Source organism: Canis lupus, chromosome 7 (assembly GCF_011100685.1).
Source record: "Canis lupus familiaris isolate Mischka breed German Shepherd chromosome 7, alternate assembly UU_Cfam_GSD_1.0, whole genome shotgun sequence".
NCBI lineage: Eukaryota > Metazoa > Chordata > Mammalia > Carnivora > Canidae > Canis > Canis lupus.
Window position 1 is genome coordinate 54,504,163 of NC_049228.1, and position 288,358 is coordinate 54,792,520.

Consider the following 288,358-nt stretch of genomic DNA (forward strand, 5'->3'; position numbering starts at 1 on the left):
CTTGCTTGATAACCCTTGCTTTGCTACCTGCCACTCTTCCATCTGGTCTACCTCTTCATTCTTCAGAGCATCTCCTTAAAAAAATTTTTAGTGTTTGCCCTGGGGTTTACAATATATCTTTTAAATTAATCAGAATGTATCTTGCAATATCTACAGTGCTTCACATTTAGGATAATGGCTTTATGATCATGTATTTTCAATTTCTTCCTCCCAGTCTTTCTGCTATTGCTGTCATACATTTTTATTTTTACATTTACTTAAAATATGTAATACTTTACTACTCTTTTGCTTTAGGCAATAGGTTATGTCTCAGAGTAATTAAAAATATGGAAAAAGAAAAATCTTGCTTTACTTTATTCAATTTCTAGTTCTCCTCATTTGTTGGTGTAGATCTAGTTTTCAGTCTGATATTTATATATTTTTTTCTTTCTTTTTTTTTTTTTTTTTTTTGGTCTGAAGAACTTCCCTTTACTATTTCTTGTAAACTAGATCTGCTGGCAGTGAATTTCTTCAGTGTGTGGTTGTCTGAGAAAGAATTTATTTCTCCTTTTTTTCCCCCAAAGATATTCTTGCTGAGTTTAGGATATTCTGACTTTGGGATGCCTGGGTGGCTCAGTGGTCAAGCATCTGCCTTCAGCTCAGGGCATGATCCTGGAGTTCCGGGATTGAGTCCCACGTCGGGCTCACCGTGTGGAGCCTGCTTCTCCCTCTGCCTGTGTCTCTGTCTCTCTCTCTCTGTGTGTCTCTCATGAATAAATGAATATAATCTTAAAAAAAAAAAAAGGATATTCTGAGTTGAAAGCCTTTTCTTTCAGCCCTTTAGATATGTGATGCCATTGTCTTATTTTTTTTATAAGGAATCTGCTGTCAACTCTTATCTTTGTTCCTTTGTATGTAATGTTTCTTTCTCTCTAGTTGCCTTCAAGATTTTCCCTTTTGTTTCTGTTTTCAGTAATTTGAATATGATATACCTGTGTATGTGTTTTGCTTTATATCCATCTATTTTGGTGTTCACTGAGCTTCTGGAATCTGTGATTTAGTGTTAGTCATTAATTTTGGAAAATTCTCAGGCAATTTTTATCTATTCATATATTTCTTTTTTTTTTTAATTTTTATTTATTTATGATAGTCACAGAGAGAGAGAGAGAGAGGCAGAGACACAGGCAGAGGGAGAAGCAGGCTCCATGCACCGGGAGCCCGACGCGGGACTCGATCCCCGGTCTCCAGGATCGCGCCCTGGGCCAAAGGCAGGCGCCAAACCACTGCGCCACCCAGGGATCCCTCATATATTTCTTCTACCCCATTCCATCTCTCTTTTCATTCTGGAATTCCAATTATTCAGAGTGTTTGATATTGTCCCACAGTTCCTTGAATGTTCTGGTCCCACCCTCCCCTTCTCCCCCTCAATATACACACTCTTTTTTTTTTTTTTAAGATTTTATTTGAGAGTGTGTCCACACGTGTGCACAAGTGGGGGGAGGGGCAGAGAGACAGGTAGACTGCCCACCGAGTGTGGAGCTCAAATCAAAGTTTGAGCCCCGGACCTCTGAGATCATGACCTAAGCTGAAGTCAGATGCCCAACTGACTGAGCCACCCAGGCACCCCTCTTCTTTTCTTTATTTTTTTTTTTTCAAATTTTTTTTTTTTAAAGATTTTATTTATTTATTCATGATAGTCACAGAGGAGAGAGAGAGAGAGGCAGAGACACAGGCAGAGGGAGAAGCAGGCTCCATGCACCGGGAGCCCGACGTGGGATTCGATCCCGGGTCTCCAGGATCGCGCCCTGGGCCAAAGGCAGGCGCCAAACCACTGCGCCACCCAGGGATCCCCCCCTCTTCTTTTCTATTTGTATTTTGGTTTAGAAATTTCTATTAACCTAGTTTCAATCATACTCATTATTTCCTCAGTCGTGTTGAGTCTACTGATAAGCCAGTTACTACTGTGGTTTTCCTTTCTAGGATATCTATCTGATTTTTTAAAAATATTTTATTTATTTGACAAAAGGAAAGAGAAAACAAGCAGAGGGAGAGGGAGGAGCAGACTCCCCACTGAACAGGGAGCCCGATGTGGGGCTTGATCCCAGGATCTCAGGATCATGACCTGAGCCAAAGGCACTTAACTGACTGAGCTGCCTAGACACCCCTCTATCTGATTATTTCTTAGTTTGTTATAGTTTTCATCTCTTTGTTGAAATTAGTCATCCCATCTTGTATGTTGCCAACCTTTTCCATTAATCACATATTAATCAGAGTTATTTTAAATGTCTTATCTGTTCCAATTTCTGTGTCATATCTGAGTCTGATTATGATCATTGCTTTGTCTCTTGGGAGTATGTTTCTTCATAACCCTTTGTATGCCTCATAATGTTTTAGTGGAAGCTGGCCATCTTGTGTAGGACAAAAAGATTGAGGTCATCATATTTATGCCTGGAAATGGCACATCTTTCCTTCAGTGAGACCTTTAGTATGTAGCTTTTGAGGTGATGTTGACAGACAAACGTTGGACTGGGTTTGAGATGAGCAGTGGCTGTGGTTACCTTCTGTGTGCCACAGGCTTCAAATTCCAGTAAGGACACTTTGGTTTAGGATGAGGGTTCCTTGGGGCACCTGGGTGGCTCAGTGGTTGAGAGTCTGCCTTCAGCTCAGGGCATGTACCCGGGGTCCTGGGATCGAGTCCTGCATCAGGCTCCCCACAGGGATCCTGCTTCTCCCTCTGCCTATGTCTCTGCCTCTCTCTGTGTCCCTCATGAATAAATAAATAACATCTTTAAAAAAAAAAAAAAGAAAGGATGAGAGTTGCTTTATCAGAGCAATGCCTGTTCAAGTCTGAGCTTTAGATCTTCCCTTTGTGCCACCCATCTAAAAGGGTCTGTTGGAACATTTGTTGCTATCCTGTCTCTCTCCCAGTATTCTACTGTTAGTTATCATTTAAATAGTTTAGCAGTGAGGGGGCACAAGAGGGAGTAGATTCTATATTTTCTCTGTTGGTCTGATTGAGCCTCAGATGTAGGTATGCACCATGCCCCTGGTATTCCAGGTCGAGAAGTGGCTTTCTTGGCTCTCCTGTCCCTCTTTCAGCTGTGGTTGTGGGCCTGGTACCATACTGCTGGCCCCACATTCGCCTCATATCCAGTCCCCAAGAGATTTGGGGCCAGCCAAATCGGGCTTGTGCTGGGCACAGTGTAGCCTGCTTAAGATTCTCTCTCCTTTCCCTCTGCCCCTTGCCCACTCGTCTTGTGCACATGTGCTCTCTCTCTAAAAAAAAAAAAAAAAAAAAAAAAAAGAGAGAATCTAGAGCATGTTTTTTGCCTCTCCCACAAGGACTGTTGTAAAGGACATTATTGGGTTAATGGAGAGAGTGGTGATATGTACTAAAAATGAGATAAAAGTATTGTGCCACTGTGAAATATCCTGAAGTTGATGACTGTAGTGGAGTTTTATAAGAAAATAACCTCATCCTTAGGAAATCTACACCAAAGTATTAGTAGGTGAAGGGGCATGGGGCATGAAGCCTACTTACAAATGATTCAGGATAGATAGACCATAATAAAATAGATGTGGCAAAATGTTAAAAATGAGTGAATTTGAGTATAAAAGAGTTTTCTGCATCATATAACTGCAACTTTTCTGAAAATTTGAAGTCATGACAAAATAAAACTTTTTTAGAAGAATTTGTTCCACTCAGGATGTGGAATGCTACAAGGAGCATCACTCTCATCTTTACACACACAAAAAATGAGGCCAACTAACTTCAAACTCACAATGTTTTTGAAGCCACTGGAGAGCTGAGGTTGCATAACCACCCAACAGCCCAACATGTAAGGAAAGATAAGCACCTTTAGGTGAGGAGGGCTTGTCTCCTCCCTTACCTAGGTGGTTGTAACTGATAGACACCTGTAAGAAGAGTTCAGCTGTAACAGTTGATATACTGATAACTGGCCAAGTGTGAGTTGGTGGGACAGGGATGAAGCTTGCTGGCATTCAGGTGATTTTTTTCATCCAAGCTCTCTCTCAAAAAACAAAGCAAAACAAAACAAACAGTTAAACCACAAAGAATTATCTAGAACTCTGGGGCTAGAAACAGTAGATGCAGTCACTCTACTGCAGGAAGGCGGACTCTGTCATTAGAACCAGGAGATGGAAGGGGTACAGTGTGGAGAGAGCTCCTGATGGGAAGTGAGACTTTCTGTCAGGGGTTGTAGGCAGATGAGGCAACCCTTAGAAAGGGAGCTTGGGGGAGAAAACACCTAGAATTCACCCTGCACTTTCCCCCCACTAGTCTCCTACTGGGCTCTCCAGTGGCTGAACCCAGAGAGCCAGGGAACTGGTAGACACAGGCTGCCTCCCGGGGCATGCAGCATGAAGGTGGGGGACGGGGAGCGTCTGGGGCCTGCGGAAGCGGTCTGTTGCACCTGCCAAGCAGGCAGGTGATAGGTGAAAAGCACAGAAATTAGATGTTTGGAGTCCTCAGTGATTCTTATTAATCACATGCCTTTGGGCAAACTCCTTTCTCTCTCTGATCCTGTTTGTGCAGTTCTAAATACCAAGAGTGATGCCTTCCTGCAGGATGGTTGTGGGGTTTAAATAAGATAAAGTATGTATGTGAAGTGCTTGGCCCCCAGGTAGTTTTCAATAGCCAAGAACTTAAAAAAAAAATGTACAGGGGCACCTGGGTGGCTCAGGGGTTGAGCATCTACCTTTGGCTCAGGTTGTGATCCTGGGGTCCTGCTATCAAGTCCCGCATCAGGCTCCCCACTGGGTAATGTTATGTAAGGTGATGTATTTATTCTCCATAAGTATTTGGGGGATTTTTTTGTTTTGTTGTTGTTGTTTAAAGATTTTATTTATTTATTCATGAGAGACACAGAGAGAGGCAGAGACACAGGCAGAGGGAGAAGCAGGCTTCCCGAGATGAGACTGATGCACGACTCCATCCCAGGATCTCATCCCTTTGGCATGAGCCAAAGGCAAATGCTCAACCACTGAACCACCCAGGCGCCCCTACCTTAAATATTACATCAAACCCCTGGAGGGAAATACGCCAGAAAGCTAACAGCGGGTCTCTCTGAGGGTGGGATTAAATGTTTTCTTTATGCTTTTCTGTCTTCAGAATGTTCTTCAACAAGCATTTATTACCTTTATAATTAGGGGGGGAAAAAAACTTAAAAAACTAAAATGCCTTTTAAAAAATTTGCCAGCCAGAAATTAAAAAGAAACAAAAGAAACAGTCTGGCAAAACAGCATTTATCTGAAATGCTTTAAATATTGCCGTAATTGCCTGATTTTGAGACTTTAAACATAATCTTAAAATAGGTCATATATTCAATAACTTCAAATTGCTTCATTTGCTCTTATTCTTTTATATCATAGGCAAGAATCAAAGGAATAAATGGTTCTATAGTAAAGTAGTCACATGTTTTCAAGACTGAAAGGATTTCATTTTGCTCATTTGCATTTTTTTTAGTATAGATATGCTCCTATTTCATTTTGATAATTAAAGTGCAAAGCTGAATTAAAGACGCCTCATTGGCCTTTAAACATTTCAATGGAACTCCCATCTGTTAATGATACCTCGCTTCTCCTCCTCACCTAGGAGGGGGTAGGTTCTGAATACTCATTCGTTAGAGGTGAAGTAGACAATTGTGGCTGGAGAAGCCAAGCCTCAGGGGGGCCGGAGCCTGTCACACTTTCTGGAACCCTGCCTGGGGCAATGAGCTCAGTCTTGTCTGATTGTCTGGTTTCCTACCATAACGTTCCCAGTAACTCAGAGCATGTGGCAGAGCCTGTCAGACCTGTGGTGGCCGTAAAATCTAACCCCACTGCTGGTCACCTTGCATTGCTCTCCTGCTAACTATGCCCCAAATGGCGACAAACCCAGGCCCACCAGCTGGAGGAAAGGACCCCTATCCTTAAAATTACCGCAAGAAGATGGGAAGGAGAGTGGAGGAGTAGGGCCACATAGTCTTTTTTTTTTTTTTTTTTTTAAGATTTTATTTATTTATTCATGAGAGACAGAGAGAGAGAGAGGCAGAGACACAGGCAGAGGGAGAAGCAGGCTCCATGCAGGGAGCCTGATGTTGGACTTGATCCCGGGTCTCCAGGATCAGGCCCTGGGCTGAAGGCGGCGCTAAACCACTGAGCAACCCGCGCTGCCCCCCAACTCGTTATTTTAAAACAAATCCCAATTATCGTCTTACTTCATCTGTAAGTATTTCCAAATGTATACCTAAGAGATAAAATCTTTTTTAAAGGAGGACAATAATACCACGATTGTACCTTTAAAACTAAGGATAATTCATTAATATCTGATATCCAGTCAGTGTTCAAATTTCTCTGATTGCTCATAGTTTTTTGTTTGTTTTACTTAATATGTTGGATTCATGATCCAAACAAATTCTAGCTACACCAATTGGTTGCTAGATCTTTTAAGTCTTTTTTAATTTCTGAATTTCCACATATACCCCTCAACCCCCCCCTTTCTTGCTTGCTACTTATGCATTGTAGAAACCAAGTCACTTATCCTGTAGAATTTCCCAGAACCTGGTTTTGGCTTATTGCATCCCTCTGGCATCATCTAACATATTCTTCTACTCCTTATTTCTTATAAACTGGTAGTTGGGTCTAGAGGCTTGATTAGATTTAGTTTCCTTATTTGACAAGAACACTTCAAAGGAAGTACTGAGAGTTTCCTATTGTATCACATCACGAAGCATGTAATGTCTGGTTGTCTGTTTTTTTGATGATAAAAGATTGATCAGTGGCTTCAGGTATATTATCCTGATCCATTATTATTATAAAGTTTTTATGAGATTTTAAAGGAAAACATGTTTCTGCACAGTTGGGGCTTTCTCAACAAATTTTACTGACTTTTTTCCTGACATGAGAGCCAGCTTAGAAGGCAATTTGTGACTGATTAGATAGTGAGAGCATTCCTATGAGATCTTCCTAACTGGTGGTAAGAGACTCAGGGCCTTGGAGAGATCTCTGAGTTGTAAAACTAAAGATACTGGCCTTATCTTTCCCTCAGAGATTTAATTTCAGACCAAAAGGTTAGGGTGAGGATCTCTTCCATCTGATACCCAAGGACACTTTCAAAAGGTGATGGGGGGAAAGTGATGTGTTTGCCCTTCAGAAACAAGAAATACATGTTTCTCTGTATCTCACCTATGGGGTGAAATCCCCAGTGGCGTGGGGCATTTTTTTTTTTTTTTCCTGCTGGCTCTTACCTGGCACCCTGCGGGGTTTGCTAAGCATGAGAGAATAGTGCTATCATGTTCCTCTGGCTTATGATCTTGCTGGGAGTATAAAAAGAAATTTGCCTTTGAACCAAAAACCTCAGGTGCACATCTATGACAAAATTAATAAAGATGAATATTAAAAACCTAACAGTTCCTTGCTGGCCTTTTGCCCTAGTGGTTTTTAGCAGTTATTGTTGACAACTGCCTGGACACATTATTTCATCAAGGGTTGCAAAATGGCAATATCCTAGCTGTACCATTTATTTTGCATTCAATAGCTTGAATCTCTTATAAAGGAGAAATTTCTCTCATTACCTGGATGGTTACTTTGAAATACATTTCATACAGGAAAATCAGGGGAAATGATTCCTTCCAATTATTTATCAATTTCTAGAATGAGTTAATACCCTCGTATCCTCCAAAGGTGATCAGTGGGGTTTTCCAAAAGTATAATTATAAGCACACGGATTTAATCATTTCAGATATCTCAACCTACTGCAGGCATTATTATTTTTTTAATATTGTATTTTTTTATTTGATAGAGTGTGCCAGCATGAGGGTAGGGAAGAGGCAGAGGGAGAAGCAGATTCCCTGCTGAGCAGCAGGACTCCACACCAGGACCCATGAGATCATCACCTGAGCCAAAGCGCAGGCACCCCTAGTGCAGGTGTTATTATAGGCAAATTGCTCATTTTTGCCCAGTGAAATCCATTAATGTGGCTCCTGAGACCTTTGACAAGCTTCTAGCAGCCCTTGTTTTCTGTTATGAAAGATGTTTCCTGGTTCATCTTGTATATGTCACATCCCAGACCTGAAATCACCCATTTCTTCATAGAGACCTAGTTCCTTTTAGTGAGAAATGGCCTTTAAAGATTCCAATCTGGGGCACCTGGGTGGCTCAGTTGGTTAAGCATCTGCCTTTGACTCAAGTCATGATCTCGGGGTCCTGGGATCGAGCTCCAAGTCAGGCTCCCCACTCAGTGGGGTGTCTGCTTCTCCCTCTGCCCCCCACCCTCCCCTCCCACGGGTGTTCTCTCTCTCTCTCTCTCAAATAAATAAAATCTTTAAAAAAGGGCAGCCCGGGTGGCTCAGCGGTTTAGCGTCGCCTTCAGCCCAGGGCCTGATCATGGAGACCCGGGATTGATTCCCACGTCAGGCTCCCCGCAGGGAGCCTGCTTCTCCCTCTGCCTGTGTCTCTGCCTCACTCTCTCTCTCTCTCTCTCTCTGTCTCTCATGAATAAATAAATAAATTATTTTTTAAAAATCTTAAAAAAAAAAAGACTCCAGTCTGAGGGTCAGAGGTGTTTATTGCTACTGAGTTGCTTATTGCTTTTTATACATCTTAGCAGACAGAATTGATGAATATTTCTTTAAGAGTAAAATCAATCATCATGATTTCACATTGTTATTTCCAAACTTAAAAATCACAGAAATTTATTTCAACTTCTTTGATTTTATGTCTTTTTTCAAGTGTGCAAAAATCTAAATTCTGAATAATATTAACACATTTGCTTATTTGCTTTGTCTTACTATATATGGATAATAGCTTACAGATTACACTAATAATATTATTAAAAGTATGATTATTGAGTACTGTGTAATTTTGTGTGTGTGCACAATTCTTTGGTGTTAGAATCTTCTTTACTGCTGAGGTACAAATTACTGTGTTTTATTTATTTTTATTTTTTAAAGTTTTTATTTTAATTCCAGTTAGTTAGTATACAGTGTTATATCAGTTTCAGATGTACAATACAGTGATTCAACAATCCCATATATCACTTGGTGCTCACCATGACAAGTGCACTCCTTAACCCCCATGACCTATCTCACCCACCCCACCCTGTCCCTCTCCCCCAAATTACTGTTTTATTATTATTATTTTTAAAGATTTGATTTATTTATTCACGAGAGACACAGAGAAAGAGGCAGAGACATAGGCAGAGTGAGAAGCAGGCTCCCTGCGGGGGGTGATGCGGGACTCAATCCCAGGATCTTGGGATAACAACCCAGGCTTGGGGATCCCTGGATGGTTCAGGGGTTTAGACGCTGACTTCGGACCAGAGTGTGATTCTGGAGTCCTGGGATCGAGTCCCACATCGGGCTCCCTGTATGGAGCCTGCTTTTCCCTCTGCCTGTGTCTTTGCCTCTCTCTCTCTCACTCTCTCTCTCTGTCTCCCATGAACAAATAAATAAAATCTTTAAAAAAAACAAAACAAAAAAAACAACTAGAGCCAAATGGAGATGCTCAACCACTGAGCCATTCAGGTGCCCCCCTCCTTTTTTTAAAGAGCTGTGTTTTAAAGTTACATTACTACCTGTTAGATTATATGGGTAAGCCATCAATCAGATGTGTTGTTAGATTTGTTTCATTTTTTTTCTTTTTATTGACTTTTTAATTTTTGTTTTATAGTTGCACAAGACATTTACATAGTTCCAAAGTCAAAACCATAAAACAAGATACATTCAGTCAAATATAGTTTTCATGTGTCTTTATTTCCTCCCTCCCTTATAAGTAATAATTTTCAATAGATTTTAATTTATCATTTATTTAAAAAATTTTGTGCAAAAATATGTAGGCTGAAAATGGGCCCCAAAGATCCTAAGGTCCTAAGCCCTGGAACCTGAATGTTACCTGACATGGTGAAAACAAACATTGCGGATATGATTAAGTTGAGGCTTCTGAGATTGGGAGATTATCCTGAATTATCACCCAGATGGGCCTTCAATGTAATCACAGGGATCCTTATAACAGGGAAGCAGAGGGATACTTGATACACATAGAAGAGAAGGCGGTGTGAGGATGGAAGTAGACACTGGAGAGATGCGTTGTGAGGAGGAAGGAAAGGGTGACAAGTCATGGAATATAGGCAGCCCCTAGGAGCCAGAAAAGGCAAAGGACTGAATTCTCCCCTCCAGAAGGAATCAGTAGTACCAGCCCCTTGATTTTAGCCCCACATGACTCCTTTCAGAATTGTGGCTTCTAGAAGAAATGTATGTTGTTTTAAGCCACTAAATTAGGGGTGACTTATCACAGTAGTAATAGGAAACCAAGTGTGTGTGCTGAGCTAATTCTATATATACACTTACTATTGCTGTGAATACTTATGGGGACAGGAGGAAATGGGATGGAGAGGGGTAGGGATGGAAACTAGACTTGACTGAAGGAGTCTTGTCTTAGGGTTTTGACTTTGGAACCATGCACAAACACACGCTGTCCTGCACCATGACTTTGTTCACTTAACGACATAAGTGAACGGGCAAGTGATAGCTCTAGAACAGTGGATGATGATCCTCCTCATTCCTTTGTGTAGCTGTATTGTGTTCCACTGCATGGATGTAGTCTATTTTATTCATTCCAGTTCCCTCTTTATAGAAAACTGGGCTGTTTCCAGGCCCTTGATACTGATTACAAACAGTGCTGTAATTCATAGCTTTATGCTGGTGATATTGCATATTTTTGTCAGTGTATCTGTGTGAAAGGTTCTTAGAAGAAGGATTGCTCTGTCAAAGGTCATATCACATGTACTTTATTTTCGCTGGATATTCCAGATTCCCAATCTTTTTCTTGGCCAACCAGAATGCATGAATATGTTAGCTCTTCCATTGCCTCCTCCACAAAATACCTTTTCCAATTTTTGGATTTTTGGGGGTCCGTCTGGCCAGGAGAAAAGGTATCATGGTTCTAATAAATAATTCTATTACTGTGAGAAAGATTGAACATCTTTCCAAATGTTGAAGGACCATGAGTTTCTCTTTCTGTGAATTGCCTTCTTATCTAGCCCCTCTTTTCCACAGGGTCACTGGTCTTTCTTCCCTTTGTATTTTGGAATGAACTTACTTTTAAGAGAGAAAACAAACAAGTGAACATGATAGGTAAGTAAGGGGAATTTGACTCATGATAAAAATCAAGAAGAGAATGAATACGCTGACCGAATAGAGGTGACAGGGTAAGGTAACTTCTCCTTTAGCTGGAGAAGTCAAGGGAAGTCTATTGGAAGAGGTGACTTTTGGGTATTTGGGTGGCTTAGTGGTTGAGTGTCTGCCTTTGGCTCAGGTCATGATCCCGGTGTCCTGGGATCAAGACCCACGTGGGGCTCCCTACATCGAGCCTGCTTCTCCCTCTGCCTATGTCTCTGCCTCTCTGTGTATCTCTCATGAATAAATAAATAAGATCTTAAAAAAAAAAAAAAAGGAAGAGGTGACTTTTTAAGGTGAAATTTTAAGATAAGCAGGCATGTAAAGGGTGGGTGAGTTGCTGTATTAAGTGGTAATTGCATGTGATCTTTTTCTAGACGTTCCAGTTTCCTAATCCCTTCCATGGGGGTTATACTTTTTGTATTCCAATCAGCAATGCCTGAATTGTGACAAAATCATCAGTTTTGTCTCAGCGAGTTCATGGCTGACTCATGCGACCATTGCCTCTGGAAGTACAGCTGGCTCCCCTTCTTCTTCTGCCATCAGGAGAAGCTTTAACTGCAATCTCTCACTTAAATTTTTCTAAAACTGTATCCCATCACCTTCCAAGAGGTGCCAAATTCTCGGTCTTGTTTCCTGCTCCCTCTGCCTGGGAAACAGCTTCCAAAGAAGGAATCACCGCTGGCTCTATCTGACCTCTTCCCAGCCCTCCTGGTATGTCCTAGAAGGGCGCCTGGGGCTGTGGTTGCTTTTTGAGATATAGTCTCAGTATGTACAGCCATGCTGCTCTGGCCTCTGTTGTCCTTGAACTCAGGAAATGTCTCAGTTACCATCCTGCTGTGCACCCCACTGAAGACTCTTCTGCATGCTGCCATATTTTTCAAGTTTAATATTCCAGCCTTGGAACCAAACCCAATTCATGCCCAGGTCAAGTGGCTCTTTATCTGTTTGCTCAGCCTTTTTTCCTGGGCCTGTGCAAGTTCTTTCCTTTATACTGTTCCACACCTAGTCTTGGCCCTGCCTAATACCATTCCAGCTGCAGGAGCCCAAGGAGAAGGTGTGTGTGTGGGGGGGACTTTGAAAGCCATCAGTATATGGTTCCTTCAATGGGTCAACTTCTTCCTCCTGACAACTCTAGGATGTTGCTCTTGCAACAGTACCTGAGGAGGCCCTGTGGCTTAGCTTCTGAGTACAGCTCATATCCTGAACCTCGGTGTGTTCAGACCATGGTTTCTGGTTTGGTTAGCAGCTATGAAGCTAGATTGATTATTCGGTAACCTTAGTGTTGGCTTCTTGGGATCCCACTCTGGCTTTGCACCTCCATGCCGCCTTGGAAGACTCTGCCTAGGATAGTAACTAGAATAACGGCAGTTAGTCTTTACCTCGTATGCCAAGAACACTACTCTTGGTCCTTTTACATACTTAGTCCAGTTTTTCCCCCCAATAACTGTGAAAGACAGACTACTGAGATGGTGCAGAGAAGGTAAGGAACTTGCCCAAGCTCACACAGCACAGGAAGTTCAGTAAGAAAGTCAAGAATAACACTCAGTTATTCACTCTGCTTGACTTCTTTTTTTTTAAGATTTTATTTATTTATTTAAAGATTTATTTAAAAATTTATTTAAAGATTTATTTATTTATTCATGATAGAGAGAGAGAGAGAGAGAGGCAGAGACACAGGAGGAGGGGGAAGCAGGCTCCATGCCGGGATCCCAATGTGGGACTCAATCCCCGGACTCCAGGATCAGGCCGTGGGCCAAAGGCAGGCGCCAAACCGCTGAGCCACCCAGGGATCCCCAAGATTTTATTTATTTATTCATGAGAGACACAGAGAGAGAGAGAGAGAGGCAGAGACACAGGCAGAGGGAGAAGCAGGCTCCATGCAGGGACCCGACATGGGACTCGATCCCGTGACTCCAGGATCATGCCCTGAGCCAAAGGCAATTCTCAACTGCTGAGCCACCCAGGCATCCCTCTGCTTGATTTCAAAGGACATTTTTTTACCTCTGCAACAGATTTATGATCTTCTGCTCAGCAAGGGCTTAGAGGGGATGCTGAGTTCTGGGTGTTTTCCTGTTTTCACAAGCTCTTGCCTGCTCCAGGCCGCCTGGACAATTTCCTTGGGGCAGTTTTGGTTTGCTCCAGCCTTCCCCCAGGAGGCACGGGTGCTGCCACCAGAACCGGGCCTGCTCAGTGTGCACAATTCAGCTCCTGTCGCCGCCTCTGCATAAGGACAGATTCAACTTGTCCACCCTCACTCAGTAAGCCAGGTACACTCCACCGAGAAAAGTGGACTGATGTATTTGGAATTAACTAAACAGATGACATTATATCTGAAGGGATTCAAAATACATCCAGAATAATGTAAAGGGGATATGGCTGCTTAACAACATTTAAAGGTGGTAGAGAATCTGGGGCTGGAGTTTTGCTCAAACTGGCAGCGGCAAGTGGGGAAGGACAAGATGCAGCATGCAGATTTTCTATTTAAAATATAGGGGAGAAGGGACTGCTGAAAAGCCTTAGCAGCAGCCGGTTGCCATGGTAACTCAGGAACACTGATCTGAATTAGGCGCAGTTACTATAGGTCAGGCTTTACCAGAAGGAAAGGTGATCTGGCGAGTGAAGAGGGAGAGGGAGAGGGCGGCGGGAAGTGGAGGGCTGAGAAGGAGCGAGGGAGGGAAGCACTGAGGAAAAGGAAGGGGAGGAGGAAAGGGGGCTTGGAGACCCTATCCGGGAGGGAGGGGAGGTAGGGATCACTCTAGACTTTTCTTCTTTTAAAAAAATTCCTTAACAAATTTAAAAAACTCGGCCCCCGATGCTTGCTGGGGCATGCCAGCCCTGTGCCTGGCGCTGGGACCGGGCCCCAGCCAGCCCCTCCTCTAAGGCACTTGCAACCTGGGGCTGGGATGGTGTTGGCTAAATGCTGGCTGCCAGTTCTGGAAGGCTCTCTTTCTGAAGCCGCCTGGAGGGAGCAGGTTGTGCTCTCTCCTCTTTGTTTTGAGCTTTAGAAAAGATAAAGCAAACAAGAAATAAAAGAGATGTGTAAGAAGCACTTGCAATCCTCTAAGAGCTAAAATTGCATGAGACCAGTAACCACCCGGGGAACTGCCAGGCTGCAGGATCCCTGAAGGTCTGGAGGAAGAGGAAGAGAGGAAAGGAGACAGTGCAGTCTCTTAACAGCTATCAACAGGCCAGAGCCAAAGTGGCACAGGCTTCTGGAAAGACAAAAAAAAAAACACTTGGGTTCAAGCCACAGAACTGCTACTCACTACCTCTGTGACCGTGGACCAGTTACTTAACCTAGTGCTTCGTTTTTCTGATCTGCAAAGAACTAATAGTTCCTGTCTCATGGGGCTGCTGAGAGGATTAAAAAGGATGAGGTGTTTAAAACTATTAGCCTTAAATGATAAGCACTCAATACCTGATAATTCATGATTGGGTGTGTTTTTATTACAGTCTATCAGGGGAGCCACGATCAGGCCCACGGCAATCAAGCGGAACATCACTGAACCTGTGTAGGGCACCCAGAAGCACTGCCTTTTCTTCTTTCGACTGCAGTTGATGTTTTGCTGTGGAACAAACCGTCCCAAAATGTAATGGCATACAAAAACAAACCTTCATTATTATTATATTAGTAGTATTTAAAGATTTATTTATTTATTTGAGAGAGAGGTGGGGGAGGGGTAGAGAAGAGAAGCAGACTCCAGACAAGTGTGGAGCCAGATGCAGGGCTCCATCCCAGGACCTGAGATCTTGACCTGAGCCTAAATCTAGAGTTGGATGTTTAACCAACCGACCAAGCCACGTAGGCACCCCAAGACATTTATTATTTTGTCCACAATTCCATAGGTTGGCTGGGAGCCTTTTCTGTTTAGGCCAGCCTTGCTGGGGCCGGATGATTTAGAAGGGCTTCACTCTTACATTTGGCAGTTAGCAGACTGCTTGGTCTAGAACAGCTCGTCTTTGGCTGACCAGCTAGGATAACCCATCTCTGCTCCTCATGGTTACTCACCCTTCTCTGGCTAGCCCAGACTCATTACATGGTGCTGTCAGAGTTCTCTAATGTTCCATTGGCCCAAACAAGTCAGATTTAGATTCAAACTCAGATCCAGAGACTGAGACATAGACCCTCTTGGCTGTAGAAGTGGAAAAGGCAAGTCATACTGTGTAGGGGCATGTGTATAGATAGGCATGGGAGAAACTTCTGTGATCATCTTGCAAACTACCTGCCGTAGGTCTCATTGAGACAACATGGGTGATGCAAAAAAACAAAAACAAAAACAAAACCCCCAATGTGATGCAGCACAGGATACTTGCCAGGAAAACTGCACAGAGGAAGCCTGAGTTGGAAAGGTGGGCTGGAATTCCGATCGGGGTAGGGAGATGGGAATATTCTCGCTACAGACGTGGAGGTGCGTTTGGTAGGTTCAGTGATGTATGGATGTGACTCACGTAGGAAAAAAAGGAGAACAAATGATGACAGAGTAGTTGAGAGCCAGATTGGATAGGGTCTTGGTATTAGGGCATTTGGACTTGATTCTTAGGCAGTGGGGAGCAGTGCAGGTTTTAAATCCAGGGCCAAAGGGTATTTTACTCTGGAAATAGTGTGCAGACAGAAGGGGAGCTTCTCTGATTTTGCTGTGATATACAGATGCAGCACTGTGCTACATGATCAAGCACAAGACAGTCTTTGTAATGGTGGGTGGACAGTAGTTTTTGTTGTTGACAATTGTTTACCTCGTTTTGCCATGACAACCTCATCAATAAATGAAAACAATCCTGTACTTGCTTTCTAGGGTTGTTTTAAGGTTTGAATTTGTGAATATATGTAAAAGGCTCAGCACAGCCCTTGGTTTCTGGTAATAGGTGGTAAAGGGACTTTAGAAAGGGAGTCACAATAAGCAAGAGAAAAGCTTGTGTGTGTCGCGGCTACTGCCCTCAGAAGGTCCTGGGGTCCCTCCATCTGGCACAGGGGACGTCCAACCCATCTGCCTCCCCAGTAAAACTTTTGGCTCTCTTCCCGGTGGAGGGGCAGGTGTTGGGAGAACTAGGGGAAGTAGAAATGACTGGACATGGGGCGGGGGCGTAAAAGACCTCACAGAGCACCAACATCAGGAAAGGCCACTGTGAAATCGTGGTAAAGTGAGACAAAACAAGGTCACTTCATAATTTCGTCCAAGCACAAACACAGTTATTGTGCCACCCACAAAATTTTTTAAAAATCCCCATCTTGGCTATGTGAATGGCTGCTGCTTTTTTTTTTTTTTTTAAGATTTATTTATTTGAGAGAGAGAATAAGAGAGAGAGCAGGGGCATGAGCAGGGGAAGGGACAGAGGGAGAGACCCCTCTCATTTCAAGCAGACCCCCCACTGAGCGAGGAGCCCGATGGGATATGGGGCTCGATCTCACAACCCAGAGATCATCACCTGGGCTGACCTGAGCATCGAGGTGGATGCTCAACCGATAGCCACCCAGCACCCCGAGACTGCTGCTGTTTTACCAGCTACAGCTTTATCCCTGCTCTAGTGAACCCTCCACTAGATAAGTTTCGTTGAGATACTCAATCACAGAATTGTCTCACTTTTTTGTCCTCATCTTTTTGTGCAATCCAGGGTCCTTCTCAAGTACTCTCAAAGCCCCGATTCTACTGTAGTTCTTTCTAATACCCTCTTATGCCAATGCCCCACAGGTCCCTTGGTGAACATTCTCTCCAGTATGATGAGTAATAAACCCTACTAGGTCAACTACAGTGGTGTTTCTGGTGGCTTTTGGCCACTTGCTTGTCGTTATGAGCATAACTGCAGTTCAACCTTAACTGCAGTTTTTGGACAGACTGGTTCTGTTAGGGCTCTCCAGAGAAATAGAACTGATAGGACATACATATAGATACATTCCTATTGACATATAAAAGCAAACATTTATTTTATAGATATGGTAGATGATAGATAGATAGATGATAGATAGATAGATAGATAGATAGATAGATAGATAGATAGATAGATAGTAGGTAAGTAGATAGAGATTTATTATAAGGAACTGGCTCACATGACCACAGAAGCTGACAAGTCCCAAGCTCTGTAATCAGCAAGCTGAAGACCCAGGAGCTCTGATGGTGGAAGTCCCAAGCCAGAAGCCAGCAGGTGGGATACCCACGAGGATCCAATGTTTCAGTCTGAGTCTGACGGCAGAAGACCGATGTTCCAGCTCAAGGCAATCAGGCGGGAGATGTTTTTTCCCTTAGTCATGAGAGGGTCAGCCTTTTTGTTCTACTCAGGCCTTCACCTGTTTGGATGATGCCCACCCCATAGAGGGTGAGCCATCTGCTTTACTTAGCCCGCTGCGTCAAATGTTGCTCTCGTTCAAAATCACCCTCACAGAATAATGTTTGATCAAATATCTGGGCATCCCTGTGGTCTGGTCAAGCTGATACATAATATGAATAATCACACTGGGGTTTAATGTTGCCTAAAGGACTGAAGAAAGGCCTGCATATAGCCAGCATGCTGAAAGTGTTGGCCAGTGAGCAAACAGGTGCTAAAACAGGAAGGACCCACTGTGACCCTGTGGCCATATGCCTGTTGCTTCTGCCCCAGAGCACTGTGTTCTAATTCTCAGAAGCTCAAACTAGGGGAAGTTTGGTACAGAGTTCCAGTGAGACTAGAGCGAAAGTGCTGGGTTAGAGCACTACCTGCTTAGCCCATGGACTTTGGCCCTTGGAGCAAAGGGAGTCTCTAAGGCCAGGAGCCAGAGGTGCCTTTCTAACAGAAGGAGGCTAAAGAAACTCACCTGGGAGATCTGGACAGGAAATAGTCATGACCCAGGAGAGTCAAGATTGTTCAGCAGGTTGGTGCCACATTCAGGGTGTATGCAGCCTGTACAGTGACACAGCATAGGTGCCCTGTGACTGAATAGAATGCTCTTCTGGTCATCGTCTTGAAATTCTTAATAGTTTTAATTAAAATATGGGGCCCCACATTTTTATTTTTTACTGGCATGTGGTCTGCAGCCCTAAATGGGGAAACTCATGCTAGAGAGAGACTGATTTAGAATGGGCCCTCAGAGGGTCCCTTCGGGTCAGATGTGGTGCCACCAAAGCACATCTGGCCACTCAGATCAGGCTGGGTTAGAATCTGGCAATTGAGGACTTACAGCTTTCTTTTCTGTTTTGCAGTTAAATTATCTCAGTAAATATGAAAATAGAAATGGCAGACTCTTTTTCTCTAAACCTTGACACCTTGTGTGTGGCTGTCCTTCCTGCTACAGGTAGAGGAGGAAGATGGAGAAATGTGTTAAGGGTGGGGTGGAGCCAGGAAGTGGTCGGTGGATAGAGACGGTTCAGGAGGCTGGCTCCGGTAAGGGAAGTCCGAGAGGGGAAATGTGTGGGTTGCTCTGACTTGCCAGGAATTCCATCACAATTTTCCACATCTCCCCTTGTTCCATGGGCTTTTTACCCAGCACAAGGCTTCCAGATGCAGGAAACAGCAACATTCAAGTGTTCGTGGAGAATTTTTTAAGTACCTGGATTTAAGCGAATCAGTGTACTATTACTTGGTCATTTATAATATGCATGTGTTTTTCTTCTTGACTTTATTACCGTATCGCAACAGTATTATTTCGTACCAGTTTGCCCATGCTATCATCGATTTGTTTTCACACTGTTTTTATGTGCTAGTGAGTTCTGAGAGCCAACAAACCAACCTGCACATCTACTTTTAGGAACACAGCTTGTTTGTGAGCTGGGACTGCGCATGTTTAAAATTAGCAGAATACTGTATTATTACAAAGTCCTGAAGAGAGTTACAAAGCAAGAATGGCCTAAATATATCTTTAGGAGAATTACAGAGGTAACCAGGCTCCATAAAGGCCTCAGTAATTGGCAGTGATGACGACAAGAGAAATTTTGGGTACAGTGTGGCTAGTCTTCAGAGTTTCTTTTTCATTTAAGGCCATGAAATTGTATTTGACTCCTGTGCCACTCGTGTAAGGTCGTTGGAACCAGCTCTGGTGTCTATTTTGACAGTAGGGAAAACCAAGGCCCCAAATAGAGATTCTCCAGCTGGTCTAAAGGCCAAGGGTATGTGTGAGCAGAAAGACCCATCATGTCCCCTGTCACTTGGGGAAGCCACAGATGCTTCCTTGCGTGGGCAGCCCTCTTCTTTACCATTCTGATCTGTTTTTGTTTACTTGTTTTATTTTTACTGGTGTGTCCAGACTGAGGGTTTCTGAAAGTCATCATCTCTACACACTTTTTCCTTCTTATAATTTCCCTTTGCCTAGCTTCTGTCTGAGCTGGGGTGGGCCCTGTCCTCACTTTCCCTCCGGAAGCATGCACCAGGCAGCTGAGTAGCATGGCCTCTAAGTCAGATAGACTCTATCTTCTTATAGTCTATACTCATAGGTCAGATCCAAATAGTCTGGAATAAACCCAAAGCAAGAAGGATTTCCCCAGGGAGGACAGAGTCTCTTGGGCCTGGAGAAAGGAAACCTACTTAGTAGGCTGACCTGACAGGGGCACAACAAGAAAAGGCTTTATTTTGCTTTCTGTCTTTAAACATACTCAGTTGAATTTCCATTCCTGACTCCTCGCCATCTGGGACTTACTTTTACTTTGAGGGTTGGAAGCATCCAGTGCCCATTTAATTTAAAATGTCAACTCCCCAGGGGCTCCTGGGTGGCTCAGTCAATGAGCGTCTGACTCTTGATTTCAGCTCAGGTGGTGATTTCGGGGTCCTGGGGGTGGAGCCCCACATCGAGCTCCACACTGGGCATGGAGCCTGCTTGAGATTCTCTGCTGCTCAAACCTCCCTCTGCCCCTCCTATTTCTGCTCTCTCTCTCAAATAAATAAATAAATAAATCTTTTTAAAAAAGTCAACTCCTCCCAGATTTAATTCTAAATCTCAGATGGAAGCATGGTAAGAAGGAAGGGGTATGACCAGTTTCTTTGCTCTGCCCACTGTGTCCCACACCTGTCTGGCTCAGTGTCAAGGGAAGGCCACCTCCCTCTTGAGTCATAGACAACCCTTCTCATTGAGCTCTCCCATTGAATGTTTGTGCTCCTCTTGCATCTGGATGTGGGCTGGAGGCATAGGGCTGGATTAGCCCTGTCTTAGTTGGATGTCCTTGAGGATGAGCGTGTGGAAGGGAAGACAAGAGCTATGGAGAGAGATGCTCACACTTGGAGAGCTCCATGGGGGCCTGAAAGCAGAAAGCTTGCTCCAAACTGCCTGGCATCCTGCATCCTCTGGAGATAAGACTATTCCCTAAAGCTATCCTTAGGAGAATTACAGAAGTACCTGCTTTCCTCAAGGCTTTAGTCCTTTTCTGAAGAGGCAGAGCTGACAACTGGAGGCCACAAGCAGACTGGTAGTAGAGAAAAAAATTGAAAGTTTAGGGCTCCTGGGTGGCTCAGTCAGTTAAGCATCTGCCTCCAGCTCAGGTCATAATCCCGGGGATGGAGCCCCACATCAGGCTCCCTGCTCTGTGGTGTCCCCTGCATATCTTCTTCCAAGTGAGAGGTTGTCTCTTTGCCTTTGTAGCCTGTGGGAATATCATGAAATTAAGGAGCCCAAAGCATAGCAGGTCCAGAGGCAAGTGATGAGGAGGGACCCTGTGGTCACGTGGGGCTATAAGGCCCCTCCCAAAGATTGAGCAGAGGATGGATGAAAATGCATGTGACATGTTGGGCACAGGTCCTGGCCTGTAGGATATGCTCAGGAGGTTGGACTGCCTGAGGACTTTGTGCAGGCTTGGTTCTCAGGCTGAATCTTGCTCTCCCCTAATCACCAACTGGCTGAGCAGAGTGGAATAGAGTTGTTTATACTGGTGGCATAAAATTACAACACAACTTTCCCTTACCCTTCATGGTGAAAGAGACAAAGAGTTTAAGATTCCAGTTTTCAAGATTCCCATTCCAAATTTCAGGTGCCATTTAAAACACATTTCAAAACAACTTTGATGGTATTTACTCCTTTTCTAGTAATTTTGCAATCTTAAGACTTTAATTAAAAGACCCTGAGTTGGGCAGCCTGGGTGGCTCAGCAGTTTAGCGCCGCCTTCAGCCCAGGGCCTGATCCTGGAGTCCTGGGATCGAGTCCCACGTCAGGCTCCCTGCATGGAGCCTGCTCCTCCCTCTGCCTGTGTCTTTGCCTCTGTGTGTGTGTGTGTGTCTCTCATGAATAAATAAATAAAATCTTAAAAAAAAAAAGACCCTGAGTAGCCAAAGCAATCTTGAGAAAGAAAAACAAAGCTGAAGGCATCACACTTCCTTTTTTTTTTTTTTAAGATTTTATTTATTTATTCATGACAGACACAGAGAGAGAGAGAGAGAGGCAGAGACACAGGCAGAGGGAGAAGCAGGCTCCATGCAGGGAGCCCAACGTGGGACTTGATCCCGGGTCTCCAGGATCACACCCCAGGCCAAAGATGGCACTAAACCACAGGGCCACCAGGTCTGCCCGGCATCACACTTCCTGATTTCAAACTACATCATAAAGCTACAGTAATCAAAACTGTGGTATTGGCATAAAAAAGATACATAGATCAATGAAATAGAATAGACAGCCCAGAAACAAACCTGCTTATATATAGTCAATTCATTTATGACAAAGGAGGCAAGAATATACAATGGGGAAAGGGCACAGTTTCTTCAATAAATGATATTGGGAAAACTGGATAGCCACATGCAAAAGAATGAAACTGGACCTCTATCTTACATCATACATAAGAATAACTAAAAATGAATGACAGACTTGAGCATAAGACCTGAAACCATAAAAATCCTAAAAGAAAATATAGGTGAAGTGCTCCTCGACATTGGTCTTGGCGACGATTTTTTGGATTTGACAGCAAAAGCCATGTCAATAAAAGCAAAAATAAACAAATGGGGCCACATTAAACTAAAAAACTTCTGCACAGCAAAGGAAGCCATCAACAACATGGACCTTGTGGGCTTGTTTAGAGTTTTTAGCAGAAGAGGGCCAATACTTGTATACTCTTGACCCAAGAATGACCCTCCTCTATCAGGGAAGGTTGTCTGCTTTGGGAGGGATACACATGGAATGGTGAGGGAGGAAGGGAATACCTTCTCAGCCAGCCAGATCAGCTGAATCAACCCTAGAGACTGATAGGGTGACAGATGCCACATCTAGATTGCCTTCGCATCCATATCAACAAAAAGAAAAGGCAACCTATGGAATGGGAGAAAATGTTTGTAAATCATATATATCTGATAAGGGGTTAATATCCAAAATATACAAAGAACTCACATAATATATAATCCAATTAAAAAATAGGTAGAGGATCTCAATAGACATTTTTCCAAAGAACACATACAGATAGCAAACAGGTACATGAAAAAAGTGCTCAGCATCACTCATCATTAGGGAAATTCAAATTGAAATCACAATGAGCCCTCACTTTACACCTGTCAGAATGGCTATTACCAAAGAGATGAAAAAAAACAAGTGTTGGTGAGGATATGGAGAGACTGGAACCCTCATGTACTCTTTGTGGGAATGTAAACTAGTGCAACTGCTGTGAGAAACAGTATAGATGTTCCTTAACAAATTACAGATAGAACTATCATGTGATCCAGCAATTCCACTTCTGGGTATTTATCTGAAGAAAACAAAAATACTATCTTGAAAAATATATATATATCTATCCCCATGTTTATTATAGCATTATTTACAATAGCAAGATATGGAAATGATCCATCCATCCACGGATGAATGAGAAAAGAAAATGTGGTGTACACACACACACACACACACGAATATTATTCAGCCATAAAAAGAAGGGAATGTTGCCATTTTTGACAACATGGATGGACCTTGAAGGTATTATGCCAAGTGAAGTAAGTCAGAGAAAAGCAAATACCATATGATACCACTTGTTGAATCTAAACCAAACTGAACCAAAACAAACCCTCCAAGACCACAAACCCCCCAAAATTGAACTTGCAGATCCAGAGAAGAGATGGGTGTTTACCAGAAGCAGAGGGTGGTGATTCGGCAAGATGGGCAAAGGGAGTCAAAACGTACAAGGTGCTAGTTATAAAATAAATAAGTCATGGGGATGTAATGTACAGCTTTGATGACTATTGTTAATAACACTGTACTGCATGTTTAAAAGTTGCTCAGAGAGTAGACCTTAAAATTTCTCATCACAAGAAAAAATTGTGTAACCATAGATGGTGACAGATGTTAACTAGACTAATTGAAGTGATCATTTCATGATACATTCAAATATTGAGTCATTATGTCGTACACTGAAAACTAATGTGATGTTATATGCAATTATACTCAATAAAAAATAAAATAGGAAAGAGAAAAAAAATACTTTTAATCAAACCCAATACAGGATTTGCAGTTATAGGACACTGAGTTATGATCATTATGGCACCTCTCATTAAATAAGTGATATATTTGAGATGCAACTGCCTTGAGTAAAATCAAAGGATTTTTCAACTGAGCTCCCATTTGAGTTGGTTGATTTCCTTTTTATGAGATTGCTTCAAGACCCCAACACCTAAATGTGGGGTAACATTTTTTTTCAATCTGTTATTAATTCTAAATGAGGAGTTCAAACCCTCTTCAAAGTCTATCAGCAGGAAATTGATGCAGGAGCAGTAGAAAAAGGTGTGGTTGGGTGTCAGGAAACCACAAGCAGGAGTGTGGCTCCTCAGAACTGTTATGGAAAGCTGGAAGGAGAAGAGAAGAGGCATAGAGATGACTTCCTTGAGAGGAACTGGATCCTCTGATTGAGAGATACAGCTTACTCAGAGTGACCTTGCCCAAAGGGAGCTAAGGAAATAAATACTCTGATTTCACTCTTCTCAACCCACCTCCTGCTGAGGCTCCCCATTGGCTGAACCCACCTGAGCACCAGAGAATAAGAGGGAACTAGGTATGTCCATCTGGGTCAACCATCAGGTCAGTCCTTCAATCCAGAAGATCATTTATTAGAGGAAGGTTCTCCAAACCTCTCTCCATTTTAGAGAGATATACCTGGAGTAGAGAATTGAGTGACCTCTCTTCCAGTGTGTAAAATATAAAGGAAATGACATCTAAAGAAGAATTAAAGCCTGAATGTGTGGTAAACTGAAGAGTTGTAAAAATGCAGCATCAGACTTTTAAGGCTAAAGTGTAATTTTCTCTCCAAATAGTTTGCAATGTAATAGAAACAAAAATATAATTGCATAAAATCCACATGATCAAAATGTCAGTTAAACTGCCCTGTGATCTGGGTACTCGCTGAAGCTGTAGGTGTATGTGAGCTAAGTGCCTCTGACCCTCAGGATGAGGGGGATTTGAGACACCTGCTATCTGTTGCTCAGTCTCAGGCTAACAGTTGCTCTGCAGAGATATCACATAAGAAGGGGAAACTTTAAAGGTACATGATTGAGCCAGTTTTCACTGGGGCAAGAAGTGAAAACATGGAATCTTCTGCAGTGCCTCATGCGACCCCAGCTCTATGGCCAGGAAGGTTTCTGAGACTTGCTCTCCTTTTTGACTCCTTATGGCCAAAACCTGGTGTGACCTAATGCCGAGCCAGCCAAAGTTACGGCAATAGCCAAAGGGTGAGGAAGGCCACAAGGGAAGGCAGGAAAAGGGAAGAGAAACCAAACAGCCAGGAGATCTGGGCCAAAGCAGGACCAGGAGCAGATACAAAAAGACATCAAGATTATCTTAGGGAGAAACAGGGGCCAGAAAAATGGGGAACTGGAAGACAGGGAGATGATATTTTGAGACTGTGGGTTTGGGTGGTAAACATGTTTAACAACTGCTGATAGGTTGGGTTTGGATCATCAGAACAAAAGCTCTGAAATACTGAGCTTTGAAATGCTAACCAACTCTCTAATGATGGAAATCAACTCACTCTTATTTTTTAAATGAAAGTTTATTTTATTAATGAGTTCTAAAGATTTTTTAAAAATAATATACGATGAAGCAAAGAAAAGTATGGTTTTAGAAACAACCCTCAAGCATTTAATTCTGCTTGGGAGTGGAAGTGGATGGCATTCACTTGAAAATATATCTGAATTGGACCCTGGTGGATTTCCAGGCCAAGGTCATGGGGGCCCAAGGAGTGAGTGGGGAGACCCAGTACAGAAGAAGTGACGATGCCAGGGCTGGAACAAATGGGCCTTGTATCAGGCAAACATGAAACTAACTCTCTCCACTTCATGGTGAATGGTAGGCAAAATCCTTCAGGTTTGGGAGGTACTCCTTTGTTATACATGCACTTAGAATTTTTATTAAAAAGTCAGGTCAGGTAATTTGCCAAGAGGAAAACCAAGCAATGTTTAGAAGGTATGCAGATCTGAGATACAGCACAGGCCATCATTTATGAGAGAAAATTGTATATGAGAAGACATTCTCCCTGTGTTTGTTTTCTAGGGGAGTGGCTGCTGAATGAGCAGGCATTGTGAAATTAGAAATACTTACACCATATGCTACAATGTCTAGGCTTAAATCTGTCAGCCTCAAGTCAGCTGTTCCAAGGCAAGGTAAGACAAGTGGTCTATAATGTCGTTAGAGAGCAACATGGAGGAATGAGAAAATAACAAGGCAAAATTTAGCAAAAGGATTAATTGTGTGGTGCTGGCTGTCGGTGTGACAAGAACTCAGGGAAAGGCCTGTGTGGTGTGACGGGTTCTCAACGAAGTTGGGAAAGATGCCAGTTGGACCTGGAAGGATAGAGGGAATGTGAACAGTGCAAGAGAGAGACTATGCCATTGGGGCAGGCAGGGGGACAGTGGGAGCACGGGCTCAGGGGAAGGACTGCAAATCAAGTACACTGAGTACAGGCTTGGCTGAGGGTCCTGAGTGAGGGGGCTGAGGGGTCAGGGTCTGTGGGACCTGAAAACATCACTAAGCCATCTGGAATAGTTAGTACTGATTCTCAGAAGCAATTGGTTTCTGAAATATCTGGGTCACACGAGAAAGACACTCCTTGTGAATTCAGCCCCATGAGGTACCACCTGAGCATCATTTGGACGCCAGCCCCATTCTTCCCAGAAGCTAGTAGAGATGATCAACAATAATGACACTACCTATTACTGGTGACGATCTTGAGGGTAACAATAGCAATTGGGATTGTCACTTGTAGAAATTTGTTGGATTATAATTTTTAAAAAATCACAACCGAGCCACATATAGCTTCTTCACTGGTGGATTCAACAAAATGTTTGTGGAAGAAAAAGTACACAAAGTCTTCCAGAAAACTGAAGTGAAGGGAGTATTCCAAATCCAATCTATGAGGCCACCATTACCCTAACACCAAAACCAGGCAAAGACACGACAAGATAAAGAAACTACAGACTAATATCCCTCATGAGCATAGATGGAAAGTTTCCTAACAACATTTAGTGAATTGAATCCAACAATATACTAAAAGGATTTTATATCATAACCAAGGGGAATTTAACCCAAAATTCAGGGTTGATTTAACATTCAAAAACCACTCCTAATTATTCATATTAAAGACTAAAGAACACTGTATGATGTCCTTAATAGACGTAGAACAAGCATTTGATAAAAACCTTACCTCCATTTCTCACTGGGAGGTAAACTAGGAATAGGAGGGAATTTAGCAAACTAGGAATAGGAGGGAACTTCCTCAACTTGATAAACAGTGTCTATGAGAAACCCACATTTGACACCACACTCAGTTGAAGATGAATGCTCTCCCACTATGACCAGGAATAAGACCAGGATATCTGCTCTCATCCCCCCGTTCAACTTTGCACTGGAGACAACAGGGAACTACAGTGGTTTGTTCCCACTGCCACTTGGTTTGGCCAATCCTCCTGCATACACCTTGCATGGTTTTGGGAAGCTGTGTCACTTCTAAACAATTGTGACAATTGTACCCTTTGGGGGTAGAGTTGGTCTAAGATGTGCTTCTTGGGCGCTTTAATTGCAAAAACAATGAAGAATAAAATAATGTTTTGATATTCTTTAGTTGTGATTAAAAAAATAATCCAGGAAGAACAAACTGGTAATTGCCTTAGCTCCTTAGTAACCAGAGCCCAAGTGGCCCCATATCTGAACCCCTTCCTGGGTTTGGGAACTCTGTCCCTCTACAAAAGCTAAAAATGCCAGTTCCTCATTCTCCAAGTCTCCCTTGCTGCTGGGGCCTGAGCATAGGCCACAGGCCTTCATCCACTCAACAGCCCAGCCCGGATTTTGATGCAGGAGGGCACTGCAGGCAGGATGCTGGTGGCCCGCCCTGCCCAGCCATAAAGGAGATAGGGGTGCGCGCTGCTGAGCAGTGAGGTGGCTTGGCCACAGTGACGCAAGCACTGCTTTGCCCTTGGTTGCTTCTGGACTCTGACTGTCCTGCCAGCTAAGCCTTGCTGCCTGAGTGAAGAAATGCCTCTCTGGATCAAGAACTCCTCTTGCAAATTTCTGCTGGTCATTTCCCACCTGCCCTTCCTAAGCTTTCAGCCAGGCAATGTCCTTGCTCCAGTTCAAGCTCTGCATTTGAAGCAGCGTGGCCATGGCACACACGTCTAAGTCCGCTGTTTAGCACCCATCCAGAGCTGGTTCTGGGCCCAGCACAGGAAGATGCCAGAAACTATGTGAACAAAGCACTTCTCATAAAACAGCAGTGTGGATATGTGCATATGAACACCATGAGATATTATATACATATTTGTAAATGGTCCAGGCCCAGCTGATGGAATTTCATAATACAGATGAAAGTGGTCTTAAAATCAGCACTGTTGGGGCAGCCCGAGTGGCTCAGTGGTTTAGTGCTGCCTTCAGCCCAGGGCCTGATCCTAGAGACCCAGGATCGAGTCCCATGTCAGGCTCCCTGCATGGAGCCTGCTTCTCCCTCTGCCTGTGTCTCTGCCCCTCTCTCTCTGTCTCTCATGAATAAATAAGTAAAATCTTTTAAAAGAAAATCAACGCTGTTTCAGATAAGAACTTCATGGACCAGAATGACTGCATGCTTCACCTGAGGTCTCACTTGGGTCTGATTGCTTCCATGCTCCACTGCTTCTCTCCCTGCTAAGGACATTTATTTGACAAAAAATATTTATATTATAAAGTTCAATAAAAAATTTCCTGATCATTTGAAATAATTGGAACTCTCATTTGCTGCTGTTGGGAAAGTAAATTGGTACTACCTACTCACCAAAACTACTGGGCAGTATCTACTAAGCCATACCCTAGGACTCGGCCATTCCATTCTTGGTATCATCCAATAGAAATATGTACATATGTGTACCAAAAAGATATGTACAATGTTCATAGCAGCTTAGTTCAACAGAGCCAAAGGGCCCTGGAAACAACTTGAGTGTCCAGCAGCAAAATGGATATGGGTGGTACATTCCCACAGAGGGAAACTATACAGTGATAGTTTCAACAAAGCAGTGCTACAAGACACAAAGATGAATGTCACCGAAGAAGACACAACAGAAACACAGTGTGTGTGTGACTGCATTTACAAAAACTTCTGAATGAGTCTCTGGTGTTAGAAGCTAGGACAGTGGTAACCTTTGGGAAGTAGAAAGAATTGGCAGTGGGCATAACACAGGGACTTGTAAGGTGCCAATCATGTTCTGTCTCTTGTCCTGGAATACCAATGCGTCAACTTTGTAAAAATCCATCTGGTGGGGGCAGCCCCGGTGGCTCAGAGGTTTAGTGCCACCTTTGGCCCGGGGTGGGATCCTGGAGACCTGGGATCGAGTCCCATGTTGGGCTCCCTGCATGGAGCCTGCTTCTCCTTCTGCCTGTGTCTCTGTCTCTGTCTCTCTCTCTGTCTCTCATGCATAAATAAATAAAATCTTTTTTAAAAATCCATCTGGGTGTACACTTAAGATTCTTATGCCTTTTGGGTATGAGTTATGCTTTAATAAAATGTTTTTTAAATGTCTGAAAATATAGGTAAATAAGATCAGTGAATTTATTTTACAGATAAGGAAACTGAGGCTCAAAAGCTATAAGACTTAAAGATAAAATCTTTAATCAGCCAAAGTGAATATCCTTGGGATATGCGGAAGCACAGGCCCATGGTCCCTGGATGCCCACTCTGGCCCCAGCAGGGCCTCATTCACCAATACCTGTAACGATTTTAGACATACTTCCAATACCTTTCCAGAACCATCACTTTAGCATATTAGGAACAGAAAATCTTTGATGTGCTGGGAGAGAAGTCTAAAGCCAATTCTTCAATAACAGAAATGAAAATCAGAAGGCAAGAACTCAAGCTGCATATTGGTGCAGGGCCACTCAGAGAGGGGAAATGCCTCATACATCAGTTTTGTTTTGTTTTTAAAGATTTATGTATTTATTTGAGAGAGAGAGAACACAAGCAGGGAGGAGGGACAGAGAGAGAAAGAGAATCAGACCCCCCTTCAACCCTGGCCAAGCAGGGAGCCCAACACTAGGCTTGAGGGATCTGGGATCATGACCTGAGCTGAAGGCAGACGCTTAACCGACTGAGTCATGCAGGTGCCCCAGGATGGATGGTTTTCTAAGAAACTGTGAGCACAATCACAGGTTCCATTTCTTGCTCTTTGAAACAATAGCAGGTGGAAGCCTCATCAGCAAGCCTATCTTCCCTGGACAGGGCAGGGCTGGGGGCTTCTGTGCCCATAGGCCTCTTGTCCTCTCCACCGTACTACCAGGGAAGAAGGTGGCTGGCACTATCCTATTGCTGGGAATAGGTGTCCCTCCCTTGGCTGGCCATACCCTCCTCTGGCCCTGCCCCTGTCCCCAGGCCCGAGGCACACTCTGGGAACCAGACTGGTTGGTTCACCTCCGCTGGGGCAGGACCAACACCTTATGAGGACACGGAGTGAAGGGCACCCTGGAGAAAGTCTCAGCTTCTCAGAGTCTTTGAAGGATTTCTTTTTGAGCTTAGGAAATGAACATCTCTGAGCCTCCAGATCATCTCTGTTTTATTCTACAAGGCAACCATCCTCAGGGCTTTTTGGACTGACTTTTTTCCAGCACTTTCTCAAAATTCGAGTACAGCTGGTAGAAACACAGTGTCACATGTGAATGAAAACAAACAAAAATCAACATAGCAGCAGAATTAGGAACTGTGGTATGGGGAGGGAAAAATCGAAGCAGGCTGACAATTTAAGAAGGCAGGTGTTGTCATAGTGTGGGGATTAGCAAATTTGAGGTTTAGGGTGAGCAAAATAGGGAGGGAATCTCAAAGATGGGAGAATTATAGTAATTACAATTGTTTTCTTTCTCTATGGCATGCACAGAGTGTTAAAACAATAATTCATTTTAAGTAATGGGTAGGATCTCTGGCAAGAGAGGAGGGAAAGACTAGTGCTCAGAGCGGGCAATGTTCACCAGGGTTGGCTACACAGATGAGGAAAATACTATCCTGGAAGCGTGATCCCAGGACTCTGAATTAAAGGGAAGCACCCCACTATTTAAGAAAACCTTTGTCAGCCTTTTTGGGGCCATATTTGTAATGTTAAATTAGTGTTTACATAACAGGCATGGATTTAAAAAGTAATTCCAGCAACCATAAGGGCCCTTGAAACTATTTTCCCTCATTCAGACTTTGCAAAATGATGTTAACTGCTGAGGTCACACTTCAGAGAGGAGATTGTGCAAGGCTCCGTCCAGCAGGCATGGCCTCCACCAGAGGCACAAAACCTGACTCGAGGGGGTGTCATTCACATGGTGGGGTGATGTTAAAAGTGCATCCTGGAGCCAGGCTGCACCCAACCCACCCGTGTAGCAGGCCATCACGGCAGGCCCTCACACTGCCAGAACTTTCACACAGGCTCCTTCTCAGCCCTTTTTCATGAAACTGGTAAACACTGACTTTTCCAAAGTCTCCTACCACTCTTCCAGGCCCCTGCCCCCGTCCCTTCACCTAGAAGGTGACACTACCTCCCATTCACCTAGAAAACCCAGGCTAAGAGATGCAAATCACAGTAACTTCCTGCTACCTTCTCCGGAAATGGGTTTCCACCTTCCCAGCCTTGCCCTGTCCCTCTTCCTGTCAGCTTCATGGGAAGCTCCTTATCTGATGGCTTCTCAGGACTAGTTGCTCGGTAAAGGTGAGTCCTGGACTGCTCTTCTGGTCATGCCCTTCTGCACTGAGCACGGAAGTCTATGCAGACAGAGATGTGTGCCCACTGGGTCCACGCTGTCCCTCCGATAGAATACGCTCTGGGTGCTGGGGACCCCTGAATCTCCTCTCCACTTGGTCCTGTGGGCCTTTCCCTGGGCCCAAAGAGGAAGCTGTTTATGAGGGTGGGGGAGCAGGCGGGTGACGTTGAATGTCTGGGCAGGGGTTTCCACATAGCTGTTCATGGTTCTTCAGGATGCCCAGTGGAACAAGGGGTGAAAGGGAGCAGGTTACCCAACGGAACGGCTCTCCCCATGCGACCACGTCTGGAGCAGAACTCCAAGCACTCTGAGAATACTAAATCCAACTCTGGGCTTCTGAGTCAGGACAGTATGTTTGCCAAGATAGAAGGGGTGAATGCATTTTGTTTTACAGTCTAGTAGCTTGATTTGTACCTTTAAATCTCAAGACATGTGTATTCTTGCCCTGGACCCTGCAAAATGCCCTGGACTCTACAAAGGTGAGGGTCAGGCCTATTTTCCAATCACTCATTTTTTCCTGCTTTTAAATATCTTCATGTATCTGTCAGGGGAAAAATAACCAAACAACTAACTATGTGAACAAACCTTCCTCTCTTCTGGCCCCCACTGCTCTGGCTCTCTCCTTCTAGACAATGATTATTTAAATAGTGAGCACTCAGCAGATCATCCCTGAGGGTCTGCAATGCCCAAAATCCAGTGACAAAGAAGAAAATGTCTCTGCTCAAATGGGCCTACAACCCACAGGCATTTACCACACCCTGTCAGCCCATCTGTGATGGAGGAAACATGCCCCCACAGTTCAGAAAATGCACTGCACGCTCTCCTGCCTTTTGTGGTGGTTGGTGGCTGTGAGGTGGGGAGTTTGGGGCTCTTGACTGTAGCTTCAGGGTTTCTTCACGTCACCAAGGAGGCCCATACCAACTGGAGTAGCCATTGTTTGTACAGTGAGTAGCGACTGTCACACTTTCCACAAGTTACCAAGATTAGATGGGCAGTGGGTTTTCCATCTGGTAGCATGATCCCAGATATCTGATTTGTTTCCTGAGATTTGTGAGATGGTAACGTGTGCACCAGACGACGTGGGAGAGCTGAACAAGTATTCTATTCATTTCTAATCATTAAGTCTTAACTGGGATCACAACTCCTGCTGAGGCTGCTTAAGTGGCAGGCCCCAGTGAGGGCATCCAGTGGAGGCTCCAGTAGCTTTCGCCACAGGAAGTGTGGCACTGCTGAGGGACATAGGAGCCGGTGCCAGCAAGGAGGCCAGAGAGGAAGAATGTGAGAGAACTCACATTTCAGCAGAGGTGAGTTGTGCCTCACAAGGTCTCAGGAATGACTGGGGAGAGGACTTCGGGGAGGCCCCGTCTGTACATGTCAGCTAGCAGCACACGAGGTCACCAGTGTTAATCTGTCTTAAGCAATAGGCATGGAAGCACGAGTTACACAGGCAGCAGGTGCATGATGTCCCTACACGTGTCAATACCGCTGTACCAGGTGCTGTTTAGGCGGACATGGGATAGGTTTCTGCACAGTTCTGCTCCCTTTAGTGGACATCCTCCCACTTTCCTCTCACTCTCCTTGCTGTTTTCATCTGTCAGTGCTCTGCCACTCAGTCCTTGATGACTCTGGCAATGGCCCACAGAAGCTTACGTTCAGCAGCAAAGACACATCTAATGTCTCTCTTCCTATGTAGGTCCTTGTCTCCTCCCTCAGGGCTTGGCATATAACATATAACCAACAGGTCTAGATGACTGAGACTGCGAGAAACATGGAACAAGGGGTTTTAACTAGAGCAGAGGGGTAGGAGAGGCTGAAAAAAAAATAGCATGTCAGCCAAGACAGGAAGGGTGGGTGGAAGTAAATGAGATAGAGGAAGGTGGCTAGGGGAGAAAAGCAGCTTCCTGGCATAAGCAGGAGCATAGTTGTTGAGGCCCTGAGGGAGGAGGGGGCACAGTTGGTCTGTGGAATTGACCCAGGTGCAAACTGACCTGGAATGTGGAGAGCTGGGCAAGAGGCAAGCCTGGAGAGATGGACGGGCGTGTCTCCAAAGACCTTTGGAACCATGTTATGGACAATGGACGTCATTCTAGGAGACGTGAGAAGCCACTGAAGGCGTTCAAGTAGAGGGTGTGATCTAAATATGTATATCTGTGTTGTCAAAAGGCCACCTGGGATTGCAAATGGTGACTGGGTTAGAAGGACCAGAGATGGAAGCCGGGAGACAGATAAGATGATGTGGGAATCAGAGAGAGAGGAGGGCTGGCATGTGTGGTGGCCTGGAGGTGGATGGAGGAGGGGAGGCAAAGGTGACTCCCAGGTTTCTGATTTGGACAACTGACATATAATGGTGGCATTTACTGATATGAAAGACGGAGGAGGAACACATTTTAGAAGATCAGGGAGGATGATGAATTCTGTTTTTGCCTTGCTGTGTGTGAGATCCTGTAAGCATCCTGAGTTTTTATCTGGGTGGGAATTCTATATCTGGGTATGTATCTTTGGTTCCAGGTAACAGAAGCCAATCTGAAAGTGGTCTGCATGTGGATGGTAGTTGAGGTTCAATGAATTGGAGAAACAGCTGGGGAAAGTACAGACTGAGGAGGGCAGAGGGACTTTGACCAAGCACCAAGAACTCTCAAGTCCAAGGAGCAAGCAGGGGGACCCTGGCTCATCATTCCCAGAAGACCCTCGGAAACATAAAACCTAGGTAGCTGCTGGGGGAATAGGATCATATAACTTGTACTTTGAAAACCCTGTAGGGCAGCCTGGGTGGCTCAGCAGTTTAGCGCCGCCTTCAGCCCAGGGTGTGATCTGGAGACCTGGGATTGAGTCCCATGTCAGGCTTCCTGCATGGAGCCTGCTTCTTCCTCTGCCTGTGTCTCTGCCTCTCTCTTTCTCTCTCTCTCTGTCTCTCATGAATAAATACTTAAAAAAAAAAAAAAAAGGAAACCCTCTAGTAGGACTAGAAACCCCTTGGTAGAAGACAACTACTATGAAAGAGGACACATGGTTAGGAGAGAGGCGAATAAAAGGGTGGTGGCCTTCCAGATCCCAAGGGAAGGGTTTCAGGAAGAAGGGCTCAGGACAATCAGGACTGAATTTACCAATGGGAAGCCACATGGTGGTGCATCCACCTGCCTGACTCCTTAAAAGAACTTAATTGGTGTTTGAAGTAGATAAATATTTACCGAAAGATTACAGGAAGGGCCGAGAGGAGCTTCTCTGCTCAATGCCTTCAGAGAAGGGTGCTCAGTGTAGGGGCAGGGGAGGAAGAGGGGAAGGAGGGTGCAGTAGATGGCGGAAAACTTTGCGCTGGAAGTAACATTTGAACGAGGCAAAGGAGCTAAGTGCATTCCTAGGACAGGAAATAATGAAAGCAAGAGTATGATGAGTTGGAATCACGTGGACTTTTTTAAAAAATTCAGTTTGCCAACATATAGTATCATACCCAGTGCTCATCTCATCATGCGGAGAGGATATTTTAACACCAGTAGGTCATTACTTTCTCCAAAGGAGAAAAGGTGTAAACATTATTGCTAATTTCCCTAACTGTTCTCTCTCACCTCTAAGTCATTCTGTAGCCTATCCTTCAAATACCCAGATTCTTCCCTGTTTTAGAATGCACTAGTTTCAACTAGTTACTGCAGGGGATTTGTTCATTTATGAATTACTTCGTTAAGAACAAAACAAAATCTGTTCCAAAGACTTGCAAGGTAGCACACCCTGGAAAAGATAAGCGAACGAAACATAACTGGCCTTCAGCCTTCACCTCATAGAACTTACATTCTAGCAGGAGCCAAAAGACTTTAAAAGAAATTTTTTTTTTTTACTTATTTATTCATGAGAGACAGAGAGAGAGAGAGGCAGAGACGCAGGCAGAGGGAGAAGTAGGCTTCATGCAGGGAGCCTGATGTGGGATTCCATCCTGGGTCTCTAGGATCAGGCCCTGGGCCTAAGGCAGGCGCTAAACCATTGAGCCACCCAGGCTGCCCAGGAGCTAAAAGACTTTAATCAAGTTATGTGACAAGTAAAGGGGTTGGGAGCAGGGAGCGTGTCCCATCGAAGTTCATAAGTAGGTTTTAGCGGCAAATTCCCTGAAATCCGCGTATAAAATTTTGTCCACACTGCATACGTTTGGTGTTGGCGGGGGAAGGGTCTGGGGCTCCTAAGAGGTCAAGAACCAGTCTACGCCTCCAGTCCCTTTGGGCTCCCAGCCACTATGCACAAACTTGCTCCGCAAGCCAAGGCAGCGACCAAGGGGAGCCCCAGCAGGGGAGCCCCAGCAGCCTGGCGGTCTGTTCCATCCACCCAGAACAACCGTAACTTCACGTACACATTAAAAGGTGAACAGGGGATCCCTGGGTGGCGCAGCGGTTTGGCGCCTGCCTTTGGCCCAGGGCGCGATCCTGGAGACCCGGGATCGAATCCCACGTCGGGCTCCCGGTGCATGGAGCCTGCTTCTCCCTCTGCCTGTGTCTCTGCCTCTCTCTCTCTCTCTGTGTGACTATCATAAATAAATAATAAAAAAAAAAAAAATTAAAAAAAAAAAGAACAAAGTTTAAAAAAAAAATAAAAGGTGAACAGTGTTCTGTCTTGAAGAAAGATACCACGGTCTTTAATTTTTTTAAAGAACCCAGTGTTTGAGAAAAGATCATGAGATGTTCTGTTTCTCAATCACTGCAAATTTCCAAGCACGTGCTCGGGTTCAGAGCGTCTGAGTAGCAGGGCGCCGACCCGGTGACCCGGTGACGACACCCTGGGGCCTCCACGGAATGGACTGCTCCGACCTCCGCCTTTTAGATTTGGCCCAAAGTCCGCGACCGCGCTGGGAATCCAGGCCGGATTTTCGCGCCCGAAGGCGGAAGTAAGGGCGAGCCGGAAGTCCCCCAGCCGCCCGGCGAAAGGGGGGGCGGGGGAGGAGGAAGACTCGGGGTAGGGATGGCGGCTCAAATTCCAATTGTGGCCACCACTTCCACCCCGGGGATAGCCCGTAACAGCAAGAAAAGGCCAGCCAGTCCTTCCCACAACGGCAGCAGCGCTGGGAGTTACGGCGCCAGCAAGAAGAAAAAAGTGTCCGCCGCCAGCTTTACGCAGGTATGCTGTCGCTCGCCGGCGCTGCGCATGCGCGGGGCCGTGCGGGGCGGAGCGCGCGCGCGTGCGCAGAGCCGAGCAGAGCTGGCCGGGACCGGGCCTAGGTGCCGGGCCTTCCAGGTTCTGGAGGTCTCGCCGCCGCTGGACGCGGTCGCTGGTGCAGAAGAAACGTTTTTCCTCAACGTGGGCAAGTGGGCGTTGGGTCAAGCACCACACGCGTTGCATTGCCCTCGAGAGCAGGGGAGGTGGAGGTGCTGTTGCCGACTTAGTGGAATGATCATTCCTTCCCGTCTCGCTAGGTTGAGGCCCAGGACCTCTCTGAGTTTCAGGCAAGCACAAGTCAGCGTGCTCACTTTCGTCCTCTCTACAGACGTGTACCGAGGGTCCGTGAGGTGCCGAGCGCTCCAATGTCCTACGTAGAGGAATACCAAGATGTATTGATACTGATGGCTCCCCTCATTTCTCAGAAAAGTACTCTGTTGACACTCAGTTTCCCCATCCCAAAGTGGTTTGGTCTCACTCCATGGAGTCGTTAAGGAGGATTGGATGAGATCATGCCCGGAAGGCCCTGAGCACAGTGCCTGGCGCAGACCTCAGGGCATCTGGGTGACCTAGGCCCCACAGTTCCAGCAGGAGTGATTCGGTTAGGTCAGTGTTTTTCTTGGCTCCTGCATTTTATTTAAAGCAATAAGAGAGCACTGTCCCAGTCACTGTTCTAAGCACTTTCTAAATCCTAGCTCCTTTAATCCTTTTTTTTTTTTTTTTAAACTTATCTCTACACCTAACATGGGGCTTGAACTTACAACTCCAAGATCAGGAGTTACACTCCACCGAAGGAGCCAGCGAAGCACCCCTATCTCGTTTGATTCTTAAAATAACCTCTGTGTTTTATCTATTTTTTTCAAGATTTTATTTCCGATAGCGCGCATGCGCGCACGCGCACAAGCAGGGGGAGGGACAGAAAGAGAGTAAGAATCCCAGGCTGACTCTGCGGAGTGTGGAGACTGACACCGGGCTGGACATCAGGACCCTGCGACATGACTCATCTCAAGAGTCAGATGCTTAACCCAATGAGCTACCCAGGCATCCCTGCTCCAGCTTTAAGAGGAAATCATGGTGTTAGTTTTAGAAGTTCCTTTTTTCAAGATTTATTTGAGACAGAGAGAGAGAAAACGAGTTGGGGGGAAAGGTGGAGGGAAAGAATCTCAAGCTGATTCCCGGCTGAGCACAGAACCAATGAGAGGCTGGATCTCACAACCCTGAGATCATGGCCTGAGCCGAAATCAAGAATCCCAGGCTCAATGGACTGAGCCACCCAGGTGCCCCTCTTTTTTCTATTTTTAAAGTGGACATAAGTCACTCACTTATTCCCTGACAACTATTATAATTTGTGTTTTCTGTGTGGAGAGAGTTTTTCATTATTGTCCACAATGTGTAACATTGTGCGCCCTACTTTCAGCTCAGAGTTATTTCACGAATCTCTGTTGACAGGCTTCTTAAGGAATTAAGTGCTCTTATTTAACTGACTTTATCAAATATTTGGGTTGCTTCTCACAATTCCACTTTAAGTCACCCAACTACAACATTGCAGTTCTAGATTAGGCTCAGCGATTTGATTCTAGAATACTTTTGGATCGATGTGACTGGGCATTTGATTTTCCAGTGACAAGAAAAAGTGCATTTGTCTTTGTGCCCGTGCTGTCCTTATTTCTGAGTCAGTTATTCAGGCTGCTATGTGGAGAGACGAAGCCATGTATTTGGTGAGTGGACAGTCGCCATAGGCAGGCCTATGCTGCTTTGACAGGGCCAGGTTTCTCCTCCCTGGGACTTGCATCAGCACTTCTGGTGCTGCAAAAAGGGGACAGCCCTGAGTGCTAAGCATTACTTCTTTCCTCTTTGTCGAGTGTTCACATCTCCGGGATGGGGTGGCTCAGCTCATAAAGTCTCTTGGTGTTAACAGTGGCTTAGTAATATGGAAATTGTACATCATTTAAAATTTTATTTTCTTGGGTTCTAGCTTCACGGACTTGATCCTCCCTTTCACTGAAGGCCGCTCCCTCTCATCCCATCACTAATAGGCACCAGAGTCCCAGCGGGGCTGCAGCCCAGGGTGGGGAAGAATGAGGGTGTGGTATCATGCAGGGTGGGGTTAAGGATACACCCAGTTCAGGGCCCAGGGGTGGGTGTTCTTTCGGATCCTGGCCTGAGAGGGAAGAGAGTCCTCACTGTTTCACAGGCAGGATGCAGCTCTGGAATGATGTAGCTCAGTTCTTGTCGGATGGCTTCCTTTCTCTGGCCCCTCTTCACTGTGGCTCTTCCATGGCCCTGCTGACAAGGGAAGGACAGAGGATGATGGAGGGACCAAAGGAGCAGGAGGGGTCCCCTTTGAAACTCAGTGCTTGAGCACATCATCTTTGTTCCCTTGCTGCCTCTTCTCTGGCATGGGGAAATGGCGAGTGGTGATGCAGACTTCTGGCACTTTCTCCCACACCTTCCCCTTCCTCCCAGCAGATGCACCTGTCTGACGGTGCATCCTCTCCCCTGGCAGAGCTCCCAGACCTCCCAACCCACACACACTTGCTGAGATACCTGCTTCTCTTGGTGGCCTCAGGGCAGCACCACCTCCCCAGTCTTGCCTGCCTGCCAGCGCTTTCCCATCTCTCCCTGGCGCCTGGGAATGGCCTACACGAAAGAGCGCCCTGATTCCTGCCCAGGATTTCACTGCTCACACGGCCCCTGGAGCTTATCCACGAGGAATCAGGAAGAGGCATTCAGAAAAAGGGGGAAGAGGCAGTCTCTCTGCCCTTCCTACAGGGGAGGGGAGGAAAGCTAAGGCCATTTCTTGAGGATAATGGCCACCACCTGGATGTTTTCTGTGGAAGGTTCTGGAATCACTGTCGGTGACCCTGGGGCCTGCTTCTTCTTTCCCCTCTGGGATCTTCCCCTTGCTTCTGTAGCAGCTCTATTTGCTTACTTTCTCGCAGATGGAAACATTATATAAGCAGTCCTTTTCTTCATGAAACACTACAACAGTAAAGTTGCAACTTAAGTGTATCTGGCCCTGGGAAACCTCTCACTTTGCCTATTTGGCCTGAGCTGTCCCTAGCAATCTGGCTTTTTTGTTCTGAGGAGAAGCTCCTTGTATGGTTCTTAGGGCTGTCTCTCTCTCTCACGTACTTGAGGCCACCTGTCGGCCAGCCTCCTCGTAGTCCATGAGTAGTCCTGTGGCCACCCTAATGAAGCACTAAATTCCTTGAGAAAAAGACCACTTTGCTTCTTCTGACACTGGCCAGTTTCCTGAGACCTGCTCATCTCAGGTTCCTTACAACCAGTGAGCTAGGCTTCCTCCTTCACTCCTGAACTACAGCCTCTTGAAAGAACAGGTGGCCACTCTTCCTGACCCACATGCCAGCTATAGTTTCCTCTGGAGGTCCATGGAGCCCTTGGCTCATTCGCTGTCAGGCTAGCAGCTGGGCCTTCCCCAGGGAAGAGGTTTCTTTTGGCCACTGTATTTTTTTTTTTTTAATGCTCTAAATATTTCAGTGTGGATTGCCTAAAACCAAAAGCATTCTCATACGTCACAATAGTACAGCCATCAAATTTAGGGAATTAACACTGAAGCAACACTGACACCTAATACATAGACTGGATTCTTGTCTTTGGTCGGGTCCAGGATCCAATCTAGGATCATATGTTGGTTTAGTTGTCATGTGTTTTAGCTTCCTCTTATATAGAACAGTTCTTCGGTCTTTATCTTTCACGACCTGACACTTTGGAAGAGTGCTGGTCATTTATTTCATAGAATGTTCCTTAATTTGGGCTTGTCTGATACTTCCTCATGATCAGATATGGGTAATACATTTTTGGCAAGAGTACAGATGTGACGCTGCCCCTTCTCAGTGATCATAGCATGGCACATGATGGCCATATGTTCTGTTATCACCAATGCTGGCTTTGAGCACTTATTAAGGTGGTGTCTTCCAGGTTTCTCCACTCTAAAGTTATTATTTTCCTGTTTGTATTAAAGTATCCCGTGAGGAGATACTTTGAGACTAGCTTCATTCATTCATCCATAAATTTGTTTATTTGTAACTGCTTTATTGAGTTATAATTCACATATCATAAAATTCACCCTCTTAAAAAATGTACACTTCAGTGGTTTGCAGTCACTACCATCTAATTTTAGAATATTTCCACAACCCCCAAAAAAGAAACCCTCTATTAGCAGTCACTCCCCATTCCCCCTTCCTCCCAGCCCTGACTACCTCTGATCTTTGCTGTAGTTACCTCATGCGAATGTAGTCATATAATATGTGGTCTTTTGTGTCTGCTTTCAGTTCTCATAATATTTTCTTTCTTTTTTAAGATTGATTTATTTGAGAATGGAGGTGGGGAGGAGCAGAGGGAGAGCAAGAGAGAAACTCAAGCAGACTCTGCTCTGAGTGCGGAGTTCAATGTAGGGGCTCGATCTCGTGACCCCAAGATCATGACCTGAGCTGACATCAACTGTGCCACCCAGGTGCCCCTCTGTTACCATAGTATTTTCATGGCTTATCCATGGTATAGCACGGATCAGGACTTTATTCCCTTCTCTGGTTGAATAGTATTCCATGTGTGGATTTACCACACTTTCTGTGTTCATCAGCTGATGGACATGTAGGTTGTTTGCACATCTTAGCTATCATAGGAAATACTTCTATGAATATGCACACATTTTTGCAGACTTTTAAAAAAATTATCTCAGGTATATACTTAGGAGTTGAATAATTATTATTATTATTTGGTCATATGATAATTCTGGGTTTAATGTTTTGAGGAAACACCAAATTGTTTTTCTTTTTTTTTTTTTTTTTTTATATTTTTATTTATTTATTCATGATCGACAGAGAGGGAGGGAGAGAGAGAGAGAGGCAGAGACACAGGCAGAGGGAGAAGCAGGCTCCATGCACCGGAGCCCGACGTGGGATTCGATCCCGGGTCTCCAGGATCGCGCCCTGGGCCAAAGGCAGGCGCTAAACCGCTGCACCACCCAGGGATCCCCCAAATTGTTTTTCAAAGTGACCTTACCCTTTTCCTTTCTCACAAGCAATGTGTGAGGGTTGCAGTTTCTCCACATCCTTGCCAACACATTAGTGTCTTTGTGGCCATCCCAAGTGATATCTCATTGTAGTTTTGATTTACATTTCCCTAATAACTAATGATGTTGAGCATCTTTTATGCTGGCCATTTGTAGATCTTCAAAGAAATGCTTATTGAAATCTTTTGCTCTTTTTTTAAAATGGAATTTTGTTGTTGGTGTTGGGTGCTAACAATTCTTTATATATTCTGGATCAGTGTTATTTATTTTGTTTCTCAAATTGTCCTTAGCTAGTAGGAACCTCTTCAATCTGGCTAGAGTCCTTTAATAGACCCCATCACTTTTTGAGAGCTGTTATGCACTGAACTGTGTGTCCCTTCAAGATTCACCCCAGTACACCTCAGAACATTACTATATTTGGAGATAGGGCCATTACAGAGGTAAGCAAGGTTAAATGAAGTCATAAAAGTGGATCCCTAATCCAATATGACTGTTGTCAGTATAAAAGAAAGAGACACCAAGGAAGGGGGTGTACAGAGGAAAGGGCATGTGAGGACACAGCAAGGAGACAGTCGTCTACAAGCAGAGGACCCAGGCCTCAGGAGAAACCAATCCCGCTGACACCTTGGTCTGGATTTGTAGTTTCCAGAACTGTGAGAAAATACATGTCTGTTGTTTAGCCCACCCAGTCTGTGGTATTTTTGTCAGCGCTGCCCTAGCAGACTGATAGAGCTATTTTCTTTCTCGAACCACAGCGCCCATTCTGTACTTTCCTGCCCAGCCCTAGAACCAGCTACTTTTTAAAGGATCAGTACTTCTTGGAGAATCACATTTAGAAACCAGGATCTGAGCACAGCTTTGCCTGTTGTTTGCAGCTGTGTCCGAGGAGAGAGCTAGGAAGGAGAGGGGCGTGCTCTCCCCACACACCCCTCCTCTCTGTATCTGTTTTTCTGCCTGAGCAGAAAAACCATAAAAACAAACAAACAAACAGTAAAGCCGTGAGCCCACGCTGCTAACCACTGATTTCAGTCCAGTAGCACGGCTTCACTCTAGCCTCCCCTCATTCCTTATGTATTCCTCAGAATACACATACCATAGATTCTGATCTAGTTAGATGTGGGGAGACAGAAGACCGAGCCGGACGGGCAACCGCTCTGTGCATTCCCACTCCCTGAGTCTCTCTTCCCTCGTCTGCTCACCTCTCTCTTTTGTCTCTCCTTCTTCTGGTCTCTTGTTCCCTGTTTCATAAAGCTGCTGTTTTTCCTTGACTAAGACATAAATACAAGCTATCAATCATATATCTAGTTTATAATAGATATTGGTCTTAAAACTAGTCAACACAAAATAACATTGATAGCAGGCTAAAACTACACATGGTCATGTTGGTTATTGATTAAATGTGATGGGGAAAATCAAATTTTCCTCATCAAATTGGGCCTCCCAGGATACACATACCTGGCAGAAATGCCATGACCATGAAGGAAACATTACCAGGGCAAGAAAAGTTATGTACAAAATGCTAGATCTTATCTTTGTTATAAAATTAAAACTGACATGGACTAATCCTGATGAAAATAATCTCAGTAAAGCATAAATGAAAATGGGAAAATTGGAAACTATTTGTACCATATAGAAAATGACTCGATGGCTTTTGTGCCAGAAAATACAAAATGCGGGAAGGAGGGGTAGTGAAAGGTAAGGGTGGAGAGGAGGCCAGGATGTGTTTCTCATCTCCAGGTCATTGGGACCCACTGGCCTGCTATAAGGTAGGGGAGCCCCGTCACCCCATCAGGCTTGCATTTAAGAATGCCTCACTGTGCTGGAGAGAAGGAGTGGGCAAGTTGTGCCCCACAGAGCCCCTCCTCTGAGGTAGCGAGCTGAGGAAGCTGCCAGATGAGGGCCAAGGGCTGTGGGAAGGACTCCTGGGAGAGGAAGGGAGGAGGTGAAAGAGGAAAGAGAGCAACAGGAACAGGAACACTTCTGGCTGCAGATGGTGGGAAAAGGTTGAGAAATTGGAGGCTTCTTAGTTCTTACAGGGTTGACATTGAGCTGGGCTTTGGAAGAGAAAAAAGTTAGGAAAGATCATGAAGCGTAGGGGGGGATAGGTAGAGGAGCATGCCAGATGGATGAGGTGGTGTGGACAGAGGAGGAACACAGGCTCACGTGCAGAAACCCTGGCAAAGCATCTGGGAAGGTGTTTGAGAGGAGACCATTCAGAAAACTACTGCAGCAAAGTGACTGGCCTCTGTGGCCCCCCCCATGGATGTCACTGCAGGGGTGGGAGTGGGGGTGATGGAATAGACACACTCACACACACACAACCAGCACCTGCATACACTGCTGCTGGAAGTGTCAAAGAAGGCAACCATTTAGGAAAATGAGTTGGCAGTTTCTTATAATGTTAAATATGCACTTAGCATATAGCCCCACCATTCCACTCCTATGTATTTACCCAAGAGAAGTGCAAACACAGGTCCACACAAAGCCTGGTACAGAATATTCACAGAAGTGTTATTTATAATAGCTGAATACTGAGAATGCCCCAGGTGCTCATCAACAGAAAATGGATAAACAAATTGTGGTATATCCATACGGTGGAATACCACTCTGCTGAGGGCACACAAATATGGTCAAACAGATTACTGACCTCTGCAACAACATAGAGAAATCCCAAAAACACTATGCTGAACTAAAGAAGCCAAAGACAAGAGTACATGCTGTCAGATTCCATTTGTATGAAGTCTGAAAATAAGCAAAAGTGGCATGGTAGAAATCAGAACAGCGGTTGCCCCTGAGGGTGGAGGGTACTGACTAGGAAGAGGCATGAGGGAACTTTCTGGGATGATGGGGATGTTCTCTATCTCGATAGGGACATAGGTTAACCGAGTGTAAAAATTTGGCAAAACTCATGAAACCTACACTTAAGATCTGGGTATTCCACTGTATGTAAATTATATATCAATTAAAAATAATTTATTGCAGTCTAGGAAGACTGGAAATTATGTTAAAAATCAGACGTGATTTTTTACTTTGGTTTATTTTTTCTTGGTGATGATTAACTTGACAGGTTTTTTTGTTTTAAAGCATTTAGCCTGCTTGTCAGGGTGCAGCCCCTGACTGGTGGCCGCCCAGCCTCCTCTCCCTCTACTCTCCTTCCTACGAATGCTTATGTCCTGTTGCTCCCTTGAAGCATAAGAGCTGGAGCCCGGGTTCTCTGGCTGATGACACCCTTACAGGGGTTGCCCCCCCCCCTTTTTTTTTTTTTATCTCAATGTTTTAAGGCACAGTTTGACAAGATCAGGAGGAGCAGGGAAGATGTGTTGCGGAGATGGTGAGGACTTTGGAATTGGCCCCACCTGGATGTGAATCCAGAGGTAATCACTGTGTGGCCTGGAGCCCATACCCCTGAGCCTCAATTTTCTCTTCTGGAAACCAGGGGTAAGAGCAGTTGTCAGAGTTCAATGAGCCGGCTTTGGTAGGACAGCCATCCCTACGGCTTGGCACATGGGGGAACCAGGAAGCGAGGCAGCTGGGGCCTAGCTGTCTCTCCTGTGGCTTCCGCACAACAGGTAGTGCTCCCAGTCTGGCGTGCCCTTCTCTGGTGCAGGCCACCCGCTAGGGCTCTGGGGGCACTGTCTTCCTTCACATGTCCTGTGGTATCATCTTCTTGTCAGGAGCCAAGTTAGAGAGTTCACCTAGAAGAAACTGACCTCAGACAATCCTTATTATGTTTTAAGGGTATCAGCATGGAAGCCATGAGTGAGAATAAGATGGTGACCTCTGATTTCAGCACAGGACCTATGGAAAAAGCTGCCAAGCCATTGCCATTTAAGGATCCAAACTTTGTGGTAAGCTTTGAGGTATTTTATAAATTAAAAAAACAGCCACACCCCAGCTTCTGATCCTGCTGGGCCTGCAGCCCGGTGGCACTGATGTCCTTCTCTGCCTTGGGTTGTTAGGAGAGGGTGGAGGCAGAAGGAGGGCCCTTCTTGTTGCTCACCCAGTGGGCCAGTTCCCCCTGGTACAACTGGTTAAAGGATACTATTTTGAGGGTGGGTCATTTCCATGATTGCTCACCATCCCTTTTCATTGGTCTTACGTAAGTTTTAGATGAGGCTTAAAACAATGAACTAAAAGAGTTCTCATTAATTTAAGTAAATCTAACTTATGTTGCTGTAAAGCAGAAATAGGCTACTCTTCCTTTCATTCTCAAGAGCTATAGTAATTACAGAGATTCATATTATGTCATTAGAAGTTTGTTTTTCATCAGTTTTAAAAATACAGTATTACCAATGCCTGCAACAGATTTTGGTATTCTTTTCCATTTTATTTTGTCATTTTTATAGAACAAAAAAGAAAAGAAAATTCTAGAGGGCTTGCCATGCGATGATTGAGGTTTGGGTTTTCCAGGGCTCCAGTAATTTGCAAGGCAGTGACCTGCCCTCAGAAGGGCAGTTGAGGTGTGATCATGAGTTTAAATCTAACTTTGTAATAAATTTAAAGTAATGGGAAAATTCATAAGTGAATTCTATTTAGTCCCAATAAAGGATGTGACTTGCTATGAGCAGGTAAAAAAAGGACAACCGGGATCCCTGGGTGGCGCAGCGGTTTGGCGCCTGCCTTTGGCCCAGGGCGCGATCCTGGAGACCCGGGATCAAATCCCACATCGGGCTCCCAGTGCATGGAGCCTGCTTCTCTCTCTGCCTGTGTCTCTGCCTCTCTCTCTCTCTGTCTGTGACTATAATAAATAAATAAAATATTTAAAAAAAAAAAAAAGGACAACCACCACCACCCTTTTATTTCTACTTCATGATCAGCTACCTCATGGGTTTTGATAATCTGAAAGTTTATGTCAGATTAAAGCGTACAGTGTAATTCTTAAACAACAACCCTTGGGGGTACAAATGAGCTCACAGAATGAGGAGTGTGTTACAGTGATGAATAAGTATCATTCAGATCCTGAAATGGCAGGCTCCACTGATTTTTGTCTCTTCTGATGCACGTCTCCAATCCCAGCACTCTGGCCACGGCGGTGCAGTCGCTGGCAAGAAGAACAGAACCTGGAAGAACCTAAAACAGATCCTCGCTTCTGAAAGGGCATTGCCGTGGCAACTGAACGATCCTAACTGTGAGCTGTCTAGAGCTTTCTGTGTGTGTATAATGTTCAGAGGAGGAACCGAACCTACCTACGTTACTTGCCTGTGTTTGCATTAACATAGGAAACAGCTTGTGGTTCGGAGCTGGGAGAGTGGCATCCGCATTGGAGGGAGGGAGACAGTGTAGGGGGGTTCCCCACAGCAGGATCTGTGCTGAACCTGTTTGTGTTGGCCCCGGGCTTGTGGCTGTTAGAGGCACCGCTAACATTTCAATCTATAGGAAAAGGTCCTGATACAATACTACTGGTGTTTCTGTGAGACAAACTTCTTATTCCAGAGTCTATTCTGAAAATTTATTTCCAAGAACTGGGTTGCCCAAGGTATAGGAGGGTTTCTGACCACCATCTTAAAGGCTGACCCTGTTTTACTGTCTGTACTGTTGGTCGTTAGAGTAAATGCCTTATGCTGCAAGATCTTCACAGTTGTGTAAAGCACTGTTAGATGTTCTGTTCAACCTCACTGGAAAGTACAGGTCAAAGTTCCCTCCATGTCCTGTCCTGCAGCACATCTCTCATGAGGGTGACTCAGATGGGTGACAAGTGAGCTAGTCAGTAGTCTGGGTGTGGACATTCCGGTGTCCGGACGCTCAGATCCAATTAGTGGGTTGTCTGGCATCGCCCACAGTCTGTGCAGCCCTCAACAGTGAGAGTGGCCTGTGGGCAGATGAGCTTTCCAGTGCTTCTGCTGGAGTAGAGGGGCCCCAGGACAGGGCAGAGCTTGCTCCAGAGCCTGCACCTGGTCTGTGACATACTGTGTTATTTCCCCAGAGAATTCTGTGAGGACTTAATCACAGAATGAAAACTTCAGAAATATTATTGAACAGCATTTTAGGAGAAAAAAGGAAAGGGATCTGAATATTTTAAAGCCAGCTTATCTTATTTTTTTTTCCTCTCCCTCTAGACTTCAGTATTGATGCTCCTCCCTCCTTTAAACCAGCTAAGAAGTATTCTGATGTCTCCGGTCTTCTTGTGAGTATAATTACATCTCTAGGTCTCATAGCATTGAGTTGAAAAGGAGATTTCACACTACTCTTTTGCCAGTGTTGATATGCAGACCCTGCCTGGAACCTGCATACTCTGAACAGGTGATAGGTTTGTGGTGAAACACACATACTTATTGTAGAGTGGCTGCAATCTGGGGCCTCCGTATGAGCAGCTCGGAGGGCAGATTGCTCCAGAAAGTGAGAGACCTGGGTTTCACCTCCCCTTCCTCTGCTTATTAATACATGAGAGAATATAAAAGAAACGATTCCTTTTTTTACTACTGAAGTGTAAAAAATTTCTCATATTTTAGAGATGATTGTACTTTAAAAAATATTTTTGAACCAAAATGAGGCACTTCACTTTCCAAAACTCAAATCACTTAAATGATTTATATTTTTATGAAAATGTACAGCTCTAAACTTCTGAAAAAAACTGACTAAACTAATGATATACATTTTATGCTGGGAAAGATGTTTTTCTTATATTTTTGACAATAACGTTAGTTATTCTTTCTGAATCAGTCGTATGTTGTAGCTTCTCACTCCACGCAGTGCACACTCGTGTGTCCTACAAACTTTTTTTTTTTTTTTTTAAAGAAGGTTTCATGCTCAGTGTGGAGCCCCTATGTGGGGCTTGAACCCATGATCCTGAGATCAAGACTTGAGCTGAGATCAGGAGTTGGACACTTGACCAACTAAGCCACTCAGGCACCCCTGTACTTGAAACATTTTAACATAGACCCTTAAATACAGAGATTGTAAAAAACAACAGGGAGAGTAGAAGTACTTTAACATGGCATGTGCGTGCGTTCACCTGTGTGTGGTAGGTTCTTCTGCCATCCATTCAGGGCAGGTATCTCCTAACCTCGGAGGGGACTTCACCTTTATGAGCAGTGTTATAGTCTTACACTATCTTATCTCCTGCCTGACAACAGTCACCTCGTATATTTGACCCATTTTAATAGTTGTTTATAACAGGAGAGCTAGTCTGGCAGCCCCAGATGGACATTTCTCCTTGTAGAAGCCATGGTTTATGGGCAGACTTAGAGGGTGGTCTCTTAGGAGGTAGCTTTATCCCCACCAGGGTAGCTCATCTGCTAGTGCAGTGGCTTACACACATGAGGAGGCATGAGAATCATCTTGAGAGGCATTGTTCCAGGCCCCTTTATGCCCTGGGCAAGGTCTTGTCATGTCATACATAACCTAAGCCTCTTACCCACTGTATGTAAGAATTAAGAAATTTTGGTTTTGGGATCCCTGGGTGGCGCAGCGGTTTGGCGCCTGCCTTTGGCCCAGGGCGCGATCCTGGAGACCCGGGACCGAATCCCATGTTGGGCTCCCGGTGCATGGAGCCTGCTTCTCCCTCTGCCTGTGTCTCTGCCTCTCTCTCTCTCTCCCTGTGTGACTATCATAGATAAATAAAAATTAAAAAAAAAAAGAAATTTTGTTTTTTTTAATTTTTTTAAAATTTTATTTATTTATTCATGAGAGACACAGAGAGAGAGGCAGAGACACAGGCAGGGGGAGAAGCAGGCTCCATGCAGAGAGCCCGACGTGGGCCTCAATCCGAGGTCTCCAGGATCACACCCTGGGCGGAAAGCAGGTGCTAAACTGCTGAGCCACCAGGGCTGCCCAGAATTAAGAAATTTTGAATATACAAAGAACTCTACCAAATCATTGAAAGACCGTCCCATACAAGGACTGACTAAAAGGATATGAAGACAGTTATAAGGAAGACATAGATGACAAAGAAGTAGATATTCAGCCTTACTGATAATTAGGAAAAAGACTCAACAGGGAAGAAATGAAGACGTTTGATTATAAACGTCATCAACATAGAGAAACAGAAATCCTCATACACAGCCCTTTTGAGGTGGGAATAGTTAGTCTGGATTCTCTGGAGGACATTTGGTAGTACCTTTTGAGACAGAAAAGCTAAAGCCTATGACCCAGCAATTTGCCTTCTAGGCAGCTCCCTAGAGAAATAGTGTATACAAGGATGATGAGAAAATGGGATTATGAGCAAAATATTGGAAACAAAATAAAGATCAGGGGGTGGAGGTGTTCTCATACTAATCTGTGAGCCTGATGAATATGTAACAACAGGGGTAAACTTGCAAGATGTATTATTTACTGAAAGGTGCAAAGCAACATAAGCAGCATGGTATCACTAAAGCAAAAAACAATATACACAAAAAAATAGTAGGTAATTTCTCTGGGGTGTTTATATCTGTGTGTAAGGGTATATACAAACGAGGTCTGGAAGGGTGCCTGCGTACAGTGGTTTCCTCAGGGAGAGACAAGGACTTTTGAATGGTAGATGGTTGGAAAAAGGGACTTGAGGCTTATTCATAACGTTTTCGTTCTTTCTTTCTTTCTTTTTTTTTTTTTAGAGGAGAATATGTCCATTTGTTACTTGTGTAAATTAAAGTTGCATCATTAAAAAATAACATCCAGCTCATGCTTACACTGACTCACCTGTTCTCGGCTGGCCAAATGGCTGTCCGCTGTGCGTGGGCATGGCAGGAAGGCATTCGGGGTCACACCTGTGTTTAGCCCTCGTGACAAAGCTACGGGAAGTGCCGTGGCTCTGGGTAAGATGGGGAGAGCAGTGAACCCTGCCTGTTAACCTTGCGGCAGGGGAGGCCTTACAGCTGTTCACTGCTGCCCTGCGGGAAGGCGGCCCTTGTTTTATTCAGGCTCCAGGGATGGAATCTAGGGGAGGGAAGACTGGAGGAGTGCAGTTTTTTACTTGTTCAACTCTGGGGTGTCATTGGCATCCTCCCTCTGTTCAGAATACTAGGTCAGGTCTGGTCTGTGCAAGCTTTTGTTGGTGCCAAAACAGCTCTGTATCGTGCCTTATTTCTTCAGCCTTCTTGGCACTGAGGCCTGAACTTGGGCGGGCTGGCTCTGTACAGTTTGGTGGTAAGAGTGAGGCAGCCATGGAAACAGAGCCAGGGCAAAGCCGGTTCCTATCTGGAGGCCAGATGATCAAAGCCAGCCACAGGGACCTGCAGCCCTGCTTGGAACTCCGGGGAGCCTCTCCTGCCAGTCAGTCCATCCAACTGCCTTGTGGCCAGGAGTTCTCGAAAGGGACTTGTTGCTCTTTTTCCGTGTAAGCCTCTTTATTGTTCCTGTCATTAAAGGAAATGTGGGACAGAAAGGCAAGATCTAGACTAACCTGAAGGACCAAGGTTTTATTTTGTGGAGAGCTTTAATTAATCATGAGGACTAATCTTTCCCTGATGCACAGACGGTAACTACCTTAGGGAGATCCCCTGAGGCAGAACTGAGGGCTCTGTAGGCTGTGAGAGCCCTGTGACCAGGTTCCTCTCAGCTGTTGCTGCTTCAGCCTCCTCTCCCTTCTTCAGTGATGGCACTGCCACTGGCGGGGTCCACACAGGTGATCAGCACTGCAGCACACTGCCTGCCCTGGAGTACCCGGCCATATCTGTCTAGACTTCCATGTCATCTTTTATACTTTTTTAAAGAGAGTGCCAACTGATTCACCCTCATGTTTTCTTTTCTTTTTTAGAATTTTTTATTTAAAATTAAATTTGCCAACATATAACAGCCTGTGCTTATCCCATCAAATGCCCTCCTCAGTGCCCGTCACCTAGTCACCCCATCCCCTCCACCCACCTCCTTCCACAATCCTTTGTTTCCCAGAGTTAGGAGTCTTTCATGGTTTGTCTCCCTCTCTAACTTTTCCCCATTCAGTTTCCCTCCTTTATCTTATAATCCCTTTCATTATTTCTTATATTTCCCATATGAGTGAAACCATATGATGATTGTCCTTCTTTGATTGACTTATTTCACTCAGCATAATACCCTCCAGTTCCATCCAGCCCTCATGTTTTCTGTTTCAAAATCTGTAGAAGCCTTCTTTAATGTTCCTGTCATTAAAGGAAATGTGGGACAGAAAGGCAAGATCTAGACTAAGCTGAAAGACCAAGGTTTTATTTGTGACTTGAGGTATACAGTAAGTGAATTTTCTTCATTTTGCACATGGGGAAAACAGACCAAAAGAGAATTTTGATAGGTCAGTGAGAAGTGAGTTTTCTTTTCTGTGATTGTCCTGGTCGTTTGTTTGTTCATTCATTCATTCATCACTCATACAAACACTACCTGAAGGCCCACTGTGCACTCTGCACTCTGAGGAGCAGTGATGCCGATGCCGTGATAAGCAAACCACAGCGTTCCTGTCTCCTAGGGCCTCTCAGCCTAGACTTTACTCAGAGTCATGCAGATAACAAACGGAAAAGCAAGAGAGATAAGCATTCCACAGGAGACAGATATGGGGAGAGTGGGAGGTGGGGAGCAGATAAGGCTTCCCCATGAGATGACTGGGGGCTGAGCCCTGAAGGATGAGCAGGCAATTATGGATAGACTGGGCCCTCCCCAGGAAGGGGCGAGTGGGGTATGAATGCAGGGAGGAACTGAGAGCCATGGCAGCTGAAACCAGAGTGGGGACGTGTGGCTGAGAAAAACGCCTGGGAAGGAAGAGGGCCCAGGCCAGCTGGCAGAGTCTGAGGAGGCATGCTGAGGATTTGAGAGGACCTACTGAGATTTCACACAAGGAATGACATGACCAGAAGTGCTAGTTGTGAAGATAACCTTGGTTGCAGTTGTAGGGTGGCGGTCCCTTCCACCGGGAGAGTGGGGGTGGGTGGCCCATCCAGCACTGCGATGGAGCCCAGGGAGTGGCATGGGGAGGGTGAGGAGGAGGAGGAGCAGGAGAGGAGCAGGCAGGGGTGTAACAGGGTGGGGCAGGTGTGCCTTGCCATCCTCTGTTCCTTGCCTTGGGGGATGGAGCTGAAACATCTCTTTGAAGCAGGTGGGAGTTTGAAGACAGGGACCAGGGATCATCACAAATTCCATTTTGGCCCTGTTCCCTGGAGCCCTTGTAGCACCTACCAGAAGAGTCCTAGTGTATGATGTGGTTACTCCTCTTCCTCCTGTCCATACCCTGAAGTATTTCTCAAGTCTGGGAAGATTAACAAGTCTTTGACAAAAAGAGCAATTTAGGGGCACCTGGGTGGCTCAGTGGTGGAGTGTCTGCCTTCAGCTCAGGTCGTGACCCCGGGGTCCTGGGATCAAGTCCCACGTTAGGCTCCCTAAATGGAGCCTGCTTCTCCCTCTGCCTGTGTCTGCCTCTCTCTCTCTGTGTCTCCCATGAATAAATAAATAAAATTAAATTTAAAAAAAAAAGCAATTTAGTGTTCTTGGTGACAGAGTAAGACAAAATGAAGATATCTCACTTTAAGTAAAATAGAAAAATTTTTTAAACTTAAAACATTCACCACCACCACCACTGTTCTGCCTTTCTCTGCCTGTTTCCCACCCAGGCCAACTACACCGACCCCCAGAGCAAGCTGCGCTTCAGCACCATTGAAGAGTTTTCCTATATCCGGAGGCTGCCCTCTGACGTCGTCACTGGCTACCTGGCCCTGAGGAAGGCCACAAGCATCGTTCCCTGAGCCTTGAGAAGTGGAGATGAGGTGGAAATCTGTTTCAAAGGCAAATTTTGGACTCATGGTTTTGTTTCATGGAAACAAACTCATTTTGCTGTCAATCTGGAAATGTCAGTGCTGTGCCTTGGAAAGAATGTTTGGCTTTAATTTCAGGGTTTTTTTTTTTTTTTTTTCTTTTCTGTGTTTTCCCTCCAAGTGTGATATTTCCTGTTGAATTAAATTATATTTCAGTTGTTGCCTCAAGTAAAGTTGTTTGACAAGAAAATACAAAATTGTGCTTTTCACTTAACCCATGTACATTCCCGAGTTTTTGCTTCAACATTGTAAACCCTCTTATAACACATTTAAAGACTGTACAGTGAACCCTGACAACAGGGCTGGATTATTCCTAGTCCCAGTGACTCCTGCTTTAGAGCAAGTTAGCTTTTCTTTTTGATCAGAATGCTTAGAAGAGGTTCCAAAATTGGGACTGGAGAAGAAAGAGCTGCGTACTCGCCCTGTTGCACTGGGCCCGCCTCTCTTCCCAGCCTCCAGAACTGAGAGACGTGTGTCTGTTATGGAAGCCACCCAGTCTGGAATTTTGTTATAGCTGCTTTTGCTGGATAACATACAAGCCCCAGCCCCACTTCTGGAGTATGAGGTGTGAACACTTCTTCCAAGAAGGGCTTTTGTCTTAGAACAGGATGCCCCTTTGACAGAAGCCTGCTCTGGAACAGCAGTCTTCTCATAGGAGGAGAGCAGGGGAGAGCGTGGAGACATACTCTGGGCCTCTGCACCCACTCCCATATCTCTTCAGGAACAGTGGAACTAGACCCCGAGGCTTCTGGGCCTGAGCTGTCTCTGCTTTGGGGCATTAGGAGGCCAGGTGCCTTTTCTTTCTGAGGGAATGCCCCTCCTGCAACCTCTCCTGGCTTAGAGAAAAGAAAAACAAAGCTGGGAGAGCAGCCTGCTGGGCAGGTGGCAGCCTCCCAGAGCTTGGCTTCCTTTTCTTCGGTACAACAGCCCCTGTGTCACCCCAGTAAACCAGTGGTGAGAGTGGAAAGAGTGCTGGGTGGCTCCCTTCCCATGGAAAGGGACTAAGGGAGGGCCAGGAGAGGTAGGACCCTTTCATAAGTTCAGGCACCCTGAACATTTGAGCCTCCGGTGCACGGATCCTCAAACCTGAAACCCAATGTTAAAACTGAAGTTCTCTGAGCGACCAGAGGCTGCTTCTTGGGCTCCCACTCTCGCTCCTGCACTTGCTGCCAATAGTCAGCCTTGGAAAATCCTCCAGTTTCCCTTTTGGTGGAAATAAGGAGTAAGTGAGCCAAGGGTCCTTCCTGTTTCACTTCCACCTTCTATTATACAAAGAAAACTTGGGGCAGGTCCACTTCTTTTCCATGAAGGCCCCCAGGTGGATAGTGTCCCACTATCCAATTTTAGCCATTTCTAGAAATGGAAGCTCTAATCATTTCTAAGACTTACTGCTGGGCGCTACCTCAGCCCTAACTGTTGAGCCTCTCCTGGGCCAGGGTCCAGGATGAAAGAGAATCCCTGCCCCGTGCGTGTCCATCATGGGGGCCCACAGACTGGTGCTCCTGCAGGCCTCAGGGCTTCTGGGGTATGTGCACATGCACACATGTGTGCTGTGAAACCTCTGTCACGGTCACCTGGGACCCATTAAAAAGCAGATTCCTGGGCCACACGCTAGACTTCTGACCCTAGCAGGGAGTGGGACCCAGGCATCTGCATTTGACAAATAGCCCAGTGTGAATTTGACATGCAGAAGTATGAGGAGAACCACCTTCCACAGGCGCAGGGAAGCATATGTGCCGGACACGACACTTGGCTCCCTTCTTTCCTGTTCCCCTGCCAGGCTTTCCTTGCCAGGCCCTGAGCACAGGGCTGAGTTCCAAAGATCAGGTCAGTTCACCCTGAGCAACAGGGGTCCAAGCTGAGCCAAACTAAGCTTCAAGCTGTGAACACTTCAACAAGGAGTCCAGGCAGGTAATTTTGTGCTGAAATAGTCCTTGTTGTCCATTCCTGGCCCAGAGGTCTCAGCCTTGGCTACCCATCAGCATCCCCTCCGTTTTGGGGTAGGATGGGGTGGGTGGGAAGGTAGGGCGAGGTATAAAAAATACCCAGAGATTCTGATTCAACTGGCTTGAGCTGGGGTCTGAACACAATATTTTCAAACTCCCCAGGTGATTTTTTTCTAAGATTATTTATTTATTTATTCATGAGAGATACAGAGAGAGAGGCAAAGACACAGGCAGAGGGAGAAGCAGGCTCCATGCAGGCAGCCCGATGTGGGACTCGATCCTGGGATTCCAGGATCACGCCCTGAGCCAAAGGCAGATGCTCAACCATTGAGCCACCCAGGCGTCCCTCCCCAGGTGATTCTAACGTGCAGCCAGTGCGGAGAACCCTTATTGCTCTAATTACAAAGTGGATATTTCACATGGGTGTTTTTTTTTGTTTTTTTTTTAAGATTTATTTATTTGAGAAGGGGAGAGAAAGTGCACTCATGTGCACAAATGCAGAGGGAGAAGTAGGCTCCCCACTGAGCAGGGAGCCAGATGCACGGCTGGATCCCAGGACTCTGGTATCATGACCTGAGCCAAAGGCAGATGCTTAACCTACTCAGCCACCAGGTGCCCCTGGGGTATGTTTTATAATCCACAGATCATCTGGCTCTTTGCAGGGCCATGGGGAGTGTGTGTGTGTGTGTGTGTGTGTGTGTGTGTGTGTGTGTTTAGGATTCCTTTTCACACAGCATTCTAGCCCTGGAGATTCCTCCCCTCTTCTTTCTGGTCCTGTTCCTACCCAACTTCAGGAACACATCACCTCCTGCCTGGATATTTTCAGTGTCCTCCTAATTGCCCTTTCCAGTGGTCTGATCCCCACCACTCTGCTTTCCCCTCCACTGGCAGAGGGTCTTTCCTCAACTTTAGATGAGAACTTGACTTTGCCCATCATGGGATGTCCACAGGTGATTTGTCTCAGATACCGTGTCAATTCTGGCATTGGCCTGTAGTATCCAAAGGATACTCTCAGCCCTTTAAAAAAAGAAAGCACCAGCTGAAAAATCAGATTGTTTTCATAAAACTAAACTGAGGTTCAATCTGTTCTGAATGGAGTTTGACTCTTTCTCAGTATCTGTCTGATACTTGTCTTCACTTTAAGAGGAGAACAATCTATTACTGCACATAGATTAGAACCTCTTATAATGTTGGAAAATGCTCTCTAGAGCGCATGTGGATGAGAGGGACCCATTTTGCTCCTGTCTCCCAAGTTAAAGCATACATTCATCTGGATTTTGAATTTTGTTTTATAATTGGGCCAAAAGTGTTTTCAGTGAGAAATCTTTTATTTCTGAATCCATGGCCATTGGAAAAAGACATCACACTCTGGATGCTGCTTCCAGTGACCTATAACTTAACTTAGTAAAAAGGATAACAAAGGAAATGGATGGAGTGAAGAACCTGACCAAATAGGACAGGTACCTTGGGAAGAGATTAGAATGATGTCCTCTTCCAAATGCATGAAATGATAACTGTTATTTAAAACAATGTTCTCTCTGATAGGAAATGTGTAGGCCTCATTTGGATACTGATTCAGACAAAAAAGACTTAAAACATTTTCGAGACAATTGGAAATTTGGTATGTGATGATATTTAGGAACTCTTACGAATACTGTTAGCTGTGATAATGGTATGGTAATGTTAAAAGAAAGGATTCGTATCTTTTAGAGACACATACTGAAATATTTATAGGCAGAATGATATGATCTCTGGGATTTGCGGCAGGACAATATGGGAGAGAGGAAGTGGATCGGAGTAGTGCTGAAACAAGATTGGCCAGGAGTCAATAATTGTCGAAGCTGAGTGATGGGTACACGAAGGCTCATTATACTATTCTGTTTTCATATGTGTTTGAATTTCTCTATAATAAAATGCTTTTTATTTATTTTTTAAAATATTTTATTTATTTATTCATGAGAGACACACACAGAGAGAGGCAGAGGCACAGGCAGAGGGAGAAGCAGGCTCCCTGCAGGGAGCCCGACATGGGATTCGATCCCGGGACTCCAGGATCAGGCCCTGGGCTGAAGGCGGTGCTAAACCTCTGAGCCACCCTGGCTGCCTGCTGAGCCATCTGGGCTGCCGAATAAAATGCTTTTTAAAAGAATATGATGTTTTGGGGCACGTGGCTAAGTCGGTTAAGTGTATGATTCTTGTGCTCAGCTCAGGTCTTGATATCAGGGTTATGAGTTCAAGCCTTGGACTGGGCTCCACATTGGGCATGGGGCCTTCTTAAAAAAAAAAAAAAAGGAAGATGATGACCATTATGTTTTTAATACTAAAAATTTAAGTAAATTTTTAACCTAAAATTGGCGGTCTGCCTTAGCTTGGCACTGTGGATGCTGGCAGTCTGAGGACCGCTGCCTGGGTGGCATGCGGTCTTGAATAGACAGGATACCCAGATCCTAACGCATTTCACAGAGGACACATTGGAAGAAGCATGTGAGGCCTTGAGTACTCTGGGGTCGGAGAATGCCATAAGAGTAGTTCCTGGTGTAGGCTGCAGTGGGGACCAGAGACATCAGCGTGGAGGGTCTCTTGCTGTACAAACCATCTGTGCTCGAGCAGGTTTGGGGTGCACTGGAATGACTAACTACGGTTTGAGAAAATACTGGTTCATCTACTGCCCAGAGACACAAAAATCGCTACTGCATCTGACGCAGAAGTACACCCCGAGGGCCCCCCACTGCCCTGCTGGGTGAAATTCCTAGTGTGGCACCCACCGCAGGGAGCCCAACAGCCTGGGTTTGAATCTCATTTCTGTTACTAATTCTCTGGTCTTGGGCAAATTGGGAACTAACTCTCAAACTGTCAGTTTCCTAATTTGTAAAATGAGCATAATGGTAGTATCTGCTCCACATGACTGCCAGGATGGGATGAGGAAATGTCAGAAGAGCATTTAAACACTGTTCCTGATGGGAGACTCCTAATTCTGGGAGACGGGCTGGGGGTGGTGGAGGGGGAGGTGGACGGGGGTAGGGGTGGCTGGGTGGTGGGCACTTGATGGGATGGGCACTGGGTGTTACTCTATATGTTGGCAAATTGAACACCAATAAAAAATAAATTTATATAAAATAAAATAAACACCGTTCTTGGCCCACATGCCAACAAGTGTGAACTGGGATCATCACTCACTTACCTCCCTCTGGGCTCTGCTTTAGAAAGACAGACCTTTTCCTAAGTCATCAATATACTCCTTCTGATTCTCTTTTTCTCTGTTCTTTTAAAAATTTTTTAAATTCATTTTTTATTTTTTCTCCTTTCTTTCCCTTCTAGAACTCTTAGATTCAATATTTGCAGCCCACTTGTCATAACTGAACAACCTCATATGCTAGACATTTCCATGTGTTCATCTTATTGCTGGCTCTATCAACTATTTTCCTTGTCTTCTTCATTGCTTATCTTGGTCACTTATTCCATCTTCTATTCGGTGTATTTTTATCAGCTGGTTCTTCTTTTTTTTTAAGATTTTATTTATTTATTCACGAGAGACACAGACACAGACACACACACACACACACACACACACAGGAGAGGGAGAAGCAGGCTCCATGCAGGGAGCCCGACGTGGGACTCGATCCCAGGTCTCCAGGATCACACCTGGCTGAAGGCGGCGCTAAACCGCTGAGCCACCTGGGCTGCCCTATCAGCTGTTTTTTTATTTATTTTTTATTTTTTAAATTTTTTTATGGTGCGAGAGAAGGAGTAAATAACTAGCTAAATAAGTAAGCAATCTGTGACTGAGGCCAAGGGAAGAGAGGCCAGGGGGTAGACAGGAGAGGGCTCTGATGAATGAGCTCTGTCGAAGGAACAAGCTGAGAAACAACCCACTGGGCCTCTTCAAAATCACTGCTGTTCTATGCCTTCCTCGGTATCCATTGGGTATGCTACCATTGTTTGCTTCCCTGTAATAACGGGCCATAAAATACTTAAAAATCGAAAAGGGGCAAGCTGTCTATATGCTTTGGTGGCAGGGTTGGGTGTGAAAATGGGGCATCTTTCTTCCCACTGTAAACCCAGAAGCCCAGAAGTCAGCCAGGTTTCCTTCTAGGACTCAGTAGCCCCTGTCCACTGGTGCTTGTGTTTCTGTAGCAGACAAAGCCTTTCCTGGGAAGAGGTAGTGCTTTCCTGGCCAACAGGATACTGACTGCTGACAGGCACACAGTGTGCACCAAACACGCCACTCTTCCACTCAGGGTCAGACAGATGAGTCACCTCCACCAACCCCAGGGGGACCCAGGGCCTTGGATCTTTCCAGCGTGAATGCAGAATGGCATGGCCTGGGCTTTGTGATAGGGATGACTGCAAGGGCTTTTTTCTGAGATCTAACTAAGGCCTTAGTGACTGATAACTCCCCTAATAACAACTGGGGAGGAAGCTGCTAACTAGAGATAAAGATGACAGAGTTTCTGGTCTTTTCAAAGGAAAAGTCCCTTTGGAGACAATATCAGACCTTGAAAACTTAGATGTCCCAAAAGTACACATTAGCACTATTCCCCCTAAACTCTTGGCTTGCCTGTCAGGAAGGTTTTGCAAAGAAACAATAACCTATGTATTTGTGCCACTCGTTACCATTTTCCCTCAAAAATTTTTTAAATTTTATTTATGATAGTCACACACAGAGAGAGAGAGAGAGAGAGGCAGAGACACAGGCAGAGGGAGAAGCAGGCTCCATGCACCGGGAGCCCGACTTGGGACTCAATCCCTGGTCTCCAGGATCGCGCCCTGGGCCAAAGGCAGGCGCCAAACCGCTGCGCCACCCAGGGATCCCTCAAATTTGATGCTGCCATCTCTTGGCTTCTGGTGTGGCAGGGGCCATGAGCTTTGGCTCGGCCTCAGAGGGCAAACCTGGCCATTGGAAGAACAGAGAGACAGGACACTCTAGGGATGGAATGTATACACGATGGTTCTGGAAGCACAAACGCAAGCCCTTGTAGCAGCACTGCCCCCAGCCAGGGACCTCCTCAGAGAAAGTGGGCTGCATACTGTGGACGCTCTCTCTCAGAATGCTGATGTCCTAGGCCTCCGGCAAGGTCCATCGTTACTTATAAGAAGCTTTTTTATTTATTCTCCTTCTTTATCTTTTTTCTCTAATTTAATAGGAAAAACGCACTATTATACAAAAAGTCAGATTTAGACATTAAAACCATGAGTGGCATATTGCAAAGTGAATTTTTAAAAATCCCCAAATCCTAGGTGAACCCAATTTTTATAGTAACAAAAACACCCATAAGAAAGGATGTGAAAGGATTCATGCCAAGGAGAGAACAGTCTCCTTTGGAGAAGGGAGTGGATTTGGGGTAGGAGTTACGAAGAAGGGTAACTTCTGTTTTTTTTACTCTGAAGCTCTGGAATTCAGGGGGAAGAGTACATAGTAATTTAAATTCTTTAAAATAAGAATTTAAAACAACTTTCAAATTAGTTGTGTTCAAAGCAACGTTCATTTCCCACAACGTGGCAAGCTCATCGCCTGTCTGCTATCACTTGGAGAATTCCCTTCTCCCTCAGCACTGAGCTTAGCAGTCACCTCCCCCAGAAAGCCTGTCTGTCTCTTCCCTGCTCCAGAATTCCCCCAAGTCCACAGGCACAGGCTCCATGTTTGTTGCCTGACACAGTCACCAGGCTGAGATCCTTGAGGGCAGGGAGCCTGACACTGAGCTATCTGGCCCCAGTAGAGCCAGGAAAAGTGAGTAAAGCAGGGAATATTTCCTTTTCACAGGGGCAAATGACTCTTGCCTGATACAAAATGGGCACCCCATCTTTCTAGAATACTTCTTAAAAGTGCTCAGAATAAATATCCCCTGACCTAAGTTATGCTGTGGGGATTCGAGGCAGTATTACCATCATATCTGGGTAAAATGCCAACGGCCATGAAGAAATTTTTTTATAGTACATGAGATGTTTGTGTTTTTTTTTTTTTTTTGAGATGTTTTAAAATTTTTAAAAATATTTTATTTATTTATTCATGAGAGACACAGGGAGAGACAGAGGCAGAGACACAAGCAGAGGGAGAAGCAGGCTCCACGCAGGGAACCCGACGTGCGACTCAATCCTGGGTCTCTAGGATCCCGTCCTGGGCTGAAGGCGGCGCTAAACCACTGAACCACCGGGGCTGCCCTAACTTTTTTTTTTTTTTTTTAATTTTTGAGAATGTTTTTAATTTTAAGTTTTCCTCCCATAAATTTTCTAAAACCATTGGCGTTCTTTTTCCTTCTCCAGAATCTAGTAATTGGCACAAAACATAGCCTCAAATGATGTATTATAGTATTTTAAACTTGAAATACAATATGATATGATTTCAGGGTCCTGCCAATTATTTAAGATAAATAAGATCCATCTGGTCTCAAAATTTCTGGTCAATTCAACAAATTGAAAATCACTTGATTTAGACATTTGGCATCGTTGTGCTTGTTCATTTTTTATTCATTCATCCATTCATTATGGGGTCGGAAGCCTCCTGCCATAAGAGGGTTGGTAAAGTGGCCAAGGAGAGAAGACACTAATAAGCAAAAAAGAGAAGGTCAGAAGTGCTGACTGGTGGTTGGAGAGTACATGGACCAACCCAAAAAAGACAGGCTAGCCTTTAGACCAAAATGGTGTTACAGTTGTCCAGGAAAACTAGGGAAAAAGAAGTATACAAATATTGTAATCGGGAGTGGGGCCCAGTAGAGATGGGGCAGGCTAGGTCTTACGTGGGAGGTAGGAAAGCAAAGGGGATAACTTAAGTATGGAAAATTTTCCTTGGATAATAGCCATTTCATGTAGGCAGTAAAAATAAATCCGTGGTATTTTTGAAGAATAAAGGGATAAGCCACAGGATGGAACGGACAGTGGCTGGTGCCTAGGTCACGCTGGAGGAAAGGCAGCCTGAGCCTGGGGCAGTGACTCAGGCAGGAGGGATGTGGCACAGGTTGCCTGCAGCTGTGATTGGGAGAACAGGATGAGACACTGCAGAGGACATCCTGGAACAGCCTGGGGACTTTCCATGCAGGAACACATGTGGAAGCCCAGAGCCTGAGAGGACTCTGGCCTGCATGCCAGGCAGAGTCCTTGAGTGTGAGCAAGGGCAGATGAGTGGAAATGCTAACCCTGCACCACCACAGCACAGCGGAGATTGGTAAGGAAGCATGGCTGACATCTAGTGCACTCTACAGACCTGGCTAGCTCCTGCCTTCCAGAGCCCTGCCTTCCATGAGCTGTGCTGAACCCTTTCCCCCTTGGGGAACCTGGGTGCCCCATGCTCTGCAGCTTCCAACCCATGGATTCAAACCTCCGGTACCTTTCTCCTACCAGACCGATCTGTGCCATATCTGTAATGCCTGTGCCTTGATTTACTTAGGATGCTCCTTTAAATGGACTTGTATTTTAAATATGGCCTCTTCCTGCTAAGGAAATAGCCACATTCATAAAATACTCTCATAAAATTCATAAAATAAAATACTCATTCATAAAATACTCTCACCTGAACCAGTCCCCCTCCCCCTGCTCCATCCCTCAACCCCACCCACCCCCAGTCACTGGGCTTCTCTGCACAGTCAAAACCCTTCCTGGGCATCCAGGTGGCCCTGGGACACAGGCTACCTTCTCCCACCTTGGCAGCAATCTTGTCACTCAGCAGAGTAAATCACTGGGGCTTCTTGGGAGGCACAGGTGCCTGCCTTGTTAGGTTTCTCTGCTTTTTAAATTCTGTCATGGAGTTTGGAGCTCAGGCCCCCTTTCCCTACAGCCTCTCCTACACACACCAGGGGGCTTGCAGTTCTGGTCTAGATTTCAGGGAGCTCCCTGCTTCCCCAGCAAGGTAAAGCATTATCCTTACTAGCATCCACAGTGGTAAGTCATGTTGATAACAGACACTCCTGATGAGACATAATGAGAATAGTACTTTACCTCTGTGGTCTTCCTTCCAAAATCCAATAAGCTCAGTCCAGTTAGGAGAAAAATCTCCAACAAATCCCAGTTGAGTGACATTCTGCAAAAGAACTTACCAGTGCTCTTCAAAACTGTCAGGGTCATCAAAAACAGGAAAGCCTGTGGAATCATTACAGCCAAGAGGAACGTAAGGAGACATGATGACTAAATGTAATATGGCATCTGAAATGGCATCCTAGAACAGAAAAGGGACATTAAGTAAAGACTAAGGAAATCTGAAGAACGTATGGGCTTTAATTAATAGTAATGCATCAGTATTGGTTCATTAATTCTAGGAAATATACCATATTAATATAAGAAGTTAATAATCGAAGGAGCAGCATGCGTATGGGATTATGTGGCAATTCTTTATCTTTGCAATTTTCCTGTAAATCTAAAACTGTTCTAGAATTGAAAGTTTATTCAAAAAATAAGAACTTTTTAAAAACACCATCCTAGGGGTGTCTGAGTGGCTCAGTTGGTTGAGTGTTTGACTCTTGAGTTCTGGCTCAGGTCATGATCTCAGGGTTGTGAGACTGCACCTGCGTGGGGCTCTGTACTCAGCAGAGGTCTATTTCTCTCCCTCTCTCTTCCTCTCTCTCTGCCCCTTCCCTGCATTCTTGTGTGCTCTCTCTCTCTCTCAAATAAGTAATCTTAAAAAAAAAAAAAAAAAGTCATCCTAAAACCCCCAGTGGGATAGTAACGGCTAGATCACATGTCAACGAAGAAAATTTTATCATGGATCCAAAATGCCACCTTTCAAATTACAGGCATGATTGAGTATCAGCTGCTTACTAAATGAAACTTATCCATTTTAGCCTCCTTTACTGCTGTTCTAAATATCTATTATACAATCCACAGTCCATTCACTTTAAAAAATTCTGGTTTGGGGGTGCCTGGATGGCAGAGTCAGTTGAATGTCTTATATTTTTTGGCTTAGGTTGTGATCTCAGTGTCATGATGTTGAGCTTTAAGATAGCCTCCGCGCTCAGCTCAGAGTTTACTCTCTCTCTGCCCCTCCCTCCCACTCTCTCTCCTTCTCAAATAAAGAAATAAATCTTTTTAAAAAAATCTGGTTCTATCTGTTTCTTTTCTTTTTTTTTTTTTTTTTTTTTTTTTTTTAGGGGAGAAGAGGGAGAAGCAGGCTCCATGCAGGGAGCCTGACATGAGACTCGGTCCCAGGTCTCCAGGATTAGGCCCTGGGCTGAAGGCAGTGCTAAACCGCTGAGCCACCTGGGCTGCTCTGGTTCTATCTGTTTGTTTGTTTGTTTGTTTCTCTCTTTCTTTCTTTCGATTTATTTATTCGTGAGAGACACAGAGAGAAAGGCAGAGACACAGGCAGAGGGAGAAGTAGGCTCCACGCAGGGAGCCAGATGTGGGACCCGACCCCGGATTCTGGGATCACGCCCTGAGCCAAAGGCAGATGCTCAACTGCTGAGCCCAGGTGTCCCGTTCTATCTGTTTCTAATTCAAAAAGTAATATGTTATTTGGTATGACTTGAAAAAAAGAAATTATTGTCAAAACTTTCTCCGTTTAAGAAACTGTATTATTTGCAGAACTTCCCTTAAAAGCACTTTTGGAAATGACTCAGAACGGGCTCCACCACATTCTACCTTGTAGGAATTGTAAGGTAATGAGGCAGTAATCTCCAGTAATAGCTAGATGTGTCAAAACCCAAATAAGCAGATTCCTCTTCTTATTGTGCATATGCAAAGTCTGGCCCATTGTCTCCTGGGGTAATTTGTGAGGTTGTAAATATATGTTACTCTGACTGTATCCATGCTGTGTTTCCTGCGCTGTGGTTTATTGGGGAACGTTAGGATTTGAGAAGGGGAGTGATATTATCAAAGGGGAAGTGGGGAGAAGCTTTCTTGTCCTTAGAGATATCTCAAATAGTGGTGCCTTGATTTGCCTCTTTGGCATGTAACACATCATTCTACCATCATGGAATCAACTCACGGAAGACTTACGGTTGAAAGGAAAATAAACAGGCTAGCCAAATGGCTTTGAAACCCTGAAAGTATGCACCCCAGCCCTGGCACGCATACCTGCCCCACCACTGAAATACTAACACTTCACCATTGTGTTTTGCCAATTGTTGCTCCAGCTCTCTTGCCTCCTGGGCTTCTTCACACCTCAGTCCTGTCTTTTTTCTTTTTTCTTTTTTTTTTTTTTACCGTTTGCCAGCCTCTTCCTGGCTTCCTTTCCTTCCCTGTCCAGCACATCCCTTCACCTGTGTAGGAATCAGGACAGAAACCAGGGGGACTATCGGCATGACTTTTAATGAGCCCTCTGGATACCCCATCCCTTGCAAATGCTCCTCAGAGTTTGTCTCATTTAGTTAGCAATGGCTTTGGTATTTCAAAATGAAACAAGGATTAGAAGGCTCAAAACAAACAGTCAATCAAAAAGCTGCAGAGCAGCTACCAATTGAATATTAAAAAGAAAGTTGAGGGATCCCTGGGTGGCGCAGCGGTTTAGCGCCTGCCTTCGGCCAAGGGCGCGATCCTGGAGACCCGGAATCGAGTCCCACGTCGGGCTCCCGGTGCATGGAGCCTGCTTCTCCCTCTGCCTGTGTCTCTGCCTCTCTCTCTCTCTGTGACCATCATAAATAAATAAAAATTAAAAAAAAAAAAAACTGAAAATTAAAAAAAAAAAAAGAAAGTTGAGAATGGCTGGAATCAAAAAAGACAAGAAATAACAAGGGTGGGCAAGGATGTGGAGAAAAAGGAACCCTCAAACACTGCCGGTGAGAATGTAAATTAGTGCAGCCACTGTGGAAAACAATATGGAGATTCCCCCAAAATTAAAAATAGAAACATCCCCAAGGTGCGATCCTAGAGTCCCGGGATCGAGTCCCACGTTGGGCTCCCAGCATGGAGCCTGCTTCTCCCTCCTCCTGTGTCTCTGCCTCTCTCTCTCTATGTCTATCATAAATAAATAAAATAAATAAATCTTTAAAAAAAATAGAAACATCATACAATCTAGTAAGTCCACTACTGGGTATTTACCCAAAGAAAACAAATACACTAATTTGATAAAATATTTGCACCCTATGTTTATTATTGCAGCATTATTTATAACAGCCAAGATATGGAAGGTACCCAAGTGTCATCAATAGATGAATGGGTAAAGAAGATGTAATACATATACACAGCATAGGGAATGTAGTCAATGGTATTGTAATAGCGTTGTATGGTGACAGATGGTAGCTACACTGGTGGTGAGCACAGCATAATGTATAGAGATGTTGGATTGCTATGTTGTACCCTTGAAACTAATGTTAGACAGGAAAGCTCTTGAACGGGTTAGGGCCAGACATGTCCTTTACAAATTGTCAGTCTGTCAATCTAAGTAAGAAAAGATGGGTAGGAATTGACACAGTCTTTTACATGGTCCAAGCCTTTGGAAGAGGAAGTTGAGATGCCAGTAAGAGTTCCTGGAGCCTGCAGCTGTACGCTCATCAGGTCTCTGCATTCTTTTCATTCTCTGAGTGGTATCTTTTGATAAGCTGAGTTTTAATTTTTTTTACAAAGATTTTATTTATTTATTTATTTGAGAGACAGAGAGCAAGCATAAGCAGGGGGAACAGCAGAGGGAGAGGGAGAAGAAGGTTCTCTGCTCAGCAGGGAGCCCAATGTGGGACTTCATCCTAGGACCCTGAGATCATAACCTGAGCCGAAGGTAGACGCTTAACTGATTGAGCCACTGAGGCACCCTTGAGTCTTAATTTTGATGCCCTTCTTTGATCACTATTTTTCTTGTACAGTTAGTATTTTTGTATTCTAAGAAATCTTTGATGACCTCAAGGTCATGAGGATATTTTCCTATGCTTTTTTTTTTTTTTACAATTTTATTTATTTATTCATGAGAGTCACAGAAAGAGGCAGAGACATAGGTAGAAGGAGAAGCAGGCTCCTCATGGGGAGCTTGATGTGGGGCTCGATCCCTGGACTCCAGGATCACGTCCTGAGCCAAAAGCAGACACGTAACCACTGAGCCACCCAGGCATCCCTCTATGCTCTCTTTTAAAATCATTAGTCCCCCCCCCTTTTTTTCCCCCTTTTCTATTTAGATTTATTACCCATCCTGAACCAATGATTTTGAGTATAAGGTTAGGGCCTGTATAAATGTACAATGACGTGTATCCACCACTGTGGTATTGCACAGAGTATTTTCAGTGCCATACAAATCCTCTGTGCTCTGCCTATTCATCTCTTCTCCCTTGCCAACCCCTGGCAACCACTGTTTTTTTTCACTGTCTCCATAGTTTTGCATTTTCTAGAACGTCACATGGTTGGAATTACACACAGTCTTTTCAGATTCTGTCACTCAGTAATATGCATTTAAGTTTCCTCCATTTCTTTCTATGAATTAACCACTCATTTTTCCCCTGCTCGTTTCATTTTAGTAATAAATAATATTACATTTGCTGGATATACCACAATTTATTTATTTATTCACCTACTGAAGGGCATCTTGGTTGCTTCCAAGTTTTGGCAATTATAAATAAAGCTGCTATAAACTTGTCTGTGCAGGTTTTTGTGTGGATGTAAGTTTTCAACAGCTTTGGGTAAATACCAAAGAGCTTGATCACTGGATCATATAGCATGTTTAGTTTTGTAAGAAACTGTCAAACTGTCTTCCAAAGTAATTGTACGGTTTTGCATTCCCACCAGCAATGAATGATAGTTCCTGTGGCCCCTCATCCTTGCCAGCATTTGGTGTTGTCAGTGTTCTGAGTTTTAGCCATTCTAATAGGTGTATAGCAGTAGTATTTATTTTTTTGGCGGGCAGTTCTATTTCACACGGAATTTTAAAAACTCAGACATAACTTACATACAATAAAAACCTTCAAAAATTTTACAGTTCAGTGGTTTCTAGTATACTCACAATTGTGTGCAACCATCACCACTAATTTTAGAACATTTCCATGATGCCCCATCCAAAACCGTATCCATTGGCAGTATTATTTCTTGTTCTCCCTAGCCCCCGGCAACCACTAAACTGCTTTCCTTTATCTATGGATTTACCTATTCTGGATATTTTCTATCAATGGAATTATGTAATATGTGACCTTTTGTATCTGTCTTCTCACTTAGCATCATGTTTTTCAGGTTCATACATGTTGTAGCATGTGTATTTCAGTGCTGTCTATGGCTGAATAATATTCCATAAACCACATTTTGTTTATCCATCCATCAATTGATGGAATTTGGGTTTCATCAACTTTAGGCTATCATGAATAGTGTTGCTATGAACACTCATGTACAAGTTTTTGAATACTTTTTTTCCAATTCTTTTTAGTATATGCCTAGAAGTAGAATTGCTGAATCATTTGCTAATTCTATGTTTAATTTTTTCAAGAATCATCAAACTGTTTTCCATAGTGGCTGCACGATTTATATTGTGACAATTCCAGGTTTTCCATATGCCCTCCAACAGAGTTTATTTTCTATTGCTGTTTTTTTTTGGTAATTATTATAGCTATCTTAGTGAGTGAAGTGATACCTTCTTCTAATTTTGATTTTCATTTCTCCAGTGACTAATTATTTTGAGCATCTTTTTATGTGCTTTTTGTCCATTTGTTTACCTTTGTTGGAGAAATGTTTATTCATTCATTTGAAATCAAGAAATGTGAGTCCTTCAATTTTGTTCTTTTCAAATTTATTTTGGCAATTGGAATCTCTTAAGATTCTATTGAAAATTTTAGGCTTTCTTCTATTTTTGAAAAAAAATGCCATTGGGATTTGGATAGGGATTGCATTAACTTTACATATTGCTTTTGGGTACAATGTAGCAATATTAAGTCTTCTAATCCATGAAAATGGGATGTCTTTCTACTTACTTAGGTCTACTTTCAGCAATGTTTTGTAGTTTTCAGCATACAAGTCTTTTGTGTCCTTGTTCCTTTGTATTTGTTTCATTCTTTTCTAATGGAATTGCTTTCTTTGTTTTCAGACTGTGCATTATACCTATCATAAACAAGATTTCAATACACCAAAGTGTTCCCTCTGATCCTTTTTGTGAAATGGTATATATAAATTTAATTTTTACTTTTTGCTATAAGTGCATAGAAATACAATTTATATTTGAATGTCGATTTTGTATTCTAAGAATTTACTAAATTCACTTATTAGTTCTAGACAGGTTTAATTATTTCTTCCCAATCTTTATGCCTTTTTCCACCCCTAATGTCCCAGTGAATAGTGATATCTAGTACAATGTTGAATAGAAGTAGTGAGAGTAGACAGTCTTACTTTGCTCTTCATTTTAAGGTGAAACTTTCAGTATTTCATTATTATGTATGTTGTTAGAGATAGCTTTTTGGAAGTTCCAATCAGGTAAGCTTGCTTGCTCTTTCTTTCTTTCTTCTTTCAGAAGTTACTTTGTTATTCCTAGTGTACAGAGAGTTTTTATCATGAAGAACTGCTGAATTTTGTAAAATGCTTTCCCTGTATCTATTGAGATGGTCATATGATTTTTCTTTTATTCTGACAATGTGATGAATTATACTGATTGATATTAAAAACTAAAACAATCTTACATTCCTGGGAAAAATTCCCAGGTTTTGGTCATGTTGTATTATCCTTTTTAAAAAGAATGCTGGGCTAAACTTGCTAATATTTTGTTAAGGATGTTTGTGTCTGTGTTCATGAAGGTTATTGGTCTGTGGTTTTCTCTTCTGGTAATGTCTTTGTATGCTTTTGGTATTAGGGTTGGGCTGGCCAAAAAATTTAAAAATTGGGAAATGGTTTCCTCCTCTATTCCCTAAAACAGTCTGTGTATAATTTGTATAATTTCTTCCTTGCAAATTTGATGGAATTTACCAATGAAACCATCTGTGACAGAAAAAGGTTTCAATCACAAAAGGGTCTTAGATGCACAATCAATTTTAAAAATCAACAAGATCTTCAGATTTTCTATTTCTTCCTGAGTCAGTTTTGACAAATACTGTTTTACAAGGAATTTATTTTATCTAACTTGTTATTATTTTTTAGCATAAAATTGTTCAAAACTATTAACCTTTATTAATAATTTATGTCTGCAGGATTGCTAGTGAAACCCTCTCTTAATCCTGATGTTTGAAATTTGTGTTTTCTCTCTTATTGACTTAATAATATCATTTTCTATCAATATAAAGGGCCTTCTTTACATTTCTTATAGTGTGAATTTGATAGAGATGATTCTCAGCCTTTGTTTATCTAAAAATGCATTATGTTGCCTTAGTTTTTAAAAGGTATTTTGGTAGTTTATGGATCCTAAATTGCAGGTGTTTTTCTTACAGCACTTAAAAGGTTTTGTTCCATTGTCTTCTGGCCTTCATTGTTTTTGATCAGATGTCAGCTTTAATTTTATATGTATATAATGTGTCTTTTTCCTCTTGCTTCTTTTAAGATTTTTAACTTTATTGCAGCATTTTGATACAAAGTGCCTGAATGTGATTTTCCTTTTTTTTTTTTAATTTTTATTTATTTATGATAGTCACAGAGAGAGAGAGAGAGAAAGAGAGAGAGGCAGAGACACAGGCAGAGGGAGAAGCAGGCTCCATGCACCGGGAGCCCGACGTGGGATTCGATCCCGGGTCTCCAGGATCATACCCTGGGCCAAAGGCAGGCGCCAAACTGCTGTGGCGCCCAGGGATCCCTGATTTTCTTTATATTTATTCTGCTTTTGACTTGCTCAGCTTCTTGGATTTGTGAGTTTATATTTGTTTTCTGTTATCTAATTGTAACTTAACTGTCATTTTATGCTTGGCTGCCTCCCAGCCACAATGTTTTCTTCTATAGCAGACCTGTTCTATCTATCTGTACCAGGCTAGGTTGGCTTAATGATGAGGGGCTCATCTCCACCTAAAATTCAGTTCATCAGGGCCTCCCTGTATCTACAACTCATTCACCAAATAGAAATGTATGATTCTTAGTTCATCTAGATTTATTTTGTTGCTGTCATAGTACTGAAGGCCTTTTGCATTTTCTTCATCCTATTCCTGCAGAAGAACTATCTTCTTATAAGAAGATAGTATATAACTACCTTCTTATAAGAAGGTGCTTCTTCTTATTCTCTTCATTCCCTATATATGAAAGATTTTACTCTCTGCTTCATAAGTTAGGTGTGGCCATGTGACTTGACAGACCAAGGGAAAGTGTGAAGTGTGAATGCTTCTAGGCATATATTCTTGTGTATGATTGGACACTGTCACTCTGTATGGTAAGCTGAATAATGCTCCCCAAAGATGTCCACATCTAAACGCCTGGAAGCTGTGAATATGCTACTTGTGACAGAGAGGATATTGCAAATGTGATTAAGTTAGGGTCTTGAGATAAAGAGATTATCCTGGATCCTCTAGGTGGGCCCATTGTAATCACAAGGATCCTCAGAAGAGGTAGGCAGGAGAGTCAGAAAGGGACATCTGAGTGGCTCAGCAGCTGAGTGTCTGCCTGTTGCCCAGGCGTGATCCCGGGATCTGGGATCAAGTCCCATATCAAGCTCCTTGCAGGAAGCCTGCTTCTCTCTTGGCCTGTGTCTCTGCCTCTCTCTCTCTATGTCTCTCATGATTAAATAATAAAATCTTAAAAAAAGAAAAGAAAAGTCAGAGAGAAGATGTGACAATGGTAGCAGAAATAACAAAGAAAGAGAGAGAGATTTGAAGATGCTACTCTGCTCTGATGGAAGATGGAAAAAGGGCCATGAGCCAAGGAATGCAGGTGGCCTTTAGAAGGTAGAAAAGGAAGGACATTCTCCCCAGAGCCTCCAGAAGAAAAGGAGCCCTGCTAACACCTTGATTTAATCCATTTTGGACTTGGACTTCCATAACTAAGTCAGTATATTTGTGTTGTTTTAAGCCACTTAAATTTGCAGTAATTGGTTATAGGAGCAATAGGGAACTAATACACTCCATCACAACAACAGCAATATTCCCCACTGGGGAGACTATCAGCCTGCATTCTTGAGTGAGTGACACAGAGTGAAGGAGAGTCACCAGCTGCCCATGGTGGACTTGGAGTATGAGTAAGAAATAAAACATTGCCCTTTTAAGCCATGGAGATTTTGCAGATGTTGCTTTTATAGCATAGCTAAATATGTGTACCAATCCCACATAAAGAATTTTACTCTGAAAAAAAAAAAAAGATTTTACTCTGTACAACTTTGCTGTGGAGCATGAAGATATTTATCCATGGAGCCTGAGAATTCAGGCTCCTAGAAGTGATGAAACATTTGGGCTATTCTGACAAGAACCTCAGAAGCAGTTCAGAGCTACTTCAGCAGATCTGCTGAGGGCCTGGTAGGTTATGGCTCCTCAGTGCCCAAGAGAATACCTGCAGAGGTTTATGGTATTCTGCTCCTTCTCTCAGGGAGAGTACAGATTAATTGGTGGGAGAGTCTGCGGAGGCAGGAAGCCCAGATGAGAATACAAGGAGTAGGATGAAGTGTACCTCAGAGGGTTTTGGTAGTGGTGAACAAGAGTTACTCTGGGGAGAAAACTTGTTGAGAGAAAACAGCATCTCTCATTCAGAAATGAATTTTGCTAGATGTGGCTGCTCAGGAGGGGCAGAGCTGAGGTCTTCATTCTACTTTAGTGACAAGTCAAATAACAAAAGCAAAAATGAAAAAAACAAGCTGCAAGCATATGCTTCTGCAAGCAGGTACATTTCAAGGTCTTTCCTCGGGTCTTTATCTTTGTGTCTGTCGAAGGGGCCGATACATGTTCCCAAAGAGCAATGCAATCGTATTAAGATTCCATAGTGTTGTAATTGTGACTATTTTGCAGAAAGGGTAAAATGTGTCCATTGCATTGGCTTCTAAGGCAGTGAGGAGGTATTACATTTTTTGAGATTTCTCTTAGGATCAAGGAAAGATCTAATGAATCATTTCATCTGATGCCATGTGAGGGCTAATTGGTCCTGACCCTGACTCTGGGTCCAGGTAAACCTGGGGGTGGGAGTGTGTTTTCTAGATTCTGAAGTAAAAGTTTCCAGGAGCTGGACTGAGTTGGGAGCCCCCTTCGAGGGTGGGGTTGGAGGCAGCCAAGCAAAGTGTACCTAGAATAGTGTAAACCATTACCAGGGGAACAAAAGGTAAAGCAGACTCCAGGGAAGCTCACCTACCACAGGGGAAGGTGAGGCAAGGAGCCACTGGGAAATGGAGTCCTAAGGACTGGAATTAGAAATCTGGAATCAAGTCCAGTGACTGAGTGGGATGTGCTCAGTGAGATAAAATGTTTCTTCATGAGGTGCCAGCCTCATGGACTGGGAAGGCCTGTGGCTCATAGAATCAGGAGGTGAGGGGACTTTTTGAACTTCACATGGAGGAAGGCCCTGATTTACATTGACATGCATCCTCTTTCTACTCTTCTATATTGGCTCCATGTAAAATTTATCCATGAACTCTGTTTATCTTCTTTGCCTCAGGGCCTTTGCACTGGTTCTTCTTCCTGGTTGGAAGGCTCTTCCTCCACATATCCACTTGGTTCACTCCTGTTCTATCTTTTCTCAAATGTCACCTTCCCTGGAGGCCTTTCTCTGACCACAAGTATAACCTGCTCCACCTGCCCACCTCTCTTCTTTTTATTTTTCTAACTTTTCTTTTTCTGTGGCACCTAGCTGACTTTTGGCACACAGTGAAATTTACTGATTCACTCTATTAGTCACTCATTGTCTGTCTCCTCCCACTTTAAGGGCAAGCTCCATGGGATGGGAGAGTCTGGTTTGTTGTATCTCTAGTGCTATACTGGCCTAGCACAACCCGGGGACTCCAGAAACCTGTCACATAGGTGTCCTGTTGTGGATAGCATATTCCAGGACCAACTCAGGTAACTGAGGGGCTAGCTTACATCATATAACTAAAATTAGGACTGACTGTCAACACTATATGGGAGAATCCTAACACCTATTTGTGGATGCCAGTTAAGTATTTTAATCTTCTTTTTAAATATTGTTATCTTTTCTAAAAGCTTGAGTCCTCTTGCCTCTTCTGCCAAGGGTAGAAGCAGATGTCTACCTCCCCAGCTACCCAGCTAGGAGTGTTGGCTGCAGAAGGGCCAAGCTGCCTTACCCATCCCATGTGAGGGTCATAAGTCTCTGCTTCAACTTCTTTTTGGGTTATTTCTACCCAGGGGGGCAGGACAGAGTGGGGATCAGTGTTATACACCAGCTAACCCTCCTCCACACATACTCACATACATACTTCTACAGAGGGCTTTGTTCTCTGGGGACACACTGCTCAGACATCTGCCACAATGCATGTCATCCCTACTTGGCTCTTAAGGGCCTTGTGCTAGGCCAGGACTACAGGCTTTTGGGAACAGGGGGACCAATGTGCTGAATCATATAGTCGGCATGGGCCATGTTTCTGGCCTCCCAGAATCATAGCCAATTTCTAGAACTCATGGCAATGACCCTCATCTCTAACACACACACACACACACACACACACACACACACACACATCCTCTTTCCTGAGGCAGACAGCTCTCTTTCTGATCCATGCAGCTATTAGGTTCATTCAGTGCAAGCCGCCCTGCACTCCAGGCCACATTCTGGATTGCACTTCATTCAACAGCTGCAAGGGCAGCAGGTCCTTAATTTTGGTAAATGGACACATGGTGGCTTAGAAACAGATACTAGAGAGGCATAATGCCAGAGAGAGATGGCATCCTAGGGCTGCCAACTCAGGGGCTAGCTTCTGGTGGCACTATTAATCTCCTCCTGCCTCTGCCTCCTGAGAGCTTTACCCTCCACTTCTCAAGACTCCACATACGTGAGCTCATCCAAGTGCCAGACAACCTAGCAGGTACACAGCATTCACTGTATTCTCCCCACTGCGTGGGTGAGGGAAATGGGGAGACAACGCCTGGCCTTCTCATATGCAGGCTAGGGGGTATATATGATGTATCATGGCCTATTCCTTCTTCCTGTCCAGCTCTCTCTAACCTCCCATGTGACTGTATGTGGAGATGGGGCCTATAAGGAGGTAAGTAATGTTACATGAGGCCATTAGGGTGAGGCCCTGATTCCATAGGATTGTTGCCCTTATGTGAAGAGACACCAGAAGGGCACCTGGGTAGCTCTGTCAGTTGAGCATCCAACTCCTGATTTTGTCTCGGATTGTGGTCATGAGATCGAGCCCCATGTGGGGCTCTGCACTGAGCCTGGAGCCTGCTTGAGAGTCTCCCTTGCCCTCTGCCCCTCCCCCATGAGCATGCATGCTTGCTCTCTCAATAAATAAATATATAAATAAATAGACACCAGAGAGCTCTCTCTCTCTGAGAATATACATGGAGGAAAAGCTATGTGAGGACATAGTGAGAAGATAGCTGTCTGCAAGCCAGAAGAAAGTCCTCACCAGAAACTGGCCATGTCAGTCCTTGATCTTAAGACTTCTAATCTCCAGAACTGTAAAAAAATAAATTTCTGTTGTTTAAGACATCCAGGCTAGAGTCCTCTGTTATGGCAGCTTGCGCAGAATAATACAGGAGCCCCCATGAAATCAGCGCAGTATGGCCTGGCCTATGGATCCAGGCTCTGGGGCCTCTGATTCTGGGGACAATGGTCCCTACTATGGTTCCTTGACCCAAGGATGCAGATCTGGGGAGGTACCTGCTTGTCCTGGCCTGTAGTGCTTACTGAGCATTTCTAGTTTAGTCATTGAGGGCTCTAGAAATAGGTTCTGCTTTTCTCCCACAAGTTGATAATAATCTTCCCCAGCTATCTATCATGTTGAAGCCTGCAACAAACCCTCCTTCTTCAGACCCCACCCTTCACCCCAGAACACTGTGAGGAGACCACAGTGATTATCTCCATGGTTCCCATGGTACTCTGGGGCATTGAGGAAGTGCAGGTGGCTGGGACAAGGTCCACAGGGGGCTTGTAGGCAGCAGATCTAGGCAGGGGCAGGCTGGTCTCTGCTTGGAGAGGAACACTGGCACCGATTACTCCCTGGGCCTAGATACCCTCTCCTCCTTCTGGTTGTCCAGGGCTGGGGGTGGGGAATTGTGGTTCCTGGGTGAGGATGGCAGTTTATGGCACCGAGGCTACAGCTGTACCTCCATTACAAATGCTGATGCTCTGGGGTGAGGTCTAGTTGGGTTACTTGGTTCGTTTAGTTGGTTTAGCTTAGGGTGGGGAAGGAGAGGGAAGAAGAGGAAGGATGAAGTGGAGGAGAAAAAAGGCTTAGGAAGTAAAGGGGGAACTGGAGTCACAGGAATCAAAGCACAGAGATGTCAGATTGCACAGGGCCAGGCTCGGAGGGGACACAGGCATTAGTTGTACATAGTGACACACCCGTCATCTCTCTGGATGATGCTTCAGATGACGAGACACGTGAATTCCCAATTCAGAGCCACTGTGCTCCCAACATCCTCATGGCTTTTGCTGCTAGGGCCAAATCACAGAGGAGGGTGTTTATGGAGAAAAGTCTTTTTAGAGCCTTGACTCATTTTGGATTGTCTGTGCAGGCTTTTTTCAGCCCTGTGTGTTTTTGAAAAAGCAGCACAATAGTCACGCTGACATCATCTGGTGTTAATGGGAACACTATAAACATTTCCACTTTGGATCAAGCCAAAGCATTATGTTACAAACTTATTTAATTATTTGTTCTAGCATTCACCTAATCAGTACAAATGTCAAGCAAGTGTTCAAACTGAAAGAAACCAGTGTATTAAGAAATAGATGAATTTGTGGTAATGATAATAATGACGAGCCCCCAGTCAGGTCAAGTACACGAGATTCTGGATTTCTTCCAGGGGCTTCCACAGAGCAGAGAGATGTTTTTGCTGTTCACTTAACAGCTGAGCTGGCCGGTTGCCACGACAGGCAGCTTTGTTTATTTGGTTTTCACTTTTCCACATGAAATATAGTCTTGCCTTAATTCTCCTGCCTCTGGGGCTCTCTGAATCCTTCTAACTAGAATTCTTTCTGCTCATTTGCAGAATGACTCCATCTCTTGGGACTGGTGGGGTGGGGGTGCGCCTTGAAGCACTGCTGGGGGCAGGGGCCCTGCATGGACTGAGGCTCTGCTTGGCTAAGTCATAAATCACATAAATTTTCTGACTTAAAATTTTCCTGAGCAGTAAGTTTTATTTGGGGATAGCACTGATTTGGCTTTTGAGCTCTATGTGACTTGGTGGTAAGACTAGTAGACTGCTTTATCTGGGGAATCCGCGCATGGGTTCCATCTTGTCATCACAACCACATTACGCAGTTCCTGGGCACATGGGCCTTTGTGTGCCCTCAGAATCCCAGCAAATTTTCCCCTGATGAAGGATGTCAGTCATAGGCTTGACATCAGATCTGTTGCCAGCATCAGTGTTTCTATGCCTGCTCTTACCCGGAATGACAGTGGGGGTGGATCAGGAGGACAGATCAAACACAATATATCTAATAAATAAACAAGCTCATCATATAGTATAGGAGAAGGTGAAATGCTGTGGAGATATAAAAGTAGAGCAGGGTAAAAGATGTTGGGTGTTTCTAGATGTGTGGGGGTAGTTTACAGTTCAAAATAGAATGGCCTGAATTTCTTAAAATATTAAACATGCAAAAACAGGCAACCTGGCAGTTGTACTCTTAGGTGTTTATCTTAGAGAAATGAAAACGTATGCTCACACAAAAACCTAAACATGAATTTCCAGAGCAGCAGCTCTATTTGTAATAGCCCCAAATTGGAAACAGCCCAGCTGTCCTTCACGGGCTGAATGATCCTACAAACTGACCTCTTTCCCATGGAATACTTACCACTCAGCAATGAAAATGAACGAACTATTGATACATTCACAACCTGGAAGAATCTCCAGAGAATTATTCTCAGTTAAAAAAAAAAAAAAGGTCTATCCCATACTTAGAGTATGGTATAAGTCTACCCTTATATGATTCCATTTATACAACATCCTTGAAATGACAAAATTATAGAAATGGAGCACAGGTGAGTGGTTGCCAGGGTTATGGAGAGGGCAGGGCCAGAGCGAAGGGTATGTGGTTATAAAAGAGCAGTATGAGTGGTCCTTGCGGGGATGGAGATGTTGTGTATCTTGACTGTATCAACTGTAAACTGTGTCATATTTTGTATCTTGACTTCAGTGTCCTGGTTGTGCTATTGTACTACAGGTTTGCAAGATGTTGCTACAGTAGGAAACTGGGTTAAGGGGCCCAAGAAATTGGCCTGCATTATTTCTTATGATTACATGTTAATCTACAACTACCTCGCGATAAAAAATTTAATTACTGCAAAAGCAGGATAGCCCAGGTGGGTCCACTGAGAAAGTGACATTTGAACTAAGATGTTAAAGAGCTGGAGGAGACAGACACGCATTTATCTGGGTAGAAAGTGTCCCTGGCAGAGGCCTCACTGTAGAAGTGCACATGGCATGCCCAGAGGGCAGCATGAGTAAAGGGACAGCATGAGCGAAGAGGAGAGCATGGGAGATGAAACACAGGGGCAGTTGGGGCCAGACCCCAAAGGCCCTGCTAGTCAGGCCCTGGGCTGTCATTCTTGGTGGTCAGGAGAGCCATGGGTCATTCTATGCAGTGGAGTGACATGGGCCAACTTTCATTTTAATAGATTCCTCTAGCTACTGCAAGGAGAATAGACTGTTGGGGCCAGGGAAGAAGCAGGAAGACAGTAAAGAGGTCACTACAGGTACCCTGGATGATCCTAAGTGTCTCTTCTGCCCTGACGGGCCCTGTCTGTGTCTTTCCTGAGTGTGTGTGCAGTTAGATGTTTGGTAATGCACACAGGAGCCTCCTGAAGAAGCACTGGTCCCCAGAGCCCAAGTCTACACTGGTGGCCCATGGAGAGCATACAGCATGGTTGAAGATGAGGGTCAGAAAGGTGAAGATGAAGAACCACCAACGGACAGGAACCTTAGGCTACAGCTTATCATTAAGCCTGGGGGGCCTGTTGGCAGCAGGTATGGAAGCCTAGTGGTTTTAATACAATAAAAATAAGAATATCTTGGATGGTGTCCAGGGTGTTCACATGCACATCACTGAGCCTTTTAAGTAGGAATGCATTCAGTGGGAGTTTTAAGCATTGCTATGTGTTGGGGACTGGTGCCTAGTAGGAGAGATACAGTGGGGGTAAACCTGGATACCTTATACTCAAAGAGCTCATCATGGCCATAAACAAATGAGTAAATAAACAAATAAAACAGTGACAAATCATAATAAAGGTTAGGAAGGAAACAAAGAATGGGCTGGGAAGGATCTGAATAGGGAGGGGGACTATTGAACTCCCTTACATGGAAGGTGACACTTTGGTTGGGCCATTCAGTGGGACCAAGAGCCAGGTTAGGCAATCCCCAGCAGAGGGAGCAGCCTGCATGAAGGCCTTGAATCAGGAAGGGGGTGGGACAGGGTCCAGAGAGGCAGTCACATGCCACTGTCACACTGTTCAGTCTACTTCCCCTTGGCCTCTCCCCAGGATAGGGGGAGTATCCAGGGCACCAGCCTCATACTCCTGCCATTTCTGTCACAGAGTCACAGAGTCAGGCCTGGCAAGTTCTTTAACAGTGCCTAGGAAACAGCTGTATTTTTACAGTGAGCATGAAAGATACTTTCCTCTCTAACATACAAGATGCTGATAAGTATAAGAAATTGTGGGCAATACCAAAAGGCTGTCTTTTAAAACTCTAAGTCTATAAGATGTGCCTGCTTCCCAAAGCCACTGACCCACCATGACCATGCATGACATGACCCTGCAGTCCAGAAGAGGACATGGGAGCCAGGATGGCATCCCAGGCTGGGGAACAGGCAGGGGAACCATGAAGGCAGAGTGAACCAGCACTGACAAAACATGCACACCACAGTTTATCAGTTCCCTAGGGCTGCCTTAACAAAGTACTACATGCTGGGTGGCTTAAAACAACAGAAATTTTTATCTCTCACAGTTCTGGAGGTTGGAAGCCCAGAATCAGGCTATCAGCTGGGGCATCTTCTCTCTGAAATCTCCTTCCTTGGTTCTCCCAAATTCTGGTAACCCCAGGTGTTCTGTGGCTTGTGGCAGTGTCACTCTGACCTCTGCTTCCATCTTCACATGGCTGTTTTCCCTCTGTGTCTGTGTGTTCTGGTGTCTTCACATGGTATTCTCCCTAGGTGTCTGTCTTCATATCGTCTTCCCTCTTCTTATAAGGGCACTGGTCATGGTGGATAAGGGTCCACCCAAATGACTTCATCCTAACTAACTGCATCTGCAATGACCTTATTTCCAAATAAGGTCACATTCTGAGGTTCTTGGGGTTAGGACTTCAACATATCTTTTGGGAGGACACGCTCAACCCACAAGGCAATACTGTGCCAAGAAAGGAAAAGTGGTTAGAAAGTACCGGGCAGCTGTCAGATGGAATCACAGATCTGACACCAGAGAAGCCATTCTGAGCTCACAGCCACACCCTGAATCTGCTTACTCTGAATCATTCCCACTAATGACTTTAAAATAATGCTTTACCCTAAGTGTTTCTGTTATTGATTTAATGTAAAAAGTATTTTTAGGCTGCTGATACTAGGGAACTTTTGTTAGTGGTGCATTCACTTAACAGTTGTGCCAGTCTGAGTAAGGGGTCTTCTCCCTATCCTGCACCCCATGACAATCACGCTGTCCAGCTGGGAGGTGAAAATGGGTAAGGCCAGGCCAGACCATATCACGAAAGACCCAGCAAGCCAGCAGAACCTAGACTGGCTCAGCTAGGCAGTAAGGAGCTATCCAGTCCCCAGCAGGTGAATGATGTGGGAAACACAGGTCTGGGCAGGGTAGGATGAAGGAGATAAATCAGGACGAATCTGGAATTAAAGTGGAAGTGGAAGGATCAAGAACTGGGAACCATACATATGAAGGTACAGATTACAGCTTGGGGAGATAAAGACGAATCTTAGAGCTTCTCCTTGGGAGAGAGACTTAAGGAAAGATGGGTTGGTCAGTGATGAAAGCAAGAGTTTACAGAAAGGAGAGCTTCAAGTAGAAGGGAAGGTCAATGGCTTCAAACCATCAGAGATAACTATGTAGAGGTTCCAGTGGGAAGACCTTCCTTTCTACATGTCCTCTTATTCTTCTCAGGCAGGAATGGCTCTTTCCCCTGCATCCAGGGTCCTGGGATGTCTCAGTCTCCCCTGGTGGCCATGTGACCTCTGAGAACAGGGTGGGACATCCTCCAGGTCCTGTAGCCTCTCTTCCCATGTCCTCAGCAGAGCTGGGGTAAAAGAACTGGGCTGAAAAGGAGGAGTGAGCTTAAGGACCCAGGGGAGGTAGTCTGGCTGAGTGCCCAGAATGGCCACAGTCCTGGTCCATGTGTAGACTTCTACTTTCTCCTGGTGCCACAGACATTACAGCTGAATCCACTTAAAAGAGGATGGCGAATATATAAATGATAACCCCCAGATTCCTTCAACCCCTCATAGAATACCAGATAATATTTATACTATGGTTCAATAAAAACTATGGTCAGAAATAAATTCAGGATTCTTTCATTTAGACTCTAGTTCATTCATATGCTTGTTGCTAAGTTAAAAGCTTGAAATAATTTTCTGCTATAAAAATACAAGACTTGCTATTTAGATAAATAGATTTTTCAAATCAAATACTTGAAACCTTAGAAATTATTTCACAATGCCTTTTGGAAATCTTTTCTGTTTCTGATCATAAAATGTCAAAGTCACATTAATGTGAACTACAATTTTCTATACTTGATACATTAGCCAAAAAGCAAAGAAGCAATCCAGTTTTTCTAAATTTAGTACTTATTAGTACTCATTCACAGCTGAAATGATAACATGTCATGCCTAAAAATAATAAAATACATTTCTTTAGAAATGTATTGCATATAGGTGGGATTTCCAGCCAGAATGGAACAAAGACATCAACAACCCCCCCCCCCCAAAAAAAAACACAACTATAAAACTGGGCATCACTATAAAAAAAATCAAGCATTTCAGGGCTTTGAAAACTGACTACAGGGCAGCCCCGGTGGCGCAGCTGTTTAGCACCGCCTGCAGCCGGGGGTGTGATCCTGGAGACCCGGGATCGAGTCCCACATTGGGCTCCCTGCGTGGTGCCTGCTTCTCCCTCTGCCTGTGCCTCTGCCTCTCTCTCTCTCTGTGTTTCAATAAATAAATAAAATTTTAAAAAAATGACTACAGCTAAACAACAAATTGAGAATCATATGACTATAAAAACCTGTGGAGATCTAGGTAAAAGCAGCAGAGATAGGTGGGGTTCTTGCCTGGGACTGTCTCCACCCTTCATCCCAGCTCAATAAGCCTGTTTGTTCTGCCAGAACAGGACTGGCCTTCACTTAATTTGGAGTAAAGAGTAGAAACTCACAGCCAGCAGCAAAAGGAAAAAGCCTGCAGATCTCCTAACCTAAAGCTGCCATCATGGTTGGGATGAGCAATATAAGACTTTAAGACTATAAGAAATTGAATAGGGGATCTTGGAAATGAGATAGCCACTGAGGTCTTAGTAAACACTCCATATAAACCTGGCTGTCTAGGGGCCTGTACCTATGCACAGTAGAGACCTGAGAGGGCCTGTGGTTAAAGCTAACACCAGAGGCAGAGTTGAAATAGCCAAATTGAATACATCCCCCAGTCCAAACACAGATCCATCAACAGAGGGTAGTGTTTATGTACAACCTTTGACCAATCACCGAGTGACCATTAAGCTATGCAAACACAAAAGTGATCCAAAAGAAGCTAGGCCCCCAAAGAAAAAAATGAAAATAAGAATTTTAAAAAATAACAACTGAGCAGAATCATCAGTAGATGCACATTAGGGTGTTTCTGTGTGTGTGTGTGTGTGTGTGTGTGTGTGTGTGACAGATTCTACAGATCAAGTCCAGGCAAGTTAAAAACAACAAAAAGCAGTAACTAAGAATCTCAGGGGATAAAAATAATCTGGATTAGTTATGATATATGATCTAAAATATCCAAATTTCAAAAGAAATATATGAGTCATGCAAAAAAAAAAAAAAAAGGTATTGCCCATACTTGGAGGAAAAAGCCAATGGAAACTGTCTTTGGGTAGCCCAAATGCTAGATTTAATAGACAAAGACTTCAAAGCTGCTATTTTAAGTATGTTTTAAAAAACTAAAGGAACCATGTTTAAAGAATTTGAAGAAAATATTATTAAAGTGACTCAACAAGTAGGAATATCAATAAAAATAAAATTAAATAATTTTTTAAAGGACCAAATAGAAATCCTAGGTTGAAAAATACAATAACAAAATGAAGATTTTATTATTTGAGATCAGGAGTAGATTTGAGATATTAGAAGAAGGATCAATGGATTTGAAGATGAGTCAACAGAAATTATTCAATCTGAAGAACAAACAGAAAAACAATCAAAAACATTGATCAAATTCTCAGAGACATATGGAACATCATCAAACATCCCAACTGCATAATGGGAGTCCCAGAATATGAAATATGAGAGAGGAAAAGGGCAGGAAAAAAAATTTAAATAATGTTTAAAAACCTCTCAAATTTTATGAAAGCATTAATCTATAGATCCAAGAAAGCTAATGAACACCAATCAGGAAAAACAAAGAGCTTTTCATTTAGTCATATCCAACTTTTGAAAGCAAAAAACAAAGAGTAAATCTTGAAAGTAGCAAGGGAAAAACTAATCATATGTAGGGGACGAAAAATACAAATGATAACTAAATCTCATTAGAAGAAATGGAGGCCAGAAAGCAGTGGAATGACATATTCAAAGTGCTAAAAGAAATAACTGTCAGCCAAAAATTCTATATCCAGCAAAACTATCCTTCAAAAGCAAAAATGAGGGCAGCCCTGGTGACCCAGCAGTTTAGCGCCGCCTTCAGCCCAGGGCATAACCCGGGAGACCCGAGATCGAGTCCCACATCCGACTCCCTGCATGGAGCCTGCTTCTCCCTCTGCCTGTGTCTCTGCCTCTCTCTCTCTGTGCCTCTCATGAATAAATAAATAAAGTCTCTAAAAAAAAAAGCAAAAATGAAATAAAGATAGCCTTAGATAAGCAGAGACTGAGATACATGCCTTACAAAATAGTAAAGCAAATCCTTTGGGATTAAAGAAGATTACTTCATTTGGTAGCTTGAATCTCAAGAAGAAATGAAGAAATTAATGCCAGAAATGGTAAAAAAAAAAAAAAAAAAAAAAAAGTAAGTAATATTGTAATTCCTAGAGCAAATACCAAGACAATAACTAAAAAATAAAGTTTAAAAATCAAGGAATTAAAGTTCTTTTGTTTAACACAAATGAAGGAAGTACAGGACAAATAGAGAAACAAAAAAGACATGAGGCATATATAGAAAATAGCAAAATGACACATAAATTCAATCTTATCAGTAATTACAGTAAACATGAATGGAATAAATATCCCAGCCAAAAGATGGAGATTGTCAGAGTAGATAAAAAAAAAATCCAACTATATATTGTCTATAAGACACATACTTTCAAGTCAAAAGCAAATAGGTTGTGACTAAAAGGATATCTGCTCTCACCACTCTCATTCAGTACAATACTGGAGGTTTAGCCAGTACAATGAAATAAAAAAGACTAACCAAATGTAATACACACAAATTGGAAAAGAAAAATAAAAACTGGTTTTATTCACAGCATAATCCAGTATGTAGAAAAATCTCAAAAAAAAAAAAAAAAGAAAAAAAAGAAAAATCTCAGGATAAAAGATCAGTATACAAAATACAAAATTTTCCAATGCACTCACAATGAATGGTCCAAAAACAAAATTAAGAAAATCCTGTTGACAACAGCATCCAAAGGAAGAAAGTACTTAGAGGAGTAAATTTAACTTAAAAAGTTCAAGATTTGTATACAAAAAAAGTATGAAACATTACAAGAGAAATTAAAGATCTATATAGAGGCACCTGGGTGGCTAAGACAGTTAAGCATCTACCTTCTGCTCAGGTCATGATCCTGGAGTCCCAGGATGGAGCCCCATGGCTCTGTGCTCATTAGGGAATCTGCTTCTCCCCCTCACTTGGCTCTCTCCCTCTCTCTCGTTCACTCTCTCTCAAATAAAATCTTTAAAAAATAAAAAAATTTAAAAGATTTATATAAATTGAGATATATTCCATTTTCAAAATGGATTGAAAGAAACAGTATTATTAAGATGGCAGTTTTCCCCAAATTGACCAACAGAATCCCTATCAAAATCCTGGTAGAATTGTTTGTAGAAATCAGTAAGCCAATCCTAAAATGTATATGAAAATGCAAAAAGACCTGGAATAGTCAAAATAATTTTGTTTTTAAAAGAACAAAATTGGAGGACTCATTACCATTCTTCTCTGGTACAGCTCTGCCAGTTTCAAGGCACAGTGATGACCATCATATTATTTAAGCCTCTATCACCCAGTGGGTAAAATTCTAAGACCTCACCTGGCCACCTACTTAGCTCCTGACTATCCCTGGGGCACCTAGCCACCTCCTCACAACCTAATGATATCCCAGGTGTCAATGGCCTAAGCAACCCAGTCACATAGGCCTAGCAACCTATTCATAATAGGGTGCAACTTGGCTGGTTAAGATAGCCCTCCTACTCTCATCATTTTCTCTTTGAAACAAAAACATATGTCACATTGCCCCAGCATGTACTATGGAGAGAACAAAGGAAAGAGAAACAAGAACATTCACCATGACCACGCTCCATTTGCTGGGATTTTAAGAAATCAGTGCAAAACCACAGTAGCCAAGGAGGAGGGAGAAATGTGGTTTACTGAGCTTTGCTGAAAAGAAGGAATTTCTCTCATGGGACAACTTGCTTGGAAATAGAAGGAGATGAAGTTTAGACATGTGATTCTCATTACCAACTACATCCTTTCAGACAGAAGGCAGATATAATTGGATCCATTTCTATTTTAATTATAATTCTTTGGCTTTAAAGAAATCACCAATGGAAATTTGCAAGCCACCACAAACGCCACCATTTCAAATTCCCTGGATTTTAATGTGGCCTGGATTTCCTTCGGCAGGGCTGAGGCTACCCACCACAACTGATGTTTGTTGTTGTTACGGACTTAAGATTTTCCCCAAACAAAGATGAACTGATCCCTTCTCTTTCTCTTCTTTCCTCTTTCCCTCCCTCATTCTGTTTTTCCCTTTGAAGTAAAGAGAGAGAGGTTCTAATTTTTGCCAACCCTTTCTCCTACAAAAAACAGGAGAGAGAAAGAAGCCTTTTGTGATGAATGACATCTGAATACAGATGCATAGGGCTTCCTTTTGTTCTCCCTGGCTGGCCAGAGGAGTTCTCCAACTTATCTAGATTTCCGATTCAGGAGTAGTCACAAGTCCTGAGAAATACTTGAAATTTGAAGGACAGATTCCTTATAAAGTCAAACAGTATAACCACCACTGTGAAACCTCAGAGTTAAATCTCATTTTAGCTTTCCTACTCACTTTCTTTCCATCAGTCTGTCTCAAAGACACTCTTGGCAGAGTTGGAAGGGAACCCTAGCAAGATCAATCCTGAGGATAAGTGCTGAGGGCACTGCTAAATTGGCCATGAGGCCTCCAAGAGGGTCCCTGCTCCCAAGTCCCTGAGAGAGGAGCCACGCAAGTATCTGAGGTCTAATGCCCACCCTCTGAGATTGGCCCCACAGATGGCTGGTGGCTCATTGTACCTGGCCTGCATAAGACAAAGGCAGGATCAGTCTTTCCTTTGAAGCTAAGCAAATAAATATAAGAAGCATGATCCATGTTGTAGCCATAGTCTTGTTTTAAACTAAAATTCACATAAAAGACTTATGAGTGTGCTCTAATGTTTTGCTTGCTCCAATTTGCCCTGCACTCAAACGTTTTCACTCAAATTCACTATAATTCAATAAGTCTTAATAAATTATGTTAGTGTGGAAGTAGAACAGTATTTATCTGTTTGTTTATTTGGCTAGTTGTTTCCTTTATGCACATATATAAGCAAAAGAATGCAGCATGTGGGCACATATACACATACAGACACACCAAGAAATAACAAATAGCAAAGCACTGTTACTTAATAAAACTAAACATGAGAGTTGCCCCACATCTATAATACAGCTTCAGAATACAGAAAATATATGAGTGAAAAATGTCAGGGTTAATATTTGGGAATTAACCTTAAAAGAGGTTTTAGCAAATGAACAATAAGGAGCAAACAGCAAATGCAGATCACTGTGTGAGTGTGCATGTGCCAGCAATTTCTGGCAATCAGCTGACATACAGCAAAAAAAGGCCTGGAGGTGAATCCTGGTTTACAAACATGCATTTCATGCCTAAAAAGGATACCTAGGAGACAGTTGTGAGCCAACCAAGAAGTATTCTTGTTTTTGTTTTGTTTTTCAGTTTTTCCCTCTTCTATGCAACCTCTAATAAATCTGAACAAATGAAGTCTGACATTTCTTAATGGTTCAAAAGATGAGATAAAATGAAATTATAAAACACCTTATTCAACAATATTTTTTCTGTGGCTTGTGTTCTTGTTCAGACCAGAGAGATTCACATCTGAGTCACTATGGCCTCTTTGTAAGTTGACTCACAGAGAGGGACGCTGGGGTCCTTGCTTTCATTTTGACAGCTATTCTCTCTCTGGATCCCTGGCCCTTCCTGACAAAGGCATATGGGCAATGAGCGCCAGGCACTTCATTAACTGACAAAGGTTTAGCATTGTCATTGGTTTACAGTCCCATAATTTAAAAAAGTTCCGCAGTGACTTTTTTCATCACAGCAAAATCCCTGTTGAGAGAGGAAAAAGGGTCTTATGATTACGTTTCTTCTCCAAACAAACACTGAAGATAGCCCAGGCTAGTAAATCATGTAAAAGAGTTTCTTAAAAAAAAAAAAAAAAAAAAAAAAAGAGAGAGTTTCTCCGTTTTCCTTGCATCCTTCTTCTGAGGCTTTCCCATGTCTTTTACTTATGATAGGGATACTGGGTGCCTTTCCCTTGAAGCTTCTTATGCAGAACTTGAATTCCAGTTTTCCAGATCTTGTTACTATTTTGCTTCTGCTTCTCCTGGCTCCTGCCCCCAACCATATACCTAAGGTCCAGGGAGAAGTAATTACAAAGAGGGCTCGTAGCAGGCCAAATAATAGCCTCCCAAAGATGTCCACATCCTAATCTCTGGAACCTGTGATCACATTAGGGCACATATCAATGCAGAAGTAAGGCTGCAAATGAAGATAAGGTTGCTAGTCAGATGACCTTAAAAATAGATTATCCTGAATTATTCTGGTAGGCTCAATGTCATCTCAAGATTCCTTAAACAGAAGCAAAAGAGACTCAGAGAGAGAGAGAGAGAGAAGTAACAACAACAAAAAAGGTCAGAGTCATGCACCATTTCTGGCTTTGAAGGCAGAGAAAGGGGGCCATGAACCAAGGAATGCGTCACCCTCTGGAAACTGGAAAAGGTGAAGAAACAGATTCTCCTCCAGAATCTCCAGGAAAAAATGAAGGTGTACCAGCACCTTTGAGTCCATTGACACTGACTTTGGGCTTCTGACCCCCAAAACTGAAAAATAAGGTTAAGTTTGTTCCATTTTAAGGCACCACATTTGCAGTTATCTGTTACAGCAGTAATAGAAAACCAAGACAGAAGTGAATGCCTCATTGCTAGCCTTTCTTCTCTAATTCCATTTTGTAGCCTCCTGCCTAATAGTCCAGCTAAAATCATTCTTAATTTTGTTAGGTGTGATGGTGCCATAGGAATAATCTTTTTTTTTTAAGTTTTTAAAAATTTATTCACAAGAGACCCACAGAGAGAGGCAGAGACATAGGCAGAGGGAGAAGCAGGCTCCCTGAGGGGAGCCCAATGTGGGACTCTATCGCAGGACCTCAGGATCACGACCCGAGTCAAAGGCAGATGCTCAACCACTGATTCCACTGAATCCACCCGGAATAATCTTTTTAAAAATAATATCCTCATCTTATGGAAGTGTACACTCAAGTATTTATAGGTGAAATAACATAGTGGCTGAGATTTGCTTTAAAAAACTCATACGCAAAAACCAAGTTGAGAAGACAGATGAAATGAGACAACTGTTGGTAACTGTTGAAACTGGATGATGGGTACATGAAAGCTCATTATGTTATTCTCTTTGTGTGCATGTTTGAATATCTCCATAAAATAAACTTGAAAAATACAAAGATGAAACAAAATTTAAAATGTCCACCTTCATAGGTAGGCATTTTATTCTAAGTAAGCTAAGGAGTTTTCACATCATTTTAACCTATAGTTTAGATACTGAGACTCTATTAACTTCACCTATCCTAGAGAAGCCAGCTACGGCTCTGGGCTCTTGATTTTTACTTCTTCCTAAGCAAGAAGAGAAGATATTAAGACTAATGCAAATAATGGATGTAGTGTTACTGTATTTTTCCTCTACATGAAACGGTGTTGAGAGCTCTGAAAAAGGGAGAGCAGGGCCACAGTAGTCACAGGGGGCAGGTGGACAGGTCATCCCTAGGGCCTGGCACTTCTCAAGTCGTCTCTGGCAGGCATCAGCCTCCCTTTTTCAAGTTTTAATTTGGCTCTTAAGCTTATACAGAATTTAATCAATTTGAAATTAATCAGCCAAGTCTAATTTAATCAGTTCTAAAATCCAATTGTTTTCACACTTTAATATCAATGAAGTAGGGGTACATTTTATAATCTGTGGTGTACATATATGTTCCTGCTCCTTATGATCATATCTGGGAACATAATCACAGATTGTGTACATCGGGATCACCCTACAAAAAGATTTACATTCATCTCATTTTTTTCTTACTTTACTTTGACATTTGTTTAAGGCTCTGTGGTAGTTTTTACTGCTACCATAACAAATTACCACAAATTTCATGGCTTAACACAAATATGATTCCGCAGGTCAGAAGTCCTATAAATGAGTCTTTATGGGCTAAAATCAAGGTGTGAGCTGGATGCATTCATTTTAGAGGTGCTAGGGAAGAATCCATTTCCTGCTCATTTGAGTTATTGGCAGAATTCAGTTCCCTGTGGTGGTAGGACCAACATCCATTTGCTTGCTGGCTATAAGCTGAAGGCTGTTGTCAGCTTCTAAAACCACCATTTTCCTTTACTTGATGCCCCCATCAATGGTAGGTTGAATTCTTCTTACACATTGAATCTCTCTTTTTTCTTCTGTTTCATCTCTCTGATCCAGTTGAAAGGGTCTGTTTTTAAACTCGTGTGATTAGATGGGGTACAATGAGATAATCCAGAATAACCTCACCATCTCAAAGCCCGAGCCTTAATTACACCTGCAAAATTCTTTTTGCCATGTAATGCAACACATTCAGAGGCCTCAGGGATTAGAACATGGACGTCTTTGGGATACCTGGGTGGCTCAGTCAGTTAAGCATCCAATTCTTGGTTTCAGCTCAGGTCATGATCTCAGGGTCATGAGATCAAGACCCATGTCAGGCTACATGCTTGGCAGGGAGTCTGCTTGAGATTCTTTCCTCTCCCCCTCCCTCCTCCTCTGCTCCTTTCCCTGCTCACACTCTTTCTTTTTCGAATAAATAAACAAACAAACAAATAAGTAAGTTAATTCTTAAAAAAAAAAAAAGAACATGGACATCTTTGGTTGGGGTGGGGCATTATTCTGTGTATCACTGCCTCTCTCACACAATATTTTGCTTGTGAGGTATCTCTATTCCAACAGAACCCAGGTATACCTAGAACCCAGAGAGGGCATGGTTCCATGTCCATTCACCACTGGTCTTGCCAGTGAGAATTTAATACTTCATAAGTTCTCTGAGAGTGAACTCATAAAAGAGTTTGAGTTTTCCATGATTCTGTGATTGGACATTTCCCTTAGCTGTAGAATCTATTATGTGTGGTGCTGAGTAGCTGGCTTCTCAGATCCTGTGATGAGAATTACAGCCCCAGCTGCAGATAGAAATTAATTACATAAAGTCATCATCCTTCTTTAGAGGGATCTGGTGTCCTGGCTTCATTAAGGATATTTGTAAGAGAGAAAAAGATAGCACTCCATGTGAAACAGAGAACCTCTCTACAGCCCAGAACTGGACAGACATTAGACTTGTCAACAACAACTACTGATATGAAAAGATCATAGAACAGTGGTCTTGAAAGTGCTGTAGAAAGAGCTCTGAAGTAGAATTTTTTTATCCAACCATATTATTATTTAAATGTGAGAATGAGGGGCACCTCGGTGGCTAAGTCAGTTAAGTGTCTGACTCTTGGTCTCAGCTCAGGTCTTGATTTCGGGGTTGTCAGTTCAAGCCCCATGTTGGGTTCAATGTTGGGTGCAGAGCCTACTTTAAAAAATAATATAAAATAAATGTGAGAATGAAATAAAGCTATCCTCAGGCACAGGCTTACAGAGTTTCCTAGACAAAAAAAACCTCTTTTTTGAGAGCAATCTTGGAGCAATCTTAGCCAAAAAAAAAATTCTAGAAATAACTATAGGAAGGCACTTTGGAATAAAGGATATAAGAGTTAGTACAAAAAAAGTACATAATTTGGTAAAGTTTACTATTGTGTAAATATGAAGTTTGCTATTGTGTAAATAGGCAAGAGCATCTGATTTTCTTTAAATGTTACCTCTTAAATATTGATGAGAAACCAGAAATCACCTGATAATAGAAGAAAGCCTTTAACATTAAATCTGAAAATCAAATAAACAAATAGAAAAATGAAATCTGGAAGCAAAGACAGTGCAGACAGCAGAATATATTGAAAAAATATAATTAATATGCTAGATATATATTACATCCATTAAATAACAGAAAGCTATAAAAAAGAATCATTAAAAAACAAAAGAGGTATCTTGGAAATTTAAAGTATGATAGCAAAAATTTTAAATTCAGCAGAAGATTTAGAAGATAAAGTTGAGGCAGTCTCCAAGAAAGTAGAATAAGAGATAGATACTTAGATACATAGAAGGACATATAGACAGAAAACAGGAGAAAAAAGAATAGAAAATATGGGTTTATAACCATACTACAAACTACAGTAATCAAAACAGTGTGGTACTGATACAAAGACAGACACATAGATCAGTAGAACAAAATAGCCAAGAAGTAAGCCCAATTAATCTATATTAAAGGATGCAAGAATACACAATAGGGAAAAGGCAGTTTCTTCAATAAATGATGGGAAAACTGAACAGCTACATGCAAAAAAAGAAACTAGATAACTTTCTTACACCATACAAAAAGAATGTCAAAGGGATTAAAGACCTAAATATAAGACCTGAAACCATAAAACTCCTAAAAGAAAACATAGGCAGTAAATACTTGATGTTGGTCTTAGCAATATTTTTCTAGATCTGTCTCCTTAAGCAAGGGAAACAAAAACAGAAAAAAAAAAAATTGGAACTACATCAAACCAAAAGGCTTTTGCACAACAAAGGAAACCAGCAAAACAAAAAGGCAATATACTGAATGGAAGAAGGTATTTGCAAATGATATATCCAACAAGGGGTTAATATCTGAAATATATAAATAACTAATACAACTCAATATAAAAAAAACAAAAAATATGATTTAAAAATGGGAAGGGAACCTGACTATACATATTTCTAAAAAAGACACATAAATGGCCAACAGACACAAGAAAAGATGCTCAACACGGCTAATCATTAGGGAAATGCAAATCAAAATCACAATGAGATATCACCTTCATCTGTCATAATGGCTAAAATAAAAAGCACAAGAAACAAGTGTTGGCAAGGATGTGGAGAAAGGGGAAGCCTCTTACACTGCTGGTAGGAATGCAAACTGGTGTAGCCACTGTGGAAAACAGTATGGAGGGTTCTCAAAAAGTTAAAAAAAAAAAGAATTACTATATGATCCAGTAATTCCACTCCTGAGTATTTATTCAAAGAAAATGAAAACACTAATTTGAAAAGACATATGTAAGACATATGTACCCTAATGTTTATTTTAACATTATTTACAATAGCCAAGATATGGAGGCAATCCAAGCATCTACCAATAGATGAATGGATAAAGAAGATGCAACACACACACACACACACACAGAGAGAGAGAGAGAGAGAGAGAGAGAGAGGAATATTACCTAGCCATAAAAAGGATGATATCTTACCATTTGTGACAACATGGATAGACCTACAGGGTATTATGCTAAGTGAAGTCAGTCAGACAGAGAAAGACAAATATCATATTACTTCACTTGTATGTTGAATCTAAAAAAAAACAAAACAAAGGAACAAAGAGCAGAAACAGACCCATAAATATAGAGAACTGATGGTTGCCAGGGGTAGGACATAGGCAAAATGAATGAAGGGGAATGGAAGATACAAGGTTCCAGTTATGGAATGAATAGTCACGGGAAGAAAAGGTAGAGCATAGAGAATATAATCAATGCTATTGTAATAGTGCTGTATGGTAATAGTAATTATACTTGTGGTGGGTGTAGCAAAACATAGTCTTGTCAAATCACTAAATTGTACACTTGAAACTAATGTAACATTGCGTATCAACTATAAAAATAAAAACTACAATGAGGTATCATTTTATATCAGTTATAAATATATATCATTTATATTTATTATAAATATCCCACTGTCAGTGGGAATGTAGACTGGCACAGCCAATATGGAAAACAGTATGGAAGTTCCTCAAAAAATAAAAAATTGAAATATAATCAAGGAATTCCACATACAGGCTTTTTTTTTTAAAAAAGATTTATTTATTTATTTAAGTAATCTCTATACCCAACATTGGGCTCGAACTCAAGACCAAGAGTTGAGATCAAGAGTCACATGCTCTGAGCCAGTTCCTCACTTATGAGTATATATCCAAAGGAAACGAAAACACCAATTCAAAGATATATATGCACCCCTATGTTTATTGCAGTATTATTTACAATAGCCAAGATATGGAAGCAACCTAAATGCTAAATGAAATGAGTCAGATAGAGAAAGACAATTAACATGATTTCACATATATGTGGAATCTAAAAAACAAAACAAACAAACAGAAACAGACTCATAAACAAAGAACAAACTGGCAGGGGGGAGCGGGTAAAATACATGAAAGGGATTGAGACATACAAACTTCCAGTTATAAAATAAATAAGGAATAAAAAGTACAGCTTTGGGAATAAAGTCAATAATACTGTAATAACTTTGTATGGTGACAGATGGTAACTATACTTACAGTGATCATTTATAATGTATATAACTGTCAATCCCTATGTTATATACGTGAAACTAAAATAATATTGTATGCCAACTATACTTCAATTAAACAAAAAAAAAAGCATAGAAATTAGGGGATTAGTCCAGAAGATTTAACTTCCAAATAACTTCCAGAAAGAACAGAGATAACAGAAGGAAAAAAAACTCAAAGAAATAATTCTAGAGGTCTCTGGGTGGCTCAGTGGGTTAAGTGTCTGACTCTTGATCTCAGCTCAGGTCTTGATCTCAAGGTTGTGAATTTAAACCCCACGTTAGGCTCCATGCTGGGTGTGTAGCCTACTTAAAAAAAAAGAAAAGAGGGGCAGCCCGAATGGCTCAGTAGTTTAGTGCCACCTTCAGTCCAGGGCCTGATCCTGGAGACCCGAGATCGAGGCCCACATCAGGCTCCCTGCATGGAGCCTGTGTCTCTGCCTCTCTCTCTCTAAAAAACAAATAATAAAATAAAATAAATTTAAAAATCTTAAAAAAAAAGAATTCAAGAATTCACATAATATTTATGGAGATTACTTAAAAATCTCAAATTAAGAAAATAAGGGAAAGGACATGTTTCCACTCAAGATGGTTTAACAGGAGTATAAAAACAAAAAAAAAATTTTAGGTTTTTTAAAAATTTATTTTTAAAAAGTTAATTGTGCATAAAAGGAAACTGAAAAACACAAGAAGCAAAGAACAAAGTCATCCATAATCACAAGCAGTTTATAGTTTGACTTCTAGGTCCCGTGTGTGTATCTATCTACACAAGTAAGCATTTTAATGTAAGATCGTACAGTTATGTATCATGCTTTTACACACCACGAATATTTATCATGTCAAAGTCCCCAAACTATGAGTATTTTGGTAACCAAGAACACACTACACCAACTCCATCTGAAAAAAAATGTAATCCTGTCTTTCTTGGTGACAAAAATATAAAAGACAAAAATGGCAACAGGCCTCTAGATAAAGATATTGGCAGAGTTACAATTAAAATACTCCATTCCCTTAATGTTCAATTAAAACTGAGACATAGGGATCCCTGGGTGGCGCAGCGGTTTAGCGCCTGCCTTTGGCCCAGGGCGCGATCCTGGAGACCCGGGATTGAATCCCACGTCGGGCTCCTGGTGCATGGAGCCTGCTTCTCCCTCTGCCTGTGTCTCTGCCTCTCTCTCTCTCTCTCTCTCTGTATGACTATCATAAATAAATAAAAATTTTAAAAAAAATAAATAAAACTGAGACATAGGGCAGCCTGGGTGGCTCAGTGGTTTAGCACCGCCTTTGGTCTGGGGCATGATCCTGGAGACCCAGGATCAAGTCCCACATCGGGCTCCATGCATGGAGCCTGCTTCTCTCTCTGCATGTGTCTCTGCACCTCTCTCTCTCTCTCTGTTTTTCATGAATAAACCAATAAATAAAATTTAAAAAACAGACATAAAGTAACAGAGTACACAACATTATAATGCTTCCAAAAGAATTCATCATCCAAAAAAAAAAAAAAAAAAAGAATTCATCATCCAATCTATAATATTCAAATAGCAAGAAGGTATTTTCCATTGAATCATTTAATGTATTCCTATAGTACAGCTAAAGAGACTAATACACGTTAACAGTTATCATTAAAATGTAAATATGAAAACATCCGCATACAACTCTCCCTCTATACTTCCTTCTGCCCCTCTGGTGCCAACCCAATAAGTTCTGACATTTCTCAGAGACAGCTTAACAATCTCATGTCCAAGATGCTTCTTTCTTATCAGTGATAACAAAAAGAAACTTATAAATTGGTTCATTCACTAGCTGTACATTTTATCATACATTGTCACCTCAGGACATCCAAAAAGCTTAGATATTACAAAACAATGAACCTAGTCCACAACAAACATGGGTACTTCATAAAAACATATAGACCTATGGCTACAACCTAAAACTGTCTTCTAGATGTGGAGATACTAGCAAAAAGCCCTTCCCTTCACCCCTCCTCTGCTCCCTCCACCATATTAACGACTAAGTATAGGACTACATCTAGCTGTAAGAGGTGGATTAACAGACACTCTCAGAATGGTCCTTCCTAAAAACTAACAAAAGGACATTTATAGAGGAATTATTTTACTAGCTCTACTATTAAACAGAATTTTAGTCTAAAAATTCAAGGGCACAGAACCCTTCTCTCCTCACTTCTTCCCTGCCCTGTCCCCAAGTGAACAGTCAGCACACTCTCCAAGACATCGGTTTAACAATTCCATTTCCAAAATAACAACCATTCCTGTAAATTAACAATACTTAAAGGGTGTTGTTACTTTAACTCTCTACTCCTAACACGTTGTTCACTTTCAAACATCCAGAAGACTAGATGTTTCAAGTAAGTATTTAAAATTTGCCCACTACATACATAGTAGCACTGAAAGAACATTGTGGCCTAGAACCCTTCCTCTTCTCATCTGTATCAACCTAGTGAAAAGTATAAGCATCTGTAATGCTTAGAGGGGATTTAACAATTTCACTTCTAGTTTTCAGAACAGTCTTTCCTATGAATTTAAACACAAAGTGTACACAATGGGGCAGCCCCAGTGGCGCAGCGGTTTAGCGCTGCCTGCAGCCTGGGGCGTGGTCCTGGAGACCCTGGATTGAGTCCCACATCAGGCTTCCCTCTGCCTGTGTCTCTGTCTCTGTGTCTCTCTCCCCCTCTCCGTGTGTGTCTCTCATTAATAAATAAATAAAATCTAAAAAAAAAAAAAAAGAGAGAGATGAATTAAAAAAAAAAACAAAGTGTACACAATGTATTTTTTTTTTTTTACTACTTTTGTCATAAACTGGCAACCTCTTTAACATCTAGAAAGACTAGATATTGTAAGTTAGGACTCATTTGTCCTTTATATACATAGCTAAGTAAAACAAAATGCAGACATACAGGAAAATGGTTAATCCCACCTCACTATAAACATACTGGTATAAAGCCCTTTGTGCTTTCTTCTTCCTCCCTGAACCAGCACAGATATCATATAATGTGTACTGCTCTGGGAGGTGGTTTGATCACTTTGATCATACCATTTTCAAAAGACAATATTTCATATGAATTTTAACAAAAGGATTATCTGCAAAATGTGTTATTTTACTACCCCTACTTTTAACATACTTTGTGCACTTCTAAACATCTAGAAAGGATAGATGTTTCAAATAAGGACTTAAGTTTGTCCACTATATACACAGTAGTGTTGAATAAACTACACACGTGTAACAATGGGTTATATCTGAAAGTGTCTTCTGCATAGGAACATTCTATCTAGTCTAGAACCCTTCATTTCTCACAACTTCTCTCCACGCCAAACCAGAGGGTGAGTAGACAGGCACATGTCACTGAGATGTGACTACAATGTTATCTCTAAAAGTCCTTTTCAGAGGACAGTCTTTAGATGAATTTTACACAAAGTGTACAAAATGTGTTAGTTTACTAACTACTTTTGTCATACATTGGCAACCTCTTAAATATCTAGAAACTAGATATTATAAAATTAGGACCTATTTTTCCAGTATATATACAATATATACAGTCAAGTTAAATGCACATAACATAGCACAATGGATAAGCTGAAATCTCCTAGCACACACTAGCAAAAAATCTTTTGCAATTCCTTCCCTCCCACCTCCCTCAAACCACTGAACAAGTGTACTGTTCAGAGAGGTGGTTTAGCAATTCTATTTCCATAGATAATATTTCCCATCAGTCTTTAAAAGCTATTTTCAAGAAGCATTACTCTACTTCTAAGTACATCAAGTATTTCTAAATATCTTAGAAAGACTAGATATTTCACATAAGAACTAGCTTGTCCACTATGTACACAGCACTGTTAAGTAGAATTGCACACACCTAACAACGGGTACAATCTGAGGTATCTTCTAAATATGACCACCATTTTGGCCTAAACTATTCCCTCCCTCACTTCTTTCTCTCCCCCACTAATCCAGTAGACAAGTACAGACATGTGTAATGCTTAAAGGTGGTTGAACAAATTCATATCCAAAAGTTATTTACAGAAGAAAAGCTTTCCTTTGAATTTCAACACAACGTGTACAGAATGTGCTAATTTTACTACTTTATCATACGTTGGCAACCTCTTTTAACATCCAGAGACTAGACGTTGCAAAATTAGGACTCATTTGTCTATTATATACACTATATACACAGCAAAACAAAATGCACAGAACATACAAAAAATGGCTTTGTCTGAAAATGTCCAAGTATGAACACACTAGCATATTACCTTTTGCAATTCTTTCCCTCCTCCTCCAAACCACTGAACCACCTCCTCCAAACCACTGAATATACACGACAGCATATACTGTCAGAGGTGGTTTAACAATTCCACTCCCAAGAGTTATTTCCTATGAATTTTGGCAAAAAGATATTTACAGAGTGCTGTTTTACTACCTCTACATTTAACATACGTTGGGCACTTCTAAACATCTAGACAGACTAGATGTTTTAAATAAGGACTTAATTTGTCCACTATATACATAGCAGTCTTGAATAAACTGCACACATGTAACAGTTATAATCTGAAAGTGTCTTCAAAATAAGAACATTCTAGCCTAAGACTAACTTCTCTTCCCTTCTTCCTCCACAAACCCAGTGGGCTATAATGCTCCAATTTTCAGAAGACAATCTAAGAATTTTAACACAAAATGTACAAAACATATTAGTTTACTAACTCTATTTTTGTCATACACTGGCAATCTCTTTAACATCTAGAAAGACTAGATGTTGAAAATTAGGACTCATTTGTCCAGTATATACACTATATACACAGTTAAGTAAAACAAAATGCAGGAACATAAAGGACAATGGTTAATCTTCCCTCACCATAAACACACTGGCAGAGCTCTTTGCACTTCCTTCTCCTCCCTCCTCCTTTGAACCAGTGCACAAACACAATGCATACTGTTCAAAGAGGTGGTTTGGCCATTCCCCCCAAATTAAACAGCATTTCCTATGAGTGTCAACGAAGATATTTACAAAATGTATTTTTACTACCTCTATTTTTAACGTGTATCAGGCACTTCAGAACATCTAGAAAGACTAGATATTTGACAAAGGTACTTAGCATTGTCAACTATATACATAGTAGTTGAGGAATAAAATGCACACACAAAACAATGGTTATAATGTGAAAATGTCTTCTAAGTATGACCAGTCTGGCACAGAACCTTCTTTTCTTCCTCCTCAAGGTCTACTTCATGTCCTCTTACCCACTGCACAAATGTGAACGTGTGTCGCTCCTGACGTCGCTTCTAGAAGTGATCTAACAATTCCATTTCAAAAAGACATTTCTTTTCTATGATTTAAAAAACAAACAGGCATTTACAAGACGTATGATTTTCTAACTACTTTATTATATGTCGGCCACCTCTTTACATCTAGAAGGCCTAGATGTGGCAAAAGTCTTCTTCTGAAAAGGTTGGGGGGTAAGTTGAGAGCAGCTTTTTCATGTTATATACACAGGCCTTCCATGAACGGCCAGTAAATCTTCCCCAAGGGTGGTCTTCCTATTGGCCAAATGCGGTAGGTAACTCCCATTTCGATCTTCCCACAGCAGTGTCTGGTAGAAGGAAGACCAACCGCCCTCACCGTCAAGGGTGGCACCGCCGTGGACCGGGGCGGGGGGTGAGGCTCACGACTGCTTCAAAGTCTGGGCCTGGCCGGTGGGCCCCCGCGGCGAGGGCCCTGGGTCTCTGCAGGTCTGAGCTGCTGACCCCTCCCTGGGCCCCCAGTTCACCCACCGGCCTCAGGGCTGCCGGCCGCCCTGCGCTTCTCACTCGTTCTCTCATAAAAACAGAAGCTTATACTCTTGCCTCAAACAAACAAACAAACAAACAAACCAAGACACAATATGTGAAACAACAGGTTTAAAGATATTGGACATTTGACAATAATAAACATTAACCTGAGAGAACAAAATACTGTGAGCTCTGGTTGCCCAGCTTACTGCCTTAAGAGTTTCTAGGCTGCAGTACAGAGCGAGGGAACCCAGGCAGAAACTAACAGCCTTCCTGAGTCAAGGAGTCACAGCTGACAGTCATCGGGAGAGCGAGGTGGCTGGAGTGCTTAGGACAGAGAGAGAATTCTAGAGATCTGAGATGGTCAGTCTTGAGTATTTAGCAGAGAAGTATTCACCGGCACAGGAGGAGAGGAACTGCCTAAGACTAAGGGAACAAAACTATCTGACAGAATTGAAGAACAGGGGCTGGCACTGACACCAAGCTGGGAACAGTGCCTGTTCCCACCAGCCAGCCTGGAAAAACTCATAATTCACAGAACATTGAATAGAACACTCAGAAAAACCTTGCCTCAGTAATGGCAAATAATAAGCCCTAGACTAAAGTACTACTCTGGACCCACCGGAATCATAAAAATAAGACTTGAAAGGAATTTGACTTTTTCTAAGAAATTTAACTACATCCCAGAACAAACTTTATGACTATTAACAGTACAACAACAACAAAAATATCCAGCACTCAGCAAGGTAAAATTCACAATGTCTGGTGTTAAAACAAAGGTCACTAGGCAATGAAAAGAAGCAGGAAAATACAATTCACAATAAGAAAAACAATAAATTGAAGCCAACCAACCAACAGCTGTCACCTTTGTTAGAATAAGCAAAGATCTTAAAACAATTATTATTATAACTGTATTTTCTATGTTCAAAATTTTAAATAGAAATGTAAGATCTATGTTTTTAAAAAGCACCTAAATCAAACTTCTAGAAACAAAGACTATAAGGTCTGAAATGAAAATACACTGGATGGTATTGATGGCAGATTAGACTTGGCAGAAGAAAAGAAGGAGAAAAGAAAAATAACCTGGTGAACTGCAGCACAACTTCAATCAGGCTAACACATATATAAATGTAGTCTTCATAGGAGAGAAGGCAGGAGGAGATCAAAAATATTTGATTTCATGGCTGAAAATTTTCCTACTTTTTTGCAAACAATAACTCCAAAGATCCAAGGAATTCAATGAACCCTAAGCCTAAGAAACATGAAGAAAACTACACCAAATAACAAAATAATTTTAAAAAACAGTGATGAGAAACTCTTAAGCTGGGGCAGGAGGTCAGGGGAGTTACATACATACAAAGGTAAGAATAACAGACTTCTCATTGGAAACAATGTAAGCAAGAAGATATGGAGCAATATGCTCAAAGCACAGAAAGAAGAAAATTGTCTACCTTAAATCCTACACCCAATGAAAATATCTTTTAAAAAACAAAGGCGAGGAGTGCCTGTGTGGCTCAGTTGATTAAGGGTCTGCCTTCAGCTCAGGTTGTGATCCCAGGGTCCTGGGATTGAGCCCCACATCTGGCTCTCTTGCTCAGCAGGGAGCCTCTTCTCTCCCCCACTCCTGCTCTGTCTCATTATCTCTGTCTCTCTCAAATAAATAAATAAAATCTTTAAAAAAAACTAAGGCAAAATAAGGATGTTTTCGGACATACAAAAGCTAAAGAATTTATCATCATCAGAACTGCACTACAAAAAAATGTTAGAGGATATCCTGCCAGCAAATGGGAAACCATGTCAGAAATAAATTTGAATCTACACAAAGAAATGAAAAGCACCAGAAATGGTAAATACAAGGGTAAATATGCATATTTTTTCTTATTATTTAAGTCTCTTTAAAAATAAACGGTGGCTTAACAAAGGCAATAACATCTCATTGTAGGGTTTATAACAAATGTATAAAATGGATGAAACAAATTCCAGGAGGGGAGAAATATAAGGAAAGTATAAGTATCTAATACTATAATTGAAGTGATACATCACTTGGGGATAGATTGTAGTAGGTTAAAGATGCATAATACAGGGATCCCTAGGTGGCTCAGCAGTTTAACGCCTGCCTTTGACACATGGCGCGATCCTGGAGTCCTGGGATCGAGTCCCACGTCGGGCTCCCTGCATGGAGCCTGCTTCTCCCTCCTCCTGTGTCTCTGCCTCTCTCTCTGTGTCTAATAATAAATAAATAAATAAATAAATAAATAAATAAGCATAATATAAACCCTAAAGTAACTACTAGATATTAGAGAGGATTTATGAAGTTGAAGATACAAAAATAGAAACTATCCAAAATAAGACACAGAGAGAACAAAGAGTAAAATAAATGAACAGAGCATCACTGAACTGTGGGATGACTACAAGTGATCAAGTATATATACAACTGGAGCCCCTAAAGAATAGAGAACAGGGGGATCCCTGGGTGGCTCAGCGGTTTAGCGCCACCTTCAGCCCAGGGTGTGATCCTGGAGACCCGGGATCGAGTCCCATATCAGGCTCCCTGCATGGACCTGCTTCTTCCTCTGCCTGTGTCTCAGCCTCTCTCTCTGTGTGTGTCTCTCATGAATAAATAAATAAAATCTTAAGAAAAAAAAAAAGAGTAGAGAACAAAGGGAATGGGCGAGAAAAAAAGTCTATGAAAAATGATGGCCAAAAGTTTCCTAAATTTGATGAAAATTATAGACCCTCAGTTCTAAGAAACTCAATGGAACGCAAGTACAATAAAAGAGGAGGAAGAGAAAGAAAAGGCAGAAGAAAAAGAAAGGGAAAACAATAAGAAGATTATTATACCAAGGTATATCATAATAAAAATTTTGAAATTTTCAAATGATAAAAGGAAAATCTTAAAAGTAGCTGGAAGGGAAAATAACAGACACATTACATAGAAAAAAAAAGAGTGACAGCAGATTTCTCATTGGAGAAAAACCATGTTAGAAGACAGCATAGCAACATCTGTAAAGTATTGGCTGGGAAGGGGGCGGAATCTGTCAACCTCAAATTATTTACTCAGCAAAAATACCTCTCAAAAACGAAGGCAAAATAAAACCTTTTCCAGACAAACAAACCAAAAAAATCCTTTACCAGTGACTTGTTCTTAAGAAATATTCAAGGAAGTCCTTTAGGCAGAAGGACAATGATACCAGATAGAAAACAGAATTTACTCAAAGAATGAAGAACAGAAACAGTAACTGACTGGGTAAATATAAGGAACTTTTAAATTTTATAAATCACATTATAAGGTAATTGATTGCTCAAGCAAAAATGCAACATCCATTCCTGGTTGAAAAAAAAAAAAAACTCTTAGCAAACTAAGAATACAAGAGAAATTCCTTAACTTGATAAAGGAAATCTACAAAAGACTTAGAGCTTTAACATCATACTTAATGGTGAAAGACTATGCTTTTCTTCTACAATCAGAAACAGGACAAGGGCATCCAACATTGTACAGGAGCTTCTAGCCAGAGCAATAAGGAAGAAAAAGAAAAGAATCCAAAATAAATTGCATCTCTCTATATAGGTTTTTGGTGCAATTGTAATGGAATTATTTTCTTAATTTCTCTTTCTGCTACTTCCTAATAGTATATAGAAATGCAATGGATTTGTGAATATTGATTTTGTATCTTGTGACCTTACTGAATTCATTTATCAGTCCTAGCAGTTTTTGGTGGAGTCTTTAGGGTTTTCTCTTTATAGTATCAGTCATCTGCAAATAGTGAAAATTTTACCACTTCCATACCAATTTGAATGCCTTTTATTTCTTTTTCTTGTCTCAGTTTTTTTTTAAAGATTTTATTCATTCGTGAGACACACACACACACAGAGAGAGAGACACACACACAAAGACAAAGACATAGGCAGAGGGAGAAGCAGGCTCCTTGCAGGGAGCCTGATGTCAGACTCAAACCCAGGACCCTGGGATCATGACCCGAGCCAGAGGCAGACGCTCAATCACTGAGACACCCAGTTGCCCCTCTTGTCTGATTTCTATGGCTAGAACTTCCAGTACAATGTTGAATATAAGTGGTGAGAGTGGACATCCTTGCCTTGTTCCTGATCTTAGGGGAAAAGCTCTCTGTTTTTCACCATTGAGTATGATGTTTGCTGTGGATTTTTCATATATGGCCTTATATTATGTTGAGGTATGTTCCCTCTAAGCCTGTCCTCAGTGACCTAGAGGACAACCTCAGGGTTGTAAGTTCAAGGCCCATGTTGGGTATAGAGATCACTTAAAAATAAAACTTAAAAAAAAAAAAAGATGTTACACATGAAAAAACTCCAGAAAGATTTATATAAGTGTACATGGATATAATAATAATACTTTAAGAATTTGGTTCTTCCAAAATTAAACGATAAATTAAATGCAATCCCTATTAAAATTTCAGCAAGAGTTTTGAAAAAAAATTGACAAACTTATTCTAAAATTTAACAGAAGAATAAAGGTTATCAAATAGTCAATTTGATCATGAAAAGCAAAGGAAGGCAAATTATGAAGACATACTATGAAGGTAAGGTATTAAACCAGTGGATACTTGCATGGGAACAGGCAAAAGGACCATTGTATAGAACAGACGACTAACAAACAGATGTAGGTATTATTGGACCTGGTAAATAACCTTTTAAAAAAATGCTTTCATACTCTGCCAGAAAAAGAAGGCACTGTTTAACGAAATGAGTTGGGAAAAGTGGTTCATTACATGCACAAAAACAAAGAAAGTTCTTTAATCTCAGCTTAGGTCATGATTTTGGGGTCCTGGGAGCAAGCCCTATGTAGGGCTCCCCACTCAGCAGGGAGTCAGCCTCTTCTCTCTCTCTTCCTCTGCCCCTCCCTCTGCTTATGCACTCTCTCACCCTCTCAGATAAATAAATATTTTATTTTTTAAAGATTTTATTTAATCATAAGAGAGACAGAGCGACAGAGGAAGAGACATTAGGCAGGGGGAGAAGCAGGCTCCCCACAAGGAGCCCGACATGGGACTCGATTCCAAACTCCAGGATCACAGCCCCACTGAGCCACACAGGTGTCCCTTAATTTTCTTTTTCTTTTTTTTTTTTTTAAGGAAAATAAAACATTTTTTAAAAGAGCACATTTCCATCATCTCACAAAGTTCTGGATAGTGCTGCTTTAAAATATATATGGAAATCTTGCAGAACACAAAAAAAGATAGGGTACCTAATTAGAAAACTGACAAGGATATAAATAAGGCAAACCTATATAGCTAATAAGTATGTGAAGAAAAGCTCAACCTCCATAATGAAAGAATGAGGCATCATTTATACTCATTTGATGCACTAAAATTTGGAAGTTGGGTAATATCAAACATTTGCAAACTTGTAGGAAATGGAACCTTCACACTTTGATGGTGAGAGGAAAGACTGGTGCAATTATTCTCAAGAGCAATCTGACACTATCTAATGAATTAAATGTCTACATAGATCTGTGACCCTGAAAGCCCCTTGTGTATACCTGCTTGGAAAGCTATACATTGCACACAGCAATTAGAAGCAGAACACTATATCAAATGTAGAGTGGAAATTTAAAATCAGCAAAAGGGCCACAAGTTAAAGCTGAGGAATCTTTCTTTCCCTTCAGCTTTATTGAGATCAATTGACACTGAATATGTGTAAGTTTAAGGTGTACAAAGTGTTGATTTGATACATTTACATGTCACAAAATGATGACCACCATAAGTATTAGCTACCACCTTCATCCATCACATTGTTAGCGTTTTTTTTTTTTCTGTGAGCACATTGAGGATCCACTATCTTAGCAACATTCAAGTACATGATACAGTATCAAAAGCTATAATCACCACACAGTTCATTAGATCCCCAAATTTGTTAATCTTATAACTGGAAGTTTGTTCCTTTTATCCAGTAGCTCCCTACTTCCCCCATCCTCCAACCATCACTGGTAACTAACACTCTACTCTGTTCCTGAGTTTGATTTTTTTAGATTCTACATATGTGATATCATACAGTATTTGTCTTTCTCTGATTTGTTTCACTTAGCGTAATGTTCTCAAGATTGAGCCAAGCTGTCAAAAATGGCAGAATTTCCTTCTTTCTCATGACTGAATGACATTCCATTGTGCATGCATCTGTGTATATTCCTATATCCATACCTATCACTTCTTTATTCATTCATGTGGTGATGGACACTTAAGTTGTTTCCATATCTTGGATATTGTGAGTAATGCTGCAATGAACATGAGAGTGCAGATATCTGTACAAGATCCTGATTTTAATTCCTTTGGATACATACCCAGAAGTGAGATTGCAGGGTCATATGGTATCCTATCAGAGTTGGACTCTGGAGGAGGGGGATAAATAGGAGTGGCACTGAGAGGTGAGGAAAACACAATTAAAGCAAGATGGGGCTCCTGTTGACTGATTAAGACAGTTATGGGCATATAAGGAGTATTTCTGCCCTTATATAGAGAGAAAGGGAAAGGCTAGGACTGAAAGTATGATGTTTAGAAAGAGAGATAATTCAAAAGGTCACCCATATGGAAACAACCTTGAAGGGGAACTCCTTTATTTCCCTTCACTCCCTGTCTCACTTTAGCTCCAGACAAACAAATTAAAGAGGAAATAAAATTCTTTGCAATTGGATTCTTTAAAAATGATAATAATATTTCCTCTCAAGGGAATGAAAGTATAGTACAGACTGAAGCTGGTACTTATCTAAATTTAATTTCACTCATAGTAAAGTAACAAGACACAGTATAATTTATACCTACTGGGTAGTATCAGGAAAATGTGAAAAAGACTTTTAGTAGTAGTATCCTACCAAGAAACAAGGCAGGATGCCACAAAAAAACAGTGGCAGACTCAATTTCCATCCTGTCCCTATAGTAATGTGAGCTGTCCTTTTTTGCCTGAGATCCAGTCTCTTCAAAACCATTGTTCATCTTTCTTTGTTTGTTTTTTTTTCAGGTAGGAGGGCAAATGCAGTCTCTTGCTACTCTACCTTGGCAAGGAGCAGAATTCTGCCCTTTTATTGAAGATTTTATTTATTTATTTATTTGAGACAGAGAGAGAGAGAGAGAGATGAGGGAGAGGGAGAAGCAGACTCCCTTCTGAGCAGAGAGCCTGTCACGGGGCTTGATCCCAGGACTCTAGGATCATGACCTAAGCCCAGTGCAGATGCTTCACTAACTGAGCCACCCAGGTACCCTGAATTCTGCCCCTTTAAAAGACAATTTATGTACTTTATCAGTTAAACTCATTCTATTCAATTTAAATTTCAATTAAGTTTCATTTTCATTTTTTTGAGGTATGATGTCATTCGATCACATTTTTACCAAGATATTCACCATTCTGAAATCATTCTCTGGTAACTTATATTGTAATAAAATAAGTGCACTTCTTCCAAGTTAACCTCCTTTGCCTATAACTAGCAAGTGCCAGACTCTACACTATCTTTTTTCCCAGGAGCTGGGGGAAACTACATGTATTTGACTAGGTGTCTCTGGTCATCAGATACTCCCTGATTGTAGATTGCCTCTTTTCTAAAATTGGGTTCATTCCCCTAGAATATCAGAGAACACCTGGTCTCTAGGCAAGACTCTTCAGAGCTTTAAAGGTTTGATATTTGTTTTTAAATCCAACATAGCTTTTAGGTGTTGGTAGACTTTCAGAAGGAATTTTCATTACATGAAGATTTTTTAGTTTCTTTCTCCTCTTTTCTTGTAATTCAATTATTTATTTATTTAGATTATTTATTCTTCTGCCATCTACCTGTAGTGCTTCCAAATAATATAGATGCTGTGCACTCCCCACCCCAGACTGTCCTAGAGTGGAACTTTGGCTAAGAACCACTGGTGCTGTGTGATATACATACAATTAAGTGCTATCACAGGCTTATCAGAGGTGTCAACGCTTATCATGCTGTCAGCGTCCCTACCTATGACTGCCTACGTACCATCTTGGCCTTAACATACTAGAACCAGGGAACATTTAAACATAAAGTAGGCTTTTTGTCAAACCTCGCCCATCATAAAAACACCTGTCCCACAGGTATTGCCCCATTTCTCCCCACCCTTTCTCAGCCAGAGTTGTTGAAAGAACTGTCCACACTTGTCTCTTCCATTTCCTCATACCTAGCCTGATTGCAATCTGGCTTCTATACCTTACCGCCAGGCTTCCTGTGCATCTCTCACAGGCTCCGGCAATTGCCCTGTAGGTCTTGTCCTGCTTGCATGGACATTGTCTAACCCTGCAGACCCATATCCTTCTCTTCCCCTGCTTCTCCATCACCTCTCCACTCTCCTTCTGCCCCTCTTTGTGTTCCCTCCCTGTTTTGCTGATGGTCCTGGAGGCTTTTCCCCAGCCCCTTCTTTTCTTCCAGGAAAACCCAGAGGGCTCCTGTGGCTTTGATGACCTCAACCTCAATGGAGGGTTGGGGGTGAAGCATGAAGACTGTAGACCAGGGGCATGTGCCAGGCCTTGGACTACCCTGAGCAGACTGCTAGGGAAGACAATTAAGTAAACTGGAAGAGAGTATAGATGCTAATGACATGGGTGCTAATTCAGGTGTGGCACCTATATACTGACAAGTATCACTGTGGATCCAGAATAGGGCACTCCCATGGACAAATTAATAACAGATGTTACATTTAACATGGAAGCACAGAGCAATATATCAACCTAGAATGCTGAAAAAGGCTTAATTGTCTCAAAGGGCTAAGAGAAGTGTTATTTATATGTTGACACTCCTCTTCCTGGGAGGAAAGAGCCATTCAGATGTGTCGTTCCAGTTTACTTTATACATGAATACGTGGTACAGAGAAATGACATGGCTGCTGGTTCAAACACTGGGACCTATTAAACATGATTGTGTCTAATTGCCAGCCTCTGCCATCCATCAGCCATGAAGAGCCACTTGAAGAGCACTAATATGGTACCTTTTAATTATTTGCACTAGACAATTAATTCTCTACCCCAAATGAAGGAGGGAAGGCAAAGGGCTGAAGGAATAGACTCCAGGACATCCCTGCCTCATTCTCCCTGCAGCATGTCCTAAGAGCCCTTGGAGGGTGTCAGTGATGGTGGGAGGGAATAAGGTCAGTTTATCCTAAATTGAGACTGCATAATGGCCCAGACCCTGCTCAGCTAGGGCTGCGTGTGCATGTATGTGTGTGTTGTGAAAGGACTAGAGCTTAATAATTGGATATTATACTATAGCATTCCAGTCACTGTAACCATCCAGATCCATTTCCAGTCTATATCTCTCCCCTGAAGTGGAGCTCCCTAAATGTTCATACCCAGAAGACTTGATCACATGCGACTCTCCTGGCTGATTTCTACTTACCCCCTTATTATGCAGCGACTTTAGCACCTGACTCACTAAGCCTGTCCTTTCCACCTTTCTGCTGTCAACTCCATACCATGGATGAGCCATCACACTCTGGATTCTCAGTCCTTCATTATCTCTACAACCATCACCTCCTTCTCCCTCCATAATGACTTAGCTACCAATGTTCACATTCTAACCCCAGACCTTATTCTCACAAGTGAATGTACTACCTTCAAAAGCCTGCTTGGCAGACTGTTGTTCTGGCATGTGATTCCCACTCTCTGCAGAATCTCAGCTCCGACACTTGGATCCATAGGGCACAGTCTGCAGGGCCAATGTTTCATTTTCTTCCTCAACTAGCTTAGACAGTCTGTGGTCCAGGCTGTAGGTGTCCTTCTGTCTAAAATGAGTCTCTTGTAGACAGCAATTAGATGGGTCCTGCTTTTTTATCCAGTCTGAAACCCTGCGCCTTTTGATGGGGTCATTAAGCCCGTTCACATTCAGAGTTACTATTGAGAGATATGAGTTTAGTGTCATCATGATAACTATTCAGTCCTTGTTTTTGTGGATTGTTCCACTGAACTTCTTCTTAAAGGGGAATTTTAAGAGTCCCCCTTAAAATTTCTTGCAGAGCTGGTTTGGAGGTCACATATTCTTTCAGTTGCTGCCTGTCTTGGAAGCTCTTTATCTCTCCTTCCATTTTGAATGAGAGCCTTGCTGGATAAAGTATTCTTGGTTGCATGTTCTTCTCATTTAGGACCCTGAATATATCCTGCCAGCCCTTTCTGGCCTGCCAGGTCTCTGTGGAGAGGTCTGCTGTTACCCTAATACTCCTCCCCATAAAAGTCAGGGATTTCTTGTCTCTTGCTGCTTTAAGGATCTTCCCTTTATCTTTGGAATTTGCAAGCTTCACTATTAAATGTCAAGGTGTTGAACGGTTTTTTTTTTTTTTTTTTTTTTTTTGTGTGTGTGTGTGTGTTGAACGGTTTTTATTGATTTTAGGGGGGGATCTCTCTATTTCCTGGATCTGAATGCCTGTTTCCCTTCCCAGATTAGGAAAGTTTTCAGCTAGAATTTGTTCAAATACATATTCTGGCCCTCTGTCCCTTTCGGCGCCCTCGGGAACACCAATTAAACGTAGGTTTTTCTTCCTCAGGCTGTCGTTTATTTCCCTTTATCTTCATGGTCTTTTAATTGTTTGTCTCTTTTTTCCTCAGTTTCCCTCTTTGCTATCAACTTGTCTTCTATGTCACTCACTCGTTCTTCCACCTCGTTAACCCTCGTCGTTAGGACTTCTAGTTTGGATTGCATCTCATTCAATTGATTTTTAATTTCTGCCTGATTAGCTCTAAATTCTGCAGTCATGAAGTCTCTTGAGTCCTTTATGCTTTTTTCTAGAGCCACCAGTAGCTGTATAATAGTGCTTCTGAATTGGCTTTCTGACATTGAATTGTAATCCAGATTTTGTAACTCTGTGGGAGAGAGGACTGTTTCTGATTCTTTCTTTTGAGGTGAGGTTTTCCTTCTAGTCATTTTGCTCAGTGCAGAGTGGCCAAAAGCAAGTTGTATTGGGAAAAGGAGAAAAAGAGAGGAGAGAAAGAAGGAAAGAAAAGAGAAAGAGGAAAAAAAAAAGGAAGAAAAAAACGAAAAAAAGAGGAAAAAGAGAAAGAAAAAGAAAGAAAGGGAAAAAAAGGAGGGTGGGGGAAGGAAACAAATCAAAAAGCAAAACAAAACAAAACAAAACAACAACAACAACAACAAAAAGAACCACGGGGGCGTATCTTCTGATTCTGTGTACTTTAAGTCCCTTGACTTCCCCTGGAACTGGTCCGTCTCGCTGGTCTTCTGGGGGAGGGGCCTGTTGTGCTGACTTTCAGGTGTTAGCACTTGGGGGAGCTGCTCTGCCCCCTGCCTGGTGCAGGGCTCAGTGGGGGTTGTTCACCCCGTGAGGCCGCAGGAGGAACAGCCCCAGTGGCGGGGCAGCTCTGGAAACCTGGATTCAGCTCCTGCAGTAACTCCGGAGCTCTCCGTCTGCAGGGCCTGGAGGCTCCGGGCGGGGCCGCTGATCTGCTCAGCTGGGGCAGGAGCGTCCTTCGCTGTCCTGGGGCCTCCCGGCCTCTGCCTGTCCCGGGAGGAGGCCGGATCCTGGGCTGTGTCCCGGCGCCCAGTGCTCCGGGGCCTGTGCTGGTGGATTCGCGCTCCCGCCCCGCAGCCCCCTCTGCACGGAGCCTCTTCCTCCGCCCGAGCCCCTCGGAGCTGCTCCGGGTCCCGCCTGCGCGCTGCAGCCCTTAGGGAGCTCGGCGCACTCTCCCGGGGCGCAGGTGTCTGTTAGTGTCCCAGGGAGCCCGAGGGCATCCCCGCCCTCCTGGGTCCTGCTCCCAACTCCCTGGGAGCCCCTTTCCGCCCGGGAAGGTTGGTGCAGCTCCTGTGTCTCCGGGACGGGGCTCTCCTGTCCTGGGGACACTCGCCCCGGCCTCAGCCCGGCTCCTCGCGGGGCCCTCCCCCTTGGAGGCCTTTGTTTCTTTATTTCTTTTTCCCCCGTCTTCCTACCTTGATAGAAGCGCGAACTCTTCTCACTGTTGCATTCCAGGTGTTCTCTCTTTAATTCTCAGGCCGAATTCATAGATTTTCAGGATAATCTGAAGGTTTTCTAGGTAACTTGGTGGGGACAGGTGATTTGGGGACCCTACTCTTCCCCATCTTGCCCCTCCTCCCCCGACAATCTGTGGTCCAGCACATCACCCCTTGCCTTCTGATATTCTTAATCACCTTGCAGCTGTTCTCTACCCCAGTGCCAGTTAACCAGAACCACTCAGACATCAGACCTGCGGAACTGGCACCAGAGACAGGGATGTCATAGCCAGGAAGATTCTTTCACAAATCTCAAATGAGCACCAGCTCTGCCAGCCAGGGTTACCACACTCCTTCAACAAGTTCACATCCCCTTCTTCTGAACAGTCTATTTCACACCTTCCCCTTTCTCTTCTACTTCCCCCAATCCCATCTCCAGCTTTGCTAAGATCCAGTGGTGTTTTGTTTTGTTTTGTTTTAGATTTTATTTATTTGGGGAGGAGGAAGAGAGCACATGCATGAGTAGGGGGGAGAGGGAGAAGCAGGCTCCCCACTGAGCAGGGATCCCAATGTGGGGCTCCATCCCAGGACCCTGGGATTATGACCTGAGCCAAAGGCAGACACCCAGTTCACTGAGCTACCCAGGTACCCCAGATCCACTGTTTCTGGGGGGAAATGAAAGGAGTGGGTCAAGAACACTCTTGGGCTCAGATCCTGCACCAAAATAAAGTCCAGAGCCACTGCCACTCCTTATGGCCACTCCATGGACTCCTAACTCTGGCATGGAACACCAGCCTGGCCTTTCTATGGAGCAAACAAATTTCATGGTGAGGGTCAGAGAGCATCACTCGTTTTCTCTATGATGGGGCTAGTTCTTCCTTGTCGCATGGAAAAACACTTGGGCAGCTCCCAAGATTTTTTGATTCCTTATGAGTAACAAAAGATCCTCTGGTCACTGTAAATCCAGTAATTAAAGTGTAGTGTTCAGAATAATGATAATTAATGTTATTTTTTTATTAGTTTCAGGGATAGAATTTAGTGATTCATCAGTTGCATATAACACCCAGAGCTCATTACATCAAGTGCTCTCCTTAACGCCCATCACCCAATTACCCCATCTCCCCACCCACCTCCCCCTTAGCAACCCTATTTGTTTCCTAGAGTTAAGAGTCTCTTATGGTTTGCCTCCCTGTTTTCATTTTATTTTTCCTTCCCTTCCCCTCTGTTCATCTATTTTGTTTCTTAAGTTCCACATATGAGTGAAATCATGTGGCATTTGTCTTTCTTTGACTTATTTCACTTAGCATAATACCCTCTAGTTCCATCCACATGGTTGCAAATAATAATAGTTAACTTTAAATTTCATGTTTGGGTTGGGGTTTTCCTCCTCTGCCATAATACTGGCAGGGGGAAAAGTTATGATACATTTCTCTTTTCTCTCCAACCTCTTTAATGATTTTCACTCCACCCATTGTCATGGTTTCTGACCCCACCCAGGGTGGAGGTGAAAGTGGGGCAGGAAAGTTCTCACACAGCTTGGAATTCTATGATGATTTGGCATCAGCCCTTCCCATGAAGCAAGTGCTTTCCTTCCTAAGGTAAGGAAGGTAATGCAGTATAGAGATCTTTTTCCAGTCACTCAAGACCCCTTCCCCAACCTTTATGTGTCTGATGGAATCTCAGACCTTACTCTGCTGTGAGGTTCTGCTCATCAGGTAGCTTTTTGGGTTGGGATGTAAAACAACCCCATGCCCAGCTTTCTCACTATTATGACCCAAACTTGGTCCTTGGAAAACACTCACACATTTCCTCTGCCCCTACAAACTATAGGAGTACAGGCCTCTCCTGTGCAGCCCCTCTGGCTTCTCCCTCTACTGCACAGGCTAGAATCAGCACCACCAGCAGCTCTTTCCAAAATCCCTTCTCATCTCCAACATTTTTTCAATCTTTTAAACCTCTTTTCTGGGCCAGAGATAGGAAGTTAGCTGGGATCACAGAACCAGTTTTTGGAAACCTCCTTTTAAGTAGTCTTAACCACACCTGGGAAAGCAGTACCTATCACTCAGCCCAAACTGGGCCAACTCTAGCTCCATTTTCAAATCCTGTCATGCTACACTGCCCGTGCAATGAACAAAGGGTTGATTCATGGCTGCTATTGTTCTAAAGGAGAAGGGAACAAAAAGCCAAAAGCAGAATTGTCTTAAAGGGGACTGGGCAACCCGATCAGTTTAACACATCAGTAAAGGTTTGGATCTTCTCTCAGGCCCAGGAAAGCTGCCCCATTGCAGGCTGTATTGAGATTTCCCTCCAGAACAGAAATAAAAACATTCATATACAACAAGTGGTTTGTCATGACAACCAATATGGCATCTTTTGGCCCATTTTCATATCTAGAAATCCAAATGTGAGCAGAAGTGGCAGTGACTCCTCTGGTTTGGTCTGTGTGTCCCATGTGTCTGGGGCTGACTCCCCAAATGGTGAAGCCACTGCACCCAGAACTGAAATAACTCACTCTTTCAAGCAGACAGGAATTTAGTGCAAAGAGCTTTATACAGAGGTGTTCCAAAGACTGGAGTGAGGTAAAAGTTGCCAGAGAAGAAAAGGAGATGAGAAAAGCTATATGGACTGAGTTATAAAACACAACCAGCACATATGGCAAGGCATATGTGACAAGATCAGAAGCCAGAGCCTGAAGGAGCCTCTGTGAGATCGTTCAGTCTTCCCTTGGCAATCCCACTTGAGTTTTACAGATGAAGAAATAACAGTAATAATAATAGCTACATATTTTAGTGTAGACATTTAGTTACCTCATTTATTTCTCAAAACATTCCTATAAGGAAATTACTACCATTGCCTTCATTTTACAGACAAGGAAACTGAAACTCTAAGAGGTAAATTCAGTTGCCCCAGGTGCCCTAGCCAGGAAGGACAGCAACAAGAGGATAACCTTTGCATTAGGACCCTGGTTTTGTGTGATTTCCATGACACTATTATATAGCACCGTGGACAAGCTCAATTAAATATATTTTCCTAGTAACATCTGAAAGGATAGTACATACCTCTTCTACTTCTCAAATTCAGAATTCAAAGCAGAGCTATGGCTTTGAAAATACATTTCAATATTCAATTGAAATGCCAAGAGTAGAGCTTGAAGAGGCCACAAAAGGAAAAACGGAAGTGTGAAAACAGTGTCAGCCAAATTCATGAGAACCTCATGGGTCCTGGGAGTTAGTCTGTTTCCAAGCCTTGGAGAGAGGTTAGCTGAGCAGGTGACAGATGTGACACGATGGGGAAGGGAGGATGACAATGCCAGTGGTGGGAGAAGAGAAGAAACCTAGAGACCAGGGAGGCTCAAGAAAGGAAGCAGGCTAAAAGAAGGGGAACAGTTGGTCAGAGGAGCTAAGAGGTCCTGCATAAGAAGGCAGCCTAGGCTTGACATGTGAGAGCAAACCTTCAGATAAGTGGGAAGAGGCCTGATGAAAACACCAGTCTCTAAGACGATAGGGCCCTAGACAAGGAAATGGCCTCTGTGAAGAGAGGGTGAAGTACACCAGAAGGCAGCCATGATGGTGTGGTGGGCAGGGCAGGGTGAGTGTGTGTGAAGCTCATGGGGCCTCGAGGGAACGTAGAACATGGCAGGTTGCAGGGAACAAAGAAGAGAGAACAGACATGACTCTGCCCAGTGTTTGCAGGCAGAGTCTTGGTGGTGAAATCTTTCATCCCCACCCCCGAGTCTTCTAGTGTACAATTTCCTGCATTCCCATTGCCATCCTGGGTCTCAGTGCTTTCACAGTTGGTATTTCCATGTTCAGTCTATCCCATCCCCACTGCCTCATCCAAATGCATCATTGACACTGCTGCCAGTGTGCCCCACCCCCACCCCACCATTCCAACCTCTCCAAAGGAACACCCCTAACTCATGATCTGTGGGACTCCTTGGGCCCATAGCATGTCCTCCAAATATATTGTTCTTTTCCCCTCTGTGATCCCACTATATTCTGTGCTTTGAATCATGCCTTCGTTGTCTGTATGTCACTTTAATAATGCCCTGAACTCAAAGATGGTTGTTTAGATGTTAACAATAGCACCTTGTCAACAATACCAAAGTGGAAGTACACTGTGGTTGGCTGGTAACAGCCAAAGGCCAGCAGTGAAACAATGGAATTGAAAATCTTATTCATCTTGTGCCCTCTTGTGGAGAAGAGGGCAAAGAACACTATATCACCACTTGGGAACCTAGGGATTTAGGTCTTTCCCTATCACCTCTTCCTTCTCTAAATGTAGTTTTAATACAGTGCTAATAAATAAAAATGAATTTAAATATATTATTCTATGTTTAATTTTAATGTACTATTATTCTATATTGAAACATAACTACAGTATATCTAAATATAGTTATAATACAATATTAATGAATCATGTTTACCATATTATGATTTATAAGTTCATAAATACTGTTCAAAGATGAACCAGAAAGTAAATCATATGTTCTTTCTGGTAACATCTTTGTGTGTTTTGCTCCTGCAAAATTATTACATGGCTTCATTTTTTTTTTTTATTTGCTTAGTTTTCTAAGTAGTTATCAAAGTTAATGCCTAAACTCTCTACTGAAGCAGTAAGGTCCTTTAACTTTTTTTTTTTTTTTAAACAAATCTGAAACCACTAACATTACTACTTTTAAAAGTTATTGGAGCTTTCTTCAGTGCTGCTGCTCAAATTAGACTAATTATTTACCCTCTTATTGTTGCACAGCAATAATCATCCTGGGATCCCACACTTGCTTGCCCGTTTAGAGTTTTGAGGAACATAAGTTCAGAATTTTAATAAGTCAAATTCATAATTCTTCCCTTTGTGACTTGTACTTTTAGTGTCCTATTTTTATTGTTCTAATATTTATTTATTTATTTGAGAGAGAGTGTGTGTGTGCACGAGTGAGGGGCAAAGGGAGAGGGAAAGAATTTCAAGCAGACTCCCCACTCAGCGAGGAGCCCAAAGTGGGGCTTGATCTCACTACCCTGAGATTATCACCTGAGCCAAAATCAAGAGTTGGAAGCCCAAGTGACTGAGCCACCAAGGTGCCCTTTATGTCCTATATTTAAAAATCATTCCCTATCCTAATACCTTAAAGATATTTTCCTATATTACATTCCAAAATTTTTGTTTTGCTTCTCATGTTTAGGTCTACAACTGACTTGGACATGACTTTTGTGTATGGTGTGAGGTAAGAATAAAGTTGTATTTTACTTTTTCTATATAGATATTTAGTTGAGCCACATGATTTGTTGAAAAGACCATCTTTCACCTGCTATTCTGCAGTGCTATTCATGTCAATCATCAAATAACCATGTATGTGTGAATCTATTCCTGGAATCTTTAATCTCTTCCACTGATATGTTTATTATCCTTAAATTAATACTACACTGTTCTAGTTACTGCAGACTTTTAATACATCTTCACGGCCAATAGGACAAACCCTACCACCTCATTCTTCTTTAAGAGTGTCTTGGCTCAAAAAAAAAAAAAAAAAAAAAAAAAAAAGAGTGTCTTGGCTCTTCTTAACTCTGCATTTCTATCTATATAAGTGTTAGTATCAGTTTTTTAAAATTTCCAGAAGTGTTGAAATTTTATTGAGATTGCAATAAATCTACATAATTTTAGAATAAACTGTCATTTTACAATATCAGGTCTTCTAATCCATGAACATATAGGATATCACTCCATTTATTTTGGTCTCCTTTAATTTTTCTCAGTATTTTTTTTTAACTGGTTCCTGAATAATCTTCTCGACAAATTTCATTTTATAGACTGTTGGATTTTTTAAAATCGTGATGAAATATACATAACATAAAATTTTCCATCTTAACTATTCAGTGTACAGTTCAGTAGTGTTAAGTATATTCATGTTGTTGTGCAACCAATCTCCAGAATTCTTTCCACCTTACAAAATGGAAACTGTACCCATTAAACAACTCCTCATTTCCCCTCCTCCATCCCCTGGCAACTTCCATTCTATTTTCTGTCTCTATGAATTTCACTACTCTATTGATTCCACTCATATAAATGGAAGTACATCATATTTGTCTTTTTGTGACTGGCCCATTTCACTTAGCATAATATCCTCAATATTCATTCATGTTATAGCATGTGTCAGAATTTCCTTCCTTTTTAAGGCTGAATAATACTGCATAGCATGTATAGTACCACATTTTGTTTATCCACTCCTCTCTCAATGAACACTTGTTTGACTTCCATCTTCCAGCTATTGTAAATAATGCTGCTATGAACATGGCAGCTATGAATAAATACCTCTTCAAGACTTTGTTTTCAATTCTTCTAAGTTTGTACCCAGAAGTGGGATTACTGGATCATACAGTAATTCTATTTTTAATTTTTTGAGGAACTACAGTATGTCATTTTAATTCTCACATAATTATTTTTAAGTAATAGGAAAAGTCATATTACAAACATTATAGAATATATTTTTAAAAGAGTTTTATGATATGCTAATCCAAAATCAAACATTTTACATAAATCACTGTGAAATCCAAAGCAAAAAGTGATAAGATTTTTAAAAAATTCCCAAGTGGTTTTGAGAAATTGCATATTAATGTCAAAAGTATTCTCTAGTCAAATTAGGTTGAGGAACATTGTATTAGCTGAAAGTGAATTTGGAGCAAGAAGCAGATTAATCAGTGAAGCAAGTGAGAAAGTCAGCTATTTCATAGAGGTATTCATTGAGTGTGTATTCATATGCGTGTTTTTGATGGATAACGGGGAAAAAAAGGAAAAGAGACATAATCCTAAAAGAACTTAGGATCTACCAGGCTGAGCTGGTAGAAAGACAGTATAACACATGAAATAATTAGAGGAAAATTACAGAGTATAATTAGGTGCTAAATGTGTGATGTAGTCAAGTTCTTCAGGGACATGAGGGAAGAATATCACTATAGAGTAAGGTAATTGGAAGAAATTTCATGGTGAGACAATCTGGGTCTTGAATTTCAGAGAAGAAGAGACATTTAAGATTCAAAGAGCAAAAGCACAACAACACAAAAGGAGATAGCTCTGTGGCTACTCAGCTTCCATGCATACCCTTCTATACATTTTTGAATTTTTGAACGTCAACAAAACAAGTCCAACATTTCTTGTAACAAAATACAGCTATCTGTTTTGAAGGTAAAGTTCTCACTTTTTCCTCAAAATATGGAGATACACAGTCCCAATAGTCACTGTATCCATCACTGGTAATCTTAACTACTCCTCAAATTCAGGCAGAGTCCCACTGAATATTCTATCATCTAATGCATAAATTGTGAAGTTAACTTTTGACTCTAGGTAGATAAATAATTGGAAAGAGATCAAAGAAACTGGTTATCATATAAAATAAACACAAATGTATAATAAACAAATAGAAAATATACAAAGCTACTGCTATCATGGTTTCTGTGATTTGCTGTGACGTTGTCAATGATATCTACATCTTCCTTCTTCCACTACCCAGTCCACATCCTCAGCCAGAAATTCATCTGGAGTGGCCCAAACCTCACTCCTAGGTACCTTCAGGTAACTCCCTGGGTTTCATAGTCCTTCTTGTCTGCATTTATAGCAGCAACTCAAGTTCAAGCACCTCACCTAGAGTGACCTTTATTTGTTTATTTTTTTGGCCAGTTTGTTCAATGGTACAAAAAGTCCAAGGAGAATGTCCAGGAGGCATTCTCACTTTCCAATTCAATTGAAACACTGTGTCTGCTAATGAAAGCATTCCTCCCTTGGAGACTATGACTTCCATAACAGCATTGCTCAAAGTTTCTGGGGCAGGAAAAGTAATTCTCCAAATGGGTTATTGAGTTTATGAGTGAGAAGAGCCACTCCCACCTCAATCCCTTGATGCGCAGATCCATGTGTTCTGGCTATGAGAGAGAACAGTCTCTAACAGTCACTGATTTGAAGCATATGTTGTATCCTGTGAGACAGAATCACAATGTTTTGGGGTGTTGTCTCCCAAATGGCACCACAACTGAGTCTTCAATATGCCATTCCAACTCTCAATTAGGCCATCTGCTCCTAGGTGACAGAGTATGTGGGTTAAGACCAGTTGATTCTATAAGCATAAGCCCCATGCTGTATTTCATTGGCTGTGAAATGGGCTCTTGGATGAGAAGCAATGCTGTGCAGAACACCACGATGATGGATAAAGCATTCCATAAGTACACAGATGGTACAGCTGGCTGAAGTATTATGTTGAGAGAAGGCAACTCCATATTCAGAAAACATGATTCCAGTAAGGATAAATCTCTGCCTTCTCTATGAAGAAAGAGGTCCAGCATAATCATTCTGCCACCAGGTAGCTGGTTGGTCCACATGAAGAGTGGTGCCATCTGAGGGGCCTAGTGTTGGGCTCTTCTTTTGACAGATTAGGTACTCAGTAGTAATGCTAGACAGGTCAACACTGGGTAGAGGAAGTCCATGTTTTTGAACCCCATGCATAGCTTCCATCCCTACCATTGTGGCCACTTTGTTTATGGCTCACTCAGCAAGCACTGGGGTGAGTAGGGTAAAAGACTGATTTATATCTATGGAGTGTCTACTGGATTATTAGCAGCCTCCTTTACAGTGCATAGCCCATTGCTCATTGCACAGCAGAGAAGTCTCTATTGTGCCATGGTAATGGAACTTGCTGGAAGTCTTTTTTCTAGAGTACAAGGGAAAGTCATTCACTGGGAGGTATTTCACTAGAGGCACTGTGCTAGGAAACTGCCCAAGAGGGTGCAAAAAGAAACTGCTGCCAAGGAAATCTGCTGCTGGATCTTGGAGCTCTGCATGCTGAGCCAGCACACCAGAACCAGGAAGGGAAGCCCCTTTCTCCTGTGTCTTTCCAGAGCCTCCTACTGACAAATCATAGTATCATGCTTGTTGGTAAAGAAAAAATATTTAAGAGGCCCATTTCATGTTCACAGACCAGGCAAAGCGTGAATTTCAATAATCTGCCAGCTGGAAAAGGCATTGTCATGGGTTGAACAGTGTCCTTCCAAAATTCATATCCACCTGGAAATTCAGAATGTGATCTTATTTAGAAATGTACATTTTTTTTACAGATGCAATTAGTTAAGTTGAGATCATACTGGATGAGAGTGGACCCTGAATCCAAAGATTGGTGTCCTTTTAAAGAGATTAGACATGGAGCCATACTTAGATACAGAGAGAAGCAGCCCATGTGATGTCAGAGGCAGAGATTGCCAGCAACCATGAGAAGTTGGAAAGAGGTAAAAAAAGGACTCTTCTCTAGAGCTGAGGGAGCACGGGCCTGCCAATACCTTGTTTCAGACTTCTAACCTCCAGAACATTGAGAGAATAAATTTTTGTTGTTTTAAGCCACCAAATTTGTGGTGATTTGTTATGACAATCCTAGGAAACTAATACAGCACCAAATCCAGTTATCACCAAATGCTTAGTTCTAGTTTGGGGAGAACCAACTCATAAATGAGTATCTGAAGCCCTATGCCTCGGAAAAAAGGCAAGAAGCAAGATTCTACATGGACAGTGTGCTGAACACCCAAGATTATAGCAGACTCCGAAATTCTATTTATCTCTCTTCTCATTAGGCTTTACTGTCTTACCAGATGTGGATTTTCAGTACTGTAGGAGTAGGAAATTTCTGATGTTTGTCTCTTCATGTGAAAACGTCATGAAGTCTTTATGCTATATTCCAACGTATCCTCCTGCAGAAGCTCTCTGACCCACTGGGCTCTTTTTTTTTTCTTTTTTTAAAGATTTTATTTATTTATTCATGAGAGGCACAGAGAGAGAGGCAGAGACACAGGCAGAGGGAGAAGCAGGCTCCATGCAGGGAACCTGACATGGGACTCGATCCCAGGACCCCGGGATCATGCTTAACCACTGAGCCACCCAGTGGTGCCCCCTTTTTATTCTTACAGCTGTTTCTATGGGGATTTACTTGCATGTTCTAAATAACTTAAGACAGCTATCTCTTTTGATATTTGACTTTTACATGTTATTAAGTTCAAATGATGGAAAATAAGGATTTAGCTCCCTTCTACAGCCACATCACCTTCACACACAGAACTGTCACTCCCCCCTCTCTTCAAACTTCCCAATATACTTCTAATTTATTTTGGTTAGATCATATTCCAGTGTTTACATTATAATGACTATGTAAATATTATAGCTAAGCCTTCTAACATACTACAATTAAATTTCTTGTATGCCATTTTGTTTGCCTGGACTTAATGATAAATGAGTGTGGTTCCCCACTTTGCTTAGTCTTCTGTGTACCCGTTACTAATCCTGTCAGAATCGCTAACTTTCAGCCCAAAGTATAAATCTGCTCTCAGCTTTGGAACATAACAAACACACCCCGTATTCTATCTGTACCATTTTTTCCTCTTGGAGGTATGTGCCTTGAGCTCTCCATCCCTTTAGTTTTTAACTCCAAAACTGTCACCTGGGATCTCTGTTATCACCCTCTTGAGAATTGACTTCGATACCTACTATGCTGAATCCCTTATCTGTTTTCTTAGTTGGATTACTCTTTTGGGTAGACCTCCAGTAGCCTCCCGGGAAAGGGTGCATGAGAGGTAACTTTTTTTTTTAACACTTTGCCTATCTGAAAATGTCCTTATTCCTATGTTGAATATGATTCATCAGGGTTTAAGTTGGAAATTAATTTTCCTCAAGATTTTGATGGCATTGTTATCATCTTCTAGACGGAGAAGTCTAATATCATCCTGTTTTTCAATTTTTAGTTTGCAGCTACATTCTAGAAGCTCTCAGAATCTCAAATTTGTTCTATATTTTGAGAAATTCCAGAGTGATATAGGTCTCCATCCCTTGTGTTGTGCATGCAAACAGCTGGCCCTTTTAATCTGTGAATTCTCATGTTTCAGTGGGGACATTTTTTTTTTAAAGATTTTATTTACTGGGAACCCTGGGTGGCGCAGCGGTTTGGCGCCTGCCTTTGGCCCAGGGTGCGATCCTGGAGACCCGGTATCGAATCCCACGTCGGGCTCCCGGTGCATGGAGCCTGCTTATGTCTCTGCCTCTCTCTCTCTCTCTGTGTGACTATCATAAGAAAAAAAAAAAAAAGATTTTATTTACTTATTCATGAGACAGAGAGGGGCAGAGACACAGGCAGAGGGAGAAGCAGGCTCCATGCAGGGAGCCTGATGCAGGACTCAATCCCGGGACCCCAGGATCACAACCTGAGCTTAAGGTGGCACTAAACCACTGAGCCACCCAGGCTGCCCTGCCCTTGGGACATTTTTTTGAAAAATTTTTACTTAAAACTTAACTCTTGTTCAGCACCACATCATCCACGCTGGGGAATGGGGAGTCAGAACTCACCCGGTGTTGATCATTCAAGGAATCCACACTAGGAAGATGTATGTTATCTTCAGGTTGTTTGATGATCTTCAGAATGTTTGGTTAAATGGTTTCTGCTAAGAATCTCAGGCAGACTTTACCTCAGAGTGTGCAATTTTTAAAAAGATTTTATTTATTTATTCGTGACAGACATAGAGACCACACACTCAACCACTGAGCCACCAAGGTACCCTCAGAGTGGACAATTAAAAACACTCCACCCATATCTGTGTAATAATTAAACTGAGTTGTAGTGGGAGAGGGGATGGGTGAAATAGGTGATAGAGATGAAGGAGTGTACTTGTTATGATGAGCAACAGGTGGTGGATGGAAGTGTTGACTCACTATATTATACACCTGGAACTAATATTACTATTTAACTGGGATTTAAATAATAAGCTCTGAAAATAGATGTGATGATAGAGATAAAATCAGAAGAACAAGGGCACCTGGGTGGCTCAGTGGTTGAACATCTGCCTTTGGCTCAGATGGTGATCCTAGGGTCCTGGGATCAAGTCCTGCATCAGGCTCCCCACAGGGAACCTGCTTCTCCCTCTGCCTATGTCTCTGCCTCTCTCTGTGTCTCTCATTAATAAATAAATAAAATATTTTTTAAATAGAAGGAACAATTGAGTATCTGTTTAAAAATAATTTAGAGTACCCAATCCCTTTCATGCCACAGCACAGAGAATGGCTACTATGTCTATTCTTACCCACACAGAAGGCTAGGATTTTCTTCTCTGAAAAAGTCTCTAAACTATAGGATATATTGCACATACAGTAGCCCTAACCCTCACCATAACACAAACCCTAGTCCTATCAATAACCAGTAACTGGAACACCTAAATTTAATGCTTTCCCTAACCCTAACCATAACTATAGGATACCATGCACATACCCTTCCCCTAAACTTAATCATTACTGTAACCCAACCCTAGAATTGAGAAAGTGGGATCCTAAATACACCATAAGAAAAGCTGAGAAGTAACCAAGTTACTCTCGGTAAGATCCCAAACCTTTAAGAATTGGTAATATTTCTGAAAATATTCAGAAGGTATTCAGAAGGTGTGAAGGTAGAGATAACATAAGAAACAAATGAACGTCAATTTAAGGAATATTTATTTAGAGGCACTAGGTGGCTCAGTTGGTTAAACATCCCACTCTTGGTTTTGGCTCAGTTCATGATCTCAGGGTCCTGAGATCAAGCCCTGCATGGGCTCCCTGCTCAGCAGGGAGTCTGCTCCCCCTCCCCCTGCTTGTGTGTGTGTGTGTGTGTGCACATGTGCACAGGTGCACACACACACACACACGCTAAAATAAAATAAATCTTTCTTAAAAAAGAGTATTTAGAGCTCTATATCCCTTCCTTGCCTCAACTTGTCTAATCATATCCAAGCAGAAATCTCAGGTTTCATTCTCTGGAGAGTTTTCTGAACTGCAGGATACAAGGCTCATAATGTAACCCTAACCTGAATCCTAACACTACCCCTCACTCCTAACCCTAACCAAAACCATATGAATTGCAGTATACAAGGCACACACCCTCACCCTGGTCCTAATCCTAACCCTCACCCTTTCCCTACCTCTATCCTGAACACTAACCCAATAAATACCATATGATTTCACTTATATGTGGAATTTAAGTAGCAATACAGATGAGCAGAGATAAAAAAGGAGAGAGAGGAAAACCATAAAACGGACTCTTAATTAGAAAACAAATGGATGGTCACCAGAGGGGAGGTAGGTGGGAGATGAGGGAAATAGGTGATAGAGATTAAGGAGTGCACCTATGTGATGAGCACTGGGTGTTGGATGGAAGCATTGAATCACTATATTATACAAATGAAACTACTATTACTGTATGATAAGTGGAATAAAAATATAACCTTCCTAAAAACTAAGTTTTAAACAGTACAAATTCACTATCAAATACCAAAGAAGTCACTTTAAAGATGGGGAAAGAAACTTCATTTCCTAATTGTATAGAACTGCTAATAGTGCTGTCATCTGATTTTTTTTTCTTTTTTCTTTTTTAAAGATTTTATTTATTTAACATAGGAGAGAGCAAGAGAACATAAGCAGGGGAGTGCATCAGAGGGAGAGGGAGAAGTAGACTCCTTACCAAGGAAGGAGCCCGATATAAGGCTCAATCCCAGGACCCTGGGATCATGACCTGAGCTGAAGGCAGACACTTGACTGAGCCACCCAGGTGCCCGGCCTGTCTGATATTTGGACCAGCTTTATAGCAGCTCGAATTTGGTTCTTCATTAAGTTAGTCTAGGAAATAGACATTGCCTTGTTGCTAGATATAATAAACTAGCTAGAGATTCAGTGAGAGCCTTGCTAACCAAAGCATTATTATCACCTGGGAATGTGTTAGAAATGCAGAACCTCAGGCCCCACCTCAACCTTACTGAGTCAGAATTTGCATTTTAAGAAGATTCTCAAGTGATTCCTCTGCACATTCAACTTTGAGAAGCAGTGATATGGGTCACGGACATCTTTGAGAATCAGATAGAAGATGAAGACCGAAAGTCTCAGATTAGAAGCCAGGCAGGTGATGGAACTGGAAGGGGGCAGATGGGGATTTTTAGCAACGGGGGAAAGCAGGCTCTAAGTGTCCACAAGTAGAAACTACTTTGCTCCAAGAGACATTTGCCCAGAGGGAATGCAGAATCAGTATTCTCAGATTTTTCAGTTTTCCAAAAGAAGTGAGTAGTGTGGATTTTTTTTAATGTATTAAATCAAAATTTACATTTTGAAAACAAAACAAAACAAAACAAAACAAAACAAAATTTACATTTTGGGTACCAATTCCAAAAGTATGGGGCAGGCTAGTCTTTGTCAAGGTCAGTAACCTGTGTCTTCAGTTAGACCCTGTCCCCAAAAAGTACACATATGCACCTAGAAATACAGGATTCAGTGGTGTCCATCAGAGCTTTGTACGGTGATTCTTGTGCTGTCAATATGATAGTCATTGGCCATATGAAGCTATTGAGAACCTGAAATGGCAAAAGTGAAGAACTGAAGTTATAATTTTATTTAACTTTAATAAGTCTAACTTAAGCAGCCACATGTATTTAGTGGTTACCGCACTCGGCACACAGATACAGAGCCCATAGACCATGGGTTAAAACTCCTCTTAGGGTGGAAGGAGGGTGAAATAAGGGGAATTAGAGTGCACTTATCATGATGAGCACTGGGTAATGTATACAATTGCTGAATCACTACATTGTACACTTGAAACTAATTTAACACTGTATGTTAATTAGACATCAATAAAAAACAAACCAAAAAACTCAAACTCCTCTCAAATGCTTGTTTTTCCAAAAAAGCTTTTCTTTTGACATAGTTCTTTATTTAGCTAATATGGAGGTTCTCAATTTCAGCTGCTGTGGTAGACCAAAAAATGGGCCAGAAGATATTAGCTCCTTATTCTTGGAACCTGTAAATGTTACCTTATTTGGGGAAAAGGTCTCTGCAGTAGTGACCAAAATAGGGATTTTGAGATGAGGGGATTATATCCTTGATTTTTTTGGGTAGGCCTTAAATGCAATTTCACGGAGCCTTATCAGAGGGAGAAAGTGAAAGACTCGAGAATGCTGGCCTTAGAGACTGGAGTGATGCAGCTACCAACCACGGAGTGCTGGCAGGCACTGGAAGCTATAAGAGGAAAGGAATGAGTTCTTCCCTAGAGCCTCTAGAGGGAGGGCTGCTTTGCTGACATCTTGACTTGGACCAGTGCAACTGATTTCAGACTTTTGGCCTCTAGAACTGTTGTTAAGGCACCAATTTTGTTGTTATACCGGCCCTAACTAAAAGAGCTGCTCACTGGAATTGCCTGGGGAGCTTTACTTACCTACATTAGATTAATCTCTTCCAATGAGATGACTATTATGATCTCTATTTTATAAATGAGAGAAGGATTAGCAAATTTTAGGAACTTATAGCTCACTTGTGGCAGAGTTGAGGAACGAACCCAGGTCTGTCTACTACTTCTGGAAACAGTGAACAAGGATGGGGGAAATATCCAAGATGACTTCTAAGACTTCTGCCTAGAACATGGAGTCAACAGCGGTTTTACTAACAAAGCAAGGAATTTGAGAAGCATGGCAGTTGAGGGTATAAGTGATAAACTCAGTTTGGGAGGCTTCCTTAGTTGTTTTCCTAACTTATACTTCATTCTTGTCTTCCACAAAAGGACACATGGCTTGCTCATCAAAACTCTCACAGCTATTCAGGGTGCATGCACACTTGGGACTTCCTACTCTTCACTACTCTCTTGGAAACCATAGTTCCATTGTAGGCAAATTGCCTTTTATTTCTAAACCTAATTCCCTAACTCTGTATCTTTGTAGAAACATGGCAGCTTGTCTCTACCATACCTCTTTCAGGCATCTCTAGGCAAGGAAAAAATGGGTGTGTGTATAGATGGATACAGGTCCACACCCACAAAAGTTTCTAACCAGATGAAGCACAAATATGTTGGGATAAAGAAACAGAGTGATTAGGGTGCCTGGTTGGCTCAATCCATGGAGCATGCAACCCTTGATCTTGGGTTTGTGAGTCTGAGCCCCATGTTGGGTGTAGAGATTACTTAAAATCTTTAAAAATATATAGTGATGAAGAAGAAAAGGTAGAAGAGTGACTATCGTTATAGAGTGCCCTCTTCTTTCGCTGCATTAGTAAGCGGCTTATGAAATTCATAGGAAGTTTAATATGCTTATATAGGGTATAAGGTATAGAGATACAGAGCATGTTTGATATTTTTTTACATAATCTCATAAAATGTCCAATTATGGGGAAGGTATTAACTATCACCTATTATTCAGCCTCAGATTCAATCTACTGAAAACTCTCCTCAAATGTCCATACAACCTACTGTCAAACCTACTCACACTGTTTTTTTTTTAAAAACTTTCCTAAGTGATACACTATCCAATCATCTGTCAGTCTACCATCTAAGCAAGCACTGGCAACCTAAATGTTTCCTGAATATGCCTCCATCCTCACTCCCTCTGCACTAGTTCAGATCTCTAACAGCTACAGTCCGGATATTTGCAAGAGCTTCAGAGCTGGTCACCCTGCTTGAGTTTTGTCTCCTTCCAAATCCATCCTTCACATTGCCATCACAGAGCTCTATCTGAACTGTTTATCAGCTTGTGCCACTTATTCAAGATACTGTTTCAAATTTTAGTTCATAGCCTTTTACCTGGCCTGCCACATCTTTTAAGACTACTTATTTCTTCATCCTTACCCTTACCCTCTCATGGCTTACCATCCTTCAATCCCAGCAAATATAAAATTTCTGTACTGTCCCCCAGAGTGCTGGCAGTACATGGACATGACACTCAGCTGTCCCCATCAATCCCAGTCCCACTCTCTCCATCCCTTCCCCCCGCCCCAGCACTTTCTTTCTTTGTACTATTACAGCATCCTGTAGGTAGCTCCATCAGAACATCTGCCATGTAGCTTACAACGGTCAATTCACATACCCTTCTTCTTAGTCTATCAGTTCCCAAAAAGAATTTGTATCTTACATTTCAATTCTCAGTGAGTAACATGCATCTGGTATATAGTAGTTGGTCTACTAGGACCTTGTTCCTTCAAATTTTTCACTCTACCCTCAAAATCAAAAAAATAAAAAAACAAACAAAACCTGTCCTTTATGCGTGGAACTTTCATAAGTACTCTTTTACGTCTGCTTTTGGGATGATCTGCATATCTGGTGGAATCCAAACCCATGAATTCACTCCTGATCTCTTGCCAAATCCCATGTCTTTTCACAGTTCCTTACTCTCCTTGCAACTTTCAACTATTGTCCATTTTCTCCTTAAACCACCTTCTATGACTTCACACCACTATCAGCCATTGACTGCTCTTGTTTCAGATGCTTCATTGCCTTGACTAAATTAACCCGTCTACCATCGGAGTAAACATGTTCTCTTCTGCACTTTTCAGCTGCTATCTTGCTGGTCGTGTTTGCAGCTGCCTCAACAAAAAATCATATCCTGTTGTCCCCTCTTGACGCAAAAATTTCTTCAAATTTAATGTCATGGTAGGTTAAGATACAAGTTTCTCCCCTAACCCTCTAGGTCTGATATAGACAGAATAAAGTAGCCTCTTCTCCATCTCAGACTCCAGCACTGGCATAGTTTTTTGAGGGGAGAGGTCATACCCAGGGCTTCCGCCTCCCCTTCCCCCCCCCCCCCCCCCCGCGCCTTGTTGTTAATTAGCAAGTGGTTTTTAAGCATCTCCGTTGTCTTCCTAATTCCCCACTTCCCCCCCATAAATACATTTTCCAAGAATTCCTATAGAGAGGGGGTGGAAGAGGAAGCCAGTATGTGGGGTTGTGGCCTTGAAGCCCCATTTGGCTTCAAATTTATTTTTACATTTACTTATGATATCTGAGGGTAAAAAACATATATATGTTTATATGCCAAAATATGTGTGTAGGTGGGCTGTCACCTTTTCAAGGGCCATTAGGTTCTCCTGTGTAAGCGTGGGGCAGAGGCGGGGGCAAACCTGTTCCTTACAACAGCGCTATTTGGAGCAGAACTCCAGCGGCGCCGATGCTGTCAGAGGCCAATTGCGCTCAAAGGCAGAAGCAAGCCCGGGAGTCTTTCCCCTCCGTGATGTTGGGCAAGTCACGAAACTTTGAGGCGTTCTTGCAAAATGGGAATAACCTTGCTGAGTTAAGTGAAAGAGTAACTGGAATAGCCTAAGTGGAAGGACTCTGAGAAATGACAGCGCGGGTCTCTGCGGACAGGGGCGCCGAGGGGCCGCACGCCCACCCGCCGGGTCCCCTCCTCCCGCTAACGCCGCAGCCCGCGGCGGCGGCCCGTCTCCATGGCAACCGCGCGCCCATCCCCCGCCCGCCGCCGACCCCACCTCGAGGACCGGAAGCAGCTCCGGATCGGGCGCTCCCCCGGCGTCTTCCGGAGGACGCGGGGTCGCTCTTCCCGGCAGGGAGGTGAGAGCCGAGTCCTCTTCCCAGCCCGCAGGCCTCGGGGAGAAGCGCCCCCCCCGGGGGTGGGAGGAGGTGGCCGCGGCCCCGATCCCCGCCGCCCCCGGCCCCGCCCCTCCGGGCCCCTCGCCGCGCGCCTGCACGCTCCTGCCGCCCCCCGGCTCCGCCGCCCCCGCCGCCCTCGCCGGGCCCCCGGGCGCCAGCGCTTCGCCCCCGGCCGGCTGCGGTGTTGGGAGGCGCCGAGAGCAGGTGTGCAGGCGGCGCGTGTGGACGGCTGGTGCCCAAGCGGCAGAGCGCGTCCCGCCGCCGCTCTCCGCGACGTCAGAGTCTGCTTTTAGTTTAGGGTCCCGGTGTAACACCCCCACCCCCAGCCCCATCCCCCAACGGCCTCCGGACTCACGGCCTCGAACCCTGGCTGCTGCTCCGCCTCGACCCTAGAGCCTCATCCGGGCGCGGGGGCCCCGGCAGCCTCGTGGCCGCGCCGCGGCGGGCAGGGTTGGCGGGGATTCAGCCCCCAGCCCCGCCCCTTGCCGGGGCTCCCGCCGCCCGAGCTGGCCTCGCTCGGGTCCTCCTCCGCCCCGCGCGCGGGAAAGTAACCGCACGGGGCTTTTGACAGGATGGAAATAAGGTGCTGAGACTAGAGCGTAGTAAATTCTCTGTGTCGTTTGTTATCCTTTGCTGCATTGCAATCACCGTCGTATCATTGATGGATAACACCGGACTCTCTCTTCGAATAGAAGCTTTAAGGAGCCATAGGCCTTGTTCAGGTCACTGCTGTACCTTTGGTGCCTAGAACAGCACTTGATGAAGTTGGGGTGGGGGATGGTAGAGTGCATAAAGAGGAAAAACGGGCACATATAAGATTTTTTAATTAGCCATCAGTTATCAATGATGCTTATACTAAAATGGTGCTAAAAATGTCGTGCTACTCCCTTTCTGCTAACAAGCTAATGATACTTACGGAAATTGTTGCCCTGCTTCACCACCATGTTGCTTTGGCATTGTGGATCGTTAAAAAATTTTCTGTGTAATTCATTTCATAATACATAGCAATATATTTGCCACTCTCCTTTGGGCCCAACAAGCCAAGTCCTTGGGGTATCCTTGAATAAGTTGGAGAAAAAGAATATATTCCTGAAAATGTGCTTCCCAGCATTATTTATGACAGTAAAAATTAGAAACACTCTAAATATTCTATGGTAGAGAGAGATAAATAATAAAAATGTCATGGATTTGGAAGTAGAAGTAAATATGAAATAAATGGAAGCACATTAAGGAGGAGGAATATGCAATTACTTTTTCTTTTGAATGGTTACTGTCAAAATAGTATTAATACTATTTGATAGTATTAGACTTAATGTTATATTAATACTGCTTAATAATAAGCATTGAAAAAAAATCCACATGAAAGCACTTCTCTTTTGAGTGCTATTTCTTAGCACTCTTTGCATCAGGCTAGAAAAAAAATTAATTGGCTCTTTGAGCCTGCCCCAGAGTCAATTTTTCTCAAGCTTCCCTTACTCCTGCTCTCCTGGAGTTCCTGCGCAATCTTGGCTGATCTCTTACTATGATAGTCAGCCTCATGTGCATGATTTACAGAATAAATTGGGAATTACTCATGCATGTAAATTAATGCATCTTAGCTCTTCGATTCTCTTAAGGAAGTATTCTTTGAAAGCTTGCTTTATACTAAGATTAAGGGAAGTGCTTTCTGTACAGTCTTCCATTTCTTAGATGTATTGTTCTAAGGAAACATTTGTCTGTGTCTTGTTCCCACTTGTTTCTTTCATCATACTTAAGGAAAACTTTACCTTCTTGAAGATTAAAACCTATCTATCTGTTCCCAGTCCAAATGTCTTTAAAGCTGAGAAAGTCATCACTCTTTCTACAAACTTCAGAGGAGTCTGACAGCATTTAGATAGTGAAGATGGAAAAGGAAGAGCAGACCTGTGATCTGAACTCCAGCCTCCCCTGGAGAAGCAGCTCCTGCCCAGAGACCTTCCGCCAGCGGTTCAGGCAGTTTGGCTACCAGGAGTCCCCTGGGCCCCGGGAGGCTCTGAGCCAGCTCCGGGAACTTTGCCATCAGTGGCTGAGGCCAGAGGTGAATACCAAGGAGCGGATCCTGGAGCTGCTGGTGCTGGAGCAGTTCCTGGCCATCCTGCCTGAGGAGCTGCAGGCCTGGCTTCGAGAGTACCAGCCTGAAAACGGAGAGGAAGCCGTGACTATGCTGGAGGAGCTGGAAAAAGAACTTGATGGGCCAACTGAGCAGGTAAAAAGGCATCTTGTGGGGATGAGTGACCAGGTTGAGTCAGGAGCTCTGGGGCATGACTGCAGGTAGAGTTCTCAAATTATACTCCTACTCGCTAACCACGTAGGGTGGTAAATATACTCATAGAATGTGGCTCTGCTTTCTTCCTCCCTTTTCCTGTATCCCAGGACGTTTTCTATGTAGTTTCTTCTCTATTATTTTATTTTGTTTTGTTTTAAAATTTTTATTTATTTATTTGAGAGAGAAAGAGAGAGTGTGCGCAAGCATGTGCTCACAACCAGGGGGAGCGACTGAGGGAGAGGGAGAAGCAGGCTTCCAGCTGAGCAGGGAGCTGGATACAGCTGATCCCAGGACCCCAGGATCACCACCTGAGCCAAAGGCAAGGGCTTAACCAACTGAGCCACCAAGCGACCATCTCTATTATTTTATCCCCAACATGATTCCCTTCTTCAGTCTCTGTTATACCTACCTGCTTTTAGGTCTTTTTTGGACAAAGTGAGGACATGCTTGCAGAGAAGCTGACATCTTGGGAAATCACTCAGGAGTCGTCACCAAGTAGCCAGATCAAGCCTGTAAAGAAGCAGCTGCCGTTGGCATCAGGGGAGTTTCACTCAATTCGAAAAGGTGAGGGGCAGGATTCCGTTCATGGTGGGGGCAAAGGTGGCCTCTCAGCCCACCACACACATCTCAGCTGCTTTCTGCAAGAGGTCTCAAATCTCCCCTCCTGCCTCCTCATCACTGTGCAGACTTCCACTATTAAATGTTGTGCTAATGATTGTCCTCAGGATTTTGTTCTTGTTTCTTTTCCAGACTCTCTTATAATATCTTTCAGATTTTTAAATCCTTGGCATCATGTCCATGGGGATTTTTCAGCCTTTTTAAAAGAAGCATTATATTTTACATGGAGTTCCAGTATATAAAACAGATGAAAACACAGCTACCCTGACTGAAGCAAGAGCAAGTAGTATCAGCCCACAAGCTTGGTGAAAGTCACAATCTACAGACCACTAGTCCACGTAGTCATTTTCTGTATAGCTATTTGCTTGGTTACTAGTGGCATCTAGTATTCAAATCACCATATTTCTGCCAAGATGACTGCCCTCTCATAGTGACTTGAATATTTTTCTCCACTCTCTCACATCCTAAACTGGCCTCTGCTGCTGCTTGCAGTACTTTTTGGAAAAGTACTGCAAAATGGCTGGCTTAGCACTCTGTTCTTTTGTTGCAGATACTAAAAAAATAAAGGCTGTGGGAAAAAAAGCAGAGCAAAATAAGGGAGACGGGTCTTATTAAATAAGGTAGGGACACAGTCTTATTAACTAAAGTGGTGGAGAAGGCCTCTTTGATGAATGACATTTGAGCAGAGACCTTCCTTCTAGATGATCATGCTGGATAAAATGGGAGTCAGAAATGAAGACGGGAAACCCTACTTGGAAGGATCTCCTCTTCTCCCCCCAGCACTGCTTCCATATTCCACAGGGGTCGATCAGCTAAGTAAGGTTAGAGTTTTTACAAGGTGATTTTGATAAGAAAATATAGGAAAATCAAAATACAAAAACTTAGAAAATATTTCTGTTTGTTGACAAGAGGCTCGTAGGGGCACTTAACACCCCTAGTCTAGCAGTTGTCTTGGCTTAGGTAAGAGAGAAATGAAAGTATTTTCATACTCCATCAGGATCAAGAAGGAACCATTCCTGCCTTGGTAGCTTTTTGTTGTGGTAATTGCAAAAGTTATCAGCCTCAAAGCCAGGTCTTGGGATCCCAGTGTTGACAATAACAACATTCTACCTCCAAATGTCTTCACAGAGGACTACTCTCTTAAATTTGTTTTGTTTTTTAATTTTATTTTTTTCATCGTGATAACCGTACACTTTAATCCCCATCCCTTTTTTCCTTTAGCCCCCCACCCCCCTGCCATCTGGTAATCAACAATTTGTTTTCTGTAATTAAGAGTCTGTTTCTTGGTTTGCCCCCCTTTTTTTTCCCTTTGCTCAATTTATTTTGTTTCTTAAGTTCCACATATGAGTGAAATCATATGGTATTTGTTTTCCTCTGGCTGACTTATTTCACTTAGCATAATACTCTCTAGCTTTATCCATGTTGATGCAAATGGCAAGATTTAATTATTTTCTATGGCTGAGTAATATTCCACACATTACACAATAAATATTGTGTATTTATACCACATTTTCTTTATCCGCTCATCTATAGATGAACGCTTGAGCTGCTTCCATAGTTTGGCTACTATAATTCATGCTATTAACATAGGGGTGCATATATCCCTCTGAATTAGTGTTTTTGTGTTTTGGGGGATAAATATCTTCTAGTTAGTGCCATTACTGGATCATGGGGTAGTTCTCTTTTTAACTTTTTGAGGAACTTCCATACTATTTTCCACAGTGGCTGCACCAATTTGCATTCCTACCAACAGTGCAAGAGCATTCCTTTGTCTCTACATCTTCACTAACACTTGTTTCTTGCATTTTTTAGTTTAGCCATTCTGACAGGTGTGAGGTTCTCTCATCGTAGTCTTGATTTGTATTTCCCTGATGACAAGTGATGTTAAGCATCTTTGCATGTGTGTGTTGGCCATCTATATGTCTACTTTGGAGAAATATCTATTCTTCTCATTTTTAAATTGGATTACTTGTTTTCTGGGTCTTGAGTTGTGTAAATTCTTTATGTATTTTGGATGCTAACTAACCCTTTATTGGATAAATAAATTTGCAAATATCTTATCCCATTCAGTAGGTTGCCTTTTACTTTTATTGGTTGTTTCCTTTGCTGCGCAGAAATTTTTATTTTTATGTAGTCCCAATAGTTTATTTTTGCTTTGTTTCCCTTGCCTTAAGAGACACATCTAGAAAAATGTTGCTATGGCCAATGTCAGATTATTGCCTTTGTTCTCTTCAAGGATTTTTTAAAAAAGATTTTACTTATTCATGAAAGACACAGAGAGAGAGAGAGGCAGAGGGAGAAGCAGGCTCCATGCATAGCCTGATGTGGGACTCTTTCCTCGGTCTCCAGGATCAGGCCCCAGGCTGAAGGTGGCTCTAAACCGCTGAGCCACCTGGGCTGCCTCTTCAAGGTTTTTTATGGTTTCAGGTCTCATGTTGAGGTCTTTAATCCATTTTGAGTTTATTTTTGTAAATGATGTAAGAAAGTGGTCCAGGGGCTTCTGGGTGGCTCAGTCAGTTAAGTATCTGCCTTTGGCTCAGGTCATGGTCCCAGGGTCCTGGGATTGAGCTCCATATGGGGGGCAGGGGTTCCTGCTCAGCGGGGAGTCTGTTTCTCCCTCTCTTTCTGCTGCTACTCCTGCTTGTGAGCGCATGCTCTCTCTGTCAAATAAATACATAAAATCTTAAAAAAAAAAAAAAGTAGTCCAGATTCTTTCTTTTGGGTGTAGCTGTCCAGTTTTCCCAACACTTTGCTGAAGAGACTGTCCTTTTCCCATTATGTATTCATTCCTCCTTTGTTGAAGATTAATTGACCATAAAATTATAGGTTTATTTTTGGGTTTTCTATTTTCTTTCATTGATCTATATGTTTATCTTTGTGCCAGTACCATACTGTTTTAATTACTCTCATTTTGTAACATAACTTGAAATCTGGGATTGTGATACTCAAGATTTGTTTTTCTTTTTCAAGATTGCTTTAGCTATTCAAGGTCTTTCGTGGTTCCATAGAAATTTTAGGATTGGGGCAGCCCAGGTAGCTCAGTGGTTTAGCACCGCCTTCAGTCCAGGGCATGATCCTGGAGATCTGGAATCGAGTCCGATGTCGGGCTCCCTGCATGGAGCCTGCTTCTCCCTCTGCCTGTGTCTCTGTCTCTGTCTCTCTCTCTCTCTCTGTCTCTCATGAATAAATAAATAAAATCTTTAAAAAAAAAAAAAGAAATTTTAGGATTGTTCTAGTTCTGTGAAAAATGCTGTTGGTATTTTGACAGGGATTATATTAGGTCTGTAGATTGCATTGGGGAGTATAGACATTTTTAACAACGTTTGTTCTTCCAACCCATAAACATGGAATATCTTCCCATGTCTTTGCATTGTCTTGAATTTCTTTCATGAGTGTTTTATACTTTTCAGAATATAAGTCCTTCACCTCTTTGGTTAAATTTATTGCTAGATCTTTTATTGGTTTTGGTGCAATTGTAAGTGGGATTATTTTCTTAATTTCACTTTCTGCTTCATTATTTGTGTATAGGAACAGATTTCTGTACATTGATTTTGTATCTTGTAACTTTACTGAATTCATTTATGAGTTCTGATAGTTTTTTGGTGGAGTCTTTAGAGTTTTCTAGATACAGTATCATGTCATCTGCAAATAGTGAGAGTTTTACTTCTCCCTTACCAATTTGGAGCCTTTTATTTCTTTATGTTGTCTGAGTGCTGTGGCTAGAGCTTCCAGTACAATGTTGAATAAAAGTGGCTAAAATGAACATCCTTGAATTTTGATGGTGGGGACCAGATGTTGGAGTCACCTTAGAATTTGGAACAGAGTCCTTACCATTTACAAAATGACTTCTATTTACACCAGTAACAATGGCAGTCAACTAATACTATAAAATACATTTAAGGGTAGGGTTTTTTCATAAGTGAGTACTTTGTGCTACCCTTGATTTTTTGACGTGTCAGTTATCCTAGTCTATAATCCTCCCCCCACCCCCCCCAATTTGTATTTTCTGACCTTATTTTCCATATTCATTTTTGACCCTTTGGCTTTCTTCATTTCATTTATCATTATTAAATTTTTTTTATTGATGCTCATACTAAGTCTTATTTAATTACTACCTGCTGCCCCATCTGGCTCCTCTCCTTCAGTTGCTTCTCTGCTTCTCCCATAATTCCTCATCTTTTAGTCCCATTTCTTCCAGATTTTCTTCAGTCTCTGATACATCTTTGTACCTCTACTCACCATCCTACCTTTTGCGTGGAACTTTTCAACTTTATAGTTGATTGTCTCCTCAATATATAAATCTTTCCCTTTTTTGTCTTTTGGTCTTCTCAATATTTTCTGACTTACCATCTCCATCCTCTACGTTGTGATGCTGTTTTACAAACATGCTAGCCAGTGAATAATCCATACAGATTTTCTTTGTGTCATTCTATTTGCCTTTCTTTCTTTTTTTTAAAGATTTTATTTATTTATTCATGAGAGACATACAGAGACATAGGGAGAGGGAGAAGCAGGTTCCCCATGGGGAGCCTGTTGCAGGACTTGATCCCAGGACCCCCGGGATCACAACCAGAGCCAATGGTAGACAAAGGGAGATCCTCAACCACTGAGCCACCCAGGTGCCCCCCTTTCTTTCTTTCTGTACAGAGAACTGGTGACATTGCTTTTCTGTGTATTATTTCAGCTAAAGACACAAAAACCCTAAATGTGAATGCAGCTTTGAGGCAGAAGACTTCTCCAGCCATGGAACTGCATTACACTGTTTCTAACACCCTTCTTATGGACGCTCCTCAGAGTTGCACATATCGAAGAACCTGTGAACAAGATGGCAAGTTTGAAAGAAGACAGAGAAACCCTTTTGGGAAGAAGCAACACAAGTGTGATGAATGTGGCAAAGTCTTTAGTCAGAGCTCAGCCCTCATCCTCCATCATAGAATCCACAGTGGGGAGAAACCCTACACATGTGACGTGTGCGCAAAGGCTTTCAGCCGAAGTGCCGTCCTGATTCAGCATCGAAGAACACACACTGGAGAGAAACCCTACAAGTGTCATGAATGTGGGAAAGCCTTTAGTCAGAGCTCAAATCTTCTCAGACATAGAAAGAGACACATGAAAGAAAAAGTCCCATCAGTGTTGTAAGGGAATCAAAGCATTTGCTCAGAGCTTTTTCAGCAAGAGAAGACACAAAGCACGAACACTCCTTTAGTATTTCAGTAGTTTTGGTGGGCACTAGTTTGCTTTCAAAAGTCATAAAAGCTACAGAAGAGAATGTAAAATATCTTCTGTCAATGTTGTTTGCTCTCCTGCTTTATCAATACAGTGTCAATACAAATGTTTGAGATTCTACAGCTTAATTCAGATTTCCATCCCTAGGGTAGCTCTTGAAACGCATTCTCAAACATGTTCTATTTTCATTACTAACACAAGTCATGAACTAGTACGTTTCTTTTTGGACAAATATATTTTCCCTGTTGAGAAGGAATGTGTAAGTTCCTCAGTATAAAAATAAGTGTTTTCCTCAATTCCATAACTCGAGCATTGGGATTCTCAGACCAAAGATTAGAATTTTTGAAATTTTTACCATGTGTTTGTTTGTTTTAAAGAGAGTGAGAGAGCACAAGCAGGAGAGCTGTGGGCAGAGGGAAAGGGAGAAGCAGGCTCCACACTGAGCAGGAAGTCCCATGCAGGGCTTGATCCCAGGACCCTGAGATCATGACCCAAGCCGAAGGCAGACACTTAACTGACTGAACCACCCAGGCACTCCTACCATTTGTTTTTTGTTACTAGATTCAAATTATGAGAATAGGATTGAGGAGGCCCAAAAGAATGTGTACCTTCAGACCTGGGCTGAAATGTCCAGGGTCACTGTTCGGTGGAAGAAGAGTAAAGGGACCTACTCTCTTACAAAAATTCACAAAAGCTTACACGTTACTGATACTAAGTCAAGTTTTTTTTTGTTTTTTAAGATTTATTTTTACAGAGAGAGTGGTGTGTGGCAGGGGGGAGGGCAGAAGGAGAGAGAATTTCAAGCAGACTCCCCACTGAGCAAAAAGCCCGGTGTGGTAATTGACCCCACACCCCTGAGATCATGACCTGAGCCAAAATCAAAAGTCAGACACCTAACTGACTGAGCCACTCAGGCACCCTCTAAGTAATTTTCTATGTAGGAAAAAAAAATGTTTTTAAAGATTTTATTTAGTTATTCATGAGAGACACACAGAGAGAGGCAGAAACACAGAGGCAGAAGCAGACTCCTTGCTGGGAGCCTGATGTGGGACTCAGTCCCTGGACCCAGGATCATGCCCTGAGCCAAGGGCAGACTCAACTGCTAAGCCACCCAGGCGTCCCCCCCCAAAAATAATCTCTACAATGTAATTTGGAAATAACTCAGTGAATACAGCAGATTGGCTCTGCATGTCTTAGGGAGTGGCATAAATATAAGGAATGTTATAATAAACAAGGCTATCTATGGGTGCTTATATAACATTCGTGATCATCTTAAAATGAAAAAGAGATAAAGAAAAGACAGTTCACATAAGACTGATGGAATACGAGCAAATGTGGCCTGTAAAGGAAAGGTGCAGCACAGCGTATGTGCGAAAGGAAACCCTTACCAGCTAACAGCTCTCCTCCAGTGTCCCCTTTTCTGCTATACATCAGCTGTGAGCATGTTTCAGGCACCACAAGAGAACCTTTTCAGGGTCATGTGCATTCTTAAGGTTTGTCCCTCGACAAACTATCAAGACCTGAACCCCTGGGTTTTGACGCTCTTGTACAAAATTACTAAAGTTCAGTTTGAAGAGTTCACTGAACTTTGCCCATATGTCAGTCAGATTTCCTGTGTAAAAATAAAATGACTTGTATGTTATTAAAATTATCATGACAGTATACAAATAATGTTCCAAGAATCTAGGGATTCTTGATAAAAACTGTATTATAAGAATATATGCCTCATAATGTTTTCTGTGGTGCCACAGTTAGCCAATATGGAAGCAAACATCAAAAATGGAAGTCCTTAGGAGAAGGGAAGAGGGACCTCATAGTGAACTTCTTTGATGAGGAGTATAAATATTGTACTTTCAGAAAATCTAACCATATCTAGTGCTGAGAGTAACTCCAGAAACAAATAAGGGATTACTGTCCTCTACTTAGAATATTGATAATATAAGATTGGTAAGGGAAGAGGTGAATGTAAATTGTGATTATAGAATTGTCTGATAGTGATTATACTTTGTAGCTCTAGTGAATATGAATATATATTGAGTTTTGTATATTTACATTTATTAAAAGTGTGAGAATCTTTATTTGGGCTCATTCTCTTTGTAATTAAAGAAAGGAACAAGCCATCTATGAAAGCAGCTACTGCCTCAGACACAAGTATTGTGATTTATTGCATGATTATGGAAAGACAGAGTTTCTTGTTACTATTTGAATAAAATGACAACCTGGAGTGTTCTGAGGGAAGTTGTCTTCAGTTGGTGCTGCCATAAACCTTAAGAGATTGTGTTATCTACGTTGTGAATAATCTGTTTCTCCCCCAGAAGGTGGTGTGAATCATATCATCTAAGTACATGACAAAACTTTGAAAGGTGTTTTTGTGTTACTGGGAGTTAATCAGACACTTACATTGATCTCCTAATGCTAGTTCATTTAAATGGAAATTTAATATGACTTGGGCTAACCTTGATTTTTAAAATTAGCATGATATTAGTACCCCCATTAGATTGATTTCCATAGATAGCAAACACTTTCCAATGAAATTTGTATTTTTATGAATTTCACTTCATCTTGGCCTTTAATAATTAGGTATAATCCTATGTTCCCTCATTACCTCTCATTCTTTTGGAGGCCAGATCATGTATTTGTTACTGCCCTTAAACCCTCCTGTATTGGGAATGTTTCTGGATGCAAAATCCACTATGATGGTTTAAACAGGTAAGGCTTTGTAACCAGAAATCTGGAGGTGAGTTGCTGCTGGCTGTGAATCAGCAGCTGGACAATGGCTGGTCTAGATGTGGTCTCTGCCCTTCTTTTGGCCTTTCCCTCATGCTTATTTTCTCAGATAGTCAAGAGAGCTGACCCAGCTCCAGGAATGACCTCCAGGGTCAAGTCAAGAAAGAGGAAAAGGAGCTTCAGCCATGGCCATCTCCTTTGCTAGGAAAAGTAAAAGCTTTCCAAGAAACTCTAGAATTTTCCAAGAAAATTCTGCTTATGCTTCCTTGTTGCAAATGTGTCTGGTAAAGCATGGGTTTTCAACCTCTAGAGGGAAAGCAGCAGGGCGGGTGGGTTTTGTCAATGACATTGGGTCACCCAACAGTGTTTGCCATACTCCTTGGCCATCTTCCTCTTCATAGGCAAATGGCTGATTTTGCTTCCTGTTTACAGGGCAAAGAAACCCCAAAAGATAACTTACAACCTCCTGCTATCAAATTTGCTAACCTCACCCATTATTTCCCCTCCTCAGAATGAAAGAAGGGTCTCGCTAGTCCCTTACCATTCAGGACCTGGGCTGCCATCAGTTATTATCCCTCATCTCTCAACATTTAAGTATGGTGATGTGACTAACCCTCCAACTCTATACTATTCTAGTGTTATCTTTATAAAATTTGAGATGGTAGGTAATCCCCTAAGTGAGGGGAAACAAAATGGCCCTTAGCTTTGACTTCTTCATATTCATCATCCATTTCTTTCAACCAGAATGATCTTTCAAAAACATGCATTTGATCATGTCCCTTTCTTGTTCAAAACATAGACTTTCCATTGCTTTTAATATAAAGTTAACTCCTAAACAAAGCTTTTGAGGCTTTGTGTGATCTGATCACAGCTTACCGTTTCATTTTTTTTTCATTTTTTTTCCAGCTTATCGTTTCAGCTTTGTCTCTTGCCATTGCATCCTTCATGCTCTATGCCAAAGCCATTCTGAATCATCGAAGTTCTGCCTCCAGGCCTTTGCATGTGTTCCTTTTGAACTCTTACCAGCTTCTGCACTTAACTCCTTTGTGTTTTAGCTCAGATGCCACTTCTTCCAGGAAGCCCCACCCTAGCCCTCCAAGAGTAGGTTAGGGACCACTACCACACTCTTCTACTCATTACATACTGGTATTACATTTATCACACAAAATGTTTTTAAAATACCAACTTGCATATATGGCTCCAAGGAAGAGGGGGAGGATGAATGATACTTTGGGAAGAAATGTCTTGAGATAGCAGGACGCCTGGGTGGCTCAGTGGCTGAGCCTCTGCCTTCAGCTCAGGGTGTGATCTTGGAGTTCCAGGATTGAGTGCCGCATTGGGCTTCTTGCAGGGAGCCTGCTTCTTCCTCTGCTTCTCCCTCTGTCTGTGTCTCTGCCCCGCCCCCCCCCCCCCCCCGCCGTGTGTCTCTCATAAATAATAAATAAATAAATAAATAAATAAATAAATAAATAATAAATAAATATCTTAAAAAAAAAAAAAAGTCATGAGATAGCAAAAGGAAAAAATGAAAAAGCCCTCCTGTCCCCTGGAAATGGTGAGGCAAAGAGAAGGTCAGACACAGGTGTTCCTTTACCTTTGCACCCAATGCCTAGAGAAATGCCAGAGGGGGTTGGGAGAAAATTTGAAAGGGGAGAAGGCTGGGCCAACTTGCTATTGAGTGCATTGAGGGAGCAATTGCTGAACAGACTTCTTGTTCTCCAACACTGGACTACTATAAAAATGGCAATGCAGTGTTAAGCAAAGGGCTCCTACCAGCTAACATATGATTTAGGAGATCTTTAGCAGTTCTCCATGTTCAATGGGGACCCTGGAAAAGAGCTGATTGCATCAACTGGAGAGTTGGGACCACTGCACAAAGTAACTTTGTGGATCTTATAGCCAAGAGCTGCAGGACCCAGAAGGCCCACAATCAGCTGGGAGTCTCAGCCACACCTTAGAGGGTGGCTGGAACCGATGTGGAGATGACAAATGAAGGAAAAGATATTGGCCTCCAGCCTAGCCAAAAGAACAAGTTACTGGTTGCTATAGTTTGGTGAGCAAGCACAACGGCAGACCACTTGTGAAGACAAGAGACTAGAAAAGAAGGACAGTAAGCCCATCTGAGATCCAATCCACAGCACCATCTCACCTAAGTGAATATAAACCCCCTCCCCAGAAATCCAGATGACAGAAAAGGGCAAAACAAGAAATAGCCATTTAGGGAGTTGAACTTAAAATGGACTGAATAATTAAATTCTTTCACCACCACCACCCATACAATGAGGTGGGAATTCAAGAAGCAAAAATATCAGTTATAAAAAATTAGCTCCATTTTTCTTTGCATATTTGAGAAGAATTGTGTTTACCCCACCAAATGGGTGCTTATATCTGCTTCTGTGTTGATGCCACTATTTTATGTTTCTTGAAAGCATGAAGTGACTCATTCACTGCTATCTCTGAAGCATCTGTCACAGTACCTGACCTCCAATAGGCACTTAAATACTTGTGGAATGAAAATATTTGCAAACTACGTATCTGATAAGGTATCAATATCCACAATATATAAAGAACTCCCACAGCTCAATGATAACAACAAAACCCCTAAACAATCTATTTCAAAAATGGGCAAAGGACATGAATAGATATTTCTCCAAAGAAGACATACAAATGGCCAATAAGTACAGGAAAAGATGTTCAACAACACTAATCATTAGGGAAATACAAATTAAAACCAAAATAAGATATCCCCTCATACACATTAGGATAGCTTTGATTAAAAATATGAAAGATAACAAATGCTGGCAAGGATGTGGAGAAATCGGAACACTTGTGCATTGCTGATGGGAATGTAAAATGATATAGCCACTATGGAAAACAGTTTGATGACTCTTCAAAAAGCTGAATATAGAATTACCAAATGATTCAGCAATTCCACTCCTCAGTATATCATCCAAAAGAACTAAAAGCGGGGGCGGGGAGGGGGGAATCCATCGGTGGCTCAGTGGTTTGGCTCCTGCCTTTGGCCCCAGGGCATGATCCTGGAGACCGGGGATCTAGTCCCACATCGGACTCTCTGCATGTAGCCTGCTTCTCCCTCTGCCTGTGTCTCTGCCTCTCTCTCTCTGTGTCTCTCATGAATAAATAAATATTTTTTTTTAAAAAAAGAACTGAAAGTGGGGACTCAGATCCTTGTACATCCATGTTCATAGCAGTATTATTCACAATAGCCAAAAGGTGGAAATAACCACATTTTTACTAATAGATCAATGACATTGGTTGGAAGCTTATATAACATGTGAACTCTAGTGTCTGAGCTAATGATCAGCCAGGTAAACATCTGCTATCTTTCCCTATGTAGCTTGGCTGGCTCCAATATATTGCAGGAGTTGTCAGGATGCTAGGTGGAATGTCACTATCTGGACAGGTCAATGGGACTGCATCAGAACTGGATTAATCCAGGGTGCCTTTGGCTTGGGTCATGATCCCAGGGTCCTGGGATTGAGCCCCACATCAGGCTCCCTGTAGGGAGCCTGCTTCTCCCTCTGCCTGCTGCTCTCCCAGCTTGTGCTCATGCTTTCTCTCTTTCAAACAGATAAATAAAATTTTAAATAAAAAAAGAACTAGATTATTCCATTAGACTGCTTTTATTCACTGCCTATTAGTGGTATTGTCAACTGAGTGGTTTTACAGTTTGACTTATCAATATTCTTTCAACTCCACATGATTAACCTAACCCAGTCATGGCAATCCTGTTCTACTTGCAAGTAATTTTGATTTAGGAATGGGCATATCACCCAATCTGGGTCAATGAGACATTAGGGAAAACCTGTTCCATGGTCTCCAGGAAAAGTTTGCTTTCTCTAAAAAGAAGAGATAGAAAAGATGACGCCTTTCTATCTCCAGATGTTGTTGTGAGTGGCTATGATGGCAGGCAATGTTGCAACAGCTGGTAGATGAAGCTGACACATGGAGGAAGGAGCTAAGAAATCTGCAGAGCAGGACTCAAGTCCTGATGTACCATTCCTTCATATATTTACCTTAGAAAATAAGAAACGTTTGAAATAAGTGACCTAATTATTCACCTCAAGAATCTAGGGAAAAATAAAAGAGGAATTTGAAACCAAAGTAAGTAGAAAGGACACAATGATAAAAATAAGGACAGAAGCTCTGGTTCCAGGGAAGGTAAGCACATTCCACTCTTGTCTTTCTCCACAGAGAGATTCCCACAGAATCCTGGACAGAGATAAAGAAGCAACTCCTTGAGGAGTAAATAATGCAAGCAGATTCGGGAGGAGGACTAGAATCTGAAGTTCCACTGAACTGCACTGAATTTACGCTTTCCTCCTCCCCGGTGTCTCCTAGCCTAGACAGCCTCCTAGCCTGAAACCCAGAAGCGCACACAGAGAACAGGAAGAACTCCAAGGGAAATGTTCTGTGCGTGGCCTAAGGAGTAGGGAAGGGGCTCCTAAGAGTCAGAAAGAATGGGAGAAATCCCTTAGTTTTTTTAAAAGAGGGATGTCGGGGAGGGGCAGAAGGAGAGGGAGTAAAAGAATCTTAAGCAGGTTCCATGCCCAGTGTGGCTCAATCTCACAACCCTGAGATCATGACCTGAGCCAAAATCAAAAGAGTCAGATGCTTAACTGACTGAGCCACCCCGGTGCCCCCATCCTGTATCTTTTTTTCTTCATTTGACTTCTCTCCTACCACAGCCTCCAGGCAATAATATAGCCATGCAGCAACCCAGCAATGGCAGGGGGCACAGAAAGAAATCACCTTAAACTCAGAGGGAGGGGAACTCTTAGCTTTGATCAGAGGAGCTTTGGTTCCAAGAGCATGGTACCAATCTCCGTGGCTTTTATCCTCTCTGTGTCCTATCACTTCTTGACCAGGATGCAGATGTAATTGAGAGAAGAAAACACCAGAGCAAGGAAACTACAGCCCTAACTTTCTAGCTGGAAGATTACTAAGGGAGGCCTCAGGGAGCCAGAAAACATTGAGTTAATTGCAAATGGCAGAGAGATCAAGTGTAATCCCTAAAAGTAATATATGAACACCTCCGCTCACCTCTAAACTGTACATGCATGGATCTGACCCTACAGGGCGCAGCACAAGCATTGAGAACTGAGCTACCGGGTAGACTACTTCCCCAGATCCAGACTGGCCACCAGGTGGCATGCACAAAGGACTGGAAATGTTTGAAAACTGAACTGACTTTAGAACTACAACCCACACAGAACTTGTGGCCTGACCCTATGTGGGGCAACTGCCTGCTAAAACAAACAAACAAATCAACTTTCTGCTTAGGACATAAAATGATACCCAGAATCTAATAACAAAATATCAAAATGTGCAGGATACAGTGCAAAATGATTAGGCATAGTAAGAATCAGGAACATCAGGGATCCCTGGGTGGCGCAGCGGTTTGGCGCCTGCCTTTGGCCCAGGGCGTGATCCTGGAGACCCAGGATCGAATCCCACATCGGGCTCCCGGTGCATGGAGCCTGCTTCTCCCTCTGCCTGTGTCTCTGCGTCTCTCTCTCTCTCTCTCTCTGTGACTATCATAAATAAAAAAAAAAAAAAAAAAAAAAAAAGAACCAGGAACATCTCAATTTGCAAGGAAAAAGAAAATAAAAATAAAAAAAAGAAAAAGAAAATTATGCCACTGCCTAGATGACATATATGTTAGAACTATCAGAAAAAGACTCTAAACCACATATTATAACCAAGCTTAAGAAGTGTGAATGAGGGATCCCTGGGTGGCGCAGCAGTTTAGCGCCTGCCTTTGGCCCAGGGCGTGATCCTGGAGACCCGGGATCGAATCCCACGTCGGGTTCCGGGTGCATGGAGCCTGCTTCTCCCTCTGCCTGTGTCTCTGCCTCTGTGTGTGTGTGTGTGTGACTATCATAAATAAATTTAAAAAATTAAAAAAAAGGTGTGAATGAATGGAATGAGGAAACATCAGGAAAGATATAAAGAAGATACAAATGGAAATTTTATAGAAAAATACAATTGCTAAAGTAAAACATACACTGGATGAACTCGGTGGAAGAATGCAAATGACAGATGAAATAGTCATCTATATAGATCAATGGAAATTACACAATGTAAACAACACTAGGAATAACAGATTGTAAAACAAAATTCTTAATGAATGTAAGCACAAAAGTCCTCAACAAATATTATCAAATTGAATTCAGCAATGTATAAAAAGAAGAAAATACCTGGACCAAGTGGGGCTTATCCCAGGACTATACAGTTGACCCAGTATTCAAAAGTCAAAGCAATCCACCAGAAGAGCTGTTCCAAAAGGAAAAACCACATGATCATATCAACTGATGCAGAAAAAGTATTTGACAAAATTCATCATCTATTTATGTTACAAAGAGAAAGTAACTTCCCCAGACTGATAAAGCACATCTGTGAAAAACTTAGAGTTCACCACATACCAATTAGAATGGCCAAAATGTGAAACACTAACACCACGAAATGCTGGCGAAGATGTGGAGCAACAGGAACTCATTCATTGCTGGCAAGAATGCAACATGGTATACACACTTTGGCAGTTTCTAACAAAACCATATTTTCACCATATGATTCAGCAATCATGCTCCTTAGTATTTACCCAAAGGAGTTGGAAATGTACATTTACACAAAAATTTGGACACCTGTTTTAGCAGCTTTATTCATAATTGCCAAACCTTGGAAGCAACCAAGATGTCCTTCAGTGGTGAATGGATGCATAAACTGTGGTACATCCAGACAATGGAATAGTATTCATTGCTAAAAAGAAACGAGCTATCCAGCCATGAAGGGACATGGAGAAACCTTAAGTGCATGTTACTAAGTGAAAGAAGTCAATCTGTAAAGATTCCGCTATATAGTGGACTTCCTGGAAAAGGCAAAACTATGAAGACAAAAAGATCAGTAGTTGCCTGGGGGTGGAGGAGATGAAATAGGCACAGCTCAGAGGATTTTTAGAGCAGGTAAAATACTCTGTATGATATCATAATAATGGACTTATGTCATTATACACTTGTCTAAACCCATAGAATACATAATACCAAGAGTGAACCTTAAGGTAGACCATGGACTTTGGGTGATTATGATGTGTCAATATAGGTTCATCCTTGGTTAAATATGTATCATTCTGGTGAGTGATATTGATAATGGGAAGGCTATGTATGTGTGGGGCCTGAGGGCATATGGGAAATCTCTCTAATTCCCTCTCAATGTTGTAAACCTAAAACTACTCTAAAAAAATAAAGTCTTATACAAAGCAAAACAAAAACCCTAGAGTCAGTATCATGCTCAGTTATAAAAGACTGAATCCCTTGCCCCCTATGACTGGGAACAAAGAAAGTGTGTCCAGTCTTTCCATTCCTACTCAACATTGTATTGGAAGTCCTAGCCAAGGCAATAAAGCAAGAAAAAAAAAAGTAATATAGTTTGGAAATTAAGAAATAAACTTTCCCTTTCTGTAGATAACATGATTATTCACATAGAAAATCCACTGAATCTATAAAAATGCTTCTAATGGAGTTGTGATGGTTAATTTATGGGTCAACCTGACTGGGTTAAGGGATGCTCAGATAGCTGATAAAACATTATTTCTGGGTATGTCTGTAAAAGTATTTCCAGAAGAGATTAGCATTTGAATCAGTACACTGACAAAAGAAGTTCATCCTTACCAATATGGGTGGGTATCATCCAATTCCTTCAGAACCTGAACAGAACTAAAAGGCAAAGGAAGGGCAATTTTGCTCTTTGCTTTAGCTGAGATATCCATCTTCTCCTGCCTTTAGGACAGCAACCAGACTGAATTATATCAACAGCTTTCCTATTTGCAGACAGCATGCTGTGGGACTTCTCAGCCTCCATAACTCCATAACTGAATGAGCCAATTCTTCTAATAAATGTTTTTATAAATATGTTATATATCCTATTGTTTTGGTTTCTCTGGAGAACCCTGGCTAATACAGGAGTTTGTCAAGGTTGAAAATAAAAGTCAATACACAAAAATCAATTGCAGTTGACACCTGAACAATATGGGATTAGGGGCACCAACCACTCTGCACTGTAAAAAATCCACGTATAATTTTTGGCTCCCCCAAAACCTACTCCTAATAGCCAACTTTTGATCAGAAGCATTACCTATAAGATAGTCAATTAACACATATTTTTTATGTGTGTTTTATACTGTATTCTTACAATAAAGTAAGCTAGAGAAAAAATGGTATTAAGAAAATCATAGGGAGGTGAAAATACATTTACAGTTTTATGCTATATTTGTATATAAAAAAATCCTCATATTAGCAAATCCACATAGTTCAAACATATGTTGTTCAAGGGTCAGCTGCATATTTTAAATATGGGCAATGTACAATTAGATATTTTAATATATCATTTTAAATAGCCCATAAAACCAGTTAATGCTCAGGAATAAATTGAACAAAATGTGGGCATGATTTGTACATTGAAATCTACAAAATGTTAATGAATAAAATCAAAGAAGATCAAGTATAGGAAATATAGCCAATACTCTTTTTTTTTTTAATTTTTTTTTAATTTATTTATGATAGTCACAGAGAGAGAAAGAGACAGAGGCAAGACACAGGCAGAGGGAGAAGCAGGTTCCATGCACTGGGAGCCCGATGTGGGATTCGATCCCGGGTCTTCAGGATCGCGCCCTGGGCCAAAGGCAGGCGCCAAACCGCTGCGCCACCCAGGGATCCCCCAATACTCTTATAATAACTTTATATGACTCCAGATAGTAACTACACTTATTAAAGCGAGCATTTCATAATGTATATGAATCACTACGTTATACACATGAAACTAATATAATATTATATGTCAACTATTCTTCAATTAAAAATTTTAGGGGCACCTGGGTGGCTCAGTGGTTGGCATCTGCCTTTGGCTCAGGGCGTGATCCTGGGGTCCTGGGATTGAGTCCTACATCATGCTCCCTGCAGGGAGCCTGCTTCTCCCTCTGCCTATGTCTCTGCCTCTCTATGTCTCTCATGAATAAATAAAATCTTTTAAAAAAATAAATAAAAATGAAAATAAGTAAAATCAAAAGATCAAAATGAATGACAAGATATGGTATATTAATAGGTTGATGGACTCAATATAATTAACATGCCAATTGTCCATAAACTGATCAATAGATTTAATGCAATTCTGATAGAAATTCCAGTAGGATATTTTTGTAGATATAGGCAACTAATTCTCTTCTTTTAAAAGATTTTATTCATTTATTTAGAGAAATCTATTTCTATTATTTAGAGAGATCTATTTCTCTTTATGCCTGTATCTCTCTCCCTGCTTGTGCTTTCTCGCTGGCTCTCTCCTTCTCTCTCTCAAATAAATAAATAAAATCTTTTAAATATTAAAAAAAAATTTTTAAAGATGAAAAGGCAATTGAATGGAAACAAAATAAACTTCTTAAAATGGGATGTCTGGGTGGCTCAGCTGTTTAGCGCCTGCCTTCGGCCCAGGGCATGATCCTGGAGTCCCGGGATCGAGTCCCATATTGGGCTCCCTTAGAGGAGGAACCTGCTTCTCCCTCTGCCTATGTCTCTGCCTCTCTCTCTCTCTCTCTCTCTCTCTATCTGTGTGTGTCTCTCATGGATAAATAAATAAAATCTTAAAAAAAAAAGAAACTTATCAAATAGAACTGGATATTTATATGCAAACCCTCCCCCTGACACAAACCTTCAACTTATAATTTGCACGTTATACAAAAATTAATGCAAAATAAATCATGTATCTAATACTAAATATAAAAATATAAAACTTTTAGGAGGAAGTGTGAGAGAATCTTCATGTCCTGGTGTTATGTATTCTTAGCTATGACACCAAAAGCACTAGTTATAAAATTTAAAAATGGATGAGTTGGAGTTCATTAAAATAAAACATATTTTGCTGTGAAATACACTATTAAGAATAAAATTCAAACTACAGACTGGGAGAAGTATTTATAAGTGACAACACAAAAGACTTGTATCTAGAATATTTATAAGAACTTCAAAAATTTAGCAGTAAAAAAATTTTTTTAATGAGGTGGCACTGGGGATGGGGGTCCTTGAACAAACACTTCCCAGAAGAGCATTTATGGATGACAAATAAGCAAATGAAAAGTTGCTCAACATCATTAACCTTTAGGGAAATGCAAATGAAAACCATATGTGATATAATCGTATGCATATTAGAATGGCTAAACAACAACAACAAAAAACACTAACATAACAGTGCTGGTGAATATGTTGAGCATCTGGAATATTCATACATTGCTGATGGTAATGTAAAATGGTACAGTCATTCTGATAACAGTTTGGCAATTTCCTATAAAAGTAAGCATATACTTTGTGTGTGTGAGAGAGAGAGAAAAAGAGAGACCTAAAATCTCCTTTAATTGTGGATCTTCATTATAATGTTTAAACATAGCTGTCAACATATTTCCAGTTGTACATTTTATATATTGTTCCCCAACATTATTCTCTAGGCAGATTCTCTAGAGAGGGTGAAAAAGCCATATATAAAAAATACATCATACATATATATAATTTTTATATATGTAATTTTAATGCTTATTTCCCAAATTCATATTTTATATGTCATATATTATTGATTTTGGCTCAATTTTCAATTTATTTAAACTAAAAAAAATAAAAGTCATATATATTAGCTCCAGCTGCTATAACAAAATACCATAGACTGGATGGCTTAAACAACAGGAATTTATTTCTTACAGTTCTGGAGGGTGGGAAGTCCAAGATCAAGATGCCAGTGGATTTGGTTTTCTGGTGAGGGCTCTCTTTCCAGCCTGCAGATGATCACTGTCTCACTGTGACCTTATGTGGTGGGGAGAAAGAAAAAGAGGAACCAAGCTCTCTCCATCTCATCATATAAGTGCACTAATTCCCCACCCTCATAACCTCATCTAAACCTAATTCTTTCTCATAGGGCCCATCTTCAAATACCTTCACATTGGGGGTTAGAGCTTCAACATTTGAATTTCGGGGGGTGGTGGACACAAACATTCAGCCCATAAAACTATATGACTCAGCAGTCCCTTTTCCAGATATTTACTCTAGAGAGATCAAAACTTATATTCACACAAAGCTTATCCATGAGTATTTATAGTATCTCTATTCATAATTGCCTAAACCCAGAAAGCACCCAAAAGTCCTTCAATGGTTGAGTGGATAAACAAACTGTGATAGCTGCAATAAAATGAACTATGGAGACATGCAATAACATGGATGAGTCTCAAAGTCATTATGCTGAATGAAAGGTATGTAAAAATGTACGTACTTTATGATCCCATTTATATTGCACTCTAGAAAAGTCAAAACTCTTTTGATGGATAATAAATTAATTGCTGCTATGGATTAGGGATGTAAGAAAGTTGTGAGTATATCCTGAGGCAGTTTTATGGAATGATGAAACTATTCTGCATCATAATTTTGGTGGTAGTTTCACAAATCTATACGTGTGTTAAAACTTATATAGCTATATGCCAAAACAAGAGTCAATTTTACTGTATATTAATTGTTTTTAAAAAAGGAGAACTCGGGATCCCTGGGTGGCGCAGTGGTTTGGCGCCTACCTTTGGCCCAGGGCGCGATCCTGGAAACCCCAGATCGAATCCCACGTCAGGCTCCCGGTGCATGGAGCCTGCTTCTCCCTCTGCCTATGTCTCTGCCTCTCTCTCTCTCTCTCTCTCTATGTGACTATCATAAATAAATAAAATTAAAAAAAAATAAAAAAATAAAAATAAAAAAAAAAGGAGAACTCCATGAAATAGACAAAAGTAATTGAGCAAATAAAGCCAAAAGTTAATTCCTTGAAAAATTAATAAAACTGATGAACTAGAAGCAAACTGACAAAGAAAAACAAACCTAAAATTACCAATTTTAGGAAGGAAAGAGGGAAGATCACAACTGGTCCAACAGACATTACAAGGATATTGGGGAAAAAAAAAAAAAAGATATTGGGCAGCCCCGGGTGGCTCAGCGGTTTTAGCACCACCTTCGGCCCAGGGTGTGATCCTGGAGACCTGGGATCGAGTCCCACGTCGGGCTACTTGCATGGAGCCTGCTTCTCCCTCTGCCTGTGTCTCTGCCTTTTTCTCTCAGTGTCTCTCATGAATAAATAAACAAAATTTTTAAAAAAAGGATATTAAGGAAATAGTATGAACACCTTTATGCCAACAAATTTGACAACTTACATGAATTATAGGAATTTCTTTTTTTTTTTTTTAATTTTTATTTATTTATGATAGTCACACACACACACAGAGAGAGAGAGGCAGAGACACAGGCAGAGGGAGAAGCAGGCTCCATGCACCGGGAGCCCAATGTGGGATTCGATCCCGGGTCTCCAGGATCGTGCCTGGGCCAAAGGCAGGCGCTAAACCGCTGCGCCACCCAGGGATCCCCGAATTATAGGAATTTCTTGAGAGATACAAACTATTCCTCTGACATTTTATTGACCAGAACTGAATCATATGGCCATTCCCAGCTACCAGGAAGGCAAAGTGAGTATCTGGCAAAGAGAAACAGAGTCTTTAGATGACAGTGCACTTATTGGCTGAAACAGAATCTTTAACCAGTGTATTTTAAACGCCCAGAGGGAAATACTTCTGAACTGATGGGAAGGACTGAGAGCTTCAAAATAATTGTTACAGAAAAGCCTAGGGATCCCTGGGTGGTGCAGCGGTTTGGCGCCTACCTTTGGCCCAGGGCGCGATCCTGAAGACCCGGGATCTAATCCCATGTCAGACTCCCTGTGCATGGAGCCTGCTTCTCCCTCTGCCTATGTCTCTGCCTCTCTCTCTCTCTCTCTGTATGACTATCATAAATAAATAAATAAAAATTTAAAAGAAAAGCCTAGAAAAGATTATTATTATTATTGAATGAAATCTAATTAACAGCAGGTCTGAAGGTCTGTACTTTCATTTCAAGGTGAAAACTTTTCTTTGCTTCCTCTGTCTTTGGATGCTTCTCTTCCTCTTCAGCACACTACCTCATGTAGGTGTGTCCCCCCGCCACACACCCTGTATTCTGTTCTTTTGCTTAGCACCTTTTTTTTTTAAGGTTTATTTATTCATGAGAGACACATAGAGGTAGAGACATAGGCAGAGGGAGAAGCAGGCTCCCTGCAGGGAGCTTGATGCAGGATTGGATCCCAGGACAGTGGGATCACGACCTGAGCCAAAGGTAGTTGCTCAACCAGTGAGCCACCCAGATGCCCCTACTGTAGTACTTTTTTTTTTTTTAAGATTTTATTTATTTATTCATAGACACAGAGAGGCAGAGATACAGGCAGAGTCGGAGAGGGAGAAGTAGGCTCCATGCAGGGAGCCCGACGTGGGACTCGATCCCAGATCTCCAGGATCACACCCCAGGCTGCAGGCGGCGCCAAACCGCTGCGCCACCGGGGCTGCCTCCTACTGTAGTACTTCTTTACTGCCTTATAAATACTTGGTTTTTTGTTCATTTCCTAAATAAGACCGTGATGTTAAAAGAAGGAATCATGACTTCATTGTAGTCACGTCTAGGTCTCTGGAACCCAGGTAGTATCTATCTGGTTTTGGTTTTGGTTTTTTACCATTAGTTAATGAATGAGATGCTTTTAAAGCAAGGTCAAACGATTCGGCTGGTAAAGAAATGAGCCTTTTTAAGATTTAGACAGATCAGTACTTACATAGACTGTGAAACCAAGAGTAGCCAAAAGGTACCGGCTCCTCATGAGCTACTGTCTCACACTAAAAGGATAACACCAAAACAAAAGGAATCAGATGACTTCAGCCTGAGATGTGGGATGCCTTGTTTCTAAGGGGCTAATGCTGTGCTGTAGCTAAGCCTTTTTACAGTCTCAGCTGCACACCAGGTCACAAGTGAGGCAGAAAGCTTCGTCACAACCCAGCAAGCAATGAAGAACTGTGTCATGACAGCCTCCTGCCAAGATGGGGACCTGAGTGGCAAATGGCCTTCTTGTAGCTCCTCACAAGCCTCTCATGTTCTCACATTCTGGGAGGATCACAGGTGTTTTGCCAACACTCAAATCAGCTGCATGCTCACCTACATGACCTCACAAATCAGCTCACCTACATGACCTATGTAGGTAGGTATGTGCAAGGTTGTCCAGCACTGGGATGGAGCTATTCCTTACTCTCTGGTTGCTCAGAAGAATGTGATGCTCTATCTTGACTGTGTCTTTAAGTTGGCAACAGGGACCACCATTCAGGAAAGAGCCCACATAATGGGGCTCAGAAGGATGGTATTTCAAAATGGATGTTGTGGGTCCCTGCCCTCAAAAGAATAAATTAGAGAGGGAAGACTCCCTGTAATTTCCATTTACTCTCCTAGAATTAGGAATAATAAAATCCCAAACAGAGTTTTATAAAATTTTGCAACACTTTCAACTCCCCCAAGTGTTTCTGTTTGATATTGTTTATCTTTTTTGTTCTCTAATATTAATCAGATGTAAAAACTCTTAAAGCAAAACAAAATAAAACAAAAATGCCTTGAGCTAGTTGTTAGGGTCACAAAAGAGGGAAAGTTGGGAAGAAGACCGCCTGGATGGCTCAGTGGAGTAGTTGACTGTCTACCTTTGGCTCAGGTTGTAATCCTGGGGTCCTGGGATCGAGTCCAGCATCAGGCTCCTCTCAGGGAGCCTCTCTGCCTCCTCTCTGCCTAAGTGTCTGCCTTTCTGTCTCTCTCATGAATAAATAAATAAAATCTTTTAAAAAAAGAAAGAAATTTGGGAAGACCAGCCAAGCAGGTTGGTGGCAGTAGCCAAGGAGGAGAGTGAAATGGTTGGATTTTGAAGCCTCCTAAATGAGAAAAGAGAGGGGAAGGACCAGAGTTAGGTTCTGAGGAGACAAAGTTCCTGTTAGAACATAAATGAGGGGATCCCTGGGTGGCTCAGCCATTTGGCGCCTGCCTTTGGCCCAGGGCGCGATCCTGGAGTCCCGGGATCGAGTCCTGCATCGGGCTCCCCGCATGGGGCCTGCTTCTCCCTCTGCCTGTGTCTCTATCATAAATAAATCTTAAAAAAAAAAAAAAAAAGAACATAAATGAGTGCTATACCATCAGCAGCTTGGTGGCTAGCTCTCTCATTCACGAATCCAGCAGAGGCTGAGGGCACTCTATGAAGCCCTGAATGAGGCAGAAAGCTGAAGCCTGAGGATCTTGGAATGCTTCTGGAAGGCTGGACCTACACTTCTAACATAGACCTTAAACAACAGGGCTCTTTTGTGTGGTTTCTGATGCCTGACATGTGACCTAGCAAAAGCAGCAGTGTGACAAACCCACGATTCATTCATTTATTCAACAAATATTTATTGAGTTCTCTATGTACCAGGCAGTCAGCATCGTAGGACTAGGTGGGGGATACTGTGCTGTACAAGACAAACAAGGTCCTTGCCCTTATGGACCTACAGACCAAAAAAAAAAAAAAAAAAATAGAGGGGAGGGCCAAAAAAACCCAGGAAAATGAATAAACGAGATCTACTATGCTATGAAGGGTGAAGACTTCCAGTGAGGCCATGAATCCAGGCTCACAATGGGCCTAAGAACTGAGGTCAGAGTGGGGAGGCAGGGAACAGACCGCAGGGGGCTTTGCAGGCCAGTGTAAGGAGTTTTTATGTCCTACTTAAGGCAGTGGGGATCTTTTGAAGGCCTTTTTCAATAGGAGGCTGGAGTGGGCTGATTTACTTTTCAAATGATAACTTCAGCAGCCGCTTTTTGTGGTACAAACGTCAAGCCTAAAGTCAGAAGATGACCATGCACTCTGCGAATTCGCTGAGGTCGCTGCCAAAGCCCTTAAGAGTCTCATCTTGTTTCCCTGACGGATAATTTGGTCAAAATAAAGCTGTGTAACACGTAGCGGGAGCCAAAGGTCGGAGTCATGCTTTGCTTTCCAATCTTTTTTTTTTAAGATTTTATTTATTTATTCATGAGAGGCAGAGGGAGAAGCGGGCTCCATGCAGGGAGCCCGACACGGGACTCGATCGCAGGACCCCAGGATCAGGCCCTGGGCCGAAGGCGGCGCCAAACCGCTGAGCCACCCGGCCCGCCCTGCTTTCCGACCTGGATTCCCCTTACTAGTTAGGAGCCAGTTATCTACTTGTGCCTCAATTATCTCTCTCAGCTGTGAAACGGGGTTGATAAAAGTTCTTACCGCCACAGAGCTGTCGTGAAAATGACAATACAGGTGGCGGGTGCAACGTAGGGAGCACTCACAAACACGCGCTTGCATCACTCCTTCCAGAGGGTTACTGAGAGCTTCGCGTGAGACGGCTCGTGGAGCCGTAAAGACTGTCTTAATGGCAGAATTCTTTCTCTCCCCCGTCTCGGAGGCGGAACACAGAACCCTGGGCGCTCGGAGCAGAGAGGCCCGAGGCCAAGCGCAGCCTCAAAGCGATCTTTGTCGTCGCGCCGCCCCTCCCCCGCCCGGAGCGCATCTCCATGGCAACGCGGGGCTTCGCCTCCCTCCGCCTCCTGGGACCCGCAGACCGGAAGCAGTCCGCGCCGGGGGCTTCTGGGAAACGGCTTGTGAGCGGCGTTTCTGCGTCTGCTTTGGACAGCGAAGCTGCTGCGGATCCTGAGCCGGAGGTTTGCGCGAGAATGAGGGGAAGGGCGTGAGGGGGACGCCGGGCTAAGAGGCTGCGGACCTCTTGGCAGGAGTCCGCGAGGAAGCCTGGCGGGCACCTTCCTGCGCTTCCCGGGGGCGCGGAGGACGGGCCGCGGTCTCCGCGTCCAGCAGGCGGGGGGCAGATAGGGGTAGAGCGAAGGCCAGATCGGGCTTCCAGCACCAGCGCACAGTCCTCCTTTCCCCTGTGTCCTTCGCGACCCTCGCCGTCCCCCCTCCCCCATCAGCCGGTTTTGTTCTATTTCGAGGCCTGGCGTCTCGCGGAGGGTTCTGGGACTCGTTTTGGGCGGAGGTGGGAGGGGGCGGGCCTTGCGCGGGGGCTGCCGGGGCTTGTAGTTCCGCCGGACGCGGGCGGAAGTGCCGTGGCCCCGACGCTGTTGGGGCAGTGGGGCTTTTGGTCATCCGAAATCGGCCAGCGCGAGGCGAGGAACGGGGGCTGGAGGACGCCAGGGCAGGGGCGGGGTTTGCAGCGGATCTCGGCTGGAGTGAGGCGAGATCACCTGGGACGCGGCTCCCCGCCCAAACATTGTGACCGCGGGCCTGCCCTCCTTGCACCTCGTCACCGCCCGCGAGCAGGCTGCAAAGCGGACGTAAAAGGGAGAGCGCTTTCTTTTCCATAGAAAGATTGAGCCTTGGATAAGGTAGGGTCCTGGAATAGGAACCTACGGATGTTGGCCGCCACACTCCAGAGTACTTGGTTGAACCTGTCTGCATTACTTGGCTGATAAGGTGTCTTCTGATAACTGGTCTTGTTAGGGTTACAAGAAGTTTTGTGAAATCATTGGTTTTCAGATTCTGGGCCCTAAATAGGTACACTGAGTAACAGCGTGGCTCATTCCCAGTATGTGTTGTAAACAATGGCATGGGCATGACTGTGCAGATAACAAGGAAAGGATCAGAAATAGCACAAGGTTTCCCTGAAGATAGAAGCTGGGAAAATTGTGAGTCATCCAGCGTGAGATGCTGATAATGGGCCCTGCATGAAGTTAAGGTGTTATGATAGTGCCTTTTCTTCCTTAAATTTGCCGTGATTAAGGGCTGTCATTATAGATTTGAATGTAGTGGTGTTGGGTGGCTGAATAGCATGGCACCTAGTGGTTAGATTTTTTTTTTTTCCAGTATTTTAGTATTGCTCTGTTACTGAGTAAGTGGATATTTTTAAACATACATTTTAAGTTCAGGAGATTCTTAAACATTTGAAAAATATTTCTTAACTCCTAAGAAATATAACTCCTGAAAAGGATTTTGTTAAAAAATTTTTTAAACAGAAAAGCAGTGCCTTTTGAGTTGACCTTCGTGGGACAACCAGTCCTGAGTTGCAAATAATGTGTTCCGACGTCAGATGCATTTAGAAAACACTGAGTTGGACTGGTTCTTACTTGGATTCTTCTGATTATTGAAATAAGGTTTGTTGTCTTAGTAGGTCATAGATTGGCCAACTTTTTTTCTAAACGGCCAGATAGTAAATATTAGGTTTTTCAGACGATATAGTGTCTGTTGAAACTAATCAACTCTGCCATTGTTGAATTGTGAACAAATAAAATTATTTATGGATACAGACATTTTAATATCATGTCATTTTCACATGTCATGAAATGTTCTTGTGATTTTTTTGAAGCCATGTAAAAATGAAAACTATTCTTAGTACAAGCATCGTACAAAAATGGGCAGCAAGCCAGATTTGGCTGTAAGCTGTAGTTTGCCAACTTCTGCTGTAGGTGATTGATTGGAATTTTTAACCCATTAAAAAAAACAAGTATCTTTTACTTCTTTTATCAGTGTATGTTCAAATTCTTAAGATACTTGGTTATATATTTTTGTTTGTTTTATTTCTTTTCCTCAGGAGTGCCTGTGAAGAAAACAGGGTATTTCCCTGAGGCCTGTATCCTGCCTTGATTGACTTTTCTTGAAGTATTATAAATCAGAATGTCTGCACAGTCTGTGGAAGAGGATTCAATACTTATAATCCCAACTCCAGATGAAGAGGAAAAAATTCTGAGAGTGAAGTTGGAGGAGGATCCCGATGGTGAAGAGGGATCAAGCATCCCCTGGAACCATCTTCCTGATCCAGAGGTTTTCCGACAGCGATTCAGGCAGTTTGGATACCAGGATTCACCTGGGCCCCGTGAAGCTGTGAGCCAGCTTCGAGAACTTTGCCGTCTATGGCTCAGGCCAGAGACACACACAAAAGAACAGATTCTGGAGTTGGTAGTGCTGGAGCAGTTTGTTGCCATCCTACCCAAGGAACTGCAGACTTGGGTTCGAGAGCATCATCCAGAGAATGGAGAAGAGGCAGTGACAGTGCTGGAGGATTTAGAGAGTGAGCTAGATGACCCTGGACAACCGGTGAGTCAGCTTGTGTCACTCTCCTGGGTCAGAAGCACTGGCATAGCACTAGGCAAAGCTGTTGAGTTAATTCCACTCGACTAAATTAGAATTATGTTTATTGGCTCCCCCTTAACCCCTCACTGTCCCCCTCTAGCTATGCTTTGTCACATAGGCCCCCACAGTATATATGGTGTTACGGTTTCTCTTACGTGTTTTTAGTTCTGAATCTTATCAAATTCCTTCTCACCTGAACTAGACTTCATTTTTTCCAGGTTTCTCTCCGTCGACGAAAACGGGAAGTTCTGGTAGAGGAGATAGTTTCCCAAGAAGAAGCTCAGGGATTACCAAATTCTGAGCTTGATGCTGTGGAGAACCAGCTCAAGTGGGCATCCTGGGAGCTCCATTCTCTAAGGCACTGTGGTGAGGACCAAAACTCCCAGTGGGCTAGATGGTGAAAGAGAATGTGGGTCTTTTGTCCAGAACTCTTTGCTTGTTCCCATCAGAGGGTAGGGAATAATTACCTTAACCTGATTTTGTAGACCTAGACATAGTATAGGATTTTGATTCTTACAACAGTTGGTCTGCAGATCTCAGGTCTTTATTCTTAGACATTAACATCGTCAGCCTTTTCTTTTTACTTTTTCTTGAAGACCTACTCCCATCGGGCTGGCATTTGTCTTACTTTGAGCCAGCACCCACTTGTAAGTTAGGTTCCTTATTTTGAGTGCAGCACGTGCAACATTCTTTGCCATCTGTTTCATATCCTTTCGATCTCCTGCTTAATTCTCTTGGCATGATCTTACTTGAAGCCTCTTCAAATCCATTCTTTGTTGCTGACCACTGAAGTCTTTCTAAATTTTTGGTTATTTTTGTTTTTTTCTTCAATGTCCTACCTAGAGTCTTTTTTTTTTTTTTCCTGAGAAGCATCTTTTGTAGAAATATTTGGTAAAACTCTTCACTTTATCCAAGTTTATGCAAAAATAGGCTCCATAGCTAAAATCTGCTCTAAGTACAGAAAAATTAAAAGCTCACAATTATAAGTCACTTAAACTAGTCTTTCCCAGTATATTGGCAGTTGATACCACATACTTAATATAGTTTGATACAACCCCAGTATATTCCTAAAACTGCTCCTTGAGACTGCTTTAGGAATCTTTCCTTGAGGTAGTTGTGGATAATGCCTGTTTATGCCACAGGTGGGGTGGCATCAGGTTTTCTTCCCATCTGAGGGGACAGTGCTAGGGAACCAGAACTGGTGGGGTGGGGCTGAAGTCTGCTAGAGCCTGTGGTTTTACATGTTTCATGGAACATTCTTCTCTGGAATGAAGTTTGAGAACTACTATCCTTGGTCATTGGAGGTGACATTTTCTTGGGTAAAAAATTTCTCCCCTGCCTGAATTTTAGAATAATTTTCCCTTAGTTGTCAGTAGCCTCATTTCAGGAGTCTAGTCTCTACCACATATGGGGAACATTTGTCCCCTCATAATTTTAGCACTTGCTTCTCTGTTCACATCTCCAGACCTCACTGATCACCTGTATCCTTGAGTCTCTCATTGTTAGTCTCCTCTCTTGACTTTATCCTCTTTTTTTTTTTAAGATTTTATTTATTTATTTGAGATAGTACATGCACAAGCAGGAGGAAGGCAGAGGGAGAGGGAGAAGTAGGCTCCCGAGCTGAGCAGGGAGCTGGACACCGAACTTGATCCCAGGACGCTGGGATGGTGACCTGAACTGAAGGCAGACGCTTAACCAACTGAGCCATAGACTTTATCCCTTCCTAATCATTTATCATAGACATGAGTAGTGTTTGCCACTTTTCTCATTGCTGCTGCTCACCCTGAAGTAACTATATTCTTCAAGGCTTGAAGTTTCCAAAAAGTCTCAAATGAGACTTGCTCATACTGCTTCCTGTAGGTGGGTAATGGTACTTGTTGGTAATTAATTCAGGCCTTTGTTTCATCAGACTCCTGTAACTGAGGCTTAGAAATAAGAACTCCTTTAAGTACCATGGCAAATACCAAGCAGGGCAACCTTCATATGTAGGAAAACTTTGATTTACCAAGGGCCTACTGAATGTAAGTATCGTGTCCTGAGTTAACAGAGAATATCCCCAGTTGAGCTTCAGTTTCTTAACTGAACATCTTCTGGGTTCTGCTTTCAGTGTAGTGTTGGCTGTGATCTGCCTTTTCTTGCTCATTTTCTGACAGATTGCCTGTTATTTAACTATTATATTTTGATGTAATTTCTCCCTTCCTTGAAGCAAAAGAATATATAAAGATTTCCTAGGGGCCAATTTTATCTTACATTTCTTCTGAAGTTTCATCCATACCTAGCGACATCACTCCAACAGTCTTAGCATCTACCATCCTTCTGCCCTTTGTTTTCTGATTAGTATTGTATAGCCCACTTCGTCTTATCACTTTTTTTCAGATACAACCTTTTAATTCCTCATTATGTTAGCATGCCATTACCTCCCTTAGGTTCGTAATCAGTCATTCCAGTTTTTTCTTTTTTGGAGTAGGCTACCTTCTCACTAGTTTTCAGAGTGCTGCTTATAGATACATGGAAGCTATTTACTTTTAGTTCACTTTTACTCCATTTTTTTCAGGTTTTTTTTCCTCGAAGAATAGGAAATGAGTGATATTTACATTTTCTCTTTATTTCAGATGATGATGGTAGGACTGAAAATGGAGCACTAGCTCCAAAGCAGGAGATTCCTTCAGCAGTAGAATCTCATGAAGTTCCTGGCACTCTAAATATAGGTGTTCCTCAGATTTTTAAGTATGGAGAAGCCTGTTTCCCCAAGGGCAGATTTGAAAGAAAGAGAAATCCCTCTCGAAAGAAACAGCATATATGTGATGAATGTGGAAAACACTTCAGTCAGGGCTCAGCCCTCATTCTTCATCAAAGAATCCACAGTGGGGAGAAACCCTACGGATGTGTTGAATGTGGGAAAGCATTCAGCAGAAGTTCTATTCTTGTGCAACATCAGAGAGTCCATACTGGAGAAAAACCTTACAAATGTCTTGAATGTGGAAAAGCCTTTAGCCAGAATTCTGGGCTTATTAATCATCAGAGAATCCATACTGGGGAGAAACCTTATGAATGCGTTCAGTGTGGGAAATCTTATAGTCAAAGCTCGAATCTTTTTAGACATCAGCGAAGACACAATGCAGAAAAACTTCTGAATGTTGTGAAAGTTTAAGAAATTACAAAAAAAAAAAAATCAGCACTCAGGTCTTTTTCTTCAGAAATGAAGACAAAATTAAAAACAAATGATACATAATAGTTTTATTTCCCTATATAGACTGTTAGAAAAGCCACTGGGAAATGTAGAAAATCTTCACCCACCATTATTTTATCTTGAAAGAAACAATGTCATACCTGCCTAGAAACTGAAATTTTAAACTTAATTCAGGTGTTAATGCCTAAATCTTCCATGTGATGTTTATATTCTTACTGTTTTTCCAAATAATGAACTACCTGATTCTTTGTCCCTTAAAAGTTTCCTTTTTAGACAGACGTTATTTCTGTGTTGATCATTCAGATGTTCTTGGCAAGGATACATTCCCTTCTATGTTATAAGGCAATATAGGAATTATAAAATCTGAAAACTGAAACCATTTTTTTAAAAATTTACCCTTCTGTTTCCTTTTACCTAATTTGAGTATGCATTTCAGAATGTAAAGGCTCAATTTAAAATGAGCCTTAAAACTCAGATAAGAAGTGATGGTGATAAAACATCAGTGAATGGGACACCTAGATTGGGGAAGAGAAACATACATTGATTCAAGAATTGAAGTATAGCAAGAATTTATCTCAATGTAATCATCTGCCTGCAGGGAAACTCAAACACCACTTGTCCTGTCTGTCATTTGAAGGCATCCCGCTAATGAGAATAATGTTCTCCTATGTTACTACTAGAAAGTAGACAGTGTGAACAATAAACACTTGTAAAACTAGGAGAGTAGAAATTCTAACACTGGGGAAGAATTTGTAGTGAACAGCAGTGTCGAAGGGCAAATGTGAACATGAGGGTAATGGTCTGTCTTGGCTTTTAGAAAACAAAAGAGACTTGAAGTTCTGATTTATTATTTTGCCTTTCTTTTGTTAAGGACACAAAAATCCATGACAGGTGGGCAACAAGTATCAGGTTTGCGGTTTTATTCTTTTGGTACAAAAGGGTTGCACACCAGGCTAACAAAGCAGCCATGCATTTATTATTAAACATTTTCTACCGACAAGGCACTGTGCTAGGTACTGTAACCCTACCATAGGTAGGTAGATATTTCTTCCACTGTAAATCATTGGGGATTTGCTCTAAAACCGTTCCATGTGAGTTAGCTTCTTCCCTCTGTTTGAGCAGTCCTGGAGGAGGTCATCTCTGAGATTCCCAGAGCCATAGTTCTCTTACCAGGGTGTTGTGTTTGGGGGAAAGGAAGACTCAGCTCAAAGAGCTAGCCAGCTCTCCAGCAATCTTCAGAGGTGAGTCTAAAATCCTCTATCACAGTTTGGAGGTTTGTGGGTCTTTTAATCTACTCAATCTCTAGTAGCATCGAGGTTGTACTTACATGTTAAGTTGAATGGATTGTTCTATTTAAAAAATAAACAATAGGTTATTAACAACTAGTTTATTAACTATCAGAATTGAACTATTTTTTTTTTTTAATTTTAAGTCTTAACACATTTTACAAAATGTATAAAAGTAATACATTGTAGTAGTAGGATTATATACTCTTTGGCTGAGAATCCCAAGTACTGTGGTTTTATTGTTTAGTGGAAAACTCTGGAAGTTAAAATAGAGAATATGAGAAAAGGCTTTTTTTATAGTGGGCATTAATTGTGTGGAAAATGACCCATGTGAATAAAAAGATTTCATAGTTCCAGAGATTTTGGTTACATCTAGTGCTTGGATCAAATTTAAAAATGGAAGGTGAGATTTGCATGAGCCTGTTAAAAAGCATAGTAATAAATGCAAGGCCAGCTGGTGGGAAAGTGAGGCAGAATGGAGCTTGTTTATAGATTTTCTGATAACAATTAATTATAAGAAATGTGCTTTATAGATTAAGATTTATTGAAGTATAAATATGTAGTAATGATATAATGTATTTTAAGTTATACAAGAAAATGTAGGGACTTTCGTTTGGGTATTTTTCTCTTTGTGGCTGAGAGGAAACAAGTCAATGTCCAATAAAGCTATAATCTCCTCCGCTCTAAGCTAAAATGATCTTGAGTTGATTTATTTATTTATAACTGGCTTCTTTCCAAGTAGGTTTTGAGGTGGTATATTTTTAATGCTTCTGCTGGGATGACAGATTTCTTGTATCAGAGTAGGTAAGAAGAGAGCAACCTCTCAGTAGCTAGAATTTCACCCTTTTTTTTAAATCTTACATCTTTCCTGTACACAAAGAAGCTTCCCTGTGGTACATTTGTCATAAATGCCAAAGATGTTTGGTATAATGTCAGAGCTTAGAAAAAGTGGTGTTAGACTTGGCAAATACAAGTTTGTCTTGTCAGACATGTGATACGTGTGTGTTGTTTAGAAAGGATTCTGAGGTTAAGGCAAGGCTCTGTTGGGAAAATGGGCTGGACCCAAAAAGACTGGATTGGGGTACACGGAAAAATAAATTGTAGTCTGTGTATTCATCATCTCCAGTTTCGCTAAGTCCCCATTAGACAAATTGATTTAAAATAACTAATCAGTGATTTATTATTTCATCCAGCCATTAATTTATACTCACAGATAATCACAGCAATTCTGGGGGCTGCCCAGCCTCTGATGGAGTGGTGATCTGGTAGTTGCCAAGCAGTGCCATCTGTTTGGTTAGTAAAAGAGCAGTCATGATTAATGGCGTGCAGACTGCTGAGAATTGCCCAATGGCTACTGAGCATTCACTCATTATTGCTAAATTTTCTTCTGTTTTCTTGGAGGTTAAGCTCACAAAACTTAATTTAGCAATATGTTTATCACATTTAAGTAAATTGAAGGGAGGGGTATATGTATTGAAATAATCTGCACGCCAGGCACTGGATTAATCACTATACCTATCTCGCTTAGATTTGTAAACCAGGAAAGAAAGATTCGGAGATTGTGTGACTTGCATGTGGCCCAATTACAGCTAAAACTCAGATCTTAGTTCTCTGAACTTTACAGGGATATAGATTTTTTCACAGTGCAGTGAGTGATGGCTGTTAAACCTTGATAAATTTTATGCTTTTTATGGTTACAAATTTAAAAGCTTACTAAACACGTTAATTTGAATTTTCTACAGTATAGAAATGTTAAATGAAAAAGGACATTCCTTTTCACAGTCTTACTCGGAAGTAATAATTGGTTTGCTATTCTTCCAGACTTAAGCATATACATATTTAAACAAAATGTGTTAATAGTTGAGACTCTGGTTGCTGTACACAGGCACTGTTGGAAGCGCTTTACCATGGATTAACCCTTAATCCTCACAGCAACCATATGAGGTAGGTACATAGCCTCATTTTCCATGTACTGCACTGAAACTTGCCTCCCCACCTTGATGTAGACATTGTTCTTTATGGCTGCACACTATTCCATTGCATGAATATACTGTAATTTAACCCCTTATTGATGGAAGAATTCTTTGCAATTTTTTATTACAGATAAAAGTATAGTTAACATTTTTACTCATCTATTTTGCTGGCTGTGTGGATATTTCTGTAGGATAAATAGCAAGAAATAGATTTATTGGGTCAGAGAATGTACACATTTAACATTTTGAGAACTATCACCAAAAAGATGGTACTAATTTACAACTCCATCAGTAGAGTGCCTGTTTGCCTCCACTCCCACCAACACCGAATCCTTAAATATTTTTACCACTCTGATAGGCAAAATTTGTCTTTATTGATTAGGAGAAACATATTTTTATGTTTATTGGCCACTTGAATTTCCTGTTGTGAACTGTTTGCCTATTTTTATTTTTTTAATTATGGAAGTATAAATGACTACTGTCTCATTGTAGAAAACTTAAATGATACACAAGTATAAGAGCAAAGAGAGACCTTTTCTCCAGCACTTCCAATCACATTCCACTGTCCACAATTTGAAATACATCCTAATTCTCTTCCCAAACATTTCCATATGAATATACATATACTTAAATGCTGTCTTTACGTAAATAAGATCATATATATGTATTGTTTAGCTTTTTTTTTTTGGTCTCAAAAATTGATCCTAAGGTTTTTAAATTTCTTTAATGGTTGATTTGAATAAGAACCAATACTAGGAAAATCCCATTATTTAACTATTCCCTTATTTTTTCTCTTGCTATTATTACACTGCCAAAGTAAACATCCTTTTCATATATTTCTGTGCACATGTGTGAATTTCTTTAGGATGGAGTTATATGAGGTGGATGATTGGGTCAAAGGATGTGCTTTCTGATAGACCCATCTTAGCCTTTCCAAAGGTCTTCATAACTTTGTTTTCATCCATATGTATAAAAAGTGCTCATTTCCTCATAGCCTTACCTACACGTGATCATTTTTATCTAATGGGCAAGAAAGAAAAAAAAATCATCTTGTATTTCCCTAATTAATGGTGAGGTTGAGGTTCTTTTCTTAAGTTTATTGGCTACTTTTATCATGGATTGTTTCTTCATGTCCTTTATCTATAATAGCTTTTCTGTTGGGTTATGTGTGGATATATGTTGTTGGGTGGTTTTTTTGTTGTTTTTGTTGTTGTTCAGCATCTTTCCCCATCCTCTGGTAACAGAATCCTTATTTATTGTGGGGAACTCATGCCCTGTGGCTTAGATGAGTAGATGACCAGGTCTGGCCTTCCTGAGTAGTCCTGCAGCTTCTTAGCCACAGTGATTAAAGAATGGGCATGTAACTCAAGCCAGGCAAAAGAGAGCTCTCAACAGAACTTCTGCTGGAACTATTGGAAAGAAGGCTCTACAGAAATCCCACGAACTAAGGACTGTAGCCTGAATTTATGCCATGTGGAGAGTCTGAGAAGAAACTCAGAGATTAGCAGAAAGGAATAAGAACTAAGTTCTGATGTCATTTTTCTGGAGGCCCTAGATCCAGCTGTGCCTAAAGCCTGCCCTACCTCCAAACTTCAAAGTTTTGTGAGCCAATAAAGTCCCTTTCTTGTTTAAAATAACTGAATTGGGTTTCTGTCCTGATTAATATAGGTTCTTTGTATTTTCTTATTGATTTGTAGAAAAGCTTTGTAATTCTAAACTCTAGACTTAACACTTTATGCACTATATAGGTTAATAAAATTAGCATGGCCTTCCATGACTTGGCCTCTGTCAACTTCTGCCATTTGTTACTCCCCTCTGCACCACACACATAACATTTTACATTCCGACAATAACTGAATATTGGTGTTGGGAACATCTATAGATGAAAAGCCTTTCACAGTCGTGTCTTTGGCATGTCTCTTTCGTCTTTCATACAGATTCATTAACCTGGTCCTCGGACTGGTGATTACACTGCCAAGTCTGTGCTGTACCCACCTCCAACCATTACTCTTGGAGCATTCCCCTCAGGCACCTACTGTATGTGACCCTTGAAGCACTCCTCTCCTCAAACATGGTTCTCTGGGGCCCTAATTTTATTATCAGACTTGTGGATCTGAAGTTGCTAATGTCCAAAACCTTGTTGTCGGGGTTTGCATCTATTGCTTCTATATGTGGAAACTACACACAACAGTTGAGAAAGGAAAAGCATATTGTATGTCATACGATGAGTGGTAAGGAGGAAATAAATTGGAAAAGAAAGTGAAATTTGAGGGAAGATAGGAGTAACCATAAGAAAGCAAGCCATGAGACTCTAGAGGAAAGATATCCATACTTGGGAATATCAAGTGCAAAGAACTTGATGTGGGAGCAATGTAATTTGTTCAAGGAACAGCAAGGAGGCAGAGACACTGAAGCAGAATAAACATGAAGTAAAGTGGGTGAAGCCAGGAAATGGGAAAGGGTAGAGGGTGGGGCCAGATATGGAAGACCTGGTTTAGCCATTGATGGGACTATGACTTTAAATGAAATGGGAAACCATTTGGGGGCAAAGAAGTAGTATGACTAGGTGCTAAGAATAGAACAAAAGTGCCCAGCTACTTATTTTCTTTAAATTCTTTTTTTTTTTTTTTTTAAGATTTTATTTATTCATGAGAGACACAAAGAGGCAGAGACATAGGCAGAGGGAGAATCAGGCCCCTCGCAGGGAGCCCGACACTCAATCCCAGGGAGTCTCACTCAATCCCAGGACCCTGGGATCACACCCTGAGCCAAGGCAGATGCCCAGCCACTGAGCCACCCAGGCGTCCCTCTTTAAATTCTTTAAAATGTTTCTTTGCAAAAATAAAATGTTTATTTGCATATTTTCTTTATGAAGGTGGTATACAGTGTTTAGAAATAAAAATCACCAAAAAGTGACCCATAAGTCCACAATTCTGGTAGCATCCCATTCACATTTTAATTTTCTTTATACCTATCCCCATATATCTATTAAACAGGAAAAAAAAGTCTCCATATTTATTGATTTTGTTAGTGCCTTCTTTCCTTTTAACTTTGGATCATTTGTGCTTCTGCCTGAATGCTCCATTGGCTCTAAGCTGTCCTCTCACACTTACTCAAAGGCGTGTTCCCAACAATCTTCATCTTGCATTATTGATTTTCCTCTCCTGGATTTTCCTGATTATTATGCAAATATGTCCTGTTTTGTTTTTAAATCATGAACTCCCAAAATCTGTTGGGCCAAGATGACCAGTTCTAACCTGCCTGAACAAATATTGCAAAATATATCCCACAAACGATCAGGGAGATGGGATCTCTGAGAGATGGGAAACAAATTGAAGGAAGCTTGGGTGTCTCAGTTTACTACCTGGAGGGAGTTTCTAGGCCACAGCACAGGGAAGGAGAACTCAAGTAGAGTCTCCCTTAGTTGAAAAGTTGGAGCAAGGGGTCCTGGGAGCCCACGGTGCCTAGCTTTTGCAAGGCAATATACCAGATAGGAGAGAACACTGGGGGTCTGCAGAGGACTCACCTCGAGTCTCGTACTGATGAGCACATGTGTATAGGGAAACTACTTGAGGTGGAGAAAGAACCATCCAAAAGGATTAGAGAAAAAAATCACTGGAACTCACAGAGGGTACCTGAGAAGAAAACCTCATAATTTACAGGGCATCAGCTAAAGCATTGGTTCTCAAGGGCAACTTGGCCTGCCACTATTGCCTGCCACCCCCACCCCATCCCCGCCAGTTCGGCTACTTCTGGAGACATTTTTTGGTTGTTACAACCTAAGAAGATAGGTTCTACTGGCATCTGGTGGATAGAGGCCAGAGATGCTACTGCACATCCTACAATGCATAATGAATTATCCAGCCCTAAATATCAACAGTGCTGTGGCTGGCTGGGAAACTCTTGGTTTAAGTAGTAGGAAGGGTCATGCCTCCTAAATGAAGAAAAATGAACCCTAGACTCATACTCCCTAAAAGACACTTAATAGCAAGACCTGAGAGTATAAAACTGTATTCAAATAATTTAAATACATCCCAGGACAGAACTCAAGAATATATAAAAAATATCCAGCATCCATTAAGGCTCAATGCATAATGTCTAGCATCCAATCAGAAATTATAAGTCATACAAAGAAGCAGGAGAATACAATCTATAATAAGAAAAACCACTCAACTAAAACGACCCAGAAATGACAGAATTAGTAGACAAGCACATTAAGACAATTACAATTATACTCTATATGATCAAGAAGCTAGTAGAAACATTGAACATGTTCAGTAAAGACATCAAAGGTATATAAAAAAGCAACCAAACTAGAGACAAAAACTACAATGTCTGAAATTAAAAAACAAAACACAGATGGAATTAATTGTAGTTAAAATGCAATAGAAGAAGAAAAAAAGTATATAAGAGATATTAATAGAAACTATCCAAAATGAAAAACAGGAAAACACTGAGAAAAACTGAGTAGAGCATCAACATGCTGTGGTACAACTTCAAGTGCCCTGATAGGTATAATTATAATTTGAGTCCTCAAAAGTGAGAGAAAGGAAGTATAGAGAAATATTTGAAAAAATAATTTATGGGATGCAGTACTTATAGGGAAATGCATACCAATAAAACACATTAGGGAAAAAAAAAGTCTTGGGGTACCTGGGTAGCTCAGTGGGTTAAGCACCAGACCCTTGATTTCGGCTCAGGCCATGATCTCAGGGTCATGAGATGGAGCCCTGCAGCTGGCTCCACACTGGGCATGGAGCATGTTTGGGCTTCTGTCTCTCCTTCTCCCACTCCTGCACATGCTCTCTCTTTCTAAAAAAAAGAAAAAGTCTTAATTTAGTTACCTCAGCTTCCATCTTAAGAAACCAAAATAAGAACAAATTAAACCCAAAGTAAAGAGAAGAAACAAAATAGCAAAGATTAGATTGGAAATCAACAAAAACAGAAAAATGAGAAAAAAATTCCTGTATTCTTTTTAAATCAAAAGCTAACATTTTAAAAAGATTAATAAAATTAATAAACTTCAAGCCAGACTCTTTGGGGTGGGAGGAGGTGGGACGTGGGAAAAGAAAGAGAAAATAGATATTACATTAGGAATGAGAGATGTGACATTATGGTATAAAAATTCTTACATAAAGTGCTGTAGTAAAGTTTGCTCACCTCCATATTGCTGATTCCAATACTCATTTATTAGACTTCTATTGCTTGAGCCATCAGCAATATTTTTGCATGACTGAAGCATTTTCATTTGACTTCAAAAACAACATGCTTGTTTTTTCTCAACCTCACCGGGCATTTTGCCTCAGTCTCAACACTATCTCTTTATCTCTTTGGACCTCTACATGGTGCAGTGTTCTTATCTCTTTCCTTTTCTACCTATACTCTCTTCCTGGGTGATCTCATCTGGTTTTATCTCCTTAAATATTATCTACGGCTGCAAAATCTGTATCTCAGCCTCGACCCCTTCTTGGAACTACAGGCTCATATATTCCAGAAATAGCCACACTGACGCCTGCTTTAGTTAACTGGATTCCTAAGAAAACAGAGCCTAAAACAAAACAAAACAAAACAAAACAAAACAAAAACAAACAAAACCGTATTGTTAATGCTTCATTGAAGTGATGCAATCCCAGAAAAGGTTGAGGAGGGTAAATGGGACACGAAAAAGGAAGGAGAGCAGATAGAACTGTTGCTGAGCTGTGTTAGAGCTGCGGAATAGTTGTTTGCTTAGTCTCACTGTGTTCAGAGCGCAAGTGCTATGGACTACATCTCAGCTCATCGTGGGGCCAGAGGGAGAAGACTTTTCTGCAGACTCTCCCTCCCTCTGGTCAGTTTCTACCACGGAGCATGATTCCTTCATATTTCCAGGTGGCACCTTCAACCTCTCCAGCAGCAAACACTAGAAGTCCAGCTCCAAGGGTCTTGGGTCTCTGAGCAGAACACCCGCCCTGCAGAGGAAGCGGCTTATAAACTGGGTTTGGAACAATGACTAGCTACACATCTTAAACCTAACATGCCCTAAATCAGGCCTTTAATTCCTTCCCACACATGTTCTTTGTCTCAGAAAGTGGCAATTCTGTCCTTCCTGTTGCTTAGGCTAATAGCCTACCTGCTTCCCTGCTTGCCTTATCACTTCATGCTCTTCTCAACATGGCAGCCAGATTGTGTCACTTTGGCTCAAAATCCTCTTCCTTTTTGCCTGATTTAAATGTCAGAGGGACACTGCATCTGCCACTTACTCTTAAACTATTCAGAAGAAAACCCTCATGTATCAATGGATAGATAGATGGATAGATAGATAGATAGATAGATAGATAGATAGATAGATAGATAGATAGATATGTATCTGATTAAAAAGCAGGTAGATAGAGAATTATAAATTGTAATAAAATGTCAACATTTGGGGTATCTGGTGCAGGAATTCTTTAATTCTCGCAATTTTCTATAAGTTTGAAATTATGTCAAAAGTCAAAGATAAAGAAAACTTAATGGTCCAGTAAGGGTGAATCACTAAAGGAAAATCAGTTTAAGTGCTATTATTGAGAAAACTTGGGGCAGGAATGGGGTTGTGGGGATACTGAGAAAGCAATTATAAATATCCACGATAGCCATAATTTAAAATGATGATGTAGAGCTATGCTTGGGGGCATATAAAATCTTAATAACAATGGGGAAAATTTAGTTTACCACTATTAATATCATTTTTGCAAAAATAATACACACATATATATAGAACGGCATACACCAAAATTCTAGGTTTGCAAAATAGGCTTCTGGAGACAGTGACTTTTACTAATTTTTTTCTTGGGATCCCTGGGTGGCACAGCGGTTTGGCGCCTGCCTTTGGCCCAGGGCGCGATCCTGGAGACCCGGGATCGAATCCCACATCGGGCTCCCTGTGCATGGAGCCTGCTTCTCCCTCTGCCTATGTCTCTGCCTCTCTCTATTTCTTTCTCTGTGACGATCATAAATAAATAAAAATTTAAAAAAATTTTTAAAACTAATTTTTTTCTTTTTACAGAAGAACTAGCAGCATATTTATAATAAGCAAAATAATAATATAATAATAAAGCAATAAAAGTTAAAAAGAAAAAATTCTCATTGAGGTCAGGGGTCAGCAAATGTTTTCTGTAAATGGCCAGATAATAAATATTTTCAGCTTTGCAGGCCCTACAGCTTCTGCTGCAACTATGCAACTCTGCCATTGTAGCAGAAAGCAGCCATAGGTAACACACAAACAAATTGGCATGGCTGGGTTCCATTTTAACTTTATTTACAAAAACAGGTGGCAGGCTGGTCTTCCTGAGGTACTTTGCTGACACATTATTTAGCTGGATACTTTTTTTCCCTAAACCATGGCTTACAGGCAAGAAATGTTCCCATTCCTATAGAACTTCACATGGGGCCCCCTGGACCAGCTGAAGGTCTGAGAATTCCACTGGCTCTGTGCAATTAGCTGTGTCATTGAGTAAGCTAAATTAAATTCGATGAAAATATCTAACCAAAGCCACATTTATAAGCAAATAAACACTTTGTCTAGGGAAGTGTAATGTGATAAATATGCATTGTATGATAAGTGTAGATAGATTCAGTCTGTCAGAGAACTGGATCCCAACTGTCAGAAAAAGATTCCTTTTAATATGCCCTGGAGGCTCAGCTGCAGCTCCCTGACAGCTGGAGTGATCAAAGGCCTGCAGGGTATCCTAGGGAGATGTGGAGAGATGGGTATGCCAAAATCCTGGAGAAAGCCGGGCTCCTCCTGGCCCTGTTCCATGAATGAAATCTTCCTCTGTAAGGAACAAAATCTACAACTTCCATAAAATTAGCTGGGTAAGGTACCATCTTTTCCAATTTCCTTAAAGAGATTGTGTAAGATTGGTTTATTTCTTCTTTTAACATCTGGAAGTATTTCCCATTGTGATATTTGGCCTGGAATATTCTTGATGGGAAAAAATTTAAATTCCAGATAATTTCCTTAATAGACCTAGACGTCTTCAGATTTTATATTTCTTCTTGTGTTAATTTGGGATAAAATTTCAAAAATTTTTTTTAATTTCAAAATTTTTGATAAAATTATTAATCATATCCTTTATATTATATCCATAATGGCTGTAGATCTGCATTGATGACCACATTTGCACTCCTTATGCTGACAAATGGTACTTCTCCCTTATTTTTCTTGATCAGTTTTATTGGGGCACCATCAATTTTATTCTTTTCAAAAACTGAACTGTTTTCTATTTCATTAATTCATGCTCTACAATTTCTTTCATTTTTTTTTTTCAATTAAAGAAACTGTTTAGGGGTGTCTGGGTGGCTCAGTCAATTGAGTGTCTGCCTTTGGCTCAGGTCATGATCTCAGGGTCCTGGGATCGAGCCCCTCATCGGGTTTCCTGCTCAGCAGAGTCTGCTTCTCCCTTTCTCCACTCATGCTTTCTCTCTGTGTCTCTCTTAAATAAATAAATAAATAAATAAATAAATAAATAAATAAATAAATAAATAAACTTTTAAAAAGATTTTATTTATTTATTCATGAGAGACACACACACAGAGAGAGAGAGAGAGAGAGAGGCAGAGACACAGGCAGAGGGAGAAGCAGGCTCCATGCACCGGGAGCCCGATGTGGGATTCGATCCCGGGTCTCCAGGATCGCGCCCTGGGCCAAAGGCAGGCGCTAAACTGCTGCACCACCCAGGGATCCCCTCTACTTCTTGTCTAATACTGAACAACTTTCTTTTGGTTTGTGTTTTAATGGAGTATCTTTTTCCATACTTTAATTTCAAATCTCTTGGATCCTTGTCATTAGTGTGTCTTGCTTGAATACAATATAAACTTTAAAAAAGTTGAGAATTTTTGTTTTACAGTTCATTTGCATGGACAATATAATTACTGATGTAATATAATTACTGATCAACAATGTTCATATTTAAAGATTTTATAAAAATTTATTTATTCATAAGACACAGAGAGAGAGAGAGGCAAAGACATAGGCAGAAGGAAAAGCAGTCTCCCTGTGGGGAGCCCGATGTGGAACTCCATCCTGGAACCCAAGGATCATGTCCTGAGCCACCGGCAGATGCTCAACCACTGAGCCACCCAGGCAGCCCTACAATGTTCCTATTTGTTATCTATTTATCTTGCCTATTCTATATTCTTTTTCTCTTGCCTTTTTAAAAATCATTTTTTATTACTCCATTTTACTTTCTGTGGACTTGTTAGTTATACTCCTCTTTTACTCTAGAGATTACAACATGCATCCTTGGTTTATTAGAATCCATTATAAATTAGTACTTTTACCACTTCTCTGATAATGTACTTAGGTTCTGATTTTAGGCATTATTACATTTTCTTACAATCAGTATTTAGATTTGCCCTCAGTTTTGTACTTTCCATAGTTCTTCATTTCTTCCTAAACTTGTTTTTCTGTCTGGGATCCCTTTTTGCCTGAAGAACTCCTTTTAGTATTTACTTGAGTCTACCAGTAGTGAGTTATCTTCTTTTTTGTTTATCTGGAAATGTTTTTACATTGCCTTGATAATTTTTAAAATTTTATTTATTTATTTGAGAGAGAAAGAGAGAGAGAGAGAGAAATAAGCAGGGTGAGAGGCAGAGGGAGAGAGAGAATTCTGAAGCAGACACCTCGCTGAGCGCAGAGCCCAACGTAGGGCTCAATCCCAAGACTCTGAGATCATGACCTGAGCCAACATCAAGAGTCAGATGCTGGGACACCTGGGTAGCTCAGCTGTTGGGCGTCTGCCTTTGGCTCAGGGCCTGATCCTGCTACCGGGATCGAGTTCCACTTTAGGCTCCCTACGGGGAGACTGCTTCTCCCTCTGCCTATAGATGTCTCTTCCTCTCTCTCTCTGTATATCTCATGAATAAATAAATAAAATTATATATATATATATATATATATATATATATATTTTTTTTTTTTTTTTTTTTTTAAAGTCAGATGCTGGGATGCCTGGGTGGCTCAGCAGTTGAGACTCTGCCTATGGTTCAGGGTGTGATCCCAGGGTTGAGTATTGAGTTCTGCACCAAGGCTCCCTGTGAGGAGTCTGCTTCCCCCTCTGCCTGTGTCTCTGCCTCTCTCTCTCTCTCTCTCATGAATAAATAAACAAAACCTTAAAAAAAAAAAAGTCATATGCTTAATCACTAAGCCACCTAGGTGTCCCTAAATTTTTTGTGATTTTATTTTTTGGATTATAGCTGACATACAGATTATACTGGTTGTGATATTAGTTTCAGGTGTACAACATAGTGATTCAACCTCTCTACATGTTATATTATGCTCACCACAAGTGCAGCTACCATCTGTCACTATTGACCTTACTTTTGGAAGTTATACTTCCAAGATATTACATGATCTTCTGACATTATGTTGAGAAGTTAAACCCCAGTCTTATTTGTTGCTTATTTGAATATAATATTTTTCTCCCTTTTTAAGATTTTTTCTTCTTCTTTGGTTTTATTAGGTACTATGATGTCACGTGCAGTTTTCTTTGTATTTATTCTGCTTGGTGTTTGTAGTGCTCCTTTAATCTATGACTTGATATTTATGAGTGTTAGAAAATTCTTGACCACTCTTTCTTTAGGGACTTTACTCATCATCTCTTACCTCATTTTGGAAGTCAAATTATTTGTATGTTAGACCTTTTTACAATATGAGATACAATTGCTATGTCTTCCCTGTGCTTCAGTCTTGGTGTTTTCTTTTTCTTTCTTTCTTTTTTTTTTTTTAAGATTTTATTTATTTATTCATGAGAGACACAGGGCAGGGGTGGGAGAGAGAGAGAGAGAGAGAGAGAGAGAGAGAGAGAGAGAGAGAGAGAGACAGGCACAGGGAGAAACAGGCTCCATGCAGGAAGCCTGACATGGGACTCAAACCCAGGACTCCAGGATACCCTGGGCTGAAGGCAGGCGCTTAACCACTGAGCCACCCAGGTATCCCCAGTCTTGGTGTTTCCTTAATCTTTCAGTTCACCAATCCTCATTTCAATTTATCCAATCTGCTGGTAATCCTATCTACTGAGCTCTTAATTACAGTTGTTGGTTTCTTCAGTTGCAGAACTTCCCTTTAAACAGTTTTCATACATAACAGAAGATCATAGGGGAAGGGAGGGAAAATTAAAACATGAAACTAGAGAGGGAGACAAACCAGAAGAGACTTTAAATCATAGGAAACAAACTGAGGGTTGCTGGAGGGTGAAGGAGGGATAACTGGGTGATGGACATTAAGGAGCGCATTTGATGTAATGAGCACTGGTATTATAGAAGACTGATGAATCAATGAGCTCTACCTCTGAAACTAATAATACTCTGTATGTTAATTACTTGAATTTAAATGTAAAGATGTTTTCATAGATTTTAGTAAATTCTGGTAACATTTATTCATACCTGTCATCTATTTTGTTAAGCATATTATAGTCATTTTAAAGTCCATGTCTGATAACTCCAATATTTGTATCACTTGTGATATTTCTTTTTTTATGATAAATTTATTTTTTATTGGTGTTCAATTTGCCAACTTACAGAAAACACCCAGTGCTCATCCCGTCAAGTGCCCCCCTCAGTGCCCGTCATGCATTCACCCCCACCCCCCGCCCTCCTCCCCTTCCACCACCCCTAGCTCGTTTCCCAGAGTTAGGAGTCTTTATGTTCTGTCTCCCTTTCTGATATTTCCCACACACTTCTTCTCCCTTCCCTTATATTCCCTTTCACTATTATTTATATTCCCCAAATGAATGAGGTGATTATATTTCTAAACATATGTTTGTGGGACCCAGGAAATTTAACAAAAATCCCCTACCCCTGGACAAGCAGAACAGGACTCACTCCATTTTGTGCTGCACCTGCCACCTCCTGTATGACCCCCACATGACCTGCTTATTGCTTAATGCGCTGCCCCACCCTAGTCAAGCCGCTTGGCACACCCTTATTGGAAATCGGCTCATAACGATGTACCACTGCCTTGCGCCCGCCAAAACTGCGCGCCAATTCCGACCAGGGTGATAGGCCAGTTCAAACGGATACTATAGGGTAAAATGTAATTCAATTGGCCACCTGCCTGTGGACCGACATGACTGTGCAACTTTCTGCATATGTTACAATCCCACTAGCCCCTATAAAGCTGCTACCCCTCTTAGCCTTGGGGTCCAAGTCCCTCCTCCACTGTGTCGGGTATACTTGGACCCAGGCTCAAGCTTGTAAATAAACCCTCGTGTGTTTGCATCAGTGTCGGCTCCTTGGTGGTTTCTCAGATTCGCAATCTTGGGCACAACAATATTCTTTCTCCTGGTGATGGTAACTTTTCTGCAGATTAATTTTTATTGATATATAACCACCTACCATATAATTTACTATTTTAAAGGGTTGAATCCAGTGGTTTTTAGTAAATTCTAAAATATGCAGCCATCACCACGAATTCCAGAGCATTTCCTACACTCCAAAAAGATATCCTACACCCATCAGCAATCAAACAGCCAAACTTCCAAGTGGTTGCAACATTTTAAATCCCCACCAACAATGTATGAAGGATTCCATATCCTTCTCAATATTTGTTATTGTCAGACTTTTAAAATTACACTTATATAAGTAGTGTTATTTTTGCAGCTCATTTTGAAGACCTAGTGAGCAACTGGATTTAGAAAACTGCTGAAAATGGAATGCAGGGTGGTTACCAGTGATTTCATCTGTATGGCAAAGTGTTTAGCAGTGCAATTCACCAGATAGGAAATTCAGGAAGAAGCATGTATGTTAAGTTCATGACACTAGGTTAAAGAATGTAGGAAGCAGTTGGCTTTTAAAGTTTGTTGTCAGGAGAGAGGGGTCAACTTCAGATATAAATTTCATCATCCTATTTTTCTTCTTCACTTTTTAAATTCCTCAAAGAACAGACACTAATTAATTGTACTTTATTTCCTACTCCCTTTACAACTTCTTGTCATGTCAATGCCTTTTAGCTCCTCTACTTGTGACCATCAGGCTTTTATTTCCAGACTTCTGAAATAATTTTTTTTATAGATTTTTAATTTATTCATGAGAGACACACAGAGACAGAAAGAGTCAGAGACATAGGCAGAGGGAGAAGCAGGCTCTACGCAGGGAGCCCGATGTGGGACTTGATCCCAGAACCCCAGGATGACACCCCAAGCTGAAGGCAGACGTTCAACCACTGAGCCACCCAGGCGTCCCTAAAATATTATTTCTTTTTGCTCTTTCCCCTTTTAGTTGTACTCTTCTGAAGGAAGCAAGATGATCATGCCATTCCTTGGTTCAAAGACCTTCAATGGCTTCCCATTACCTTGAGAACAAAATGCAAAAGTTTGAAACTTAACCCAATCATAACTAATACTTTTCTATTTTGATACTTTTTATTTTTATTTTTTAAATTTTATTTATTCATGATAGACATAGAGAGAGAGAGAGGCAGAGACACAGGCAGAGGGAGAAGCAGGCTCCATGCCGGGACTCCAGGATCACCCCCTGGGCCAAAGGCAGGCGCTGAACCACTGAGCCACCCAGGGATCCCCCTGAATGTGTATTTAATAACTAAGCACATACTCCATATCATAATTCCTGGCTTCTGTGCTTTTATTGACTATTCCCTTCCTGCCATATGCTCCTAATCCCATCCTTCAAAACTCAAATCTCAGGAGCAACCCCCCCACCCCCCTTTTTAAAAGATTTTATTTATTTACTCATGAGAGGCACACAGAGAGAGGCAGAGACATAGGCAGAGGGAGAAATGGGCTCCCTGTGGTGAGCCTAACACAGTACTTGATCCCAGGATCCCGCGATCACAAACAGCCCAGAGCAGATACTCAACCACTGAGCAGCCCAGGTGCCCCTCCCTTTTCTTTCCAATCAAAATTGAACCCTACCTACTCTGAGCTCTTATAAGCATCTTGTCTATCTCTGATTATACTGAGCCATATTTTCTGTACACATTGAGCTTTATCATATATGCTTTGTATATTCCTTGTGTATACTACAAAACCAAACCAAAACAAAAAATACCTTGCACATAGTAAATAACAATGTGGGTTTTTTAAAAAAATACTTTTTATTTGAGAGAGAGAGCACAAGGAGGGAACAGGGGCAGAGGGAGAAGGAGAAGACAATTCCCCGCTGAGCAGGGAGCCTGGTGAATAGCTTGATACCAGGACCCTGGGGTCATGATCTGAGCGCAAGGCAGATGCCTAACCAACTGAGCCACCCTGGTGCCCCAATAACAATGTCTTAAATTGAAATATTAACTGGATGATTATGGGGAATATTCAAAGTAAAGGACAGTAGTGGAATCTTAACAAATGGTTCATATTAGAAAAACAATTTGAAATTTTTAAAGAATAAGTTTCTAATTTTCAGTTGAAAAATTTTGCATATATGTAGCCTATTATCAGTATGTATATCAGAAATCAACAAAACAAACTCTGATAATTGTTAAGACTTGAAAAAATCAGTAAATCATTTTATTTTTAGACAGAATATGCTATACAAATTCATCATAGGCATTACTTTAGCTCTCATTTTTGTTCAATTGATAAATGACAAGATAAACACAGTGGTAGAGAAATCTTCAAACTTTGACATATGGAATTCTTTTTAAAAAAATTGTTTCATATATTTAGGAACTCTGGTTAAATGGTAGTTTTGAAGAAGTGATTTCAAACCACTAGTCTATGGGCTGCATAACTGAAAGCAAAGTAAGTCCATACTTGCTTTGACTATTGCAGGAACCTGAAAACTCATGCCCATTAAGAAAACCAAAACTAGGCCAAAGAAAAAGAAATTTTCTTTCTGAGAAAATCAGGCACTGGAGTTATATAGTCAATAAGCTTAAGACCAGAATAGCATAGCATGTTCACACACAGGGAATTTAATGACAGATAACTAATGTGAGCACAAGGTAGGACTCTCCCACTGGAGTCCATACCTCTCCCATGAGGCATGCTGATTATGAGTGAATGCCAATTAAGATATGGAAGAGATTTAAGTTTTCCCTACATTCTCTAATGTAACTTCTTTGATATACAATAATTAGGGCTCATGAAAGGTTTGAGATTATAATACATTTCCTTTTGAGCTGATTGCACACCCCATCACACTGATTTTTACAATATCTGATAAGGTTCTGCATTAATATTTTATTCATTTTTTATAATAAAACTCCCCTTGTGAATTATATTTAATTAAAAGACTAGAGGCTTGTTTTGTTTTCCTTTACATTATAGCAGACAGAAATTTCTTTCCACTGTTGTTGACATTTAGTAATACTTTTATTCACATGGAATACTTTTTTTTTCCCTGTTAATCACAGGACTCTTCCTCAGACTTTTTTTTTTTTAGTAATGTCTGAGCTCTCAGTTAAACTTTCACTGTAGAAATTAATGTTTTCTTCAGTGTGTGTGTTTTTAATGTAGCATAAGAGTTGAGCACTGATTAAAACATTTTTCATAATCATCAATAGTATTCCTAAGATTTTTTTCTGGTATAGTGTCTCTGGTACTGAATAAAGTCGGTGAATACTCAGAAGGTTTTCCCACATTTCCCACACTTAAACTGTCTTCCCCAGAATGAACTATCTCATGATTAATAAGATCAGGGAGTTGGCCAAAACTTCTGCTGCACTGAACACACCGGTGAGGTCTCTCCCCAGTGTGGATTCCCTGGTGTTCAATAACTTCTGTGCACGTGCTGAAAGCTTTCTCACACATATCACACTGATATGGCTTCTCACCAGCGTGGATTCTTTGATGGTTAATGAGATCAGAGCGCCGACTAAAGCTTTTGTCACACAGATCACATGAATATGGCTTTTCACCAGTGTGGATCCTCTGATGGAGGATAAGAGCTGAACACTGGCTAAAAGCCTTTCCACATTCAGGACATTTATATGGTTTCTCCCCAGTGTGGATTCTCTGGTGTTTGATAAGGTCTGAGTTCTGGCTGAAGCTTTTGCTGCACTGTGTGCATGGGTATGGTTTCTCTCCAGTGTGAACTCTCTGATGAAGAATAAGGTCAGAACTCTGACTGAAGGCTTTCTCACAATGATCACAATGATAGGGCTTTTCCCCAGAGTGTACTCTCTGATGTTTAGTGAGGTCTGAGCTTTGACTAAAACTTTTCTTGCACTGGTCACATGCATATGGCTTCTCTCCAGTGTGGATTCTTTGATGTTTAACAAGGTCTGAACGACGACTAAAACTTTTAGTACAATCGCTACATGGATAGGGTTTCTCTCCAGTGTGGATTCTCTGATGCAGGATAAGATTCGAGCTCTGACTAAATGTTTTCCCACACTCATCACATTCATAGGGCTTCTCACCTGTATGAATTCTATGATGCTTAACAAGGTCGGATCTTCGACTAAACATTTTACTGCACTGGCTACAGGGGTAAGGTTTCTCTCCAGTATGAATTCGCTGATGATTCATAAGATCTGAAAGCCTACTGAAGGTTTTGCTACACTGATTACAGGGATAGGGTTTCTCTCCAGTGTGAATTCTCTGATGCAAAATAAGGACTGAGCTTTGATTAAAAGCTTTACCACATTCGTTACACTTGTAGGGTTTCTCTCCAGTGTGGATCCTTCGATGTTTAATAAGGTCTGAGTTCTGACTGAAACTTTTGCTGCACTGATTACAGGGATAGGGTTTCTCCCCCGTGTGAATTCTCTGGTGCAGAATAAGATCTGAGCTCTGACTAAAGGCTTTTCCACACACGTCACATTTATATGGTTTCTCCCCAGTGTGGATTCTTTGATGTTTTATAACATCAGAACTCTGGCTAAAATGTTTGTTACACTGATTACATGTATAAGGCTTCTCTCCAGTATGGATTCTCTGATGCTTAACCAGGTCTGAGCGCTGGCTAAAGCTTTTACTACAATGACTACACTGATAGGGTTTTTCTCCTGTATGGATCCTCTGATGGATAATAAGATCAGAACTCTGGCTGAAGGCTTTCCCACATTCATCACATTTATAAGGTTTTTCACCAGTATGGACTCTTTGATGCTTAATAAGGTCTGAGCTCCTACTGAAGCTTTTAATGCACCAAGTACAAGGATAGGGTTTCTCCCCAGTATGAATTCTCTGATGCAGAACTAGAGCTGAGCTCACACTAAAGGCCTTTCCACACTTGTCACATTCATAGGGTTTCTCCCAATGGGTTCTTCGATGTCTAATAAGGCCTGTACTCCAAGCAAAGCTTTGCCCACATTCATCACAGTTATGTTGTTTTCTTTTAAAGACATTATGATCCTTCTCATTTAATTTATCCCCAAATTCACAGAATCCTCTGCATTCAGAATCCTGGAGAACATCATCTGTGGGGTTGCCAGACTCTTCAGGCAATGGTTTGATTTTTGTTGTAATTTCCTCCTCTGAAGCCATCTCTCCAATCTTGGTCTTAGTCTCACCATCTAGAACAATAAAAAATCCAAATGGAATGTATTCTCTATACCGTAAGAAAGTCTGAGGTGAAACAGATCAGTATTTACCTATAAAATGCCATCACAATGACAGGGCTCCAAAACACTGAAAATTATCTCCCAAAACAGCAATTAGAAAGAATCAATAAGTAATGGGTCATAATAATCATTTAGTGAAGCAGCTTACCAGATATGTTCTATATATGTTTGTCACAGGAGATCTGGGAGTATTGAAACCTGGTCATAGTAATTATGAAAGTTTGACTAAATTAAAGCTAACACACAAGCAATTTATCAACATCAGTAAGGTAAGCAATGTGAAAGAGTACTTGAAGGAGAGGGGAGGAGGGAAAGGGAAAGGAGGAGGCGGCAGTAGCAGCCTGGCTGTCACTGGGAGGACCACCATCCAGGTTGATCAGAGGCTGCTATTAGGGAAAGAAGTACCCATGTCCAGGAATGGTCATGACAGAATTCTGAATTTTCAAAAATAGGTCTATATAATCTCCCACCTCTTTTGTCCTGATTACAAGGAAGTGGCTAAGAAGATATGATCCCATTTTAGAAAGAGCCATATTCAATAATCAGGAAAAGGTTAGGGAGGTGGGATCAGAAATCTCTTCTGAGCTGAGTTTTGAAGAGGCCATTCCCATGCTTAACAATACCAGATGCCTGTGATGGTAGGGAACATGGTATGGAGCTGTGATGGTAGGGAACATGGTATGGAGGTATGATAGTAGGGAGCTCCACTGAAGTTTTTTACTATCAGTCCACTGTTAAATGGTGTTGACTATAAAAGGCATGCCATGGTCAGACTGCAAATGGTCTACATAGCTAAAAACGTGTCATATTAATTTCAAGGGCAAAAAAAAAAAAAAAAACCTCATGCCTCCAAGTAGAGGCTTCTTCCCTTTGTCAGAGGCAAAGGCATTGGAAAAAGTGAAGTATATGGGTAAATCTAGATGTGTGCTGACTGATTGAAGCACTATGAATGTCTTATGGAATTTACAATATAGAGAGAATTAAAATACCTGGCAAAGATAGCACAGGTGAAGGCAGGTGAATAGAGCTAAAACACTATAAGACCTTTGGATTGTCCTAGAAATAATGAATTAAGATAAACTGTAATGAATCAAATTTTTATGTTGTGATTTCTTTTTTTTTTTAAAGATTTAATTAATTTATTCATGAGAGACAAAGAGAGAGAGAGAGGTAGAGACACAGGCAGAGGGAGAAGCAGGCTCCATGCAAGGAGCCAGATGTGGGACTCGATCCTGAGTCTCCAGGACCACACCCCAGGCTGAAGGTGGCGCCAAACCACTGAGCCTCCTGGGCTGCCCTATGTTGTAATTTCTTAGGCAGCCTTTTTCAACCAGGAATCTATAGGAAAATAAAACAAAATGATCTGAATGACCATTTTCTTAATTGTCCCAAAGATGTACACAGCCAGCAGTACCATAATAGATGTATAGGAGAAACATTAATACATTAATTACAATGGATGCTTTAGAGCACTGGGGCTTAATTTCTCACAGAATCACATCTGAAAAAGGCTGCTATGAGGTATTATTACTTATGAGGTAATAAACTTATGAGGTGATAATACCTCATAGCAGTTTATTGCTTAATAACAATAAAAGAATGTGTAAGCAATAAGCTAATAGAGAAAAAAATGTTAAAACAAAAGAACCTGATAATGTAAAATTGAGGATAAAAGGAAAAAAAGAAACAAAAGATAGGATAAATAAAAACAGATAAGACCGTACATACATATATATATATATATATATATTTTTTTTTTAAGATTTATTTATTTATTCATGATAGACATAGAGAGAGAGAGAGAGAGGGGCAGAGACACAGGCAGAGGGAGAAGCAGGCTCCATGCCGGGAGCCTGATGTGGGACTCGATCCCGGGACTCCAGGATCGCGCCCTGCGCCAAAGGCAGGCGCTAAACCGCTGAGCCACCCAGGGATCCCTGAAGACAGTACATATAAATCCAAGCATCAACTATGTTCGGGATCCCTGGGTGGCACAGCGGTTTGGCGCCTACCTTTGGCCCAGGGCGCGATCCTGGAGACCCGGGATCAAATCCCACGTCGGGCTCCCGGTGCATGGAGCCTGCTTCTCCCTCTGCCTGTGTCTCTGCCTCTCTCTCTCTCTCTCTCTCTGTGACTATAATAAATTAAAAAAAAATAAAATTATAAAACATTTTTATATTTTATAATTATATTTATAATTACACCAAAAATGAAAAATTTAAAAACAAATTCAACAAAATACGTATAAAATATCTTTACAATGAAAACTATAAAACACTGCTGAGGGAAGTTAAAGATCCAATAAACAGAAATATATGCCATCACTTATGAAGATTTAATATCATTAAGATGATAAAATTCTTACCAAACTGCAATCAAATACAACTGCAATCAAAACTGCAGCAGGCTTTTCATAAAAATTGGCAAACTGGGGATCTCTAAATTCTAAAGTGTCTCAAAAAAGTTATTAGACCTTGTACATGAGTAATATACAAAAGCCAACTGTATTTCAGTATACTAGCCATGAACAATTAGAGTCTAAAATTATAAAACATTTTTATATTTTATAATTTATAATTACACCAAAAATGAAAAATTTAAAAACAAATTCAACAAAATACGTGTAAAATATCTTTACAATGAAAACTATAAAACACTGCTGAGGGAAGTTAAAGATCCAATAAACAGAAATACATGCCATCACTTATGAAGATTTAATATCATTAAGATGATAAAATTCTTCCCAAACTGATCTATAGATTTAATACAACTGCAATCAAAACTGCAGCAGGCTTTTCATAAAAATTGGCAAACTGGGGATCCCTGGGTGGCTCAGTGGTTTGGCGCCTGCCTTTGGCCCAGGGCGCGATCCTGGAGTTCTGGGATCGAGTCCCCCATTGGGCTCCCGACATGGAGCCTGCTTCTTCCTCCTCCTGTGTCTTTTCCCCTTACCCATGTCTATCATAAATAAATAAATAAATCTTTAAAAAAAATCAGCAAACTGATTATAAACTTTATGTAGAAAGGCATGGAAGAGTCTAAATAATTTTGGAAAAGAAGAACAAAATTGGAGAAGTTACATAATCTGATTTTAAGCTTTATTATCAGGCTTTAGTAATCAAAGCAGTGTGGGATTGCATAAGGACAGATGTATCTATTAATGGAATAAGACTAAAACCATACATAGATCCAAACATATGTGTAAAACTGATTGTCAACAAAGTTGCCAAGATAATTCAATGGTGAAAGGACAGTCTTTTGTCAATAAAAAGCGTTAGAACTGAATATAATAATAACATAAATTAACCCTCTTTCCTTATGCTACACACAAAAATTAACTAGAAATGTAATATAAACCTAAACATTAAAACTATAAAACTTCTAGAAGAAAGCAAAGTGTAGATGATGAAAGTTAATGTATAGAGCTGAGAAAATAAACTTGTGTTGTTTAAGCTGCCCAATCTGTGATATTTTGTTATGGCAGCCCTACCAGACAAATAGAGCATGTTTTTTAATTGTATACATTTATGGAATTTTATCATGTGTATTCTGTGATTTGCTTTTTTTTGCTCAACATTATGTTTGGAGATATTCATGCATGTAACTACAGTCTATTCATGTTTACCACTATAGTGTGACATACACCACAGTTTATTTACCCATTCTCCTTCAAAGGAGACAACATTGATATCAATCTGCTGGTACATTTATCTCGAAGCACATATCCAAGGTTACATAAACCTAGGATCAGAATTGTTGGGTTTTATTGTTGAGTGTATGAGTTCGCACTGCTCTGTATGCTAACCAATATTAAGTCTACTATTTTTTTAACACATTGTAATCAGGCTTTTATCTCTTTTAACTCCATCAAAACTGATGGAATTTATTAGAATTCCTAAGCTTTATCTTGACAAATCCAGCGGTCAGTTCTCAATCTTACTCTTTATTTATCTGACACAGTTGATTACTCTCTTCTCAAAACATTTGTTTTCTTCTTGCTAACTTACCTTTCTCCTATTCTCTATGCAATAGATTTGTTTTTATACGTTATCACGCATAAAATGCTCCAACGGTTTCCTATTACACTGGAAATAAAGTCCATGTCCTTAGTATGGCTCAGAAGGTTCCATCTGGTCCTTTCTCTCTCTGTTCTCATTTCATTCCACCACCAGCCTATTTACTGTCTACCCCAGACTGACTCTATTTCCATTACATCAAGGGGCCTCTGGCTTTTGCGATTCCCTATGCCTAAGACACTCTTCTCTCAGTCATATAACTTTTTCTCTCACTTCTCTTATACCTCTAACCAGCTGTTACCACCTCAGAAAGGCACAATACTTGGTGAACCCTGTATTTTGAGGCAACAGATATCACAGTCAAATGTGCCGAAATGGCCAATATGAGTAACTCATAAGGTTGTTATTTTTGAGTGAGACTCAAGAGTAAAAAAAGGCTCTGCAGAGGTCCAGGTTGCAATGCATGCTGTCCTGTCACATGACTATATTATCCAGGATAACCAATGGCTTTAGAAGTGTCTGCAGAGTCAGGGATATTGTATTAAGCCTCTTGCAAGCCTCTAGAAGAGACCTACAGTGGATTAATGCCATACTCTCTTCTGCTAACAATTTTCTAAGTTAAAAGCAGACCCTGGTTTGCCCTTGGGTACTACTAGAGACTTAAGGCTTGACCACAGAGTACCAAATGACTATTACAAGCTGACTATTGTGAACCACCTATCTGATCATAAATCATGAAAGTGGACATATAAACCAGCATTCCATTATAAAAGCAAGCCTGGAACACAATAAATTCCATGTGCTAATAACTTGGGTTGGCATACCTTTTTCTATTGCTCCACTATCTTTTCTCCCTTAGCCTATATTCATGGTCTAATGGTAATTCCCTCTTACCAGTTAACAAGAGGAAAAAACACAGAATTGGTTTATATGGGCCTGCCCAATAGGTGGACACTAGCGGAAAATGAATCTTTTACTTATACCCTGACTCTGGAGTGATCTGAAACATACTGGTAAAGACAAATCCTCCCAATGGGGAGAATTGCAGGTATATACCTGGCTGTCCATTTTCATAGAAGGCAACACCGCCTAAGATACATGTCTATATTGATTCATGGATAGTGACTAATGGGTTATCTGATTAGTTAGGTACCTCAAAGAACAAGATTGGAAGACTAGAAATAAGGATTCTGAAGAAAATTATGAGGACAGATATCCTAGAATGGGTAAAGAATAAATATATTTGTGTACTGTGTGAATACTCACCAAAGGGCATCCACTGTAAAGAAGCTTCTCAATCAGATAGACATGGTGATCTATGTTATGAATGTCAGTCAGCCTCTTTTTTTTTTTTTAATTTTTATTTATTTATGATAGTCACACACAGAGAGAGAGAGAGGCAGAGACATAGGCAGAGGGAGAAGCAGGCTCCATGCACCGGGAGCCCGATGTGGGATTCAATCCCGGGTCTTCAGGATCGCGCCCTGGGCCAAAGGCAGGCACCAAACCGCTGCGCCACCTAGGGATCCCGTCAGTCAGCCTCTTAACTAATGTTTGCTCAATGGAGGCTATGCATAGGGTCAACAATACCCTGCTTACAGGCTGATATGCCTATCATCATAGCTATGTGCCCAAGTAGCCAATTGCTGGGATCAACACCAAGCCCTGAATATGGACGGTACCACTCCCAGGAAAGGAACTAGCCAGGAACTAGGGTGCAGATTCATTATACTTGACCCCTTCTATCATGTAGAGGGCAACAATTTGTTTTCAAAGGATTAAATATATAATCCAGATATAAATATGTACTGACCAAAGAGAATGTTGTATTTATTACCATGGTAATTCTATACAACGTTGCCTCCAAAGGAATAGTTTCACAGGGAAGGAAGTACAGCAATAAGTTCATACACATATAATTCATGGGTCTTACCACATGTCCCATCACACAGAAGAATGTGGATTTTAATAATAGAGGAATGATTTCCTGAGACTCAGTTAACAGTACTAGCCAGGCAACAATACCCTAAGTTTGGGATGCTGTCTTATAGGATGCAATATATGCTTTAAGCCAGAGGACAATAAACAGTGTTCTCTTTTCTATGGCCAGAATACATGGGTATAGGAGCCAAGGGTGGGGGCGGGGGGTAGTAATAATGTTTCTTTTTACTATATAATAATCCATAATAATAATTACTATTAATTTTAAAGACTTATTTACTTATTTGAGAGAGAGAGAGAGAGAGAGAGAGAGAGAGAGAGAGCATGCACTCAAGGGGGAGGGGCAGGGAGAGGGAGAGAGTCTCAAGCAGACTCCACACTGAGTGGGGAGCCTCAATCCCATGGCCCTGAGATCATGATCTGAGCCGAAATCAAGAGCGTGAGCCACCTAGGTGCCCCTATATTTTTAATTCCTATCCCCATAACCTCGGGCTTGGTGCATTTGGGTTCTGGTTCTCAAAGGAGAAATACTTCTATCATGGAACAAAGTCATGATTTTGTTAAATTTGAGGCTGAGACTGCTTCCTGGCCATTTTGGGTTCCTCATGCTGCTACACCAACAAGCAGAGAAAGGGTCACTCTACTGGCTAGGATGACCAATACCAAATGCTACTGGACAACTGGCTCCTGCTACATAATTAGGGAAAGGAATAATAGGTCTAGAACTCAGGATTTAATGGGAGTGCTTCCTAGTTTTCTCATGTCTAAAAGGTCTAGTCAATGGTACACTGAAGTAATGTGGAAGAGACAGGATTATCAAGGACTCCAATCATTCAGGAAAAAAGGTTTATATTACTAAACTAGGTAAAGAACTCCACAGCTGAGATCCTGGCAGAGAGTAGAGACAATAAGAAATGGGTGATGGAAGAAGACAGTTATGATTGTCAGTTTTGGCTTTGTGTATAGCAAAAACTGTAGCAGTTATTTTAAGTTAATTATGGCCCTCCCCCGTTTTCCTCACTACCTTATACCTAGAGCACCAGCAGCAGTGAAGTTTTGTTTCAGGTGGGAGTATTATTTAATTACAAGTCAATCTGCAAAGAAATGGTAGTATAAGGGACTGTTTTTCTGCTGTGTTGGGAACATGATAATCCAAACAAAGGTAACTGATACTTTACCATATGTTTATTTACATACTGTTTCCCCCACCAAATATAAGCTCCTTGAGGGTAAAGGCTTATCTGTTCAGTTCACTCCTATATACTCAGCACTTAGAACTGTGCCCAGCATAGAGTAACCCCTCAATAACTAATCATATTATATGGTTAGCAATAATTAATAAGCTATGATCTGATTAATAAACATTTATCAACAAAAAGTACTGTTGAATAGTTAATTAAATTATTTGACAGATACATTTGTGTTGGCAGTGACTATCTTTGGATGGTGGAATTGTAGGTCATTTAAATTTTCTATTTTGTGCCTTTCTGTATTTTATACATGCACTTTAGTACAAATTACCCTATAGTAAAAAAATATTATTTTACACACACTCTGAGAGACATAAACACATGCAATACGCATATTAATTTATGTAAAACTGCAAGGAGACCCAATTCTACAGTGACTCTCAGGAAAAATGAGAGCTAGATGCCTTAGAATAGATTCTTAAGGAAAGACAAGTTCTAAATACAGAAAAGAGAAACAAAAGAATCTAAGGATACTTCAAAACTATAAAGAGGCAGAAAATCTACTGTTAAAAAAAGTGACAATGGAAGGTGAATTTCAGAGGCAAAATAGAAATGGGAGGACCAAATTCAGAAAGCAGCAAAATATGATGTGGAAATAAGACCCTGCAGGACACACGAACAAAGTTAGGATTAAAATTATCTTACTAAAAATAACAGTGGCTACCATTTATAAAGAATTTACTAACTGCCCAGTCTGTGTGCAGAGCTTTATATACTGGAGCAGCATTAGTGCCGGTAGTGTTCCTTACAGTAGTAAAGGACACCAACAAATTCTCTAAATATCTATATCCTTGTGTAGTTCTCTTCCACCATGACATAACTGGTCATGCGATTTGCTTTGGTCAGTATAACACAAACACAGATTAGAAAAGTGCTTATGCATTCCAAGGCTTGCCCTCTCTCTGTATGAGGAACTGGCTGCCCTGCGAAAAAGTCTGGGCTAGTCTGCTGCAGACACACGACCCAAGCCACAGCCAGCACCGCAAGCCAGACATATATGACTGATACTCAAACCCTGGCCCTAGTTGACTGTATGAGTGATCCCGGACAAAACCAGGAGAAAAAAACTGCCAGCTGAACTCAGCCTACAGAACCATAAGAAAATAACATGATTTTAAAATGTCTGACATTTTAGGTCACTAAATTTTGGGATCCTTTATTATATGGAGCAATAGACCAATCCTCAAAATAACCTCCAAGATGTAAGTTATTATATACTTATAAAATGAGGAAAGAATCATTAGAGGAAAAACACAAGTAATTTGAAAAGCTAGCATATGACAAAGCTAGTATTTGAATCTAGAGTGTCAGACTCCAAAACTTTTAACTGCGCCCCTACAGTACATGAAAAAGATGACCTGAAAAGATTTTAAAGGGAAAACATCAAATACTGACAGACTGGTGATAAGGTGATTATAATGGGAAAAATGGATAGCTGGGATTTAAGGAGATGAGGGAACTACATGAGAATTTGATTGCCGGAACTCACAATAAAGCTATGTGACCGTGCTTCCAGCACTACAATGATAGTACTGCCTAATAGGGTGAGGGGTAGGCAATGAAGAATACCAAAAGCACTTGTGGATACGAACATAGCACCAGTAACAACCCTCCTCACCCACCTGAAATCCCTAAGAGATATATAATACACTGCTTCTCACCTGACAGAGGATGGCGTTCTTGAGATTCATGATTGAAGTGGATCTCCATGGGCCGCAACTGGACACCTGACACCTCAGGGAGCAACTGGAGAATTACCATTTCCTTAGTAAGCTTTTCTCGTCCAGTCTAGGAGTCTGAAACCTGGAGGCAACAGGGCACCATTGGGCTTGGAAGGGGATCATTGTGGAGACTGGAGATATAATTTCTGAGACTAGACCACCAGAAACACCCTCTAGACATAAAAGAAATGAAGAAGAAAACAAAATCTCATTTAATTTCCACGTGGTCCCCCCCCCCCCCTTTTTTTTTAAATTTTATTTATCTTATCATGAGAGACACAGAGAGAAAGAGACACACACACAGGCAGAGGAAAAAGCAGGCTCCCTGCGGGGGGACCTATGCCGGACTCCATCCCAGCACCTGAGCCAAAGGCACACGCTCAACCACTGAGCCACCCAGGTGCCCCTCTCCCTCTTCCTCATCATTCAGGAGTCAAGCATTAACCCTTTTGGAACGGTATTCTCCATCCCAAGTCTAGAGACCTTCAAACATAATTGTGTGTGTGTGTGTGAATGTTACTGAAATAAGGACAGAACTGGAAAGATCAGGCAGGGGAGAGAATTATAAAATTCTGTTTCAGCGGTCAACAATGTTCGCTGCCTCTCCTATACCAAACTGACACTACAGGTCACCCCCGTCAGGATCCTTCCCTCCTCCCCTTCTTCCAGCACTCACACATCCGGCTGCTCTTTCCGGGCAGGCTGTGCGGATCCGCGTGGATGCATCCCCCTTCCTGATTCCGCACGCCCGCAAAGTTTCTGGGGAGCCTTCGGTTGAACCCAGGGCCGCGCAGGCGCGGACCGCGTCCCCGAGACACACACACTAGGCCGAGGTCCCACCGTGCCCAGGAGCGGCGCCTGCGGGCGACCCGGACGGCCTGGGCTCTCCATGGGCTCGAGGAACCACACCGGGCTCCCTGGCGGCGCCGCCAGGCAGAGTCGGAGGCGAGATCACCCGAGTTCCCCGGGCTCCCGTGGCCTGACCTCACCCATACCTCGCCGCGTCCTCCAGGTCGCTGTCAAGCCGCCCACGCTGCGAACCCGCCATCGCCGCGTCCGCTCTAGGAAACTGGGAGGATTGCTCGGCTCTATGGTGCGCGGGGGAGGGGGGGCGGGGGGTCTTCTGCAAGGGCGCACGCGCGAGGCGGCGGCGGCGGCGGCGGCGGGAGGGTTGCGGGGATTTAACCCCTGAACCTCCGCGTAGGTAGCTGACCCAGCTCGGCTGTCGCGAGCGGGGGTCCTTTGCCGCCCTGTCTGCCGGTTCTTGACATCAATGTCGAAACATCTCTCGGGAAAGCTCTCTGGGCCAGGGTAGGTTTCCTGACTACATAATGAGTTCTGCCTTAGTATCTCCCTTTAAAAATCCCCACTCCGCCTCCTCTTTTTATTCGCTGGTGTGCTTCCATTCTGACTTTCTTCCCGTCCTCTCTGATCGCCCCCTCTCCCCACGCAGAACAGTGGTGTGCCTCCAAATCAACTTGTTAAAATACTTTTTTTTTTTTTTTTTTTTTTTTTACCAGGCCTCACCCCTAGATTTTACCACTCAGTAGGTCTGGGGTGGGAGCTCAGGTTCACAGGTACTGTTGCTGTTGACCACACTTTGAGAACCATCTCCCTAAAAATAATGCTCAGCAATTAATTCCTGAGTTGGAAGCTGGATTTTGATGTACTTTACCATCAAGGGAGGCCACAGGGGTCTGTTTCTACACAACTTGCTTAAGAGAAAAAACAATACATGGAGGCAAATGGAAATGAAAACACAACCGTCCAAAATTCTTTGGGATGCAGCAAAAGCTGTTCTAAGAGGGAGGTGTATAGCAATACCAGACTACTTTAAGGAGCAAGAAAAATCTCAAGTAAACCAACCTAAACTTACACTTAAAGGAGCTAGAAAAAGAAGAACAAACAAAAACTCAAAACCAGTAGAACGAAGGAAATTAATAAAGACAAGATGAGAAATAAAAAAAAAATAGAAACTCAACAGTTTGCTTGCTAGTACAATCCTCATTGTGGCTAAAGGATCAGGGTGAGAAGGACCTGAAATTTGGGGGGCAGAGTGCAAAACTGGGGTAGGAAAGGATAACGTTGGTCCTTGCAAATATCTTGGGAAGTACGGGAGGAGTAAGGAGAAAGATTGAGATATGTGAGATGTTGGGAAGAAGTACAGGTTTGAAAAAGTGGTGGCTAGCTGAAATGATGGTTGAGGTAGAAGTAGAGGGCTTTCTGTCCCAGCCCAAGACTGTCTTCTGGTATATGAAATCTTAGGGATATATGAATGAGACTCTAATATCCCTTTAAAGAACTTGTTTGGGTTTAGCCTCCCAAGAATGGAGTGCAGATACTTTAAAACAAAAACAAAACAGCTTCACTGTGATAGAACAGACATTCAATAATAACAAATATTTAGAATATATAATTTGGTAAGTTTTGTCATATGTGTATACAGTTGTGAAACCATCACCACAATCAAAATACTGAACACATCCAGCAAACTCAGAAGTTTTCTTCTACCCTTCATATCTCCTCATCTTCCCACAGCTCCAACCACTGTTCTGTTTTCTGTTACTATAGTTTGCATGTTTTAGAGATTTATTTAAATGGAATCATACAGAATGCACTTTTTTTTGGTCAAACTTCCCTCACTGAGCATTATCTTGAGACTCATCTACATCACTGTGTGTATGAGTAGTCCACTGCTTTTTGTTACTGAATACTATTCCATTAGCTGCATATGTAACACAATTTGATTATACCTTCATGAGGTTTTTTTTTTTAATTTTTAAAGGTTTTGCTTATTTATTTGATAGAGCGAGCACAAGCAGGGGGAGCAACAGGCAGAGGGAGAGGTAAAAGCTGGCTCCCTGCTGAGCAATGTGCCCAATGGGGGGCTCAATCCCAGGACCTCGGGATCATGGGATCACGCCCTGAGCAGAAGGCAGATGCTTAACCACTTAGCCCCCCAGGCATCCCTGATATACTGCCTTAAACAGGTGTTCAGTAAAAGACAATGAGAAAGTTAACCAAAGGTTAGTTTTTACTTACAAAGGTGAGAGTTTGTTAACTTTTTACCTGGAAGTGATGATGTGAACATAGATTTTCTGAGTGTTTAACAAGGAAATCAAACTTTTTTTTTTTTTTTTTTTCAGATTGTCCTAGATTTGTTGCTTTGTGGAGTCTTACCAAAGATGTTGCCTTCTGAGGCTGAGAAGTCAGCTTGGACTCTAACTGTTTGATCAGTCAGCCAAAACACGACCCTAGGCCCAGCTGTGGTCCACACCAGCTGACACTGAAGAGGTTCCTCTCAGTAAGGTAAAAGGAATTCAGAGGTTTCCAGAGATACCAGGAGTGATAATACAGGCATGGGAAATGATAGGAGATTCTCAAGAATGAAACTGATAGGTCACTCACCAATACTCTACCTGATTTCTATTTCCTATTACATTTCTTTTTAGGGGAAACTAGGCCAAACTAACACATGACTTAGGCATAGATTCTAATCTTTTTTGGGTAATATAACTACTTTGAGAATATAATAAAAACTACAGATCTCTTCCTCAGGAAGTTAGAGGAAAGACTTATATGTGAAATTTTGCTTATCATGTATTATATTGTATTCAAAATTAATTTCTTTTGATAGACCATATAATCAGTCTTCACAAAGAATGAATTTCAATCTAAAACTCAATCAATCCAAGTAAAAAAGGGAAATAAATCCAAATTGTGAAGTGAAGTGAAAAAATTAACTTTCCTTTTGATCAAATAAATACTAACAAGTAGGCTGCTGCTGTTTGATTTTGAATGGTATATCTAAATTACAGACAATCTAACATCTTTGAAATATTAATATGCATGTCCAATTGACTGTGACTTTTAAAAAACAGAACAAGTGCTGAAAACTGAGATTTAGAAAGCAAAATAATGACCAATGTAATCAGAGTTGCCAAGGTTCACTTTGACAGAGATGAGTAGGCTTGTATCAGAAACACCAGAATTCGGCCAGATGTCTAGTTGAATTCAAATCAGACCATTTCTTTTATTTTCAATCACTGAGATCATTGGTATCAGTTTGAAAAGTCTTCAACTTCAAAACCAACTCACAGAAGTTTAAACAACTCTTGGTCTATACTGAATCATTGTTGTGGGTTGAATTGTGTTCCTCCCAAAAGATATGTTCAAGTCCTAACCTGTGATACCTGTGAATGTGACTTTTTTGGAAATAGGGTCTTTGCAGATATAATCAGGTTAAGATAAGATCATACTGGATTAAGATGGGCTCTAACACAACAACCGGGGTCTTTATAGGAAGAGGTAAATTCAGACACAGAGGACACTCATGGAGAGGAGAGGACACCATGTGAATGTAGAGGCAGTCATTAAAGTGATGCATCTATAAGGCCAGGAACACCAAGGACTGCCAGGAACTACCAGAAGTTAGGAGACAGTTATGAACATAAGAGCCTTCAGAAAGAGCATGGTTCTGCCCACATCTTGATTTTAGATTTGTAACCTCCAAGCTGTGAGAGAATAAATTTCTGTTGTATTAAGCCACTCCGTGGTGCCAGAAGTGAGGTGCTGCTTTAACAAATACCTAAAAATGTTGATGTGGCTTTGGAGTGGGGTAATGACTAGAAGCTGGAAGGGTTTTAAGGTGCATAATAGGAAATACCTAGGTTGCCTTGAAGAGATTGTTGGTAGAAATATGGATGTTAAAGGTGACTAGCATGGGCTTGGAAGGAAGTGAAAAAGAGAGTAGAGAACTTTTCTGTCATCTTAGAGAATACATATATTGTTATGAACAGAATTTTGCTAGAGAAAATGAGCATTAAATATACTGGTGAGGTAATCAGACAGAAATGAAGAAAACATTATTAGAAGCTGGAGAAAAGGCTATACTTGTAGCAGACACTTGGCTGAATCATGTTCTGCTATTGGATGGAAAATAGAACTTGTAAGTGATAAGCTTGGATATTTAGTTGAGGAGCTTTCCAAGCAAAGTATGAAAGATGTGGCTGCTTTTTTTCTTTTCTTTTCTTTTCTTTTTTTTTTTTTTTGTGGCTGGTTTTTCTTGATGCTGATAGTAAAATGTGAGAGGAAAGAGATAAATTGAGGAAGGAACTGTTAAGCAAAAAGGAATCAGTAATTTGGAAAATTTCGCATCCTATCCTTGCTCTGGAGACAAGGCCACAAATGTAACTGGACAACTTTTTATTTTTTATTTTTATTTTTTTAATTATTATTATTTTTTTAATATTTTATTTATTTATGACAGATACAGAGAGAGAGAGAGAGAGAGGCAGAGACACAGGCAGAGGGAGAAGCAGGCTCCATGCACCGGGAGCCTGATGTGGGATTCGATCCCGGGTCTCCAGGATCACGCCCTGGGCCAAAGGCAGGCGCCAAACCGCTGCGCCACCCAGGGATCCCTGGACAACTTTTTAGTGAAGAGATTGAGTGTGTGATTCATGCACCCAACCAACTATCTCAACAAAAAACGAAAATAGAAATGGGGTGATCCAGGAAGGATCTGAGAAGGACCTCTGCATGTAATTGTGTGGCTCCCCTTGATATCCACAGGCAACCAGCCTGGTTCTAGAGAATCAGGTCGTATCACCAGAAACACTGCTAGTTTGACCTGAGTTGGACAGAGACAGGACAAGATGAAGGAAGCTTATCAGATTTCTGGGATTCAAAAGGCAGGAGATGGGGTGCCTGGGAGGCAAGTCTGCTTCTAAGCACTGAGAGACCAAGGCCACCTGAGCTGAGAGGGGCTGATGGGGCATCCTTTGGCCAGTGGGCATTTTGAGCCACAGAGTAATTTGGGAACTCTACAAATATTTGGAAGTTAAACAGCCCATATCTAAATAACCTCTAGTTCAAAGAAGAAATCACAAAGGAAATTAGTAAATATTTTAAATTGAATGAATATGTAATGCAACATACAAAATTTTATGGGATGCAACCAAAGCAATGCTTAGAGGAAAATTTATAGCTTTAAAATGCCTGTATTAGAAAAAAAAATCTCTTATCAAAAACCTAAATTTCCACCTTAAGAAGTCTGAAAATGGGCACCAAGCTTAATAATAACAAAAAAGCAGAAGGAAAGGAGTAATAATGATTAGAGTAATAATGGAATACAAAATAGAAGAACAATAAAGAAATGTCAATGAAACCAAGGTTTTGTTATTTGAAAATATGAACAAAAATCAACAATCCTTTAATAGGCCAACCAAGAAAAAGAAGATGAACAAAAGCAGAGAAGAGGGGTCATCACTACCAACCTTATAATAATTTAAAATAATATAAGGGAATACTATAAATAACCTCATGCCAACATATTATACAACATAAGTGTCATGGACAAATTACCTGAAATATACAAATGACCAGAAGTGACTAGAAAAGAAATAGAAAATGTGAATAAATGTATGAAAAGTAAAGTTGAATTAGTAATGAAAAACTTTCTAACAAAGAAAAGCACAGGCCCAGATGGCTTCACTAGTAAATGCTCTCAAACAGTTAAAGAATGCCAGTCTTGGGGCACCTCAGTGGCTCAGTGATTGAGCATCTGCCTTTGGCTCAGGTCGTGATCCCTGGGTCTTGGAACTGAGTCCCACATTGGGCTCCTCACAGGGACCTGCTTCTCTCTCTGTCTATGTCTCTGCCTCTCTGTCTCTATTGAATAAATAAATAAAATCTTAAACAAAAAGACTACCAGTCTTTTACAGTCTTTCCCAGAAAATAGAAGGGCAAGTAATCACTTTGATACCAAATCAGACAAAGACATTACAGGAAAACTACAGACCAATATTGCTAACAATGTAGACATAAAAGTCCTCAATAAAACATTAGCCAATTAACTTCATTAATACAGGGGCATCTGGGTTGCTCAGTGTGTTAAGCATCTACCTCCAGCTCAGGTCATGATCCCAACATCCTGGGATCGAGCCCCACATTGGGCTCCTTGTTCAACAGAGAGCATGCTTCTCCCTCTCCCTCTGCACTGCCCCCCCAAGTAAATAAAATCTTTTAAAAAATTAACTTCATTTATATATAAGGATTATATACCATGACTCAATGGAATTTATCCTAGTAAGTTGGTTTAACATCCCAAAATAAATTAATGTGGTTAGATATTTAAATATCTCTTTCAATAATGTTTATCAATAATATGGTAAATGAATATTGGTATAATCATGCAATGTAATATTAGAAATGGAAATGTACAGTGTACATCTACGTAAAACAGTATGTTCACAATGTTGAATTCAGCCTGACTTAAAAGAGTACATATTGTATTCCAATTATATACAGTATAAAAAGAGGCAAGATCAACCTATCATGTTCAAAGTTCAGTGTAGTGGCTATCAGTGTAGCTAGAGGAGGGTGATGAGTTGAAGAGAGCACAAGGCATTCTGAAGATGGATAATGTTCTGTTTCTTCATTTGAATAATATGAGTATGTTCAGTTTGTGAAAATTCAGCAAATCGTATGTGCATTTATTTGCTTGCAAAATCAGGATTACTAACCAATACTATTTGGCTGTTCTGCATTGACAGCATCAAAACACAGACCAAAATGCACCATTTTTTATTCTAATGCTTCATTTTATTTTCTGAGACAACTCCACCTACCTATCCCGTCTCATTTTCTCCCCATCAGTTGTGTATTCCTCTTTTCTTCTATCTTCATTTTTTCTTCCAACTCACAGTTTACCTTTTTTTTTCTACAAATATAATTAGGTGTCTAGTATCTTTGAAAAACAAAATACCTTTCAATCATGTTGCCTCGTCCAACCAAGTGTCCTTTTTATTCTCTTCTTGCACGATCACATTTCTCAGAAGGAATTATCATCTGTTTTCACTGTCTTACCTTACACTTACCCCTGGCAAGTACATTCCACAGGTAACATCTCTCTCACAAGCCCTTCCCCTCCCAACCCCTCCCCTTAAGTCCAGGATCACCTTAGCTCTCACCTCCTCCAGTTCTCTCTCCTGAAACACTCTCTTGGCTTTTAGGATGTTTGAACCTCTGGGCTCTCCTCCTCCAAGCAGCTTCTCTTCTCTATCTGTTCTTGCTCTTCCGCCCCTAAACATTGGTATTTTAGAATTTCCTCTGGATTTTCCATAAGAACTCTCTTGGCCATGTCATTCCCCCTCTCCATCTTCAATCCTATTTTCAGATACTACCAAATCCTAACAAGTGCATATTTCTAAATGCCTGTCCTCTTTTTCTTTTTTTTTTTTAATGTTTGATGTAATTTCTTAGTAAGATTTTATTCATGAGAGACAGAGAGAGAGAGAGAGAGAGAGAGAGAGAGAGAGAGAGAGAGAGAGAGGCGGAGACACAGGCGGAGGAGAAGCAGGCTCCCTGCAGGGAGCTTGATCCCGGACTCTATCCCAGGACCCTGGGATCACGACCTGAGTCAAAGGCAGAGAGACGCTCAACCACTGAGCCACCAGGAGCCCCCCCACCCATCCTCTTTTTCTTATCTGTTTTGCCCTTTAGTCCCCTCTACGCAGTATGTCAGATACAGCTCCGAAGTACAAGCCTTGCCATGTCGCATGTAGACGGCCTGCAGTGCTTACTAAGGCGTTCCTAATTCCAGAGCCTGGCATCTGAATCTCTCCAAGCCCTACCCCACCGCATCCGGCGGCCTGCGTTCGCCAGCGGGGATGCCGGGGCTGAGTCGCCAGCATACCCTCGACCGCCCACGGCGGCGCCCTCCCCGCGGCCACTCCTCCAGGCCAACCCTGGGGTCGCTGGGCAAGCCCCGGCTCGCGTAGCGCCTTCTACGAGAAAGCCGTGGACTCGGTCCGTCTGGGTCCCGGCCGTGCACTGCCCTGCCCACGCCGGCGCGGCCGATCCTCGCAGCCTAGCCAAGCCGGGCCGGGCCCTTCCCCAGCCCCCACGCACTCCTCCGCGGTAGCTTCTGGACCCGCCGCTGGCGACAGCGTGTTTGCGCGGCACGACTGTGCTCGCGCCCTTCTCTCCCCCGTTTACAGAGGGAGGGCTCTCTTTCCACCTCCTTGGAGTTGCACCAAACATGCACTCCATCTATCATCTATCTATCATCATCTATAAATATTTCTTTCTTTCTTTCTTTTTTTTTTTCCCTTCTCTCCGTCGCCTGTCAACCCCTCTAGAATCGGGGCTGTCGCGACCGGGGCCCGCCCGGAGAGCCGCCCTCCGCGCCGGCGCCGCACCCCTCCTCCCGGGCCTCCGCGCCGCGCGCCGGGCACCGAGCCGCAGTCCTCCGGGCTTCCTAGAGGGGCGCGCCCGCCCCCACTTCCGGCGCGCGCGGCCCGAGGCCCTTCAGCTCCCCGCCTGGGGTCCGTCCGGCAGCAGAGCCAAGGGTGAGTGAGGCGGTGCGGCAGCGCGGCCCCGGGTGCTTCCCAAACCGCCCCCGTCCGGCCTCCGCCTATCCCCGCCCCCAGGCAGGGCCCGCGGCCCTCGCAGGTGGCCGCGCCTCCTCGACGCTTGTGCCCGCCCGCCGGCCCGTCCCTCCACGCCTTTGCCCGTAGGCCTGCTCCTCCACCGCCCGGCGTCCCTGGCCTCCGCAGCACCTACCGGGCGCCCCCTGTGTGCCCGGCCGCGGGGCCGAGGAGTCGGAGGTGGACGGGGGCAGCCTCCCCTCGCACCCCTTAGGCGGTCAGGGCTCGCTGGGCTGTCCGTCCTGACTTCCCCAGTCTAGGTTGGACCCTCAGAGCCCTTTGACGTTCCCCTTTGCAGTTCTCACCACGGCTAAGTTAGACCCGACTCCTTATGTGGCCTTTTCTGTTTAACGTCTGCCTCCCTACTAAATCGGTTAAGTTCTGTAACGGCAAGGACACGGCCCTGTTTTAGGACTCTGGGCTCGGTGCCTGCACGGAGGAGGCATTCCGTAAGTACGGCTAAAGAAACGTGTGGAAACACACCCGGGACCTCCTCCTCCTCCTCCTGGGAAGGGCCACTGGTTTGGCAGGGAAGGCAGATGTGGAAGGGCATCAGCCTCTGAGAGTATGGACTCTGGAGTCCGACCACTTTGTTTGAGAACAGGCCAGACTACACCACTTGCAAGCCGTGGGGCCCGAGACAAAGTTTGACTTCTCAGCTTCTGTTGAGTAAGACCGTAGAGCCGAGACCTTAAAGTGCTGTGAAGATGAACAGGTAGAGACAGTGCTCCGCTGCACAGTGAAAACTCCGTGTTTTCTGTTACAATTAAGTAAGCAAACCATGCAGATACATTATCGTCACAGCCATCCTGCAGCCAGCAGTTTTGTCCAAAAGTGCCCTGGGGGTTCTTGGGTTGCTTGGACTGAGAGCTAGCTGGGACCAGGCTCTCCCCTCCTCCCACAGGGAAGGCCCTGATCTCAGCTCGGCGCTTCCAGCCCTCCACATGGGTACCCTAGACAACTCTGTAAACACAGACACTTAGAAACACAATTCTGGTCCCAAGCAGTCAACCTATGGCTTCCACTGACAAGGCTGCTTTCTCACATTTACCTATAAGAAGGTAGAAGGAGCTCTTTCTTCCCTGAAACCGCAGCACCTCTCTCCAGAATTCCCTTTGGGGATGATGGAAGACTCAATGGACCGGTGCTCTTTTTTTACCGACCCCTAGCTGATAAGTTTCCCCAATAAAGCCTATTCTATAACTCATGCCTTGTGATGTGGAATTTGCCTTTCCCTTGCGCCATATCCACCGTGCATTGAGAACTTGCTCTGGGCCAAGTTAGTCATGGTGAAGCCAACACATCAGGAGATGATGGCCATTCAAAAGATAGTTTGTTACTCATAGTTTCCAAGAAGAGGAAGTATGCCATGCCCCACATGGTCACATGGCAAAATTACAGGATCAGTCAGGAGGCCAGGTGAGGGGAAAGTGAACAGGAGCCTCGACTGTGGCTTCTGTGGGAAGCACTGGGTGAGGCAGGGTAAACAGGCTTAGGTTGAATAGTTTCCTTGGGCTCTGTGGCATAGAAAAGCTCTCTGGTTTGACACTAATTTTCTGACCATGGGTGATTAGTGCAGGGGAATGGTGGCCCTGGAGGTGAGAACCCAGTGCAAGAGGTGGTGGGGTGTGGGCTTTGGGTTGGTGGTTTGCATATGAAAAGCACATTTGGAAGTGAGTTTATTATCTCTAGGAATCTGCTAACTCTGGGAAGGACAGTCCCTCCAGTGTAAGCAAGGCCCAGATATCAAAACACCAGGATAAAAAGATATGCTTAATACACCAAGCGCTACTCAAGATGTCTTATGTTACTTCCAATTCCTGTAATAACAGTGCAATGAAAGTATTAACTCCCTTTTTTATTTTTTATTTTTATTTTTATTTTTTTTTAATTTTTATTTATTTATGATAGTCACACACACACAGAGAGAGAGAGAGGCAGAGACACAGGCAGAGGGAGAAGCAGGCTCCATGCACCGGGAGCCCGATGTGGGATTCGATCCCGGGTCTCCAGGATCGTGCCCTGGGCCAAAGGCAGGCGCTAAACCGCTGCGCCACCCAGGGATCCCCTTAACTCCCTTTTTTAGGAGAGGAAATAGAATATTAGATTTGGTTGGTGACTGTCATCACAGAGCTATTAAGATAGTAAGAGGCTACACTATGATTCCAAACCGTTGGGTCACTTAACTCCAAAGCTGGTGTCCTGTGAACTAAGTCATCTTTCTGCACTATGAGAACAATGGAAACATCATTCAGTCCTTATTAGGCATTTGATAGTGTTGACCATTGCCTCTTTGAAACTTTTTTTTTCATTATAGTGGTATTCACATATATATATATAAATGAGGTATATATATATATATATATATAGATACATATATATGGCACCTCCTCTGTTCTGTGCATTGGATTGGATGATAGAAAATGGTGAGCAAAAATGTTGATGTAACTTATAGCTGAATCACAGAGAAGATAGGTATTAACCCAATAGTCCCACTAAAGTATACAAACTCACAAAACGAGAGAAGTGCTCTGAAAGGAACACAATTCTCTTTAACTGTGTCTATGATGACTCTAACTGACCCAACCCTGCCTGTATCAGAATCACTTGCAGAATGTTTTACAAATATAAAACCAGAATTTCTGACTCAGGCTGGGGCACAGCTCAGGAATCTGTAAAATGAGATGAGTACAATCAAAGAGACTGGCTAAGGATTTTGATTTTGTTTCTGCATTTGCTTTTTAAAAACTGGTCAGAGGAACAGGGTCAGATTTGCAATTTGAGAAGGTTGCCCTGGTTACAATATGAGCAGACTGTGTGTAATTGTATAGTGTGACAGGTTGGTAGCTGATGGAGAGATATGGAAGGGCAGATTCTGGAGATAGGCAGTAAAATCAGTAGGACTTAATTTGCATTAAATATAGGAAAGAGGTGTTAGGGATGCTTCCAGATTTCTAGAAGTGCAGCCAGATGGATGTTCCTACTTCCCTAGAGGGGACCATTGGGGAGGAGCAGAATTAGAGTGGGAGGAATCACTGGTTGGTCATGGATGTGCTGTTTAAGGTCCTTTTGAGAAATTCATGAGGTGGGAGTGAGGAACAGTGGGTAAATAGGGCTGGTGCTCAGATGAGAGGCCCAGAGTAGAGATGCCTGGGAGACAGTGAAGACAGTGCCAGACTTAAGGGCTAACCTATGGAACTCTGATGTAGAAGAGGGTGGGTCTCTCAAGGAGATGGAAGAAGGAAGAGAAACAACGCTTTATGATGAAATACTTCCCTTCAGCCACATACCTATGGAAAACACGTTGGTGAGGCATTAATGTTTTTTTTTAAGATTTTTTTTTTTTTTTTTTTTTTTTTACTTATTCATGACAGAGACAGAGAGAGAGACAGAGACACAGGCAGAGGGAGAAGATGTGGGACTCAATCCCAGGACTCCAGGATCACGCCCTGAGCCAAAGGCAGACACTTAACTGCTGAGCCACCTGGCATTAGTACTTATAATAAAAATTTAATAGTATCACAAACATTGAAATTAAAGAGGGAAGACCCATGACATACATAGACTAGCGATCACTAAGTAAAAGCACACATGTTAATGTGATGCCGCCCTTGGTAAATGCTATATGCAGAGTGACACATAGATCTGATGTTGCATTGTTATGGGATTTCTTAAATACCAATTGTCACATAATAAGAACTAAAGAAATGTATTTAGTATTTTTCAAGTACCAAAAAATTAAGAGGAAAATTATCCCCAAGTTTCTCTGTGTTGAGGTGTTTATAGCAAAAACATAATTTAGGAAATGCTGCTTTGTAGGCATATCAGACCTATTTTTATCATAAATAACTCAGGAAATGATACCACCACCATTTCAGTCACCAGCACCATCTGAAAACCTATCTTTGACTCCTCTTTCTTCCAAACCCTTAGCCCATGTGTCCCTGAGTCCTGTCAAATCTCCCATCCTTATCTCTGGCTCCCATACCTCAGGCCCTCCTTGCCCAAATGGTTGCAACAGACCCCTTCCTGTCTCTTCTTCATGTCCCTTGCTGAATGGGCAGACAGATCCTCCAGCCATTCTCATGGCTGTGGGGATCAAATGCAACCTCTGCAATACAAGCTTTCAGACCCTTGGCCTACTGTCCCTCAGTAGGTGCCTCCTTTCTCACTATTCCTGAACTCTGTCCCAGGCTCTGACCTGCCTTTTTTTTTTTTTTTTTTTCTTTTTTCTTTTAAACCATGGCTTCATATCAGAAGCATTTGGGGTACTTACTTATTGAAGCCTCACCCACAGAGATCTGACTCAGGCAGTCTATTGTGGGTCCATGCTTCATGGCTGATTCTGAGCCAGAGGTGGCAACCATTGGTCTGTCCTCCCTAAACCACGTGCAGCTCCCTCATTCAGCCACATCTTCTCCTTACCCACTGTTGTCTTTGCCTAAATGACCTTACTTTACATCTTCACCGGACTCATTTTTATCAGTCTCTGCTGACATGTCTCCTCTCCGCAGGCAGTTCTCCCTGGTCTTAGTTGTCTTTCTCTGTGCCACCTGGCCTGCTTCCCTCTCTCCTTGGATTTATCACACTGCATTTGTCGGTTTACTTGTTACTTTGTCATATGAAGGAGTCTTTGAGGACAGACCTTTTAATCCTGAGAATCCTGTTCAGTACACTGCCTAGCGCATAGCTCAAGTATTTGTTGAAATAATTAATGAATTCATTCTTTTCTTTTCTCAGAACCTGTGACTTAAAGTCAAGAATTCTTTGTACATTCACTCTGGCCATTCTCTATGACACTTTCCTAACATTTTCACCATCATTTAAAATACGTAGTATCCACCAAGATTGTCCTGGGTTAACCCATTCTGTAATAAACAAGTGCTTTAGAATTGGGCAACTCTAGGTTCATGCCTTGACTTTGCTATTTACCAAATTGGGGCCATGGGTAAATAACTTTTATTTTTTCTAAATACTTTATTTATTTGAGAGTGAGAGAGTAAAGGAGCAAGGGGAGAAGCAGACTCCTCGTTGAGCAGGGAGCCTGATGTAGGGCTCGATGCCGGGACTCCAAGATCATGACCTGAGGCTGAAGGTACACGCTTAACCAACTGAGCCACCCAGGTGCTCCTACTTAACTTTTAAAAATCTCAGTTTCTTCATCAATAAAATGGGGATGATAATACTTACCTCATAGTATTATTGCCAAGCCCCAATAAAGTAGTATTTGTAAAGTTCCTGGCTCATAGTAGGTGTTCATTAAATGCAAATTCCCTTTGGGGGAGACCCCAGAGCATAAAAGAGCTTGATAGTCTTGTTGCAGAGTCTGGTTCTGCTGCTTACAGGCTGTGTCTCTTTGGTCAACTTATGCATCTCAGTAGCCTCATTTGGAAATAGGCGTAATTGGGATCTCTGGGGGCGCAGTGGTTTAGCGCCTGCCTTTGGCCCAGGGCACGATCCTGGAGACCTGGGATCGAATCCCACGTCGGGCTCCCGGTGCATGGAGCCTGCTTCTCCCTCTGCCTGTGTCTCTGCCTCTCTCTCTCTCTGTGACTATCATAAATAAATAAAAAATAAATAAAAAGGAAATAGGCGTAATTATGATTGTTCTTATGGAATTATTAGGGAAATCATATAAAACTTATGTTAAATATCTGGCTACTGTTGGTGTCTAATAGGTACTTACAAATATGGTGATTATTATTCTGAGAATAATATACTACAGTGTTTTGCTACAGTGATATGCTTTCCATGATCCAGAAGCACTATTATCCCTGATGTTGACCTTAACATTATTTCTAAAGTTGAGTTGATTTTGATGACTCTTTTCTCTTTTTTTTTAAAGATTGTATTTATTCATTCATGAAAGACACAGAGAGAGAGGTGGAGACATAGGCAGCGGGAGAGGCAGGCTCCCTGCGGGGAGCCCGATGCAGGACTCGATCCCAGGACCCCAGGATCACGACCTGAGCCAAAGGCAGACACTCAACTGTTGAGCCACCCAGGTGCCCCTGATTTTGGTGATTCTTAAATTTTTTATTTCTGATCTTGAAAAAAAATCTTGAATCATCTATTAATGTATTGTTTTATGTGGGAGCTCCCTTTTAGTCACTTTTCTTTACAGTGCTACACTCTCTGGCAATTGATCTTCGAAAACCTGCATTTTTATTCGAAACATATTTTCCCCCCTGTGTAACATTAGCATTGTCCATCTCAGGAGTTCCCTGAAGAAGCAGAATTCAGAAGGAATCTCTTAAACACAGACCATTCCTTTCCTGATTCCACTGGGCAGCATTTTTAGACTGTCGCTTCCCAGAATGTCAGGAAGAGCCACAGCCCTGGCCTACCATGCTCCAAAAGAACCAGAAGGACTTATAATTGTGAAGGTTGAAGAAGAGAATTCTATTTGGGGGCAGGACTTTGGCCGTCAGGGAAACACCTGTAGCCTGGAGACCTTCCGCCAGCGGTTCAGGCAGTTTGGCTACTCTGATTCCGCTGGGCCCCGGGAGGCTCTGAGTCAGCTCCGGGAACTTTGCCATCAGTGGCTGAGGCCAGAGGTGAATACCAAGGAGCAGATCCTGGAGCTGCTGGTGCTGGAGCAGTTCCTGGCCATCCTGCCTGAGGAGCTGCAGGCCTGGCTTCGAGAGTACCAGCCTGAGAATGGAGAGGAAGCCGTGACTATGCTGGAGGAGCTGGAGAAAGAGCTTGATGAACCAAGGCAACAGGTAAGAAGTACGTGTTTTGTTTGCTTGTTTTACCTATTATAAGTTAATGCGGGAAGCCATTATAAGCGGCCTTGTGGCTAACAGTTAAAAATTTTTGTCTTCTGGGTTATTTGTCTACTGGGATCAAGGCACTGAGGCTTTTAGTCCTGTTGCTTTCTGTCTAATCATCTGAATGAGTTTCTGGCTCTAGCTGCCTTGCCCTGTTATTCTAGGGTTTTTTTCCTTCTGTATCCTCAGAATCATAGTGCTGGTACTTGATTACTCCTAGGACACAGCTCATGGCCAAGGAATGATCTGGAAGGAAATGACATCCATAGGAGCACTGAAGTCTCTGAGTATACAGCTCCAGCCCTGGGAGAACCAGTGCAAGAGTGAGGCTCAGGAGTCCCAGACTTCCCATAGAGGTAAGGAGTTGCAGTCCATTTGGCGTTGAGGATGATGATAGGGCTATCAGCTATGGCATAGTACATTTCCTTAATGACAGTCAATTGTGGCTGTCATGAAATATGATGGAAAGGCCCCCTCCAAGTCTCAAAATATTCTTCCATTGGCTGTGCCTAAAATCTGAGATTCTAATATAATTCCTAACTTTGGGTTAAGAATTAAGATTTTTAATGAAATTCTCTTATACCCATGATATTCAAAGACCAATAGACGTTTTTATATATTGTGGTCCACTGGCAAGGCAGCCCCTAAGGTGGAGATGAGTAATGTGTCAGTAATAGAAACTGTGTAGCAACTTGAACAGGGAAAGTTCATATTAAGAATTTATTGACTATAATGGAGTTAATTACTAAGTGGTTAAAAAAAAAAAAAAGGAAACAACTCCAAAGAATACAGGAGTAACACATGTAGGAAATCTTTAGGGCTGAGGCAGAGCACCTAAGGGAGGAAAAAATCTGGAAGAGAGTACCACATCTTTCTTGACTAAGCATCTCACTGCCTCTGATTCTCTCTGGTCATCTTAGCACATTTCTCTGGACATGCTTCAGTTCCTCCACATTCATTTGAAGTACAAGGATAAGATAAAAACAACTCTAAGGAGGATCCGATTAATTTAAAATATATGATAGATTCATTTCCCAGCTCTCATCTGTTGCACTGTGTTTTTGTTCCTTCACAGTGGCATATTACTGTTGTGGACTGATAAGGCTCATTGTGCTCATCACTTTTCAGTCTTAGGGGTCTTGGTTAGCCCTGCCTCTGAGGAATTAACGTTGAGTATTTCACATTGTTCACCTAGGTTGTAAGGTTTAAATCACTGGAGGGATCCACCTTGAAAGAACTTTAAGAGTCACCATGTCATTGTTACATTGTTACAACCTATATCCTTGGTTATGATTTTCCCAGCCTAACAGTATATCATGCCAGAAGAAGAGCCTGAGATATGGAGATTTGGGTGCAGAGGGCCCTTCAGAAGAAATCTGTAATGGAGTGAGAAGAGCAGAGTTAGGAAGGGAAAATATCAAGCCATAATGTGATCTTGGGTAAAACTTAGCCTTGGCTTAGTCTCTGCGGGTTTGTGGGATCCTGACCTCACCCCCACCCCGAGCTTAAGGGCACTGCTGAGTTGTCCCTTCTTAAGGAGGTGGGGGTTGGGGTGAGGCAGTGAGGGTGTAAATAACATCGTGGGCCAGATGGTTCTCATCAGCCAGGGCAACTCTTCAGAGAAGGGGGCACCTGTGGGTATTAGGAGCCAACACTCACAGCACCTGGTGGAAGGAGGCACCATATTCATAAAGCAGGTCTGGATGGACAGTGAAGCATCATCTACATAACATTAAAGGCTAAAAGCATGTTTGTTAATGTGCAATTAAAGACCACATCCGTAGTTAAAAGGCTTTTAGACCATACAGGTCCCTGACCAGGTAGGGGACATAGGGGAAAACTGCAGGCCTTGATGCTGAGCATCTTTGAATCCTCACTCTTCCAATTGTGAATTAATTTGATGGCATTACATAGATGATGTTGCCTCTCTGAGCCTTCATTTCTTTATCTGTAAAATGCATTCAAGTTTAGAGGACTTCTGGGAGGATGAAAGTAACTGAACAGTTTTTCAGATATTCCCTCTCAAAATAATTCAAGTTCCCTTAGCCAACACCTAGTAGTCTCCTCCTGAGTTACTAGAAATCTAGAAATGAGAGGGGCTGAGAGGGGGTTTTGAGAGCTGAAAGTTTGGCTCCAGGTGGTCACATCTGGTCACATCTGCCTCTTGTTTCCATCTGCCTTTGACCATTTGCACATATAAGACTCCCACCTGATCCCAGAATGAGTCAGGAAACTACAATATTCCTTTTCTTATGCTTTGTCTTATTCTATTTGCTTATAATTGTTGGGTCTACTTAGAACCTACCAGAATCTGCAATTGCCATGCTGCATTCTAGTTCTTGCTTACCAACCTGTGCTCAATTCTAACTCCGAAAGCATTTCCTCATCTATATCCTGCTCTCCTACTTTTCTAGGGGTACCACTTACTCAGGTTTCATAGACCTCTTTTTTTTTCTCCTGAGCACTCGCTATCATCTCTTTTCTTTTCCCTTGTTGCCAGAAAACACATCTTCTCCTCTAACTCAGGATAGTCTCCTGGCTTCCTGATCTTTCACTACTACTCCTGTTTATCACAATCTCCTCTAAATCATGTCTTTCCCTGCTCACCATCCCTCCTCTCCACTGCTGACTCTTGTTTATGTCTCCCTTACTCTCTGAGGGTGCCTCCTCTCACCCCACCCCAGGTCACTTCTCCAAATTCTAGATCAGGAAGTAAGTTAAGATTTTTCCTAATAGGTAAGTACCTACTTCATTTGGGTTACTTTATATTCTTGTTATGATAGATTTCCTTTATTCTAACATGAGGATTGAGTGACACTAGTATTTCTATTCACATTTTTAGATGGCAAGCTGGCAGCTGACAAAGTATTAACAGCAAAGCAAGAAATTATTGAATGTGTAGCATCAGCGGCCATGATATCCCCAGGAAGACTTCCTGGGGAAAGTCCTTCAGGACAGGTAGTAGAAGAAGCTTTGGGAGCTTCTCACAATATTGAAAAGCCAAAAGAAACAGCTGCAAGGAACAAAAGGAGTCCTCCCCCTTCCCAGGAAAGACATCTTAGTCTGACAACGTTCAACAAGAAAATCTCTACTGAAGAGTGTGTCCTTGACTATGACAAGAGTGAAAGAACTCTCAATGTGAACTCAAATGTTGTAACACGGCAAAGAGTTCATGCTGGAGGAAAGGTCTACGAGTGCTTGGACTGTGGGAAAGCCTTTTGCCAGAGCTCAAAGCTGATTAGACACCAGAGAATTCACACTGGAGAGAGGCCTTATGCATGTAAAGAGTGTGGCAAAGCTTTTAGTTTGAGCTCGGACCTCGTTAGACATCAGAGGATTCATAGTGGTGAAAAACCCTATGAATGTTGTGAATGTGGAAAAGCTTTCCGGGGCAGCTCAGAGCTCATTAGGCATCGGAGAATTCACACTGGAGAGAAACCATATGAATGCAGTGAATGTGGGAAAGCCTTCAGCCGGAGCTCAGCCCTCATTCAGCACAAGAAAATTCACACTGGAGACAAAGGCTATGAGTGTACTGAATGTGGTAAGGCTTTTGGTAGAAGCTCCATCCTTATTGAACATCAAAGAATTCACACTGGAGAAAAACCCTATGAGTGTAATGAATGTGGAAAATCCTTCAATCAGAGCTCAGCCCTCACGCAGCACCAGAGAATCCACACTGGGGAGAAACCTTATGAATGTAGCAAATGTAGGAAAACATTTAGGCACAGATCAGGCCTTATGCAACACCAGAGAACTCACACCAGAGTTTAACTCTTGTGTCAGGGTTGTACAATTCTGTAATACTAGGGATTCACTTTTGGGGCAAGACCCCCTCCCCCCCCTACCAAAGTTTCCTGAGAGCATAGTTCCTGCCTTTCCACTCCAAGTCAGTACTTGCTGTACAAGGTGATCCACACAAAGATGGTTGTGGATGTGTTGAATGGGCAGGCACCTTCACAATATAGCCAGCGTTGGGGTAAAGATCCCGAAAGAGCTCCTTATCAGGTGGACTGAGAGGTGGTACCTCCAATGGCAAGGATCTCTGTCCAGCAAGAACAGCGGGCATCTGGCAGTCGGAGGCATGTGCTGAGAGTCACTTTGTTCTCCAAAGTGTTGAATTGTGAGGTTGTGAAATGTTGAATTATGCCCTGGATTAGTTTATAGTTCATTCTGCCCCCTTGCCAGGACTTTAATCAACCCTGAGCTTACTGAGGTCAACTGAGGTCTCTTTATTTATTGAGCACCTGCTATGTGCTAGCCATCGGGGGCAGACATGGCCATTGCCCTCCCAGAGTTAAAGGCTTAATGAGATACATATATATTTATTAAGCAGGTAATGACAGTAAAGTGTGATAAGTGCTTTGGTAGAAATATCTAGGATTCTGTCAAAATACATCACAGGGGCACCTAACCTGGTGTGAGTCACTAAAGGCTTTCTGAATGTGACAAAATCTTTCTTGAGGAATAAAGGGTGCCTATAAGCCAGGTCAAGGCAAGAGGGAAGAGAAGAACATTATAGGTGGAGGTTGTAGCACATACAAAGGCATGGAGAGAGGATCTTGAGAGGTCTCTTCATCAGGACTCCTCCAGCAGGAATTTCTTTGCATAAACCTTGGTTTAGAAGCCAGGACTTGTGTTGGTTCCTCTCTTCCTGTTTATAATCACAGAGTTGGGTAGCCTATCCCAGACCCAGAGTTATGTAAAAGACCTTGAGGTACTCAGGACAATTAGTGTGATGGTAGACTTTGGTGCATCCTGTGGAAAAAGGCATGTATGTACACCAGGGAAAGAAAACATATTGGGAGGCTAGAGGGACGGTGTTTGGTGTGCCATGACCCTAGAGTTCAGGAAATGGGAAGCTGACAAGAGCGTAGGAGTGGGGAGCTCTGCCTTCCCAGGAGCCACTAGTCCTCATTTCCTGCCCCTCCCCTTATTATCAGGCTCAAAGGTACTTCTTGAATTACACCCTCAGATTCCTCAAAACTCTACTTCTCTGCTAATTTTTATTTTGGCAGTTTTAATTAAACAACCATTAATTGTTGAAGGCAATTCATGTGTAAGAGAAGGTTTGATTATCCTCTAGGGTATGCTGATTTCCCTTCCAGATACTGTCTCTTTTGAAGACTCAATGATCAAAGCTGTTTGGGGTAATATGGGAGGTGAAGTGGGGGTAAGGGACAGTTTTTGTGTCCACAGGTTGGGAGATTGTCATTGAGTGAGGTCAATCAGAAGTCTGGAGAGACCCTTCAAATAGATGGAGTTGCCTTTTTTCCTATAGGTGACAATTGGAGGATTTCATATTTTTAATTTTAATAAGATTTCCCCCCCAGGTTGTGAATTAATTGTAAATGTTGGTAATATAGAAAATGAAAAAGTAGAAATCCCCCTCAATCCCATCACCCACAAAAACATTGTTAACATTTTGGCATACAATCTATTGGTTTCTTCTTTCCCCAACCCTAGTATTTTTTTGGTAAATACCTTGTTTGCTAAATCATTTTTAGTAACTGATCGTAACATTTATACTTTGAGTATATACTTAAACTGTTGAGTATTAGAATGTAATACAAGATGTAATAAAATCTGAATCTTAAAAGTTTTGCTCTGGAAATGATTTGTTCAGGAGCATAGTAACACAAGTGGAGGTATGCTGGGAGAAAGCAGGGGGGATTGGAGCAAGAAGTAAGAAGATTGGTGTTCTTGGTTTTATTTCAAAAGGTGTCCAAAGGTGTCTGGAAGCTGATAGCCCTTTGGGCTGCAGTTCAGCAGGTGAAGTCACAACGTTTAGGGGCAGCTGGTTGAAAAACTGTGGGAAGGAGAACAAGCAGCCTCTTTAAACATACATACAGTGTCCACCTTAGAAGCAGGAAGCGTTAGAGGCAAGAGCCTGGGGTTCTGCGACAGACTTCCCCTCCTCTCTCAGCAAGTCCTCAACAGAAACATGTACAGAAAAACTCCAAGACCCTTTAGATTTGTGATCCTTTGCACCAGCTACAGATGACAGTATCAATGTCTGGTTCTGATCCATTAGAAAGTAGGGGGTAGATGGGTGTCATTGGGGTCTGCCCTTCTTTGCAGAAATGCTCTCCAGGTCAGTTTCTTCTGTATGGGGAATATCTAATTGGCAATCCCTCATACTTAGATTCACATAATGGGGCAAGAGAAGCAAAGGATTTCACAGAGGAGCTTGGATATAGCAAGGTCAAATTTGCTTAAATTTCCAGTCTCCAGCTGGGCAGAGTTAATTGCAATCTATGGAAATGAGAAGGCAAGAGGTAGGAAAGTGGTATTAAGGACCCTGCCTAAATTGCACATCTTTAAAAATTGCCTTTGACATCTACCTTATTTTGGTGCCTGCTCTTTCATAAACAAAGAATGTTGAAGCTTTATAAAAGGTCATCTACTTCAGCTCCTTTAAACTGAGGGTTGTGAGGTGACTCACTCATGGCTGCAGAATTCATGAGAAAGCACTAACATGAACCAAGGGCTCAACTTCAAGATCATTGCTTTCCTCAATTACAGATAGCCTTCACGCAGTTAACTTCTATTTGCACAGAAACTTATGATTTGCAGAGATTTTTTGTATACTAGTGTGAGATGGTTGTGTCTGCCACTATCCATTAACAATGAGGAAGAGTTAGGGTCAGAGTTAACAAGTTAGGTAACTTAGGACTTGGGACGGACAAAGATGATATAAAAAGCACATATTTTCCTTAGTATTTCTTGATTATCCTGGGTTCTCATTCCTTTTAATCTTTTTTTCTCTGAAGTTAGAGGTATTTCCTGTAGGAAAGTTTGGAGGACACAGAATCACAAGGAAACAATTAAATCACCTATAATTTTATCACCCAGAGATAGCTGGTGTAGCACTCTGAGATTACATATTTCCAGGATTTTTAATGCATAAATATATTTTTACATGGAGTCATATTGTACATGTTCTATTTTTACTTAAGATATGTTGTCATTTCTTTTGACATCAACATCTTAACAGCTTTTAAGACTTTGTATACATTCATGATGTTTTCTGAAGCATACATTTCCAGGTAGAATTTTAAAGTCAAAAGGCAATGCTTAAGGCTTCTGGGATTGATTGCCAGAGATGGTATCTATTCACAGCTCACCAGCAGCACTGGATTCCTTATTTTCCTGAATCTTCATTTTATGAGGGGAAAAAGTGCCATCTCAACTCTCGCTTTAATATACATTTTTTATTCTATTTATTATTTTTTTAAAGATTTCATTTATTTTTCACTTATTTGAGAGAGAGAGAGAGAGAGAGAACAAGCTGGGTGACGGGCAGAGGGAGGAGACCCACTGAGCAGGGAGCCGCAGCCAGGCTCCATCTTGGGACTTGAGGATCATGACCTGAGCTGAATGCAGATGCTTAACTGACTGAGCCACCCAGGTGCTCCTACATTTTTTATTTTAGCAACTGACTGTTTATCACCCATTAGCATTTGTTCTTTTGTGATTGGCTTACTTAAGTACAATTTTTTCTACTGGGACTTTTTCATGGAGAGATACTATAGAGAAGTGGCTCCACAGAAGGGTTGTTTTCCTATTGTCTGGTTTTGAAGTCTGACCTCACCACTTTTTAGCTAATAAGATCCTAAGCCATGATCCTAAGCCTTCATTTCCTCATCTGCAAAATGTGCTCAGAGAAACAACAAATACATATATACAAAGCCCTCAGCAAAGTACCTCTTAGGTTTTGTACTGGTATGTTAAGAACTCTATAATCTCTCCCTTTTGTAATATATGTTGTATCAATTCCTACCTATCAATTGTCCTACCCTTTTCAGTTTGTCTTTACCTTGGGAGAGGATACAGAGTTGAGTATGAATAGCTTATATGTTAGTTATCCTATCCCTTTCTTTTTTCACTCTCCAAGCATGGGGATTTAGCCTCCCTGCCATTCTTACTGGTTAGTATCTGCTCATCTACATATGCCCCAACAAGGGTATTCTCTACTTATCCTCATGAAAACTCTTTCCCTAAGCACAGGATTCTAGATTCCCATAGATTTCCTTTTTTTTGGCAAAGTTTTAGAACTCTGTCTGACCTGTTAGGTATTTTGAGTAACAGGTTTTTTTGTTGCTGACTTTATACTTTCCTGCATTGCGCTGAGAAGCACCAGTCCAAGGATACTTTTCCTGCTGGCTCCCATAGTCTGTGGATGGATCAGGACTGTTACTTTTTGTTGCCACTTCCCTTTAGCACAGTCTTTAACTAAAATTCACAAGATTGTGATACACTGCCAATAAAAGACAAAACTGCACACATGTGAGGTGCCTGGAGAATAAGTCGCAGACCTAGCGACTGACAAATATTTTTTAGCACCTGAGGCCAAGGGAGTGCACTAGAGCTATGGGGGTACAGCCCCAGAAACAAATGTGGTAGCCATAGCAGCTTCTGACCCAGGGCTTTGTGAGTTAGCAGGAAGCAGACAGCAGCTCTGATAGTCTGAAGAACCAAAGGAGTCCTTCTGTTTAGTGGGAAGATTTAGAACTCTAACAGGGGCTTAACTGCTAGGCTGGGCTCTTTCTAACCATTGGGCCTCCTCCAAACATGCACAAGGTCTAGCTTAGCCTAGAGGCAAGGAAACTAACCCTTTCCTCAGCCCACAGCAGACCAAGAAAAAGCTCCACTCTACCCTGTGGTCCAAGAACTCCAGGTTTTCTCTAATAACAGAAGCTTCTCCACTGATTCTTATTTTGCTACAGACACTGCTTAAGAGGATCTGGCTACATCCATGCTTCTCTTACAGACAGGACTCCACTTCAAAAGGAACTCAACAGCAACACTCCACACAAAATGGCCTTTTAAAATTTCTCAGGATGTGCCAGACATTCTTCCTTGGTCTATTGTTCCCTCTCCTGGGAATATTCTTCCCTGGCCTGCCTGCCTACTCCCCTGGCTAACTCCTATTCATCCTTCAGATCGTTTTCTTCTCAGAAACTTTCCCTGATCCAAGGCTGGGTCAGGTACTCGTTAAGGTCACATAGCACTGATCATGCCATAATGCCACTGCCAGTTTGCCTTGTCCATTCGACTGTAGACAGTCTTATTACCCATTGTAGTCCTAGTGCGTGGCACAACACAGGCCCACAAAAAATAACTGTTGGATAAATTAATTTGTATTATTTTCACTTCCTCATTTCTGGGCCGCCCTGGGCTCAATAAATCATTGATAAACCATTTCCCCATCTGTCTTGCTGCCCTGTCACTGTTCATAATTGGTCAGTAAACTTTTGTATTCCTGGGACAAAATGACCCTCTTACTGTTCATACAGTATACCAAACCTGGCATGTGGACAATTAGATGCAGTGACAGCCTGGGTTGCTGCACCCTCTTTATGACATTCTCATGAAAATGAGGTTTTAATGTTATATTCCCAGTTTTCTTATTTCCTGAGTATTCCTAATGGTAAGAGAAAAGCTGGAAGCAGTGATTCTTCCATTTGCTGTTCTGATTCGTCACAGGAAAAGCTTTCGGGGGACAATTTGCTGTAGCATTGGGAAGTGCTGCAGTAAGTCGGAATGACTCCAGACCTGGCAGTTTACCAGCCTGGAGTCTCATTCCAAAGTAAACCTTTTCAACTAACAAAGATATAATTCTGACCAGAATATTTACACCATTCATTGTATTCACCAGTTATTTTACAGTGTGGACTCTCTGGTGGCGCATAAGGACTGATCTGTGCCTGAAAGCCTTCCCACATTCATTACAGATATAAGCTTCATCCCCAGAGTGGATTCTTTGATGCTGAACAAGGGCTGAGCTCCTTTTGAAGGTTTTGCCACATTCATTACACTGATAAGGTTCCTCTCCACTATGAATTCTCTGGTGTCTGATGAGGTTTGAGCTCAAACTGAAAGCTTTTCCACACTCATTACATTCATACGGCTTCTCTCCACTATGTATTCTCTGATGGGTTATCAGCTCTGAACTCTGCCTGAAAGCTTTTCCACATTCATTACACTCATAAGGTCTCTCTCCCGTATGAATTCGCTGGTGTCTAATAAGCTTTGAGCTTTGGCTAAAGGTTTTCCCACACTCGTTACACTCATAGGGTTTCTCGCCAGTGTGAATTCTTTGATGTATAATGAGATAGGAGCTTTGACTGAATGCTTTGCCACATTCGTTACATTTACAAGCCTTCTCACCAGTATGAATTTTGCGATGTCTAATGAGGGCTGAGCTCTGATTGAAGGCTTTCCCACATTCACTACATTCATATGCTTTCTCACCACTGTGAATTCTCTGATGAATAATAAGGTATGACCTCAAACTGAAAGCCTTCCCACACTGGTTACATTTATAGGGCTTTTCTCCAGTATGGATTCTCTGATGTTGCGTTAGAGAGGAATGCTGTTTGAAGCTGTGCCCACACACATCACATCTATAAGGTCTCTCTTCTGTAGCAACTTTCTGATAAGTTATAGAGTTTGCACTTAGAATCAAGCCGCTTTGAGGCTCATGATGGTCTCTCTTTCCTAGAGATCTGTGTGTGAAGATTACTTGACTAAAACTGCCCCCGTGGGAAGGGGATCTTCTTAATTTCTCCCCTGTAGCACTTTCTTGTTGCCACTCTAAATTGCTTTCGTGTTCACTAACTCCTCCAGACGAAGGTTCCTGGGGAAGTCCTTGTGATTTTTCTCCTGAAATGTCCTTAGTCGCTGATTCACTGTTCTCACAATCTGAAATAACAGCAAAAACAGACTTTTATTTTTCTAGTCACTTTCAATACCCACTCTCCATGTGATAGAAAACAGAGGGTTCCATCCACAAGAGGTCACAGTCCACATACATCTTTTCCTTAGCTGCCCATACTGGCCCCTCCACCTTTCTAATACTATATAGGCCTACATCTAAAGTTGGAAGTTTATTCTTTCCTGCTTCCTCTGAAACTTCAACTGATTAATGTGGCTACCATTCTTTTCCTATGGTTTTCAACCTCTTTCTCTGCTGACTCCTGTTCAGCATATAAATAAGCCCAAATTTCTCACCTTTTTCAAGTCCAGCTCCTTGCCTACACATCTTCCTCATGCAACCTCACTTCCAATCAGAGTAAAGCTTTTTGAAAAGTTATCTGTACTCATTTGTCTGCAATCTGGTTTCTGCCTTACCTGCACACGCCCTCGCTACTCTCATCAAGGTCACCAACTTCATAGCTGCTTAATCCAATACTTTCTGGATCTTAGCTTTTCTGCAGCACCTTCACTGGGGACCACACCTTCCTTCTGGACATTTCTCTTCCACCTATCTTAGCCTGATTTCTTAGATTCAAGACCTATCACTCAAATACAAGGTCTTTCAGATTCTGTTCTGGGCTTTCTCGTACCCTCAATCTGCAAACTCTCTCCCTCTAGGTTTCACTCACTACTTATAAGATATTGTCTCCCCAGACCCCAATTCTATCCCAATACACTCTATTAATCTTTAGACTCTCATCTCCAATGCTAATTGGGGGATTACTTGTGGATTCTTCACAAGCATCAAAATAGCCCAGACTAAACACATCATCAGATGTATTTTTTCCTTATATTTTCCCATTTACATGAATAGCACCATCATTAACCAAGTTGTTCAAGACTCAAACCTGAGTATTATCCTCAACTCCTTTCCCAAATTCTCCACTTTTAACCATGACCAGCTACTGCAATGTAATTTGAATACTGGTGAACAGAAGGCAGCTTCAATCTTCCTCATCACTCAGAATACATTTTGATTTATTCACTGTGGCCATTTAGATTACAACAGTCCCTAAGGGGACTCTACTCCTGCCTACCTCAGATCTATCCTCCAATCTACAGGTAAGTTCTAAAACACAAGTCCAATCAACTACTCTCTTACCTAAAATCTTTCAAATGTGCTCCACTGTACTGTTCAAACTAATTAGGACGATCTACAAGTTTTTGCAGCCTGGGTCCCATTTTCCTCCCTGGTTGTGTCTTGCCATCTCTCCCCTATGAATTCTCCATTCAAGTTAAGTTGAATTACCCGAAGTTCCCAGAATGAGTTGTATTCTCTCACCTTCAGGACTTTGTGGCCTTTACTTGTGTGATATTGTAATATGGGAAATATATATTTGGCCTGCATCCTCAGTTCTTGGCATAGAGCTTTTAAAGCCCTTGTAATTTCATAAGTGGTAGAGGTGAGGAGTGTCTTTTGTTATTCATAAGCCCCTATCAACCAGTACCTCAGTTTATGCTAATGAGGTAACTCCTGAAGGGTAGGGGCTGTCCAGCCGAAGGAACCAACTACTTGATTAGAAGGCTGAACTTTCCACCCCACCTTCTGACCTCCAGGGAGAGGGACTGGAGATTTAACCACCAATGGCCAATGATTTCACCAACCACGTCTATGTAATGAAACTTCTATAAAAACCTTATACAAAGGGGTTCAGAGAACTTCTGGGATGGTGAATACATCCAAGTGCCACAATGTTGAACCTCTAACATCACAGGGACAGAAGCTCCTGTGCTCTCAACCCTTCTGGATCTTGCTCTATGTACCTCTTCACCTGGCTGTTCACTTATGTCCTTTATAAACTGGTAAGAGTAATAAGCAAGGTGTTTCCCTGAGTTCTGTGAGCTATTATAGCAAATTATGAAACCCGAGGAGGTAGTCTCAGACTGTCAGATTTACAGTCAATTGGACAGAAGTGTGGGTGACCTGGGGGGATTCGTTACATGCAATTGCCATCTGAAGTGGGGGGTGGGGAGGGAGGCAGGCTTGTGGGGCCAAAACTTTAACCTGTGGGGTGCGTACTAATTCTGGGTAATCAGGCTCATAATTAGTGCTGCTTAATGTGAGGAAAACCCCACAATCCAGTTCAGAAGTGTGAGTAGAAAAAAGCTTTTCCCTTTAGGATGGGACCCAATTCCTCCCTCCTCTGGTTCTCTCCTTACTCATAGTTCAAATCTTAGTTGAGGTGTCTCTGCCAAGAAGTACTCCTTGAATCTATAACATTGGGTTAGGTGTGTTAGGGGTGTATATGTGCCCCCATAGTACCTAGAGCCCACTTTTACTCTGTAACTTACCATACTGCCACTGCCTTTTTGCTTATCTATTACCCCAACTAGATATAAAAATTCCTTGAAGGTAGAGATCCAGTGCCTCACACAGTACCAGATGTGTGTTAGCACCTTATTAAGTTATAAAATCAAGGAATAAGTGAAGAAATGACAGGGAAACTTAAACACAAAGGAATGACTGCACTTCATGAGGGTTACTGAATACAAAGCTTCTAAAGCGGGTACCCCTGGTCTACAGTAAGACAGGTGAGGCTCACATATGGCAAGTTTGTAAAATGCAATTAATTCTGTATCCTCAAAACCAGGGGCCTGGTAACAGTTCCCAGATGAGTTTCTACTTTCTTACCACTTTTAGGGGAAAGGCAAGGTTCCCAGGGTTTCAGCTGTGTCTTTAAAGGCTGGAGTTGGATGTTTGTTAACTCTTGGGATGTTCCAAGACGTGTCAAATCCTTCCACGGCACTGCTGGTCCCTGAAATCAGTAAAATATGGTTAGCTTTGTGAGAAACTTCCTAGGGAAAATGCTTAGTCAAAATTGCAAAGAGGTCAATGAAGATATCTCCCGGGGATGAGTAATAGGGAAAAAAGAACTACTTAAGGATACAGATAGGTATGGCCATAGTAGTCACTTCAGGGTATGATTCAGTACAATTTTTCATTCCACTGCTATGAGAGTGCCACATGCTCTAGTCTGTAAATTTCTCTTCCCACAACATTTCACATCTCCCTGTTCCCACCTGCTGCTGCCCTGGATCATCAAATTCCCTCTCCAAATCCTCCAACAGGGTCACAGCTTCCTCGCCACTTTTTGGACTATGTTGCTGAACCCAGATCTGTAGTTCCTCAGGCAAGATGCTCAGAAACTGCTCCAGCACCAGCAGTTCTAGGATCTGCTCCTTTGTGTGCAACTCTGGCATGAGCCACTGATAGCAAAGCTCCTGGAGTCGGCCCAGAGCTTCCCGGGGTCCAGGTGTCTCCTGGTAGCAAAACTTTCTGAATTGCTGGCGAAACAATTCTTGGCAGGATCTGATACTCCCGCTCTGCTTAAATTTCTGACCCCAGGAAAGGCTTTCTTCTACTTTCACTAGTATTAGTTCTTGATCTTGAGAATTTTGAGGGACCAAGGTTGAAACCGCTCTGGATTCCACAGCCATCCTGGCCTAAACAGCTTAGCAAAAAGCTCACTAAAACTGGCTATTATACTTCAGAGTTTCTTGGAGTAATCTCTTCTTTCCTGAAATATATAAAAACAGTTAACTTATACAAGTGAAAAAAAAGTATCTAAGAACTTATAATAAAGGTCAGTCATCCCTGTAATATGTTGAAAGGGAACAAGTTTGAGGCTGTAACTAAATAATAATAAAGTGACAAACTAAAGATCACTCATCCCATGTATCACCCATTTAGAATTTCTGCCACTAATACTATAAGAAATTTTAAAAGCAAAAGAATGCAATATTAACATGAATCAGATGAGAAATTTCCTTTTCAATTCTTTCAATTTTGATGGTATCAAGGAGAAAAAAAAACCTGTCTTTAACTTGTCTGTAAAACTTGCTGAACTCTCTTTTTAATAACTATAAGGCTCAGACTTCCAAGGATAACAATACGTAGCTAGGATTTAATAATGCTGGCTTTTTTAAAAAAAAAGATTTTATTTACTTATTGACGAGAGACTGAGGGAGGCAGAGACATAGGCAGAGGGAGAAGCAGGCTCCCTGCGGGGAGCCTGATGTGGGACTTGATCCCAGGACACCGGGATCACGACCTGAGCCAAAAGCAGAGGCTCAACCACTGAACCACCCAGGGGCCCCATAATGCTGGGCTTTTAAAATTTTATTTTTAGTTACCTTCTATCTATGGCAAATAATGTTTACATTTGCAGGGGGAGTAACATCTTTAAGATTTCATATTAAACATGAGTTGATTCAGATTAAAAACAAAAAAACTTTTAAAAAATAACTGCCATTTGATCGATTTTAGTTTTCAGCGCATTTCTTCAACAAACACGGAGGCACTCACCATGGGCTCTGTTGTGAGCCAGGCATTAAGAACACAAAGGTTTCTGCTCGTGAGTAAATGAATCTACAGAGGAATTAACCAAGAACTGTTTGTTAAATGCTCACTGCGTGCTCAAAAACTTGTCTTTGATCACAGAGACACAAAAGCAGCAAAAAAGTCAATCTCCGTTCTCCAGCTCAAAATATTGGAGGGGGGGGGGCGGGGGGGAAGTAAACATTTTTTAGAGTGAAATGTGGCAACAAATAATTATGTATTGAATTTCTGTGATCGAGACCACACATGACCTGACTCTAGGATGGGTGAGTATCGACAGGAGGGTATTATGGGCCATGAAACAGCAGGACAGAGCAATATAATTTGGTCCTAACACTACAGTAACTTGAGGGGTTTAGAAGATGTAGACTAGGCTACTACTTAGGTTTACTAAGCCAGCCCGGCCGCACCAGCCTGTTTTTACAGCCCAGTTAAACAAGAGCATCCGTGAAGTCGCGGAGCAGGGGAGGGACTGCCCTTCCCGCTGGACCGCAAGGGCTCGAGCTGGCCTCCTCTGGGTCCCCCGGGCGCTCGGAAACCCGGGATGGGCCGGCCCGGCGAGCGGGGCGCCTTCACCCCGCGCCCGCGCCCGCCGCCCGGCCGCGCGTCCTCCCCACCCTCCCTCCGCTCGGGGCCCGCGTCCCTCACCGCGAAGCCCAGGGCGGCCGGGGAGCAAGCCGCCGACTCGGAGCGCCGAGCCACAAAGACCGGAAGTGCCCGCCCGCGGCCTTCCGCTCGCGCGGCCTCCGGAACCTCCGTGCGCCCCGCCCCTGGCTCCGGGCAGCCAATCAGCGCCGCGGCCCCTTCGTTCCCACCGCCTTCCCTCCCCGGCAGCGCGCAGCCCCGCGGGGCGTGCGGCCGCCGGAGCCGTGTCCTTGTGAGAGGTCGCCCCGCCCGGGAGGGCCGCGCTCCCAGGTCGGCTGCCTCCGACCCGCGGCCTGCGCCGCCGCCGCTCGCCTTCCCGCACACCTGCGCTGTTAGCTCACCTGCAGTCTAACAGAAAAGTATTAAGATTTCCCTGTGGTTTAGTGCTTTTCCAGTAGCTCCGACGAAAATAAACGCGTGGGTGAACGGACTGAACGGAAAACAGCCGCCACTTCGGCTGCTCTTCCGAATGCAGGCGCTTCCAGCCCTGCGACAGCCCCGCGCGGCAGCGGCGTCGGATCAGGCCCCGTCCAGCCGCGCACGCGCACACAGCCCGAAGTCCAGCTGCGACTGCAGACAGGCCTCGAGGCCCCGTCGTGCCGGGCGACTCTGACCCAGCTGGCATGAAGACTTAGTGATTGAGTTTTTCTTTGGCCGTTTAGTGGGTGAAAAATGATGCTTTCATGGGGCTTTAACCTGCATTTCATTTAGATTAGGGACCTTGAGGGTAAGCTATTTCCTTTCGTGTTTACTGACCATTTCTGGTTTTTCAAGGAAATGGCTTTTCCCATTTTTAAAAAAAATTGAGGTGTTACTATTTTTCTTTTTATGTTTGCGACGGGTTTTCTTACTTGCAAGGTTGTCAACTCATTTGTTGCAAATACATATTTTTTGTTCTATTTTATTTATTTTTAAAGATTTTTTTTTTAAAAAAATTATTATTCAGGGCAGCCCCGGTGGCGCCGCGGTTTGGTGCCGCCTGCATCCTGGAGACCCTGGATGGAGTCCCACGTCGGGCTCCCTGCATGGAACCTGCTTCTCCCTATGCCTGTGTCTCTGCCTCTCATTCTCTCTGTGTCTGAATGAATGAATGAATGAATGAATGAATGAATGAATGAATGAATGAATGAATGAATCTTTAAAAAAATTATTCATGCAAAGACACAGGCAGAGGGAGAAGCAGGCTCCCTGCAGGGAGCCCGATGCCAACTCCATCTCAGGACCCCGGGATACGGCCCTGGGGGGAAGGCAGACACTCAACCACTGAGCTCCCCAGGCGTCCCATAAATACATTTATCTTTAAGATTTTATTTATTTACATGACAGAGCACAAGTAGGGGGAGCAGCAGAGGGAGAGGGAGACTTAGACACCCCCCCACCCCCTTGGGCTAAGCAGGGAGTCCAACTTGGGCTGAATCCCAGACCCTGGGATTAGGACCTGAGCAGAAGGCAGACAGCAGACCCTTAAGAACCGAGCAACCCAGGCACTCAATAAATATTTTCTTTTTAATTATTTTTGAAATGTTAGTACAAGGTAATGCGTACATGGAAACATTATCCTTTGTAAGCTAAGACCATTAAGAAACATGTATTTAGGGGAAAAATAATTAGGTCTCAGAGTGATTAAATCTTTAGTTAACTAATTAATCTTTAGTGATTAATCTTTTTGAACTAACTGGTAATTTTACAAATCAAGAGAACAAGTAATATTACTGTATGTTTCAGTTATCTGTTGTGGCATAAATAAAATAGGTGTTTTATCGTTCACAATTTTGTGGTCAATAATTCAGGCAGGGCTTAGCAGAGATGGCTAGCTCATGCTCTCTGAGGTGTCCACTAGCATGGCTTAACTAGGACTGGAAGGTCCAAGAAAGCTTCACTCACGTTGCTGTGGTCTTGAAGCTGCCTTTTTGCTGGAGTTACTTGATTCTCCTCTGTAGAGCCTCTCTCCATGTAGTCTCATCATTCATGAGTTTAGCCTAAGTTTCTTATATGGTGCAGGGCTTCCAATAGAGTGAAGGAGAAAGGGAATAGGCTAGTTCTCTTAAGGCCTAGGTTTGGAATTGGCCCTACATTACTTTCATTGTATGCCATTGGCAGAAGGACTAGACTCATGGGCAGGGGAAATAGACTCCACCTTTCAATAGGAAGAGCAGCTTGAATATGGAAGGCAATTTAGGCAGTTATCCTTATATCCAATTGACCTCAATTTCTCATATGGAGGAGTCTACTACTTTGGTGTGGAACTATTCAAGGAGAGAAGGAATGCTTTCTTTCTTTAAAGATTTTATTTATCTATGAGATACACACAGAGAGGCAGAGACACAGGCAGAGGGAGAAGCAGGCTCCCTGATGCTGGACTCGATCCCAGGATCCCGAAATCACGTCCCAAGACAAAGGCAGAGGCTTAACCACTGAGCCACCCAGGCATCCCAAGAAGGAATGCATTCAATTGCAGTAATAGCAAACCTTACTAAATGTCCATACTGTTTAAGCCCTTTTTATTATCCCAGATAGCTCTGTGTGTGGGGATAAGGCCATCCCTACGGTTGGTTGTTAACCAACCAAATACATCAAATATGGCTTGACGATATTGCCAAGGACGAAGGTCCTTTCCCTCTTTTTGCTCTGCCATTTTTAAGTGTGTTGGCCTGTTTTCTAATCGGGCTTCCCTTATGGTCCTAACATGACTTAGTTTCAGATTACAGATGATATCCATAAGCAAAAAAAGGAAACACCATTATGTTCTGCCCCTTTTCAAGACTAAGGAAAAGTTTTCCCCTCAGCAGATTTCCTCACATGTCTTATTAATTAAAATTACCTTAACTGTCTATGCCTTTCACCAACATGGGTGGTGAGGTACGCATGATGGACTCAGGGCAATTGAGGTTCATATCTCAGGTGTGAGGAGGAGCCAGTGTCTCCTGAAAGACAAACTGGGGAAGGTAAACAAAATTATATTAAAAAGGCAGAAATGTTAAGGGCAGTGTAGGAGTGCTGACAACACTGATTCCATCTTTGGCCCTCCATCTTATTCATGCCTTCGCAATGACCTCCCCTTTAGGCTACATGTTTCAGGTCCTGTGGAGGTTAACGCATGCCCTGACCTGAATGCAGGAAGGCTTGTTCTAATCTTCCCTAAAATGACACACAGAAGGCACCACTTTAGATAACTAGTAGAGATGACTGGTGCACAGAAGGTTCTACTTCAGATAACGAGTAGAGATAGAACTAGTGCACAGGTAGCACCACTTGAGATAAACCACGGTATGACCTCACCACCATGCTGCTTGCTCTATAGAAGCTGGGGGTTAGGTCTGGACTTACTGGAGAATAGCTGCATTGTGCTCCAGATCATCTGTCTGCCCAATTCTCCCTGTAAGTTGCCCTGAGTTAGACTGTGTAAAGAGTACGGGGTAGTTTGTATTGTTTTTCTGGTCTCAGAGTGCTTTCTTGGGGCGCCTGGGTGGCTCAGTTGGTTAAACATCCAACTCTTGGTTTCGGCTCAGGTCGTAATATCAAGGTCCTGAGATAGAGCCCTGCAGTGGGCTCCGTGCTCAGAGGAGTGTACCTGAGATTCTCTCTATCCACCCCTCACCCCTGTGCTTGCACACATACTCTCTCTTGCTGTCTCTCAAATAAATACATAAATTAAAAAAAAAATTCTCGAACTACCTTCTCAGTTTGGAGGATACTTTACTGACCCACCTCTGCCTTCTAACAGGGAGAAAAAGGGGATAGGCAGATGAATGTTGAGTGTGTAATAGTAGCCTCTACTTCACAGAGATAACCTGATTTTCCTATGTAGGTAAGAAAGTGAGGCACTAGAAAAACAGTTCCTGTCATTCTTTATAAGATAGTGTATATTTAAAATATAAACCAAGTACTTTGTTGCAAGAGATGTAGATTGGAGATTTATGGCTAGGACTTGGTTAACACTTCTGGTGGGATAGTAACTCATTACTTTTAAAAGCCTTAGCCAACATTTTCCACTTATGTGATGTCTTAATCTGTTTAGGCTACTGTAACAAAAATACCATAAAGTCAGTGGCTTATAAACAACAGAAATTTATTTCTCACAGTTCTGCAGGCTGGAAAGTCCATGATCAAGGTGTCTAGATTCAGCATCTGGTGAGGACCCACTTCATGAGGTTCATAAACTTGTGATTGGTGAGTAGGGCTATTTATTCAGTAAAGTTTAACTGTTTGAATCACTATCACCTTCAACAATGCTCTGCTTCAATTTTATCAAGTGGGATATATTTGCTTAAAGTCTCTTAACCATAAACCAGTGTCCAGTAATAAAAGGTAGAGGAAAATGGCTTCTGACACTTTAGGGAAATGGATCATTCCCTTATTCCAGACATATTATTGAACATTAGTATATGTGAAACACTGGTAAGAAAAATGAGGGATTCGAATGAAATAAAACCTAGGCTTTCTCACTTCACTTACCACTATAAATCCTAGAGTATAAACCCCATAAGGGGTTTTGCTTTTCCACATTGTCTTTCCAGTATGGCCTAGCACACAAACATACAAGAGAGAGCGCCGGACTTAGCTCAAGGAATTAGCCAAGGAGCCACTGAGGTGGCTCTAATGCCTTAGCAGCCTAGGCAAGCAAACCAAAACCTAAGCTAGCGTGGATGCCGTCAAAAATCTCAAAATTAAGAAATAGAAACTTAAGAACAGTTAATCAGAAACAGCCAACTAGGCCTTCTCAAATAAGGCAACAAGTTAGAGCTAATCAAAGAATTTCTTTGATTTGTTTTTCCTTCTGTCAGCTATAAGGCCTTTCTCTTAGCTCCTGCTGGTGAGGTGCCCCTAGCCATTTTCAGCTTAGTGCTGCCTGATTCACATTGATGTTTGCTCAAAAAAACCCTTCAAAACAGGGTCCCTGGGTGGCTCAGTGGGTTAAGCGTCCAACTCTTGGTTTCTATTCAGGTCATGATCTCATGGGTTGTGGGATCAAGCCCCACATTGGGTTCTGTTCTCAGTGGGGAGTCTGCTTGGAGATTTTCTTTCTCCTGCGCTCCTGTCCCTAGCTTGTGACTGTGCTCTCTCTCAAATCTTAAAAAAAAAAAAAAAAAAAAAAAAAAAAAATTGGATGTGAGGGTGATGTGGCTGTGACATCTGTCTTCCCATTGACGGACAGGGTTGATTTGGCTGATCTGGCTGGCTAGGCGGATGTCCCTTTTCTCCCTCACCAGTTCATGTGTGTCCCTCCCAAAGCTGTGTGCACTTGGTCTAAGAGGATGACCTTCCATGATAGAGGAGGACAGTTCTTCAGTCAAGGGTATAGAAAGAAGCAGGTGTGCTCCCCTGATAGGACCTCCAAACAAGTTCTCAAGGTCCATTTGTAGGAGAATAAAGGGCAGTCAGGCTTCCAAGACTCCAGACACATCCAAATGAGGTGTTGCATGCGGCAGTCTGCCTTTCTTTAAAACAAAAACACTTCAAAATTTTCATGTCCCTCAGTTTACCTTTCAGTACAACTAAAACTAGTGATAGTAGGTATGTATTTGAAGTGTTCAAAGATGGCGAGTGTCCAGAAAGGAAGATTTTGAATAAGAGACCATTTCAACCCAGGATTTATTTTAATCGGATAGAGTAAGAGGAGAGACATGGCAATAACTGCCTTTGAAGAAAGAGTTTATTACAATTCCCTGGAGGATGGGAGGCACTGCGTGCCATACCGGGCCACATGGGGTTACTCACAGGGAGAAGATGGAGAGAGAACGGGAACTAAACTTTTCTTTATAGTGCTGGGAAGTAGCTGGGTGGGGGTGTTTCCTATGGTGCAGAAAGCAAAATGCACAGTTGAGGCTTGTGGCTGGAGGGTTTGTAATAGGTTTCCCGAATGCCTGATCCTGAATAGTACACATATGCAACAAGAATATCTAACAAAAAAACACCTTGGACCATTAGCATGACACTGTGACTCCAAGGTGCCAAATCATCAGCTATAGATATCCAAAATAGTTACTACACTAGTATATTCTATTACTGATACCATGATGTCACCAGTTTAGCTTTGTATTTTTTTTTAGAGACAGATAATACCCGTATTAACAGAACGAGACAGTGCTTGTTTATAGTACTCCAAACAGTAAACAAAGGCCTTATTTACCCAGTTGTTTCTCTTTGCATCAATGTTAAAGTCCTTGCGGTTGCTCATGAGGTGTATTCATGCGTTTATCATTGCCCAGAAGGAGTTAGAGCTACAGGTGGACTCTTCCTGTTCCAGTGTTTTCCCCCTTCCTTTTCAGGTTAACCACAATGACCAGCCTCATCCTAGCTCTTAATCTTATCAGCCACTTCAGAAAGACCTTCCCTGAGGATTCTGTTCTGCCTTGGGGGTGATTCAATAAAGATAAATTCTAACATTAGAGGGGGAAAAGGTGATGCCTTTCTAAATGCATGGACTATGATGAGTAATAAAATCAACAAATCGGCTAAAAGCTGAGTGAAAACATTTTCTATTGGTTTTTGTGAATAGGAAACTAGAATCTGGAGAGAAAGCTTTTCTGGGAAAAAAAAAAAAAAAGCTATAGAGGAGCATCTGAGTGGCTCAGCAGTTGAGCATCTGCCTTTGGCTCAGGTCATGATCCTGGGGTTCTAGGATTTAGTCCCGCATCAGGCTCCCCACAGGGAGCCTGCTTTTCCCTCTGCCTATGTCTCTGCCTTTCTCTCTGTGTGTGTCTCATGAATAAATAAAATCTTAAAAAAGCCATAGGACTTGGATACTAAAAGACAGTCACCTCATTTCATTATGACTATTATTTGTGGTTAAGTGGACATGTTTAAAAATCTAATCTGCTTAAAAATTTACCTTGAGCTTGTAGTATTTGCCTAAATTCTTTTGTTGTGGCAATCATTTAGAAGAAAATCTAGGTTTTACTTGAAATTTTCTACAGAATGGTGAATTTGTTGAATACCCATCGGGTTTCTCTCTGACGGCACCTAATGAGAAATTAATTTTTAATCCTATCAGGTAGCATGGTGGTAAAGGACAAACTAGTTTATATACTACCCAATATTTAAGCCCCCTGAAGACCAAATACATTACTTTAAAATATTTTTCAGAAGGTGCAACCTAATTTTCTTACCTTTTCTGGATTTATTTCGCTTTTTAAAATTACATTATGTTTTGGTGATTGGGATTATACTGCTGCAGGTAATAACACTTCCCCTATAAATGGCGACTATCTTTTGGTGCTATTAAAAAGACGCAATTGAATATCTATTTATGTAGCTTCCTTTATGTAATCTACCAGTTTGAAAGTTGTGATCATGTATACAGAGACTACAAGTTGACTTTCATCACTGGGAGTGGAAATGGGTACCCAAAGGGATATTTGGGGCCAGCACTTGGGGAGGATGGGATCAGTGGGTATGCACAGGATAACATGATGGTTAAGGGTTCAGTTTCTGGAGCAACATGGGGTTCGAATTCCTGCTCTCTCAATTATTAGCTCTGTGACCTTGTGCAAGTTTCTTAAATGTTCTATTCTTCATTCTTCTAAAAAACGGGGAAAGGGATAGTACCTACCTATCTTATAAAGTTATGAGCATCATGTAAATAAATACACTTAGAATAGTTCTCAACAAATGTGTATTGTGGTATTAGGGGAGGAAGGGTCATGTTGGTGACAAGAACATGGAGGCTGGAAGAAAGAACAGTGCCGGGATGCCTGGGTGGCTCAGTGGTTGAGCACCTCCTTTCAGCCTAGGGTGTGATCCTGGAGTCCCAGGATCAAGTCCCACATCAGGCTCCCTGCATGGAGCCTGCTTCTCCCTCTGCCTGTGTCTCTGCCTCTCTGTGTCTTTCATGAATAAATAAATAAAAACTTAAAAAAAAAAAAAAAAGACACAACAGTACTGTAGAGCTGGATTTTCCTGGTGGTGAGAATTATTTAGGATCTTTGTTAAGAATATGCATTTCTAGGCCTTCAATTAGAACACCTAGGGAGGCTTCTTAGAATTTATGTTTTTGACAAATATCCCAGATGATTCTATCAGATTAGTTTGGGAGATTGATGTGGTACAGTGTAGATTTCAGAGTCAGACAGATAATGGGTTCTGATCCATTCTTGAAACAATTGTGTCAAGGTGTCTGCATGTACCAGAGCCTACTTTAGGTGCTGGGCATACAGCAGAGACCAAAACCTACCAAAATCCCTCTTATTTTTTGTCCTTTTTTGTAGTCTACTGGGATTCCTATCCTAAGATGCCAACCGGGGCTGTCAGAGTGACTTGAATGAACTATTTAAACAATAAAAGCTTTTTCCCCCTCTTGTCACAAAAGCATTAGGAGTTTACTAAAGAAAAAAAAGTAAATCAGAAACTATACACCATCAGGTGCCTGGGTGACTCAGTAGGTAAGCATTTGCCTTGGGCTCAGGTCTTGATCCCAGGACCTAAGGCTCCCTGCTCAGTGGGGAGTCTGCTTCTCCCTCTCCTTCTGCCCCTCCCCCTCCTCAAGGGTGTGTGAGCACTCTCTCTCTCTCTCTCAAATAAATAAAATCTTAAAAAAAACAAAAACAAAAACAAAACCTATATACCATAGCCCAGTGAGCTCATGTTGGAGAGGGATATTCTCAGCGGCTCAGAGGCCTGATGTCAATATTAAGTGAAACATTTAGGGGGAAAGAAGTGGTGGTGGTGGTGGTGGGGTAGTTTCGTGGTGGTGGTGGTGAAGATGTCCAAGTAGTTTTACCTTTAAATGGGAAATTGAAGGCAGCCCAGGTGGCTCAGCGGTTTAGTGTTGCCTTCAGCCCAGGGTGTGATCCTGGGGACCTGGGATTGAGTCCCGCGTCAGGCTTCCTGCATGGGAGCCTGTTTCTCCCTATGCCTTGTCTCTGCTTCTCTCTGTGTGCCTCTCATGAATAAATAAAAATCTTAAAAAAAAAAAAAAGAAATGGGAAATTGAACCACTTGGCTACAGAAAAGTCATTGTGGCCAGATTTAGTTTGCTTGGCTTTGTGGTTTTTGTATCTACTGTCTTATTGGGTGGGTGGCAAACCTCATATGGTGTTTTGACCAATCCCTTCAAAATTGCCCTTTGGAAGGAAAATTCGGGCAGCTGAATTTTGGGTTGTTTTTCCTCCAGGAAATATAGGACCAAACACAGGAGAAAATGTTTGATTGATGGTTTCTTTACATACTTACCTTTAGGACATATTTACCATCTAGTAATACATTATATGTTAATTAATTGAATTTAAATGAAAAGGAGTATTAAAATTTTTAAAGCTATAATTTACTTTTTTTTATAATTTACTTTTATACTAACTTATGATTTTTGGAAATTATGGGACTATAGAGATAAGGATACATACTTGATCATTACTCAACCTGACACCACTCAGTTTCCTTATACCATTCCTCTCAAGCTGAGCTTTTGAAGGTAGTGACTTTGTAATTGCCAGCACCTTGCAATGGCCTCTTTTCAATCCTTATTCATTCTGAACAATAGTATTTGTCACTTTTGACAGCCTATCCTCCACCCCCTTCTATGCTTCCTTCACACTTGGCCTAGCTAGCTCCTATTTCTTTACTATCTACTTCCTTTATACCACTGCCAAGTTCATGTTCAACACTCTTCTCTTCATATATATTCTTTCTCTAGAAGAATGACTTCACTCTATTTGTGCATAAGTGATGCCCACATCTGTTTTCCTATTCCTGACTTGTCTGCTGAAGGAAAACTGTTTTTCTACTACTCATCACTCTTCTGATACCAGATATGGGAGTTTTCCACATCAGGCACTTGTCCAGTTCCACAAGTGGGTGTGCCACAATCAATTAGGTTCTGATGCTAGCTACTAAGAGTTGGCACCCGTTCTGCAGGTTAAGGGTTCAGTCCCAAGACTGTCTCTTCAGATGTCAGTCACAAGTAGTGGGTTCCCAGCTTACCCACACTTCCGTCCAACCTGGCTATGAATTGGAGGTCCCTGAAACCTCCCTAAGGTTTGATAATTTGTTATGATAGCTCACAGAAACCAGGGTGGAGGGAAGCCCTTTACTTACTACTATTGGTTTATTATAAAGGCTACAAATGAACAGCCAGATGAAGAGACATTAGGGTGAAGTCAGAAAGCGTCCTGAGCGCAGGAGCTTCTGTCTCTGCAGAATTTGGGTTGTGCCACCAACCTGGAAGCTCTCTTCTTTTGTTTAGGGTTCCTATGGATACCAGATATGTGTATCTGGTCCCATTTCACAGTTACAGTTGATTAAATCATTGGCCATTGATGATTAACTCCATCTCCATTCCCCTCTCCCTTTCCTGGAGGTTAGAAGTAGGGTGTGGGACTGAAAATTAAAATTTTATAATCATATTATCATGTGGTTGGTTCCCCTGGCGACCACCCCTTTGCTCCATCTCATTAGCATATACTCAGGTGTACTTGACAGGGGCTTATTGTGAGTAACAAAAGGCTCTTCTCTCACTCCTACCACTCAGAAAATCCTAGGGGCTTTAAGAGCTCTGTGCCAGGAACCAAGAATGAAGACTAGATATTTCTCATTACATCACAATATTACATCTACCAAGTCCCAAATCTTAATTTCTGGTTTGTGTGAACATCTATCCCAGTGTTGGTGAACAGTCCAACAATGCTTCAACATTCACATAGCCAAATCCGATTCAATGACCTTCCTTTACTTTTAATTTTATTATTGATGATAGGTTTATTATTGTGGAATTATTATAATAGAATAATTGCCTTACTTTATTAACTTATTTATTATTTTTTTGCCTTATAGTCTTATGACTAAGCAGAAATGTGAAAATTGTTCGTTTTTAAACTCTGGCCCTATTGAATCATCATCCAAAATAGCTCAAGTTTTTTGTTGTCTTTACCTTTCTTTACCTACATTTCAATTTAGGCCTTTATTATCTTTCTTGTAAGAGATTCTTAATTACCTTGACTCCTATCTGGCCTCTTATTCCAATGCATCTTTCAGATTACTGCCAGAATCTTTTCTTTTCTTTTTTTTTTTTTTAAGATTTTATTTATTCATGAGAGACACAGAAAGAGAGTGAGAGAGGCAGAGACATAGGCAGAAGGAGAAGCAGGCTCCATGCAAGGAGCCCGACATAGGACTCCATCCCGGGACTCCAGGATCAAGCCCTGGGCCGAAGGCAGGTGCTAAACCTCTGAGCCACCCAGAGGTCCCTACTGCCAGAATCTTAACATGAATGTGATGATGTAATTCTATTTGTAAATTTTTGCTGCCTTGCTGTACCCTCAGACTACAAGGTTTACACCCTTCCCATTTCATTTAACATCTTCCTCCTTCTGACCCGTATTACCCACCTGTGTACTTGAATACCAGAGCTGATATTCTGTTTCTCTCCTGCTACGCAGGTTAATTGCTTTGCCTTTGTCCTGACTTTAATAACATTTTGCTTTTGGTTGAAATCTTCATCCTTCAAGGACAGTGTATATGTTATTTTTCCTGTGAAGTCTTCCTTAGCCCTTAGGAAGGGCTTTGTTATAATTTACTCCTCTTGACTTACTCAGAATAGGAATCCTTGGATCTGCAAAGCACTTGAGCATATTATTAAATGAAAAGTACTTATTTTCTAAAGTCATCCTTAAAATGTTTTTTTTTTTATTACCATTTAGTTCTTTGGTAAATTTCCATTGTTTCATTTCTTAGCAAACCACACTACCATCTTTGTCACTGTCTTCCTCACTTTGACACACACTGATAAAATGTCTGGGCTGCTTGCATACAGTTGGGGTAGACTGAGGCAGAAAGCTCTAACAATTAGTCCTGTATGTAGCAACTCCATCAGTGCTACAGTAGACCTGGAATGTTGTTAAGTGACTGCCTCTCCTACTGCTGTGCCCCGGTTGCCAGTGAGGAGATGTTTCCATGTTTCCTTTAAAATTCAAGGTCATAAACAGATTCATACTCAACATATTTCTAAGCATAGTGGCTTTTCCTTTACATAATTTTAAACAAATCTTGAGTAAATGATGTGCAGTTAAGCTACTCTACTCAGTTTAGTCTTTTGTTTAAATAGCAGCTGATTTCTCAGTCTCCCAGGAAACTGCTTGAAAACCATGGGACTCAAGAAATAACCCTTTAAATAGAGAATGTGTCAGGATCTCTAAAAGCTTTAAAATTAAAGCTTTAAAAAGGATGGAATTACCAGTTTGTGTAAGTAAGCATGACAACATGGCAGAATGAAATCAAATGATGAAACCACACAAGTGAATGCATTCTGCTAATGACTGAATCTAACCAGACCAACCAAAAATAAACTCAAGTAACTGCGAATTTCTCAAATCTAAATTACCCAACATTTTACTGTAATTTTATTAGTCTGTGAAAGGATCACATGCGAGTCATAGCCTACAGGTTTAATAAAATACATGAAGGTGTTGAATGTTGGTCTAAATAGAAGTACCTATGCCATGGGATAGATGCCTCTATTTTTACTGTGTACTTGTACAAAGAATGAGTAAATTAATCGACCTTAACATCTTCACTAGTTTTTGTAGTTGATTGTATTATATTGTATTGATTATAACATTGTTAGTATCAATGTTAATAATTATATATAAAAACTTAATAGCATAAATAGTAAAATATATCACATATGAATGGCTTATTAGACGAAAAGGTTGTCAAAAGTGCACATTAGAGGTATTCTGGAATATCCAAGTAGTTCTCAATTTCTTATTTCCCAAGCTCCCTTGGTTCCTTTACCTCTCGGCTTTGCAGGAATCTTGCTAAATCTTGTTGTGCTACCCCTATTGTGAGTTAACAAGCAGGTGATAATTAGCAATAGTGGTGACCTTGGATCTAGTTGAAAAATGGATGAAATTTACATTACCTTTACTGCTTTGGAAATATAATTTGGCTGGAGCCAATAAAGTAAATAGATTTTTGTTTATCCACTGTTCAGTACTTCCCTGTCAGTTCTAAATATTCAGAAAAAAGTCACAGGATTCTTGAAAGCTTTCCCTGGAGCATGCTGCCACCTGTTGGCCAGATAATGCAGGGCAGCTGCAGTAGTATCGCTTCTCATTCTGCCTAACATTTAACACTTTTGGAACATAGAAAATTTGGATTTTCAACACTAAGGGATTCATCAAATATTGGAATTACAAAGAAAAAGAATAAAAGAGCCTATGGAATCAAATAATCTGGAACATTTTGCCCAAAAGTTACATGAATACAAAAATGCTGTAAAAAACAAAACCAAACAAAAAACAAAACAAAAAAAAAAACAAACCTCTAATACACCTATTTTTGAGTTGTATAAGGAGGAAAAAAATCAGCCTTGAAAAATTGTATAGGGAAACTCTTTAATATATATTTTTAAATTTTTATTTATTTATGATAGTCATCAGAGAGAGAGAGAGAGAGAGAGAGAGAGAGGCAGAGACATAGGCAGAGGGAGAAGCAGGCTCCATGCACCGGGAACCTGACATGGGATTCGACCCAGTGTCTCCAGGATCATGCCTTGGGCCAAAGGCAGGCCCTAAACCGCTGCACCACCCAAGGATCCCCTGTATAGGGAAACTCTTAAGGTCCTCCTTGTCTTATGTTTATTCTGTCTTGTAAATATGTCATCACTTTTAAAAAGTTATGGCATATATGAAAACTAACTTCGGCCTAAATGAAAAAGTTGGATATTTAAAAAGTCAGTAATAAATAAAATCTGTGATATAACATCTAAATTTTTGATACTTAATTTATAAATCAATCTTTAGCACCAATGAGCCAAGAAATCTGCTAGGTTCTGTGACTAGTACAGTGAATCAAAGACACTGGGTCTGCCCTCTGGAAACCTGTCTAGAGGGTGATATAGAGGCATCAGCAGAATTCTAGAAAAAAATGGAATAAGGTACAATATATGTAGAGTGCTTTGGGAGCATGGAGGAGAGATTTTATTTATTTATTTTTAAATTTTATTTATTCATGAGAGACACAGAGAGAGAGAGAGGCAGAGACACAGGCCGAGGGAGAAGCAGGCTCCATGCAGGGAGCCTGACATGGGACTTGATTCAGGGTCTCCAGGATCACACCCTGGGCTGAAGGTGGCGCTAAACCGCTGAGCCACTGGGGCTGCCCTGGAGGAGAGATTTTAAAGCCCAACTTGGGTTATGGAAAACAATAAGCAGATCAGAGCAAATATTCTTTAATAGGTGTACTTGTTGAGAGCTGAGGACTTATATTTAGGTCTCCCATGATAAAAATTTAAACTCCTGTTTTATATTGTCAGATTTCTACCCAGAATGTCTATTATTCATTGTAAATTTTCCTCCTTTTTCTTCTTCCAAGGAAAAATACCTAAATTTAGGAAAATTGTGTACTGGTTCCATCGTTAATGTATAAACAATTTGGGCAGCCCGGGTGCTTAGCCGTTTGGCTCCACCTTCAGTCCAGGGCGTGATCTCGGAGACCTGGGATCGAGTCCCGCGTCAGGCTCCCTGCATGGAGCTTTCTTCTCCCTCTGCCTGTGTCTCTGCCTCTCTCTCTCTCTCTCTCTCTGAATAAATAAATAAAATCTTTAAAAAAAGATATAAACAATTTAATAACTAAAGCTTAGAAATAACTAGAGGCTATGCAAGTGTGCGCATTTATCCTTTATCTGAGTTTAATATTTATTGTCTTAGGAATGATCACCTTTGTTTTTCGTGATAGCTTACCAATACTGTAAATATGTTATTTCCCATCTTGTGATCTAGGTTAATGTTCTATAAAGGACTGCTTTTTAAAATTGACTTTCATTTCTTTTTAGATACGTTTTGAGAATATAATTCTCTTCTACTTTTTTTTTTTTTTTTTAATGCCCAACACAGGGCCTGAATACTTGACCCTGAGCTCAGATCAAGAGTTGAGCACTTAACAGACTGAGCCACCCAGGCTATCCAGGTCCCTTCTACTTTTACATTTACTTTGTTTAAAATGAAAGGGCAAGTTGCCAGCCTGGAATGAATGAATGAGTAAAATAAATGAACAAATGAGTAAATAAATAAGCACACAGTGTATAACACAGGCAGAACTGTTAGGATATCTCTCTCAGACTTTAGGTTACTGCTGTTGGAACCTGTAGCTCTTTGGTATTTTCTGGTAGTCCTCTTTCTACTGCAGAAGCCTCTTTCTTTATCCCGCCAGTGGCCCGCTTTCACTGTTGTCTTTTTCTTAGATTTTATGTCCCTTTAAAATAACATGACATTTCTAGATCTCAGAATTTGACAAGAATCTGTTTTAATGCCTTTAAAATTAGATAAAATATTAGATCATTGTTCCTTTTTTAAAAAGATTTTATTTATTCATGAGACACACAGAGAGAGGGGGGCAGAGACTTAGGCAAAGGGAGAAGCAGCCTCCATGCAGGGAGCCTGATGTGGGACTTGATCCTGGGTCTCCAGGGTCACACCCTGGGCCAAAGGAAGGATGCTCAAGCGCTGAGCCACCCAGGCATCCCTAGATCATTGTTCCTATGTTGAAGTAAGGTTTAAATAATTTTTTAGACTGTTGAATGGGAAGTCATCTTTCAGCAATTTGACCCAGGGGCACTTTGTAACATCTTAAAACTTCTGGTCTCCGATTAGAAGATGTTAACCAGACTATTCTCCCATCTAAAATAAAAATTGCATGGGATACCTTTAAAGAGAAGTTAAAATGAATAAAATAACATTTAAAAATCTGCTTAAGGGGCACCTGGATGGATCAGTTGGTTAAGCATCCAACCCCTGATTCTGGCTCAGGTCATGATCTCAGGTCATGAGATCAAGCCTGGTGATAGCTCTGCGCTGGATGTGGAGCCTGCTGGAGATTCACCCTTGCTCTCCGCCCCTTCCTCCCTTAAAAAAACCCTGCTTAAAAGTTATTTTTAATCTAAGTTTAACAGACACATTTTTGAAAGTTTCCAAAAATAGTCATAAAATGAAACATTTTTGTCAGCCACTTGGTTTCATCTACCTGTCTACCTTCTAGATAGCCGGTATAAATGTTTTGTTATATATCATTCCAGATTTCTTTGTGCATAATATATAAGTGAATAAAATGTATTTTACCCTTTTTACTCAGAAGGTAGCATACTATATACTGTTTTCACTTTGCTTTTGAAAAAACTAATAACATACCTAGAGATCTTTCCACATTTTTAAAGAGGTTTCTCATTTTTTATAATTACATGGCATTCTAGCCTGAAGATTTTATTGAATCATTATATTCAATCAAGCAGCCTCCTATTGATGGACATTTAGGTTGTTTTCCATTTTTTGCTATTATAAACAATGCTATCAAGAATAACTATATACATTTAAAAATAAGATTATTGACCTTTTCCTTTTGTGTGTGTGAATTTTTTTCCTCATTCTGTGTGCGTGCATGCATGTGTGTGTGCCTTTTTTCCATGAAGAACTTTTTTGATTTTTATATAGTCAACTTTGTCAATTGTTTCTTTTGTGGTTCATTTTGTATTGTGATTAGAAAAGCTGTCCTTGGGACACCTGGGTGGCTCAGTGGTTGAGCATCTGCCTTTGGCTCAGGGCGTGATCCCGGAGTCCTGGGATTGAGTCCCACATCGGGCTTCCTGCATGGGGCCTGCTTCTCCCTCTGCCTATGTCTCTGCCTCCCTCTCTCTGGGTCTGTCATGAATAAATAAAATCTTAAAAAAAAAAAAAAAAAAGCCGTCCTTACTTCAAGGTTGTAAAAGAAATGTCTACTTTCTTCAAATACTTTTAATGCTTTATTTTCACATCTAAGTCATTGATCCATATAGAATCTCTTCTAATGTAGAGTGTGGGTCTAACATCTTTTTTTCCAAGTGGCTACTCAATTGTTACAACACAATGTATTGAATAACCCATCTTTCCCTGACTAGTTTTAGATGATACCCATTTCGTATACTAAATCCCTATATGTATTTGGTTTATTTTTTGCCTTCCTGTTCTGTTCTTTTTTTTTTTTTTTTTTAAGATTTATTTATTTATTTATGATAGATACACAGAGAGAGAGGCAGAGACACAGGAGGAGGGAGAAGCAGGCTTCATGCCAGGAGCCCGACGGAAATCTAGGACCGCGCCCTGGGCCAAAGGCAGGCGCCAAACCGCTGAGCCACCCAGGGATCCCCCTTCCTGTTCTGTTCTTTTGGGCTGATCTGGCTATACATATGTCACTTTTCCTAATTGGCTTTCGATTGATTAAACATTAATATGATTTTTGTTTTTGTTTAGTGAATAACATGGGGTTGTAAACATCCCCTGCCTTTTGGGAGGCATATTTTGATTCTCAAGGTGTGAATAAAATCTGATAATAGAGCTGCCTGTAGCAGCACCTTGGTATATGATCAGTGTCCAGTTCTTTTGTGTTCATCCTGCAGGCCAACGTTTCTGCATTGTGTTACAGAGATTCTCTGTCTTTGGCTCAGGTTGTGATCCTGGAGTCTAGTCCCACAGGGAGCCTGCTTCTCCCCCTGCCTATGTGTCTGCCTCTCTTTGTGTCTCTCATGAATAAATAAATAAAATCTTAAACCCCATTTTATTAGCCATGTAGGCTCCAAGATATTAGCTGTGCAGCCTGGATGTGAACTAGATGATGTAAATAATCAAAGATAAAAAAGGGGCTTGATCTTGTCTAGCTCTACAACAAAGGAAAACCAGAAAGTTAGTTTTAAAAAAAATCTTTCAGTTATTATTATTATTATTATTATTATTACCATAACTTGGTAGATGGTGTTATTTCATTTTATGAGGACAGAACCAAGAGCAGATGAATGAATGAACCCAAGTTTACCCAGGAAGTGGTGGAACCAGGATTAGAACTTAGGTAAGGTTTTGTTCTGCTTTTGAGATCACTACCGATTCATAGAAAACTGCAAACATAGTACAGGGAGGTTCTGTGTACCCTTTATCCAGTGTTCCCCAGTGGTTACATAAGATCTAACAAAACCAATGGGTAAACTAGGCAAAGGGTTACATCTTATGTAACCGTAAGACAATATTCAAACTAGAGCATGGAGTCCATACCCTGTGTATGTGTGTGTGTGTGTGTGTGTGTGTGTGTGTGTGTATCTATGTCATTCTAGAACGCATACATTGGTATAACCTCTATAGCAGCTAAGATACAGAACTCTTCCTTCACCACAAAAATCTCCCTCCTGCTACAGATTAATAGTCACTTCTCCCCTCATTATCTCTAACCCCTGGCAACGACTAGTCTTTTCTCCACGTTTATAATTTTGTCATTTTGAGAATGTGACATAATGGAATAATACAATATGTGACCTTCTGAGATGTGTTTTTTTTCACCCAGCATAATGCCTTTGAGTGCCATCCAGGTCCTTGTGTGCAGTTTGTTGTAGACAGCATATAGTTGGGTTATGACTTTTATTTATTCTGCCAATCTCTGGTGAATTTCGACTGTTTTCATTTAATGTAATTATTGATGTTAGGGCTTAAATATTCTATTTTTCATTTTGTTCTATTTCTCCATTTTTCCTTTTGTGGGTTACTAAAACATCTTATAGAATTTCATTTTATCTGGCGTTTTGAGTGTATATGTCTTCGTATCCCTTTCTTAGTGATTGCTCTAGGCATTAGTTTAGATATACACAACTTATCACAGTTTACTGGTGTTGACATTTACCAATTTGAAAAAAGTATAGAAACCTTACCTCCTTTTAAGTTCCTCTACCTTCCACATTTATAATGTAATTGTCTTAAACATTTCCTCTACCTACATTGAGAACCATATCAGATAATATATATGTATTTTTTGCCTCCACCATCAAAACACAATTTAGAAAACTCAAGAGGTGAAGGAATGTCTATTGTATTTACCTAAATTTTTTATTCTTTCTTCTTGATGTTCCAAGTTTCCTCCTTCTGTTGTTTCCTTTCTGATTCAAGAATTGCTTTTAGCCATTCTTTTGGGGCAGGTCTGTTTACAACAAATTCTCTTATTTGTCTTCCATCTGAGAATGTCTGATTTCTCCTTCATTCTTGAAGGATAGAGTTTTTTTTTTTTCTTTCAGTACTTGAGAAAATATTCCGTTTTCTTAGATTCGTTTTATGTATAATATCCAGGTATTTTAGCTGTACTTAGTGGGAGGAATAGAGAGAATATTTACACCATCTTGTCCTGGAACCAGAAATCCATGGAACAGTCTTTAATATTTAATATTATTTGTATTCAAATTTGGAAAATGGGTACTCCATGAGATCCCCAACATATAGTTGATTTTTTCAAGTATTCTATAATTATCACTGTGGTATTACAATCCTCTGTCTTAAAGTCACCAGAAAGTGATGCCAAGGACAAAGCATCTCAGGGGCACCTGGCTGGCTCAGTTGCAGAGCATGTAGCTCTTGATCTTTGGTTGTAAGTTTGAGCTCCATATGGGGTATAGAGATTGCTTAAAAAATAAAATCTTAAGGAGGTGCCTGGGTGGTTCAGTCAGTTAAGCATTAACTCCTCATTTTGGCTCAGGTCTTCATATCAGGGTCGTGGGATGCAGCCCTGAGTCAGACTCAGTGCTCAATGGGGAGTCTGCTTGGAGATTCTCTTTCTCTCTCCCCCTTTTTCTCTACCCCTCCCTCACGTTCTCTCTAAAATAAATCCTAAAATCTTGAAAATATATTAAATGCAAAATCTATATGCATTTCTAGGGAGTGTAAAATGACTTATTTACCAAAAGAAAAACATTAGAGTACAAATAAAAATGCCAGCTGAATATGTCCAGTGTTTGGCACCTATTCTTTTTTGGACTCATTAATTCTGGGAGCTTAATAAAATAGCCCTTTGTGAAAGGAAAGGACCTTAGAATGATTGAGGACTCCTTTCCAAAGTTCCACGTGCAGGACTTTAGTGAGACACATTCATTAGTGTTGATTGGAGTTATGTAATTCTTACTCCTCATGGTATCATAGCTCCCTTTGTTGGTGTCCAATCTAATGCCAGACTCCCAAAAGACCCTGAATTTGGCAAGGCCAGAGTAAGATGAAATGCATAGTCGTCTCTTTAAAGAAAAAAAAAAAAAAAAAAAAAAGGCAGTCCAAGCTGTTCTCTGTAAGTTTTAAGCTTAGATTTAATCAAGTCCAGCCAAAATTATTCCACCCAGGAGCTATTATCACATTCCTCCTTTTGAAAGCAGCTCAAACCACGGAATCGTTGGCAGTCACATCTAATCCTTTAGGAACAAAAAATTCTTGGAGCCTCCCAGTCCCTAGCTCATACTTCCTTTTCCTGTTTAACATGTTGGTGAAGTTATTTGGGAAACAAACAAAAATAGATTTGAAAAAAAAAATAGATTTGAGTTTTAATTTGTAAATCTTCAACTGAATACAAGATAACTTCATGCTAATAAAAGTATTGAATCTGGGAGAAATAGTAATTGGAAAATTGGTTTATAAGGAGTCTGATACAGAGAAGTACATATCAATATATATTAATATAGCTCTATTAATCTTCTTATAAACCAGTTATGTGTATGTCTGTATTTATACATGCATATGTTATCTAGAGAAAGAAAACCCAAGAGATATGGATAAAATTACCATTATTAAAAATTACCAGTTTTTATTTACTTAAAAACATTTTTTTTTAAAGTAGGCTCTACACCCAGTGTGAAGCCCAAAGTGGAGCCTGAACTCACGACCCTGAGATCAAGACCTGAGCTTAGCCAACTGAGAAACCCAGGTGTTCCTTAAATATTTTTTGAGCTGCAACTTGTTGGACTGAGCCATAATCCCTTCTGCCCACATCTGTTTCTTCACCTTGTTTTTATAGACATTTATGTGAAAAAAAAAATGCTTCAAGATATATGTGTTCTGCTTGCACCTTGTCAGAAGTATCTATGGTTTTGTTTGGGATTTCTTTGTTATATAGGATAGCCACTTGAGGTTTAATAAACAGATACTTTTTGATTGTATTGGACAAGTTCACACTATGGAAGGCCTCATAGAACTGATCTTGAATGGTGCTTATGGGATGTGCTCATCCTGAGCAAAACTGAGAAATATGTGGAGGCATGCTTTTGGCTTCTCCTTAAATGAGTACCCTGTTTTTCTTTCCTGAATTCACCTGTTTCTACCCATGGGCCCTGTCCTGAAGTCTGATTCTACTTTCACATGGCTGTCAAAATTTTTTTAGTAACATTGGCTTAAGGTGTATATAAAAATGATTTAAGTAAGCTATCATTCTTTCCAATCTTTTGCTTTTTAAATGAGATTTTCGGAAGATAAAGTACTTTTTTCTCTTCTGCTCTGCCTGCCTGCCTGCAGCTGGAAGGAAAGAGTTAGTTAGCAAACCATCTTGAAGTAGAGAGGGCCCCTAGTCTGTGCTTGTTTGATATAAACAGTTGGGTTTTTGTGAATTATAGAAGCCACTTCTGGGAGGAGATGGACTCTCACCTGAATAAATCACGGGAGTCCAGCCATCCAGGGCTCTCAAGGGAGGAGCTTAAGCTAAAGACTTTCCCTAGTTGGGCCATCAGTCCAAAGCAAAAAAGTAGCTGTTCATTAAATTGCAAGTGGCCATCTGCTTACTTAATCATATACTTCTTTTTTCCTTTGGGCTGGTTATTTCTGGTCTGGCCCCTTTCACTAATTAGCCTAAGCTTGAGCTTTAGGTGAACCTCTTCCATTTGGTTAAGCCATTTGAAGTGAAAAAAAACTGTTGTTGTTCTGAGGTTTATAAAAACTGGTTATTCAGAATCTGAGTTGACCTGTGGCTTTTGCTGAGTATATTTGAATACACCCAAATGAATTGTTTTATTCTTTTTCTCAGCTTGGCAGTGTAGATCACAATGCTTACATTTACTGTTTTTTAGAGCTAGACTGTATTCCTTGTTATTAAGACATGTATTATAAAAGATTTAGTTTTAAAGTTTAGATAACCAGTGCTAACTATTTGGTCTGCATTCTTTTGCAATGTTTGTACACATACATGTGTGTGGGATGGGTTAGATATCTAAATGTAGCAAATAAAGCTGTAGGAGAATATGTCTATGATGTGTTGGGGCGGAATGTGGAAGTGTAAGAGGGAAGCTTCTTAAGCAAGATGGAAAACCCAGAAGCTTGGAGTCAGATTTGAATCAAATTAAAGATTTAAACTTTCTGAAGATGATACCCAGTTTCGGAAATTATTTATAATTCCCAGACAATTGAATACTTATTTCACTAAGCATGTTTTCATATCCATGTTGCTGCATATATCATGCCATTTAGGCAAGGAATGTTTTGGGGACTCGGGGCATGTTCTAGAAGGGGAATGCCTTTATGTGAAGAGGAGTGCAGAGAGAGGAAGATTGGAGTAGAGGCCAAGATATAGTGGAATGTATGTACATAATATTCCATGATATATATCATTATATATATAATATTCCATTAGAAGATGTATTCTCATTAAAAATTTTATATGTTTGTATATATTTAGAGCTGTCTCATATTTAAAGGCTGCATATTATTTCAATGTATGAATGTAGCATAATAATCTAGGTAATTATTTACCTAGTCTCAATAGAATACCAAATCACTCATTTGCAACTGTTTGTTATTACCATAAGGCCACAACTAACATTCTAGTACTTATATCTTTATGCAGATATGTAAGAATATTGGTGGGATAAATTCCTAGAAGTGATCTTCTTTAGTTGATGTTTTATTTATTTTTATTTTTTTTTAAAAAGATTTTATTTATTTATTTATGAGAGCGAGAGAGAGAGAGGGGGGCAGAGACAGAGACAGAGACACAGGCAGAAGGAGAAGCAGGCCCCATGCAGGGAGCCTGATGTAGGACTTGATCCCGGGTCCCCAGGATCACGCCCTGGGCTGAAGGTGGCGCTAAACCGCTGAGCTACCCAGGCCGCCCTTAGTTGATGCTTTATATAAAATCCTAGTGTCCATTCAATTTTGCACTGGATATATATACATATATGCCACTTCTTTATCCATTCATGTATTGATGGACATTTAGGCTGCTTCCATAATTAGGCTATTGTAAATAATGCTGCAATAAACATTGGGGTGCATGTATCTTTTTGAATTAGTGTTTTAGTATTCTTTGGGTAAATACCCAGTAGTGAAATTACTGGATCATACTGTAATTCTATTTTCAACTTTTGGAGAAACTTCCATACTATTTTCCACAGTGGCTGCACCAGTTTGCATTCCCACCAGTAGTGCATGAGGGTTCCTTTTTCTCCACGTCCTCTCCAGTACCTGTTGTTTCTTATGTTTTTGATTTTAGTCATTCTGACTGGTGTGAGGTGCTAGCTTATTGTGGTTTTGATTTGTATTTACCTGACAATGCGTGATATTGAGCATATTTTCATGTGTCTGTTGGCAATCTGGATATCATCTTTGGAGAAATGTATGTTCATGTCTTCTACCCATTTTTAAATTGGATTATTTGTTTTTTTGGTATTGAGTTGTGGACGTTCTTTGAGTATGAACTCTTTAATCAGGTATGTCATTTGCAAGTATCTTCTCCCATTCAGTAGGCTTTCTTTTAGTTGTGTTGGTTGTTTCCTTTGCTCTGCAGAAGCTTTTTATTTTGATGTAGTCCCAATAGTTTATTTTTGCTTTTGTTTCCTTTGCCTCTGGAGGTATAGCCAGAAAAATGTTGTTACAGCCGATGTCAGAGAAATTACTGCTTGTGTTCTCTTCTAGGGTTTTTATGGTTTTAGATCTCACACTGAGGTCTTTAATCCATTTTGAGTTTGTTTTTGTGTATGGTATAAAATGGTGATCCAGTTTTATTCTTTTGCATGTAGATTTCCAGTTTTCCCAACACTATTTGTTGAAGAGACTTTTTTTTTTTTTTTTTTTGCAAATTCTTGCCTCCTTTGTTGAAGATTATTTAACCACATAATTGTAGGTTTATTTCTGGGCTTTCTATTTTGTTCTATTGATCAATGTGTCTATTTTTTATTTTTTGCCAGTACCATACTGTTTTGATTATTACAGCTTTGTAATACATTTTAAAATCTGGGATTGTGATACTTCCAGTTTCCTTCTTCTTTTTCAAGATTGCTTTGTCTATTTGGTGTTTTGTTTGTTTTTGTTTTTTTATGGTTCCATACAAGTTTTAGGGTTAGTTGTTCAAGTTCTGTGAAAAATACTGTTGGTATTTTGATAGGGCTTGCAGATTCAATTCTGTAGGTTGCTTTGGGTACTATGGACATTTTGACAATTTTCTTTCAATCTATGAACATAGAATGTCTTTCCATTTCTTTGTATCATCTTCCAATTTTTTTCATCAATATTTGTTTTCAACGTACAGGTCTTTCACCTCCTTGGTTAAGTTTATCCCCAGGTAGTATTACTTTTGATGTAATTATAAATGGGAATGTTTTCTAATTTGTCTTTCTGCTGGTTCATTATTAGTGTATGGAAATGCAATGGGTTTCTATATATTGTACCCTGTGACATTACTGAATTCAGTAATCAGTTCTGGTAGTTTCTTGGTGGAGTCTTTAGTCTACATATAGTATAGTATCATCTGCAAATAGTGAAAATTTTGCTTCTTTCTTACCAATTGGGATGATTTTTATTCCTTTTTCTTGTCTGATTGCTGTGGATAGGACTTCTAGCACTATGTTGAATAAAAATGATGAAAGAGAACATCCTTGTTCCTGATCTTAGGGAAAAAACCTTCAGTTTTTCACCACTGAGTATGATGTTAGCTGTGGATTTTTCATATATGGCCTTTATTATGTTATGTTCCCTCTAAATCTAACTTGTTGAGGGTTTTTATCCTGACTGGATGTTGTACCTTGTCAAATGCTTTTTTTTTTTTTTCTGCATCTATTAAAATGATCATATGGGGGACACCTGGGTGGCTCAGCAGTTGAGCATCTGACTTTGGCTCAGGGAGTGATCCTGGGAACCAGGATCAAGTCCCACATTGGACTCCTTGCAGGAAGACTGCCTCTTCCTCTGCCTATGTTTCTGCCCCTCTCTGTGTCTCTCATGAATAAATAAAAAAAATTTTAAAAAATCATATGGTTTTTATCCTTTCTCTTATTGATGTGATGTATCATGTTGATTGATTTACAAATATTGAACCAGCCTTGCATTGTGGGAATGAATCCCACTCGATCATGGTGAAAGCTTTTTTAAATGTATTGTTGGACTTGATTTGCTAATACTTTGTTGAGGATTTTTTCACCTATGTTCATCAGAGACACTGACCTGTAGTTCTCTCTCCCTCTCTCTCTCTCTTTTTTATTTATGTTTTTAAAGATTTTATTTATTTATTCATAAGAGACACATAGAGAGAGAATGAGAGAGAGTCAGAGACGCAGACAGAGGAAGAAGCAGGTTCCATGCAGGGAGCCTGACGTGGGACTCTATCCCGGGTCTTCAGGATCACACCCTGGGCTGAAGGTGACACTAAACCGCTGAGCCACTAGGGCTGCCCTGTAGTGTCTTTATCTAGTTTTGGTATCAGGATAATTCTGGCTTTGTATAATGAATTTAGAAGCTTCGCTTCCTCCTCTTTTTTTTTTTTGGTTTTTGAAAAGGATAGATATTTAACTCTTTTTTAAATGTTTGGTAGAATTCAGCTGTGAAGCCATATGGTCCTGGACTTTTGTTTATTGGGAGTTTTTGGTTTCTGATTCATTTCCATTTCTGGTAATTGGTCTCTTCATATTTTGTATTTATTCCTGATTGTGTTTCATTCTATGTTTCTAGGAATTTATCCATTTCTTCTAGCTTTTCAAATTTGTTGGCATATAATTTCTCTTAATATTCTCTTATAATCCTTTGTTTTTCTGAGGAGTTGTTTCTCCTCTTTCATTTCTGAATTTGATTCCTCTTTTGTGTGCCTGTGTGTGTGTGTATGTGTGTGTGTGCACCTGTGTGTATGCATCTGGTTAACAGTTGATCAAGTTTGTTGATCTGTTCAAAGAACTAGCTCCTGGTTTTATGGATCTATTCAATTGCATTTTTAGTTTCTATTTTGTTTATTTCTGCTCTAATCTTTATTATTTCCTTCCTTCTACTGGTTGTGGGTTTTGTTTGTTCTTCTTTAGGTGTAAGGTTAGGTTGTTTATTTGAGATTTGCCTTCTTCAGATAGGCCTGTATTACTATCAATTTCCCTCTTAAAAGAGCTTTTGCTGCATCCCAGAGATTTTGGACTGTTGTGTTTTCATTTTCATTTGTCTCAGTGTGTTTTCTGATTTCCTATTTGATTCTTTTTTTTTTTTTTTTTTTGGTTGACCTATTTGTTGTTTAGTAGCATATTATTTAACCTCCATGTATTGTACCCTCTCCAGACTTTTTGTGGTTGATCTCTAGTTTCATAGTGTCGTGGTCAGAAAAAACTGTATGGTGACTTTGATCTTTTTCAATTTGTTGATAATTGTTTTGTGGCCTAATAGATGATCTATACTGGAGAATGTTTGTATGCCCTTGAAAAGAATTCTGCTGTATTCTGCTGCAGTCAGATGAAATATTCTGAATATTTCTGTTAGATCCATCTGGTCCAGTGTATCATTCAAAGCCACTGTTTCTTTGTCAATTTTTCTGTTTGGATTATCTATCCATTGATGTAAATGGGGTGTTAAAATCTACTATTATTGTATTTATTACTATTGATTCCTTTGTTATTCACTGCTTCCTGTGTTTGGGTGCTCCCATAGTGGGTATATAAATATTTACAATTGTTACATCTTGTTGGATTGCTCCCTTTATGATTATGCAGTGTCCTTTTTTTTTGGTCTCTTGTTATAGTTTTGTTTTAAAGTCTATTTTGTCTGATATAAGAATTGCTACCCTGGCTTTCTTTTCACTTCCATTTGCATCCTTCACTTTTTTTTTTTTAAGATTTTATTTATTTATTCATGAGACACACACACACACACACACACACACAGAGAGAGAGAGAGAGAGAGAGAGAGAGAGAGAGAGAGAGAGAGAGAGAGGCAGAGACAGAGACACAGGCAGAGGGAGAAGCAGGCTCCAAGCAGGGAGCCCGATGTGGGACTCGATCCTGGGTCTCCAGGATCACACCCTGGACTGAAGGTGGTGCTAAACTGCTGAGCCACCGGGGCTGCCCGCATCCTTTACTTTCAATCTGCATGTGTCTTTAGGTCTGAAACTAGTTTTGTAGGCAGGATATAGACACATCTTGCTTTTTATCTGTTGTCACCCTATGTCTTTTGATTGGAGCATTTAGTCCATTTACATTCAAAGTGACTTATTTTTTAAAAAGATTTTTATTTGAGAGAAAGCGCTCATGAGTAAGGGGTAGGGGAAGGGGCAGAAGGAGAGGGAGAAGCAAATTCTCTGCTGAGCAGGGAGCCAGACATGGGGCTCGATCTCAGGACCCTGAGATCATGACCTGAGCTGAAGGCAGACGCTTACCGACTCAGCTACCTAGGTGCCTCTCAAAGTGATTATTGATACATATGTTCTTGCCATTTTGTTACTTGTTTTATGGTTGGTTTTGTAGTTCTTTTTGTTCCTTTTATTGCTGTCTTCTCTTGTGATTTGCTTTCTTTAGTGATATACTTGGATTACTGTTCTATATTTTTTGTATATCTATCACCAGTTTTTTAATTTGTGGTTACCATTTGGTTTATATATAGCATCATCTGCATATAGCAGTGTATGTTGATGGTTGCTTAAGTTTGAATGCATTCTAAAAGCACTAAATTTTTACTCCTTTCTTACCAATGTTTTAGGTATATAGTGTCTTCACATCCTTTCATTTTGTGAGTCCTTTGTTGTTGTTGTTGTTGTTGTTTTTTTTTATATACTTAATTTTACTGCTCTCATACTCCCTACTTTTCTTATTCCTGCTTACGGTCTTCCCTTTCCACTGAAAAAAATCCCCTTTTAACTTTTTTTTTTTTTTTTTGTAATGCTGGTTTCATGGTAATTAATTCTTTTAACTTTTGTCTGGGAAACGTTATCTCCCCTTCTATTCTGAATGATAGCTTTGGTTTTGCTTTCAGCACTTTGAATATATCATGCCACTTTCTTCTGGTCTGCAAGGTTTCTGCTGGAAAAAAAAAGGTAATTTGCCTTACAGGGTTTCTCTTATATATAACTGTTCTTTTTTCTTATTGCTTTAAAAAATTTCTTTATTGCTACTTTTTGCCATTTTAATTACTGTGTGTGTTGGTGTGGACCTTGGGCTGATTTTGTTGTGGGCTCTCTGTGCCTCCTGGATCTGGTTGTCTGTTTCCTTCCTCAGACTCAGGAAGTTTTCAGCTATTTCTTCAAATAAATTTTCTGCCCCCTTTTCTGTCTCTTCTCAATCAGATATCCCTCTAATATAAACGTTTTTCCACCTGATGGTGCCACTGAGTTCCCTTAATGTACTTGTTCTTTTTTTATTCTCCATGCTTAATCTTTTTTCTTTCTCTTGCTTGTCTCAGTTGCTTTCCATTAGTCTATCCTCTAGGTCACTGATTTTTTTTCTTCTTCTGCTTCCTTTAGCCTGCCATTTATTCCATCTAGTGTATTTTTAATTTCAGTATTGAGTTCTTCATCTGATTGGTTCTTTTTAAAGGTTTCTGTCTCTGCTGGGTGTAGCTCCCGTTGGGTTAGAGGAGGTGCTCCTATAGAAAAATGCAGGGGCAGGGCAGGAGCAGGGGCAGGCTGTGCTTTTAGCCAGTTAGGTAGAGAGTGTTTGTGGTGTACTAGTTCCTGTAGGTGTCCTATATAGGTTGGCTGTGGGGGTGGGGGTGAAGTGGGGGATGGGGGTGGGAGAGGGAAATGGCATTTGCCAGTTCTTTTGTTCTTGGAGTAGTCTCCCAATGATACCTGACCCTCTAGCACATGCTCTGAGGTTATTAAAAAGATTTCCCTCCCAAGGCACCTGGCTGGCTCAGAGGAGCATATGATTCTTGATTTTGGGGTCATGGGTTGGATTCCCATGTTGGATGTAGAGGTTACTAAAAAAAAAAAAATAGCCTTTAGAAAAAAATTTCCCTCCTGTATGCCCTAGACATCTTTCAAACTGCTGCTTCCATGCTTTATCTCAGTTGGGCCCTTTGTTGTGCTGTCTCTTTAAAGGTGTGAACTCAGTTTGCTCTTGCCCTCCTGGCTCTCTGAGAGCTACTGATTTCTAAAGTTCCAGGTGTGAAGCCCCAATGATTGTAAGAATTTGAGATGTTGAGTTTCTCTGGTTTTCAAAGGCAAATGTTAATGGGGATTTGTCTTCCCAGTGGGGGTTGCCTATGCTTGGGGTACCTGGTTTGGGGTCAGTTCCTCTCCCTTCTCCATGCCTCTGATGTACCTCCCTCCCATGGACCATCCTTCAGGTCAGTTTGGTTCCCTACTTTCTCTCTGTCCTTCAGTGTGGCCTCTTCTCTACATTTAGCTGTACTGTGAAGATCTAACAGTCCTTAGGTTATTTACACTGATGTGGGCATTACTAGTATCTCTAGGAGGAGATGAGTTTAGGGTCTTTCTACCCTGTCATTTTCCTATCACACTCTAAATACCAAGATGAAAGCCCCTCCAGTAAATATTTTGGTGGAAAAATAAAAAGCAAGGTACATATAATATATTCTTGGAGGTGTATAGTAAAGGACTTTGCATACATGAAAAAACAAGACTAGAGAGGAATACTACAAATGATAATAGTTTTAAGGTGACAGGGATGTGGATAATTTTTATTTTTCAATAGTGCGTTTGTAACCTAAAGAAGATCAAGGTAAAATAAATGCCTAAGCAGCCATGAGAGGGAAGTTTCTTAAACTCTAATGACCTCTCCCTATGCTGTTGACTTCTGGTGCTAATTAATTTAAGCACACTTGTCCATTTCACAAGTCTTCATTGACCTGTTATGTTCTGAGGCAGAGTGCTATGACTTAGTTTCAGTTCAGACAATCCTGTTAGCATTGAGCATGTCTGTGCATTATCAAGTGAGAGTTTCATGATATAGCTACACATAGGAGAAAATGCTGAAGTCGAGACATATCTTTGGCTCTGGTTGAGATTTCGTAACTGATTTATTTCTGTTAGTGATAACTTATACAGTGCCATAAATAAAAGAAGGCATCTGGATGCTTTTCTTGGCTTTTATAATTGAGCCTTAACTTGCATTATTTTACTGTTAGACATTGTACTTCCTTTTGTACCTACACTTGTGACTCTTGATAACAATTTGGCCCTAATAGAAAAATTAAGGCAGATAACTTCTGTAGCAAAATGATCTGGTGCTATTTTGAGAAACCTGGGTTATTGAGGTGATAAAATCAATTAAATCCACTGAATTTTTTTCATTCTCTGTGTTCTGTGAGATTTAGCAAACTCATAAATCTTTATCTTTCTTTGACCTGCTTGGCTATATAGGTGACATTTCAAGGGCTAAGCTGGTAACTATGTCTTATTAGCAGCACCTGTGTAAGTGCCAGAATTAATTGTCTATGTTAGATTGCCAGTTGATGCTGAATTTCTACTGTAGTCCTTGAATTCCAATACTTATTTTTCCCAAAGTCTAGATAATAATTACATTAAAAAGTGTATTTTTTTTTGGTACAGATGGAAAGGAAATGATCCTAGATTGATTAAATTTTATTCTAGATGGGATAATTGTTTATGATTATGGTTTCCTTAATTGGAAAATAAACTAACTTTTTAAAAAAAGATTTTATTTATTTATTCATGACAGACACAGAGAGAGAGAGAGAGAGAGGGAAAGGCAGAGACACAGCAGAGGGAGAAGCAGGCTCCATGAAGGAGCCTGACATGGGACTCGATCCCAGGTCTCCAGGATCATGCCCTGGGCTGCAGGCGGTGCTAAACCACTGCGCCACCGGGGCTGCCCCCATAAACTAACTTTTAACTGTGGCTTATCTCCTAAAAGATATGATTCATTAAAATTGGAGAATTCTCTTGATTTATGCATAGTTTTCCTGTGTCCTTTGCAGTGTTTCGTTCAAATTAGTAAGCAAGCAGATTGCCAAGTTCTGCTTGCAACTGGTCTTCTAATTAGTTTGGGATGGCAGCTCATTCATATAAACCCACATAATAAACCAGAAAAAGGGTGTTATATTTTTAAATTGTTGTCTCAGATCAGAGTTTCATTTATTATTTTTATCTTTTATTTTTTGAATTTGAAACTCTGTATATTCAAGAGATCCTTCCTTCTGTATATTTATTCCTTAAACTTGGCCACTCTTTCCCCACCCCTCCAGGAAGTTATCAGCTTGATAATGGAGAGAGTAAGACATTTTATAAGCAGAGTTTCTGACTGGTTTGAAAATTATATATATTTCATTATAAATTTGGCAGGCAGCAGAGTATGGTAAAAACAGCATGGGTTTTGAAGTTAGGATAAGATTGGAATGCTATTGTACTAATTACTAGTTACTTTACACAACTAGATGTATACATTGGCAAATTGAGCTTTCTAACTTACAGTTGCTTCAAATAAAGTAGGCATATAATTTTTGTCCTGTTAGGTAGTTGTGAAACATTATAAGAGAGAATACATATAAGTCTAGTTTTCAGTTTGACCTTCAACTCAATAAGCATTCACTGGTATCCACTACATTCTTAATATTTTTAAAAAATACATCTTCAGGGTGCCTGGATGGCTCAGAGGTTGAGAGCATCTGCCTTTGGCTCAGGTCATAATCCAGGGTCCTGGGATTGATCTCCACATCACGCTCCCTGCTTAGCCAGGAGCCTATTTCTCCCTCTCCCTATACCCCTCCCCCCTGCTTGTGTGCACACATGCTCTCGCTTGCTCTTTCTCTCACAAATAAAATCTAAAAAAAAAAAAATACATCTTCCATATGACTAATTAATAAAATCATATATCACAGAATATGGTACCATAGTAAAAGAGTAGTTGCTATTTTGTCATCTAGCAAAGTGAAATTCACATGTTTGTTTCTATGTATGTATTATATAATAATGATTATATTTATTATGGTAACCTTGAGCCCAGAGGATCCATCCAAATGATTAAATATGGAGTAAGTCATATGCTTTCATCTTTAAGCATTTTTATTGTATTCTAATTCCTTAAAAATCAGTAATCCAATTGATTTGGTTTCCTTTTGGGCACAAGGAAAAGAATCCATAATTGAATCCTAAATATTACTTTTAGCAATGATAAATATGGAAACTGTCTATTGACCAGAATAGTGTTTTTTTTGTAATCATGCCAGATAATCAGGCCATTGAAAATTAAGAATAGCATAATAATAACACCTATTATCCAGTGGTTACTATGTGCCAAGCTCTGTGTGTTTTTCATCTAGTTTTATTTAACATTAACTTGAACCATGCAGGATGTGTGTTATTATCCCTATTCACAGATTAAGGAACTCTGAGAGGTTAAGTAAAGTGCTCAAGGTCATATAGGAGATAAATGGCAGAACCCATGCTTGAACCTACAACCATTTTATTCAGCCACCTTATTCCAAAGCTTGGGTTCTTAACCACCATACAATTCTAGGTAGCCTTTTGTATATAGTTTCTCTGAAATATTTTTCATATGCCCTATGGTCAAACTCTTTCTCTCTGAATGGGTCTATGCTAGGAAAATGTGCCTTATTATATATGCTGTAATATGTAAGTCAAGACTGTTTCAACAGGAGGGAAAAATGTACTGGAAGTAGCAAAACAACACTACCTCTCTGAGGTTGACGGGGTAGAAAGGTCATACTGTCTTTAATGTCTCTGTGGAAGACATGAGGATTTAATTTAGTAGTGTGAGAAGTCCATTGTGAGTCCCACATCACGGAGGGAATTGAATGCAGTAACAGAAATGCTACATTTCACTTCAGTAAAGAATCACAGCAAAGAATGGGAAGGCTTGCTGGTAATATCTGTGGAGAGATGACTTGGCAATGTTAGCCTGTGACTGAAAGGGATTCTAATGTCAGTGGAGACATCCTTAAAGTTGGCAGCCATCTAGACTATTGTATGTGTGATGTGTACTTTTTGTCAGGGTGGAGTGTGCATAGCCTTGTCAAATTCTCTACAGATCCACAACCAAAATAATGTTAAGAACCAGGTCGTCTAAATCTTGCCTTAAAAAAATGATCTTAAAAAAAAAAAGATCTTAAAAAGGTAAAGTTTAAGGATCTAGTTGCAGGTAATTTCTGAAGATATAATTATGTGTGGTTTTTATATTAGCTACTCTGAAGAGAACTCTGGACAGTGTTGCCTCATGGTTAAGAGCAGTAGGTTTCAGACGTCTCTAGTTTTGATTCATTATCACTGTCCTTCTTATTTCTTTTTTTTAAAATTTTTTATTGGAGTTCAATTTGCCAACATATAGCATAACACCCAGTGCTCATCCTGCCAAGTGCTCCCCTCAGTGCCCATCACCCAGTCACCCCAACACCCCCCACCCCCGTCCACCTCTCTTTCTACTACCCCTTGTTTGTCTTTCAGAGTTAGGTGTCTCTCACATTTTGTCACCCTCACTGATATTGTCACTCATTTCCTCTCCTTTCCCTTTATGTCCTTCCTATTTCTAACTTCTGAGACCCAACCTCCTCTTCTGTAAAAATGGGAATAGTGATCTATTCCTCACTGGGTTGTTACGGAGGATATATGAGGAAATTTGAAATATCTGTACAAAGAAAATATAAACAATTTTAAAAGATTTTATTTGTTCATGAGAGATACACAGAGAGAGGCAGAGATATAGGCAGAGGAAGAAGCTGGCTCCCTGAGGGGAGCCTGATACAGGACTTGATCCTGGGCTCCTGGGATAATGCCCTGAGGGGGCTTGGTGGGGGAATGAGGATTTGGAAGGGATCTGATAGAGTTGTTGCAGGAAATGTATGATGCTGCTTTGGAGTTACATCAGATGCAAGAGGGGTGGGGGTGGGGTCCCCACGTTGTACCATGTTTAGCCACTACAGTGTTTAATTATATAAATGACATCTTGAGGTTGTTCCAGTTACTTGCAATGTCATGCCTCATTTTTTATGTTGTGAACACGAGTCCTCATAGTGAGGAATATATTTGTTTATAATGGGGCCTGGGAGATGGAAAGGAAAGGCTTGATAACTAAAAACGTCCCAGAGTTTCCAGGGCTCTTTTGATGGTTATAAAATGGATAGGTACAGTCCTTCATCTCAAGAAATAGGAAGACTTTTTCAAAAGTTAAGTCTTCTGGGGCTGCTTTAAGTAAAGGTGGTTGTGTAAAAACAACAACAAACCCCTCCAAAAAACAAAAAAACAGTGCTTTGACAGCAAAATTAAAATTTTCCAAACAGCAGTTGAAACAAGAGAAAATATTTTCTATTTTTGTATTGAGATAGAATTGACATATATTAGTTTCAAGTATACAGCATAATGATTCAATATTTGTATATGTTGTAAAATGATCACAATAAATCTAGTTAACATCCATCTCCCCACATAGTTATAGATATGAGAAAATATGTTAAATGATCATCAGTAATCTTTAAACTTGAAAAGAGAAACTAACACTTAAAATTAGCTAGTTCCTTAATGTAACTATACTAAATTTCCTAGCATGGAGCCTGGCACAGAGTAGATTTTACATATTTTTTTTTCTTCCCTTGCCCTTTCATTATCTTTTCTGGCCAATGAAAATTTCAAGCTCATTAGGGACCCACAATATATAGTGGTGTTTTCTCATGAATGATGAGATACATTTACATGATAAAATACCTTTCTCTTTTTAACTTACTTTTAAGAATATCCTGCCCCTTCAGAGTCAAATATCCTCTGTTCTCCAAGGATATGAAAACTGAACCCTTTTAACAAATGGAAACAGAATTTTTTTTCTCTGAATGAAGGCCATAGAAAAGTATATGGATTCATCCTTGGGTTTTATGAATGGGACATGAAAACACCCACTTAACTTTCCCAGAGGCTATTTCAGAGAATAACCTCTTTTCTCATTCTACTTACATTCTAAATCCTTGCACAAAGCTACTAATTTGTAATTGCTGATTTGACTGAATGTATAATCTTAATCTTAAAGCATTTCAAGTTCTTTTTTGGCAACCACAGGAAATTTCCATGTTCTAAAAGAGAATGTTCAGTTTACTTTTCTTCTTTAATTAGATGAGATGGTGGTTTTAACCCTATCAAATGAGTTAAGTTTTGATTGAAAGAAAAATCTACATAATATGATAGGATGGTGAGGACAGAATAAATCATGAAGAATGTTAGGTAAGTAGCAACTTCAAATTGTACTTGTGTCCTTAGTACTGAGACTACCAATAGTCAAGATTTGTTTATTCAGACTTACAAGAGAGAAATTCCAAACCTCATGATAGTATCCCATTACTTGGAATGACAAACATCTTTTTTTATTCAGCTGACTCATAATTTTATGTTATAGTAGAACTTTGGGCTAAATTTTTTTTTTTTTTTAAAGATTTTACTTATTTGACAGAGCACAAGCAAGGGGAGTGGCAGGCAGAGAGAGAGAGAAGCAGGCTCCCCACCGAGCAGGGTAACCCAATGTGGAGCTCAGTCTCAGGACCTGGGGACCATGATCTGAGCTGAATGGCCAACTGACTGAGCCACCCAGGGGCCCCTAAATTTTTATTGCTATAGTCATTAGTTTTACATGCAGTATGGTAATTTTTTTGGTATCTACTCTTGTTTTTTTAAATAGCATATTTTGATAACATAGTATTTTTTTTTAATTTTTTTTTAATTTTTATTTATTTATGATAGTCACACAGAGAGAGAGAGAGAGGCAGAGACACAGGCAGAGGGAGAAGCAGGCTCCATGTACCGGGAGCCCGACGTGGGATTCGATCCCGTATCTCCGGGATCGCGCCCTGGGCCAAAGGCAGGCGCCAAACCGCTGCGCCACCCAGGGATCCCGATAACATAGTATTGTCCCAAATTACTCCTGAGAGGACACAGTAAATTCTAAGCTTATTGCAAATTGGTAAACGATGCTGGATGAAGCTCTAGAAGCCTTAACAAGGCATTTGAGAACCTCCAACTGACAGGGTGTATTTGGGACCCTCAGGATCTCCTTGTGCTTCTCTTGCTAGAAGTCGAGTATAGAATTGGAATTAACCTGGGAATCTACTTGGATAAATAACAGAAATAATCTGCTCTGGATATAAGCCAGACTCCAGAGTTTCAGGAGTGCCTAGAATAGTAGATACATTTTTGAGAGCTCTTAGCACATTTAAAACCTCACAGGAATAGGTGGCAAGCTGTGGTGTCTCTGGTCAGATATCCTGAGTTAGTGTTCTAGCTCTGCCACTTCCTAGTTGTATGAGTTTGGGAGAGTTGCTCAACCTCACTGGGCCTTAGTTTTCTCATCTATGAAATGGGAAGCTAATAATAGTTGTTTTGAGGATTAAATAAGTTAATCTTTTAAAAGTTGTATAAAGTAGCTATATGTTTAAAAAAGAAAATACCAGAAAAAAGGAAGATCAATGTAGGCTAGAGTAAGAGTGGTAAACTGTGGCCCATAGGCCAAATCTGGCCTGCCACCTGTTTTTTTGTAAATAAAGTTTTATTGGAACATGGCTATGCCTATTCATTTATGTATGGTCTATGGCTGTTTTTGTGATAAAACAGCAGAATTTAGTAGTTGTGACGGAGATCCAATGGCCTGAAAAACCTAAAATATTTACATTAGGTCCTTCACAGAAAGAGTTTGTGAGCTTTGAATTATAGTCTTCATTCTTTTGCATTGGTGTATTTTCTTGATTCAATAGGAAATGCTTTTGCCACAGATCCAGCAAAAGTGCTTCCAGCTACTCTTTCCTTCTTTAACCGCGTGAGAGTCTGTAGGTCATGAAACTCCCACGAAGTAGCACATTGTACCAAGCCGAGAGGCCGCCCGTGTCACAGAATGAATTGTGACTGGATCCTTTGTGGTGGTACTGTGGACCATTGAGACTAATATGAAAATTACCTTCTGAGTATTTATGTGAGATAATTTAATTTTAGAGCTCATAAACAAGATCAGAGTTATGTGGTTTAACAAAAGGTCTCCTTATGTCTCCATGCTCTTGCCAAAAACATGATGAAATCCTGAAACATGGTAAACTTCATGTGCACTTTCTGATTTACATGTGGCAAACAGAATTGACTAGTGTGTCGTCTTCATAAATATTCCCCTTGCTTTTGGAAGGTGCTTGGGAAACCTGGATAGTCCTATGAAGTATGAAAATGATTTCCTCCTTCACTATGGGGCCCCCATCCCAATGAATACACTTATACCAAAGTCCTGCAGGCAATTTTTCTTTTTAGAATTTTCTGTTCCATAGCAAACATGCTCATCTTTTCCCAGCATCTTGCCTATCTATTCATGTAAACCTATCCTTGTTCAGACTGCCTACCCATTTGGGTCTGAAGGCCTATTTTGAGGCTGGCCTGATGTCCTATCTTTCAGAAGTTCCCAAAGCCTCTGCATAGTGGTTACAAGAAAAGATAAGTCTGCACTAGTCCTAGGTTAAAAATTAGACTTATTTACCCAACTTTTCCAGGTAACTTTAAAATGGAAAGCAACCTACTTTATTTCAAGCCAGTTTGCAAACACCAGGGTAAGTCATGCCTGCATGTCAACTGGAAAAGAAATGATAGAGGAAAATGTCTTCAAATGAACTCAAAGTTATTGTGAGATACATAACCACTCAGCAATGCCCTGATAATTGGAGACTGGCTTTATTACCATTGTTGATGGATAGCAAATACCATCAGTGATCGGTTTCATCCAGCAAGTACTTATTTAGAATAGACTATGTTCTGTGCAGCCATGTATAACCATATTTCTTCAAATTGGATTAGATATATTGGAACCACTATTTCAGTAACCTGACTATAGATTCAAATGAAGACAGTTTAGTAGTTTTGATTCCCTAAAATAATACAATGTAAGCATTTAATCACTATAAATATAGTAGCATGTATGAAAAAGTCCTCTTATTATAAAAATGCACACTGTATAAAATCTCACTGATAACTTATTTTGGTGTGCTTTTCACTACCAGTTTCTACTGAAGGCTGGTGAAGATGACATTTCATCATATGCCAGTTTGTTGGGTGTGAAGGGAAATGACTACTCTCATACCTTATTGGTGGAAGTTGAAATTTGACAAAACGTTTTGGAGGTTTGCAATTCAGCTGATATATATGCAAATTTATTCCTTTGATTCAGCAATTCTACTTCTAGGAGTTTATGGATATACTCACACATGTACAAAGATTTCTGTAAGTGATGTTCATTATACCATTGTTATAATAGTAAAAACTGGAAACAATAATATCTATAATGCTTCTGTTATAGACAATTGCATTCCCCCCTAAATCCATATGTTGAGGCCCCATAACCTCCCAGTACCTTAGAACATGATTATATTTGGGGATACCTGGGTGGCTCAGTTGCCTGAGCATCTGACTCTTGATTTCAGCTCAGGTTGTGATATCGGGGTCATAGGATAGAGCCCCGAGTCCCACATTGGGCTCCATGCTCAGTGGAGAGTCTACTTGAGGATTCTTTCCCTCTCCCTTTGCCCTTTCCCCTGCTCACGTGTGCGTGCTCTCTCTCTCTCCCTCTCAAATATAAATAAATCTTTAAAAAAAATGTGACTATATTTGGAGACATGGCCTTGAAAAAGGTGATTAACTTTAAAATCATAAGGATGGGTCCCTAATTCAGTGTGACTGATGTCCTTATAAGAAGAGAATGCACCAGGGCAGACACACACAGGAGAGGCCATGTGAGGACGCAGCAAGTAGGCAGCTGTCTGTCAGCCAAGGGGAGAAGCCTCAGGAGAAACCATATTTGCTGACATGTTCATATTGGACTTCTAGCCTCCAGGACTGTGAGAAAATAGTTTCTGTCACTTAAGCCACCAGTCTGTGGTATTCTGTTATGGCAGCCCTAGCAAACGAATGCATCCATCTAACGACGTACTATGCAGTTTCAATGTCAGGTATAGTGTACTTCCATTTATTGGATTAAAAAAATTTTTTTAAGATATGCTATGCTTGTACATTTCAAAAACATTTCATGGCTGCTTTTGGGGAGAGGCCTGGTAGTGGGGCTTGAAAGTAGGTGAGGGAGACTCATTTTTCATTATATACCATTTTGCATTGTTAGAATGTTTTTATAAGAATGTATGTATAGGTATTACAGTAAGCCTTAAGTTAAAAGCAAAAAACATTGTGCTTACAATATAAATATTATTTGAAAGATATGGGATGGAACATAGCCCCCACCACCAACCAAAATTAAGGTCCAGTATAATGTGCTGCCTTGACATCTGAAGTTGGGTTTGGGTGGGAGGGCTTAAATGGCCTAACTGCAAGTTCCCCTTCCCATTCTGTTCTTGTAGGTAGGACACCCAAGCCCAAACACCCTCTTTAACATGGAAACCAAGCACATGCTACTCATCCCTGAGTGACAGCCTACACTTTCCTACTAGTCTACAAAATTATTCAAATAAGCCAAATCCAGATCCCATCCTCCTTCAGGAACGAGGGGTCACCTTACCCTCTTGTTACTACAAGGCCTGCCTCCCATAGACCCTGTATGTGTACTCTGTTCCCAGGTGTGGCCCTCGTGAGGTCCTGTGTGGCACGCCCGGTCCTCCCCTGGACTGGGAGTGTGTTTGACTCCTAAACTGCCACTGGTCTCATCTGTCCAGTGTCAGGTGTTTGGCCATCCCCATCATCCTAGGGTCGGAATCCCTCTCTTACCAATGGGGTGAAGAGGAGGTAAATAAAATACAGGGGATTAGTGAATTAAACCATGGTACAGCCAAAAACCAACAGGCTATGCAGTCATTAAAAATCTTGTAAGATATTTAATAATGTGCAAAACTGCTCAAAACAGATTAGGCTTACTGAGTAACTACTTTCAGCCATTGTGTCATCTGTCAATCTCTGGGTGGTTTCAAGGACTCAGGGGAAGAGTAGGTAATAGACACAGGAGGCTGTACCTGAAGGAGCAGCAGAAGGCCACCCCCACCCTGACTCTGATTAGTGGTAGCAGACTCTTGGATTGGGAATCTGGAGAGATCATTTCTTGCCCTGATGCTTTGACTCATCTAAAAAATGAAGGAGTTGGTTGAGCTTCTGACTCTTGATTTTGGCTCAGGTTGTGAGATGGAACCCCTCAGGCTCAGCGCTCAGTGGGGAGTCTGCTTGAGAGTCCCTTTCTCCTCTCCCTCTGCCCTCCCCCTGCCTGTGCATGCACATGTGCGCGCACACACCCACCCACACACACTCTCTCTTTCAAAGAAATAAATCTTTTTTTTTTTTTATTTAAATGAAGGGGTTGAACATCTCTGTGTTCTTTTTTTTTTTTTTTTTATGATAGTCATACAGAGAGAGAGAGAGAGAGGCAGAGACAGAGGCAGAGGGAGAAGCAGGCTCCATGCACAGGGAGCCCGATGTGGGATTCGATCCCGGGTCTCCAGGATCACGCCCTGGGCCAAAGGCAGGCGCCAAACCGCTGCGCCACCCAGGGATCCCCCATCTCTGTGTTCTATCTCTAAGGTCTCTCCTAGCTGTGATGTTGTGATTCCAAGGGGAGTTGCATTCTAGGCTGCAATGTTGGAATCACATTACAATCCCTGAGTGTAGGGACAGTGCTTCCTGCAGAGACACAGGGACCAGGACCTCTTTCAGGACTGCTTGTGTCTGTAAATACATTCATGTACATGTATGCATGTGACATATATGCAAACACACAGATGTACAGGTTCTCCCCTACTCTTTTTATCTAGTGGTAAATAATGACCTGTGTGCTAATATGCCTAGACAAAAATGGGTGGTTAGGTCCATCCTAGGACCATCATTGTGATGTATCAGAGCATTCCAAAGAATTGTTTGGGAAATGGTATTCTAGGTATAGTGGCTTCAGAAATAAAGCTGGTATTTCTGCTCCCCCCCTCCAGCATTATTACCTTTCAATATTCTAAAGAACTTGAACAGAAATATTTATAGCAGTCTTTATTTTACAGCTTAGAATCTCAGGAAGACTAAGTCCTAGACATTTGAGACTTAGAAAGAAAAAAGCGTGCAGTTTTTTGAGATAAAAATTTCATTGGAATGGGTTTCATATCAATATTTAAACTGACAATTCCTTATCACAATCTACCATGTAATATGCTATAGAGGGGAATAAAGTGGTAAAGGGAAGGTGTAAGAAAACTATTTAATGGAGATTTTAAGAGGCCTCACAGAGTTCAGAAGTATTCTAAGGTAATACTGGAGTCCAAGTATATTTTCCTAGAGGATGAAAGTCTGAAACCATCAAATAATTTAGAAGGTAGTTTAACATTGTGGTTGAAAGCATAATTTTTGATGTTGGACCATAATAAAGTCCCAGTAGCAATAAAATCTATTCTAATATACTCAAATTGTTAATTTGGGGGAGATTTAATTCAGGGATGATTTATAAGGATATAGAGAACTCTCCTCAGAGTGCATGCTTCAGAATTTATAACAATGGCTTGATGGGAAGAAGGGGTGATAGAGACTGGTTTCTGGAACCCTGAAAGACCAAATTGTATAGAGAGCACCATCTTGGAAACAGTGGTGATCTTCACTTGAGGGACACGGAAGCTTGAAGGTGATGTTACAGGGAGGGACCCCAGGGAATAAGTACCCCAGGCTTAGTCTCCTTCCTCTCTCTGACATCCTGCCTTGGCTCCCATCAATGGAAACAACTGCAGTCCAGAAGCCCATTGATGTAATTCATAGAGGTCAACCACATGGCTATAAAGTTGGCACAATTTATAAAACTGGTGCAGAGGTGAGGGTGGAAAGCAGATCTGGTAAATGAAGGGGTCCCATATATTAACCCATCTGAATTTGAGTCACAACATTGTTATTTCTCAGCCATATAACTTTGGGCAAGTTATTCAGTAATAAGCTTATATAAAATGGGGTTGTTAATACTATCCCAGAAAGTTGTTGCAAGAATTAAACGAGCTAATTTACAGGAAGTCCTTGGTATGATGCCTTACCTGTGGAAAAGAACAACACATGCTAGCTATTTCATTATCATCACACTCTCCCCTACCCCTCCATCTCCTCCTCCTCCTCTAAAGAGTAGGTTTTTAATGCACGCCTGCTCTGGGATTGATCTTGCAAGGATCTATTGACTAAGACAAGGATCCCTTAGGGGCTGTTTCCATCCCGTGCAGAAGGGAAGCAGTGTCCTGTGTGGTCACTTGGCCCAACATTGTCCCAGTCAGCTAGCTCTTGGAACCCTGTATCTGATTCCTATCAGACATCTGAAAATCATAATGATCCTATCCCAAAATGATTATCTTTCATCTTGCTTTTTAATTTTAAAATTTACATGAATATGTTATATTGTCAGATCATAATAATGTTCATGTCTACTGTCTGGTAATAAACCTAGAAAGTTCATGAGATACAATATGCCACCGTCATTGGTAAAAGGGCAATTACTTTGATGTATTAATTGCCAAGATCCTTGGAATAGTTTCTGAAAAACTGTGAACTTTTTCTGGCACCTAACTGTGAGCAATTCATTTTATTTTTGTTTATAAGTATGGTATTTAAAAAATGTCTTTGGAAAAAGTATTTGTGCTTCTCATAAAACACAAAATGAGTGGAAAATGAAATTTCATTGAATGGGAGAACATTACCCTCTTGATGGTATATACAGCTTAATTCATCATAGAAGGAAAAGTGTGAGAGAATTTCTTAGAGTAGCATGTCTTCATAATTATGATTCCTTGGATTGTAGTTGTTTTTTTATAAGAACCATATACCAAAACCTCAATCTTGGAACCTACGAGCTGAGCCAGTGAACTCACCATGTGGGGTTTTAAAGTTAGTTCTCTGGGTCTTTTGGCTCTGCCTCCATCTGAGTTGTCCTCCATTCAGAGTTTGGTAAGTAAAGTTCTTATTATAACCCCAAACTTCCATGGCAACAAAATCCCATGATCTCTCCATATTCTCTTATACCTTCAGCAGGTTACTATATAACTAACACTCAAGGACTGTAGGGTTAAAGTGTGTCCATAACTTCTTTGCTCTGGAAAGGGCAGTTGAAGGGAAGGTCTTTTCATTTCATTTTATTTTTTAATTTTGGAGATTGTTAGTTATTCAATTGCCTTTATTAGAATGGTCCGCTTTCCTTCTTCACTTTAATTAATTTGTGAGATCATGCGTGCACATATGTGAGCAGGGTGGGTGTGGAGGGCAGAGAGAGAGAGGGAAAGAGAATCTTAAGCAGACTCCATGCCTAGTGTGGAGCCTGATGTGGGGCTCAATCTCACAACCCTAAGATCATGACTTGAACCAAAATCAAGAGTTGGAGGCTTAACCAACTGAGTCACCTAGGTGCCCCTCATTTTTTACTTTAAACAGTTAATGTTAGAATGATGTAAGGAAGAAAATAAAAGTTATAAAAGTTAAAAATGAAAATCTGTGTCAGTACTGCAAATTTCTTTTTCTAAGAGTTCAAAACACTTTTACATAATGTATAATTTCCTATAATATCACATTTTGAGTAAAACCTATGTCAGTCCCCTTCCCTCACCTCTCTCTCCCTCTCTCTCTCTCCCTCTCTCTCTCTCTCTCTCTCTCTCTCTCTCTCACAGGTGCCAGAGGGGAAATCAGTCATTTTCTATAGAAATGGTGATGGTTTGGTTAACTAAAAACCCAAGTACCATCCAGATCTTATCCAGCACCGAAGCACCAATGTGGAAAATCAACTCCAGAAGAGCAGGGAGATATTTCCTAACTTCACCAAAGTTTTCTTTCTTTCTTTTCTTTCTTTTCTTTCTTTTCTTTCTTTTCTTTCTTTTCTTTCTTTTCTTTCTTTCTTTCTCTTTCTTTCTTTCTTTCTTTCTTTCTTTCTTTCTTTCTTTCTTTCTTTCTTTCTTTTCATTCTTTCTTTCTTTTTTTCGAATGAAGTCTATCCTAGTGATTCAAACAGTCTCCAAATCATGAATTGATTTTATTCCAAAAGTCCACTCGTCAACCAGTTGTCATTGCTCAGAATTCATTTTTCCATATAAGCAATGTTAAGATGTTCTGTTCCCAAGCCGGCTTCTAAATGCTGATTGAACACATGTGCAACTGAGCAATGCTGCTCTTGACTTGCAGATTGTTAGCACCTAAAGAATCCTCAGAGATCTTTAAGTTCAGTAGAAACATAAAATCATACAGATGATCAGAGAAGTGATTTGTTATCTGGTAGAGCCAGGACTGGATCCACATCTCCTGACTTTCAGGCCATGACCTTTCTACTCTACTATAATTTATAAAATGTCACCACGGTTTACCACCTTATATCTCTAAAATTTACTTCTGAATAACTGTATACTGATGTAGGGAAGACGTTAGTGTTCGAAGCCGGTGATCAAGAAAGAATTCTTGAGATGTCTTTCATGCAAAAAGGTGGTTTTATTAATGCACAGGAATAGGGCCTGTGGGCAGAAAGAGCTGCTCCAGGGTCATGAGGAGTGACCCATTTTTTTTTAAATTTATTTTTTATTGGTGTTCAATTTATGGAGTGACCCATTGTATACTTTCAAGTTCGGAGGGGGTTAGGAATAGCACAAGCCTTGAGGTATTTTGGAAGCAAGGTTTCTAGGACCGTGTGAGGGGCTCGCTATTGTTGGGAAAAGGTCGTTTATTACTGTCTAATAAAGCCTGAGTAATGAGATCCTTCGGATGTATATTGTTGGGCCATATGCTTGGGGGATGATTGCCAATATGTATCTTGTGTATGGGAGGGTAGCAATAAAGGAGATTTCCAAAGGAATTTTTATATGTTAAAGTAGACTCACAGGATTCTGGGGGGTTGGGCTAAGATTACCTATTACCTTTAGCGAAGTATTAACATTGAGGCAGCCGAGTCTAAGGGATGTCACTTTGCCTGTGTCAAAGACTTGTCAATGGGCTATAGGTAGTAAGGAAATTTGTTTCCTATATCATATGCCACTGTGGCACTTAGAAAATACTTTCTTATATATTAGGCTCACAAAATCCTCACAATAATCCTGTGAAGACCGTAGAGCAGATCCTATTCCTCTTTTTAAGGGTAAAGACAGGGAAGTTTCAGGAAGTTAATTAAATTGTCCATAGCCCTGCAATTAGTAAGTAGAAGACTTAGGTGTCAAACATGATCTTCTGAATCTGAGACCAGTGTCAATATCTCCACTGACCTTATAGCAGGAATGAAGCCCTTGGGGCTTGCACACCAGGGTGTCCCAAGCAGGGGCCAGTGGGCAGATGTTGTAGAGGTGGGAGGCTGAGTTAGCCCTGGAAGTGGGGGGACTGCAGAGATGATAGGGCAACAGAAACCAGGAAAGGGGATAAGGAGGAGAGACCTAGGGCTCTGGTAATAGCACAGCTTAGGGTGGTTCCCAGTGTCATGGTGGGTGGTAGGCAAGTGGTGGTCCTCAATGGTAGGAGGTTGAAATAATAATAATGGCAGAGTGGGTGAGTTGTGCTTGCTGTTGAGTTCAGGTCACTTTTCCCTAGGAACTACCTACGTGTAAAGGTGACCTTTACTCTAATAGATCATCTGGCATATGTTGATGTTTTAATTATATCGTATGGATTGGATCTTAGTGTCTAGATATAAATAGTCTGAGTCCTGATTTAATTAACTGAGCTGGAATTAACCTAAAACTTCACTATAAGCAGATCAAATGGCTACAAAATACCTTTCAAAAACTACTCTCCATTTGAAGAACAAGTGCTTAATTGGGCAATATAAATATAACTTAGTAAAAGTTAATGCTTTTACTAAATCTCCCTCTACAGCCTTATGGATTTTAACCCCTATCTTTTTAGAAAGATGTTTACCTGAAAAAAAGGCACCTACTGAATCTGGACGGAAACTAGATTACAGCTGCAAGTTTAAAAAGGCTCTGTCTGGCCTTGCTTGTGCATGGCGAATGTGATTTTTGAAATTCCCTGGGAGGGGGAGAGAGATGAAAAGCATTCAGAAGAATGCACCTTCTCTCTGGCATGTGTCCCTGCTGCCTGATGCTCGGCCCGTCGTGGTGCCGACTGAAAGTGTTGGCGTGCAGGTGTGTGGGGTTGGGGGGTATGTTCCTGAGGGTTCCTCCTGCCTTGTTCAGTAGTAAAGATGGAGTCGGATTCCAGTCTATAGCTCCATGGACAAAGCCGGGAAGAAAGAAAATCGGGAACAGCCGCCTGTGGTCTGGAGGCCTGCCGCTGGGCTGAAAGTGGTTCCAGAACAACATCATGTTTCGGTGCCACGCGCCACGTTTCTAAGTATTATGTCATGTCGGAATTTCATTTGCATTCCTCGGTGCTTAATTTTCATTGTGAGGGGTCTGTTTTCTCACTGATGCTTTCAATTTATTACCCCTGCGGTTGCAAAATGTATCACTCAGAGTTGGGGATGCCCTTAAGGTCAGGAAAGGGTGGGAAAACCCGCCCGGCAGGACAGGGCACTGATGGACAGAAGGACTGCCTTCTCCTGTAGGGTCGTTCATTTGACCCCACCATTTCTTCATCCCTCTCTTCTCTCTCATTTCTCATCTCTTCTTGCTCTGCACTCCCTTTGCTTTCTCTTATCTTTCTCCGTCTCCAAGTTTCACCTCAACTCCTGCCTCTCTTTATGCCTTCCAACCTTGTAGAGCTCCTTTCTCTCCCGTGCTCTCTCCTCTTAGAATCCTCTTGCCTAAAAAAAAAAAAAAAAAAAAAAGAATCCTCTTGCCTCCCCTTCCAGGACTTGCTGTGTTCCCTCCTACCCACTTATTCTCCTTGGTTTCTTCCCTTCTCTTACTTTGTCCATATTTCCTGATTTTAATGCTCCTTATTTTTAATTATGTCTTGGAGTGTGAGAATGAGAGGGTGGTTCTAAGCTTGCGGGCTATATCCCAAGATGGTGTTTGGGAATAAAGGATCATTTTCCCCATTCTAACCAACTTAAAGGATCATTTCTCCCATCTCAACCAACTTAAGAACATTTAGAAAAAAAAGGGAGTATCTAAACCCAAAATATATGTCACCTTTGCCTTACTATTGCTGCTAACAATAAACAACTCATGATCAGCTATACCTACCTTGTAGGTCTTCCATCTTGGGTTAAATACTAGCTCAAGCAAATGTAATCGTTTCCATTTCGGAGAGGCAGCACAGTGTTGTGGGGGAAAAAAAAACCATGAACTTTTGAGACAAACAGATGTGAATTTGAATCTGAGCTCTGCCCTTAATTATCTCTGTAATAGGGGTAAATTATTGCCATCACTCATTGATTTATTTTTTTATTATGAAATATCTCAAGCTCACAAAGAATATATAATAACATCTGTTTACCCAACATTTAACTTTGTCAAATCTTATCCTGCTGTATTAATTTCAGATCTCTTTATTTTTGTTAAGGAATAAAACATTATAGCAATTACTTAGTTGTTGTGATCTCTTCTATGCTGAAATGAGTCTAATCACATCTACATCCTGGAGTCATGAGAATTAAACAGCATGATGTATAAAGGGTCTGCCATATGGCAAATGCTTAAAAACATTAGCATTTTTATGTAAACAGTAATGAGTAAATCACTGGAGTGGCCTGTTAAAAACTCCCTATGATTTTTAGAAAATAAAACAAATAGTAACATCATTTTACTATTTGGAGGTAACCCCTAACCTTGACTTTGTCATTATTAAAAAAAAAAAAAAAAAAGATGATTTTCTCTATCACTGCTTAGAAAAAAAATGACCTCCAAGTTAATATTTTCTGAAACTAACTTGTTAAAAACGCTAAATGTTCAGAAGCATTTGAATTTTTAAGCACCAACTGGCTCCTCATTAAATGCATTTTGAAAATGGTATTTCTTAGTCACTTGGCTACTTTGTAAAAAGTAAAAAAAGTTACTTTTCCTGGCACATAAGGATTGAAACACTTTCTAAGTGTGTCTTCCAGATGGTAGGATGGGAAGTGTTCGGGTAGCTGGTTCTTCTGCAGGAGCAGCTGCCCTAAAATAAGCTGTTGTCCAGGCAAATGGGGAAAGTGTGTCCCAGGTGGGGGGTGGGTGGCATGTCAGGGAGGTGTGGTTGCCAGGGAATCTAGGAGGATCACTGCCTAGAAAATGCCATGGCCATCTGAGCAGCTGAACAGTGGAGGCTTATCATTCCTTTGTATTTATTAAGTGCCTACTGAATGCCTGGCACTGTTCTATCCACTTGGGATGTAGGAGTAAACCAGCAATCCGAAATCCCTTTTGTGATGGAGCTTGTGTTTGGAGAGGATGTTGATGATGAAGAGATAGTAAAAGAAATAAGTAAATGCATAGAATGTTAGAGGCAATAAGTGCTAAAAAGAGAAAAGGAGGGGAAGTGGTTAGGAAGTGCTGGGTGTGGGGCACTGCCTACAGTGGTTATAGATTTATATAACTTGTTTATTCAACATTTATTGAATGACCATGCCATCTGAAGTGGCTTATCTAGTAGCACAGCATGTGTCTTCAGGGTCTGATGGAAGTGTGCCATGGGAAGATAGGAGAGGGGCTCGTTTCACCTCTTTAGGATCAGGAAAGGGTTTCGTGGAAGATGAAACAATGTTGAGTGATAATAAAGAGTTGGAATGGACAGGACATGACTACAAGTTGGAGGTAAATGAGGGGAGCATATAGGCCATGGTTCCTGCATGGCCACCCGGGTGGCAATGGTTCTGTGGTCCAGAGTCTGGAAACGCAGAAGTGTGGTGGTCTGGGGATGGTGACGGGCTCTGTCCGATGCCTGCAAGCAGAACTGGTTAGAAGCAGAAAGGGGTCTCACAGTCTGACATGGGACAGCCATGGATATTTCTGTCTCCAACATTTGTTTCCTTGAGGGTGGATACCCTCGGCTTTAAGATTAATCATTGGGATAAATTGAGGAACTTCTGTTTAAGAACTCAGGTCAGCCTTGTGGCCAGTCATACTCACAACTTCAGCCCTGACCATCTGCCTAGGACCTAGACCATCACAAAATGTTATAACTGGGTCTTTATTTCCCTGGGTTCTAAATCCTGTCCTGTTATCATGGCCTCAATTCTTACCCCTTTAAGACTGGTTTCCTGCTTCTGTGTAGTTCAGGCCTGCTTATTCATGAGCACTTGGTCCTGGGCACCAAAGGCTCCGTGCAAGGTGCTGGGAAGGGAACCTTTTCTGTGTCCTTATGGAGCATATTTGTTTGGTAGGAGAGCTGGTCACAGAAGCATGTAATGATCGTGCTATATGATTTGATGCAATAATAGCAGTATGTTTACTGTCCAGGGGAAAGTTCTGCCCAGGAACAGGGGCACCAAAACCCAACTCTGGCCTCAAAGCCACTGGCTACCTGCTGCAAGATTTTCCTTTTGGTGGTTGTTGGCCTGCCTCCCCCACCCCCCATTCTCTCCTCTGCTTCTGTGGGACTGATCCCTCAGTGGCTTTAAGCATTGTTTTTGGGGTCTAGTATGGGTGACCTCACTGCCTTTCTGTGCTAGATACTTGCTAAATACTAAATACTAAATACTTCAACGGTGTAGCTTCTTTCCCCTTTTTGTCCTCTCCTTTCTCACTCTGCTAAATACTTCAACGGTGTAGCTTCTTTCCCCTTTTTGTCCTCTCCTTTCTCACTCTGACCTCATCTGTACACTAGTTCCTGGTCTCTGTTTTTAACCTAGAAAATTAGCATCTCTGTAAGAGTCCCAAATCTGTATCAGAATTTGAATCCAATTTCCCTGAGAACCAATGTAGTGCTCCTTCCATTAAAGCTCCTGGCCCTGTATTTGAAAGGAACGGCAAGGAATCTGCCTTCTCAGTAAGCACAGTATGGTGGTTTTAAAACCCACCTGCATGTTCTTTGACATTCCTCCCATCAGAAGCTGGAATCTAACCATCCCTCCTCCTTTGAATATGGACAGCCTTTTATTATTTGATTTTAGAGAACAGAATGTGGAGGAATGACACTGTATGACTTAAAAGGCTAAGGTAAGAGGTGACACAACTTCTGGCTGGCTCTCTTTTAGAATGTTAGCACATGGGCTCCAGCCACCATGTTATGAGGAAGCCCAGGGTACAAGGAGGGGCTTTGTATTGTGACTCTGGCCGGAGCTATAGTCCCATGTACCAGCCAACCGCAACCCCCGGACTTGTGAGTCAGTGAGGCTTCTCATGCTTGCAGTTTTCAGCCTTTGCACCATCCAAGATGGCTCTGAGTGAAACTTTTGATCTTTGATGTAGTAATAGATCATCAGAACACATATTAAACAAAATTACTGATTGTGTAAAAAGCTGGTGCTAAGATATTTGAAACCTTGATTTTGTATAAGGAGGCAAAGATAGCAAAGTGGTTTCTTCTTGGATTAGAAGTGTAAGACAGTCACAGTTGCTTAAAACCATCACCAATAGTATTTGCTACTGTGAAATTTTGTAATTTTAGCCGTTCTAATAGGTGAGTAGTGGTATTTCATTGCTATTTTACTTTATAATTCCCCAGTTATTAATGATGTTGAGCATCCTTTTGTGCACTTATTTGCCACTTAATTGCTTTCCTTAGTGGTATCTTTTTTTTTTTTTTTTTTTTTAAGATTTTATTTATTTACTCATAGAGATGCAGAGAGAGAGAGAGAGAGAGGCAGAGACACAGGCAGAGGGAGAAGCAGGCTCCATGCAGAGAGCCTGATGTGGGACTCGATCCAGGGTCTCCAGATCATGCCCTGGGCTGCAGGCGGCGCTAAACCGCTGTGCCACTGGGGCTGCCCTCCTTAGTGGTATCTATCCACATCTTTTGCCCATATATTTGTTGGATTTTGTTTTTGTTTGAGAATTCTTTATATTTTCTGGATAAAATCTTCTATAAGATATACGATTCTCAGATATTTTCTCCCAGGCTGTGCCTTGTCCATTCATCTCTTAACAGTTTTTAATTTTCATGAAGTCCAATTTATTAATTCATTATTTTATGGATCATGCTTTCGGTGCTGTAACTAAAAGATCTCTATATAATTCAAGGTTTTGAATTCTCATCTATGTTTTGTTCTAGAAGTCTTATAGTTTGAGGTCTTACATTTAAGTCTATGATACATTTTATTTATTTATTTTTAAATTTTTATTTATTTATGATAGTCACACACACAGAGGAGAGAGAGAGAGAGAGAGAGAGAGAGAGAGAGAGAGAGGCAGAGACACAGGCAGAGGGAGAAGCAGGCTTCATGCACCGGGAGCCCGACGTGGGATTCGATCCCGGATCTCCAGAATCGCGCCCTGGGCCAAAGGCAGGCGCTAAACCGCTGCGCCACCCAGGGATCCCCCTATGATACATTTTAAATTAGACTTTGTAAATGATGTGAGGTTTTGCTCTAAGTTCACTTTTTGTGCATATTCCAGCACTATTTATTGAAAAGATTATCCTTTCTCCACTGAGTTGACTTTGCATTTTTTGGGAAAATCCATTGTTTTAATATGTGTGGGTCCATTTATAAATTCTTTTTTTAAAATTTTTAATTTATTTATGATAGTCACAGAGAGAGAGAGAGAGAGAGAGAGAGAGAGAGAGAGAGAGGCAGAGACATAGGCAGAGGGAGAAGCAGACTCCATGCACCGGGAGCCGGACGTGGGACTCGATCCCGGGTCTCCAGGATCGCGCCCTGGGCCAAAGGCAGGCGCTAAACCGCTGTGCCACCCAGGGTTCCCCATTTATAAATTCTTTAGTCAATTCCATTGATGCATTTGTCTATCTTCATGGCAATACCACTCTGTCTTGAGTATTGTAGCTTCATAGCATGCCTTGAAATCAGGTAGTGTTAGTCCTTTAATGGTGTTCTTCTTCCTTTTTAAAAATATTTTATTTATTCATTCATGAGAGAGAGAGAGAGAGAGAGAGAGAGAGAGGCAGAGACATAGGCAGAGGGAGAAGCAGGCTCCATGCAGGAAGCCCGGGATTACGCCCTGAGCCAAAGGTAGATGCTCAACTGCTGAACCACCCAGGCATCCTTAATAGTGTTCTTCTAGCAATTTGTTTTCTTTTGTTACTCTGTGTCCTTTGGCATTTCATCTGAATCTTAGAATCAGCTTGTTCTGTCTGCAAAAAGCCAGCAGGGATTTTGATAGGAATTATCTGTGGATCACTTTGAGGAGAACTGCCATCTTAACAGTGTTGTCTTTTGACCCACAAACAATGAGTAGATCTCCATTTATTTAAGTACTCATTATTTTTTTTTGGCAATGTTTTATAGTTTCAGTGTACAAATCTTAGAATCTTTTGTCATATTTATCATATTTTTTGAGACTAAAGAATCTTTTATTTCAATTTATAATTACTCATCACTAGTATTTAGATAAATAGAAATATTATTGATTTTGTATATTGGTTATATCCTGCAAACTTGTTAAATTCACTTATTAGGCCTAGTAGCTTTAAAAAATATTCCTTAGGCTTTTCTACATAGATATTGATGTCATATGAAAGTGAAATAGTTTTACTTTCTGCTTTCTGATTTTTTCCTCTTTACTTTTCAAATGAAGACAGTTTTACTTTTAACTTTCTAAGCCAGATGTCTTTTATTTCTTTTCATGTCTTATTGAACTGGCCAGAATCTCCTGTATGATGTTGAATAGAAAAGGTGAGAGTGAAAGCCCTTATCTTGTTCTTGATTTTCAGAAGAAGGCATTCAGTTTTTAACTGCTAAATATTAGGTTAGCTGCAGATTTTTTTGTCAATGCTCTTTATTGGGATGAGAAAGTTCCCATCTATTCTTAGTGTACTGAGAATTTTTATCAGGAAGGAATGTTAGATTTCTTCAAAAGCTTTTTCTGTTTCTATTGAGATGATCATATGGTTTTTGTTTTTAGTTTATTAATATGGTGAATTACATTGATTTTTAAAAAATATTAAACCTAGCATTCTGGGACATCCCCTCTTGGACATGATGTATTACCTTTTTAATATATTGTTGGATTTGATTTGCTAAATTTCTTAGAAGAATTTTTTTTTTTTTTTGCATCTCTGTTTAGGAGGGATATTCATTCTGTATTTTTCCTCTATTGTCTCCATCTGGTTTTTATATCAGGATAATGGTGGCCTCATATAATGATCTGGAAAGTATTCCTTCCTTTTTAATTCTCTGACAGAGTTTGCATGGAATTGTGTATTATTTCTCCCTTAAATATCTGATAGAAACCATCAGTGAAGCCATCTGGACTTGGATGGTGTTTCCTGCCCCCCAATGGTTTTAAACTACAAATTCAATTTCTTTAGTCGTTATAGGACTATTCAGATTATATAGCTATATTTATGTCTATATCTTTATTTATATATATTTGGAGCAAATGTTGGTGGTTTGAATTATTCAAATAGTATGTATTTCATCTAAGTTGTTGAATTTATTGGCCTAAAGTTTATGATATTCCCTTATCCCAGAAATATACATAAACTTTAGTGATGCCCTTTCCCTCATTCCTGATGTTGGTAATTTGATTATTTTCCCCTAATCTGCCTAGAGATTTACCAATTTTGTTGATCTGCTAAAAAAATGAGTTTTTTTGGTTTCATTGGTTTTTTTTCCCCCTCTATTATTGCTTCATTTTCTATTTTATAATTTCAGTTCTGATATTTATTTCCTTTATTCAGCTCACTTTGTGGTTAATTTGCTCTTTCCATTTTAGTTTATTAAGGTGGAAGCCTAGGCATTGATGTGAGAACTTACTCTTTTTTTTGTTGCAGGCAGGTAGAGCCATACATTTCCCTCTAAGTATTGACTTAGGGACATGTCATGAATGAGTTTTACTTCAGTTATCCCCCTGCACTAAGATCAGGAATTTCTCTCAAGTCAGTAAACTAAATCATAGGGCTCACCTCATTTATTTCCTGTTTTTCAAGACTCACTGTCCCCCATTGTCTGATATCCACTATCTTGAAAACCATTGTTTCATATATTTGGTCTATTTTTTAGTTTTATTTTTGACCTTTTTAGGTAGAAGGGTAAATCCAATCCTTGTTACTCTATGATGCTTGGAAGTGGCAGTTCCTATGTATTCTTAAAGATAACTATTAGATCATCTCTTTTAAAAAGTTTTATTTATTTAAGTAATTTCTACACCCAATGTGGGGCTCGAACTCGTGACCCCGAGATCAAGAGTCATATGCTCCTCTGAGACAGACAGGTATCCCTAAAGATATTTATTAACTTATAGGCATCATTTTGATTGTGGAGTGCACAGTTTAGTTTACTTTCCTAAAATTTCTCTTATTTCTCTTCTTTTATGCTTCAGACACTAGGCCTGGTTTTCCTTTTCCTGAGAGACAATATGGTGTAGTAATTAGGAGCTCAGAGTTTGTTTCTTTTCATAGGATATATCAACCCTCTGATATGCTATATAGTTACTTATTTATTTTATTTATTTACCTTCTGTTGCTCCTCCTTCCCACAAGTGCAGTGAAAAACATTTTTGGGAGCATCTGGGTTGCTCAGTTGGTTAAAAGCATCTGCTTTCAGCTCAGGTCATGATCTCAGGGTCCCAGGACTGAGTCCTATGTGAGGCTCTCTGCTCCCTCTGTGATCTCTCTCTTTCAACTAAATAAATAAAATCTTAAAAAAAAAAAAAAAAGCATTTTTGTTTGATTTCTCCTGAGATTCGGATCCTAGCTCTGCCACTTTTACTAGCTAGGAAATATCCTCTTCTACCTCAGATTCATCATCTGTAAAGTGATATTAGTAATGACCATATAATGTGGGGTAGTGACAATTAAATGTATAACATAAAGCACTTAGAAAAGTGCTTGGTACATAGTAAATCACTGTTCTTAAAGATGTTACTGAATTTTCCTCGATAGAGTTTGGGTAGGTAATAGGGTAACGAGGCAACACACACAAGCTTAGTGCTCTCAGATCAACCATAAGCCAGTAGCTTGGTTAGGGGTGTATATTACAATGATCCATTTAAATATGACTATTACATTCTTTGCAGATATAGCTTTACTTACAAATTTTAAAAAATTGAGCACTATTATTTTATTTATTTATTTATTTTTTTTTTATTGAGCACTATTAAAAAGCATTCCATTGCCCCCCAAATCCAACACAGTAACTCATTTTGCAGTGAAATGTATGAATATTCGTACTGAATAGATAAAGACTAGGGATACTTAGGTGGCTCAGCGATTCATTGCCTTCAGCTCAGGGCATGATCTTGGAGTCCAGGATTGAGACCCACATCGGGCTCCCTGTGGGGAGCCTGCTTTCTCCCTCTGCCTATGTCTCTGCCTCTCTTTCTATCTCTTTTATGAATAAATAAATAAAATCTTTCTAAAAAAAATAAAGACTATAAAAAACCCAGTGTTGGTTCAGATTAAGTTTTGCCACCAGAAGACTTTGCTGTATAGTTAAGAAAAAAACATTTGGGGGTGCCTGGCTGGTCAGTTAGTTAACATATGATTCTTGATTTCCGCTCAGGTCATGATATCAGGGTCTTGGGATCCAGCCCCATGTTGGGCTCCACACTCAGCAGGGAGTTTGCTTCAGGTTCTCCCTCTGCCTCTCCCTCCATTCTTTCTCTCTCTCAAATACAAAATCTCCCTCTTTTTTTTTTTTTTTTTTTTAAAGACAAAACATTTGGATTTTCAGAACTTTTTGTATTTGGGAATTATGGGTAATAACTGGGGACCTTTTATCATAAGGCTTCAGAGAGGATTAACTATGTATAACACCTGACATGTAATAGGACCTCAGTAAATTATTGTTACTCATTGGCTCAGTATTACTGGTAGGATAATATAGGAGTGGTGGTTGTAACACTAAAAGTTCAAGGCCTGTTAGAAATGTTCCTCAGTTTCCCTGATCATCTAGGCTTGGTTTAACCTGTGGGGTGATTTTTTAGAGAGGCTTAGGTAAGGAAAAGGGACTGTCGGAGGCTCATCCTCTGAGGTCTTTCCTGAGTTCACCGAGGGATGAAATGGAGAGGCTGGTGGTAAGTGTACCTGGCAGTGGCGGATGGCGCCCTGGGTCACGCTGACTCTCCAAATGTAGAGAACTGCCTTATTCTTTACACTCTCCTCCCTGTTCCCCCACCTTTTCTTTCCCTTCCTCCCTCTCCTCCTTTTTTGGTACTCGATCTTATGGATGCCATCTCATGAGAAAAAGGAAATTGCTTCCAGTCTGGGCTCGAGGTTGAGGTTCACCCTTGGGTGGTAGAAGCCAACAAAGAGGTTTGGATCCTGTGAGATGTTAACAGCACGTTATCGCCAGCGCTGTGGACCATAAGGCTCAAACTGCTTCCACAGGTTCATGCTAACATGGCCCTTGGTCGTCCACTTGTTGAGCAGCACCACCTGTTGTGCTCACCTCTTCTATGTTTAGGTGATGAATAACTGGTTGACTTGGGGTTGTTAGAGGTTGGGGTCGGTTCCTAAGGAAGTCGGTAGACCTGGGATTGGTCTAGCAGTGCTCCTGTCTTTAATTGGAGAGTGAGAGATTTTATAGTCTTTCTGCTGATGCTTAGTTCCTCGGAAATATCATAGACTTTGAAGTGTTATGAATCCCAGCTCCCCATGTGTAGGTGGGGCAAGTCATTTAGCCTCTCTAAGCCTCACTTTCCTGAGATAGAAAAATAATGATAGTGATACCTTCCTTAGAATTGTGAGTTAAACATAAAAAAAACCCACACAAACACCTAGAACATTCTTCAGTACATTGTATGCGCCCCATAAAAGGTAGCTATGTTATTTGTGTATCATGTTAGCTTTTATCTATAGTAAGACCATGTTAATGGAATTATCATTTGGAGATCTCTATAAAGAGGATGAGGAGTTGAAATAAATGTATTGCTCTGGTGGGGATGTTGGTAATGGAGACTGTGCCTGTGTGTGCATAGAAGGTACATGGAAATCTCTACATTTTCTGCATAATTTCACTGTGAGCCTAAACTGGCTCTAAAATATAAGATGTATGAAAAAAATAACAAAGAAAATTATGGTATGGTAACTGTGATAGCATCTGTAGAGATATCCAGCACTGTACAGTAAAATAAATAATTCTTTTTTTATAATAATAAATTTATTTTTTATTGGTGTTCAATTTGCCAACATACAGAATAACACCCAGTGCTCATCCTGTCAAGTGCCCCCCTCAGTGCCCATCACCAATTCACCCCCACAAAATAAATAATTCTAAAGTGATCCCATGATGGGGTTATACAAAGAGCTTGAGATTTAGTAATACTTGGCTTCCAGCCTGGGTTTTACTGGTTGTACGATCTTGAACAAGTCACTTAACTGGATTTTAGTTTTATTTTCAATAAAATGAGGATCATGGTGTGGACTTTGCCTACCTCCTAGGTCTGATGTGAAGATCAAATGAGAGAATATACATGGAAGCATTTTGAAACACTGTAATGTGTCATAGATGGATATTGTTTTGTAAACTTATTCTTTCCTTTGCCATTTTGGCAAAGGGACCCCTGGTTCTGATCCAGGGGAAAAGACTTAATCGTAGCATAATTGTCTGAATTCAAAAGGAACCTTCTCATTTCCTGCCAAACCAACATTTTTAGTTAGAGACAGGGGAATACCATCCCTGAAAGCAGTGGGGAGAATATATGTAGGGATAAGTCTTGAAAAATGAAGTAAAATGAATAAAACATACAGAAATTCCCTGTTTTGGCCTTTCTCATTTGATCCCTAGCTCATTCTTGGCAATGTATACTTCTCTCCTCCTGCTGGGGGTTTCCATTTGTATGAACTTACTTATTTCCATTTATAAAAATAAAATTAAGAGTGTAATTATTTGGAAAATAGAGAATGAGTGCTTACAGCCCTGTACATTGGTGAGAACTTGGCTGTCATAACCCCAGATGCTCATCTTCCCCTGTTACTGTGTTGTCAAGTTGTTTTATTTTCATCCTTCATGCTATCTCAAGTGCTCTCCTTTGCTCTCATAGGCCCTTGAAAATTAGCCTAGAGTTTTGGTGACACTGGCTTCATTTCTAGAAGGACCTGGGAAAGGCAGCTTGGCATAGTGGCTTGGATACCTCAGATCTGTCTTTGGGTCTGCCACCGAGAGCTTGGTGACATGAAAAGTCAAGTCACTTCTCTGAACCTCACCTTCCTCATGTGGAAAAAGAGGATAACACCTCTCTATCTTTTAGGACAGTTTAGAATGGCTATACATAACTTAGGGCAGTGCTCAATATAGGGGGTTTATTTTTTGTTATTAGGAAGAAAGGTTTTGGCTTTTGAATCCAGTTCCACAGCCTTTGGCTGTAGCCAGCCGGCAAACCACTTACCTTTCCTGAGCTCCAGTGTTCTCAGATGTGACATGGCAATCACAGCACTACTGGTCTCTGAGGATTACTCTGAAAATTAAAGATCATACAAGTGAAATTCTGGAAAGTACTGGGAACTGGCTCTTTGTAATGCTACTTGTCCCGTGGCTGAGTTTGTAATTATGTGGATCTGGGTTTAAGCCTTAATTTGACCACTCAGCCTTTTTGAACTCCATTTTCCTGATAACCTCTTCCTTGCACACTTTTTGTGATGATTCATCTTTAGCACCTAATAAAAGTAAAACTGCTCCATTGATGCTGGGATTATTACTGTAATTTGTGATATTAGTAAGTCATTTGTGTCTTGCATTGGCTGCTTGTGATTGTTCATTTACTGGAAAATATACAATAACTAATAGGAATGTTTAAACTTTGTTATTTTCTTCTCGGAGCTGTAAACATTTGCAGCAATGGGGAAAAAAAATGAGAAAATGAGTTTTTGACAGTTAGCTCAAGCAAGAAATGAAGTTGGGCAGATGTCATCTGATCAGAAGGCCCAGAAGGGGAAACATTTCAAAGACTTTCATGCTCAGATGTGACAGTGGGCACAGTTCTCACCCCTCCCATTTGGGAAAGGTCCAATAACCTGAGTCTCTCAGCCTGCAAGGGAACTGAGTTTGTGCTTGAACTATGAACTGGAAAACAGTGGCTCTTACTTTTTCCCTTTTAGAATATGGCTTAGAACCTTCTGGCCAAAGCTGAAAGGTTAATTGTATGTGGAGCCAGAAAACAAGGCACTGGAAACCGTTGGTCCAGGTAACTCAAATCAGACATTTTTCTAATGTCTGATCCATTGAGATTGAATTTAGTCATATAATTTTAACATTTTTCCAATTTATTTCTCCCCCATGTAGATATAATCAAACATAAACTGTCAGTAGTGCAGAATGTTTGCTGGTTGTCAGCTTTGTAGGCCAGCTTGCCTATGGAAATGACAAGAGCATTGAATGACCCTCACCTGTACTCCCAAGAGAGGCTCTTTTTAAAGATTTATTTGAGAGAGAGAGAGAGAGAGAGAGAGAGAGAGAGAGAGAGAGAAGGGGAAGGGCAGAGAGAATCTTTCAAGCAGATTATGAGTCGAGCACAGAGCCCTACACAGGGCTTGATCCCACGACCCTGAGATCATGACCTGAGCCAAAATCAGGAGCCAGACACTTCGTTGACTGAGCCAGCCAGGTGCCCCAAGGAAGGATCTTTTTGATACTAGAATAGGAAGATGATTCCTTTATCCCCAGTTAAGTATTTTTATCAGTGAAATGATTATACCGAAATAATTACAAAGTTACTCTGGAATCAAGACACTGAGTTGAAAAACTTCACTTTCAGGACACATGTTACAACCTGAACACTTTGACAATATGTGTATCTAGCTAGGTCTCAGCTCAATCTGTTGGGTCCAAATACTGGGTGTATTAGTTTCTCAGGACCGGCATAATGATACACCACAAACTGGGTGGCTTCAAACAACAGAAATTGATTGTCGGCTAGAAGTCTGGTCTATTCAAGGACCAGCATGCCCCTATGTTTTCTGAAGGAGTCAGGGAAGGCTTTGTTCCATGTGTAGCCCAGGTGTTCCTGGGCTCAAAGATCCATCAGTTCAATCCTGTGTCTTCATGTGATGTTTTCCTGTGTGTCTTCATATCACTTTCCTTCTGTGTCTGTTTCTGTGTCAAAATGTCTCTTTTTTTTTTATGGGAATATCACATTGGATTAGGGCTTACTCTAGTGACTCATTTTAACTTGATTACCTTTGGAAAGACTGTATTTACAAAAAAGGTTGCATTCTGATGTACTGGGCTTTAGGACTTTAATGTATCTTTCTTGGGGGACACAGTTCAACCTATAACAATGGGTTTAAATTTCTTACTAAAGGGGGCCCCTGAACTTTTTGGTATAGTTGACCCTTGAACAATGTTGGTGTTAGGCGCACCAACCCCCACACAGTCAAAGTCCCCGTACAACTTTTCACTCCACCAGAACTTTACTAATAACCTAGTTTTGACTGGACACCTAACCTATAACATGGTTAACACGTATTTTGTATATGCATTATATACTGTATTCTTAAAGTAAGCTAGAGAAAATGTTAAGGAAATCATGAGGAAGAGAAACTACATTTACAGTACTGTATTTACTGAAAAAAATCCACATACGAGTGGACCTACATAGTTCAAACCCATGTTGTTCAAGGGTCCGTTGTATTTACCCTATGACAAAGGAACTCTGATAATCTTTCTCTTCTCTTAGAGATGCATGTCTTTTTTTTTTTTAATACAGGAAACCTCCCCCCTTTTTAAGAAAATTTAATTTCAGTATAGCTAATATACAGTGTTATGTTTCAGGTGTACGATATAGTGACTCAACAATTCTATTCATTACTCAGTGCTCATCATAAGGGTACGCTTAATCCCCTTTACCTATTTCACCCATCCTCATGCCCACCTCTCCTCTGGTAATTATCTATTTGTTTTTTATAGGTAAGATTCTGTTTTCTTGGTTTGTCTCTTTTTTTTTTCTTGTTTTGTTTCTTAAATTCTACACATGAGTGAGATCATAAGGTATTTGTCTTTCTACAATTTATTCATTTAGCATTATACCCTCTAGATGCATCCATGTTGTTGCAAATGGCAAGATTTCATTCTTTTTTTATGGCTGAGTAATATTCGTGTGTGTGCGTGTGTGTGTGTGTGTGTGTGTGTAACTTCTTTTTCCATTCATCTATTGATGGACACTTGGGCAGCTTCCGTAATCAGGCTATTGTAAATAAAGCCTCAATAAACATAGGGGTGCATGTATCTTTTCAAATTAGTGTTTTTATATCCTTTGGGTAAATACCCAGTAGTGGATTTACTGGATTATATGGTAATTCTATTTTTAATTTTTTGAGGAACCTCTGTACTGTTTTCCACAGTGGCTGAGCCAGTTTGCATTCCCACCAAGAGTGCATGAGGTTTCCTTTCTCTCCACATCCTTGCCAAAACTTGTTTCTTGTGCTTTTAATTTTAGCCATTCTAACAGGTGTGAGTGCTATCTCATTGTGGTTTTGCATTTCCTTGATGATGAGTGATGTTGAGCATCCTTTCATGTATGTGTTGCTTATCTATTAAGTTGTCTTTGGAGATATATCTATTCATGTCTTCTGCCTATTTTTAATCCGGTTATTTGCTTTTTTGGTGTTGTGTAAGTTTTTTTATACATTTTGGATACTAACCCTTTTTTTTTTTAATTTTTATTTATTTATGATGGTCACAGAGAGAGAGAGAGGCAGAGACACAGGCAGAGGGAGAAGCAGGCTCCATGCACCGGGAGCCCGACGTGGGATTCGATCCCGGGTCTCCAGGATCGCGCCCTGGGCCAAAGGCAGGCGCCAAACCGCTGTGCCACCCAGGGACCCCGGATACTAACCCTTTATCAGATATATCATTTGCAAATATCTTCTCTCATTCAGTAGGTTGTCTTTCAGTTTTGTTGGTTGTTTCTTTTGCTATGCAGAAGCTTTCAATTTTTTTTTGTTTTTTTTTTATAATTTTTATTTATTTATGATAGTCATACAGAGAGAGAGAGAGAGGCAGAGACATAGGCAGAGGGAGAAGCAGGCTCCATGCACCGGGAGCCCGACGTGGGATTCGATCCCGGGTATCCAGGATCGCGCCCTGGGCCAAAGGCAGGCGCTAAACCGCTGCGCCACCCAGGGATCCCAGAAGCTTTCAATTTTGATGTGGTCCCAATAGTTTATTTTTGCTCTTGTTTCCCTTGCATAGCCAGAAAAATGTTGCTACAGCCAATGTCAGAGAAATTACTGCCTGTGCTCTCTTCTAGGATTTTTATGGTTTCAGGTCTCACATTGAGGTCTTTAATCCATTTTGAGTTTATATTTTGTGTACGGTTGTAAGAAAGTGGTCCAGTTTCATTCTTTCACATGCCCAGTTTTCCCAACATCATTTGTTGAAGAGATAGTCTTTTTCCATTGTGTACTCTCTCCTTTGTTGTAGGTTAATTGACCATCTGAACATGGGCTGGCTTCTGGGCTCTCTCTTCTATTCCATTTATCTGTGTCTATTTTTTGTGCTGGTACTATACTGTTTTGATTACTAGTTTTGTAGTACATCTTGAAATCTAGAATTGTGATATCTCTAGTTTTTTTCTTCTGAAGATTGCTTTGGCTATTTGGGGTCTTTTGAGGTTCTGTGAAAAACACTGTTGGTATATTGATAAGGATTGCATTAAGTCTGTAGATTGATTTGGGTAGTATGGACTTTTTTTTATGATAGTCACACACACACACACACACACACACACACACACACACACAAGCAGAGACACAGGCAGAGGGAGAAGCAGGCTCCATGTACTGGGAGCCCGACGTGGGATTCGATCCCGGGTCTCCAGGATCGCGCCCTGGGCCAAAGGCAGGCGCCAAACCACTTCGCCACCCAGGGATCCCTAGTATGGACATTTTAAAATTATTCTTTCAATCTGCGAGCAGGGAATGTTTCCATTTGTGTCATGTTCAATTTCATCAGTATTTTATAGTTTTCAGGGTACAGGTCTTTCACCTCTTTGGTTATTTTTGTCCCTATGTATTATTTTTGCTACAATTGTAAATGGGACTGTTTTTCTTAATTTTCTTAATTTCTCTTTCTGCTGCTTCATTATAAGTGTATAGAAATGCAATGGATTTCTGTATCCTGTGACCTTACTCAATTCATTTATCAGTTCTAGTAGTTTCTTGATGGAGTCTTTAGGGTTTTCTATATATAGTACTGTGTCATCTGCAAATAGTGACTTCTTCTTTACCAATTGGGATGCCCGCCCTCCCTCTCTCTCTCCTTCCCTCCCTCCCATCCATCCTTCCTTCTTTCCTTTCTGTCTATCTGTCTGTCTAAATGCTGTGGCTAGAACTTCCAGTACTATGTTGGATAAAAGTGATGAGAAAGGACATCCTTGTTTTGTTCCTGATGTTAGGGGAAAAGCTTTCAGTTTTTTCACCATTGAGTATGATGTTAGCTGTGGGTTTTTCATATATGGTCTTTATTAAGTTGAGGTATGTTCCCTCTAAACCTAATTGTTGAGGGTTTTTATCATGAATGGATGTTATACTTTGTCAAATGCTGTTTTTGGATCTGTTGGAATGGTCATGTAGTTTTTAATCCTTTCTCTTGTTGATGTGATGTATCATGTTGATTGATTAGGAAATACTGAATCACCTTTGGAGATGCTGGTCTTAAGGGCATGAAACATTTGCAAATTTCAGTGGCA

General features: G+C 41.4%; 4 protein-coding genes and 5 long non-coding RNA genes across 19 annotated transcripts; 6 read left to right on the top strand and 3 right to left on the bottom strand.

The window, feature by feature from the left end:
- Nucleotides 1-6,063: 6,063 nt before the first annotated feature.
- LOC111096908 lies at nucleotides 6,064-28,195 on the top strand. Its single transcript, XR_005361705.1, has 5 exons — nucleotides 6,064-6,204; nucleotides 11,034-11,111; nucleotides 14,610-14,746; nucleotides 25,555-25,664; nucleotides 28,083-28,195. It is a non-coding gene; the product is annotated as an uncharacterized LOC111096908 (long non-coding RNA).
- A 7,921-nt stretch (nucleotides 28,196-36,116) lies between these two features.
- INO80C (INO80 complex subunit C) lies at nucleotides 36,117-53,298 on the top strand. Of its 3 annotated transcripts, none has more exons than XM_038543509.1 (5): nucleotides 36,117-36,345; nucleotides 45,157-45,267; nucleotides 46,436-46,547; nucleotides 47,476-47,543; nucleotides 52,906-53,298. In XM_038543509.1, exons 1-5 carry the CDS (start codon nucleotides 36,190-36,192, stop codon nucleotides 53,035-53,037), a joined length of 579 nt encoding a protein of 192 aa, XP_038399437.1. In that variant the 5' UTR covers nucleotides 36,117-36,189; the 3' UTR covers nucleotides 53,038-53,298. The 3 variants fall into 3 exon arrangements, with proteins under 3 accessions (XP_038399437.1, XP_038399438.1, XP_038399439.1); XM_038543510.1 differs by lacking the exon at nucleotides 36,117-36,345 and adding an exon at nucleotides 36,429-36,671; XM_038543511.1 differs by lacking the exon at nucleotides 36,117-36,345 and adding an exon at nucleotides 44,695-44,793.
- Nucleotides 37,325-109,742, bottom strand: LOC111096774. The gene is made up of 4 exons (XR_005362521.1): nucleotides 109,480-109,742; nucleotides 101,944-102,125; nucleotides 63,080-63,198; nucleotides 37,325-38,670 (listed from the first exon to the last, which is right to left on the bottom strand). It is a non-coding gene; the product is annotated as an uncharacterized LOC111096774 (long non-coding RNA).
- Nucleotides 109,743-125,889: 16,147 nt separating this feature from the next.
- LOC119876453 lies at nucleotides 125,890-130,217 on the bottom strand. 4 transcript variants are annotated; one of them, XR_005362516.1, is made up of 3 exons: nucleotides 130,091-130,217; nucleotides 127,155-127,254; nucleotides 125,890-126,201 (listed from the first exon to the last, which is right to left on the bottom strand). It is a non-coding gene; the product is annotated as an uncharacterized LOC119876453 (long non-coding RNA). The 4 variants fall into 4 exon arrangements; XR_005362517.1 differs by lacking the exon at nucleotides 130,091-130,217 and adding an exon at nucleotides 129,736-130,040; XR_005362515.1 differs by lacking the exon at nucleotides 130,091-130,217 and adding an exon at nucleotides 129,668-130,029.
- A 1,801-nt stretch (nucleotides 130,218-132,018) lies between these two features.
- On the top strand, nucleotides 132,019-214,775 carry LOC119872642. Its single transcript, XM_038541812.1, is given in 15 exon segments — nucleotides 132,019-132,435; nucleotides 132,915-133,059; nucleotides 137,798-138,248; nucleotides 157,439-157,694; nucleotides 157,959-158,321; nucleotides 159,670-160,077; nucleotides 160,332-160,479; nucleotides 162,726-163,252; nucleotides 193,754-194,062; nucleotides 201,575-201,891; nucleotides 202,113-202,322; nucleotides 202,404-202,548; nucleotides 208,664-209,125; nucleotides 209,394-209,529; nucleotides 212,016-214,775. Coding segments are annotated over 15 exon segments (5,226 nt in total). The 3' UTR covers nucleotides 212,948-214,775.
- ZNF24 (zinc finger protein 24) lies at nucleotides 157,540-184,880 on the top strand. 4 transcript variants are annotated; one of them, XM_038543506.1, is made up of 5 exons: nucleotides 157,568-157,694; nucleotides 159,000-159,137; nucleotides 159,575-160,077; nucleotides 160,332-160,479; nucleotides 162,726-168,336. In XM_038543506.1, the coding sequence occupies exons 3-5, from the start codon at nucleotides 159,658-159,660 to the stop codon at nucleotides 163,262-163,264; spliced, it is 1,107 nt and encodes a 368-aa protein (XP_038399434.1). In that variant the 5' UTR covers nucleotides 157,568-157,694; nucleotides 159,000-159,137; nucleotides 159,575-159,657; the 3' UTR covers nucleotides 163,265-168,336. The 4 variants fall into 4 exon arrangements, with proteins under 4 accessions (XP_038399436.1, XP_038399433.1, XP_038399434.1 ...); XM_038543508.1 differs by lacking the exons at nucleotides 159,000-159,137; nucleotides 162,726-168,336 and adding an exon at nucleotides 183,864-184,880 and having other exon boundaries at nucleotides 157,540-157,694; XM_038543505.1 differs by lacking the exon at nucleotides 159,000-159,137 and having other exon boundaries at nucleotides 157,540-157,694.
- On the top strand, nucleotides 193,801-208,303 carry LOC119872593. 2 transcript variants are annotated; one of them, XR_005362514.1, is made up of 3 exons: nucleotides 194,138-194,280; nucleotides 196,116-196,278; nucleotides 208,246-208,303. It is a non-coding gene; the product is annotated as an uncharacterized LOC119872593 (long non-coding RNA). The 2 variants fall into 2 exon arrangements; XR_005362513.1 differs by lacking the exons at nucleotides 194,138-194,280; nucleotides 208,246-208,303 and adding an exon at nucleotides 193,801-194,062 and having other exon boundaries at nucleotides 196,116-196,610.
- On the top strand, nucleotides 202,255-203,607 carry LOC119872592. The gene is made up of 2 exons (XR_005362519.1): nucleotides 202,255-202,322; nucleotides 202,699-203,607. It is a non-coding gene; the product is annotated as an uncharacterized LOC119872592 (long non-coding RNA).
- Nucleotides 214,776-215,995: 1,220 nt separating the features above from the next.
- On the bottom strand, nucleotides 215,996-225,452 carry ZNF397 (zinc finger protein 397). Of its 2 annotated transcripts, none has more exons than XM_038543504.1 (4): nucleotides 225,260-225,452; nucleotides 222,956-223,452; nucleotides 222,567-222,690; nucleotides 215,996-219,880 (listed from the first exon to the last, which is right to left on the bottom strand). In XM_038543504.1, the coding sequence occupies exons 2-4, from the start codon at nucleotides 223,370-223,372 to the stop codon at nucleotides 218,835-218,837; spliced, it is 1,587 nt and encodes a 528-aa protein (XP_038399432.1). In that variant the 5' UTR covers nucleotides 223,373-223,452; nucleotides 225,260-225,452; the 3' UTR covers nucleotides 215,996-218,834. The 2 variants fall into 2 exon arrangements, with proteins under 2 accessions (XP_038399432.1, XP_038399430.1); XM_038543502.1 differs by lacking the exon at nucleotides 225,260-225,452 and adding an exon at nucleotides 224,922-225,030.
- Nucleotides 225,453-288,358: the final 62,906 nt, after the last annotated feature.

Coding starts and splice junctions, on each gene's coding strand:
- INO80C (XM_038543509.1), top strand. CDS start 36,190: ATGGCGGCTCAAATTCCAATTGTGGCCACCACTTCCACCCCGGGGATA. Junction 46,548..47,475: donor GCAACTGAACGATCCTAACT/GTGAGCTGTCTA, acceptor CTCTCCCTCTAG/ACTTCAGTATTGATGCTCCT. Junction 47,544..52,905: donor CTGATGTCTCCGGTCTTCTT/GTGAGTATAATT, acceptor TTTCCCACCCAG/GCCAACTACACCGACCCCCA.
- ZNF24 (XM_038543505.1), top strand. CDS start 159,658: ATGTCTGCACAGTCTGTGGAAGAGGATTCAATACTTATAATCCCAACT. Junction 160,078..160,331: donor TAGATGACCCTGGACAACCG/GTGAGTCAGCTT, acceptor CATTTTTTCCAG/GTTTCTCTCCGTCGACGAAA. Junction 160,480..162,725: donor CCATTCTCTAAGGCACTGTG/GTGAGGACCAAA, acceptor TCTTTATTTCAG/ATGATGATGGTAGGACTGAA.
- ZNF397 (XM_038543504.1), bottom strand. CDS start 223,372: ATGGCTGTGGAATCCAGAGCGGTTTCAACCTTGGTCCCTCAAAATTCT. Junction 222,691..222,955: donor ATGATCCAGGGCAGCAGCAG/GTGGGAACAGGG, acceptor TACTGATTTCAG/GGACCAGCAGTGCCGTGGAA. Junction 219,881..222,566: donor TTGCCTTTCCCCTAAAAGTG/GTAAGAAAGTAG, acceptor CTGTTATTTCAG/ATTGTGAGAACAGTGAATCA.